The sequence below is a fragment of the Colias croceus genome, chromosome 19 (assembly GCF_905220415.1).
Source record: "Colias croceus chromosome 19, ilColCroc2.1".
Lineage (NCBI taxonomy): Eukaryota > Metazoa > Arthropoda > Insecta > Lepidoptera > Pieridae > Colias > Colias croceus.
Genome location: NC_059555.1, coordinates 7437572 through 7711076, shown reverse-complemented (window position 1 = coordinate 7711076; position 273505 = coordinate 7437572). Strand labels below are relative to the sequence as shown.

Here is a 273505-nt window from a genome sequence, read left to right as displayed (position 1 = left end):
AGCTAAATGAAAAGATATGATTGGATTATTTACAAACACATTCCTCGCTGCACATCCTCGTAAATGATTGGTGGAAAAACACCATAACACTGGATACATTAGCCCATATCGATTAAACTGTGCAGGCTTGGTGCAGAGCCATTAGACATGTCTTTTGTTCAACAAGCATGCTTGCACGGTTCGCTAGCTTTTAGCAAGTATTGGTTGAGTCCAAATAGCTTCAAGGGTGAAAGGCATTGTTTTATGAAACCGCAGATATGCGCTTTTATAGAGCGATGTTAATGGTTGTTTATTGTGTCTAAATTGTTTCTTATTATTACTGACTATTCTTTCAGATAGTATTCTCAAATCTCAGCGAATTCAACAGGAAAAGCTCAATAAATCTCGCAAAAGAACGTACTAAGCTCATGGTGATGTGTTTACAAAATATAAATCGAGGTAACTGTGGTTGCTGCGGTTTAACTTTAAACGGCTCTAACAATTTTGACAGAATTCGTGACAACTGATGTTATAGATAGGTAGTAACTTAAGCTTATTTAACTACAGAAAAATTCCTTCGCTTTTTGATCTCTACTCTATTGAGTGTAATAACAATCTAACAAATTCCTCTTAAAACTTGTGTATGATACCTACCGATATCGATATCGAGATCCTATACGATAACCTCTCGATATCCAAACCGTCCAACATTCACCAAATAAATAATTATATCCATCCAATTAAACAAACAAATTATTTGTACACGAACAAAAACTAAACATTCCAATTAAACGAAGAATATTAAGAAGCCATTGGCTTAAATAAATGAAGTAACAATTTGGGAATATTGCTGACATCAGGATCAAATATCCTGGCAATAAATTACTTAAAACATTAAAGGTTTCATAGGATTACTTGAACAAGGGTTGCCCGTAATAATTGTTTATTTTATAGCCCATTCCGAGGGACTTTATGTTCTAGATAATTAGAAAGATTTGTTGATTCCAGGACAGTTTTTGTTCTAACCAAGGTAAACACGCGCGCTAAATTGTCAAGAGATCTAAATACAGATAACATTCAATAATTTAATTTGTGACAGCTAAGATGATTTATTGATAGCTTGCTCTAGCCTCTACCAATTTGAGAAGATTGATATTACTGTTTTTCTTTTTTGAGAACACATATTCACGAGACGTGGGTAGAAAAATTAGACTATAAGGCGTATGTATATTATATTAAAATAACATTTTCATTTAATTGTGCTGACCCATCACAGATTCGATCTTTTGTTACATAATAACATATTTCTAAATCCAACAGTTTTGACACACATTAATGTAGTACAAATTATGTAGTAGTATTAAGTATTTTGTCATCAACAAATATATACGGAATGTAATATAATTATCTCCTCTATTACTGTTCATATATTTATTTAATATATTATAATGCTGGAGATACGTTTAATACCGAAGCTTTTCGAGAAGAATTATCATAGCAGGTCGTTAATACTAATATGTATGACAGGCTAGGATTCAAATAGCTTAAGATATTGTGATAAATTATAGCAACTAACGCCTGTAAGAGGTAACCAACCTTTGGAAACCTCTACATAAAACAAAATATAATGTGCAAATAAAATTTAAAACTTGAAAGGAAATCTCTCTTTGACACTATTGATTATTTTTGTTTCTATGATAAATATTAATCTTTATCTTTTGTTTCGTTCGATTATTAATAAAGCATCTCATTTATTTGGCCAATAGAGCTTTTCAAATATGCTGCGATTCAATTTACGAACTGACGTAGACCGACTATTGTGCTTTTAAAATTTACGTGATATAGTCTAGGAATTAATTGTAAAAAATATAAGAAAAAGGTTTCCAACACTTGCTATACCTATAATATATTACTGTATTTATATAGAGCTGCTAACACCATGTCATAAACTGAAACTGAAAACTCGCTGGAGAAAAAGTGTAATAAGTTTTAAGTACATAGAGTCCTTTTTTAATTACCAAGAAACAAGTACTGACTTCAAACTTTTAATTAGAAGCCTAAGGAATACTAGCGGCTGTATGCTATTTTGTCTGTGTTTTAATGGTTTAAATCTTATAGAACTTAAAAAAATGTCTGAAGTTTCACATTACATTATAATATAAATTATAGGAAGGATAATTAAATAAATTAACAATATTTAGGAGTTAAATGATAAATGAAATAACTTTAGGAATGCTAATACACTTTTGCTATTAATATGCTTTTGCAAAAGTGTCGTGAGGATTTTTCGTATTATATTAATTACTAGCTGCTCCGCGCGGTTTCACCCCCGTGGCTCCACTCCTGTTGGTCGTAGCGTGTATATTAGGCGTTATATAGCCTATAACCTTCCTCGATAAATGGGCTATCAAACACCGAAAGAATTTTTCAGATCGGACCAGTAGTTCCCGAGATTAGCGCGTTCAAACAAACAAACAAACTCTTCAGCTTTATAATATTAGTATAGATAAATTGTGATTGTTTTTAAAAGTCATTAAACTAATAATAATAATAAATACAGGGTTTAAGAATATTATATCATGATATTATACCTTAAGCCTTTGCTCATAAAAAAGTGAAGCATAGTTTGTTCATAATTCATTGTGAAATGTTGCAACTGCTGTATTATAAACAATCACTTTCAAACACTTTTGTAACTCTAATTATTACACAAACGATAAAGTATAATTAAATCGCATCATCAAAACCGCACGTAACATTGTAACACAAATAAAAACCATTTAGCGTTCGTTATAATATCACACAAAACCAACAGTGGGTTCCGTAAGCGATTTAAAACAATAAATTCCAAGTTGCCGAGGGACCAAAACTATTAACATTTCACCCTTTGCAATAATAATTAAAACTTTGCCCGCTATCATGAGGTAAAAATTTCTAGTGGAATAACCTTTTAAAGGGTTTGAATCTGTGCAATTAACGTTTACATGAATATAAACAGTGCCTTTTTAAGTGCGTTTTTTCAGCGTAGTATATCGTAGCGAGCGTAGCGTAACTTAATGTAGAGTCATTATTATATTACTAGATTTCCGCCCGCGGCTTCACCCGCTTTGTCTAAAACCTAATAAATTATATCCTTCCTCTTAAATCACTCTATCTATTAAAAAAACCGCATCAAAATCCGTTGCGTAGTTTTAAAGATTTAAGCATACAAAGGGACATAGGAACTTTCTTTTATACTATGTAGTGATTACCTATATTAGCAATAAGTATTTTACATTTAACTAGCTTTCCGCCCGCAGCTTCGCCCACCTTTTCAAAGAAAAACCCGTTAAGTTCCCGTTCCAGTGGGATTTCTGGGATAAAACCTATCCTATGTGTTAATCCAAGTTACCTTCTATAATATGTGTGCTAAATTTAATTGTAATCAGTTCAGTAGTATTTGCGTTAAAGAGAACGTACATACATACATACACATACATCCATCCTCACAAACTTTCGCATTTATAATATTAATTAGTTTAGTAGGATAGGATTTTTTAGTAAATACAATTTTTTTATATACATATTTCTGTCTATGTCTCTGTGTGATTTCCAATAAAGATAAATAAAAATGAAGACTGATGTTTTATTAGTAGGTACTGTAACTTTTTTACCTCTTTAGTAATATTGTTTCAAGCATTCTGTTGGTTGCCTGGAAGAGATTACTTGAAAGTAATAAGGTCGCCTTCTGTTGGTTGCCTGGAAGAGATTACTTGAAAGTAATAAGGTCGCCTTCTGTGTAAGTATGTTTTGGTCAAGTTTTGGTATTAGTTTGTTATGTTGGCAGCACCATAAAGTGTTAAAAAATAATAGTACGGGAGCTAGCAACGTTTAAAAAAAAGTCATTTTAGTATAGTTGGGTTTTTGATATACTGTTTCTCTTGCTATTTCGGTTACAGTCCGGGCTGTCTGGCTGGCCGCAGTGGTTGCGTTTATTAGTGCGCATCTTATCTGCACAGGAAAATATCCCTAATTTAAAGTCATTTTTTAACGCGTAATTTTTAATCTTTTGCCTTTAGATAGATCCATCAGACATAATTTTTTTATTGCAAGACGTTTTTTTCGTTGTAAAATAGGTGCCATACGCAATTTTTATTTCAAAATAACTAAAATGTCATCGAAATAAGTGAAATTACATCAACATGAGTCCGCTTAAAAGGTAAGTAATAACTTTATTATTTATATTATATTATCCTTTTTTAATACTTATATTGAATAATTAGTAAACTAATATTTTTAATAGATGGTTTCATATTTATTACACTTTTGGGTATAAATATGAATTTGATGATATTTGTATTTTCTAGTGTTTGATTTTACGCGAGTATTATACATTTTGAAATTAAAGACTTGGGAAAATAATACAATGAATAAATCGCGTTTAAAATCCGTTAAAAAGTCTTTAATTTCTTGATGATATTTGGTTTTTATCAAGTTTACATTAACGTCCTATTTGAGGTTCGTTGGGAAAAAGGAGGCGATATGGTAGATTGTTGCAAAAAAACTGTAAATAGTAAAATGAATATTATATATAGTATAAGTAACACAGTGATTACTTATCCTTCACTGGGACTCATGTTGATGGAATTTCACTTATTTCGATGATATTTTAATTATTTTGAAATAAAAATTGCGTCTGGCACCTATTTAACAACGAAAAACACGTCTTGCAATAAAAAAATTATGTCTAATGGATCTATCTAAAGGCAAACGATTAAAAATTACGCGTTAAAAAATGACTTTAAATTAAGGATATTTTCCTGTGCAGATAAGATGCGCACTATTAAACGCAACCACTGCGGCCAGCCAGACAGCCCGGACTGTAACCGAAATAGCAAGAGGAACAGCATATCAAAGAACCAACTATACTAAAATGCTCACTTGTCAACGTTGCTACCTCCTAGAATATAAATAATATACTGTCAATTGAGCTTTTATTTATGTATTCACCATTGTAATGTAGCTTGTGAACGTAGCGGTTTACGATGTAACGAGTAACAAACAGACAAATAGACGTATTCAAAGTTTGACATCCGTGATGTTATTACGGGTATAGAACATAGATATATATCTTACTCACTTCCAAGCTTCAAATGAGAGCCAATATACATGCAAATTTGACAATACGTAAACAAATATAAAGTTCGTATGATATCTATCCAAACCAATATTATATATGACTAAGTAAATCTTTGTTTTCCTTCATAAAAGTACATTTTAATTACGAAAAATTATGGTTAAGTATATTTATATTTAAAAAAGTTCATAGAATTAAATGTGACGTTGTTCCCTTGTTGTTTTTAAATATATGAAGTCAAGCGTAGAAACACAGTTGTAGAAACCTAAAAGTTTGCACCTAAAAGTTCGTCCGCTACAAAAGATGTCGAAAAGGCTTGAGGCAAAGTCCAGCTACTGTAGATACTATGTGAAAATAATAGGTACCTAACTAGGTATATCTTATCTATACTAATATTATAAAGAGGAAAGGTTTGTATGTATGTATGTATGGTTTTCATGCATAAACTACTGAACCGATTATAATGAAATTTGGCACACATATAGAGGGTAACTTGGATTAACACATAGAATCGGTTTTATCCTGGAAATCCCACGGGAACGGGAACTATGCGGGTTTTCCTTTGAAAACGCGGGCGAAGACGCGGGCGAAAAGCTAGTACTTGTATATATGTAGAAAGGTTACAATTCTTTCATATCGTGATATTTTTATTCTATAGAATATAAACGAGGCTTATTATACTCAGAATAAATCGATCATACTATTATGAAGCGCCGTGGAAGATGTTAGTATGGAAAAACACGAAGGTTTCTGTTTATTTTGTTAAATAATAAACATCTTAAGTAAATTTAAAACAACAATACTTATTATAGCCCACGTTTCAAGCATGTTACTTTAACAACAATCCTTATTGAATGAGCTCATATTTTATCACTTTTTCTTTTGAACTATTTATCATCCATCACGGTAGTTCTTCGTAATTTTCCATTAGAAAATGTAAGAATGTCTTTACATCTGTAAAAGACGATAGTTAAGAAATAAAAAATAAACGTATTCCCTTTAAAATTCCTCTCTCAGTTTCAATTCAAGTGCTAGTAGCATCATTCGAAGTCACTTAGAAAAAGCTGTGACTGAAATTGTTGAAAAACAAGCGCCCTGAACACTCCTGAATACATTTACTTCGAATCGTCGCCTTGAGTCTTTCAGAAAAATTGTATTAAATGAATATTCATATTTTCTTGCAACGTCTTAGCTAAGTGCAAGAAAAGTTCGTCTTATTATCCTAATTCTTTAAATGGTGACAACTGAAATGTCTTTGAGGCGGATTGTTTTTTGTGGTTTATCATTTACTGCTTTCTTAATATTATAATTAAGTAGTACCTGTGCGTTTGTGATCCATTTAGGGATAAACTTGTCTTATTCTGGTTTAAGAAAAAAACAACAAATATTTGCAGGTTAAAGAGTAGGTATTTATTGTCTCATTTAATATCAGAACATATTTGGTTCCAGTTTTCTTCCCTTATAGAAAACTTGGAGGGTCGGAAATTTTTGGCACCAATCAGCAACCATATGTGCTGGGCCCTCTTCATAATTGTGATTATAGTATTTAATTTGAAAAATAAAGAGATGTGTTTTAATTACTCTATCGTATCCTTTTAAATGGGATATTGTAGTTTCAAAAAATACTCTCCCTATTTCTCTCTCTCACAAACTATATTGAGCATATAATTCTAACTAGAATGCGTTACAACTACAGTCTACAATAGTATAAGATAGCAACATATACACTGCGTCTTCAACTGAGCGAGAAGCAATTAATCTATGTACCAGCTGTCGCTCTGACAAACTGCTTTGTCGAATTGCTACATACCAACTGGTTACTGTGAAATATAAGGAACTCCCTTGACTTTAAAATGTATAAAGCAAGTTACGAAGGAAATACCTACCTAGAAATAAAGAAAATTGACGTGTTCATTTTGTGTTATTATGAACTAAACTATTTTTTTTTATTGATACGTTTTACTTTTCCCATTTAGTAGGTACCCTCATCGACGTCTCGCACTCTTTTAAAAATATTATGGTTAAGTGTCACTATTTGCAAACCTGTTAATTATTTTTATTATTAATTATTGTCATATTTTTTTTTTCTTGCTTTTTTTTACTGTTTATTTTCATGTGTTTTTTTTCCCTTTTGGTTTATCTCTCTTGTTTTTTAGAATTTTTTTAGTCATAATTTTGTTGTTGTCTTTTATTTTATTGTGTGATGTCCTTTTTTTTATTTCTATTGTGTACATAATCTACCTTAATTTTCTTTTTTTTTTCCAAAACATTGTTTGCTCGGGTTGCTTGGAAGAAATTGCTTGAAGCAATAAAGCCGCCCTTTGCATCAAATGTCCTGTCTGTGTGTGTGAAATTTGTATTTGTTTTGTATGCAATAAAGATTATAAATAAATAAATACTTATTTTATATATTTTATATTATTGTTAATAATAACCATTTTTAGAAACTTTCCTGGTTCACTGTTTATGACATGTTTAGGTGCTTCTTCACTTCTGTATCGGCACACAAATTTTCATAAGAATCGGTACAGCCTTTTCGGAGGAGTATGGTAACAGTGGTAGTGTAGCTCTATATATTACAATAAAGGGATGAGATGAGATATATTTAAGTAATTAATAATTTAATGTTGTACCTTCCTATTGAAATTTTAAAATTAATTTACTGTACGAATGATATTTGTTTCAAATATTAAGCATCAATTTCATAGAATAAGATTTTAATGTATTCTGTTTTAGCACTATTTGTGACAAAATTCGCACGTCAAGTAGCCATAATTTTAATCACGCAACAAACAAATTTTCTACCAAATACGTACGTCAGTATATAATTAGGAATTGTGTAGAAATAAAACCACTAGGTATTTAATTTGCATAATTATTTATTAGCTAAAGTAATTTATTCCTAAGAACTATAATTATTTACATGGGTTTCATTAGATATGTATTCACAATCTATTATTTCTATAGACGTAATGTGACGTTATACATATATGTATGTTTAAGTAAAATATTATTTTATAATTAAACCGTATTTAACATTAAATACAAAAGATTACGTTTAAAAGTGCCTTCAGATGCAAGTTAATAAAAAGAACAAAGTAATTTTCTACATCAACGAATACGCTTGAATTCATTGCCATAAAATATCAATAAACATAATAATATTATGTACTAATCTTTAAATTTAAAAATGAGAGTCACCCTATATTTCAAAATAGAGTTAAGCGGTATCCATACTGTATGATAAAATGAGACATTTTTTACAAATAAAATTAACTTTCATTCAGTCAAAAACTATAACTACCTATTGCGAGTATTCCTTATAAACTAAGATAATGTAAATCTTTATATTTTAAAACTAAAATACACTGACCGATAAAGTTTTATAATAAACTAATACATCCATATTATGGCACTGAGAAATGTCTCTAATTTCCTCACCAAATATTTGTTTAAAATATTGATTGATTTGAAGTGAAACCAAAATTATTTTAATCAGCAAAACAACCATATACAATATACTATACAATTCATATCATACAGTAATTAATTTCGCAATGAATATTAGATAACAGATAGCAATATACTAACGTATCAAGATATGATTTATTAAGATCACATAATAATTAATCTGTCTGTTAAATGCATAGTATGTTGAATCTATTGTATATATATATAACCACTTAAAATAACCTATATGTTGGTGATTATGGTGATTGAGTATGATAAAATGTTTTAAAGTAATTGAAAAAGGTAAATCAACAAAACTATATGGTTTGATATGTATAATGCAAAGTATTGGGGGTAGATTGTGTTTACTATGATCAATGTAACATATAGTTTTTCAGACATTGATTACGTAAAAATACTTGTGACATTAACAATTTTATTTGCACTTTATGTAAACACCCTAAAGTGGGACGCACGAAACAAAGAATTTACGCACAGTTTAAGAAAAAAACAAATAATTATTTTTATGTATTGTTTTATGTATTTTTACGTAATTAGTGTCTGGAACACTATAATTTCCGTTGATTAAACTACACATAATGGGAAACTCCCTGTATAATAATACAAAAAAAAGCAACTGAAAATGCAGATAAAAAGAGTCACTACTTGAAGAAAACCTGCATTATATAAAATATTTGCATCTGCGTGTAGACATCTCTACATCTTTAACGTTCCGATCAAATAAAACACAGTCACATCAAACATTTTATTACAACCAAATATTACATAACAAGTACGGTACAATGTGCTCTATTTACATAAAGACAAAGTCGAGATTTGAGCACCGCTCCGCATAACACTGAGAGTATCGTATAACACGCTTTATTGAAATGAAAATAAAGTTGAAATTCGAGCAGCCACGGCTCTTAACGCTGATGCTATTGTAAAACGCATTTTATTTTCATGAAAATAAAGTTGAGATTTGAGCAGCCGCTGCACTTGTTACCGACAGTATCGCGAACAAACGCGACAATACGTGTCCTATTTCCATGAAAATAAAGTCGAAATTCGTGCACTTCTCAAGTGTATTGTAAAACGCCTCTTATCTCTATGAAAATAAACTCGGGATTTGCGCAGAAGCCGCTCAACTTTTCAATAGTATCAGAATATTATAAAACGCGCTCTATCTGCATAAAGATAAAGTCGGAATTGCACAGCAACCGCTCCTACCGAGAGCGTAATACAAGTCCTAATTCCACGAGTTATTCTCATGGAAGTCGGATATCCAGCAGTATTGTAACCCCTTCCCTTCTTCAGTATTGTAAATTAGACTATATCTACACGAAGATAAAGTCGGGATTCGCGCAACAATCGCTCCGCTTGTCAAGCGTCTGCGCTCGTGCCCATTTCCCATGACAGTGTGGGGCCACGAGCGCATAGAAGCGAGTTGCGTGGCCCGACACACCGTGCCCGCTGCAGCGCCACTTGAGATCGCGCTTGAGAGCTGCCGCTTCGCACATTACGCAGATTGTGTTACCTGGACATAATTTAGAATCTAGAGAGATCTGAAAATATTATGCAAAGAACAGAATCGAAGAGAAACATGCAGAATGGAATTGGTCTAATGTAAAGATCTCAGCGTGAAGATGTTGCAAGTGAGCGGGGTGAAATGTAATCCTATGCTCTTGGACAGAATGGACAAGGTCTGGTCAAAATATCATTAATAGTAAATGAGCAAGAAATATCAACGTCAACATCAGGATTCCAAGTAAGTACAATTTATCATTTTTTTTACACCGTCTAATATTACCATGAAAACAGTTTGTGACCACAACCATTTTCTATAAAAAGCCATAATTTATTTTAAAGTATCTGTTATCACATCTAATCTTGAATCCAATATTACGAACCTTCTCTTAAAGCTTTATAGTCGGAGTCAGTGTGACACGCCTTTGAGACCTTCACCACCTCAAATTGCACACAGTACCTGAAATAATCTTAGATTAATATTGAACGTTGATTAAATTTGTGGCTACTAAAAGGGTCAAAATTGAATTTCGAGGAACTGTCTTGGTTGCCTATTTTGGGATTATGGTTTACCTGATTTATACAATGATTAGGTTATTATATATTCAGATGTGGTTTCATAGACTGCTACATATCAAGTTGCTACTAATTATCATATAGATCACGTCCCAGTAGGTCATCATCATCATCATCAGCCCATATACGTTCCCACTGCTGGGACACGGGCCTCCTATGAGGGTACAGGCCATAATCCACCACGCTGGCCAAGTGCGGGTTGGCGGATGACACATGTCGTCGAACTTTTTAATTCTTCGACATGTCGGTTTCCTCACGATGTTTTCCTTCACCGTTCGAGCAGTCGTGATGTTACAACATGCGCAGATAAATTGAAAAATCAATTTATTTCCTGCGCGCTCGCCTGGTCTCGAACCACGGACTTATCGATTCGAAGTCCGAGGTCTCACCACTGAGCCACCACTGCTCTATAGTGCCCAGTAGGTATTTTAATTGAAATCTAAACTTTATTACAAAAATAGTAACATAACCTAAACCTTTAAATACTAAATAAATCGTTTACTTATATATTTGATAAGCCTGAAGGAACATGGCAATTTTAAGATACTCAAACAATAAAATACCTTCTAAACCCTTATTTTAAAGGACACAATACTCCTATAACTTAACTAAAAGGAATCCTTTTCATAGCCGGATAAATGTCACTTACTCTCTATGTGCGTTCGATTCAGGATCATCTGGATTCCTTAGCCGTAAGTTCTTCCTGATATCCACAGTGTCGTTGGAATGACGACTGAGGGATAAAACTCCTGGTAGGATCATTGCTGTCTCCTCTGAAACAAATAATATAGCCTATGTAAAGTAACCTTCTAATGGTAAAGGAATTTTCGCTCCGCGGTTTCACCCCCGTGGCTCCGCTTGTGTTGATCTTAGCGTGATGATATATATCCTATAGCCTTCCTCGATGAATGGGCTATCTAACACCGAAAGAATTTTTCAAATCGGACCTGTAGTTCCTGAGATTAGCGCGATCAAACAAACAAACAAAATCTTCAGCTTTTTAATATTAGTATAGATATAATAAATTTTTCTATTTATAATATCAGTATAGATGCATAATGTAATACCTAAGTGAAATGATATATTATCCTTGTGGAAAATGGGAACATGTGACAACTGACAGGTGCACTGTTCTCGCTAGTAAAGAATGAACTTTCAGCATACTTTCAGTGTCAGTTTGAGACGTTTTTCCAGTAGTTTCCACCTGATCCTAACCTTACATCTCAGCCTTTATTTTCATAACATCCAGGTTAAAATAATAAGAGATCAAAGGAATTATATTGTGTTTGTCGGTAATATTATTTTAGGTCGTAAAAACGTTATTTTAATAATATACTGAATTATTTTATCAGCAATAATTTTCAGTGAAATATTTTTTTAACTGTACAACCATCCTACCTCTACCTACTCCTTACATGCTCACAGCAGCACCAGTGACGGGCAGTGTCTCCCGTCGCGCGCCGCTGCCTTCAGAACTGTTCTGCTGGGGACCATGCTATCAGACCCACAGGAGCTGTCAGATATTTTACTCACCTCGTAAAGGCACATCGCTATCAGCGGTACAGCCATGGTGTGCTTGGCACGCTCGCCGCTGCACCAGCGATGGGCAGTGTCTCCCACCGTGCGCGGCTGCCTGCAGAACTGTTCTGCTGCGGACCATGCTGCCAGACCCGCAAGATGTGTCGCATTCTGACCACTCGCCCCAGCTGGATACCACGCAATCGAGAACTGTAAAGAAGATGATTAGATTAGTATTTTGATTTCTAATCCTGTAATAAACGTACATGTTTTATATGCAAACTAAGTACTATGAGCAAATAACAAAAACCCGGTCTGCTTTATTGTACATACAAGATGGAACATCTTGTATGTACAATAAAGTCTCATAAATAAATAAATAAATAATTGATACCCTTACGAAGTTTTATTGTCCGAGAGGCAAGAAAGGCAAATTTCTATAAAAGTGGATAATTATTATCATATACGTGAAGCATGGCATGCTTTTCAATTTCGTTTTACTGATCGATTTGTCTTTAAAGGTAAGTAGGTGATCAGTCTACTGCGCCCTGGAATACTAAGGCTGCAGGACGACGCGCGCGGTGGCTGTTCAGTTATAGCAAATTTATGTTTTATTAACTAGGGCGTAAAGTTGAAATTAATTTTGAGTAACTAACTGCGCGGTGGCCGCGCGGCGGCCACGCAGTTAGTTAAGTACCTACTCAAATTAATTTCAACTTTACGTTCAACTGGAAATGGTCCGGGTTCGCAGTGGCGTGGCTGACCGCGCAGCCGCCGCGCGGCCGACACACTGTAACATTCCGTGTCATATAAACGCACCCTAAGGCAATCATTTTTTTTATTAATCTACCGAGAATCGCAACTAACAACTTCGCGCTACTTATACGCTTAAAAGCAAAAAGCTTAAGCTATTTTTTAGCTTTCTTGCTTAAGATTTTAACGTTGTACCTACCAAAGAAGCGTTCAGTTATCTAATGGAACTAAATGTTATTATTGTTATACTTTTTATTATAGATACATGGAGCTAATGGCATTTCATTGATTGACCTACCAAAACAACACCTATTATAATCTCGTCTACACTACAGAATATGTACAATATAAAGTTTCATGTAAATCGTTAAAGCCGTTTCCTAGAAGTATGGCAACTTACACTGTGTCACGAGATATTTATAAGTAAGTATAAGTGTTATCTATCTAAGCATAAAACCATGTAAAACTCGTTTTTACGTTAACGTTTCACCAAAAGCTTGTAAAAGCTGTCTCTTATACGCAATTTTTAGCTTTAAAATACGTTTTAAAATTTGCCAACAAAGATTTATCCATTGACCTACGAATCTAATGTAATAGTGATCGTATTTAATATCTATTATATCGCTAAATGAGCTAGCTAATGGCCCATAAAGCCAGATAACCGGCCATTTCTCAAACTCGACACGGATAGCGTTCATTTATTGCATTCGTGCAGGTATGAAGTGAACATCATTCCAATAGATGGTCTACAAGTAACACGCAAATTGTGTAAAACACTAATATTAGAAAGCTGAAGAGTTTGTTTGTTTGAACGCGCTAATCTTAGAAACCACGGGTCCAATTTGAAAAAATATTCCACTGTTAGATAGTCCATTTATCTAGGAAGGCTGTAGGCTATGTATCAGCACCCTAAGTCCAATAAAAACGGGGCCATGCGGGTAAAACCGCGGGGCACAGCTAGTACAGAGTATTTCCACATTGTCTAATCCACGGCAATTAGCGACGTGGTTACGTCCTTTTATTTTGGATTAAAGGTTTGTGTTTGTCTTTTAAAGTGTGTGGTTCTTAGTTCATCTATTGTCTCTCGTTCGATTTGTCTAACGTTGTTAAGCGTGTTAAATGCTCAATTTATTTCACTGGGATAAAACAGCTAAGCTCTTATAAAAGCCGTTAGATTTATCGAAACACAGATAAAATTACACTAAATGGCTATAGATAAGAGTTATTGCGCTTCATGTATATGAAAAACATTTCAATGTATATTTGTGTTATGTTTAATTTTAAATTTTTGATGATTTATTTGTTAGAAGTTTGTTTTAAGAACGTCGTGCGATAAGGTACGTTCACACGGAACCGCGGGTCGATAGCTAGTAAATAATAATTAAAACTATTTCCACAAGTTCTTATTTATAGCCTTGCCAGCTTGTAGTAAATAAATATCTGTTCAACCGCTTTCCTGAATAAATAAATGCTACTTTGTCGGAAGTTCCATGCTGTGTGTTTAGGTTTCACTCGGTGTGTCTGGGAAAATAAAGTCTCTGTATCTGGATACACTTCATATCTGGGAAAATATTAGGCCTCTAGATAAAGCCGCGGAAGAATTGCAACCAATACCCGCGGCCCCATCATTAAAGCGCCTCGACGGAACACAGTGGGGTTTTAGTCGTAGACGGTAAGAATCCGACATAACCCACGGCTCCTTCAGTCCTTCCCCGGGGGCCGTGGGTATCTTAGGAAGGTTTACCAACTTACAAAAAAAGGCCTCTAGATACTAATGTGCCAAATGGCAAGAGAAGTAGAGGACGACAACATATGCGCTGGGAAAATGAGCCGCGGGACCCAAATGGAGAAGAGTCACCGTGTGCAGTCGCCAATGACCGGAATATTACTATCTATATATATACCTTGCAACTATTCAATAATGAATCATTAAAAATTATAACTTATTCATAAATACAAAATATTATTAAAAATAAATACAATTATAAATGAATACAAAATATTACTTTTAAAACCCAAATATATATGTACAATATTTTACGGCCATTGATCAAAAACACACATTCAAGGAAATTGCTACATTGCGATTTTCTCTATGTAGCCTTTTTGCTATTCCCAGAACCGTTTGATTACGAATTTCTCGATATGGATGTTTTACAGTAATTGCGTTCATGCTATAAGAAATATTTACGTTGAATTTTACATATTACATTTACTCAAAATATAATTAACTAGATTTCCGCCCGCGGCTTCGCCCGCTTTGTCTAAAACTTAATAAATTACAAGTATATTAAAACCTTCCTCTTGAATCACTCTATCCATTAAAAAAAAACCGGATCAAAATCCGTTGCGTAGTTTTAAAGATTTAAGCATACAAAGGGACATAGGGACAGAGAAAGCGACTTTGTTTTATACTATGTAGTGATACATTGCCACGAGATGAAAAACCCTTTCCTAAACCTAGGTACTTGCTTTCTTATTTACATCATAATTTTTCAAACTACTAAATAAATCCCTTCATCCACGAAATTATTTAATACGCTTATCTATAAAATGTTGTAAGTTGTAGCTAGTGTTAGGGATAATAGTCACTAACATACAAACTAAAATATTGTTAGCGGTCCGCCCCGGCTTCGCCCGTGGTACATATTTACGTTTTCTCTACATAAGAACCATCCTCGTACTTCAATGAATATAATAAAAAAATAATTTTCGAAATAGGTCCACCCGTTCACACGTGATGCCGTGACAACGCGAAATGGGTTTCATTTTTATTTAAATACTAGCGGTCCGCCCCGGCTTCGCCCGTGGTACATATTAACGTTTTCTCTACATAAGAACCATCCTCGTACTTCAAGGAATATAATAAAAAAAGAATTATCGAAATCGGTTCAGCCGTTCTCGAGTTATGGAATTACAACGAAAAGTGGCATTGATTTTTATATATTAGAATACCTAGATGTGTTTAAAAATTACGGGGACAATTTCGAAATAGTTGTATTTGTGTTCTGTTTAACCAACCACACTAAATACAACATTTATGAATATTTAATATTTGGATAAACATAAAATTCCAAATAATCGAAACAATGATATGAGATCTTTAACGACGTGAAAAATTCAAACATAACAATCATATTTTTGCAGCAACGTTACAAAATAAGCGCTGAACACGTAAGTATAGAGATATTTATATAATCTACTTTAGTTCTTTTTTCATTCGAGTAAAACGCGCCTTTCCAGTTCAGTGGCTGAACAGAAAATAGCAGTCACTCGGCACTAATACTTCAGCATAAAATGCAATTATTAATACATATTTTATAAGCGATATATTTACCAACATATTACAAACATTACAAGCCGTAACCCTCTCTGAATTATGTTTTTCGACGACGAAAGATATTTTCGTTATCATTTTAAATGTGCCTTGCCGATATTGAAGCTCTTTAAATTTTATAATGTCAAGAAGGAAAAATAGCAATTTTAACGGTACTACTGGTATTTTTGAATGTTAATATTTTTATCACTAAAATATATTTTTAGTTATAAAATACCAAATAATACAATTACGTAGCTGAAGTCATATAAATAATATGTGATATAAATTAATCTTCCTGAAATAAAAGAAAGAATAAGTATGTGTTTTAAATTACTATAATCATTGGATACAATATGGGTTTGCTAGCTCATATTATGAGAAGAGAAGAAGAAAATCTTTTCCTCTATCATCACCAATATCAATTCCATTGACTTGACTTGTTCAAAGACCAAACGCTTAGATCGCTTGTTCAGCAATCGATCAGCACATTACAAAGTTACGGAAGCCAATAACCATTAATGTAATGAGTCCTAAAATATACTTTTAAAAATTCTTAAGCCGTCCTTTTTATCTAATGACAGCACTTTATTTAATGGACGCTTATTTATACCGGTCTGTGTTTTTTAATAGCATTTACTGACATTCTGAAAAGGGCCTTTTGTTCGCGATTTCTGGGACACGAAGAAATGTTTATAAAGCTCTTTTAATTTGGTTCACAGCTATGTTTTATGGCTAAACAATGCTGGGAGATTAAAGATTGTTTCATGATTGTGTCACATTATATTATAAAGTTCTTTGTGTATAAACACAATAGTGTTTAGGGATATAGGGATATGTTACAATACATTTGTCATTTTTCTTCCTTACACAACGCCCCTGAAGTGATATAGAGCACGTACTTCATAGGCAACGACTTTATTTTTTAGGCAAAAGGATAGTGCAAAAAAATAGATCAAAACATTGAAGCTGTAAACGATGTGGGTTATATAACAATTATTTCAAGAGAGACGTTGTTGTTAATGTATGGGTAAGGAAATTCATAGAGCAGGCTCCAAGGAGATGTTCGTTTGCAAAAATAGCGGACCTAAATCTGACTTCTGATATATATTGTATAGATCCCAGACATCCTATAGACAGATGTTGCCAACCAGTTTTGTGGTCCCACTGCCCGCACCCCGGTAATTAAATATGGCATACAAAGAAAAAAATAAAAATTTCCAAAACATGCCGTGTGGGGTATCAAATAAAAGAGCTTATTGAGTAGATCACTTATATATAGCATACTATATACATTTCTTACACTTTCTCTAAGATTTTTTAGAAAATTTACGAAAATGGTCCATTTTTGAGTTAACTTTAAACCACTATAGATTGAAAACTCATGAATATATTTTTTAAATTATTATTTTAAATAATTAACAATAGTCCATTGTTTACGATTCAATAGTTCGTACAGTGAAATAGTTGCATGGGGGAGTGGGGGAAGCATTCTAAGATGGCGAGTTTCGATATTTGGATCACAAAACTGGTTGGCAACATCTGTTTATAGGATGTCTGGGATCTATATAATATAATATATCAGAAGTCAGATTGAGGTCCGCAATTTTTGCAAACGAAACTCCACTGAGAGTCCGGTCTATCACTGTAAATGTATTCTCTATTAGAATATATTATTGAGACATTTTATATATTAGAATATGTGGCCTATACTTCATACAAAGCAAGATACCATAGACACAATCACAATTTAATATTCAGTAGTGTGATAGTTTACCATATTGCGAGATATACGTCATCGGTCTTAGACTAATAAATGTATATCTCAATATTATATAATATGTATGTTATTACAATACTATAATTAAACGTTGATAATTACATATACGCTGCTCTCTGGGGTGTAAGTAATGTACCTACATGCTTGAAGAGATTCCTATTATCACATGAAATATTAAAAAAAGCAACATTACACTGACTGGTCCTGGATAATTGGGTATATTTTCAGTTAACGTGACTATTATGATAGAAATTATAAATAATAATTAGCAATGAAATAATCACAAATAAAGAATTACCTACATCATTGGATAAAATCATACTAAACAAATTTTTTAATTAATTCCGTCGGTTTAAATAGAGTTAAAATCGAGTCAAAAGGAGTCAGTTACCAAACATACAAGTGACAGGTGGAGCTAATAAATGCGTGTTAAAAACAACATTTAAAGTATATTTTTATTTGAATTATGTAGAAAATACTTGATAAGTTTTTCAAGGACAGCCAATTGAAAATGACGTAGATTGTTACGTTTAATTAAAATAAACACTTTGGCGAATAGGTGAAATAGATTATGTTAATGTAGTTAAATTTAATTGTGTGTATGCTATTAAAAATTACCTATTTAAATAAAAAAAAGGTTTACGATAATGTGCATTATTCCTATAATATGGAACCAGTGACCGAAATAAATAATTTTAATTTAAAAAAGATGATAGCAATTCATTGCGTCTATTCATTGTAATTATATTTCTTTTTTTATTGTGTTCATGGTGTACAATAGAATGTTTTCCATTTATTAATTTCCTTATGTTTAAAAAAAGTTGCTAAAAATGCTATAACACATAGACATTGCAATCTAGTCTATTATTTTTTAATCTTGTCCTATTTATAAAAAGTTAACTATTTCATTACATCTGCAATAATACTGCTGCTATGCAAGTCTTTGTAAGCTGACTTAAAGCAATTGGAAGCAAGGGAGTGGAATGATTAACTAAAAGAAGTATCGCAAAATATTATGGAGTTTATAGTAAGTAGGTTAATACTTCAAATGTATGCAAAAGTGTTTAAATACTATCTGTAAAGCGACATCGTTTGTATGGATGTTCGATATGTATAGTACTCGATAGTCGTGGCTTTTCGCGCTTCAGTGTCAATCCCGTGGGAAATTCGCGATAAAAAAGAGATTAGAACGGACAAACAGAAAGACAGACGAACACTTTTTTTTATTTTTTAATATTGTATTAAATTTACTCCTGTATATGTAATAATACATTAAAAAAATACATTGACTCTAATTCTTTAGTAAAAAGAATTATCAATGCATGTTTTGAAATATTTGCCATCATTTTCACTCATTTATCTAAACTTTATTTTCCTGTATTTTTCTTTAAAAGCACCTGCCTTGGACTAAAAATAAAATAAGCTAGATTACTTCAACGCAAGGCCGCTTTCAAGCTCCACATAAATATTTAATTACATAGTTAAGGGGTAGTATTTCTGCACAAGGCACTGCAACCTGAGTCCGCAATTTGGGCAAATCAACCGGTTGTTTCCACGGAGCAATATTACTCACAGGACTCAGAAGAGCACTTGGAAAGGTCCGGATTTCGCCAACAAAAGTTCAATTAACATGATTAATTACGAACCACTCAGAGGCGATGATTAAAACCCGATTACATTCACGCACGAGATTCTGAACAATGGATACAAACACATCGCTTTTGTTATGATTTAGTTAGTGTCTACGCTGCGTAAGGTTTGTTGATTAATTTCATTTAAAAGTATTTGTACAATTATTATGGCTCAGAAACAAATAATAGGAAAAAAATGCTGAAATAAATAAACATTCCCTTCAATTATGATTGTATTAAAACTTAGCATTAAAGTATTCAAAATCATAAACAACATTATTCAAAATCCTATTAACGAGATTTTTTCGCTGTTCGAAAGAAGAGAGTGTATTATAAACCATTGCCCCTTTGCCAGCTTACATATTTGATATACTATCACCATTTCTTGTTAATACGACCACTGGGGCTTCTCAAATCGAATAATTAAAAAGCAAGCAACCCTATATGATTCACGAAGCGGATTATACTTTTCAGCATTTTAAAGAACTATCACATTGTGATTTTCACACGGTAGCTTAGGCGGAATATCTTTAGTTTTATAATTCCAATAAGAACCAACACTACGCTATAAAATTTCCACTTCCATAATAGCATAGCGGTTCGCGACTCCACATTAAAATAAATGAGAGCCATTGAACATTTCACGAGGGTTGAAAGTATAAAGTAGTGGGTTTACTCCTACCCCACTTATTTTTAAGGCTCAGCGCTGCTGGAAACGATGTTTGTTGTTTTGCTTCGAGTGTTCCTTTGAACTTTTATGAGGGAAATGCGAATTCTTTCATGGGTAAAATATGTTAGTGTAACTTTGTATGTGTGCACGGTGCAATGTAGCGGGTTAAGTATGGAGAAGGGTTTTGGAAATAAGAAGTAAAAAATATTGCAACAGAACTATGCTTCCTTTATTTTAAATACCTACTGATACGACTGATAACTGGTATGAAATACATAGTCTTCTAGTAAGATGAGTTCATAGTTAAAATATTAAAAAGTGTTTTTAATTTAAAATCTCAGTTCGTATTATAAGGTTTATTTTATAATTTATTATTTGTATGAATTTTTTATAGTTATGAATTTTTTATTTCATTGACAATCATTCCATCGAGATAATCCATACTAATATTATAAACTAGCTTCCGCCCGCGACTCCGTCCGCGCGGATGTCGGTCTTCGCGTGGATGGTTATTTCTCCATTTTGAGTACCTCTGTCAATAACATCTTATAAATATCTATTGGACCCAATTCCCAAATACGGCTAGGCCTATAATAATACGCAACGTGTGTTCGCGGTTCTACGAAACAACGTCTATGGATAAAACTGAAAAATTAAGATTAATTTTTTTCTACGTATTTTTCCAGGATAAAAAGTATCCTATTTTACGCCCAGGATAATAAGGTATAATTATACCAAGTTTCATCGAAATCGAACCGCTAGTTTTCACGTGATGCCTTCACATACAGACAGACTGACAGACAGACAGACAGACAGACAGACAATTTTTTTTAAATCACATATTTGGGTTTGGTATCGATCCAGTAACACCCCCTGCTATTTATTTTTTCAATATTTTCAATGTACAGAATTGACCCTTCTACAGATTTATTATATGTATAGATACGAAAGTAACTCTGTCTGTCTGTCTGTTACTCAATCACGCCTAAACTACTGAACCAATTTTCATGAAATTCCGAGAAAGGACATAGGCTACTGTTTATCCCGGGAAAATGACGCAATCCCGGAAATCCCACGGGAACGGGAACTATGCGGGTTTTTCTTTCACTGCGCGGGCGAAGCCGCGGGCGGAAACCTAGTTAGTAGATATACCTAAAATTGTCTCTTCTCTGTAGAAACTGCTTTCCGAATTGAGAAACCGAATACATTTTAGTAAAAGTTTCTAAAAGAAGTCTAGTTGAATAAATAAATATTTGAGTTCATATTCTTTTCTTACACTGGAAAGGATAAAAGCTATTCTCTATGCTAATTTAATATCAAATAGCAGATTTATTTTGAAAACATTTTTATCCTATCCGTGGACCGTCATTATTTAAATAGGGGAGAAGTGAAAACTATCTCTGAAGATTATTTTATCAACCTTTGATAATAAAAATTGTACGTGTGACTATCGAGGTTTATTCGATGTTTTTTGGTGTCTAAAAAGAGAAAGTAGCAAAAAGTGTCTAAAGGAAACTATTTTTTTCGTTTATTGTATTCGTTTAATTTAATAAGATTCATCAACACAACTGTAGTAAACCTATTGCGCCATAGTATAAAAACGTCTTTACGGTACCTTCACTTAGTAATATTAACTATATTGAACCATCAATATTTAAGTAGCATATATCTGGGTATGAAGCTAATTAAACACTCATGAAATAAATTATGTCCAAAGGCATCAAAATATTGGAAATAAAAAATTATGTAGACTATTCTTGTATGTACTATCGTAGCACTGTAGCACTAGTGGTAGAGTGCTACGCCAGCAAGTAGGTATAGAGGTACGTCATGGTTAACGTAAGTTACTAGTTATTCTGTGACATGGTTTATAATTTACATGAGCTATAATCACAGTATTACAATATTATTACTATTATTATAGGTGTAACCAAAATGTATATGTTACAGGAAATGTATGTAATCCGTCATTGTATACAATTCCTAGGAAATGTATACAATTCCTAAAATCGTACGGAAATGTGTGAAATAAATTATTTTATACACATTTCCTAGGAAATCTATACATTTCCTAAATAGCTATCGGAAATGTAAAACATTTAAGATATTGATATGTCGCAGGCTATTGTTGGACTAAAGCAAAGGGGGCGCAGGACTTAAAAATTTTTTGATGGAGTTGGTGTCATTATAACACCTATTTATTATTGTTTTATCGTAAAGATTACGCTTATATAAGCATGTTTTATAGGAACAACTTTTCTCTAAAATCAAAAATAGCCGAGATATTCGCCCTCAAAGTTAAGTTAGGTTTAGGTTAGGTTAGCCGTTAGGTTAGGTTAGGTTTGTTAAAAAAAAACTACACAGAAATAGGAGCCCCGCGAAGCGGGGCTCCGTCGACGAAGATCGAACGATCGAAGATAATAATATGATAGTTCAGGATACATCGCCCATTTTTGCAAGTGACTACTATCAAGCTGATTTTCCGTTTGTAGCTTTATTTTGATGAGACACCGAATAATTTCGTGTACGAAACTCTCGATTGTGGTAGCTAACAGAGATAACAAGAATAAAATTTTTTGATTTGATGGTTCTCAAATATTTATTACGCAATTTGTAGGACAATATGTCTGTTGAATTATATAAACATTAAGTAAGTGAAAACAAAAAAATCAGCTTGTTATTAATAATTTATGATGACCTCGTTATCGATACACTTTGGAAAGGGGGACTCTTTGAACAAACCATAGATTTTGAAGGACAAATATTTTTTCGAATAATTTAGGTAATTATCTTGAGATTGAACAAAAAAAAATTCATTCAGTTAGTAATAAATATTTGAGAACCATCAAATCAAAATTTTTTATCCTTGTTATCTCTGTTAGCTACCACAATCGAGACTTTCGTACACGAAATTATTGGGCGTCTCATCAAAATAAAGCTACAAACGGAAAATTAGCTTGATAGTAGTCACTTGCCAAAATGGGCGATGTATCCTGAACTATGAACATAATATTATTACAATTTTACGGTATGACTGTTACCCGATTGTATCAATAAGAGCTATAATAAAAAAAATAACAACGTGTTTTATTACAGAAAGCATTTACTTTACACGTTTCCTAATACGATATAGGAATTGTATACAATTCCTAGGAAGATTATACATTTCCTAGGATATGCATGCATTAAATAGTTTTTTAAACAATATTTTATACATTTCCTAAATGGTATCGGAATTGTACACATTTCCTAGGAATTGTATACAATTCCTTGATTTCATACATTTCCGGTAACATATATATAAATAAAATTAGTTAAACTGAACATTTATTTAAAAAAAATCAATCTGCGACAAATGTTGTTCATTGTTTTATTGTTATTGTGTTAATTTCAAAAGTATGCACAACTCAACGCTGTCTGTAGACGAAAGATGGCATTATATTTCACTATTTCAGACGAATATCACACTTTTCATATCATCAACTTATCCATCATAGGAGCCGATTTTTCAATCCTTTGTTAAAATTTATCCGTCCAATAAAGTATTACACGAAAATTTTAAAATGTCACCTGTAAACTGTCAACGGACAATTAGAATACATTTTTGAAATGGTAGTTTAATACGTTATTCGATGAATAAGTTTTAACCAAGGATTGAAAAATCAGCCCTAAAACGAATAAATTGTATGTATATTGTCAGCAATTCACTTATACAGAACCTGATTTCCTCATTGCTTACGAATAGTCGAGAAGAAATTTAATAAATCACCATTAAGGACTGGCAGCTGTAATTTAACTCACAGTTACTTGCAAACTAGCGCTCCAAATTGACGCTTTTGCTTGTGAATTTGAAAAAGTTGAAGATAACTAATTTCTCTCTATATTTTTGCTCTATTCATAGCTTCGTGAAAGAGATACGTTGGACTTTTCATTCATGGGATTATTTTGTTTTGATATTTCTTCTTCTTTGATAGGTATATTTTTGGGTGAATATGTAAATGCATATTAATATTATACTAAAGATAGAAACTAACGTTTCAAAAGGGACTTTTGTAGGGATAGCACGATTTACTACTACAGAAAAGAGCCATACGCTCTATATATAATTTGCGAGCTCGAGACTTACTAAGAGATCTCTTTAAGAATACTGGTATCCTTACTGTACCGTCGCAGTATATATTTAATAATATTTTATATGTACACAATAACGCTTATTTACACACAAAAGTAGGAGATAGACATTGTTATGACACAAGAAACAGAAATAAAATAGAAATTCCATTTTTCCGGCTAGCTAAAGTTAAAAATTCATTTATGGGTCAAGGTGTGCTTTTACAACAGAATTCCTCATAATGTTAAAGAGTTTAGTAGTTCTCAATTTAAAACTAATATAAAAAATGTACTAATTCAGAGAGCCTATTACAGTATTAAGGAATATATGTACGATAAAAACCCATGGAGGGTAGTCGCGTAAAAACCACAGGACAGTTCTTTGGCATATTATGATTATAATGTACATATTATGTATTTTGTAAAATTAAATTGTAAAACTGACATGATTAAAAAGAGCAACTATGGAGTTTCTTGCCTATTCTTCTCCGTAGATACTGCTTTCCGAATCGGTGGTAAATGTTAAAATATGTAATGACGTTTCAAAAGTGCTTGTAAAAGAAGTCTAATTGAATAAATAAATGTTTGAGTTTGAGTTTAACATCACCCAAAGAGCACTGGTGTTTTTTTTTTTCTTAATTGGTAAATTAATGGAAATAAAATGACTTCCTTCAACTGAGATGAAAAACATTTCATATTTACGAAACTAATTTCACAATACAAAGACTACTTTTAAGTTAAATAATGTATACAGAATATAGATTATTAAAATATACAAAGTTATCCAATCTGAAATACTATTCTCAAATCGTTCGATATCATAAAACTTAAGGATTAGACATTCGAATTTGATACGGGCGACAACTTTCGTATTCGAGAAGTTCAATCGCTTTTTCAAATTCACAACTTTTGAGGGGCTATCTCGGTAACATTCCAGGTTGTTACAGAATTCTCTTTTGTTAATTAAATATCTCATTTGGGATAAAATGAGGAGGCTGTAACGTTACCACAAAATGTTTAAAAATTAAGGACGTGGTTGTGGGTAATGGAATATTTTTGCACAGTTTTCACTAAGGTTTCGAAAACGTAGATTAGGTACATTTTTGTGGCATGGCACTGTGTTTATCTATCCATAGATGACAAATGCAATAACTTCTAGTATATATGATTATATTACTATTACAAAATATACATAATATAGTATCTACCTACAAGCATAATATGTTTTACCAAATATATTTTGTGTCCTATTACATGTTAATATAATCACAATCACAAATAACAATGTTTAACCAATATCGTACGCTTTAAAAATAAGTGCCCAACATACAAATGCAATATTGAGCAATTACTTAACTGAGACTTATTCCTACCTATCGGAATTTCTGGAACAATTTAATTTGCCTCCATCTTTAACTACGCTTTTAGTTTTCAACGGATTTACGTAACCTTTGATGTTATGTTAACTTGCTTAGTTATGTCTTGATACACGTGTATTTGGAATTAAATACTTTATAGAGATTAACTGTCTGTTTCCATGCTGTAAAGGTATACAGGGTGACTTGTAACAAGTATAATAGTTTTAAAGGGTTGAAAGTACAGCTGAAAATATCAAATATTTCTGAAAGAAATAAGTTTCGGTTAGGCAAATGAGCTATACTTTCACCCCTTTAAAACTATTACATCTATATTAAGTCACCCTGTAAATATACTAAATAATTTGTATTGGCTTGATCCCTATTTGAGTAAAGGAATACCTAATATTATTAGATTTACTTTAGATTAGAATTCCTATCCATCGGCCTCTACCCTTTTGTTACCTGTGCTTACAATTTATTTAAGTCATCTACACATTAAAACCTATTTCCCACATTTCAAATTCCATATTGTGTTGAGTATAAACATATAATTTTATATTCTTACTTATGAAAGTCATTATCACATAAAAATTTACGCAGGTATGACTAAAAACGCTTTTAGACAATCCGCCCAAGCCATAACGTCTTAAAACATCGTTTAAAAAGCATTACACAACGTTTAAAATCCATTGCATTCGAATAATGGCAGTACCGACGTAATACATAAATAAATGCAGCAAAATTGAACTCCGGGCCCAGTAAATCTCATCTTTCTTACTAAAAGCAACAGAATAAGCGATGTGGAAAGCCTTTGTGGCGGTTTTGTAAAGTTCAAGGCATTCTTTCAGTTTATTATTAATTTATGGCCATTACAATGGATCAAAGCTGAAATGCCTTTATGTTCCTTGAGGAGTTTTTGTTGTTCCACAATTTTCTTGAAAAATTTGCTTCACCAATTTGATATTTAGTTAAACAATAGTACTTTAATTAACGCTTTTTAAAACTGAAAGGGCTTCTCGTATATTATTTTGATTATGTATCTTATTATAATGTTAGCCTAATATCTATAGCTTGTTGTCATGTTAGTAGGCTTTTCATGCGTATTATGATGGTATAATGGTAAACTTATTAATGTTCAGAACGCGTCATGGCTTTTTTCATGGCCATAATGCGACATGATCGAATAGCATTACGGCCACGACACGAATTTCACAAAGCGGTTTGTTTATGATAATAATTATAACGCATTTTAATTAGAGTCGTTACACAAATTTTGAATCGTGCATATTTCACTGTAAAGCTACGACACGTTGCACGTTGTGAAGTAATACGGTCTATTTCGCTCCAAGAGTTAATACATAATACATAAATATTGTCAAAGAACCTTCAAGATACTCTTAATCCAATACCCACTATTTATTGTTAATACACCTCTTTATATATTTCCAAGTCGATACTTGACGTCACATCAAAAGGGACGCTCAGCGGAGTACACTAATCCATTTATGATAAAAAGAGTATTTCCTCTAGATGCTCATTACTGCGTAAGAATTGACCCTATACTTATTGGATGGGAAACGAATTATAGCACGAAGTAACCCTTGTGCGTATCGTATATTTATTGAGAATAAATAATATAATACAGGAAGATATGATGTAGTACAAATTATATTCACACTAGCTTTCCGCTGCTTCGCCAGCTATGTTTAAAATCTAATAAATTATATAATAAATAACCTTCCTCTTGAATTAGGTACTCTATCTATAAAAAAAAAACGCATCGAAATCCGTTGCGTAGTTTTAAAGATTTAAGCGTACATAGGGACAGAGAAAGCACTACGTAGTTTAAAACTTTGTTTTATACTGTGTATTTATGTATAGATTTTCTATATTTTTCTTGGCTATATAACATTTTTATTCAGGTACTCAATATGGAGGGGAAAAAATGATAAGGGCTATTTTGTACGAGTGAGATATGAATGAGTGAAACCACGGTTAAAAGCTAGTTATTAATAATGCAACTTAATTACTTACGGCTGCCGTTGCACGTTGTATTCACAAATGTGTTGTATTACTGTTCCATAAATATTAATATGTTATACAATAACAAAAAGGAAAACTGTAGTAGGTACGCTAAATTTCAAATTTATTTTATTGATAACATTATTTTCATTCAAACTCAAACATTTATTTATTCAATTAGACTACTTCTGGTAGAACTTTCAAATCGTCATAATATAAATATTTTTAACAGTTACCTAAACTTTTACCTAACATTGAAACACTTAACACAGATAAGCATAAAATCCTACTAATATTATAAATGCGAAAGTTTGTGAGGAAGGATGTATGGATGTTTGTTACTCTTTCACGCAAACACTACTGAACCGATTACAATGAAATTTTTTATGCATGTAGCTGAAGACCCATAAAGACAAAGGCTTTTTATCCCGGAAATCCTACAGGCACGGAAACTACCCGGGTTTTTCTTTGAAAACGTGGGTGAAGCCGCGGGCGGAAATCAAGTAACAACAAAATGAGACCACTTACTTTTATTAACCACAAAGAATAGACTCAAAAATAGCTAAGTAATTCAATACTTAACTCAGTTACCGATGTTCGTAAATTGGATAGGTACTTGAAAGTCAAATTTCGTCAAAGGCAAGTCCGGTGATGCGATCTAATCCCCTCACGGTAAGGATTGAGAGTAACGGAACGATATTGGCTCGGACTTTTGATAAATAGTTTAATCTAGTTTGAATTTAATTGGAGTCGTTTATTTTATTAGAAAAGTCTTGAACAATGATCTGTGATTGGAGCACGCCGTACTTAAGTTTCTTTTAACCCATTGACTACCGAGCGGCCCAATGAGACCGCGACACAATAGATTTTCTATTGTCTGTGATTACGGGGGCTGATGAGTGATGGGCTAAGTTACGTTAATGACAATATGACTTCTATATTCGTCGAAACTTTGATTGTAAGGGCGTATTCAGAAAGAAAGCTTGAAACTTATAAGCGCTTATAAGCGCTTATCGGCGCTTGTCAGTGCTGGTAACCCGCGCAGGAAAATATATGAACATGACAAGCGCCGACAAGCGCTTATAAGTTTCAAGCTTTCTTTCTGAATACGCCCTATGGCTACCTATTTAATGACATGCAGTTTTTGTTTCTATTAAACTTATTTTTATTTAAATAAGAATTTATTTAAATTCATAACAATGCAATTATTTTGATTGTTTTTATTTTCAATACCTTGATGACCTACCTGGTAAGTATGTTTTGATTTAATATAGGTACTGTGGAATTTATAATAAATAAATAAATTTAATTTAAAAGACCATAGAGTCAAATTGGCTTTAGAATCAATTTTTACATAAAATCTTCTCATCAAGCAAAAGCGTAAATTCCTCCCAAAACAGTTCCAAATAATTGAAGATTGAGTCAAGCTCGTTTGCACAAGCCAGCTTCGTACAGCTAACACTGGCCCGTCTTCTGTTTACTCTCTAACTAGATAACGTCTAACAAAGTCAAAGTTGAAGCCGGATATCTATTCTAATATTATAAAAAGGTTTCGCTGTTTGTGTATGTTTGTAATAAATTAAGCTACTTGTTCTTGATTGTATTCTAGTTTTTTTTTATCACAAAACCCAAGAAAAACAGAAGCGCGAACTACCTACATATTATTTTAAACCTATACCATTAATAATCTGTACAATTTACTTTGTTTACGAGTAATCTTGTCAAAATAAAATGCTTGTTAAATATAGACAAGAAGTCTATCTTAGCTTATATTATTTCACTTCATTTACATTGTTAAAATGTTTCTACCAACACAATAGAAAATAGGTTTATAAATAAACGTGAAAACTATAATTATAAGTGACTATAATAAGCGTTAGCTACTATTAAGTATTCTCTGTTATAATTTAATCGAAACGAATTCAAAGGTGAAGCGAAAAACTAATTTAAAATGATAAAATATGTTCGAAAGAATTTTCTCACAACCATCTCTCGTGTGAAATGAATATACTTAATTGAGTCTCAAAATCGCAACGAGGTTTCAGTGCAAAATGTCACCGGTGTTTTATTGCACTGTCCTTAATTATAAAACTCTAATGACCGTATGTGTGTGTATGCTAGTGTGTGTGTGCGTGGGTGAATGATTAGTGTGGGTATACGTGTATGTGTATGTGTCGTGGCCATATCGTAGATTTGCCCATTTCATGAAATGGCCAACATAGTTTAATCACGTTTCACGATTTGGTCATCGACACTTGGCCAGATCGTATAAAATATAGGTAAGGTTAGGTTAGACTTTAATAAACAACGCACGAGCCGAGCGAGCAGAGCGAGCGTGCCGCGGCAGCGGCCGGCGAGTGCCAGCAGCGAATCGCTTTTTGAAAAAGAAACAAAATTTGTTGTTAAGTAATGTTCCTAAGTATAAAATATTTACACCATACAGTATACTTTAAAATTAAATAATATTCAACTGAATATTATATTTACGTATCCTCTAGTTTTAAATAGAACCAGATATCCTGCTATTTTATATCTCTATTTGCGTGATTTATTAAAAGGAAACTGTCTGCAGTAATTTTGATATAACAGACTGACACACGACAACGTTTCTTATATTAAATCTTTACCGGCGAAGACAAGTAAGCCTTGCTATCCATTACTAGCTAGGCTATACTTGAAAAGATTTTCTTCATAGCGCCAAACGTTTGATGTGCATTTTATTTATTTGTTAACGTAGAAAATTATACGAACATATTTGATATTATTATCGAAACTAATTTCATATAATCATTCAAGTGTAATGTGTAATTATTTACTTCGTTTTATGAGCAATCTATTTAGTACCTGCGGTATTATTACTATTGGGGTCTAAAGACAATGTCAAATGTGATAAGGTGAGTATTTCAATGCAATCACAAACAAGCTATAATCAATAGAACATTTTTTATCTGTTTCCAATGATTCTTATTTCGAAGTATTTGCTTTAAATAAATTTATTCGCTTATAGTATGCACAAGTCTTACGCCTTTCCATTTCCACAGTTATTATACAACACAATAAAAATATTGAAACTCGATGTTATATTAAAAATATGATTAAATCTCAGCCGGTGCACGCGATGGCTTCAGAAAACGTTTATTTGATACTAATTGTATAGTCATTTTCTTTTTAATGAGGAAATGTGCTTTAGACTGAGCTTTTATGAACTTAATTCAGTATGATCTATTTTAAGAACAATAAGGTGCTAAACTGGATATAGTTGGTAATAATCAGTAGCTATAATATGTATTTGAGTGTGCAAACAAGAAAGCAATTATTACTTACCATTCTTAATTACACAAATTACTTCAATTGTTTATCTAAAATAAAGGTTTTATCCAACATGAACATAAATTTTTAATCTTACCTCCACACGTTTCCCGGAAATCTGGACAGCAGTCGCCTAATTTCAAGCAGGCGTGATCGCAATAACACGGTTTGTCAGTCAGGTCCTCAATTATTGCATTTTGATGTGCTTTCTGTACGACACACGAGCTATCCCGGCCCGGGCAACACAGATTCGCGTCTCTGCAGTAATTCGCGCCACACCGACTTGTCAAAATTACCGCGCAAACGAACCACAGATAATGACGGATCATTTTTTTTTCTAATGTCAAACTCGTTGCGTGCAAACTTTTGGTTATTTCAACAATTTTATTGAGCTAATTTATTTTATTTTATAAGAGTTTGTGTGTGGAATCTGAAACAAAAAAAAAATAAAGTTATTCAAATGTCTTTTACAATACAGGATATGTGACTAAAAATAAGTAGCGTTATGCTAAACTCTTGTTATTCGTTAGCACAGTTGAAAAAAATATTTTCTGCCTCCTGTGAGGTTTGAACTCACGACCCCTGGTTTACGAGACCAGTGCTCTACCACTGAGCTAAAGAGGCTACATTGGCTCGCTTCAAATTACGCAACAGAACCTTTAGAAATTTAATATGTTATTTAAAAAAAATAACGGTAACACACATTCAAACTTACAATAAACGTTATTAATTGGACCATAGTATGTATACTATGGTTAGACTCTAACATGTTCTATTTGACTGTTCATTTTAAAACCTTTGCCTCTCGGCTAAAAAAAACTATTGTTTTTTTCATATAAAGGAGTATAATCAACGTGTAAGCCGAGCCTGACAGTGGGCACTGGTCGGGACAGCAAACATGGGTGTATTTGTTAGTCAAATAAAGACATAATATTGTGTATAATCCGGATTTGAATAACGATGCCCCTGTTTTTGGGATCACGGGAATTTTTACCCTTCAATAACATGGACTATTTAAATATGTATGAAGTGAAATCTTTTCTGATAAAGATTATTTTACTTATGCTGTTTAAGATGGAGAATTTTACGCTATTTTTTATTGTAGACGTTTTAGGAACATTGTAGTTTTATCATAGTTTTATATTTCCTACCTAAGATAAACCTTTCTAGTTTTATAACATATACGAATGCTTTGTCAAGCTAGCTTACCTTATAAAATAAAGGGCCGATTTTTCAATCCTTGGTTAAAATTTATGCGTCCAATAAAGTATTACAAGAACATATTAAAATGTCACCTGTAAACTGTCAAATACGGACAATTATGATACATTTTTGAAATGGTAGTTTAATACGTTATTCGATGAATAAGTTTTAACCAAGGATTGAAAAATCAGCCCAAAGTCAAATATTTTAAATAGGTTTATATTACTTATGGGAGAGGGATCACATAATAAATATCTACTGTTCTTTTATATCAATTAATCTGTAAAAGAGGGAAGGAGTGTAAAAAATCGACTCGATTTAACGAAGCCAGCCATAATCGTATAAAATAAATTTTGTTACATAAATTACAATGGTTCATTAAAAAATAATTGTTTGAGACGGAACGGAAATGCGTGTTTCGGAATTGCTTTTTATTTTTGTTTATTTAATTTGCTTCGTTATTTTTTTACAAGCCATAACCCGGTAACATAATTAACATAATAATAAGATTTTTTATGTGAAATTAACCAAGTCGGTAACTAACGACCGCGACCGCATTAGCATAGATAATATTATAATACTATAGGCATTACGTCTAATTTATGCTATCTCTATTGAATTTTTCACCGAAATAAGTGTAGTCATTTCGTCTGTTATCAGGAACGAATGAACAAATACAATTAAATATTATTAAACTAGCTTCCGCCCGCGACTCCGTCCGCGCGGAAAAATTAAGAAAAATTAAGATTTTTTTTTCTACGTATTTTTCCGGGATAAAAAGTATCCTATTTTATGCCCAGGATAATAAGGTACCTATAATTATTAATTATACCAAGTTTCATCGAAATCGAACCGTTCGTTTTCACGTGATGCCTTCACATACAGACAGACAGACAGACAGACAGACAAAAAATTTTTTCATCACATATTTGGGTTTGGTATTGATCCAGTAACATTTAATTAACAGCTATTTATTTTTTCAATATTTTCAATGTACAGAATTGACCCTTCTACAGATTTATTATATGAAGGTATAGAATAGATGATACGAATTCATTATTTATTTAGTCAATAGCTTTCAATTGTTCCCACAAACACTCCATTCAATTTGTGTACATGTAGACGAAAAAGAATATAATCTTATTACAACGAAGTCCAGATAGCAACTTTTGTATTATATTAACAAAAGCGCTTATTTCTCTCCAACTGTTCTGAGACGGTTCTTAGATTGTACTTACATTAACAGAAATAAGTCGGATTATTAATTGTATAAAATAGATGTATTTATTCCATTTAACCTTACTTTATAGATATTTTTTTTGGTTTTGAGGTTAAGAGAGAGGATAAGAGAGTCAAGAAAAATACACGACATTGCCTAGAAAGAACTTTGGAAACGCTCAAAGCCAGGTAATTTTTTTTCCTGTAAAAATGGCTATAGTAATATATTCCTTGTTTTCTTTAAACCAGTAAATATGTCGTTTGTAAAAGTCACGCATAGTTTAACCAAAATAATATTCGCCAACTTTAATATCATTACGACGAATCTAACAAGACATCCAACATCCACAATCCACATCCAAAAAAGTCGGATGATTGACACTTATTTGTGTGGATTATTCTAGAAATGAAGTTAAGTCGCACGCATCGCACGTCTATATTTTTCCTGACGAAAATCCGCCACCTTGTACTACGTGTTTGACATCCACGTGACAATTCCAAACATACAAGCATACAAGCATACAAGACTACATAATTATAGCTACACGTTCTTACTTCTAAAATTGGATAGTCTTACTAAAAAAAGTGATACAATTATAAAAAAAAATGTTGTGTAGTTTTATGAAACCACGGTAAACGTGAAACTTTTTTTCACACTATAGACATTTAACTAAAAATTATCGTATTTGTACGATAATTATCGTACGTATCGTGCGTCACGCGACATGCGCTACACAGACCAAAAAGTTTGAGACGATGTAATAAAAGTTTCACTTTAAAATATTATAAAATCTAATTAATACATATTATGATAGTTTCTCTCAGCTTGATTTAACTTTAGCGGCATTAATTAATCTGGCCACTTGTAATTCTGTTCCAAGAGCTTTTACTATGAAGACGTGCAAAAAAATGTCACAACCTTTCAATATAATAAGCGACTTAATAGAATATTATTTAATCCAACTTTTGAAACTTGGAGCTAACTTGATTACGAGAAGCCTTGTTTTCCCTTGACGTAAATTGAATGGTAATTATAAATATTTCGAAATATATTAATTTACACATAATACACGTTTATGAATTAGCGTGTTCTAAACTTTTCACCACATGCGATTTACATATTAATGGATGTGGCTTTACTCCTGCTTTGAAATTACAAGCACAAACTTAGAAGAAACTTCGTTAAGTTGGGATTAAGTTAATTTTCAAGGCATTATTAATTTTAGGCTTCGTATGGTTTTGTAAAAGTTCCGATACATGTTTTTGGAAAAGGGTGCAACTTTGACAGCAGCGATATTCTTTAATTTAATTTAAATTTAGAATAAACACGAACTAGAGAAATCGTTAAAATTTCGTCTCTTTAATATGACTCTTTAAATTAAGTGATATATATATGCCCTCATATAAGCATATATAGAAATGTTTTTCTAACAAAGTCTACACCACCCAAGATAATATTCACTATTCATACCTGTACCTTATAAGGATAAAGTGTATAATAATATTTGGCCAAAAAATTGTGCGAACAATATAAGATTGGGTCAAAATTGGCGTATTAATCAAAAGCCTGTTGCTTTGGGATAATAGTTTGACCGCAATAACACTCGAGTCTATATGTAAGTACCTTCGTAGCTACATGTATTACTAGTATAATATTATATTATCTGTGGCACTGCGATGAAATAGTAGGCAATGAAATTAATCACCAGGAGAAGGAAAAACATTATGACTTCATATTTGAACATTAATTGTGTATGTCACATTTCAACAGTGTAAGTAGGAAATTAAAATTATATTGTTATACACAATTCGCCCGATTAATGATAAATTAAGTATCTATTATTTAAATATGTATTTATTTTCTTAATTCAATTGGTTGTATTTTAGATTTATTGGAGGAAATAATATATTTCGAAAATATATTTTACCCAAACGAAAAAGACATATTTATAAACCCTTTCATTTCATTACAGGCAATTACGTGATTACAAGTATTGACTACTGCCGTCCGTTTCAACATAGAACATAATACAAAACTATTACATTTTGATTTGTACGTGTACACTATTTGTGTAATATGAAAAATGAATCATCATTGCGTAAATTATTGTTATTTCTTCTTCCAAATTTAAATAATGCAGAGTAGGTATTCCCATAATATTATTTCTTTAGCATATATTTTCAGAAGTAAATCTTTATTTCGTATCTCTCCAACATAATAATCATAGTCTTCTCAAATTGTAGAATCTAGTGACTTCCAGTTATGTTCACGCATAACCATAATAGTCAAGAAAAAAGCTATCAACCCGTTATCACAACCTTAAACCTTTATGTACGCCTTTGAATACATAAAAGGAGGCAGTACTTATATAGCATATTGGCGATACTTATACCACAGATAATAAATACAATACTATATCTACTAGTAGGTAGATACTTTATATACTCTCACTGTGATATCCACACTAATATGGCAAAGCTGACAGGAACTACGGGTCCGATTTGAAAAATTCTTTTAGTATTAGATAGTCTATTTATCGATGAAGCTGTAGGGTCTGTGGGTCTATATCACCACGCTTAGTCCTATAGGAGCAGAGCAATGCGGGTAAAACCACGGCACACAGGCCACAGCTAATTGGCATTTATATGTATGCCCATTTATCACGCTTAGTCCAATAGGAGAGGAACAATACGGGTAAAACCGTGGAGCATAGCTAGTTGGCATATATGCCGTTTGTTGAAGCGGCAGTGATTCAAAATGAGTCATTAACCCACTATCATATGTTAAAGGTTGAACATTGACACAATCATTCTTGTACTCATCTGGTTTCATTTATTATCTATTAATAGGAACGGCATGATTGCAAACTATTATTGTAACGTAAATAAATAAAACAAGCTATGTGTTTAAAAATAACAGTCAGTAGCACTAGATGATATATTAAGTGATTTTAAATCTACTGGTTTACAAGTGATAACTGCGTTAAAAACAACCGACTTCAAACTTTCACTTGCAACATTTACAAATACAGACAAAAATGCTCATAAAATAAAAACTACTGGGCCTATCCAAATAAAATTTTTATGGGACCAATTCGACACCATTCCGCATTGAACAAAAAAAAATCACGTAAATCGGTTCAGAAACCTCGGAGTAATCGGTGTACATACATAAAAAAAACATACCGGCCGAATTGATAACCTCCTCTTTTTTTTGAAGTCGGTTAAAAATATAAATATGTTTTTAATTTGGTCTGATTTATGACAATCACTCACGTTATAGAGCCTGTTCTAATAATACCAAAACTAAAATAAATCAAAAGCTTCACTTAATTGTATTTTCAGAGTGGGTACCTAGTTTGACAACATCAGTAGATTATTTATTACGACCACTGAATAATATTTATCGTATTTTCCTTTAAATTCACACCCTCTATGTATACACACAGGATCACAAACCACAACGCTCGAGCTCTAAGATTAGCTTCTAGCTCTCAACTTAACCTAATACTGCAATACATAACCTAACTTTGGTTTCAATAGTTCTGTGGTTTCAGCTCCCTCAGGCCAAATACAGAAACGTGGTATATCACTTGAAGATAGCCAAAGCAAGTTTAATGAACCGACATAGTTTATCTTTGAGAAATTATCAATATAATATAGTAAACTAGGTTTCCGCCCGCGGCTTCGCCCGCGCTGTAAAGAAAAACCCGCATAGTTCCCGTTCCCGTGGGATTTCCGGGATTGCGTCATTTTCCCTTGATAAAAAGTAGCCTATGTCCTTTCTCGGGTATCAAAATATCTCCGTACCAAATTTCATGAAAATTGGTTCAGTAGTTTAGGCGTGCTTGAGTAACAGACAGACAGACAGAGTTACTTTCGCATTAATAATATTAGTATGGATGTATACACATTGTGAACTATTTTCTAACCGACTGCGAAAGGGAGGTTATCGTTTCGATCCGTTCCAAGAATTTATTAAAAAGCTGTTGTGTTTATTAAAAAATATATTTTGTATGTAAAAAGCTGTTGTGTTTATTAAAAAATATTCTGTTTTAAAACAAAGGAAGTTAACTTTTATATGAGTGGAAGGATTTACAATATTATCATGGAAACAAGAATTATAGGGACATAAGCAAAAATGGTTTGCAGGTGAAATAAATATTTTCATGTTGTTTTTGGTATTGTTTTATATTGATTACTGCAACCTCGAATCCCAGTTATGGCTATAAATACTACAATTTATATTGACAACTAGCTTTCTACCCGCGGCCGCGGCATCGCCCGCGCGGTCAAAGAAAAACCCACACAGTTCCCGTTCCCGTGGGATTTCCGGGATAAAAACTATCCTATGTCCTTTCTCGGGTATCAAAATATCTCTATACCAAATTTCATGCAAATTGGTTCAGTAGTTAAGGCGTGATTGAGTAACAGACAGACAGACAGAGTTACTTTCGCATTTATAATATTAGTATGGATGCCTATTGCCTATGCAGGATTTTTTTTAATTTTTTATAGATTAACAGTTAACACAAACGAAAGCTTAGTATGGGATCAGATGGTGCCGTGTGTGAAAATTGTCCTGAAATATTTATACTTAATTTATTTATTTATTTTATACTGAAATATAGTTTAATTCAATTTCTATATAACTAAGTTTTCTCTGTCCAAAAAGATGTAATATTTTCGACACAAATTCAATTTTTATTGAAGCGTACTTGACTCCAAATCATTTCGAACGCATGAAGCAAGCCAACGGAACCTCTAACTTTAAATTGCATTTTCAGCCAATTTACTTTAGAGTCCCTTGACCCTATATGGGGTATGGTTCAAATTTAAAATCTGATACATTAATCTATTTTCTATACGGAAAAGTAGGTTAAGGTAAAATTGAAATAAAATTAAACGAATAATTTATCCACAAATATTTTTTTGTTAGTGCAAATATATTTATATTTGGTAATGCCATGAATTTATTTAGGCAACAAAACATAAATCATTACAATAATCTCATTGTGAAAATTACTGACTCGCACTTGGCCATTCTTCATGCTACACGCTACAGATAGCTAAGAAACACAATTTTTATTTTAAACCGACTATCTCAGAGGAAGTGTTGTTATCAAGTTACACGACGGAACAAAATAATATTAATCATTCTGATAAGAAGTTGATTGACTTATAAAGATTGAAAAAGAGAGAATTTTTTTATACATTTTTAAAGACTTCGTTTCTAGTTTCGACTAGGTATAAATATAAGGGTTTTAAATTAAATCTTACTATTAAAAGAATATAATACTTATTATGTTTGGCTGTAGCTTAATTTAAAACACCTTCGTTGGAAATTCTCTAAAAAATAAATTGTTCATTGACATTCTGAGAAATAATGATGTTGTTATCTGAGGATGTTGTATTCTTTTGTTTTCAATGTTAATTTGAAATGAGCCGGCTCCATTCCACAACTATGCCTTCCAAGAATTTATTAGCTTTTTATTCGATTTTATTAAATTCGAGATTAGTTTCACTATTAATCTATTCTTTTTTCCTATATACTATTAAGAGACTGAGAAGCTTAAAAAAAGCTTTATTAAATACATTTGAATTTCCCACGGGAAGAAAGAATCTACTAGGCTAAAAGAAAAAAGCTCTTAGTTTAAGAACTTTTAAAGGCACTATTGTTACAGTGCCATTAATTTAACGACAAATTCATTCATTTAGAGGGATGAAAGGTAATTTTGTCCGATTATCAGACCCGATATGCACATAAAATTTCATGAATATTGGTCCAGCCGTTTCGGAGGAGTATGGTAACTAACATTGTGACACGATAATTTAATATAAATAGAGATTTAGGTACCAAAATCTTCGTCAAAATTAATTTATAAGCTTATAAGCGATCAGCCCCGGCTTCGCCCGTGGTACATGTTTACGTTTTCTCTACATAAGATCCATCCTCGTACTTCAAGAAATATAATAAAAAAAGAATTATCGAAATCGGTTCAGCCGTTCTCGAGTTATGCGCTTACCAAAACATTTTGCGATTCATTTTTATATATAAGCTCTTACGCCAAAACAAATCGTGATTCTATCCCAATACCCATCTAAGACAGTAGCTAATCAGTATGGCGGGCCTTATAAATAAAACCGAATCACAAATCAGGGTAGAGTAATATTTATTTATACAGTGTCTCATACATTTTATGTGCTACGTGTCTTTGAGATGAAATTAATTCATGGAATTCATCACACCTTCATTTCTGTGACGTCTGTTTCTTAAATTATCGGTATAAGTACATCTTTACTAATATTATAAAGCTGAAGAGTTTGTTTGATTGTTTGTTTGTTTGAACGCGCTAATCTCGCGAACTACTGTTCCGATTTGAAAAATTCTTTCGGTGTTGGATAGCCCATTTATCGAGCGACCTAAAAAGCGTCTCATTAGATTATATTGAAGGTATTTGCTACAAATGTCAATTCACCCATTCTTTAGGTTAAATTCATAATTTACGTCTTTTCAGAGCTACATACATAGTACATGATAACCTGTTTCATGTGAAAAACAAATTTTTGATCACTGAAAATTGCAACGGAGTAATTAGCAAATGAAGTTACCTGTGATGTGAAATTCAAAATTCAAACGTGTTTTAAAAATTCAGATCTCAGTTTTTTCGTGTTCCCAAAAACTACAGGGGTTCTAAAATTCATAGCGTATATGCTTATATCTACTTATTTAGTCAGAACAATAAAAAAAAAATTTGAGCCTATTTTTGTTTAATTGTTTTCTTGTGCCGCGAAAAATTATCAGACACTTCTAGGGAGAATAAGCTAGTTAAGTACAGAATACAAGCAACATTCAACAATGTCGCATGATGTGGAAGTTTATTTTGATAAATAAGTATGCGTTGAAAAAATATATTAGAGATTATTTATTGTTATTTCAATATAAACACATAATATACGTATAAAACGAGAATTACTGTTTAATTATTAACTTAATACATCTACCTAAAAAGCGAATTATTCACCCATACCTACAGTTCGTTCTAATGTTCCCAAACCTCGATCTTTCGGATCAAAGGGAGTGAAATCCGGTTTGGAGTTCCTTGAATACCAATATATCGTGTGTTTACAGCTTTGTCAAGACATCGGCGGATATTGCGACTCTGGTCAACAAAGGTTCTGTTGCTTCAATATTATTAAACTGGGAATTCAACCCTGTGGATTGGAATTATTGAGTTCATGTATTGTGTTGGGGTTACCATGATGAATAAGCAATAGCAGTATTATTATTTATTATATACGTATATATTTCCAGTATGGAAAAATTACAGCGATAGGTCATCCTACTAATATTATAAATGCGAAAGTTTGTGAGAATGTGTGTGTGTTTGTTACTATTTCACGCAAATACTACTGAACCGATTATAATGAAATTTAGCACACATAGGGTAACTTGTTAATCCAAGTACATAGGATAGGTTTTATCCCGGAAACCCCACGGGAACGGGAAGTATGCGGGTTTTCCTTTGAAAACGCGGGCGAAGCCGCGGGCGGAAATCTAGTGTAATATAATAAACATATCTAATTTATTAAACTATACATAATATAATATCATGGTGTTAAAGAGCTATGTTTATATTTTAAGTTTCATTAAAATCGATCAGACAAACAGGAATTCAGGATAGATGATCTTCACAAACATTCTTGTCTGAATTTGAAGATCGATGACTTTCATGATAAAAGTAAGAATAAATTTGGCTAGAAATACCTATATGTTAATGTACATAAGACATTAACCTGAAAAATTCAAAGGTAAGTCAAACAAAAGCCAACGCTTACTAGATTCTATTTCACTGCATAAAGCTATTTATTTTAATTTATTTATTTACACTTTATTATGCTGGCATAGGTACAAATAATAGGTAACTAGTCCAGCACAGAAGGCGGCCTTATCACTTTAGAGTGATCACTTCCAGGCAACCTACTGTGTGGAGTAGGTATCTAATATTATGAAAAAGGAAGTAGCTATACTTTTTATTAGAAAAAATATTAGGTAAGTATCTATTAAAATTTTAATTTCCTCTGATATTTTTGATCTATTGTCTTTGGGTAATAATTATTCAAAATAAATACCCGTAAAGGTAATTTATAGCAGGTATCATTAGGTCCAAAAAATCGACAGCGAAGTCAGATATTCGATAGTTATTGCACACGTTTTCCCCTTACCCTAAATCTATTTTTACTAAACTATATTGCAAATATAAACTCAACTCCATTATACCTGTGCTTCCATTGTAACATTTGACCTTTAAAATAATTTTGTGGCACTCATCTCTGATAGCAAGGATAATATTTGCGAATGGAAATGTCGAAGTAATAGGCTTGTACAAATATTATGGTTTTTTATGAATTATAATGAAATGGCATTGTGTTATTATAGCTTGAAGCTGAAATTATAGCCTGTATATTGTGGAGAAGGTTCTGAATTTGGATCCTAGTTGGAAAATAAGAGAAAATAATATCAGTCTATGCTGTATATATCGATTACACAATTGTTAAAGTCATAAAAATAAAATTGATAATAAGGCTTTGTGAACTACAATCTACAATACAATGTGAATTAAAAACTGTTTTTTTTTTAATTAATTTGACTTCATTTAAGTACGGTCTACGTATTACGCGCTGTATGACTTCCAATAATTTCATTCATCATTGTCTATAACATTCGACATTCATTTTATTATTATTATTTAAATAATGTATTACCTACTTACCTAAATAAAACACTTTTACGTTATTTGCAATATCCTTACATACCTTCCTAATTGGGTTTCATTTGATTAATATTCTAGCAAACAAATGATTACTTGTATTAACATTGCTTGTCTCAAACGGCTCAAACCATATTATTTTATTATAATACGACTACTACACAATTTCGAACATAAAGCAGCTTTATGCAAATGTCTTTCACGACATGAACCCCTCTCAGGTAGGTACTTAGTAATAATTCATAGAGTACCATTGTCGTCCTAAAAACACTCACAATAGCGTACCAAAGACAAATAAGGATCTTCACTGTAAAAACAAGCCACTACAATACTAAAGAGAAAAAAAAAGAAATTCTTTGTTTGCCTCTTGTGCCTACACCGTTGCTTATTAAAAGGGATTTTACTGCTTTTACCGTAATGTCTTGACACTCACAAGTCAGACCTGCCTTGTTAGTTGTTACAAAGGTAGTAACAATTTTGCCGCGTATTTCTTTTTTTTTTTAATTTGAAGTGAGCACGGTGTTCTCGTTAACAGCCAGTATAATAAGTTTACACCGCGGCACCGTTATAAACTCCTTGCTGCATTTTACATGTTAAATTATTTGCTTACAGTCGCTTTTTTATTTAATCTCGTAAGCTAACAGTGACGATGTTATCGAAAACAGTCTTTACAATTTTCGAGACAACGTTGCCGGGCTACGGGATTTCGGATTGAAAATAGAAAGCGGGCTTTGATTTATTCTCATTGTCATTTTGGAAATTTAATCAAAAACAGTGGTTTAATATTTCCCCTTTGTCACAGCTGTTTGTTCCGTCATTTAATCGAACATTCATTAATTGTAAACTTTTGCGTAATTAATAAACTTCGGAGCTAACTCATAACGTTCTATTTAAGTTGCATGCCTATTATTACTGTAATAAATGAGATCCCATAATTTATGAACATTAATTTGGAAATTTTTAATTACTTTTAAATATGGAACGATCAGAAATTTCTTTTCAACGTAGAAAAATAAGAAATACCTAATGCCATTTTTTATGCTATTATAAAAAAATGAAAATAGCTTATGTTCTGGGATTTGTTTTTAATAAATCAATATCAATCAATATCTATTTATAAAATCATAAAAAATGGAACAATTACCAAAAAGATTACACTAAATAAACTGCCTCATTGTTACATTAAAATCCGCCAATTCGAGCTTCGGGAAAATTAAACTTAAATGAAAATGCATAACTTTGAAAGCGTTGGCTTGAAAACTTATACGTGTGAAGCCGCGACATTTATATCGATGATAATAGTCAAACTATTATAATATATCAAAGCTATAATATTAGAATAGGTGGTTAAGTCCTGTGTTATCTAGTAAGGTTTGACGAACCGTTTTATTTCTGTTTAGTTAAAATGGGTCGTATTATTCTTAGAAGACCTTTCAGTCATTGTCCTGTTGGAATAAGGGTTAATTTTGGATCGGGACAGTGAAAAATATTATGTATAATAATATAGTTAAATGATTTAGCTTCATTTTGGCACACAAATTTGTTTTTAATTAACATTACTTTTAATGTATTTTCACATTATATTGAATATCTACACAGTCCCCAAATTCCGGATTATATAAAAAAAAATATTAACCACATTCAAATAATTAATAAACGAATATTCTAATGTTTAAAAACAATAAATTAAAAAACTTACATATCAATTTTTGCACAAGTCACAGTCACTTAACGAAAATGAACTTTTTCCGAAACGCCCGGAGTGAGCAGTGAACACGTGCGTCCTGCGCGACGCACGGCGAAGCTCTGCCTACACTTCACTTGTAGCTTTTCAATATGGTAATGTAAGTTAAGGCTGCTGTACCTAATCGTAATTTTAGATGATTTTTTTTTAATTGAGTGTAGATGGCCTGTCAATCAAATGTGTAATGATTAATGAATCGAATGCACCGATTGAAGTATTTCGTGTAGTTTTTACAACCCTTATGGGTTTGTCTACGTATCATAGGCTTAATAGTAGAAAATTGCCCCATCATTATCTTAATAAGTTTTCTTCATAAATTATGCTTAAAATTATATGGATGTAACGATGTGAATAAATACAAAGGTTTTCTTGCTTTTGGACATTTTATCGTTGCTCTTTATTCAAAGAAGAAATAAAACATTTATTCGTTTCCTAGACTATTTTGTCGAATTACTTTTAGCACAGAATAAATACTACGCTTTCGTCTTTTACTTTGAAATAGGCGCTAAAAGGAGAGGTTTGTAAAGTGAAAAGTAATAGAATAAAGGTGAAATATGCGCAATGGTATTTTTTTCTCAGCATTTCTTTCTTCAAAATTAAATTATTTTTATATTACAAAAAGCTGAAGTGTTAATTGTATATTTATGTTCTTTAGTTTATTTATTGTTGAAATAATAAAAGGAGTCTGTAGCACAGCTTCAAATTTAAAAGCTTTTTAACTCCTGGCATAGCTTTATTGCCCATTATAAGGTATAAACTACAAGGGAAGCTGAAGTAAAAAGTATTTAGCGGATTTAGCTGGAAGTAAAAAGTATTATGTTAATCAATTTCCTTGTTAGCTATGTCACGTTATCTCGGGACACAAAAAACGGGAAGGCATTCACCTCGCGCTGGTGCGACAGATTACATTCGAGTCGAATGAACCAGTTTGAATTGATGTAATGTAGGGCTAGATGAATGACCGTTTAAAGAAATTAACTACGCCCGTGACTGATTAAATTCCGTATAAAGCTGATAAGTTAGTACGTTTTTAAAGGACGTTTGTTGGTGGCAATTTATTTTACTGAATAATAATGTGAGTTTACGATTGCAAGACATTCACACATTATTAAAAGAAATTAAAGTATGTCATTATGATTAACACATTACTAACTATACGAAATAATAATCCAAAATTTTTAAATTTATAGTGCTGTATATTTAGAAGCAAAAAAAAATTGTTTATTACTTTACTAGTTTATTAACTTTTCTAGTTGCTGTGTTCCAGATCTATCGACCGACATCATATTATTTTATTTGCTATTAACAACAATATTCCAAACAAAATATGCATTATATATTAAAGACCTTTACGCGAAATACACGGGTAGGTACTTGACCCAATAATTGAAGTATAATGAGCTGATCAGCAGTGTATCTGACTAATTAATGCGATGTAGCTTCATAATTATAAATCTGTTCATATATACACGAATCTGTTCAAAATTAAACCCTGCTTTAATAACCAATATACATAAATATTGTTGACCTATTTGTCTATCAATCAGAACTAAACCTTATCAATATTGCCCCGGCTTCGCCCGTGGTTCATGTTAACGTTTTCTCTCCATACGTATACCATCCTCGTACTTCAAGAAATATTATAAAATAAAAATAAACGAAATTGTTTTAGCCGTTCTCGAGTTTTGCGCTTAGCAATACATTTGGCGAATCATTTTTATTTTAAAAGATAATATGACATCCATAGACACGAATACAAAAACTACAAGACTTAAAAAGTGCATATATTTAATTTAAAATACATGAATCACATTAAAACATTTACGACATGCATCCCTCTTATCTCCGGAGATTAATCGCATGCGGTACGAACTGCCACTGCAGTCTAACTTAACTGCATTTAACACTACACATAATTATATTTGCCTTTTAAGCGAACACTGCATCGCACGCTCTCAGATTTTTGGAATTGGATCTCAATCCTTTGTAGTTTTAATTGGAACTAATTGAAAATTTACGTCGAGTAGCATAGAGTTACTATGCTTTTAAATATATATATATATATATATATATTAATACTTCGTCCGCGTCTTTTATCGCATTCATTTCACGCTGTTAATGCGAACTTCTTATTCAATAGGTACAAACTTTCCACCCCTATTTCACTCCTTGATTATTGTGAAAAGAAACAAAAAAGATTTACTTCAAGTCTTGAACTACGTGTTTACTATATCAAAACCAATAGATGTTTAGCTATAAAAAATAGCACAGGCAGAAAATACTCATATGGATAAATGCTTAGGTAGTAGACCGGCATTGTATTATCAAATTTAATTATCATCAACTTACATTGGCTCCATAAGAAGCTTACTCATGCACTGATCCGGAAATTGCTATTATGCAAACTATCATCCATTATATTTGATGAAAACGGAATTAGTGGTTAGATATTACTGAAGGTTTATTACTAACTATATTATTGAAACATGGCTGATTCTCGCAATATGCTCTAAATTTACTGACAAATTTCCAATTTCAGAATGTAAATTTATCAAAATGTTGAGTGCAAAACAGGTTGAATGAATGAATTAATAAATTGAAATAGTTTATCATAATTTTAAACTTTATTATTTTTATTTTGACCTTTAGGTCCAATAAAAATAATAAAGTATTATGTTTATTGGATTTTTATAGTATATTTTTAATCTACATACTTAATCATTAAAGCTTAAAAAACCTGAGAGTCATTATAATGATAATACTAATGATAATTACAATTTACAACTATGGCATTATTACGTTTTACTATACGATCCGTCCTACAAAAACATAATTTATCTTGTTTCATGTAAAAAACTAGACATTTATTAAAAAGTCGATTTACACAATTGCCCGTTACATAAAAAAGGAAAACCAACTAAGTTACATCGTAACACGTGCACAGCTTATACTCGAAAGAGTATTTTTGTTTTACAACACCATAAAATACGCCACGTGTGAAAATCCCCCACTGAGACCGTTTTGGTCACATTTCATTTTTTATGATAAAATTTTGTACTGAATTTCGTGCTGGCAACACCAATTTTTAAATGGTTTGTATCAAGTTTGTATATTATGTACATACTAAAATTGGATACGTGACTACAATTCCATTTTCTAAATAATTTATGCAATTTTTTTTAATAAAGTAATTATTAGATTACAAAATTATTTAGATTTATCTATTTTATGAATTTAAGATTGATATATATAGATTATAAAATACACTTAGATGAGATATTTTAAGTTTTAAAAATACATACATATATATATTATTATTATTTATAAACTTACCAACAAATCTGTTCTGTTTCAAAACGATTTTTGTATTTATTCTATATTAGAAAAGATTCCAATTTCAAACGGTCTTCTCATATTCCTCGACACATTCCTCGACTAACGCCACAACGCGCGGGAAACTCGATTCTCAAGAACTGTCATATTGAAAAATATTGTAGGTGAATAAAAAACAAGAACTGTATTGACTTAATTTAAAATGTTTTTTGACAAAGAGTGGGTTGGTGATAATTCTTTGAAAAAAGCCTGGCTGGCTAGTCATGGACACTATAATACAGAAGACGGAGAAAATGTTGACTATGGAAACTTAACGTAAGTTATATATTGCATTATCATTGATACTAATATAAACGCAAAAGTTTATAACAATGGATGGATGTTTGTTAATCTTTAATGTACCTAGTAAGTACTGGACGGATTTGGATGAAACTTAATAGAATATAATATGTATATCAGAATAAGACATGAGAGCTATGGAAATTTTGCACGTGGGTTAGTCCGCGAGTGAAATCGCGCGGCACAGCTAGTATTTAAACTTAAATAATGAAATAATATTGAAGTGAGGATCCCAGTCCCCAATGTTATAGTTTAGTTGTTTTACGTTAGAACAGAAAACAGATTCAATTTTATCTTTACCTACTACTTCGTCCAATGTTCCTATTAATTAGTTCAGATGCGAGTAAAACCGCGTGTCGTAATAATAAATCTCCTTAACAATATTATATTTGATATTATATTTGTATGTATGTATAAATAGGTAGGTAATCTACGGAAATCTGGAAGTGAATTTTGAAATATTCAACCGATTTTGCTAAAATTTTGAAGCATACCTACGTTTAGTTTGGATGACAATGCATTGAAAGCTATGTGACGTCACTCAAAATCCAATATGGTGGAACGCACAAAATAGCAGAGTGCACTATACTTTTTAAATGCACCTGTACCTACTACCTATAATATTATGTGTATCAAATGAAAAGACTTGCTGGATATCTCTGGATGTCTCTTTAAATCTAACTTCATACTTATTTGATGTTAGTTTTTTACTTTTTTACGATTATTATGTAGGTATTTGGTGAAAAATGTTGCACTTGTATTTATTCAGTTTGTTAATCAATATTCAATAACAATAGTTTGAACTTTTAATTTATGTTAAACCTACAAGTTTTTAATCAAATAATTTCACCACAATCAACAACTTTCCTTAAATCAACGTTTACGTTATTTTAAACCAAATTTTCAGGTCAAAAATTCTAGAGAAGGTCAACGAATCAAAGTCCAGGAGACAGGCACGACTATCGCTACGGACCTCCTCCGCTCTTGTGAATGGTGTAGCAAGACTGTACATGGCAGACACTGAAAAACTGTTACATGGTAAGTTCTGAATTTCGGTTCGAAACCATTTAGGTGGTAAATGTTAAAAATCACTACATAGTATAAAACAAAGTCGCTTGTTCTGTCCCTATATCCCTTTGTATGTAAATCTTTAAAACTACGCAACGGATTTTGATGCGATGATTTTTAATAGATAGAATGATTCAAGAGGAAGGTTTTAGCACAGACTAATAATAATATACTAGGTTTTAGTATATCATTTATTAGGTTTTAGACAAAGCGAGCGAAGCCGCGGGCGGCAAGCTAGTATGTAAGCGAGCGAAGCCGCAGGCGGCAAGCTAGTATATTATGACGATTCAAAGTGCTTTTATAAGAAGTCTAATTAATTGAATAAATAAATGTTTGAGTTCAGTCTTAATCAATTATTTTGTAGTTAAGACTGCCCATTGAAATTGGCAGTCTAAACAAATAAAAGAAAAAATCACTAGCTTTCAAATAAATAAGGAACATCGAAATCGGTTCACCCAGTCGATAGTTCTGAAGTAACAAACACAAGAAATACAGTCTAATTGAGAATTCCTTTTTTTGAAGTGGCTTATTAAAAAGGGGAGAACGAGACAAATAATGAACATGAAAAATTAGATTTTTAACCTTAATGTTCAGACTCAAACAGTTACACACGTCGTCGTCATGTTTCATTCGCCAAACTGCATGCTGCAAGCATATAGAAGCAGAAAAAATACAATCTTAAAAAACGCAACTGCTATTACAATTATTGTAGTAGTAAGTAAGTATTTGTGTGAAAGAGTAACAAACATACATTACATACAAATACACACACATCCATCCTCACAATCTTTCGCATTTATTATTAGGAAATGAGATAGGATAGGATATTATCTATGCTTCTATACGAAGCTTAACTATAATTATAAAGAGGATTATAAAGGATTATAAAGCGGTTTGTAATTATGTATGTATGTATGTAGGTTTTCACGCATAAACTACTGGACCGATTTCAAAAATTCTTTCACCATTAGAAATCTGCATCTTCACTGAGCAACATAGGCTAGGTTTTATCCCGGAAATCCCGGCATAATATAAATAATAAAGTTATTACTTACATTTTAAGCGTACTCATGTTGATGTAATTTCACTTATTTCGATGACATTTTAGTTATTTTGAAATAAAAATTGCGTATGGTACCTATTTTACAACGAAAAAAACGTCTTGCAATAAAAAAATTATGTCTGATGGATCTATCTAAAGGCAATAGATTAAAAATTACGCGTTAAAAAATGACTTTAAATTAGGGATATTTTCCTGTGCAGATAAGATGCGCACTAATAAACGCAACCACTGCGGCCAGCCAGACAGCCCGGACTCTAACCGAAATAGCAAGAGAAACAGTATATCAAAAACCCAACTATACTAAAATAACTTTTTTTTAAACGTTGCTAGCTCCCGTACTATAGGTACATAATCATTACTTGCACATGAAATGGAATACAAACAATCGCTTGACTTCAAGCTATTAGCTGTAATAACATTCTGAATGAACGTAATAATTATACGCAAATATATTCAGCACTATTTCACGCCTGTGACTTTGTCTTTGTTATGTATAGGAGATAGAAAACTGAAATAACACGATTACAATATTTAAATGTTTTTACTGAAATTCCGTACTTATTCGTATGTCTGTCTGGTTATTTTACAGCAGGGTTTTGATTTATCTATGTTGAAATTTCATCAATTCTGATTTAGCTGGTTTAATTTTAAAATAGATCATACTAACTAACATAATATTAATTTTCTTATAGATTGCGCGTCATTAGACGAGGCATTGAAAAACAGAAATCGCAAACCATCCAGTTCAGAGATAGGAAATAATACATCCATGGAAGATGATTCATGTAAGTCTATTTTTCATTCATTAGAAATTATCTATATATATTTTAACCGACTTCAAAAAAAGGAGGAGGTTATCAATTCGGTTGGTTGGTATATTTTTTTCTATGTATGTACATCGATTATGCCAAGGTTTCTGAACCGATTTACGTGATTTTTTTGGAACGTAGTTCCTTTTCGCGCGTTGTGAAAGGGGTGGGGGGGAGGGGGCTAGACGGAAAAAATTCTTACGAAAAGTTGTCACGACACTTTTTCTAACATTTACGTCCGTTAAGAAAGTTCAATAGTAACACAATACGTGTACCATTTTAGAAACATGATTCCATGATATTTTCTCGATAGAAAAAAAAATACAAAGTTTTCATTGTTATTTTTTTAAATCTAATAACAAACGTAAAGTTACGACTTTTTCGATATCCATACTATTTATTTATTTATTAAAAAGGTTCATCACCAGTTGTTACATATGTATCATTCTCGTTAAATAGTAACAATAGGATTTACACATTATTATGCACAACTATTACAGATGAACACTACATTCACCAAAATTAATAATAAATTAGGCGATATCTACATACAATACAAATTAAACAAAAATGAAATGTGTGTGCTCTTAACATTAAAGAATTCTGATTAACTACGGCAGGCAATATTAAAAAAAAGTTATTACATTTAACCTATAAATTACGGACGTACTGACAATAATTATAATATGTGAATTTGAAAAAGAATTAAGTCATAATGTTAAGCATTGCTTTCCGAAACTTATAGAGGGAGTCTGAGAAAATATCCACTGAGTTGCTATATTTATTGTGTAAGGTGCATAGTCTAGGAATGGGGGAGTTGCGACCCAGAACAGTTCTGTTTTGACGTGCAAATAGCAAGTTCGTAATTTGTTTCCTTGGATAATGCTTAGGGATATTGAATTTAAATTGATTAAGTAGCTTCTCACAGTCAATAGCATTTTGAAAGACTTTTTACAGGAAAACCATATCCAACAGATCTCTGCGTTGTTCCAACGATATCATATTAAACTTTTTCAGTCGGCTTTCATACGATTTCAGCTTTTTTGATTCACCTGCGCAGAACACTAAATGGTTTGTAAACCTGCGTTGAATACGCTCTAATCTGAGGATATGTGTTGCGTAGTGTGGGCGCCAGACAACAGAACCGTATTCTACTATACTTCTTACTATAGAGTTGTATAAGATAATTTTTGTTTGGGTATTTTTAAACATTTTTGTATTACGAGTAACAAAGCCTAAAATTTTTGAAGCTCTTTTTACTACGTCATCTATCTGTGGTAAAAAAGTTAACTTTTTGTCCACCAATATACCCAAATCTCTAATAGTGTCGACTTCATTAATAGCGGTGTTGTTAATAACATAATCGTGCGAGATAAGACCACTGACCCTACGACAAAAATTCATATGAAAACATTTTTTAGTGTTCAGTATCATGTTGTGACTTTTGCACCAGGTCACGATTCTATCCACGTCGTTTTGTAGGGTAACACAATCTGATGGTGATTCAATGACCTTCAGTAACTTCAGATCATCTGCATACATGAAGGGGGTCGAGCTATATATGCATTGGGTAATATCGTTAACAAATATGTTAAAGAGTATAGGGCCTAAATTTGAACCTTGGGGAACTCCAGAGGTAATAGTATATTTCATTGATTCAAATCCATTAAGAACTACGCAGAATGATCTTCCCTGTATGTATGATTTGAGCCATTGCAAAAGTGAACCTGCTAAACCATATTCCTCACATTTTGAAGCAAGTACGTGATGCGGTACCTTGTCAAAGGCTTTGCTAAGGTCTGTGTAAATAACATGTACTTGTTTTCCCATATCTAATGCCTGTGCAATGCTATCAAGATAGGTGACAAGATTTGTAGTGGTTGATCTCATTTTAATGAATCCGTGCTGGTGGCTGGAGATATAGGGTTTAAAATAATCCTGTAATTTACGACTAACGAATGATTCTAGTATTTTACCAAATGCACAAAGTACCGAAATAGGCCTGTAATTTTCTATATTGGAGTTATCGTCACTTTTATAAATAGGCACAACCTTAGCCACTTTTCAAGTCGCAGGGAATGTGCCTGTGCTCAATGAACGGTTATAGATGGTAAGTAAGGGCTCAACTAATGTCTTTGCACATTTCCTGATGAAAATATTCGGTACGCCATCGTAGCCAGATCCCTTGTCAATCCGTAGGTTAATTAGGTCGTGGAGTAATTCTTTCCGCGATATTTTAATACATGCAAATGAGTCAGATGTGCGAGTAAGATTTTTGGTGGATGAGGTACTTGGGTTTGTCGTTACACTACTATGAACAGATGAGAAATATGCCCCAAACATGTTACAAATTCTTATACCGTTACTGGAACTCTCATTATTGTAGGTCATCGATGATGGAAAGTTCTGGTTATTGTTTTTGCGTGAGTGAATGTAAGCCCAAAAGTATACTATAGTATTATAAATGCGAAAGGAACTCTGTCTGTCTGTCTGTTACTCAATCACGCCTAAACTACTGAACCAATTTGCATGAAATTTGGTATGGAGATATTTTGATACCCGAGAAAGGACATAGGCTAACTTTTATTGCGAAATATGTACCACGGGCGAAGCCGGGGCGGACCTCTAGTTAACTATAAAATAATAATATACAACCTATACATGTACTGAGTTAGAATTTTGAAATATGCGATGGTTTTGAAATAAACAAGAAATACTTGAAATTAGCGCGCGACCAGCCAATCTAGCGTGAGCCGTCTGTACGTTCCTATCCCGACCGTTGCACGAGCCAGTCCCGCTTCAATATACAGGGTGTAATCGTTAAGTGTGCACAGGCGATAATTCCGTAACTAATGTAGATGTCAAAAACACTTTAAACTGATATAGAAAGCCCTTTACCTAATGAGTAAAATGACAATTATAGCTTTTTAAAAATAAAACGGGAAATACATAAAGACATTTGTTGTACCAGTGTTGTTTGACAGTTATAGTACCCACCTCAACGCTTAGCTTATGAGGCGTGCAATATCCAAAAAATTTACATCAAACACTCCCATAAATTTAGTATGAGATATGACAATCCCTACCAGATAATATGAAAAATGTTGGTTCTTTTTTTTGTTTTGTCCCTCAATTACTTCGCAAATTTTAATGAAAATTCATTTAAAAACTGTAAATAGAGCTCGATCTGGAATACAATGGTATTATTCCAAAATGAGGACGTCATTTCGAACTTATTGCTTTGAACACAAAATGTAGGTATGGGAAATTGAATGTATGAGAGTGTTTAATATAACGTTTTTGGATAATTCCCGTTTTATACCAAAAAACTTTAAACTGATATAGAAAGCCCTTTACCTAATGAGTAAAATGACAATAATAACATTTTAAAAATAAAACGGACAACAATAGTAAAGGAATAATCACCTGTGCACACTTAATGATTACACCCCGTATATAAAAAAATATTATTAAAACTTAAAAAAAAATAAAATTTTACTAATTAATCGAAAGGAACTTCGTTCCATCCGGGTGTCCCTTGACACCTCTCAAATGTATATTTAACACTACCTAGTTGACGCCTGTGACTTTGTCTTTGATGTTATATTAGGAGATAGAAATAACATGATTACAATATTTAAATGTTTTTTACTGATATTCCGTACTTACTCGTATGTCTGTTCGGTTATTTCGCAACCAAACAACAGGCTTTTGATTTATCTATGTTAAAATTTCATCAATTCTGATTTAGCTGGTTTAATTTTAAAATAGATCATACTAAAATTTTCTTATAGATTGCGCGTCATTAGAAGAGGCATTGAAAAACAGAAATTGCAAACCATCCAGTTCAAACATGGGAAATAAAGAAGATTCATGTAAGTTTATTTTTCGTTCATTATAAATTATCTATATGTATATGTATATTTTAACCGACTTCAAAAAAAGGAGGAGGTTATCAATTCGGTCGGTATATACAGGGTTACTTGTAAAACACCAGCAACCTCGCAGGACAAGATAGCTAACATCATAAATAACAACATTTGTTCTACGACTTATGATAATTTGTTAGATTTTATTTTCATACAAAAATAAATATTCATTTAATTTTCCGTGTGAATATTATAAACTCTACGCGCATTCCGAAACTTACGTAAACAAGAAGCGAACGGGAGGGGAAAGGGGGCGTCGGGTCGTCCATCCGATAATGAATAGAACATAGACTTACAAATGTTAGGAGAGTACAATAAAAGCTTAAAAAATCATTTAAAAATAATTTATTGCGTTATGCCAAAAGTCGTAGATCAAATGTTGTTACTTATGATGTTAGCTATCTTGTCCAGCGAGGTTGCCGGTGTTTTACAAATAACCCTGTATATGTATAAATATATATACTTTTTATGTGTACACTGATTACGCCGAGATTTTTGTACCGATTTATGTGATTCTCGTTTTATTTTTACAAATTTATTACGGCCATTTTACTCATTAAAGTTTTTTGATATTTACAATAGTCACGGAATAATCGCTTGTGCACACTTAAGAGGAGGCTCCCTTTCTCATTTCTGGCACTGAGAGACCGGTTACGGTACTAGACGCTAATATACAGCCGTAATAAAGTTGAATATATTGATCTAGAGAAAAAATATCTTGGGATTCGATAGTAAACTCTATTTTCTTACTGAAAATATTTATTTTAGACATAAACTCCAAGAAAATCTTTAAAAAAATGTAATAATCCTTAAAAAAGGCATAATTATTGAATAAAAAAATGTATCGAGCGAAAATGTTACAATTACGTAACTGTCTTGTACATCGAAAGAAAAAGACCCAATAAATCATATAGTAAAGTTTCATTTTGATTGTATGTGTGCCTGTTTCAGAGTATTAATGCAAATTCACATAAAATTTAGGGAGCTTCCCCTTAACGATTACACCCTGTATACCTATGTATTATGTAAGTATTTCTTCTTATAGGTAACACAAACTCATCAAATTCCACAAAGGAAGCTTCATCGAGCGTTCCTAATACAAGTAATGTAAGTTAGTTAGAATACGTTTATTTTCTAATAGGAATTTGTAATAACTAGATAATATTATAAAACACTAGCTGTGGCTCGCGGTTTTACCCGCAGTGCTCTGCTCCTGCCTATAGCCTTCCTCGATACATGGGCTATCTAACACCGAAAGAATTTTTGAAATCGGACCAGTAGTTCCTGAGGTTAGCGTCCCAGCAGTGGGAAAGTATATGGGCTGATGATGATCCAACTCAATATGCTATTCTACATTTTTTCAGGTTGCAACGAGAGAAGTAGCGGTACAAACAGACAGATCGTACTTATCCAAAATGGCTGGACTAAATTCGATGTGTTACATTCAAGTTCATGACTCTAATGGACTGTTAAAACGCATCATTTGCTGCCCAGCTAATTCCCATGTTTTGGATACACATGTTAATAATTAAAATTCACAATTATTATAAGACTATAATAATATGTTTATTTGGAAATAGTTAAGTAAGTAGTTTCTGTTGTTTTTCTTTTTCGGGAAGTTTAAATTTAATTTGACTATTTGTTTTTTTGTATTTGTATGTCTCATCTAAAATTAAATATATAAAAATATTTTCTATTTTTAATTACTGAGCCCCACGGTTTCACCCACGCGCGAATGAGTTTTAATCCTATGTTCTTGTGGGAATATCGGTATAAAAATAGTCTAAGTTATTCCTTATAATAACCATATCTATTATCTATCTGTCAGTGAAATTCGCGTCAAAATCGGTCCAGCCGTTTCTGAGATTAGCCGTATAAACAGATAGACAGACAAACAAAAATTGTTAAAATTACTGTTATGGTATATGTACATTGTACAGAGTATACATCCATATGCATTTAGTAAAAATCAGTTATTTCAATATTAAAAACAGACATTCCCATTTTATTAATTACTAGCTTTCCGCCTGCGGCTTCGCCAGCGTTATCAAAGAAAAACCCGCATAGTTCCCGTTCCCGATCCATTGTTCCCGATCCATTTCCGGGATAAAACCTAGCCTATGTTACTCGTGGATAATGTAGCTTTCGAATGGTGAAAGAATTTTTAAAATCGGCCCAGTAGTTTATGAGCCTATTCATTACAATCAAACAAACAAAGTTTTCCTCTTTATAATATTAGTGTAGATAAATTAGATTCACATACATACTAAAAATATCCAAATTTTCCCGTAAAAGAAACCCATCAAAATCCGTTGTGTATTTTTAAAGTTCTAAACATACATAGGGACGGACAGATAAAACAAATGTACAGAACATAGACACTCAATATACCATAGGTATACGCTTCAATAGTCCTTACTTGCGCGACAAGGAAAAATGTCCCCGGTACATGCATAATATTTTTATTGTAGGGTAGCTTGGCTTGCTATTACACCGAAGTGAACATTTTTCCTTTAAAACCACTTTAAAATGTATGTTTTTAAAAGTAGTAGTTCGGTAAGTATATCACATGCCTAATACTTTTCTATATACTATTGTGTTTTCGTATGTTATAAAAAATTGTTATTAATAGTAATATATATTATTATGTTATTAAAAATAACGTGATACGCGAAAATAGCAAAGAAATTTGAGATATTATTACTTTTCAACACACAAAGTGAAAATTCAATTTCAACACTTAAATATGATTAAGTATACGTTTTCGAACTCGAAATTACAATTTCTAGTTAGGTAGCTTCCATTTTAAAAAGCGATTGGATATTTGATATGGGGGTAGTTATCTTGCAACAATCTACCGTGCACATGAACACACCCGTATGAGAAAACTAATTTGAATTACGTTTGGGGTTTCTTTGACTTTATCAAGAATCAAAGTAGGTAAGTACCTTTTATTAGTTTTAAATATCCAGAAAACTTTAAAAATGATCTATGTTTATTGTGATGATTCGTATTTAAATGTTGTCTAGTAATTAACTATCATTTTAAGTTAGGACCTGCTTTTAAAAGGATGGCTTGATGATGATTTTATGAATGATTACAATGATGTATTAACAATGTTGGCATATTTTATACTTCCCGTTATTAAAAAAGGGCATTTGTGCCTAGCATATGTGTCAGAAATGAAACTTCTATAGGCGCTTTGAGAGTAAAATTTTAAAGTCACGTCATGGCAATACCGTCACGTCATGGAGTAGTAATTGAATCTTACCTTATGACACGTGTGCACAGCACACACTCTCTTTTTTAAATAATGGAATACATAAAATATGTCAACATTTTACACAGCATTCGCGTCGGTGTAAAAGCAACACTAAGAAAAGTATATTCGTCTGACGATGCATTGTTGTAAAGAAATATTGTCAGTATCCATCACATTGTTAGAGAAGGTCCTAGCATTTACTTGTACAAATTGTGTGTTATGTTGAAAATGTGTGGAGAATGGTATATTGTAAAAGGTAAAGAAATAAATAGCTTTTCATTCATATAAAAATTTGCCTTTGGTTCAACTTTGGTTTTGCAATTTAATATGGATTTAAATTTATTATTAGAAAATTTTATTGAAGATTAGTTTTTAGGTTTTACCCGCAGCACTCCGCTCTTGTGGGTCTAAAGGCTGGTTCACACTTTGATTAGTGCGAGTGCAGGTGATTAGTGCAGGTGTTTAGTAACTACGTGTGGACAGCGACTGTTTAGTGCAAGTGTTTAGTAGGCTGTGTAGTAAAGTGAATAGAAGCGTGTTCTATTTTTTTGCGAGTGGACTGCGAGTAGCCACGTCCCGCGCGCCCTCCCTTCCCCCTCACTCGCAGTGTGCCTGCCTAAACACGTCTGGACACGAGTGTTTAGTGTTTAGTGTTTAGCGTAGTGTGTAGCGTCGCGAATTGCACCATTGACCTGCACTCCCACTAATCACCTGCACTCGCAGTTGAATTGGACACTACTCGCACTACACACCTGAACTCGCACTAATCACCTGCACTCACACTAATCAAAGTGTGAACCAGCCATTAGCGTGACTTAGCGTGATGATATATATAGCCTTCCTCGATAAATGGGCTATATAACACCGAAATAATTTTTCAAATCGGACTACCTAGTAGTTCCCGAGTTTAGCGCGTTCAAACAAACAAACTAACAATCAAACAAACTCTTCAGCTTTATAATATTAGTACAGATTACAACAAGAGTATTTCTTTATTTTAAAGAATACTTTATACGTAGAGAACACTTCTACTTGTAATATTATTATTTTTCTACAGAACTTATTCTTATTTACATAAATTTTTGTCAGTAGCTAAGTCATTTGACTTTTTTAATGCTCATTTCAATACTTTAATTAGTATGTCATAATATTTACCACCTGTTCTTATATTTTAAAGGTACACTCAGCTTTCTATGTCTAATTACTTACACAGACCATCAGACACTTCAACAAAGTTTTCGTAGGTCAAGATGAACGAGATATCTTCAATATCTTCACTGCTTCCAGGTAAATCTTTTTATACAAACTTGCGAGATCCTATCAAGTTGGTACATTATTGGAAAAGTGTCCAACCAAATAGAAGACATGGATCTATAAAGAGGTATGAAATGTTAAGGTATTTTCAGACGTGCAATTTTAAAACGCTCGAATTCTATTTGATTATGCTATTTTTTGAGCTTTTTGACCGCCTTTTAGCAGAGAGGTGAGTTTTAGTTTTGACTTCGATTGCAGATGAAATGAGGTATGAAATGTTAAGGTATTTTCAGACGTGTAATTTTAAAACGCTCGAATTCTATTTGGTTATGCTTTTTTATAGCTTTTAGGCCGCCATTTTGCGTAGAGGCACGTAGAGGTGAGTTTTAGTTTTGACTTATATTGCAGATGTATTGACGTTTCAAAAGTGCTTCTCGAAGAAGTCTAATTGAATAAATAAATGTTTGAGTTTGAGTTTGAGTTTGATGTAACAACACTATCTATGTCACTGTAATACCACCATCTATCTAGTAATAAACCAATGTTACTTTCTTATTATTTAAAATGTTTCATTAGTTCATGACTAGACGATGACACCTATTTTTAGTAAGCAAACGGATTTAAATATTATTTTTATTCAGATAAAGACTGTACTGTATACAATAAAATACGTGATTCAAAAGCCTTTCTATGTAACTGTAATAGCTAACACCACAAACACCATAATAATAAGCATACATACACATTGTATATTATTATTTTACGTACAAAATAAAACGGTACCCAGTATGAAAAGCTTTTACAAGAAGTTTGATGTTAACCCTTCGCGTCTAGGACGTCTCAGAGATGTAAGATAATCTCCCGCATCAATCATCATTTCTACTTTCATCCGGACTATGATATTTTTGACCCTCCATTAGATCCTTCTTTAAATAGATGACGTCACCAGTGTTGCAGACAGCTGGTCCTAACGATTTAATTTATTGCCTACATCAGTTGTAACGATAGGTAAATAAATACCTTAATCAAAACCAAATCAGAAGCATATACCACCATATACGTATAAACTTATATACCTACTTATCTTCAATTTTGACCAATAAACGGTAGGTAACGTCTACGGTAGGTAGGTAATGTCAGAATCATTTATAATTCTAATGAATCGAAAATCGCGACAATTACAGCAATAGAAAGAAATAGAACGATTGTAAAATATAATGTATGGTATATGTTGCAATACGTATTTTAATAAATAATAGAAAAGTAAACTTCCACAACGCTTTAAGTAAAATGCATTCGTTCACAAACAAAACACAAAAGTACCCGAAAAAATAGGTTGAAAAAGAGCCCTCATCTGTCCTAGGTACCTCTTTTTTCTTTTTCAGGACAAAGCTCCGTTAAAACAAGCACAAATATCCTAAAAACATGGCCGACGAATCTCCCTTTATTCTCTTGTAGTTGTAGCCCTCGGCTTTGCGTAGTAACTGGGTAAAAATAAACATAATATGTGATAGTCAAGACCAACAAAAGAATCAATCGTTATTTTTACAGTAAATATCTATTCAACGATTTATTATCACACACTGTTATAACATTAGTTTGATAAGATAAAAGTGTTAATAATCCTTGTGTTGCTAAAAGGTAACTAAATTCCAGAACCTCAATTCTAGAGTTATTCCAAATTTCCAATAATATAAAGAACACAATATAAAAAGGAACATAATGAATATCCAGTCAGAAAGCCACCTCAACGAACATTCTATAACTTATACAAGACCATTATTCGTAAATTATCACAAGCCAGCAATATTCGACCACGTCAATTAATAAATTCCTTAATTTATTCCCATAAACAAACGTATTACCAGCTCATTCGTTCAATTTTCTCTGCCATCGGCCACTCTGCACTCACCATTCATTCCATCTACATAATCATTCGGTCTATTTGCTTTATGCGAACAAATTTGCCAATTTTCCACCACAAGGAACGAAATGAAAAAGTAGGTCCTCTAGATTTCGTGGAATTGAAATCCGCAGATGCTTTAAGGTTATTTTACGGTGATAATAGTTCAGATTGTGTCAAATGTAGCAAGATATTTCGGGATTGAGTATTGTGTGTTCAAATGTTATACTAAGTAGGTAATTACACTTGTATTCAAGTCAAAGAAAAAAAAATATCACAAGTAAACATTAATGATAGTTCTAGTTGTTAGTAAATAAAATTCACTTGTTATAGAATATGGGAAATTTCTTTACATATAGGTAAACATCTGTCTCTTATCTGTATAAAACTACACATTATAATTATTATAGTAAAACAATAGACAATATACATATAATAATCTATATATATAAAACTCAAAGGTGACTGATATAGTGATCTATCAACGCACAGCCCAAACCACTGGACGTATCGGGTTGAAATTTGGCATGCAGGTAGATTTCATAACGTAGGCGTCCCCTAAGAAAGGATTTCCCGAAATTCTTGCGGGGACGGGGAAAAACGGGGATGCACGTACAAAGTCGTGGGTGGAAGCTAGTATTACATACTTTCATAGGTTTATATCAAGGTTATATCCTTGTTATATCCATCATAATACTACCAAGCGAGTAATAAGAGACAATTGAACTATTTCACACCTACAACTCCAATAGTTTACCCCTTTTACATTCAACGGTATCCCATATTGATATTATTGACTATTGCACCAGTAACAAAATATCAGATGTCTGTTGCAAATGACTGGTGCATTCCACCCCGATGCACGGCCGCCATTTTATTCGCCGGCCTGAAAACTGCATTACCCACAATATCGGATTTCAGTATTGACGTGACGTTACATGACGTTGAATTTAAACACTGTTTATACGGAATACTTCACTATACAGTATGTACATCTAGTACTGTCCATGATGACCTAAAAGTCAACAAGGATTTTCGTGGGAAGGAAAGTGCTTTGTGTCTTTGTAACAATTTATTAATACTTTAATCGAGATGAAATACAAAAAATTAACTGTAAATTGTATGTTAAAAATATGCTTAAAGTAGCTGTGCTCCGCGATTTTACCCGCAGTGTTCTGCTCCTGTTGGTCTCAGCGAGATGTTATAATATAGCCTTCCTCGATAAATGGGCTATCTAACACCGAAAGAATTTTTCAAATCGGACCAGTAGTTCCCGAGATTAGCGTGTTCAAACAAACAAACTTTTCAGCTTTATAATATTTGTATATATTGGTGCAGACATTGAAAATCCCGACAAAATCCGTAATCCGTAATAATAATTCATGAAAATACATGAAAGAAAACTCAAAATTCCCTAATAATCGAATGTAATAAATAAGCTCTAACATACATATTGTAATGAAGTTATTTCTAAAGAAGTATTGCAAAATAAATCCTGCCTTAAAATAACTTACCTCTTGGAAATAAATATCCTCAAAAGTGCTTTGCATTATAAAACACATAATTAAATCAACGTTAAACCAAAATGACTTTACATTCCGAATGCCGGCTTATATTCGTATTTCATATTTTAACACGCGATAGAAATAAGTACTACTGTTTTTCGTTAGGGCTGGTAAAAAAATAGAAAAATTACAATATTTAAAATGATTCGTTGTTCACTACATCCAATCTATTTTCTAGGCTAGTTGGTGAAAGATGTAACAAATATACTAAGACTCACTGCACACATAATACATAATAATATTATTACTTATATAACATAACATAACATAAATATAATAATAATAATAATAAAGGCGTAGGGATGTAAAGGCGTAGGGATGTGACGACCCCATCGCCCCCGGTTGGCATATCTACAATAGATATCCCAACCGTGCAGTCAGTCACCCCGCAGGGCACCTTGTGGCGAGGTGTTGGGGAGTAGCGACCCCGCGGGAACCGAGCGCTCCCGGGGGAGGTCCCTGTCCTCACCTCTGGGCTGTCCCGGTGGCAGTTCGGAGTGAACAATGACGAGGTTCAGGATCCCCCACCTCTGGCTTGCCTTTGTTGGCCGTCCAGAGTGGAGCCGCTAGAGCTATATGCTCGGGGGTGGAAGTGTCTAATGGCGTAATAGCGGGGAAACCCGCTCCGGGCCCGCGGGCTCGCGATGGTGAAACCGGTGCCGCACCTCTCTACACCCCCAGCCGTTCAGCTGATGTTGCCCCCTTGTTGCCATTATCGGTAACCTTTTTGGGAGCCCATCGACCGAACTGGCGAGTCACCGTCTGCCATAATTTTCAATTTTTAATATTGAAAAGGCAGACGTCCATAGCCCCCATAGACCCAATATACCAGTCCATCTAACACCCCCTTCCATAACCCAGTTTTATTCATTTCCATTTTTCTGCAATAGTCCTACATTGGCCGCGGACTGCCCAGGGCTGTATCTCTATAGTGCAGCCATGGGCAGGCTGCGGCTGGTGTCCCACAACACATTAAATTCTCTAAAGGGCCTCTGCGTGTTGGACCTGTGTCCCCACGTAAGCCTTCCAAAGGACCGGGTATCATCCTTACGGCGATACCCGTGTATTATGGAGAGAGACATAATAATAACCCCCCGTCGTATCCCTACGTTGTCGTCGTGGTGGGGCTTGCGCGCTTCAATGAACGCTAGAGCTAAGCCGGTAGAGTTACTCATGCCGGACAGGTTTAGGGTGAGAGGCCAGACTAAGAAGGATACAACAAATGCTCCTGGTCCAGTCACAGGCCAAGAACATTTTTCTTTCATAATATCTTCCTTTTCTTCCCCAGTATAGCTCAATATTTTAAACTGCTTAAATATTATAATATTATGTCGTTCACTAGCCTATCTTAATATATATAATCTTATATCGCATATATTTATTATCATTCTTTTTTCATCATTATTCTTAATCATTATTCTAAAAAAAAAAAAAAGGTATGTGTAATATGCGATGCGCCTAAGAAGTAGAATATTACCCCAGGCGGGTACCAAAGTTAAAAACGATGGAGAATCCCGCCCCGGGCCTACGAGCCCGGGCTGCCCCTCGTACTCTGGGGGGGGCAACGTATCGCTAATTGCCCAGTCTCATACTGTTGCAACACAGTCAATACATGATGAATCATCATCATGTTATTCACCACCGTCATCAGTGATATCATCTGTCAACTCATCACCACAATCCATTTCATCAACCCAACAATTTAGATCACCCCATTCATCATCTACGTCATCATCACAATCCATCGGGGATGTTGCGCAGGAGGCTATTTCAGCTAAAGTTACTGCGCCCGCCCCAGATGGACGGCGCACACGTAAAACGTGGTCTAGAGAAATGAATATTTTCATCATGCGCCATTATTTCATCCTCACAGACCTTGAAATAAACACAAAATCATACCTCACACAATTACATGCACGTTTTATATTAGAATTTCCTGACATGGCTGAGGTAGGAAAACAAAGAATAGGGGACCAACGCCGTGCCATTGTCCAGCGTGGTTTCCTTACAAACCAAGAAATCCATAATATTAAAGAGGAAGTTAGAGGTTTATTGCAAAATACAACAGCACCAGAACAAAATAATATTACAGACTACACCCAATCACGTAGAATCAGATGGACGGATAAACTAAATGAAGAAATTATGAGAAGTTATTACCGTTTAACAAAACTTGAAACCGATCTAACTACATATAGGCCACTACTGCATCAAGATGTAATCTCTAAGTGCCCTTCAATCGCACACCTTTCAGTGCAAAGAATAGCAGACCAACGCAGATCCATCGTCCATAACAAGCTTTTATCTACTGATAAATTAAACACAATAAGAGAAGAAATCAAAAATGAGCTGAGCACTACGATATTACAACTTTCAGACGAAAATACTACAATCGATGCAACGCAAGCAAGTTATAACTATCAGACCTCTCAAGTGACACAAACATTCACTAGTGAACAAATCCCTGCTACTACACAAATTACCCAAGATTCACTAAAGCTTCCTTCAGAATTAACTAAACAATTAGAAGAACTATTTACAGACATTTATACTAGATTTAAAGACTCAAATCCTACAAAGCGGCCCTATATTCCTAAACTAAAACCTTCAAAAAAATTATCTTCTACTGTAAACTACATCAACAATGAAATACTTCCAAAACTACTGAAATCTGACTTAGACTTTAACACAATACAGACATTAATATACAGTGCTGCCTTCACCTCCGCTAAGTTTATTGGTGCTAGAATTATAGAAGATAAAGTAACATGTAGTAAACAACAGAGAATCCCATGGTGGCAAAGAAGACTAGAAGGCAGAATTAAAGATCTGAGAGCAAACATAGGTAGACTTAACGAATATGTTAAAGGCGTTCGGTCTCCAAACTTAGACAAACATATAACTAGGATTAAACAAACATACAAAATACATTCCCAACATGAATCCGAAAACACCGATATTACACACTTTCTAGACACCCTGAAACAAAAACTTATTACCCTAGCAAATCGATTAAGAAGATATAAGGAGACAACAATTAGAAAAACTCAAAATAAACAGTTCTGTAATAATGAAAAACTATTTTATAGAAAACTTTCACAACCCAATAATTCCCACGACAATAACTGTATTCCGCCAGCATCTGAATCACTACAAACATATTGGTCAAATATCTGGTCTCAACCTATTGAACACCGACATAACCAGTGGATTGACGAAGATAAAGAAATATTGAACCATGTCCCAGATATGGAATTTGAACAAATTCAGATAGATCTTTTAAAAAGTGTCATAGAGCGATCCCACAATTGGAAAGCCACAGGTACAGATAATATACACAATTTCTGGTACAAAAAACTCACGTGTACGCATGAACTGTTACTTAAACATATCAACACATTCATTCAATCACCCGATTTACTGCCATATTACATCACACAAGGTCTAACATATATGCTACCAAAAGATCTATCAGATTCTGAAAACCCCTCCAAATATCGCCCCATCACTTGCTTACAGAATATATATAAAATAATTACTGCATGCTTAAGTGAGTCTATCTATAAACACATACATGAGCACAACATTATGGCAGAAGAACAGAAAGGATGTCGCAAAAACAGCCAGGGCTGTAAAGAGCAATTAACCATCGATTCAGTAGCATCAATACAAGCACTCAGACAAAAACGTAGCATCTATACCATGTACATCGACTATAAAAAAGCTTTCGATTCCGTACCACACTCATGGCTGATATACATTTTAAAACATTACAAAATCAATCACACAATTATTCACTTTTTAGAAAATATTATGCGTAATTGGAACACTAAACTAAAAATACACAATTCTCAAAAAACTACCGAAACTGATGTCATCTCAATTAAAAGAGGTATTTTCCAGGGAGACTCATTGAGTCCCTTATGGTTCTGCCTAGCACTTAACCCACTCTCACATATGCTAAATAGACAATGTATAGGATTCGAAATTAAACACAACACCCAACATACAACTCTTTCTCACCTCATGTATATGGATGATATAAAACTCTTTGCAGGCACATCAGATGATATCCATACACTTGCCACCATCACACAGAACTTCTCAAATGATATTTGCATGGAATTTGGTATAAACAAATGCAAAATTCAATCTATCAACAAAGGTGTCGTAGAACAGGCTCCATATGAACTACCAAGTCACGAAATAATAGATACAGTAGACCCTGTGGAAGGATATAAATATTTAGGTTATACTCAGTCACAAGAAATCCACCATAAAGAAATCAAAAAGTTACTTCAACAAAGTTTTAAGAGCAGACTTCATAAGATACTTCATACCCAACTCAACGCAAGGAATACTATTAAGGCTATTAACACGTTTGCCATACCCATATTAACGTACTCTTTTGGAATCATTCGATGGAACCAAACCGAACTCGCAACACTTCAAAGAATTATCAACACCACAATGACTAAGCACAGGAAGCACCACCCTAGATCATGTATACAAAGATTAACCTTACCTAAATGTGAAGGAGGAAGAGGTCTCATCGACATCAAGAATCTTCATAATAAACAGCTCATACTACTCCGAACTTTCTTTCACAAGCGCTCTAATCAATCACCTTTACACAACGCCATTTGCCAAGCCGACTCATTCACACCACTCACACTTGCAGACCATACTAAACGAATTAATATAACCTCCAAACAACAGAAAATAGACGTTTGGAGGACAAAATCCCTTCACGGCCGGCATCGTCTTGATCTAACCAACCCCGTCGTTGATAAAATTGCATCAAACGCATGGTTGAAACGAGGTGAACTGTTTCCCGAAACAGAAGGATTTATGCTGGCTATCCAAGACCAGGTAATCGACACAAAAAATTATAGAAAATACATCATACGTGATAGTACTAGTAGCGATCACTGCCGACACTGTCATAAACAACCTGAAACAATCCAGCACATAACAGGCGCATGCTCATCCATCACACAAACTGACTATAAACACAGACACGACCAGGTAGCAGCTATAGTACACCAGACACTTGCATATAAACACAAACTCATTACAGAAAAAGCACCATACTATAAATACACCCCACAAATCATTTTAGACTCACCGGACTTCAAGATGTATTGGGACAGAACAATACTGACCGATAAAACTGTACACCATAATCGACCAGACATAACACTTCACGATAAGAAAAATAAAACTATATATTTAATAGACATAGCAATCCCGAACACACATAATCTTAGTTCCACCCACACAAATAAACTATCAAAATATACAGATTTATCAATAGAACTCAAAACCCAGTGGCAGGTACACACCGTTAAAACTATCCCTATTATTATTTCTAGTACAGGCGTCATTCCCAAAACTCTACACACCAGTCTGAAAACTCTTAACTTACACCCTCTCACATACGCTCTGCTACAGAAAGCAGTCATTCTAAATACCTGCAGGATTGTAAGGAAATTCCTATCTATAGACTGAATATACAATATATATACGTATGTACTTTTATATACCCCCCTAAAGTTGCTTTGGCCAAAAGCCCGCTACTTTAGCGTATTTCCCCAGAAATGGGCGAGGTTTTTACCACCAAAAATAAATAATAATAATAATAATTCATTTATTCACTGTAACATCAATGGTCCACTAACCATATAACCATATAACCACTCAAAATAATGTTACACTTACTACTAATACTACAAAGAAGGAAGGAAGAATTTGCAATTATTAATAATAATTAAACCCTCGTCTGTCGGAACACAGATCTGTGCCAAAAATTTTGTACCCGTAGTCTGTCGGGGCACAGATCTGTGCCAAATCACCGCCGGTTGGAAATTGGCTCATTGTAACGCAAATATAGTTCAAATCTGCATAAACGACTATTTAGTTGATAGCTTATGAATTACTGAATATTTAAAGTCCATCCAATAATAATTTGACCGATAAATATTCGAAATATAACAGTAATTAAGTCATACTTTAGTCGAGTAACTTTTAACTTTTAAAGTTTTACAAAATGTAAAATTTTGCGGAAAGTTGAAAAACAGTAATTATTTATTGGTCTTTTTATTATTATTGACTATATAACCTAATGTTTATGTGCCGAAATAATGAAAATTACCAACAATTATACCATAAATAATGGTTTCAAATATGTATCTATCACTTAAGGACGCGTTTACGAATCTGACAAAAATAAGCAGTTTTTCGGTACATTTTGCGACATAATAATACAAAACCAAATTTAACTAATAATTACTATAGATAGATTAATCCTTAATCTTTAAATGGTAGCAATTTTTTAGTCGAAAATTTTGGTTTATAATATTATAAAAAATATTTTCCGTTGCCCTTTCACACAAAATTGACAATATCGTGCTGAATACAGAAACATTTTTCTTGTATTTAATAAAATAAATTTATTGATTTAAAAATATTTTAAGTAAGCAGACATGTCCAACTCAAAAAGGTAGCAAAGAAAACTATCAAAATGTTACAAATAGGCTGAGAAAAAAAAAAATCAAATCTTATTTTTTCACATATTTAACTGTAACGCGTGATACTTATTGCATGGAAATAAGGGTTATTTTATTTGACACTATTTTGATTTATTGTACAAAAATTTGTAATGAAATATTTTAGTAATTTAGTCGGCGCTCGGACGCCTTTGTGAGTAGACGCTGTGACGCTTGTAGGCAGCTCCTCGTTTACGAAAAGATCGCTGTACGTATACAAAATATTTGACCTAATAAACTTGATCATTGACGCATTCTGCACCGACAACCAAGGCACACCAGGGAAAGATTTTATTTATAGTTTTTCATACATAAGGGATTATAAATTTCATATTTAGTTTCTGACTTGATGGAATGACCTGCAGGTGTACTTCGAAGACTGCTACTGGAACTAATAGACGAGTAGAGCTAGGTGTGCCGAGTTTGGGCTCGTTTTGTTAGTTATGTTGAGACCTTACCTCCGGACTTGATGGAGTGACCTGCAGGTGTACTTCGAAGACTGCTACTGGAACTAAAAGACGAGTAGAGCTAGGTGTGCCGAGTTTGGGCTCGTTTTATTAGTTATGTTGAGACCTTACCTCCGGACTTGATGGAATGACCTGCAGGTGTACTTCGAAGACTGCTACTGGAACTAAAAGATGGTTAGAGCTAGGTGTGCCGAGTTTGGGCTCATTTTGTTAGTTATGTTGAGACCTTACCTCCGGACTTGATGGAGTGACCTGCAGGTGCATTTACAAAATATGTTTTATTAATTAATGTAATAATATAGTGTCGACTTATAAAAATACTACAGGTTTGCCGGCAGCTTCGCCTGCATCATTTTTAAATTTAACCCAAATTCGGCGCCATTTTGAAATTTTCTGTTATTGTACCGATTTCGTTCAAAATCGATATCTGAGGCTCCCTGGGATCGCAAAACAGGAAACTGGTACCAAAATTTTAAAAAGTCAGCGCCATTTTGAAATTCTTTGTTATTGTACCGATTTCGTTCAAAATCGATATCTGAGGCTCCCTGGGATCGCAAAACAGGAAACTGGTACCAAAATTTTAAAAAGTCAGCGCCATTTTGAAATTCTTTGTTATTGTACCGATTTCGTTCAAAATCGATATCTGAGGCTCCCTGGGATCGCAAAACAGGAAACTGGTACCAAAACTTTTAAAAGTCAGCGCCATTTTGAAATTCTTTGTTATTGTACCGGTTTCGTTCAAAATCGATATCTGAGGCTCCCTGGGATCGCAAAACAGGAAACTGGTACCAAAATTTTAAAAAGTCAGCGCCATTTTGAAATTCTTTGTTATTGTACCGATTTCGTTCAAAATCGATATCTGAGGATCCTTAGGATCACAAAACAGGAAACTGTTACCAAAATTGAAAAAAAGTCAACGCCATTTTGAAATTTTCTGTTATTGTACCGATTTCGTTCAAAATCGATATCTGAGGCTCCCTGGGATCGCAAAACAGGAAACTGGTACCAAAATTTTTAAAAGTCAGCGCCATTTTGAAATTCTTTGTTATTGTACCGATTTCGTTCAAAATCAATATCTAAGGATCCCTAGGATCGCAAAACAGGTAACTGGTACCAATATTTAAAAAGCCAGCGCCATTTTGAAATTCGTTGTTATTGTACCGATTTCGCTCAAAATCGATATCTGAGACTCCCTGGGATCGCAAAACAGGAAACTGGTACCAAAATTTTAAAAAGTCAGCGCCATTTTGAATTTTTTTGTTATTGTAGAGATTTCGTTCCAAATCGATATCTGAGGATCCTTAGGATCACAAAACAGGAAACTGTTACCAAAATTGAAAAAAAGTCAACGCCATTTTGAAATTTTCTGTTATTGTACCGAGTTCGTTCAAAATCGATATCTGAGGCTCCCTGGGATCACAAAACAGGAAAATGGTACCGAAATTTAAAAAAGTCAACGCCATTTTGATTTTTTTGTTATTGTACTGATTTCGTTCAAAATCGATATCTAAAGATCTCTAGGATCACAAAACCGGAAACTGGTACCAAAATTTTAAAAAATCAGCGCCATTTTGAAATTCTTTGTTGTACCGATTTCCTTCAAAATCGATATCTGAGGATCTACGATCGCAAAATAGGAAACTGGTACCAAAATTTAATAAATTCAGCTGGTAAAGAAGCAAAATATACAATTCTTGCAGTTTCTATGTCAGTTAACTGTCGAATCTTTCTGCCAGCGTAACCAGCAGAGCTGAGTTTGATCCTAAGGATCCTCAGGTATCGATTTTGAACGAAATATGTCAATTAACAAAGAATTTCAAAATGGCGCCGAATTTTTTAAATTTCGGTACCATTTTCCTATTTTGTGATCCCAGGGAGTCTCAGATATCGATTTTGAACGAAATCGGTACAATAACAGAAAATTTCAAAATGACGTTGTCTTTTTTTCAATTTTGGTAACAGTTTCCTGTTTTGTGATCCTAAGGATCTTCAGATATCGATTTTGAACGAAATCGGTACAATAACAAAAAAATTCAAAATGGCGCTGACTTTTTAAAATTTTGGTACCAGTTTCCTGTTTTGCGATCCCAGGGAGCCTCAGATATCGATTTTGAACGAAATCGGTACAATAACAAAGAATTTCAAAATGGCGCTGACTTTTCAAAATTTTGGTACCAGTTTCCTGTTTTGCGATCCCAGGGAGCCTCAGATATCGATTTTGAACGAAATCGGTACAATAACAAAGAATTTCAAAATGGCGCTGACTTTTTAAAATTTTGGTACCAGTTTCCTGTTTTGCGATCCCAGGGAGCCTCAGATATCGATTTTGAACGAAATCGGTACAATAACAGAAAATTTCAAAATGGCGTTGACTTTTTTTCAATTTTGGTAACAGTTTCCTGTTTTGTGATCCTAAGGATCCTCAGATATCGATTTAGAACGAAATCGCTACAATAACAAAAAAATTCAAAATGGCGCTGACTTTTTAAAATTTTGGTACCAGTTTCCTGTTTTGCGATCCCAGGGAGCCTCAGATATCGATTTGGAACGAAATCGCTACAATAACAAAAAAATTCAAAATGGCGCTGACTTTTTAAAATTTTGGTACCAGTTTCCTGTTTTGCGATCCCAGGGAGCCTCAGATATCGATTTTGAACGAAATCGGTACAATAACAAAGAATTTCAAAATGGCGCTGACTTTTAAAAATTTTGGTACCAGTTTCCTGTTTTGCGATCCCAGGGAGCCTCAGATATCGATTTTGAACGAAATCGGTACAATAACAAAGAATTTCAAAATGGCGCTGACTTTTTAAAAAAGCAAGGAACCTAACTGGTATACCTAAAGTTGGAAATTTTGAAAAAACTTCATTTTGGCGGCAAGAGATGAAACATGTGCCAATCGATAGTACATCAAAATACAAATAGGAAATACTCTTTGGTAAAATGTCGTAATTGATACGGTTTCGGAATAAATAAGGGTTAAAAAAAATTTTTTTTTTCAGTTTTTTGAATTATTTGTTACTTCTTACACTTAAAGGTTAAGTAAAAAAAAAACTTATTTACTCCAATACCCAATACTCAATAATTTATTTGCATCCGAAACTGAAACTAAACTGATCTTCATCGTAACTAACCATATCGATAACGGTTGTCGATAAGTGACGCACCGCACGTGCGTATCCCTAGCCCAAAGTTGGTTTATTACTTTCGTTTTGATAGTAATACAACATTTTGAAACCCTTTTATTACAAATTAGAAGTTTTATATGCTTTGTCTTATCGTTTAAGTGTAAGAAGTAACAAATAATTCAAAAAACTAAAAAAAAAAATTTTTTTTTAAACTCTTATTTATTCCGAAACCGTATCAATTACGACATTTTACCAAAGAGTATTTCCTATTTGTATTTTGATGTACTATCGATTGGCACATGTTTCATCTCTTGCCGCCAAAATGACTTTTTTTTTTATCGCAAATTGGTAGGTATACCAGGCTTCATACTAAAATGTCCCATGCTCTTTTGGTACCAGTTTCCTGTTTTGCGATCCCAGGGAGCCTCAGATATCGATTTTGAACGAAATCGGTACAATAACAGAAAATTTCAAAATGGCGTTGACTTTTTTTTCAATTTCGGTAACAGTTTCCTGTTTTGTGATCCTAAGGATCCTCAGATATCGATTTTGAACGAAATCGGTACAATAACAAAGAATTTCAAAATGGCGCTGACTTTTTAAAATTTTGGTACCAGTTTCCTGTTTTGCGATCCCAGGGAGCCTCAGATATCGATTTTGAACGAAATCGGTACAATAACAGAAAATTTCAAAATGGCGTTGACTTTTTCAAATTTTTGTAACAGTTTCCTGTTTTGTGATCCTAAGGATCCTCAGATATCGATTTTGAACGAAATCGGTTAACAAAGAATTTCAAAATGGCGCCGAATTTGGGTTAAATTTAAAAATGATGCAGGCGAAGCTGCCGGCAAACCTGTAGTATTTTTATAAGTCGACACCAGTCGACACTATATTATTACATTAATTAATAAAACATATTTTGTAAATGCACCTGCAGGTCACTCCATCAAGTCCGGAGGTAAGGTCTCAACATAACTAACAAAATGAGCCCAAACTCGGCACACCTAGCTCTAACCATCTTTTAGTTCCAGTAGCAGTCTTCGAAGTACACCTGCAGGTCATTCCATCAAGTCCGGAGGTAAGGTCTCAACATAACTAATAAAACGAGCCCAAACTCGGCACACCTAGCTCTACTCGTCTTTTAGTTCCAGTAGCAGTCTTCGAAGTACACCTGCAGGTCACTCCATCAAGTCCGGAGGTAAGGTCTCAACATAACTAACAAAACGAGCCCAAACTCGGCACACCTAGCTCTACTCGTCTATTAGTTCCAGTAGCAGTCTTCGAAGTACACCTGCAGGTCATTCCATCAAGTCCGGAGGTAAGGTCTCAACATTACTAACAAAACGAGCCCAAACTCGGCACACCTAGCTCCACTCGTCTATGAGTTCCAGTACCAGTCTTCGAAGTACACTTCGGCAAGTACTTGTTTACCAAACAATCACTGTCCAATGAAATTAGATAAATGGTATCTACTTTTGTGACCATTCAACGTTACAAACTTTACAAATCAAAGTAAAGTTAAAAAAAACATAGCAATAAAAATAAGCTCAATTATCAAGTCGTGTCAGTTTACTCATAATTTCGCCGCTTCGCGCATTTCGATGTGTGTGTGAGCCGTGCACGTGTAGTAGTAAGACTCAATACCTAAAATTGATGCGCGTCAATTTGTAAATACGTCCTTAACTGTACGTTGCTTAGTTTTTGACCCCTGTTAAATCATATTTTTTTTACATATTGTATTTGTTCTTTACATCATTTTACGAGAAATTTTATGAAGATTTTAATGATATAATTCAAAATTTGATACTGTGTTCCATTTTAGAGATATTTCGTTTTCAAATCAAAACCGACAATAATTTCCCCGTAAAATCCGCATACAGGATGTTCACAAATTCAACGTCACTATTTTTTAAATTTCGTCTTCAATTAAAATTTTCATTAGGTTTGGTTTTTAAGGGTCCAGAACCCTAATAAGATTACGTCTGTCCATCCCATCTGCCCATCTGTCTGTCTGTCTGTCAAGAACCATTTTATAAGGAGCGCGTAATGTGACATTTAACTGAAATTTATATTGATTACTTGAGTCGATTGAAGCTGCGAAAAAATCAAACTTATAAACCAACGCAATCAAAAGATACAGCCGTTTATGCTGCAAATTTTCGCAAATTTCGACATTAGCAAGGGAATCGACACCTACAGGGTACTTCCCGTGTACGTAGAGTTTTGAAATTGGGGTAAAATAAGCTCTTATAGCGCAGGTTGAGGAATAATTTCGAAAATCATAAAATTTTAGAGTTACAACATAATAAAAAATTGGTTTGTTCGGAGCCCTCGGTGTGCGAGTTTTTTATTCTTATGTACTATATGTAGTACATTCGTAGGCAGAACGTTATAGATGTAGATCGCTGTCTGAAGACGATTATTTTTTTGCATTCATGACTTTAAATAGCCTTGGAACATTACAGATTTAATAAAACGAATTAAATGCATCATTTGCAGTACGCCTGAAAATATAAATCTATCCTCTCATTTTGTAAATGACTAGCGATAACAATTATTGTATTTTTGGTGTCAAAACTGCTTCTATTACCCAGAAGAAGAAAGCAATTTTTTTATTTGAAGATATCACATTGCTGTCTAAAACTACATAATCAATAATTACTTATTTGTTAGGTAACCCTAAATAAACTTCCACCTTGATATTTTAATTTTCATTTGAAGATAAAAATATCTAAGTAACTATTTGATAGGATTACCTTTTTCCGATTCGTAAGCATTTGAGTATCAATAAAAGAGAATTCAAATGGAACAACGATCCATGTGGCAATGGAAGACAAGACACTCCAAGGCTTACTTTAACAATAGGACGTAACAGTATTTGAAATCAAGAAAATATAACTCTGTATACTTTGTCAAATGAACAGATAATAATACTTACACGATCAGTGTCTGGGAATTTACAGCTTTTAATTCCTGATACCAGGATTCTTCATGAAATTCTACACATTACGTTTTATTTTATTCCAATCAAAATATTTTTAAGTTCCATGCCGTTTGTGTACTACGGACTTAGTAGTTAGGACTAAACTACTGAACCGATTTTAATACAATTTTACCGATTAGTTTATATCTTAATTACAATATGCTTGGAAATACTGCATGTATTGAAGTAAAATAAAAACTAGATTGGATAGCTTTCATCACTTTCCTGATCAAATTCAAGTGGAACCTCGTGGTAATAAATCGTCGTCTCAAGGCGGTCGTTGTGTTCGATATATTACAAGAAATAATGAACAGAAGTTCGTTCTGTTCGACGTTATTTGTGCTAAGTTGCAAATATTCCTATCAATTGGCCAATGTTGGCGTCAACATCACACATTACAACCACATGAGTATATAAATAGTACAGACACAAAGCTTCATAACAATTTTTTATAGTGCTATCAGTTAAATAAAATTTATTTAAGTACTTACCTATTATTTCAATCCGTTAGATGATTGATATTTTTTTAAGAATCTCTGTACTATTTATTTACTCATAAGCTAATTTAGCCCACGAACAAAATTATTTGAGTAACGCGTGGCTAAGTTATATGCATAAATAGGATTGGGAGCGTTAATTTTATTAAGGCATAACGTTCATTTTTTTAATAAAACAATAATATGATACGATTCTTTCTTCTATACAACTAGGGACATAATATAATGATTTTCATTTAGTATGTTTTCTGATTCCTATTATTTGTTGATTTTTAGAATGACAAGTACCTATAACATTTAGATGTATAATACCATTTATACGTAATTGTTTATTTATTCTGAATCTTTAAGTTTATTGATTTTTATCCTTTACATAAGCTGTATTTTATAAAAAATGTTTCAAACTCAAATTTCCGTAAATTTTTGATTTATAAATTAAATGTAACGGTTTATAATTAAGTTATGGTATAATTAAATGTAGATTTCACATTTGTACAGCTTAGACATTTTTCTGAATGGATACAGTGCCTTTCGATTTGTAGTTGGACAACATTTCATATTATACGATTACTAGCTTCCGCCCGCGACTCCGTCCGCACGGAAAAAATTAAGATTTTTTTCTACGTATTTTTCCGGGATAAAAAGTATCCTATTTTACGCCCAGGATAATAAGGTATAATTATACCAAGTTTCATCGAAACCGAAACCTTAGTTTTCACGTGATGCCTTCACATACAGACAGACAGACAGACAATAATTTTTTTAATCACATATTTGGGCTTGGTATCGATCCAGTAACACCCCCTGCTATTTATATTTTCAATATTTTCAATGTACAGAATTGACCCTTCTACAGATTTATTATATGTATAGATAATAATTAAGAGCATGAAAGAAAAAAAAAGCATTTCTTCATAATGCTATTGTTACCACAAAAATATTTTCTTAAATGCAAATTTTAAGAGAAAATAAATTAGACATGTGGAGACGTTATACATACAGACGTTAGAACAAAGCCCACTATAAGAATAACGTCATTTAGGAATAAGACGATTTTTAAACATTAATAAAAACCTAAATATTTCCAAAAAGTAAAAATTACTGTTAGTTTTTATCTAGTTTTGATTAAAATAAAAATAAAAACAAGTAGCAAAAAATTTTGAAATGTTGTCATTTTGGAGCACCCTGTAAAGTCTGTATTTGTATGAACATGATTGGAGATCGCGCCCGCTTATGCTCATGCGTAAACGATGATATTCATAATCAACTTTCTCGAATTTTTATTAAATAAACCTATGTTTTTGTTGTATTCACTCAAAAGATTGTCTATTCTAGTATGAAAATACAAAAATAAAAATCTAAAATACCTTGATATTATTTTTTTATGAGTATTTTTCTTTACAATGTAACATTTATTCAAAATGTGTGGGAAAAAATGCTTCTAATAAGTAAAATAAGCATGCCAGGGAGTAAGTAAGGTAACTAATATAAAGTTTGGTTATCTAGTTAGCATCAAAATTTACAAGAGTCTCACAGGTTAAAGTTTATATCACCAATTTTAATATCAAAAAAAATCGGCAAAACAGCGCCGAAAGCTCGAATTTGCCCGACAGACAGCACCTTTTTGAGGCGGCGCGCCGCGACAGCTGAGGGGTTAAAGTTTAATATTTTATTTATTTAAATATAAATATCCTACATACCAGCCCTAATCTCTTAGCTGGCAACTTTTTGAAATAAAAAAATAAACTTTTCGCTTCTATTTCAGCTACAGGATTCGTTGTGAAATTTTCTATATCATGTGCCTCAAAAAGTTATTCGAAGTTACGGATACGCCTGCAGGTTTGAAATTTTTAAAATTCAATTCCCTTTTTTGTTAGAGTTATCGCGTCAACTTCTGCAAGTTATGAGGTATGGGGAAGTTTATCGACGATTTCAATCAATACGTTTTTAGTTCTGTTTGTTTGGAATCGGTAGCAATGAGATATGAAATATCTTTAGCATGTGACTTTACTCGCAGGAATACAAATAGGTACATTTATGTTTTACATCTTTTATCCCTACAGCCACAGCATTGTTTTGCGTTTATACACATAGTTTTTTAATTATGCCAGATTAAAGTTAGGCTTCTTCTTGAAGAACTCAATAACTCTGCTGGTTCTAATGTTCTATGTATGACTAGCTGACGTAGAATCTACAACCGTAAAAGCATCTGACTTGAAGAAATTTGTCACGAAATTCTCTGACCAATTTAGTTAGGTTAGGTTATACCAATTTAGTACCTACCAACTTATGAGACAATTATTTTTTTGTGAGAAATACTTCAAATTTAATTACGTTTAAAAATAAAGTAGGAAAGATTTACAACGTATGGAGACAATACAAGATTTATGATGATTAAAAATAATTCAATCAAAATTAACATCGTTGATAACATTATCAGAAAGTGCAGGTGTCTGCTAAGTGTCTGTTATCTATAAAAAGTGAAAATATCGCACAACATTATATCTGTTGTTGAGGGTCTTACAATTATAACTAGGTGTACACGCGGTTTTACTTGCGTTAAATTTTTTATATTAAATTTTGAAAAGAAATGTTGATACATCGACAACACAACGTGTGGTCGATGTGTTGATAAAATGTAAATAGATGGAAGAGCCTACTTGGTCATTTATGATGACTTCTAGAATTCAATATTTCAATATGGATTGATAAGTTGGTGTATGGATTCATGATTTTTGCTCTTATTTAAGTAATTAAAGTCTAGAATCTAGATTTAAAAATTATATTTATTTTTTCGATATATTCGGATTTATCATAGATGAAATTTCATTTTATGTTTAGATGAATATTTTGTCACGCCTGTAGCGTAAACGGTTGGATTAATTTTAGTATGTCTTTAGATTTCTCTCTAAAGCTTTTAGCCAGGTAAGACTGCAGTTTTGAAAAATAAGAGTAAAAATAATGTTTATTTTTAAATAATTACCTACTTAATAGACGTACAATTTATTTAATTTATCTATCGATTTGAGTTATACTTTGAAAAAAAAATCAAATTTCTTAATCTTTCAAAATTGCACCTGTTGATAAGAATTACATATATAAAAGGCTAATAAATTCGGTGAACTATTATGATACGAGGAAGGTTCTCCAAAATGTTCAAGTACATCGCTCTCTTCGTCTTCGTGGCTGTGGCCCAGGCTTCCACCAATGTGCAGACATGTAAGTATATTATATTTTTATTCAAAATTCAAATATAACATTTAACACATATTTAATAACAACTTAAAAATTAAATACTACTTAGAAAAAAAAATAAAAAGTAACTAACTAGTATTCTGGATTTGGTTTATAAAAAAATGTGTTTTGAATTTAGATATCAACGAAATTTTTTCCGAGGATAGGTATAATTTTGACATATTTTGTCAGATGTAAGTAATATTTTTCTTTAAAGAGAGTGAAAAATTAAATTAATTGCAAATTTATTTATGAAAAATACAAAAAATGAATGTTTTCAAAATTAAAGTCAGTAAAAAAGAAATATAAATCTTCCGTTCCTACCTATATACCTACAATTTAGATATCATAATTTATTTCATTTGATCATTTCTTTGACAAATTAAACATTCTCTTAGAATTTGATGAATTGACTAGAATTAAGATTATAAAACGCGTAAAGTGAAATCGACAAAATATAATATCTATAAAGATTAAGCACAAAATATATAGCATCTCAGTTCTTGTTTCTACGAATTCTGTTTAAAAGCTTGAATATTATAATAATTAGAACGTAATTTTGTTAAAGTATATTGATACCAGATTTTGATTAAATAATTATTCTGACTTAACCTTAAATAATTAATTTATCTATATAGGTACACATACAAATATTTATGTTTATAATCGGTATAATGCTTATATAAAAAGATAAGTATTAGGTAATGAATATGTTTTGATAATAGCGTGATTATAAATTTATAAAGAATAGAAAAAATTCGACCACTAGGCGGGATTCGAACCCAAATCCTATTATCCGGGGCGGATGCCTGACGAATTCGGCTTGGGAATATGGGCAAACAGGCAAACTGGGATCACGGGTGGCCGAGTTGGAAACGATGCCTACACAGATATATCAGATATATCTTTTAATTATCTAACATACTATTAAACCATATATTAAATCTTCATTAGGTACTTGTATAAGATAAAGTTCGATAATAATTTATCTTAACATATTAATTAGTATCATATCATTCATACTTTTTCCAGGCCGAGTGTTCACGGGCGCGCTCCCGTCGGCCACCACTATCGAGGGGTGCCGCAACCCCCCGTGTAACCTACCTCAAGGAAGAAATGCTGTCATCCACATGTCATTCAATGCACGTATGTATACTTTGTGTGTTTTTACTGGCCTGAAAGTTCTCATAATCCTGTCTGAGTAAAGCGAAAGGGATGATAGATGCCAAAGGTACTGAACGTAGATTATACATGTCATGTATTTTGATAATTAAATTTTAAATTACGTAAACTATTATCCAACTCAGAGCTTTTCATGAATTCCTCATGTATTTGATGTTCTTTGCTATTAGTTTGTGAGTGTAATAGCTGTGATAGTTGTATATTCCAAATACATATATATAGTAGGAAACCTCATTATGTTTTTATCAGTTTATAAGTCTAGAACTTTTGTATATTTTAATATCGTTTGCAGCCCGCAACATAAACTCGATGCGCACGCTGGCCACGGCGTTCCTAGGCAACGTGGGTGTACCGTACTCGCTCGGTAACAACGAGGTGACTTGCAACTTCATCACCAACACGCGCTGCCCCCTCAGAGGCGGCCAGCAGGTGCACTACACGCTGCGCATGTTCATCGAGAGGAGCTTCCCCGTGGTGAGAATAACACACATTTATTTATTCAATTAACTTAAAAGCACCTTTAAGTCAATTGACAAAAGCATACAATAATCTTTAACATCAGTTTGGAAAACAGTTTCTACAGAAAAGAGAGCAAAAAGCTCTGTAGTTGGTCTTTTAAAATTGTCACAATTATTCAAAAATCTTATATTTCAAAATATGAAGAATGATGAGAACTGCCATATTATACTCACCTTTATTGAAAGAATAAAACTGTAGATGCATTGAACACAGCCGAATGTAAGTATAGCGTTGGCTATAAAAAGTAATTTAACGAAACAAATATGACTGACAATTAATAATCAAATATATTGTGTTCATTTCTTTCGCAAATATATTTAAATGCTTTCGTATTTCCAGGGCACATCAACAACAGTAGAATTCCGCATTGTGGACCAACAAAACCAGCCGGTAGTGTGTGTGCGTGTGCCCATCAGGATCACAGCGTCCCGCGAACTCGACTATGTGCCACAGATTGACGAGAATGTACAGATTGAAGAGACCAAGTAAAAAGGATTGTCTATAGGATTGTGTTTGTTGTGTTGAATAAATGTTTTGTGAAATAATTTTATCGTTTTCTTTGATTTTCCGTTCTCCTTACTAATGTAACAATGTATAAACAGGTTCAGAATGAGAAACTAATTTCTTTTATAACATAACATGTTTTTTAATAATTTATTAAATTAAAATTCGCACTATGATTTGAGAGCCTTTCTTAGTAATCTGAAAAGGATTAAGTTAATAGCACATAAAGGACATCTTGGTTTTGGTTCTCTTTTATATTATAGGTATTTATTAGAGAATTCTAATAAATACTTCTAATTCTAATTAATTATTAGAGAATTCTAATAAATACCTATAATTTATTTATTAGAGAATTCTAATAAATATCTATAATATAAAAGTCGAGTGAATACTCGATTTCTTATTAGAATATTTCGAACATGAACAACACTATGTATTTTATGTAAAAGTTTAAAGTTATATAGACTAAATTCAATAAAAATCATGTAAGACAAGTCTCGAATTCAAACCTGGTGAATTCATAAAATAAAAATCTAAATAACACGGGTAGTTATTATGTTTGACTTGATAGAAATCAATTGAAACTAGTAATTTATAAATAATGTTAAAAATAAAAATTAAATAAAGGTTTTTATTAACTACCTTCTTATTTGATTTTTTCACAGCTTCAAGGGATCGTAGACTTAAGTGACTAATATAAATTTCAAAGCGGTCTTGACCGACAGATTAACAGACAGACAGGCAGGCAGACGTACAACAAAGTGATCGTATGAAGGTTAAATTTTTTTCCTTTTGAGGTTCGAAACCTTAAAAATGTATTTATTTAGTAAGAGTGAAATAAATAAATAAATTTACGAATATGCAAGCAACCTACTTTTGCTATAATAATTAATTGATTACATACTAAAGAAGTAATAAATGTCGTCCACAAAGTACAAAATTTTGTACACAAAGGTAACGTCTCGAGAGGTCTCGGGAGGAAAGCTATATGTAATTATATTCATTTCAGATTATTATATAAACGATTATTCTTATTTCTACAAACAGTGATATTTTCTTCAAATAACAAATTCCATTAATTCCATTTAAAAAGACTTAACAAACGATACCCATTTTGCTGAAAACATAAATGCACATGTAGGTATATTTTGTCCTAAGAGTTCATTACATTTGTCCCGTCAAATTTCGAGTTTTCAACCCTATATTCTCAAAACGCAAGTCATAGGTTAAAATTCTATCTATCTAAATTTCATGAATTGTGATGATGAAATCATCATCATCTTCATTTTATCAAATACTAGCTTAATACCACCCGCGGCTTCGCCCGCTTTGTCTAAAACCTTCCTCTGGAATCACTCTATCTATATAAAAAAACCACATCAAAATCCGTTGCGTAGTTTGAAAGATTTAAGCATACAAAGGGACATAGGGACAGAGAAAGCGACTTTGTTGTATACTATGTAGTGAATTTCATCGAATTATTCACATTTCTAAATAATTTTCGTCCCCTCTTGACCATAATATATCTACACCCACATTGAATTAAATTAATTTTTTTAAAGTACGTTAGATCCATATTAATTGAAATGTTATTGTGAGAAATAATATTATACTTAAAACTGTTTAATAAAATAAGGATATTAAAAGGACAATAAAATTATTTCATAAAAATATTTATTCAACGCCAAAGACAAACACAATCCTATTTAATTGCTCTCTTCAATCTGTACATTCTCGTCAATCTGTGGCACATAGTCGAGCTCGCGGGACGCTGTGATCCTGATGGGCACACGCACACACACCACAGGTTGGTTCTGTTGGTCCACAATGCGGAATTCTACTGTTGTTGATGTGCCCTGGAAATACGAAAGCATTTAAATATATTTGCGAAAGAAATTAACATTCGGCTGTGTTCAATGCATCTGCAGTTTTATTCTTTCAATAAACAGGTGAGTATAATATGGCAGTAATCATTATTCATATTTTGAAATTAAGATTTTTGAATAATTGTGACAATTTTAAAAAAACCAACTACAGAGCTTTTTGCTCTATTTTCTGTAGAAACTGTTTTACAAACTGATGTAAAAGATTATTGTATGCTTTTGTCAATTGACTTAAAAAGTGCTTTTAAGTAAATTGAATAAATAAATGTTGTTAATTCTCACCACGGGGAAGCTCCTCTCGATGAACATGCGCAGCGTGTAGTGCACCTGCTGGCCGCCTCTGAGGGGGCAGCGCGTGTTGGTGATGAAGTTGCAAGTCACCTCGTTGTTACCGAGCGGGTACGGCACACCCACATTGCCGAGGAACGCCGTGGCCAGCGTGCGCATCGAGTTTATGTTGCGGGCTGCAAATATTACAATAGGTATAAAATGTACATCGCCCAAGAGAAGAACACTCACAAAATGTAGAAAATATATTTAGGTTTCCCAGTTCCCACTAATTATTATTTTGTATCATGAGATCTAGACCAGTATTAATTAAAATACTGAGTTGGAGAAATAAGTTTATCTGATTAAAATACGCTTAACATTTTAGAAATTATAATTATTTTACAAAACGTTACAGTAGAAAGAATTAATTTTCGTACAAAAATGAGTAGGTATCTACGAATTTAACTTACAATCTACAATCTACGTTCAGAGAGCAAATATAAGATAATTATACAACCCCGGCTGGATTAGAGTACCTGAGGTCCCTCAGCCTAACCTTAGCCATAGGTTTAAAAAAACACCAAAAATATACATACGTGCATTGAAAGACATGTGGATGACAGCATTTCTTCCTTGAGGCAGGTCACACGGTGGGTTGCGGCACCCCTCGATAGTGGTGGCTGACGGGAGCGCGCCCGTAAACACTCGGCCTGGAACACATATTTATGATTAATATGATAATAAATATGATGATTATAAAACGTTATCTTGTAATACAAGTAGATAATTAAGATAGTAATACGTTCTATTTTTAGATTAAATTACCTAATTATGATGAAGTACCTACTTCATCGTCATCATCATCATTCTTCAGCCCATTTTGTGGATTAGAAAACACGCCCTTTTTATATACATATAAGATTTTTCTATTTTCTACTGCAATATTCCAAAAAGAAGGTTATAAATTTTATACTTAGAACATTTTCGACACAAAAACTATAATTTTTATACCTACTTAGATAGATTAAAATTATGAGATTTTAACGTAGATTAATCTTTCTGAGAATTAAACCTTATTTTGTTTCATCGTTTAGCTTCAATATTTTCTAATTTTAGTCTATTAAACAAAGGAAATATTAACCCATTGACCACCGAGCGGCCCAATGGGTTACGACTTACGACACAATAGATTTTCTATTGTGTCCGTGATTCCGGGGGCTGAGGGATTAAAGATGTTGAAGAGAAAAATAATGATCTTTTAAATGAACAAAAATATTTTCATTGACATATTTTGTAACTAGTAAATTTAAAGTATTCTATTACGGAGAAATATCTATCACTAGTTAATTTAACATTATTGCATTTACCATCCACCATCATTCATAATTACCCTAATGCACCTTATAAAGTACCTACTTACATGTGTGCACATTGGTGGAAGCCTGGGCCACAGCCACGAAGGCGAAGAGAGCGATGTACTTGAACATTTTGGAGAATACCTATTATTTTCTCGTATCATAGTTCTACGAATTTATTAGCCTTTTATATATGTAATTCTTATCAACAGGTGCAATTTTGAAAGATTAAGATATATGATTTTTTAAGAATTAAATCAAATCGATCTAGATAAAATAATTACATTGTAGCGCCTATAAATTAATTCAGTTGATAAATTAATTATATGGAAAAAAGCCTATATTATAGCCTTTAAAAAGCAAAGGTTAAACTAACCTAAACTTTGACTTTTTTTACAATGCTATGGCACCACTCATCACTACATAGTATAAAACAAAGTCGCTTTCTCTGCCCCTATGTCCCTTTGTATGCTTAAATCTTTAAAACTACGCAACGGATTTTGATGCGATTTTTTAATAGATAGAGTGATTCAAGAAAAAGGTTTTAGTATATAATTTATTAGGTTTTAGACAAAGCGGGCGAAGCCGCGGGCGGTAAGCTAGTTCTAAAATAAAAGCTGATGAAATTTAGAAAAAAGCTAACGCTAGTTACCTACCATGGTCCTTGCTTGCCATAATGTAGGTACAATATTCAAACCGTGATGTTACAGTAAATACCTTCACCGTAACTATCACTAAGTATTATTGAAAACAGAATTAAAATACGTGTGTAATGTGTATTTGTTTGAGGCAGGAAGACTGATGCGTTGGAGGAGGAGTACTTCCATCACAGAACCTCTTTATATTTTCTGTGACTTCCATATTATACTACTGGCTTGATGCCCGAAGCTTCGCACGCTTTGTCTAAAACCTAATAAATGGTATAAAAACTTCCCCAAAAATAATTCCATCTATTAAAAAACCGCATCATAATCCGTTGTTAGTTTTGATGACCTAAGCATACAAACATACAGACAAGCTGTTTCCACGGACGGTTTGAGATACCTACAAATTACAAATTATCTTTTGATACCCACTTTTATATAAAAATCTCATGTCACAATGTTATTTACTCCTCCGCCATATTCCTCTGAAACGGCTGGACTGATTCTCATGAAATTGTTGTCTGCATATTGTGTAAGTCGAACAACCAACATCTATTTTTCGTAGAGGTCCTAAGCTATATTATAATTAAGCTAGATAATTAGATATAATATAGACGATTTTTTTAATGTCTGTTTTATTTATTAATATACCTCAGCTATTCATAAAAAATAACCGGGTAAAACCATTGGCATAACTAGTTTAATTTAAACACCCCTAACAACATAATTATTATTCTTTGTCATATTTGCACAAGTAACTGATAACAGAAACTTGGCAGACACCTGCACTTTTTGATAATCGTTATCAAGTATTGCTAATTGGGCTGAATTGTTTTTAATTATTACTTAATCAATTGCCAATCTTGAAAAGCCAAATCTTGTTTTTATTGTTATCCTCTTATGTTGTAAATCTTTCGTTAATATTATTTTCAATGAACGCCTGGAGTTATTCACAGATCTAGGTATAATGCAATATTGCCTCATTATAAAATCATCGTATTACCACAGTAATATCTATTGTAATACTGTGGTATTACTTAATAGGTTAATTCATACTAGACTAGACTATTATAAAATATAGGATTTTATTTGCCTTTACATCGCATTCTATGTTATAAAGTAGGTATTTTTTCGCATAAAGATAATTACCAAAAAATACATAACAAGAAAATGTTCAAAATAAGACGCACCCAGTCCGTTTTGTTTTTTCTTTCTTTCATTAAATTATTTATTTATTATTAAATATCAATTTTACTCATAATATTATGTTAGAATATAGTAGGTACACATACAGCATGAAGACTTTGTTAATCATAATGTTAAAGTACCTATACATGATGAAGACTTAATTTTCCAAAAATAAGGTTGTAGATGTACATACGGCAGAACCACAGAACAGTAAAAACTAATAGAAGTGCTATAATGTCATAATTAGTATGAAAACCAGTGTCGCCAAACCCACACATTTAAATCGATAGTTATACAGTACACTACAAGTAAACTATGCCTTTGATTGGACAGCTTAATTTGAGTAAAAACTGACTTAGGTTATAAATTCAGCATTTCATTATGTACCCTAACGCACCCTGTTACGGTTTATTTTAATATAACATCTCTAGGCATATTAGCTGTTTTGTTTCTCTTTGCTCAGAAATTCCAAATTCGAAAACATTCAGCTACTCCACAACAGAGGGCGTTAGTTTTCGATACATATAACTTTGAACCTCAACACATAAAGATAAGGTTGAAATTTGTATCACTCTACATTAATGACATTAACTTGATGCTATGCTCTAAGGGATGTCAGCCTTGTTATCGATAATTCACAAATAAATATTTTTTTGTGCATTTTTTTGCTTTCTATTATATGAGTATAGTATAATGTGTCACATTTTGGAGTATGTTTATTACTACTAAGTACGTCTTTTCATATTATTATATTTTAATAAAAAACGGAATAGAATAGTATAAATCTATATTTACAAAATACAAACAGGAATTATGCATTATTTTAAATCTTGGAACTGCCGTAGGTTTGATGTATCGGTGGCCTTTGTTAGACTGCTTAGTGCTGTACGGCATCCAGTTAACTCGTCACGTTGCATTTATCCATTTCTCTTTTAAATTAGCCTCTTTGGAAAATCTATAAATAAATAGGACTAATGAAAGCTAAGGAAAAATAAAATAAAATTTAATATTCTATAGTGATTGTCTTTTCTAAAGTATCGATAGTGTCGATATGCGCCACATGTATCACTTATCGGACATTCGTGGGCAGAACGCTTATGTAAACATTTCATCGTAAAACAACAACGCTTTGAACATAACATGAATTGATCATAGAATATAATTCCTGGATACCGCAATATATTCTTGTTGTTTAGAAATTATCGTTTATTTCTTCTGATCTAGGGTTGTTAACCACTGAAAAACGTCACCATCCTATTCATGAGTGTGATTGATAGCTTGTATTTTAAAATAGCAGGAAATACCTACCTATGCAGCTACATATTGAAGCCTGAATAAATAGCCTGTGGGATTTTAGCCTATTATGAATAATGCATACTAATATTTTAAATGCGAAAGTAACTCTGTCTGTCTGTCTGTTACCTACTTAATCACGCCTAAACTAGGTACTGAACCAATTTTCATGAAATTTGGTATGGGAGATATTTTAATACCCGAGAAAGGACATAGGCTAGGTACTTTTTATCTCGGGAAAATGACGCAATCTCGGAAATACCACGGGGACGGGAAATATGCAGATTTTCTTTGACTGCGCGGGCGAAGCCGCGGGCGAAAACCTAGTATTTTATATACCTCTTGCTTTAGCTTTACTGTCTAGAATGAGGGTTATCCAGACATTATAAATCATTGAAATAAAGTAAATATGAGATGGTATCAGAAACGAATTTCTTTGTCTACACACTTCTGTCAGGTAGGTAGGTATTTGCTGAAGCTTCCACGCGCACGAATTAAATCATTCGATAATATTATTATAATAAACACTAAACCTACTGGCTGTACTTAATATAATAAATTAATTAATTATTAATAATGAGTATATTAATGTATGTATTAGAATTTAGAACCTATTATACCTTTTTCAAGGAAAGCATTTTACGTCATTATTAGGGTGTAGTTAACTTGGTCAAAAACGTGTAAAAACTAAAAACAAAACTTCTGATTATAAACTTTTCATATTATCCATACTAATATTATAAATGCGAAAGTAACTCTGTCTGTCTGTCTGTCTGTTACTCAATCAGGCCTAAACTACTGAACCAATTTGCATGAAATTTGGTATGGAGATATTTTGATACCCGAGAAAGGACATAGGCTACCTTTTATTGCGAAATATGTACCACGGGCGAAGCCGGGGCGGACCACTAGTATTATATAAATGTAATGTCATGTGAAATACAGTATGCAGGTTTTTAGGGGCATACATTCGTCTAGCATTAAAAAAATTCAGGTCAATCTGGTATATGTAGGTATGTGTGATCAAATCTTGTTCAAATTTATTCGGTTAATTTAAAGCATGACTTATAAATTGCAGCGCCATCTATACGAAGGCATGATTATTGATGTAATGATTTTCTTACTTTTACAGCGCCATCTATCTTTTAGAAGCGTGACTTCTATATGAGATTATCAGTTGTACTTTACAAAAAACAACGACATCTATGTTAAATATGATTTTGTAGCACCACCTATACTTTATCTCGAAAACTATCTAAAAACTGAAGTCTGAATAAGCAGTGAATCAAGAGATGAATTATTATTTCCCATCATTGTTTCCCATACGTTTTTCAATGAATACCTAGATTGATTAAATATGTAATGTTGTACGCAGTACGGTCAGTAAGTAATCTGCGTGATATCTGCGAGTTCTCATTTTTCTTCTTCTCATTTTTTACTTTTTAAAAATGAAGTATCTAATAATAATCAATGAGCACACCATTTTATTTTATACGCCTAAAAAATAATGTAAGCAAACACCAATAATCTTCATTTTCTCTCCATGGTCCATGCTATCTTCAATTTGTGTATTCGAAACATTGCATTAACGAAGAAATTAGTAATTTGTGCACGAATCAAAATGGGACTAATAATATATTTCTGCATTATTTTCATGAATGGAACATTTTCTTATATAGGTACTTTTAACAAACGGTACGTTTTTTTTCTGCATGTGTAAGTAAGTATACTGCATTCTAATTAGGTATACCTACATCGTATTGAACTGCTGAAGTGCTGACATTTCAATTTGCTATTTCATCAATATTTAATACACACACACCAAGAAAGTAACTTGTACAGTATGTTTCCTATTCAAGAAAGGATTTTTAAACCAAAATAAAACACCGATATAATCAAAAAGTTCTGTTTTATTCAGTACAAAAAATTAAACTTGACAAAATCAACTGTTTCGGCACAATCTTAGGAAGAAAAACATAATGGTTATTTTAACCAATATACATACAATCTGTTACATATATGTATACATGATATTGTTTATATCAACACAACTCACTGAATACCTAACTAGTAATCAAATTGGTACAATCTGAATACAGTACGCTGACAAATTAACAAACAAAATTAAATCTGACTTAAGAATCTATCACTAAATCAGTCGAAAAATCAATAAATTCTAGAAAATCTTAAACATAACTAATGAGTTAAGGTATTTATAAACTAAATTAAGAATGCTTGAATCACAGATATTAGACTCACCATAAGGTAGACAATTAGGAATTGTTCATAATAATAAATCTATATACAATCACTTTTCCTCGATAAGTCTAATTTTTCCACTAACACTTGAGGAGTAATGTTAAGAACTTCTTTCAACTTTTTATAGGTAAATGGCATAAGCGTATTATAAAACGGCATTAAAGTTGTTATGTTTTCAAGATCATCGGTCGATGGTTTGGTGCCATAATATGAGTACTCTTCTTCTTCACGTGGTGCAGAAAAAGGTAGTTTTGTTGTTGACTTCTTAGCCACAGCCCTTATATTTGGCAACTTTGCCGTAGATTTTCTTGCAACTTTTCTGCTGGGTGGTTGCACTTTTTCAGCCGTTGATTCGTCATCTTCATCATCTAATAAAATCACATCACTTTGATCAGAGAAACTCGGAAGAGAATCAAACGTTTGTTTACTTACTTCGCCTACGTGCGAACACTCGATATGTGCTTTTAAATCTTTCTTCAGACTAAATTTCTGCGGGCAATAAGAGCAACTGAACTGCGGCAGTTTATTTTGAGCGAGTTTATAAAACACATAGTTATTATTGTCCGGATGTTGAGACTTACTATGAATAGAAAATTTATTAATGTCCTTATATAACGTGGAGCAAGTCGTGCATTTTACAACAACTTCTCCGAATTTACTAAATTCTGGTTCGGAATCATCGTGCACGTGCGATTGGGCATTCGTCTCCATTAAAGGTGACTGGCATCGCAAACAAATAACAACGTTGTATGCACTACGGTTTTTTAGGTCGTTTATCCAAGTGTGCGGATCGGTGGTGGGAAGCTCTGTGGGTAATATGTTAGGCGGCTGATTGGAATGATAAATCTTTTGATGTTTCAACAGCGTTTTTGCTGATCCGGTTAATTTACAGTAGAAGCAGGTCGACGGTTGCAGGCCATAATGACGTAATTTGTGATCTTTCAAGAATTTGATGCTCGTGGTCGAGTAGGTGCAATAATCGCAAACGAGAGGAGCTTTCCTCTTTCTATTCTTGAGCGGTTCGTCAATGATAAGTTTCTCGTCTTCGCTGGTTGTTCTGTTCATCGCCTCTACTTCTGGAGTCGGTACCCTTTCTTCGTATCTGACTACGAGCAAGGAGTTGTCTGGTTCTGGCGAGTGGGGTTGGCCGATGGGCTGGGTCCCTGCACTATCGGGTGCTGGATCGCGTTTCATTAAGTTCTTCTGCGTATCCAAGACAGCATTCACCCACGAAGCTCTGAGCCCCGTGTCTCTGGGCGCTTCGAGTGGGCGCGACGACATGCCCGTGTGCGTCTTGCAGTGGAACTGAGCTTGATGGTAAGACTGGAATGTCAACGGACACGCGCTACAACACCACCTGTAAATGTTTGTCATTTATTTATTTACACCGATATATTTATAATCGATCAGAAATAAAAAGATAACAAAAAATAAAATTCATAACTTACCTTATCTTGTTTAATTCAGTTTCCAAGTGATCGCGCATAAAGCTTTCTTCCTGAATAACATCGTTGCACTTTGGACAACAGAAGGACGAGTTCACGGGAGCACCAAAGGGACCAAATTTCTTTTCTAATTCTTCCAAGCTTGTGTTCTCTGTAGTAGGAGTGGAAGGTTTCGGTGTCGGAACGGTGTTGGACTGGGAAGACAGTAATAGTGACGGCCCAGGCGGTTGTTTGAGGATTTCTGCCTTCTGTTGCGCCAATTTCTCTTTATTCTTCTCAATTATTGATTCTTGGTATTCCAATAGTTTAGTAACCCACTTCTCTATCCTCATGTCTACTTGTAACTCTATTGGATCTCGATTCTGGCGATGTTCAGACTGCATATGTTCACTTAAGCCGCGTTTGTGAAAAGCTTTGTACAAGCATATACTACAGCCCCATCTGAAATGTGGAAAGTTTATCATTTTACTACACATATAATTACTGCAGTACATATAAAAATATATTTCTTATGCGAACAGGCACCACGATGATAATGTAGCTGACGTGATATCCATGGATCGTTTAAACATATCGAAATATAGATAAATTTTATTTTTTTACGAAATATAATATTTGATTTTACTTACTTCCTGTATTTTAATTCTTCATATAAATGTGATTGCATCGCCTCCTTCGTATCTTCTATGACGTTCTTGCATAACGAACATTTATATTTCAGCCCGTTCGGTTCGCAAAATTGTCCGAAAAGTTTACAAATGTCTTCAATGGTTTCATCTTGAGCCTCTATGACTTCTTTTTTTACTATATTCAAATCAACCGAAGGAGCAGGTGGATTTTGAGGTACACTAGGCGAAGCTACAGTTTCAGAAACTTCCACTTTCACACGCGTTTCAGGAATGTTATACTTCTTTTTTTGCATTTGCCAATATGGAACCCCATCGGAATTTGGCAGAGAGCCCTCTCTGTAGTAATAGAAAAATGTTTCCTCGGGTTTCCCTTGATGAGACAATGATTGATGTTTTGTTATATTTTCCATATTTGAAGTTCTAAATGCACAATAAGCACATTTAAATTGCATCTTAGATTGGTGGTTCTTTGCACAATGCTCGATCACATCGGGTCGTAATAAACTCTTAAATTCACACAGACCGCACTGCCACGGTTTCAAATCCATCGTAGGCGCTGCGATCGGTGGCGCGACCGGTGGTGCAGTATTTAGTGGAGGAGGACTAATTTCTTCTCTAACAATCATAACTTTACCTGTTTTATGAATCTCCTTGATATGTTTTTCTAATACTAGACGTTTATAATGATAATAAGGACATATCGAACACGCATATAGTCGAACGTCATGCATTTTTAGATGAGTTATAATGCGTGACGCTGTAAGAGGTAACGTGGTGTCTAAAGCTTGGTTAGGTGGACAATGAACGCAATGAAAACTATTGCTTCCAGAATGCAGCGCCTCCCAATGGTATTTTAACATGTTTTCATCAACGGATATGTACGCACAACCTTTAGCACCGCAGGTGTTGCGTTGTCTCTCGGGAACATATTTAGGATAGCGCGCTGCATCTTCAGCTGGAATGAGAACGCTGACCATAGAACTTTCGTTTTTGTTAGTTTTCTCCGTTGTACGGATAGTTAAAGAACTCGACGCCAAGTTCACCATTTTATCGAAATGCTTTTCATTTGTTTCAAGATGAGGAACTGGGTTCACCGGCGCAGTTTGCGGGACCGGCTGCTGATTTGCATGGAGTTGTAAATGACGAACCATATTTAAACGAACTTTTGTACTAAATTCACAGAGAGCGCAACAAACTGAATAATCCAAGATAGGATTTATAGGCAACTGATGGACATCTTCTGGACCAAATTTTTTCATTTTAGCAGGTGGTTCATCAACTTTATCACCGCTACCCAAAGATCGTTTGCGTCTAACGAGAGTCTTCTTTACATTCTCACCCACGACGCATTGTAGCTGTCCATTCAGATATTTCGAAAATACATTATAATTTGTTACGTTGTGAAGCGACTTAAGATGGTCTTTCGCTTGCATCAACGAAGTGAAAACATCTGGACACTTGAAGCAATAAAATAGATTAACATTCCCCGCTTTTAACAGATGAGTTTGAGTATAATGTTTCACTAATCGTAATCTTGTGCTTTTAAATGAGCAGTATGCGCACGGCACTTCTATAATATGAGGATGGAAGCACGATTGAATATGGTTTTTAAATATTTTCGAATTTTTCGATATAAGCTTACATTTTGAACACAAATATAAAAGTTGCATGGGTAACTTTGTCTCCGTTTCAACTGATGCTTTGGGAAAAGAACTCTCGCTAACAATATTATTCGAAGTATTCGAGTTGTCCTCATCATCACTATCTAAGCACACAATTTCATCTGATGTGTTCAGCGAAGATTTTACTGGTGATGTTTTTGGTTCCTCTGCCTTAATATTAAGAGCTGGTGTATGAGCCTCTGAAACAAAAGCGGGAGGTGTGACTGGGCCAGATTCCAAACTTGTTGATGGATGTAATAGAAAACTATTATCTGTGTCTTCATTTTTGTTATTAGATCCTAATCCAACAACTGCGGATGCTGTGGTAGCCATAGATTCTATAAAATGTGTCGTATGACCAATGAGTTTTTCCAAGTCTACAGATCTTTCGGCTTCTTTTACTGGATTTTCTTTTACACCAGCAGGTGTTATATCTAATGTTGGGATTTTAGATTTGTTAAGATGCGCTAGAGGTAATACTCTATATTCCGTGGTGCCCTCCTGTAAATGAAATAATAATTAAATATAACTGCAATATTCTTAATTTTTCTCATAATGAAATCAACATTAGAAATATTTTGCGTTTTACCTTGTTGGTAATAACTCTCAAATATGCTTGAGGCTGTAATGTGGGATGTTTGATTGAAGCATGGGCTAATAGGTCATTTTCATTATCAGCGCCAAAGACACACCAAACGCATTGATATAGTCTCAGACCATGTGTTTTCAAATGTTGTATTAATTCTGCCACTGATGTTGAAGATGAATTACATTCCTGAAAAAAGAATTGTGCTCAAAACATTTTCCACTAATTAACCACTCAATTCAAGCCAAGAGCCATAATATAAGACATAATACTTACGAAACATTTATACACAGTTGTATTTTTATGCTTAAGTGTTATATGTTCACAAAACTTTCCTGGGGTGTAAGTTTTAAATTTGCATACGGTATTTTCTTCTCCTTCTGTAATCAAGATTAAATTCTTTGAAAAATAAAGCAATTTTTTTTAAGAAGAGAAAATAATTCACTCTCGCTTGTTATAAATCTAAAGAAATAAATTACACTAAACTTACCGATACTACATGTGTAGAATGGAACGGCATCTGTTCTCGTTAAAGGTGTCGTCTCATTACTGGCTTCAGTTGCAAAGGAAGTTTTCAAAACCGTTTTAACTTGTGCTTCTCCATGCAACCGGCATATATGCGCGTTGACTAATTGGCTCGCAGCCGCTCGGTAAAAACAAAAGCCACATACGTATTGGCAGTATCCGTGTGTTTTAAACACATGTGTTATCAAATCGATGGCATTGTCTGAAGTATCGTAATCACAATAAGCACATTTCAATGCATTGTCTCCCCCTACTCTCGTGTGTGTGCTCGCATGGAGAAGAGCGTCTTCTGCGCTGTCAGTTGTAAAGGAACAAAACCTTCCCGCACATTTGAATACGTGGACCAATTTTTCATGAGTCAGCATAGCATCCAATACTATTCTATTTTTCTTCAACATAATTTCGACTTGGGCTTCTTCGTATAAGTAATTTTTAGGTTCAGCTTGTGGAACTTCTGTTCGGGGATACATAAATGCACTATTATTGGATTCCACTGCCGTTCCTAGACTTACCACACTTTCAATTTTGGGTAAACTCTCAGTATTTGTGGGATATTCAATTTCAGTATTCTTAGAAATAAGTTCTGATAAAGGTCGCACAGATAAAAATGGTTTAGGAGAACTCGTGGCCTCAGTATTTTTCGTTTCTATACTAGATTGTTCAGTACTTTCTGTTACGACTTTCTCCAAGACAGGAATATTATCAAAATGATTATCAAGAAAATGATTTAGGCAATTATAAAAATTATGAACTCCTAGAGGGGTTACTATGGCTTTGCAAATGCAGCAATAACCATCCCATTTCTCAGAATGTTTCATCTGTACATGTCTTTTTAAGGATATTAATAAAGTCGATTTATAGTGCTGTTTGTTATTAATACAACAAATATATTCCTTAGATCCTGATTCAGAATAGCTTATCTTAAAATGAGGTAATTGGAATATATCACTGCTTGGTACATCTTTCTCACTTTCTTTAGGAGTATCTTCCTCATCATTTGGTAATGGTGTAGCACTCATTTCCGATACTTCTTCAAATTCTGTTGGATTATCCAAAGTTTCCGGCTCCAATTTAACGCTATTTAAATCTGGTTGACTTGACATTTTATCAGTATCACTATCATTTTCGAATGTTATTTTAGATTTAATACTAAAAATGTTATCGTTTGGTGTTTTATTTTTTTCTTGTAAAGAACTGGATGTTGATGAATTGTCACAAGTATCGCTGTCATCAGAATCACTCTTTTCGTCGACATTAACGTCAGCATTGACATTGGTTCTAGTGCTTCTAAGAGTACGCTGTTCCTCAGTTCCTTTTGTATTGCTTAAGGTTTGCATTCGTTTTAGTAGAGTATTCATTGTTTTTGTTGACATATGAGACATGTTAATAGTAAATACTTCAGTTTGTTTATCATTATGTCTCTTTATGACATGGTTTTTCAAATTTTCTAGTGATACTTGCGTGTAATTACATATTCCACAAATATATCCGATTAATTGGCCTTTTTGGGCTACAGGAGGAGGCGGGATATCTAAATCCGATGGACATTGAGCGTCGTTATCACAAACGGAACGACTTTCTTTATACTCTCCAGTATGTACGCTTACAATATGCCAAAAGAAATTTTCCAAAAGGTTTTTATGATTATAAAATTCTTTAAAGCAAAATCTACATACATAACGGTTACTAGGTAACTTACTTATAGACTGCAGATTCACTTTTTCACATTGCTTTATAGCTTCCATGGCTATATCAGCACTCATACGAGATAGTGGTATTTCAATGTCAGGGTGTTGTTTCTTGTAATGATTAACTATGTGTATGCCTTCATATTCGCATAAACGACATGAATAGGTTGAAACATTTCTAATAAAGCAGTAATTCTTGTCTGTAAAACAATAAGGATCAGGAATCTTAGCTTTGTTCTCAAGTATCAACGAATTTTCGGCAGACTCATTTGCCGGTTTCGTTTGTGGAGGAGCTGGATTTTTCTTTTTCTTGTTTTTGGGTACAATGACTCCCGCTTGCCAAGCACGTCGCCTACGTTTTGGTTTCTTCTTCACTTCTACTGTTCGTTCCGTATTCTCACTTTTAGATGAATCTGCTGAATCACTATCACAATCAGACAAACTATCATCCTCCTTTTCATTTGTACAGGATTCACTGAAAGAATCAGTTTCAAAAACATATGGATCACTTTCGGTACTCGGCTTAGCTTTTGAAGACTTAGTTTTTATATTCTTTTTCTTTGAGGGTTTTTCAGTGGAGTCATTTGAGTCATAGCTATTAATATTTTTAAATTTTTCTATTCGTACAATTGGTTCAAATTCAGACTTTGAAACTTCATCTTTTGGGCTTTGAGATTTTTCATCTACTAATTTCGCTAAACGGCACATTCTTATACCTGTTGTCCCTCCCAAAATATCATCTTTTATGAACATTTCTCTGATGTCCGCTTGAAGATTTAAAAGCTCTCTCGAAGGCTTTTTTCCTTTAGGTTTAGTTATTGCTCCGGATCTTGTTAGACGATTTGTGTTATTTGATTGTCCTTTATTTAATCCACGTTTTTTACCCTTTCGGTTACCTTTTAACATTTTCTTTCCTGAAATTGTATTAGCCTCTGGTTTTTCGACATCTGCACTATTGTCTCTAATGTCTAATTCTTTCTCTTTTGAATCATCAATATCGTGCTTTTCAGTAGGGCTTGCTACATTTAGGTTATTTTCCTCATCGCCAGCTTTATCTGCAGTATTTTTATTTGAATCGTTATCGGTATTAGTATTTTGATCGATTACTTCGTTAATGTTCTCATTTGCAGACTCTTCAATAGATGGCTTTGGCTTTGATTTTAATTCACTTCCATCGGGAATTTCTGTATCATTCTTTATTTCAGTGGCTTCACAGGATTCCAAAGATTTTTTAACTTCAGGTTCTCCCAACTCATTTTTCGTAACTGAACTGTTACTACCATTGTCATCTTCATCATTTAATACAATTTCTCTGAGTTTCTCTAACTTTTTCTTAATTTTTTCGTTATCTGATGACTTTTCACTAAGAAACGATAAAACTTCATTAATTCTACTGCTATCTTGCAAAATTGACAAGAATTTTCCGATAGTATCCCCTTGATCCATACTTTGAGATGAATGGACAATTGATGAATCTTTACTCTGAACATCCGAAGTTGTATTTATTGATATTATATCATTACTTGATTCATTTGTACTGTCAGGGACTTCTCTGGCAATGACTTCACTAGCATTATTTAAAGTTATCGTGCTATCTGGTGCTGTTATTACATCATAACGAACTTTTGTATTTGTTTTTTCATTTTTATCCTGAATATCATCTTTTGTAGTAGATACCACAGCTTCATTCTTATCTTCATCTGAATGTTCGGTATTTCCATGAGAATCCATGTTCTCATTTTCTTTATGATCTTCTTTATTTGTGCCAGTATTATTATTATTCTCAGTATTTTCTCGTTCATCAATTAACTTTTCAAAAACACTCGTGCTATTTTCTAATTCTGCACTTTTTTGTTTCTGCTCTTCAGCTTCTACTCTTATTTCAACTTGATTGTATGTTATTTCTTTCTCCATTTCCTGAGCGACGCTAAATACTTCACTAGAATTTTCAGTTTCCATATTATCTGACGATGTTATATTCTCTAACATATTTTCTAGCGATATTTCTTGTGTAAATTGGTTTTGCAAGTCCAAGGTCTTAGATGTATCCAAGTCTTGATCTAAATCAGCTATTAAAGCATTAATATTATCTAAAACTGGATCCGAGGCAATATTATCAGAAAATATATCGCTGAAACTAGAATTTAAGTCGTCATTACATTTTTTATCTGCCTTATCAGTCGCAATTTTTTGCTGGGATGGCGAAGTATTATTTTGTAAATTAATTTCCATTGTTGGTTTCTTAATATTATCATTTTGATTGTTTTTAATCTCATCTTTTAAACTATTTTGTTCGGTATCAGATTCGGAATCATAAATGACAGGCTTCTTACTTTTTCTTGTTCGTTTAACAGGTGAATCTACTAATGATTCTACATTAGAGCTCAACTTATGAGATCTTGTTATTCGTCTATTGATATTTTCATGCACACTTTCAGTTTCATTACTCTTTATTTCATCACCAACTTTCTTTACAGAATCTGATACTGTTTCACTACTTATAGCTTTAAGATCTTTGTCGTTCTTGTTTGAAAGCGGCGGTGTAACATTGCCTTTGTTAGTTGATACTTCCATATTTTTTAATTCATTGCAGTCTTTAGTGGTTTTATTTCCTTTTTTATTAGGATGTTCCAACTCACTCGTCGCTTCTGAGGTTTCATTTTGTTTGATTTCTTTTAAACTTTCGTTAACGACACTTTTCTCTGGAGATCGCTTTATTTTAGGGATTCTGTAATTTTTAACAGAACAACCAGGACCAAGTATTGTACCTTTAGATATATTATCGTCTGAATATACTATTCCATAACCTCTAGAATCACGATTGTGTTGACTTTTATTATCACTTTTGTCGAATTCTTGTTCGCGTCGAATTCTAGGATCTCTATAATTCTTTCTGGGCGAGTATTTTTCATTTGAATTATTTTTTTGATCTTTATGGCTGTCTTTATTTGGAAAGCATCTGTTAGATTTTTCATTATCATGTTTTTTCTTCAGTTTAATATCATAACTCAATTTAAAAGTTCTTAAATCAGCCTTAATATCATTAAGATTATCACAGCGTTGAACAGAAACATCTCTCCCAACACTGCGTGCGCGACTAAAACTTCTGCTCTTTTCTGTATGCTTAGATTTTGTTCTACGTGAATCATGTATTTGCTTAGTATGTCGGTCGCCATTCTCCCGAACAAATGAACGTCCAACACTTGCGGCTCGTTGTCTTCGAACATTAAAATTATCTGATTGCCGGTTATCCAAGCCCTGAAAAGTTCTTTTCACACTAGTGTCAATAGTAAACGAGCGACCAGCAGAATTTTGTATAGATAATTTATTTTCGTTTTGAGAAGAACGACTGACGCTAGAAGATCTATTAAATGAATTTGGTAAGTTTCTTTCTATTGATTTACCTCGAGAAACACTTTTATCGCGTTGATTATATTGATTCCTCGAATCGGAGAATTTAAAGTTATCCGACTTTCTACCACCTCTACGATTGTCTTTAGACTGATGCCGATTATTTTCACTATCACGGCTCTGTGATCTTCCTCTCCTATAATCACGATCACCAGAATACTCTCTATAATATCTATCGTGTTTGTTATCACGAGACTTATTTATTTCGTTATTAGATACGTTGGGTTCATATCTTCTGTACGATTCAGAAGAAGAGTAAAATGATCTTTGCTCAGATTTAAAGCCAGAGTTGAACTGAAAATCTCTATAACTTTTTTCTGTATCGTCTTCCCACCTAGACTTTCGATTACGCCTTTGGTCAGATTTTCTACCATAATTTTGATTGGGAATATTGAAATTTTGTCCGTAGTCATTTCTGCCAAACGGATGAACTGGTGTAAGTGAGCCATCTGAACGTCCAAACGGATGCACTGGTGTAAGTGAGCCATCTGAACGTCCAAACGGATGAACTGGTGTTATTGGGCCATCTGAGCGACTAAAAGGATGCACTGGTGTTACTGAGCCATCTGAACGACCAAACGGATGAACTGGTGTTATTGGGCCATCTGAGCGACCAAAAGGATGCACTGGTGTTACAGAGCCATCTGAGCGACCGAATGGATGAACTGGTGTCATTGGGCCATCTGTGCGACCAAATAGATGCACCGGTGTTACAGAGCCATCTAAGCGACCGAACGGATGCACTGGAGTCATTGGCATTTCTGGCCTGCCAAAAGATGGTACAGGAGTGCCTGGGCAATCAAGTCTTCCAAAAGAGGGCAGTGGTGTTGAAGGGCAATCAAGTCTTCCAAATGACGGTAAAGGTGTTGATGGATCAATACTCATTAAAGGAGGTATAGATGATGAAGGCCCTTCAAATGTACCAAACGGTCGATTAGGAGGATAATCCATTCTATTGTAGGAATCCCTTGGATCAGCATTTAAATTTTCTTGCCTGATTTCATTCTGAAAGCCATCACGATTAAACATTCTATAATCTACATCTCTTTGTGTCCGAGGATTATTTTGGTGTTCTTCCCATTGACGATTCTTGTTTTCAAATTGTTTAAATTCTAGTGGAGTTTCTTTTGATTCAAATTGATTTAAAGGAGGAAACAATGGTGCGTAAACATGTTTACCATCAGGATAATCTTCACTGTCGCATGGATTACGAGATGGCGTCATTTCAAATGATCGAGAATTCGGTGTCATCATAACAGGAGTCATATTAGGTGCTATTAAAGGAGTCATATTTGGTCCCGATGGCATATTTGGCGTTGAAGGAAGTGGATTTCGCATAATATTTTGATTATTTGAATTAAGATTATCTTCCAGAGGGTTATAAGGTGGACATATATCATCTCTGTTGGTGGAATCTATTTTACTTTTTCGAGGATCTACTAATTGTAATTTCTTTTTTTCAAAATTTATGTTTTCTTCTACTTCACTTTTGTTTTCAATATTATTTGTATCATAGGACGTTTTTAAATTAAGTAAACTACTGATTGTGTTATTTAAAGGTTTTCTCATATCAACATCTGTAAATGAAGAAACTACTTCTGAGGTTTTAATGGGATCACTAGGTATTATGACTGGTGGCTTAATACCTGCATCTGCAAAATCATCATGGTCAGGTGATTTTGGGGCTAAATTACGGTATATATCGTCTACCGAAAAGCTTGAGTCATTTATTTCATCCTCAGAACTTTCATCTAATGGCAATTTAATTGGAAAATTAAATCGGCTACATTCCTTTTCTGTTAATTTTAAACTCTGTTTCTTATTTCGATCTTCTTTGGATGATTTAATGCTCACATCTTTAAAGGTCTTGGGTGAGGAATTTGATTTCTGTTTGTATTTTTCAATCGATATTCTATTTTTAACTATTTCTTGAGCACTCGCTACTTTAGTAATTTTCGGTTGATGTAATGGTGGTGTCACTATGTCATTATCCAATGCAAAAGTTGATTCACCTAAAATTTCTTTCTTCAATGCTTGCAAAATATCTATTTCAGATACAACTTCTTGTTTTGCAGTTTCTGCCAAATTTATAAAAGGTATTTCGATATCCGATGAAATAGCACCGGTTTTATCAACGTTATTCGACTCTTCGTTAATTTTTTTTTGCGACTGATCACTTAGCGTCGAGCTTTTATGTACTTCATTGTAACAAGATACATTCGATGAAATATTAGAAACATCAACGCTTGGATCTATATTAGTACTTTTTGTCTCTGATGAATATTTCGTGTCATCCACTTTAACACAATCTTTTTTAACATCCGAAGCAGATTGATTGGCTTTGGTTGATATATTTTGACTTTCTGAAGGAATTGCGCTACAGTCCTTGACATCTTCAGTGGTGGATTTAGGAAAATTTAGATTATTAGTTTTATTGCTATCATTTGCATCAAGGTCATCAATATTCTTTTTAGCTTGTAGATTATCAGCCTCAATTTCATTATTTCTATTCTCATTACTATCATCATTACTTTTTTCATTTGTATTTCCACTGTCCTCCGTTATTTTTTCATTTTCAGACGCTGAAGAATTTTGAGGTGAAATTTTATCAGTGTCACGTTTCTTTTCAATAGCGAATGACTCAAAATCAGAGATATCGACATTTGTATTTGTATTTGGTATTTTGTCTCCTGAATTCTTCACCACAGATCCTTTATCCGAATTAATTACAAGGCAAATTTGAATTTTACGTGATTGATCACTACCTAATGAAGTTTTAATGGTACTAGAAGATTTGCCTTTGTCCATTATTATTAAACTGCCATATATGCTTTCTATAGCTTCGCTTTCACTATCAGACAACTCTCCTTCTTCTATTTCATCTTTTTTCTTACTTTCTTTATTCTTAGCTTGTTTATTACAAGATTTCAGCAGTAAATCCGATATATCTTCTTTAACGCCGGTTTGTTTCAGTTCTCCTAAAATTTGAGAGCGCAATTCACGTAATGTAGCAATATCAACATCACTATCACTGCAATTAATTATTCTAGACAAAATATCATCCGTGCTTAGGGAACTTAGTTTTTCTTCTGGTACATTTAGGGTAATGTTTAAATCCTTTGATTGGCCCTGTTTTGTCTTTTTTCCTTTTTTTCTTTCTTTTTTATGATATGTCGGTGAAACTGCACGTGGCATTCTGCGTGGGGATCGCCTGCTGAATAGTGGTTTGTCAGCTTTACAATCCTCACTTTCAGACCATCTTTTTGAACTCCGATCTGGAGATACAAGCACGCGGGTATAGCTTTTTTTAGATGATTGTGGGGATACATCTTCAGAATTATTCAAGGGTTTTATAGGTGAAATGGATTTTCGGTTTGGTCTCCTTTGAAATAAAGCGGGTTCCTTACTACCAGGAACCATCACTTCTTCAGTTTCATTCGCTCTGGCGATTTCTGGTAATGTTTCTTGATTTAACTTAGATACAACTGATTTTAATTTATTCCTAACCTGATTCAGGTTTGAACTCTTAGCTGACACATTGCTGTCACTCTTAATTTCTTGTATTGTTTCCCGCTAAAATCATATAAACGTTAAAGTTATTTTTTACAAAAAAATAAAAAATAAAAAACACTTAAATAAAGTAAGTAATAAAAATATAGTCTTACCTGTTCCACTTTTTTATACAAATTGATCAAGACTTGTTCGCATTTTAATAGATTCTCCATTTTCATTCTGGAACAAAATATATATTTTATTATAGTGGCTGGAGCAGTCGTCTTAACTCAAACTTGAATTGTTACTATATAAATTGCCTGAAGTAAATAAATAAACAACAATTAGGTAGGTATTAAAAGTTTCAATAAACATCACATAAGTAACCTTTTTTTCTTGTCTTGTAGTAAATCTCTGAGAGATCTTATTTTAATGAGCTGAGCCTGACGAGGATTTGACGGCACACTGCTGCTCTCCAGTCTTTTGATCATACTGTCCAAAAATGGAATGTATTTTTTCATTTCTTCGAATTTTCGGTCGTATTCCGAATCCATGGTTGCGGCTGCAAACAATGATATAAATAAAGCTTCCATATTATGCACATAGATAATATTATTTTTTGCGTTTATTCATAGAAATCACCTGCACTCGAAATATTGCTTTAGTACGCTTACGTATTCGTTATATCTGGCTAGAGCTTTTTATCATTGAAATAATAATCAAGATATTTTAAAAACGCGTATAAAGTACGAAATTTTTACAAGCCATTTATTACTTCGAAATTAGATAATCTCAAAATTCAAACAGAAATTTTCCATAGTTTACTGCGTTACTAATTAATCCCTACTAATACTTTTGTCATTGAAAAAAACAAATTATTTGTTTGTTCTATCTTTCACGTCGCATCGCAGCAATTTTATATGATTTTCGTGTCCGAAAATAATTAGCACAGCTCAGAAAAAAAAAATTATTCCCATATAGAAGATCCAAAATATTGAGAGAAAACATGGAGCGAGATAAAATGGGAAGCTCACGAGAGAAGCAGCTGGTGGAGCACTGTAGATTCCGTCTGCTCTCTTTAGGTTACTTATGAACTAAGGCCGAGATTCATAGATCGCACTTTAACTTTACTTTGATGGAAAGATCTACTTTCACCCAAAAATATATTTCTTAGTCGTGTCAAGCTCATCTTTACTTTCCAGAAACTATACTTTACTTAGTAAAGGCTAAGGAGCCGATAATCATGACTTTGGTCTCAAAGTAAACTTTACATGACTATGCGTATAAATCATGTAGGCCTTCATTTTAAACCATTTTCCTAGAACAGAAACACATTTTGTTATGGTTGGGTTATAGATCGAAACGTCATATCGATTTGAGTGACATTTTTTTTTGTTGATGTGTTGATCGTTGCATCGTTTCGTTTGTCTTATAACATTATTAAATTTTTCTGACGAATTTTGATATTTCTACTATAATCTTCCTACATAATGGTCTTTTTTTTCAAACATTTAATTTTTAAAATAATAATGTTATTATTATATTATATCTTTTTTATGGAAATATAACTTAATTTAATAATATTATGTTCTCAAAAACATAAATTATGCGTATAACGTAACAGTTACACGTCTTACCCTGTACTTTACTTTGGGGCCGTACTTTTTTAAGGAAAGTCAAGCAATTGTTTCTGAAATTAAATATGTTGAAAGTAAACTTCGGTCATACCTACAAAGTTTACTTTGCGAAGACTCTTTTGCTCTAAAGTAAAGTCACGATTGTGAATCTGGGCCTAAGTCACAATAGGAATGGCTATTTTAAATAACATTGAAAAATATAAAGGAATACTGGATATGACCGCGAATAAAGGGCATCAGAGCGCTAACCTGACGACGCCTCAACAGATCACAGAAGATTACAACTCCCCAAGCATCCCGTACGGAGACGGCAAGAAAAATTGCTTAACTTACAAAAAGTACATAGGTAGCCAATTCGCGTCATTCCTATTCATTATATTATGTATTTCATTTTCGAATGTTATTACAACAAAGTTATTTTAACTGAATGAAGAAGAGAAACATTTGTTTTTATATGTATCTTTGTAATGTTTTTAGATAAAACCTACTGGACCGATTTTAAAAATTCTTACTAAGTAAGTAACATTTTTTCAGAAAATAATTTAAAAAATACGGGTGCTGACGTTCGGAAATTCAATATCAGGGCATTTGTGGTATGTGTGTTTCATTTCGTAGTACTCCTACTTCCTACTACATGTAATTCCATAAATCCGATAGTTCGGAAAAATGTATAAATGTATGTTTGTTACTCTTTCAAGCAAAAACAGCTGATGAGATCTGTATGAAAATTGAAACACATATCCTACTAATATTATAAATGCGAAAGTTTGTATGGATGTATGGATGTTTGTTACTCTTTCACGTAAAAACTACTGAACCGATTACAATGAAATTTAGCACACATATAGAGGGTAACTTGGATTAACACATAGGATAGTTTTTATCCCGGAAATCCCACGGGATCGGAAACTATGCGGGTTTTCCTTTGCAAACGCGGGCGAAGCCGGGGGCGGAAATCTAGTAGATTATATTCTACTTGCATGTAGCCTTTTTATCCTGGTCACACTGCGGGATCAAGTTAAGTTTTTAATAAAAACAACACGGAAAAAGAAGTAGAATTTAAAATCGCTACATAAGACTATGTTTCAATAATAATTTGAGTTTGAGTTTGTAAATACCGTAAAAACATAACGTTAGGTCTATGATAAACGCAGGAGCAACCTGTTCGTAAAACAAAAAGCCAAATCTTCGAAAAAAAACAACAAAGAGCGAAACTTTTGAAGACAATACCTACCTGTAATCTAAAAATGTTGGATACCGAGACTAAGAAATATCAACAACTCCTCTCAAGCTAAAGATTGATGAAGCCTACAGAGAGTGCCAAGGACTCTGGAGAGGATTCTGGAGAGGCCATAACCTTCGCACTTGAAAAAGATAAAACACCTGGTCAAATTGGGCTAAAATGTATGTACCCATTATATATCCTACACACGTTGTAAACGATATAGTTAAAAAAAATACAAAAGATGGTAAAATTAAGTACTTTTATAATTGAAATTACTTAATGAACGCAATCTTGAATACCTACATTTGGGCGTGTGCTTGAATCGCATAGACATAATAACATAGCGAATCTCAGGAATCCATACTAATATTATAAATGCGAAAGTAACTCTGTCTGTCTGTCTGTTACTCAATCACGCTTAAGCTACTGAACCAATTTTCATGAAATTTGGTATGAAGATATTTTGATACCCGAGAAAGGACATAGGCTACTTTTTATCCTGGGGAAATGACGCAATCCCGGAAATCCCACGGGAACGGGAACTACTTGGGTTTTTCTTTGACTGCGCGGGCGAAGCCGCGGGTGGAAACCTAGTAATACATAAATTTGTCGAGTAACTTGAGGGTAGAGAACTTCAGTGGAATGGCAAAGTTAGAAGTTTATCTCCAGTAAGTTAATATCAACGAATTTCGGAAACTAATTCATTAGGTGCAATGCTTTAAAAAATACATAGGTAGGTATATACGTTTTATGCTACTAGGTAGTTACTGCCATAAAATAATATTGCCTACAATTTGACATTTACTATTATTAAAAATTTGTTAATAATCTATCCACCGTTAATAATCTACCTAAACTAATATTGCATAAAAAAACACATACCTACCTACTAATATACAATAAATACGTAAACTCCAAATATCTCCATAAATCCCGAAGATTTTAATTAGTTACCTTATTATGTAATAAATAATGAGAATAAAAAAAATAAGACTCTTGTAAAAAATATAAAAGAAGATATAGTTCAGGATACATCGCCCATTTTTGCAAGTGACTACTATCAAGCTGATTTTCCGTTTGTAGCTTTATTTTGATGAGACACCGAATAATTTCGTGTACGAAACTCTCGATTGTGGTAGCTAACAGAGATAACAAGGAGAAATTTTTTTGATTTGATGGTTCTCAAATATTTAAATTGGCGTCTCATCAAAATAAAGCTACAAACGGAAAATTAGCTTGATAGTAGTTACTTGCAAAAATGGGCGATGTATCCTGAACTAATAGCTCGAATCTTTACATAAAATCTTTGAATTTTATAAATACCATAATCGAAATAATTTAATGTATTCCTCCTAATTCATAATATTAAATTAATTTATTATCATGTCTGTACCACTTTATAAATAATTTTTGGCTACCTACAAACTACAAAGTACAAACGGAACGCAACCAATGTTAGGCGTTAGCTCGTTCGCAGATCGAGTCTCGAGAATCTTCGGTTACTTTCGGCAATGATTTATAAGCTTAGATATTTTCGTTATACGATGCAAATAAATATTCATTGCAATTAATTTCTAGATTTAACAAGCTAATATTGGACAAAGCAATCGGTGCCATTAGAAAGTAATTTTTATTTCAGTACCTACCTCCTACGTGGAATAGTTTCGTATAGGTTGGTAAAAAATGGATAAAGAACGAAATTTAGATCATTTAAAACTTACACAATCACGACAGAATTATTCGTTTATAAAGTTATAATAACATGAAATCATCATGAAGAATAAGGTTTTTATGTAGGTAACAATAAAATTATCACGCATTATATTTTTTCAGTCTCACACGCGAAAAGTCTTAAATTAAACAAAATATGCGTAAGTACCTTATAATAACACAATATATTTAAATGCAGATCAAGGTTTCACAAAATCTAGGTTCACTTTTACAAAATATACACATAACAAAAAGCGGCCGCGCTAGCGCCGTGACTCTCGTCTCCTTCGCGCCGCAGCGCCGAGTGAAGTGAACAAAATGGCGGCCATCGTCTCGACTCTCGGCTTCGATCGGTAGTCGGATGTCACGTGGTACATTGCTCCCTAGCGGGCCCCTGCGACGCATCCAAGACCGAATAAACTTCAATGTTTATTTTTTATGCACATCGCACTTACATTAGGATTTTATAACGAGTGTTAACTATATCGTACCAATGAAATACTTTTGTTTTTACCACTACCTTTCACATTATAACTTTGTGATTGTGTTGTCTTCGTTGACTAGATGCCTACTTATAAATAATTCTCAAAATGGAATTTGATCATGTTTAATAATAAGTTACATGTAGGTCCATCAATAAGGTATAAAATTGTATGTTCCACAAAATAGTAGGTACCTAACAATTTTAAAAAATACTAAAGATTTGTCTAGTGCCTAGTTACCTACCTAGTTGTTACATAACAACGTTTTGATAAATACCTAGTTAAAGATTGTAAATTATCACGACATGAAAGGAGGATTGCAAAATTGACTTTCGTAATGGGCAAGAAATAAGAATACTAATTTTACAAAAATACTTCTACGTTTTATAAAGATATGGGGTATCATTCACGTACCTTTTGTCCCAAACCATTTTATCAACTAAACGATTAACTGCAGATCCACATGAACAGCTATCAAACGGAAAGAACTATCATTTATTAAATGTATAAAGAATACCAAATCAACAAACGATTCGGAAAGTACATTTCAAGAATCTCAGGAAATTTAGGGTTTCACAGTTTTAGCTTCGCCAGTATTTTTCAGTGATTTTCACCTTGACAGTTCTTTATTTCACATTATTGTTCTCAACGCAGCAGATTAAAACGGGTGTAGCACGACGCCATTACAAGAGCTTGATTTATCGGGATTCTATGAAACCTTGGGAGTCATGATTTGTAATTAAATTGGCACTAACCTGTTTAAACTAAATAAACCAAGAGATAAAAAGAGTCAAAAGCAATATTTATAATCACGATGAACGAACACTAAGTATATCTATAATATTATTATACATTTTGCTTCAGTATGTATAAACGTGATCGTCCCTTGGCGCTCCTTTGTTCGCGTCTCGAGCTTCGACGACACTGCTCAATTCTCAAATTGCACAGCAATGAGGAATGCAAGCGACGCGCGGCGAAACACCGCGCCCCACTGCGCCATCCAGCGTCAGCCGTCAGTTCGGAAATCATTCCACATTCGACGCGCGAGCTCGCGACCTGTTACAAGTGTCTGCTGTGTATTTGAATATTTATACAAATAAATCGTGCTGCCTAAAGTATAGGTACTTATTCAGTATCGTAAAGGTCTCTAGGAAATTTATGAAAATAAAATATCAGAATTTGTGCCCATTTACTAATCAAAATGTCAAATATCACTGAACGTTCGCAAGATTAGTTTCTAGTTGTGAAATGTGAATATTATTTATTTTTCGAGTTTCATATCAACCATTTTTCAATTGAAAATCGTGGTTGCCAAGTTGTGTTTTCGTGTTCATTAATTTATACAGTGTTTAAAATTTAAATGATTCTTTACAAGGATGTTTATTTTAATGTGACGTCACTTCTATATTTATTATATACATTTCAGTAGGTGCTATATTATGTGGGTCATTGTGTGAAGGTATATAATAGATATACCTAACTAGTAGTAGTAAATGAACTATTAGCTAGATTTTAATTAATGTGCCTACACAACCCATTTTAAAATTATACTAAAATATTGTTCGTACCTGGTACCTACCTAGGTTTCTAATTTGACACAATAGGTATATGTATGTACACATATTAATAATATGACAGGCTAAGTTTCTGAAAAATATTTTAAACATACCTAGTTACTTAGTTAATTAAAGGTTAATTATTTATAATTAAACATTAATTAAATGATTTTATTTACTAAATACCATTTTATTTCAAATAATTTAGTATTTTATATGCTACTTTAAATATAATTTTCAGTTGGTAAGTGGTAAGTAGGTATACTTACCAAAGCTTTTTGATTGTATTGGTATCAGTTCAGAGTATTCCTGTTGATCTGCTATGAAACTTAACTACCTACCTCATTATATTCAATTGCTGTTGTTTTAATAGAAACATGTATCCACAAAAGTGAATAATTTTCATACTTTTCTCACATAATATAAAAATATATATCTACATTATCTTCCAATTTCTGGATAGAATTGCTCTTTTAAATTTTGTATGGAATAAGTATAAACATTTGGACATAATTATTTTTTTAAATACTTAGGTATATACCTAGGTACTTTACCTAAGTAGGTATATGTAAAATCTAAATCCCACCTACTTACTGGAATAAAATAGGTTTTTCTGTCATTCATAATTCATGAACCACCAAGATTTTATTAGGTACTTGCATTACATATTAACTCAATGGGAACTTCAGATATTTTTTTCATTTTGATGTAACTAGGTACCCAGTATCACTCACGAGTCACGACTAACGGTGCAAGGTGCATTTAGATCAAACGAACATACCTAGAGCTAGAGCAAGAACATCCTTTCGTGATTATGTACTTAGTGTATACGAAAAGTCATATTCAGTGTTGTTTAGTACCTAGTACCTACCTATTACAATATTGCATAGAATCTTTTCGAACGCACTTAGAACGAAATAATGCTCTGTTCACTAAATAAGACATAGTGGGGTAAGAAGTTAGAATGAGCATTCGCTCGTTTGATCTAAATCACATCTAAATGCACCGTAAGACGTATCTATTGATACAACACGCAGAAATAAGACAGGCTATAGAATCCTATACTTAGACTATACTGTGTACTAATTTGTGAGGATGGATGGATGTTTGTTACTCTTTCACGCAAATATTACTGAACCGATTACAATGAAATTTGGTATGTAGGTAGCTAAAGACCCAAAATAAGACAAGCTACTTTTTATCCCGGAAATCCCACAGGAACGGGAACTAGGTATGCGCTTAAAACACGGGCTGAAATCTAATACATTCATAGTTAGGTACTTACAAGCATACACTCGAAAAACATAACTCTCCTGTTGCACCATGCTCGTACCCGCGGGATTCTAAGTCGTTCAAACTGAAATCTTAATGATAGTAGGTACCTATTATAATTTTTTTATGTTTATTTGCCTTCATAAAGTGTAGTTAGTAGGTACTCTATAATCTCCAGGACTCATCAATCAGTTCTTATACACAAATAAAAAAAAATCCTTTGACAATAAATTTTTATCTTTTTTTTTGTAACTACCAAGATACCATTTATCAGTTGATTTCCTAAACGATTATCGGTTCATATATTTCTCCTATGTATATCTCTTTATATAAATAATAATATATAAAAATGAAACCCTATTTCCCAGTTCCCTTGGTCACGGCATCACACGTGAACGACTGGACCGATTTCGATAATTTTTATTTTGATGTGTTCGTTATATTTATAGTATTGTCTGGAGAAGGATCTTATGAAAGAAAATCTCACGAAATTTTCGCGTAAATATTAAGAAAATGCGAAAACTTAACGGCTATTTGAACTTCAAGGCTAGGACAGTTCGCGCGAAGACGTTCGTTGGTTCAGCTAGTTCAGAGTTCATACAAAATAAATATCTTTTCTTCGGGCATTGGACAAAACTCGAAAATATTTTTTACAAACTCATTAGAATAGGTCGATTAAGTTAATATTTTAGCAGTAATAATATTACACTGCACATACCACTACGTTATAGTTTACGACCTTGCCAGTGAGTTTCAACGATAACAATTATAGTATGAGATAACAAAGCCAATTCGAAGAATCAGCTTCACCACTATACCTATAATATGTAGGTACCTACCTACACTTTAACTTATTGTTAAAGCTAAAACTTATGGGTTTATAACAAAGCTTCTTCATGTACATACGGAGACAGTTTTCTAAGAAAATGAAAATAAAACCAACGAATTGTTATGGACGAAAAAGTCAAATAAATATTGTTCGGTTCCAAAGTATCTTCCCAACGATGTATTCCATTCAATAATTAATTTATAATTTCCATCCATATTTAATACCTACTTATTGAAAGTTATCATGTATTTTTTACTAAGTTGTTTGTGTACACAAAATATAATAATCAGAAATGATACGTGTTCATCGGTCGAAGGCAGCAGGCGAATGATTCTCATTTCTGTGTCGAGCTGTGGAGTGCTTCATAGCGCGCTACTGCTATAAAAAAATATTGATTATAACTGCGCATGCGTATAACGTAACTGAACTACACGTTCTAGATTGCGTTTCGCTCGCTCGCCACATCACCTATTTACACTAACGTAAAAAATATTCCACGTACACCCACGCGCATTCGATACTGCTTCAAGTAGTTATCTACTTCTAGTGGTTATTGTATCAAATGCGAGTGAACAGGAAATGTCACAGTGACCTTGTTGTTGGAAATGAAGCATGAATTGTATATTTTGCATTTTATTAAAGATTATAAAACGTTTAGTAAACTAAAACTGCTAAACAACAGTTTTAGTTAACTAGTAAACTAAACTAAACTGTTAAACAACAGTTTTATTTAACTCTTGTTAAAAAAATATACCTTTAGCCTACTCTTTTGTGTATGAAATGTGAAAGTTGTAGGTACCTCCGCTCAAAATTGAATTTCTATTTTATTAAGTATCTACGAGTATTTGAACAATAAGTAGGTATTATTATTCTGTTAATATGAAACACTTGATACATAAATAAGGGCGCTAACGATTTTAATTTCTTTGATTGTTAAAAAAATTAAAACCTTTACCATACACATTTACACTGCTCAACAGTGTATTGCGGATTCATGCAGTTAATTTGAAAGTAAAACTCTTAGCTTCACTATAGTACATTATATTATGTAGGTATGTATCTTGGATTACACGAAGCATAATATTGAAACATGTAACGCCATCTATGTCGTCTGGAGTGAAACTTCACAACAGAGTAAGGTCACAGCTCAAGCCACACGTGATAATGCGAATTGGGTCCATGTGCGAATCTAAAAATAGGTACTTATTAAAGAAAAAAACATTGGATATAGCAACGATAAAAATGGTATGGCTTTTTAACAGTATGTGTATTATTTAAAAGACAGTGAATGGTTTTTCATAAGTATGTACCTAATCTTATTTAAAAGGCAAAGTTTTAATAAGTTTATGTTTTAAGGGAACTGATACAAAGAACAAACGGTAAAATATAGATAATACATCTTTTTTTTGGCGATATAGAGGTTTAACCGAGTTTGAGTTTGAATAACAACAGTTTTTAAAACATAGCAACGAAGTTAATGCTTTAAAATAAAAAAAAAGTTGAAATAATGAAGCTATTCCATTCTTGTATTCAATATAAATTAAATTGAGCATTTTACATGTTTGTTTCCTTATTTTATCAAAGTACTTTGAATTAAAATGCGTAACATTTTTATACAGTTCTAGAAATTAACGTGATGGTGAGTGTACAATTGAATATTTTCTATGGTTGAAAGTTTCATTCTCAACTAAAAAGAGCGTGTGTGCAGTGCGTGTGTTTGTGTTGTGTCAGAATTGAAACTTCCTTGGCAAGATTCATCATTAAAATCATAACTTAATAATAGTCTAAAATAAAAAATAAAACAGCACAAAACTTTCAAATTTTCTTTTATTAATAATTTAAAGCTTACTGGAGACATTTTCTTGTTGGTATCGCAAGCGCCTGGCCGCGGTGTGCGCGACTAACGGAACGTTCAATTGGTTTCAACTTCAACAAAACTATTTAACCGATACGGTTCCCGGTATCAGCCCTTACAAGGGTCGAAACTGGTGCCTTGATTTCTTTCATTAAATGACACTTCCAACACCAGCTTCACCTTAAGAACCGTCTTGCTGTTAAATAGCAATACAATCGTTTTGCGCACATCCTATCCACAATCCACATTCATTCCATTTATTACAAAGACCAACTCGCAAATTTCGCATCGTCCAACCCGGAGCCTCGTGTAATAAATGATGATCCAATAAAAAATAGTATCAAACCACACATGATTGCCGATGGGCTTACGGCGTACACCGCAACTGTTCGAAACCTGCGCTCATAGATCATACGTGGACGAACCGTAATATCCTTTTGTACACCATTTGGCTGCACTTTTAACTTTAAAACCTCATTCCTCGTACTTTATATTTCATATTTAAGACTAGAATTAGCAAACAGTAGGGAGTCTTGTGTGGTTATGTATGTTTTTATCGTCCACGTACAATCACCTATTTATCTTAAGTTCGAAGGTAGGCGTAAGGGGCGTATATTGCTTTAACTTGAGCCGAAACGTATGGACGGCAGATCCTACAATGCGTAATTGACGACAGCCCAGGTCTCGAGTCGTAATATCGTTCATTAAAAACTATAGAAAAACATTTGGATGTTCGCCACAAACGGTCGCACTTGTGCGCATCCAAAATCGGGTTAAAACGAATCGAAATAAAAACGCGCCCGCAAGTGAGCGCGTGGGGACGTGAAAAAAAAAAGCTTAATTCATCAACATAAATCCTCATCCTCGGGAAAAAATATATATAGTAACAAAAAGAAAAACGCTAACATACACAACACAACCGTAGGCGTTCACACACACCATACCTGAGTCACCCTTTCCCTTACAGTGTCGGACGTCAAAAGATCGGAGGAGCTTACGTGAACCAAACTATACGTACGCTAATCTAGAGCTCTCAAACCGAATGCAAAACGCGAAAGCTTCGACCGCACCTTGTGACGTCATTTGCCATATCAATAGAACATAGCAAAAAAATACCGTTCGTCCCTTTCGCACGAGCGCGGCGACGGCTAGAGGAGAGCGAGACAGAAATTGGACCCCCTGCGTAGATCATTTGCTTGTATAAATAGATTTGTGTATAATATATAGTATATATATGTAGGTGCCGTCGCCGGAGCCCGTCACATTCAATACAACCGTTCGACGTCGCCTCAATCTGTGATGCAATACTACACATTCATTTGGATGATTTCATACTTTATGGCTCACAAATTCATTTTATTTAATTTTTATCAAAGTTAGAATTGATTAATAATACGAAAAATATAGGATTCGAGGACAATCTCATGTTTTGGCGTATTACATCAAACCAGATCAGAGCGTCGCAATATAAATATATAATTTTTCGAATAAATCTGTAATATGCAAAATCAAACCGTTAATTTCATCTTTATTACAAGTATATAAGACACAATTTATTGCTGTTCTGTTAATTCCATATGTTTTAGCAGGTACATATGTCAACGACCAAATCTTTGAAACTAGCGATAAAATATAGTTGTGGGAGTCAAATCCATTTAACGAATACGAAGATTTAATATAATTCAAGAAAAAAAAAACACATTTTCCATGAATTTTCGATCTAGACTCGATGGCTATTGGGAAATTGAAGAAAACAATACTACTGGAAAATATCGCTTCAGACTCGACAGTCGTCTACGAAATATTTTATTTTCTTTATAACTGCTTCGCTAATATTTCATAAATTTTCACTTCAACAAGTCAAAACTTTATAATCTTCAAAAATGTTGCAATCAATATTCAATCCGAGGACGTTAATAATTATGACGTCATATTATGCCGTTAATTTCATCCCTTGCAAACGCTTCGAATTTACCTTCAATATAATAAATAAACAATTTCCAGTCTGTACAAACGCAATATCTAAGTCCATGGGTACTTCAAACTTTTCTTTACCATAAATGCCTAAATGTCTCAAAGAAATCGAAAGTATTTTTTTACATAAAACTGGCAACTATTAACAGTTCATTGCCGAAGGAGTCTTAATAACAATTCCAAATCCAAACCCAATCGCGAGTTTCTTTTGGACTATGGACATCCCGCCAATTTATTGGCGTATTCGAAATTGGAACATGAAAACGCAAACGTATCATAGTCCAAAGGAAGCTTTGAGGGGGCGAACAAATTTTGAAATTGGAACGTGGAACTTTGAAATGTCACTGGCGATGGGTATATAAACGTCGATCCAGGCGCGCGCGGCTCAGTTGCGCACGGGCGGCGCCGGCGAGTGGTGATGCCGCTCGAGGTCCTCTAGAGAGAGCGCGTTCGGAACATGCACTGAAGGTAACTTGCCCTCGGACGCACGAGCCAGCAGTTCTGGCGAGAACCATTTCGCTAGTTGGTTGTCGCCGCCGCCGCTGTTTACATCTGCAATGATATTTTATTACATGAAAACTAAACTATAGATATAACAATAAACTAAATCATAACACTCCATCAACAAAATTAAGCATTTCACATTTATACAACAAGATACATTTATAAGTGTTACCGTCTGCTTCGAAATGAATAACACTCAAAATTCGTTTACAACTTCTCCACCCAACTACCTTCAAACAAATAGGATCTCATAATAAAAAACCATACAAGAACTCACCATTAAGCGACCTCTGATGGGACTGCACGAGCAACTGGTGCAATGTGGTGCCACCGGAGAGGCCTCGGCTCAGGCTGTTCATGTTGAACTGAAATAAACATTTTCATTTTATACACAAATAAATAACATTATTGATTGATTTGAGGCTGAAGATAGATGTTATAGCATTATCCTCATATCAAACTATTAACGTTAGCAATTAATGAAACATATTTTAAACGGCTAGCTATCTAGAAATGGAAACATTATCTATTACTGTATATCCATTTAACATATACAATGAAACTTACTGAGTTATTAACAGGTTGTCTAGTTTGCTGGTGGGGGAACGGACGGCCACCAGGCATTGGCTGCAAAATATGAATAATGTCATCTATTTTTCATATTTTATTATTTAAAGAGTTCATCTACGGATACAAATTTGTAGCAAAAAGAAACCTAAGTTCTAAACTACCAATTAAACACACTATCATGAAAATACGAGCTTCATTTCGTATTTATTTATTTATTTAGGAACTAACAAAACAGACACCATTACCAGATTACATATACAGGGTGTCCCACTATTGGTATACTAAGCGCCAAGGGACTTGTAGTTTTGCAGACACTGATCACGTAAAAAATAATTAAAGAACAAAATTACATCAAAAAAATTTTGCTAAATTTTTTCTGAAAATCCATGTTTTCTTCTCTAGCTTCGCGCAGCCGGCATATACCGCTAATGTGAGCATTTTGTCTATGAAAACAATCTTAAACGATAGCTCACGTGCTACCAAGCAAAGCTTGGGTCGTTTGTTATGGTTGTACACAGAGTTTTATGAATTCATGTATTTGAAAAAAAAAAAAACTGCGCCTGGAACTTTATAAGTATGTATTTAGCGTATTCAAAACTATAACCTCCTTTGAGCTTAGTATGCCAACAGTGGGACATCCTGTATAAAATATAAAAATAGATAGCCGAGTGTTGTTTTAATCACAACTTACCACGGCTTGTAAACGGACTATAAAAATAGACGTTTTATTACATAAAACTACTATTTCGATTAACAAAATGTTATGTTATGAATTACAGTATATATTCACCTGTTGATTCATATAATGCTGTTGGTATTCAGTGGGCGATGGTGCATATCCCATGGGCGCACTCCCACTTTGATTTCCCTGCAAATAATGGAATTATCATCATTCATTCATCATTTATTTGTTCAAAATGTCACAATAAATGTATCACATATTATAGTTATCACATTATGTAACTTGTTTGTTGTGTTGAAACCATGTTTGATTGCAAATAAATGATTTGATTTTTATTTGATTTGATCGTTTATATTAAACTACCTTTCCACGCGCATCGCCCGCGCAGTCAAAGAAAAACCCGCATAGTTCCAGTTCCCGTGGGATTTCTGTAATAAAACCTATCCTATGTCCCGAAGTAAAAAGTAGCCTATGTCCTTTCTCGGGTATCAAAATATCTCCATACCAAATTTCATGAAATTGGTTCAGTAGTTTAGGCGTGATTGAGTAACAGACAGACAGACAGACAGAGTTACTTTCGCATTTATAATATTAGTATGGATAGTACGAGCATCGTGATAACGAATACAAACAGATATAATTATTTTGAAAGAGAATAATATTAATTAACCTACGAATCTTTAATAATATCCATAACCTTATAAATAGGAAATTAGTTTTTTTTTTCTGTCATTTGCAATTTTCGAAGCGATTTTATTGTCCGATTTTCGTCTCTGTAAAGCCTCATACATAAAAATACGTACATAAAAATATCTAAAAACGATGATCTTATCGTAATACACACGATAGATAAAACTGCGCAAACTGGTCTGCACAGATTTATCGCTACGATAAATCGTTACGTAGGCTTTACTTTCTCGCGTAAAGACTACTGGACGACAAAAACTTGATTTCAGATCATACACATTATAATTATGATAATAAATCTAATATATATATAAATCTCGTGTCACAATGTTTGTCCTCAATGGACTCCTAAACCACTCAACCGATTATAATAAAATTCGCACACCATGTGCAGTTCGATCCAACTTGAGAGATAGGATAGTTTAAACATGTAGGTATCACGGGCGAAGCCGGGGCGGACCACTATACCCGGCGCGGCCTAAGATGATCCCTATGACAGTTCGTCTTAGTGATTGCTCGTATGATGGATCGTGTCGATACTTTACTATTTTATAGGCAAAGGCGTGGTTTGCATTCAGCCACGTCGGTAAACATGTTTTTACAAATATTATAAAATGAATTTTTAACGTCTATTATGTAAACGAAACGGTAAGTAAAACGAAAGTTTTCCAAAACATAAAAATGCACCTTATCATTTTCTCGTAATTTTTAACCCGTTTAACACAGTGTATATTATTTTATCATGAAAATGGAATCCCCCATTTAATTTTTCTAAAACTTATATTATCATAGGTAAGTAAATTAACGCGAACGGAAATTAATTAATTAATTATGCTGCGATCTTCTGTTCCATTCAATAGTGAATGAACTACAGCTTAAGCATGGAAAAAATGTGAACTCGTTTCCATTATCGAAATTTGTTTATCGATACTTTCCGCACTAGTCGATAAATGCCAACGATGTAAGTTTTGAAGGACGTAAACGTAAAGTCAGATTGATATAATTTCTCGTAAATGTTAAGAATTGTTATAATGCCAACGGAATATCATTGTAATGGCATAAAGCTACGTAAAAATTAATAAATGCCATTTTTAGAAGCCTCCAATACGTTTCCAATTTAATGGTGACGCCATTACAAGTTTGTCTCTTGAGAATAACTGTCAGTGTCATAGGGATCATCTTAGGCCGCGCCGGGTATAGTACATATATATATCAATATACCTTGACAATGGGCCGTCCCTGCGGCAGCTTGTGCGGTTGCGTCCACTGCTGCTTCGGGCTCGGCGCGTCGGATTCCTTCTCCGCGGTCATTTTGCGTAATACCTGCAAAATTATAAAGCATAGGGTATGAATAATTACATTTTTAACCGACTTCAAAAAAAAGGAGGAGGTTATCAATTCGGCCGGTATATTTTTTTTTTATTTTTTTTATGTATGTACACCGATTACTCCGAGGTTTCTGAACCGATTTACGTGATTCTTTTTTTGTTCGATGCGGGATGGTGTCGAATTGGTCCCATAAAAATTTTATTCGGATAGGCCCAGTAGTTTTTATTTTATGAGCATTTTTGTCTGTAGGTATTTGTAAATTTTGCAAGTGCAAGTTTGAAGTCGGTTGTTTTTAACGCAGTTATCACTTGTTATGTTTACATGTAAACTTTCGACAACAATTCAAATTGACTTTGACATAACTAAAGAAAAGTGAAATTGAATTTTTACGTTTACCTTTTTCGTGTTTGTGTTTCAAGTGTGGTTCATCGTTTTGTTTAAAATTACCATAAATTTATTTATTTCTAATTGACATACTTCATTTTACACGGTGGCGAAAAAAAATACTATTTTTGCGTTCTTTTGATCATTTTCAGCATAAATATTGATCATAATAGTTTGAGGTTGAATTTCAAAAGAAATGTTATCACAGAATTCTCCTGAAACATCGTTTTTTTTCAGCTAATTTAGCTATCATTTGTACATAATAAACTATTTTCTGCAGCTCAGAAAATATATTAGTGTTTTTCCTATGGGCCATAGTTTTAAGTTATTTTAAGATCTTAAAACTGCAACTACATAATCCCTGAAATAAATGAAAATATTTTTTAAATTTTATTTATAATTTATCACTAACCGAGGTGGGTGTAAACGAGATCGGCGTGGGGTGTTTGATCTGCTGATGCTGCATCTCCTGTCTGCGGCGCTCCTCCATCTTCTTCTTGAGCAGCGCGCCCTGCATCAGCGCCTGCGGGTGGCCGAGCTCGCGGGGCGACGGGATGCGGCCGGATGCTGGATAATATACACACAAATTATTATAATTTTACACTAGCTTCCCTACAGAACCTTCAAGAACCACTATCTATAAAAAAAATTGGTTGTCGGTAAAGTCAGTTTACTGACGATAGTTGAACGTGACAACGTCTTAAGGCCGATTGTGCTTCTTTGTCGCTCGTACCGCGCTCTCTCTTGCACTTCAAGCCTACACGGAACGCCTCAGAGCGAGGTAACGCCGCATGAGTCATATTTTTTCGGGTGTGCAGCCAGATCTATCGAATTATAAGACGTTGTCGCGTCAAAAACTCAAATCATGATGTAAAAAAGATTCGGTTGATTTTAAAAGATTTAAACATACATAGGAATATCGGGACAGAGAAAGCGACTTTGTTTTATACTATGTAGTGATAGTGATTAAAGAGTATCAAGATTTTTATATCAAAAATGTCAATTACATATTTGTGATACCTCTTTTTGGGAATTTCTTACGCAAAACAATAATCATAATCAGCGTCGAATTCTAAACATAATAATGTTTGACTATCTTATAAAAAAATGATGCAGTCAAAGATAAATTTAAAAAAAAAACAAATTGCAGACTTATGGTGGCAGGGGTTGTTTTTATAAATTCATAACATTGAAATAAGCCTATAAAAAATTGTTTCATCTAATAAACAGATGAGAGTATATTTTTCTAATCCTGGATCATAGATCAAAAGTAAAATTACAAACAAAACACGACCAAGCTTCTACAAATAAAAACTACATAATAATATATATTTAGTGTCGATTTTTCAATCCTTGGTTAAAATTTATTCGTCCAATAAAGTATTACACGAACATTTTAAAATGTCACCTGTAAACTGTCATATACGGACAATTAGAATACATAATATTTGAAATGATAGTTTAATACATTATTCGATGAATAAGTTTTAACCAAAGATTGAAAAATCAGCCCTTAATCATATAATAACATATAATAATCCAGTTATTCTATCTCATAACACTACCTTGCTGGTGCATTCCTAGCGAGTTGGGGCTGCCCATCATCGGGGACATACAGAATGCTGCGTCCGTGAAGAGAAATAGCTTATTACTAGCCACTAGCTTTACTTGGCATTACTTATTTTATATATTTACATTATTTCTATATAACTTATATATAACAATCATGTATAATGAAAGACTACTATGAAAATTTTCTAAAATAACTTCAATATTCGATTCATATAAAGACAGATTTTTATAATTTTGTTTTAATTTTAATTCGCTGTAAGTGCGTCTTACAGTAAATTCAGTGATATTACAGTTTGCTGTCTTATTGTTTTTAGGGCCGATTTTTCAATTCTTGGATAAAACTTATTCGGCCAATAAGGTACTACACGATAATATTAAAATGACACGTAAACTGTCAAATACGGGCAATTAGAATACGTTTTTAAAATGGTGGTTTTATACAATATTATTCGACGAATAAGTTTTATCCAAGCATTGAAAAATCGGCCCTTATAAAATCATATCGACGAATAGCAGACACTATTTCTTCACGCAAAATAGGCACTTGTTGTCGATTTGCGATTACATACTCAATTATTATTATTTTACAGTCACTATGCGAGTCATAATATTAATCTCGCAACCTGTTCAAAATCGTTCGGACGATTTACAAAACTAATAATAACACTCTTTGGAAGTTTCCCTACAGTACAAATGAATATTTTGTAAAATAATAAAATAAAATAATAAAATATTTTGTAAATATAAAAAATTATATTGGCTATAAAAAAATCTTAATTTTCTTAAAAAACTGTAGCATGCCAATAAATTGGTAGAGTGTCAATAATTGGGTGGTTTACCCCTATATACTCATTACACATCCATCTTTTTATTGGATATATCTATAGTTTTTTTTTTTTTACATTATTACTATTTTACTTAATCAACATTTTCATAATGTTATTAGATATTTGTTTTTAACTCACGGGGTTGTGGTATCGGCGACAGCCTGAGCTGCTGGTGATGTGGTACTCCCAAGTGCGGGTTGACGCCGGGCAGCGGCGATCCGACCATTTGCTGTAATTGTGAATAAAGTTCATTTATTTGCGTTTAGATTATGTGAAATGGGTTTTTTAATTTTTCATTACTTTTGTTGATTATTTTTTGTTGTGCTGTATTGGCAGGAGGATCTTATGAAAGGTAAACTTGAGAAATTTACGAAAAAATATGATACAATTGAGAAAATTGAACGGCCATTTAAACTTCACACGTTTGACAAATCGTGCGTCTGTCGGGTTAGCTAGCAAATAAGTAAATGAGTTGAAAGATATTTAAGTTTCAGTTAAACACCAGTACTTATCATTACTGCTAGTGGTGTAGGCGCACGAATTAATTAAATAAATGTCTCAGAGCTTAACCAGCATCAATCTCTATTAATGGCAAAAGCGCAGAAAGTAATCAAATAAACGTTGGTTCTTAAGTTTGAACGTGATTTTAACTTTAAGTGTGAACTTGAGTTTGATCGCAACACCTGTCTCTACAGCCCCCCTAGCCAAGTGGCTTTCTGTTAGCGTAGCGTTCAATAGAATAGACTACGAATGTATGAGATTGACGTAAGCTGTAGATAAACCGTTTATCTAAGCTGTAGATAAACCGTTTATCTAAGCTGTAGATAAACCGTTTATCTACAGCTAACGTCAATCTCATACATTCGTAGTCTATTCTATTGAACGCTACGCTAACGGAAAGCCACTTGGCTAGGGGGGCTGGTGGCGCAGGCGTACAAACCAATTACGTTAATACATGTTCAAGATTTGAGTTACACTATAAGTTTGAGTGTACCTGTCTCTGCTGATGATGCAGCCGCAGTATGGTGAGCAGCACCTCCCGATGTCTGCTCTGCAGCCCCGGGTTGCCGAGCTGCTGCATCAGGTGCTGCACCGTTATCTCGCCCGCCTTCAGACCTGAGTAATTATTGGTCAATTATGTAAAAAAATTCAAAAATGTAATGAAAACTTATACTTAGGCATTTTTATAAACTATTAGCTTACCGCCCGCGGCTTCGCCTGCTTTGTCTAAAACCTAATAAATTATATACTAAAACCTTCCTCTTGAATCACTATCTATAAAAAAACCGCATCAAAATCCGTTGCGTAGTTTTATAGATTTAAGCATACAAAGGGACATAGGGACAGAGAAAGTGACTTCGTTTTATACTATGTAGTGATACTCATCACAAAATAAAAAGCCCGTTTAGACATAATATATTCTGGCGACATAACTAGTGATACATATTATACGACTCGGAACTTGATATTCACGATAAATCGATTCAAGTTTGCACGAGTATTTGATCGTCTGATTTGAAATTGTAAAGTGCATTGAATTAACGTTCTGATAAGATATATAATTTTGACATTGTGTGATTTATTTCTTTCCCTAACCAATTAATTTAGAAGTTTTCACAGATTATTTGACAATTTTTCCACAAAGGTATGGAAATCTAATCTATACATACATAATATAATAAATCTGAGAAGGGTCAATTCGGTACATTGAAAATATTGCAAAAATAAATAGTTGGGGGTGTTACTTGGATCGATACCAAACCCAAATGTGATTAAAAAAAATTTTGTCTGTCTGTCTGTCTGTATGTGAAGGCATCACGTGAAAACTAACGGTTCGATTTCGATGAAACTTGGTATAATTATACCTTATCATCCTGGGCATAAAATAGGATACTTTTTATCTCGGAAAAATACGTAGAAAAAAATTAACCTTAATTTTTCCGCGCGGACGGAGTCGCGGGCGTAAGCTAGTTCAAAATAATACATTAAACACATACCGTGTATAATGGCCTGCGCTTCAGGGCGCTGCAACAGATCGCGATCAGCTGCCGACAACGCGCCGCCTTCCGAATGCGATGGCGGTTGTTGCTGCCGCTGCAAATGTACATTGTTTTAGAATTATTATAAGCTTAAAGATTTTATGAGAAATAAGTTATGCTAATTGATTTATTTATGCTAAGTGTACTAGTTCAGAGAGCCTATTACAGTATTAAGGAATATATGGACGATAAAAACCCATGGAGGGTTGTCGCGTAAAAACTACAGGACAGTTTGGCATATCATGATAATATATGATATTACATATGTATTTTGTTAAATTAAATTGTAAAACTGACATGATTAAAAAGAGCAACTATGGAGTTTCTTGCCGGTTCTTCTCCGTAGATACTGCTTTCCGAATCGGTGGTAAATTTTAAAAATATGTAATTACATTTCAAAAGTGCTTCTAGAAGTAGTCTAATTGAAATTTTAATAAATAAATGTTTGAGTTTCATACTTGTAATGAGTGATTTTTGAAGAAAAATATCACATATAGGCTATTGCTTATACTGCAAGATAAATAAAAGCTTGTGAAAATTAAAAATAACACCCCGCATTTTACGAGCTAGCTGATTATGAGTTAAAAACTATATTTGACCCTGAATTTTCAGTTACATATTATTTTCATGCATGTCAGTACTGTATTGTAACAAAAGTAAAACCGTATCAATAAGACAATCATTTTCGAAAAAGCTAGGATATAATACTATGAAAAACCATTTAAATTTGAAGCAATGAGAATGCAAAAAGCATTGTATGAAAATCAAATGCATAGATGCACAAATTGCATTGTTACCTGTTGAACCTGTAGGAGCTTGTATAGGAGCTCCTGTGGGATGTGCGGCTGTTGCTGGTGCTGCTGCTGTTGTTGCTGCACCTTCTGTTGTTGCTGCTGCTCCATGCTCTTGTTCAACATCTGTGAAATGTTAATGTAATAAAGTAACGTTTTTTTTTGTGCAATTCGTAACAATCTGCAATTTTATAGGAATAAAATTAAGTAGGCATGTATTTCATAAATCAATGGTATGGTAATCCCGGCGATTATATCTATACTAATATTACAAAGCTGAAGAGTTTGTTTGTTGTTGTTGTAGTTGTTGTTTGATTGTTTGCTTGTTTGTTTGAACGCGCTAATCTCGAGAACTACTGGCCCGATTTGAAAAATTCTTTCGGTGTTAGATAGCCCATTTATCGAGGAAGGCTATAGGCTATATTATATCATCACTCTAAGACCAACAGGAGCGAATCAATGCGGGTGAAACCGCGGGGAACAGCTAGTAAAGGGATAAAATTACAATTTATTTGTTAGTGGCTTAGTTTATTACACTTGCATTATAGTGCAATTTTTGTTGAATAAATATTTCTAATAACGATGTTTTAATTTTTTGTTAGGCTTTTCTAAATTGCTGCTACTTGTGGTGGTGCTTTTCATGTTGATTATGTTAGTGTGAGTGATGTTAATGGAAGTGTTGTTAACACTCTTGTTGGTGTCGTTGACGTTTATGTTGGTGACAATGTTGTTGCTGTCATCGACGTTTATATGTCGTTGTTGTTATGTGTTGGTGTTGGTATGCTGCTGTTGCGGCGCCTGCTGATGTTGGTTGTCGGAGAATGTGTTGTTGGTGATGTTTTTATTTTAATTTCAATTCAGCTTATATCGAGTTATTAACATTAATACCTATTATATAATATATTAATTCACAATACAAGTTATTGATTACTTTTATATATCACTAGCGGTCCGCTCCGGCTTCGCAATAAAAGGTAGCCTATGTTCTTTCTCAGGATCTAAAGATTGTCTGTGCCAAATTTCATCAAAATCGGTCCAGTAGTTAATGCGTGAAAACCATACATACAAACAAAACTTTCCTCTTTATAATATTATTAGAATAGAAGTATAGATTTACATGTCTTAAACTAATTTGTGATTGGAACACTCCTAGTAAGCAAATAAAATGCTTAAAGGAGTGATAGTAAGTGTTGTTAGTGACGGTGTTGTTTTTGTTATGTGTTGGTATGCTGCTGTTGCGGCGCCTGCTGCTCATGTTGGCTGTTGGAAATAGTGTTGTTTGCGTCGATGTTATTGGTTACGATGTTGTTGGTATTGTTGTTGCTGATGTTGGTGCTGCTGCTGTTGCTGGTTGTGTTGTACCTGCAGCAAGCTCATCGGCGGCTGCGCGGGCTGCGGCAGCGGGTTGTGCTGCGGGTGCGGGGTCTGCTGGTGTTGCTGGTGTTGCTGCTGGTGTTGGTGTTGCTGGTGTTGGTGTTGCTGGTGGTGTTGTACCTGCAGCAAGCTCATCGGCGGCTGCGCGGGCTGCGGCAGCGGGTTGTGCTGCGGGTGCGGGGTCTGCTGGTGTTGCTGGTGTTGCTGCTGGTGTTGGTGTTGCTGGTGTTGGTGTTGCTGGTGGTGTTGTACCTGCAGCAAGCTCATCGGCGGCTGCGCGGGCTGCGGCAGCGGGTTGTGCTGCGGGTGCGGGGTCTGCTGGTGTTGCTGGTGTTGCTGCTGGTGTTGGTGTTGCTGGTGTTGGTGTTGCTGGTGGTGTTGTACCTGCAGCAAGCTCATCGGCGGCTGCGCGGGCTGCGGCCGCGGGTTGTGCTGCGGGTGCGGGGTCTGCTGGTGTTGCTGGTGTTGCTGCTGGTGTTGGTGTTGCTGGTGTTGGTGTTGCTGGTGGTGTTGTACCTGCAGCAAGCTCATCGGCGGCTGCGCGGGCTGCGGCAGCGGGTTGTGCTGCGGGTGCGGGGTCTGCTGGTGTTGCTGGTGTTGCTGCTGGTGTTGGTGTTGCTGGTGTTGGTGTTGCTGGTGGTGTTGTACCTGCAGCAAGCTCATCGGCGGCTGCGCGGGCTGCGGCAGCGGGTTGTGCTGCGGGTGCGGGGTCTGCTGGTGTTGCTGGTGTTGCTGCTGGTGTTGGTGTTGCTGGTGTTGGTGTTGCTGGTGGTGTTGTACCTGCAGCAAGCTCATCGGCGGCTGCGCGGGCTGCGGCAGCGGGTTGTGCTGCGGGTGCGGGGTCTGCTGGTGTTGCTGGTGTTGCTGCTGGTGTTGGTGTTGCTGGTGTTGGTGTTGCTGGTGGTGTTGTACCTGCAGCAAGCTCATCGGCGGCTGCGCGGGCTGCGGCAGCGGGTTGTGCTGCGGGTGCGGGGTCTGCTGGTGATGCTGGTGTTGCTGCTGGTGTTGGTGTTGCTGGTGTTGGTGTTGCTGGTGGTGTTGTACCTGCAGCAAGCTCATCGGCGGCTGCGCGGGCTGCGGCAGCGGGTTGTGCTGCGGGTGCGGGGTCTGCTGGTGTTGCTGGTGTTGCTGCTGGTGTTGGTGTTGCTGGTGTTGGTGTTGCTGGTGGTGTTGTACCTGCAGCAAGCTCATCGGCGGCTGCGCGGGCTGCGGCAGCGGGTTGTGCTGCGGGTGCGGGGTCTGCTGGTGTTGCTGGTGTTGCTGCTGGTGTTGGTGTTGCTGGTGTTGGTGTTGCTGGTGGTGTTGTACCTGCAGCAAGCTCATCGGCGGCTGCGCGGGCTGCGGCAGCGGGTTGTGCTGCGGGTGCGGGGTCTGCTGCTGATGGTGCTGTTGCTGTTGCTGCTGGTGTTGCTGGCGGGCGTTCTCCGCTGGTACTGCATGCCCGCCTGACACTTGAGCAAGCTGTAAGGAACATTTTGTCAGTTGACAGTGGTTGATTCATAATAATGAACATACAATTTTGATCTTCAAATTCAAATTATTTATTGTGATTCACATGTTATAAGGGTTATTAGATACATTTCTAGAAATAATTTATAGTAGCTCTTTAAAATGCGTTTCCGCGCTGTCTCTCTCTTCTACTTAACTGCGAAGCATACTGTCGTTTATCACTTTTAATCTTTTCGCAAAAGGCGTATAAAAATATTCGGTATATGCTTTCGTTCTCGTAACAAAATATTGTCCTCTATAATAATTTTGCTAAGTATATACTCACGAGTCGTTTAAACGCCGACAAATCGGATCTGTCCGCGGCGGGCGGCGGTCGAAGTCTCGCCTCCAACTCCTCCAGGCTGTGGATCTTGCCCACGCTAGGATTCACCTCTGAAATCACAATAAAATATAAATTAAAATAGTTTAAAGATAGGTTTAGTTGTAGGTGATATAGGATCTGATTTTCGTGTACTTGATATATCATCATGGAAATTAAATGTGTATGAATATGAATAATATTATAAAGCAGAAGAGTTTGTATAAATTAATTTGAATTTTAATCATCACGGTTAGATCAACAGGAGAGGAGCAATGCGGGTATAACCATGGTGCACAGCTAGTCAAACATATGACTTGAAGGTTCTGCATCGATTTTGCTAAATTTTTGACATGATACACTACCTGCTCATATTATAATCGTAATATAAATAAATATGTAACTATGTAGTACAGTAACTAACCAGGTCTATTGTCCGGGTGTGCGTTGGCCCTCCGCAGCAGGTCCAATAGTGATGGTGGGGCCTGTTGGAACTGCTCCCCGAAGCCCATGGGTGCACTGAGCCCGTTGCCCCCCATGCCCATCCCCATCGGCATACTTGGTGGGGGCTCTAGCTGCGTGGAGTTGTCCAAGTCTGTGGGTAAATACATTTTTAAAACTATTGAGAATGTATTTCATGATATCTTGAAGGAACTAAGAGCTAAATACTAAGTTATGATGAATGAATTCGAGTTGGATATTTCGAAATTGACAACAGATTAAATTTGCATACGTATTATACGAATTGTTTTAGGCCAATAACATTTTATATTATCTCTGTTTCATCTTAATTATTTGTAAATTTAATATAATTAAAAAAAAATCTGAGAAATGTGTAACAGTTTTCTGTCACAGAACCATTCGACAATTCCACAACAATATAATTTTATAAAGAACTGGCGGTCCGCCCCGGCTTCGCCCGTGGTACATAATTTACATTTTCCCTACATAAGAACCATCCTCGTACTTCAAGGAATATAATAAAAAAAGAATTGTCGAAATCGGTTCAGCCGTTCTCAAGTTACCAACACATTACCAACACATTTTGCGATTCATTTTTATATATAAGATAGAAAAAATTCGAGGCGAGATTTGAACCCGCGTCCTTCACGCCAATCCGGTACGGACACCTAGTGATCGAATTTTTTATATTATTGATTAATTTATATTTTATATTTAAAAAGTAGTTGAATGCCATAAAACCAAAAATATCAAATTCAAAAAATCCACACCAACTTTATCTAATTATATCTTCTATAAAATTGAATCAAAATAATAACAAACCACATACCATCAACCATGTTGTGCATGAGCCGTTCATAATGCTTGGCATCACCGGTGGGACTGTCTCTGCGGAACCAGCGGCTGAAGCGACTCTCCTCCGTCTCACTACTACCGTTCTGTTAATAAAAAAATTCATAATTATTACAGGATTATTATATTATGCCAGAGCCTCATGTCCAAAATTGTACAACAAAACGTCAAAAGAAGATTTATTTTATTTTTATTGTAGACTAGCGGTCCGCCCCGGCTTCGCCCGTGGTACATATATCGCAATAAAAGGAAGCCTATGTTCTTTCTCAGGGTCTAAAGATTGTCTGTGCCAAATTTCATCAAAATCGGTCCAGTACTTTATGCGTGAAAACCATACATATATAATTACAAACCTTTCCTTTTTATAATAGTATTACATTATATAGTATAGATAATAGATATAGATAGAAATCAATTTCAAACAATGCAAAGTTGCATCGAAACTACGCGAGAAATGTATATATTAATTTTGCCATGACTTCTATATCAAAAAATAAGGATAACATGTCATAGCAATAAAACATTAATGTTCATTTGAAAGGGAACAAAAGAAATCGACTTTCCTATGGGCTTTGTATGTATGTTAATTTCCTTTTTATCAAAAACTAGGTTTCCGCACGCGGCTTCGCCCGCGCAGTCAAAGCAAAACCCGCATAGTTCCCGTTCCCGTGGGATGTCCTTTCTCGGGTATCAAAATATCTCCATACCAAATTTCATGAAAATTGGTTCAGTAGTTTAGGCGTGATTAAGTAACAGACAGACAGACAGAGTTACTTTCGCATTTATAATATTAGTATGGATTACAAATTTAGCTGTTTGCCCCGATGTCACCCAAGTTTACCCGTGATAAAAAAATGCCTATATCACTAGGTAAAGATTTCAAGCTTTGTAACAGTAGATAATTATCAAAATCGATAAAGGGGTTTGAAACTTTTTGTATGGACGCTGGCATATCGACCCGCCGCCATTTTGATTTTTTTTGAAAATCGCGGCGCACGATTAAAGTGGTATGTATGGATAGAGGACACATAGACGAACAAAAAATGTCCCAAAACATAGTACCCTAAAGGGTCACATTACCGAGATATTTGGAGGTAAATATTCACTTATGAGTACGACAAACACTAAAAATAGACTTATTATGTGTCTATATGCATAATATTATCTCCAACTAATCACTCCCAGGTAGATTATTATTATTACAGGAAGAAAGTAGGTATTCATTACATTACTTACATTTTTATGTAATGTATGTATGTTTTTATGTAATGAATCTACCTACTTTCTTCCAATAAACTGTTATTTACCTCCAAATATCTCGGTAATGTGACGCTTTAGGGTACTATGTGATGGGACATTTTTTGTTCGTCTATGTGTCCTCTATCCATACATACCACTTTAATCGTGCGCCGCGATTTTGAAAAAAAAAAAAATGGCGGCGGTTTTGATATGCCAGAAAGTTTCAATGCCCTTTTATAGTTAATTTATTATCAACGAATGTTTATTTTCTATATAATATCAGTGTACAAGCAGATAACTCACAGTGAGCACGTCAGGTATGGAGTCAAACTTGAGAAACTCATCGAGGTTGAACTCCGGCTGCTCGTTGTTGGACACCGGCTCTTCCGGCTTCGACTCCACGCCGGAGTCCTTGTCCTGTAGGTAACATTTTATTTTATGTACCATTCTAAGGTTTCTGATCATTATGTAAAGTTACTGATGTTTTTATTTTTTTTTGACGAAATTATTATGTCAATTTTGCTTATTTTACTGTTTAAAATTATATTTATTTAAAATTTTAATCCCTCTAAACACTATTTGTGTAAACTTCAACACATAAAAGTGACTTATCCACACATAAATAGCAATTTATGTTGAACTAGCTGTTCCCCGCGATTTCACCCGCATTGCTCCGCTCCTGTTGGTCTTAGCGTGATGATACATAGCCTATAACCTTCCTCGATAAATGGGCTATCTAACACCGAAATAATTTTTCAAATCGGACCAGTAGTTTCTGAGATTAGCGCGTTCAAACAAACAAACAAACAAACATACAAACAAACTCTTCAGCTTTATAATATTAGTATAGATTATTTGTCAAACGAATTCGATCCTACATTTTAGTGTTATAGTTGATCTAAATAACATGTTGTAGTATACAAAACGACGTGTGTCACTCGGGGACTGGGGCGGTTGCGCTATTGCATGCTATGCCTTCAAGCCACACCTCCGCCCGTCGGAGTGGGGAGCGTGAGGTTTTTTCGTTACGGAATTTCTCGATTCGGTCCCCGCGCTCAAGGCCCGCGATAGAAGCTATGCAATAGCTTAAAAATGAATAAATCTAGTAAATAAACATGTATACTAACACTGGTAGTGTTGGCGGTGTCGTTCTGTATCGGCGACGACGAGTCCTTGCGCCACTTGTCCACGGGCGAGTGAGAGCCGTTGTTGTTGTTCCATTTCTATACGTATATAAAACAATATAATAATTATTTGGCTAAGATATTCTACGTGTATAAGACAATATACATAAATACTTAATTATTTATAAGATACCAGCTTACCGCCCGCGGCTTCGCCCGCTTTGTCTAAAACCTAATAAATTATATACTAAAACCTTCCTCTTGAATCACTATCTATTAAAAAAAACTGCATCAAAATCCGTTGCGTAGTTTTAAAGATTTAAGCATACAAAGGGACATAGGGACAGAGAAAGCGACTTTGTTTTATACTATGTAGTGATAATGTGTAAAAAAGGGAAATAAGTCCAGAATTCAGACATTTATAAAATGAATATACTGCGACGCGAAAGTGATACAAACAAGCACGCTTTCGCATTTGTTACATTTCTATGAATATAAAAAATGATTCAGAATATGCATTTACAATTTACGGACTAAACTGATACTAAATTCGCAGAAAAATAAATAATACTGGAAGCAAAGACATTAATAATTCTCAAAATCGGTTACCAAATGATTAAATTTATCAAACAAAAATGTAAATAATTTAAAAATATCATCTCAATCACCTGCAAAAACAGTAATAATTCTCAAAATCGGTTACCAAATGATTAAATTTATCAAACAAACAAGCAAAACTGTAAATAATCTAAAAATATCTTCTGACTTACCTCGCTATCCTTATTACTACCACTGCTGCTCTTGCTCTTGATGGGTTCGTCGAATCCGCGCAACTCTATCGTCTCCAATTGAGATGTCGGCCCTCCGCTAAACCTGTACATTTTAAATAAGTATAAGCATAGTTAGAATATTATAAATACATCTATAATATAAAAATGAATCCCAAAATGTGTTGGTAAGCGCATAACTTTAGAACGGCTGAACCGATTTCTTTCTTTTTTTATTATATTCCTTGAAGTACGAGGATGGTTCTTATGTAGAGAACGTAAATATGTACCACCGGCGAAGCCGGGGCGGACCGCTAGTAAATCCATACTAATATTATAAATGCGAAAGTAACTCTGTCTGTCTGTCTGTCTGTTACTCAATCACGCCTAAACTACTGAACCAATTTGCATGAAATTTGGTATGGAGATATTTTGATACCCGAGAAAGGACATAGGCTACCTTTTATTGCGAAACATGTATCACGGGCGAAGCCGGGGCGGACCACTAGTACTATATAATTATGTATATAATGGTTATAAATCTACCTTAAAAAGCGGAATTGCCATAGTTTATTATTTGCCTACAAGGCTGATCGTTTTGTTTCAAAGTAAGAATAATTCTTTTGAATGAATCCACATCTCATCTTGAATTAGGTCCAGAAAAATTAAATCAATTTTTTTAATGATTTAAAAATTATATTCTATGAAAATTTAACTTCAAATAATAAATTAAAAAAATATAAAATACAAATGAGACACTTTTATCTATCAAAATAGTAAAATCTCACCATTCTGGTTCATCTTCCTTCTCAAAGCGTCGTTGAGAATAGCGACCACCTGACCTGCGGTTGTCCTGTCTGTGAAACAGAATTTTACATATTAATTTGCAGCATTGCATCAAAAATAGCTTACGGCTTGTGGTTTAGATAAATATATTTATTAACTAGCTGGATATCACTCACACTGAGGCAAAATGGGTAAGTCATCCAGTATTTTATTAAAATCCATTTATGTACCTAATATACCGGGATATGATCAGATGTTATTGAGTGAAAGACTAACTAAAAACCAACATATAAAATTGCTATTACTGTTTTACTCTATTTAATACATAACAAGAAAATTGTCATTTATCTAAAAAGAAGAAACGTCATACAAACTTACCGGTCCCTATGTTTCTCGTTGTTGAATCGATCGTCCCTCTCCCTCTTGATGTCAGAGGTGTAGGAGTCTCTGGTAAACGAACGTCGCTCGAACCTGACGAATAAATAATCAAATTCAATATTACTAGAATAAAAAAATCCAGTTGATCTTTTTTATATAGAAAAAAAAAAACATTCTGTAGTAATGTCTAGTGTTAAATATGCATTGACACTTCTTTGACAATTTGTCTTTTGTGATTTAATCTGTTTACAAAAAGCTCGTTTTTTATATAAATAGTCTTTTCATGAATAGAACAAACTTTGTGGTCTTTCTATATTACATTCTTCTATATTTATAAACAAAACCTATTTTGTGGTCTTGGTGCATAATAATATTATTCTATACTAGCATTCCACCCACGGCTTCACCCGCGCAGTAAAAGAAAAACCCGCATAGTTCTCGTTACCGGGGGATTTTCGGGATAAAACCTATCCTATGTCCCGGAGTAAAAAGTAGCCTATGTCCTATCTCGGCTATCAAAATATCTCTATATCAAATTTCATGCAAATTGATTCAGTAGTTAAGGCGTGATTGAGTAACAGACAGACAGACAGAGTTACTTTCGCATTTATAATATTAGTATAGATTTACGGTATGCATGACTTATGTTCATGCAACAAATAAATAAATACACCACCCACCTATTATCCCCATTAGGCCGCCGCTCATCCCGCTCCCGCTCTCTCTCCCTCTCCCTCTCCCGCTCTCTCTCCCTCTCCCGCTCCCTCTCTCTCTCCCGCTCACGGTCGCGGTCACGGTCACGGTCACGTTCGCGGTCACGCAGAGCGCCCGGCGGTCGGTAGATCTCCGTCGGACGGTATTCCGGCTCCTCCCACCCGGCAGCTGGTACGTCACGGACCATGATGCGGCCGGAGCCGATTCGGCGGCCGGCTAGAATTAAAAATAATGTGTCAAAAATATGAACAATAACTTTGATAAAAATTAAGGTGTCAAAAATATGAACAATAACTTTGATAAAAATTAATGTGTCAAAATATGAACAATAACTTTGATAAAAATTAATGTGTCAAAATATGAACAATAACTTTGATAAAAATGAATTAATGTGTCAATTATATGAACAATAATTTTGATAAAAATTAAATTAATTTGTCAAAATATGAACAATAACTTGGATAAAAATAAATTAATGTGTCAAAAATATGAACAATAACTTTGATAAAAATTAATGTGTCAAAATATGAACAATAACTTTGATAAAAATGAATTAATGTGTCAATTATATGAATAAACATTGATAAAAATGAATTAATGTGTCAATTATATGAACAACAACTTTTTAAACCAAATTCAAACATAGACAAAAAAACAATCAGAAAGTAAAGTGTGTATTTAGAGTCATAAATAGTGGTTGCTACCAATTTTTATGAAGATTGAAAAGCAAGCAAGTGATGGTGTTATTTTTTTAAAGTTATATAATTGTAAAAAAACTCAACTGTATTTAAATTATAACGCAACTCTGAATTGTGGTAAAATTTAAATTTTATTAAATAAAAACAATGAAATATTATGACTTTTTAGTAAAATGTAGGCAATAGCATACAACGTCGTATCAATGTCTTGAGATACGCGTCACCTGTTACTGCCGTTATTATAGGCCTCTTATTATATTTTGTATTTACAGACAAACAATGGTTTTTATTGAAAGAAAAACCATATTTCAAAGGCCGTGAGACAGTACATTGTACATACAAAGATAATTGTTTCGCTCCCTACTTTTACCTGGTTCATTTTTCTGAAACTGCGTAGGCGCAAGGCGCGTAGACGGGACATGGTTTGTTTGGCTCTATGCTCCAGCGCTTTACATTTTCTAAATTCGCTTTACTCTCACCCTGCTTAGTCTTTTCTCTGTCAGCATGTTACAATAATAGTGTGTTTTATGAACTCTAAACTCACCATACTCAATTTTATCTATTTGCTGCGCGGGCAGGCAGCTGGAGGGAAGAAGAGTAGTTGTTTGTTGCCCAAACTTTGCTCTCCACTCACCCTGCCTGCTCAACACTCTCCACTCACCCTGCCTGCTCTACACTCTACACTCATCCTGCTCCATCTTATCTATCTGCTGCGCGGGCACGCAGCTGGAAGGAAGAAGAGTTGTTGCTTGCTGCCCAAACTTTGCTCTCAGCTCACCCTGCCTGCTCTATACTCTCCACTCACCCTGCCTGCCCTACACTCTACACTTACCCTGTTCAATCTTCTCTATCTGCTGCGCGGGCACGCAGCTGGAGAAAAGAAGAGTTGTTGCTCGCTGCCCTAACTTTGCTCTCCACTCACCCTACCTGCTCTACACTCTCCACTCACCTTGCCTGCTCTACACTCTCCAGTCACCCTGCCTGCTCTACACTCCCCCTGCCTGCTCCACACTCACCCTGCCTGCTCTACTCTCCCCCCCACTCACCCTGCTCAGTCTTCTGCGCGGGCTGCGCGGCGGCGGCGGAGAGCGGCGAGTCGGGGCGGGTGCGCGCGAGCTGCGGCGGCGGCTGCGCGAGCGGGGCGGCCGGCGCGCCGCAGCCGCTGACGAACGAGCGGCGCTGCGGGGACAGCACGATGCCGCCGCCGCTCGTCTCGCTCTCCTTGCGCACGCGCTCGCGCGGGTCGGCCGAGCGCCGCTCGCGGTCACGCTCGCGGCCGTATATGCCCTGCGGCACAAACACAAAGATAAATAACTCAGCCCCCGGAATCACAGACACAATCGAAAATCTATCGTGTCGTGGTCAGATCGGGCCGCTCGGGGCTCAATGGGTTAAGCGATTGTAATTTGTACTTGTAGTCTAATAATAATAATCAACCTTTTTTAATTTTTGATGCTGCACAGACCCTATGTGTTAATGTTGAAATCAGTATTGAATATAATTTTCTGTGTTCTTTGCACTCCAAGCCCATTCTGTTTTTCAAGTGTGGCAAGACATTGAAATAAATGTATTTTCTTTCTTTATTTCAACACATGTTGCAATGAAAATTAGTCATTAAGGTTTTAAGTTAATTATGCATTGTACCCATATTATTGTTACATTTGTCTGTGTTGCAAATTAAATAATATTAGAAAATAGTCTTAACGAAAATTAACTTATCCATATAATTGGGTGAAATGCTGTAAATTGAAATGTGCGTAACAAATTACAATAAAAATATTTGTTTTTAGTATAAAATCCTTAATATAAAATAATTGAATAGAGCACTACCTCTCTGAGGTGAGCAATAGTAATAGTCACAAAATATACAAGAATAATTCGTAAGAATTTGTACTAGGTTATTGAAACATACAGTTGCACATTACCTTATGATTCTCATTGGGAGCATCGCCCTTTGCTCCCTTGTCTTCTTCATGCGGCGAATCAGATCGTTTTTTCAGTACTCTGCAAACAAATTAGTCATATTTTTAAAAAAGCTCAATAAAAGAACACGTTATAGATAACTTAACACAAATAGTATACTCACAGCGCGATAACATCGTTGCCGGCGAACGCGTTCTCGAGCCCCTGCTTGACGAGCGGCGAGTTGCGCAGGCGCATCAGCTCATCGCGCGTGTACGTCAGCGGACGGCGCGCCGGGCCCACCGCCAGCACGGCCGGGTCGCCGCCGCCACCCGACGTGCCGCTCTCATCGTGATCTGCAAGACACGCTGGTATAACGTACACAGTACAAAGACATTTGTGGTGGAAATTTCAGGACAGCATACACGATACTGGTATATGGATATGGTACACGGTACTGATAGAAAGATGTGGCAGACGTTACAGCGTATCGTACACGGTACAGACACTTCTTATGTTGTTCACATTAGATAGATAGATATGGTGGACGTTCCAGGGTAACGTACACGACATTATACACTATGTTGTGGACATAACAGCGTAATGTATACGGTATTGTTAGATGGATGGATGTTTATTGTCCTGTTTCTATAGTTTTTATAATCCTCGAGTTTCACGAGAAAGAAGGCTGGATAATGTTTAACATTTAATATTGTACAGTTGAGTAATTTGCAATTCTATCGAAAAATTGAACATTAGCAAATCACATAAAGAATGATAAGTATTGTAATCACACAGGAAATATAATTATCCAACGGTATTTATAATTTTGGGGCTACGTACATACGTGTCATGTATTGTGTATAGTACTTTTATACGTCACCCTAAATTATAATACACTCGACAGTATAATGTTCAGTGCCATACCGAAAGTTAGTAATTATTTTGCTTCGGTTTCAAAGCTAATGAGCTAACCAACTGTGCCAAAAAGGACAAAAAATGGCTTCCCATATAAAAGGAAAGTACCTAGTTAATTCATTATAACTAATCTACGTTATATAACTCAGGCCCCGGAACCACAGACACAATAGAAAATCTAGTGTCTTGGACCGATCGGGCCGCTTGGGGCTCAATGGGTTTTGATTGGTCAAGGGGGGACGCCCTTGCACATGTCGCTACCAGGGTGAACCTTCAGTTCACCCCCGCGTCCGCGTTAAAATGTAGAAGCCCTTTTGGCTAACATTGAGAGACACGGAGACACCACAAAAAAAAAATCAATGGGTTAAAAAGTACCTAAATGTTGTAAAAAATGTTAAAATTTATTCAAATTTAAGCTTCGTGGAGGTCGGCATGTGCGATAGATTCTTATAACTTAATTTAAACTTATTACGTTAAGTATGTACACGACGGTAGCTATTAATAGACTTCTAATAGTTACTATAAACGTTAAGGAGAAACTTTTGTTCAACATTTTTAAACATAAAATGCAGTAAAACAAACCTCGTTTACAAGATATTGCTGATGCCATTTGGCAATAGCAATAAATAAATCACAGACTAAACATTAAATATGTTATTCTGAATTCTTTACAACATCGAAGTTGTAAGTCATCCATTGCAAATTTATGCGCAATCATTGGCGAAAGTATGCTAATTTCAACAATATATCACTGAAAAATGTACACAAGATACCGTGCCAATTATTTCAGATCCAAAACATTGTAAAATTCAAGAATAGTTATAGCTTTCTAATTTCAAGGTCAACCGGTAAATCTCGAAAAACCGTTAGGAAACTGTTAACTTACTCCACGACACACGTTTAACCCTCTTGGTGGGCGGCCCGGCGTGGATCCTCGGAGGCAGTTGCGTAGGGACTTTTCTCAGCGCGCTTTGGTAACGAAGGAGAAACGAATGCACGGCGCATTTCATGGGCGGCATATCTTCATCGATCCTAATCGTACCGGACATATTTGCCATCTTTTTTGCCCGTCGCCGAGCAGACCTACCAGCCCTACGGCGTCTCCTCCTCCCCGTTTTCACCACATCGACTACCACCTCCTTGCTAACCATTACGAAAACGCAGCAAAAACGGTGACGCGGCCTAACAAAATGGCGACTCGAAAAAACTTAAAACTAACACGAACCTAATCTAGTTAAATAAAATTAAAAACCGATATAAATACAATTTAAATTTAAAAAATAAAATAAAATATAATAATAAATAATATAAAAAAATTAAATCTAGGACTAAACTAAAAAGTCTTAGAGACACAGCGACGCGCGGTTTTCTACGAGAGGCTTAAAGATTCCTAAGCTACGTATTGTCGTAAAAATCGCGTTAAGATGTTAAAAGATTTAAGAGAAGCACGGAGGAAAACTAGGGTATCCCGCCAGGATAATCGAGAACACGCGCTGCCAACGAATATGTCTCAAAGACTGTTCATGAATTCTGATCATGGCTACCAGTTCGAAGTTTTAGACCTACCCTCGCGATTTTTAATAATTTTTCTCGCATCTGTAGCATTTTTTATGAACTACCTGATTAAATTTTATTAAAATACGTTTATAACTAGCTACTTTGAATTGACAACTGTAATTATGATACAATTACGTTAGTAATAATGGTTGAAATAAATTCATAAATTTTATATTATTTTGGACAATTAACACAAAATTTCGTTTAATAAAGTTTGCATAATTCTATAGACTGAATATTCAAGTTCATAGACTATTTTTAAATATTTCCCTTTAAACATATAGTTTTAAAACAATTAACACTCATTTTTCTTATCAGTCCATCATAATACCTTCAGATTTTCTAGACATGCTTATAAACAAATTATTTGCCCTTTTCTTTACTTCTTAATAGTACATTCACTATTCAGCCCTTGCTGCTAGAACAATAATTATTGTAATCCATAATAATTAAAATGAATTTAAAAAGTTAAAAATAACAAAGCAATTTGCTTGAATCATCAAGCAGAGCTAAGCATTTTCGACCACATTATATATTGTGATGACACACCAATACAATTAAGGTTAAATAAAATGCAATTTACAATTTACAATTACAAATCTGTTATCAATAAAAAAACAAATCTAGACTGCTGTGCAAGTATTTATCATGCACAATTGTGACACATTTCACGAGGGGAGATTACCCTTGACCTTCAGAGCCCTACTGCACCCTTCAATCATAGCGAGGGGATAAAACCCTCACCTTTACTTTTGATTCTATTATATAGAACTTGTATGTATGGATCTAGGTTCATGCATTATTTATCTTCCTTTGAACTACTGCCTGTTTATTCTATGTATGTATTATTAAAATGCTGTTTCACCTTGCGTTTCGTATATAAGTAAAAATGTTTTTATGAAAAACACTAAAATTTTATGAACATACAAAAAAATCATAATATGAACTTTAAAATTGCAGTTGTTTATTAATTATTTATACATTCAGATCAATATTTTATATACCTATAGACATGGTTGCAAAAAAAAAGTATGAAAAATTAAAGTTTGTTGCATTTCTAGCAATACGTAAATATATTCTAATTTTATTTCTATTATGTAAAAATACAGTAATAAATCCTATCTCAGTACCTGATAAAACTATGTTATCTTGATAAAACTGCATGTAAAATATAAAATTTAGAATAGCAATACTGTGCTTCATTGTGTTACGTATACAGTTTACTATGAGAATTATCTTTATATCTCGATTCTGCTTTTCACTTGAATTATTTACCTTTGATATAGGAATTCAGTTCACCTTCTCGTAAATAATGATTCAATAGATTTTTATCCTGTGAAAGTAACTCAGAAAACCATATTAATAAAAAGGTTAAATATGTTACCATACATATATTTCTTGGCATTTTTTAAATATATTGTTGTATGTTTTAAAAATGCCAAGAAATATATATGAAAAAATATGTTTTAGGTAATCAGAAGCCTTTTATTATTTACTAGCTGCTCCGCGCGGTTTTACCCCCGTGGCCCCACTCCTGTTGGTCGTAGCGTGATGATATATAGCCTATAACCTTCCTCCATAAATGGGCTATCTAACACTGAAAGAATTTTTCAAATCGGACCAGTAGTTCCCGATATTAGCGTGTTCAAACAAACAAACAAACTCTTCAAGTTTATAATAATATAGATAAACACTCCTATTTTACCTAATATATTTAAGTATTGAATACACCTAAATTATATCAAAGTATTAAACAACACATCACCAAGAATTTACTGACCATAGTTTTCAAATGTTTTCCACCAAATTTTACATAGTACTTGCTCGCTCCGCAATACTGATCAACAAAAACTAATTTGTCTGCGGATAAAACCTTCTGGCATAGCAAATTTATAAATATTTCTCCTGAACTTTATTACAACTTGAAAATAATTATAATAGACCAAACATATTTAAATGTTATTTACAATTCCCATTCCCAAAACACATTGTATTAAACTTTTTTTATAATACAGGGTGGCCCGTTTTCAGTGGTCCAAAAATTTTTTTCAGCTTGAGAGCATCATGAGTAATCATTTAAAACAAACTTTAGTTAAGCGAAAACTTATGGTTTAGAAATTATGATTTTTTTTTAAATAATCCAAAGTTTCAATGTTTTTGACACAAAACTACTCTGTTATGAAAACTACTGGACCGAATTGAATGAAATTTGGTATAGGTATAGCGCAATAACCTACCTATCGCGCTATAGGCTCATCTTGTGTAAATAATACACTGCATTTTTTTATTTTAACTTTTTCTGTAGTTTTTTGAATTTCTCGGCAAAATGTCGATTTTTCGAAAAAATCCTGTGAAAAAAAAATGTACCACCAAGGTTTTGCTGGTACTGCTAAAAACTTCCTTAACATAAGGTTATTCTTTACACAAAAAATCATAGTTGTCCTTCGATTGTAACATCTTCAAAAACAATATCATGTGCATTAACACATGAAAATCGAAAAATTACGAAATTTACCATAATTCAATTTTAATCATTTTGGAACGGCCAATTTTTGGTTAAGGAACCATTTATTGCCATAAAAGTCGTTACAAATCAGTATTCACATGGCTTTATAAGTTAAAATGAATGAAATAAAATTTTAACCTGCTAGCCAAGATAACTTTATTTTATTCTAATGTCAATTTATAGTGGTTTTTTTTTGTTATTTAGTTTTTAGGTCTAAATCTTAATAAAAGGTTTGGAGAATCAATAAAACAACATAAATATTAATTAACATATTGTTTTTTTTTTACAAAAGGTTTTCGAAATGCCGTCCGCCTTTCGCTAAACATAATCTGCATCTGCGTAAGAAATTTCTTCGCAGCTTATTAAATGGCTGCCGGCTTTTTTTAATGGCTGTTATAGCCATTCGAATTTATGCCTATAAATAACCATAAATTCATTATACATACCTAGGTACATTTGTATACCAGTTTATAGTATTATACCATTTAATACCATAGGTTCATACCTATCCGGAGAGGAGGATCGGTCGCGGTGGCACCATCCACTGGCCAGCCTGTTCACCCTTAGATCATTACTTAATGATCTAAGTGTTCACCCGACTTGAACCCCGTTGATTTTTTCATTTGGGGATACATTAAGGAGATTGTGTACGCACGGGAGAGCACATCGGAGCAAGAATTGGAGGAAAATTCAAGTGGCTATAACAGCCATTGAAGAAAGCCGGCAGCCATTTAATAGGCTGCGAATAAATTTTCTTACGCAGATGCAGATTATGTTTAGCGAAAGGCGGACGGCATTTCGAAAACCTTTTGTTAAAAATAAACAATATGTTAATTAATATTTATGTTGTTTTATTGATTCTCCAAACCTTTTATTAAGATTTAAACCTAAAAACTAAATAACAAAAAAAAAACTCTATAAATTGACATTAGAATAAAGTAATCTTGGCTAGCAGGTTAAAATTTTATTTCATTCATTTTAACTTTTATAGCCATGTGAATACTGATTTGTAACGACTTTTATGGCAATAAATGGTTCTTTAACCAAAAATTGGCCGTTCCAAATGATTAAAATTGAATTATGGTAAATTTCGTAATTTTTCGATTTTCATGTGTTGAATGCACATGATATTGTTTTTGAAGATGTTACAATCGAAGGACAACTATGATTTTTTGTGTAAAGAATAACCTTATGTTAAGGAAGTTTTTAGCAGTACCAGCAAAACCTTGGTAGTACATTTTTTTTTCACAGGATTTTTTCGAAAAATCGACATTTTGCCGAGAAATTCAAAAAACTACAGAAAAAGTTAAAATAAAAAAATGCAGTGTAATTATTTACACAAGATGAGCCTATAGCGCGATAGGTAGGTTATTGCGCTATACCTATACCAAATTTCATTCAATTTGGTCCAGTAGTTTTCATAACAGAGTAGTTTTGTGTCAAAAACATTGAAACTTCGGATTATTTAAAAAAAAATCATAATTTCTAAACCATAAGTTTTCGCTTAACTAAAGTTTGTTTTAAATGATTACTCATGATGCTCTCAAGCTGAAAAAAATTTTTGGACCACTGTAAACGGGCCACCCTGTATGTTTATAAACAATAAAGTACAAAACAAATAAGTAGCAAATACTCTTTACTTTTAATATGGACAGTGAACTACATACTTCATGTCTCTTTGATTGTACCTTTATGATTGTATCTTTCTATCGAAACATTGTTGATATTGATGATCTAAAGTATGATTAATTGATGTGTTATATTCATAAAAGTTTCTCCTCATCGCGTACATAACAAATCAAAACATTTAGAATTCCTCAACACAGTATAATAGAAAATCCTATAAAGACAGATGGGTAACATTTTAAAAATGCTGCAGTATGCAGATATCAAGCTTGTAAAGTGTAAACATTTCCCAAAAATTTGGTAATAGAGTAAGAATGACTAGTATGATGTCCTTATTTTAAAAAAATAATATCAAGGTGCTGATTGGAACCAGACACCTATTCTTTCTGCTTAGACAATATTTTGATTGATTAAATCTGGAAAAATCCAAACTGTCATTGAAAAAATAAATTAAACAAGGTTATGTGACCTGGATATCAGCAAAAGGTAACTGCAGTGGTTAGAAACTTATTGGAATCTATAGGAATCTTCTAGGGCATCTAAATTTGAAAGTTGGTATGCATCATTAGTAGGTCATTTAATATTTTTATCCATAATATGAAGGTAGGTGATAAAACTGCAAGGAATATGAAATAGTGATGGATTTACCTGATTGGTTAACTTCATCTATTTGGCTTTCGTCCGTTGGTTTCTCCTTCAATGTAGACAATAGACTCACAGCTGACATAGCTTGCAAACTCGCACTAAATACCTCAGTCTTCGCTCAATATATTAACTCTACTAAAATTCTAAAATATTTATACAATATTTACAAAAGTGTACAGCAAATTATTCTATCACCTATGTATTGTTTATATCACAGACTTTTCGTTTTTCACTATACAATACGGATAAAACGTCCACGAACGAAAATACTATGTACAGAACTTTAAGTATAATAAACTTATTTACACATTTAAAACTAACGATTATCATCTAAATATAACAAATACGCTCTAGCGGTCACAAGATATTCATAACTAAAAGAATTTATCAGTTTTCAATGCAAAAATATATAAAACGTCCGCCATATGCCTTTTGAGACCTGTATTACCTGACCAAATTATATAAATATTGAATGTAAATATTTCGGTCGAATTAAATAACCACCTTAATTTGTTTGCATTATATCCAGTTGCCACTGTTTATTTTTTTGTACACATTAACGGTGTTCTTTGTGGCATGCTTGCTATTTTTGTGTACAGTTTAATTTATTATTTTTATTATTGGTACAAATTATTAAAATGGTTTTAATTTTTATTAGTGCTCCTAAATAAAATGCTGGTCAATTTTATAATCAGCAGCCTATAATATATGTTTTATCAAAATTTCCACCATTCGAAAGCTACATTATCCACGACTAACATAGGCTAGGTTTTATCCCGGAAATCCCACGGGAAAGGGAACTATGCGGGTTTTTATTTGAAAACGCGGGCGAAGCCGCAGGCGGAAAGCTAGTATAATATATAATAATTGAAATGGACATAATATGGCAATTAGAATTTCTAATAAATGCCTTATTAATTACGTAGTATTCTACTTACTCTGTGTTTATCACATACTATATTACTTGCTCTGTGGTGGTTATCAGCCATTGACAGCAGCCATTTCTAATTTCTATTTTCTATGTCAAATTTAGGGATGTGACCTCGATTCAGAAAAATCGATTAATCAATAATCGATTTTTTTTGTTTAGAAATAAATCGATTTGTGAAAAATCGATTTTTGAAAAAAAAATAATCGATTTTTGTTTTCACCTCGACTTTTTATGTGAAAAAACCTATTCGATGTAAGGTAAAAGCCCCAATACCGGACCATGTACCGGACATGACCAGAACACTCCATGCATTTATATATATACCTATATATTTGTGAATATAGATATACAAATACATGGAGTACAGATGGCGCTGATTTTTTTATACCTTACCTTACCAATTATTTCATAATACTGAAGTTAGCTGTCAGGTGTAAATTTTAAAATTTATCACAAATTAATTACAGTAAAAAAATGCTTCTAAAAATTTTCATTTGTAATTTTTATTAATTTTCACATGTGAAATTTTTGAATTAATTTTTTGAAGTGAAACTTCTTTATCGGGGTTGGAAAAAAATGTAGTGTAACATTTTTTCGTTACGCATGACATTTTTTCCGTTACGCGCGATCTTTTTCTTATCCCTACCACGCGTGATTCGATGTATTTCTGTAAAGTTGCATATAGTAAATTATTTTTTGAAAAATAAGGTCATAAAGAAGTTTCACTTCTTACGTGTGTACACTAGTTCACGCACACATTTTTTTTATAATAATTTAATTGCCATCAAATATCATGAATATTTTTAGTCTGTCAACTTTAGTCTCATAATTTGTCATCCATCGCACAGATAGCACTATTTACAAAAATCGATTTAAATTGTGTAATTCTTATAATCGATTTATTAAAAATCGATTTTTACCATTAATAAAATCGATTATAAAAAATCGAAAATGGAAAAAAAATAATCGATTAAAGTAATAATCGATTATTTATTCACTTCCCTAGTCAAATTTATACGCCAAACAGCGAATCGTGAATGTGAAGTGTCATTTTGTTTGTGAAATGTGTAGTTAAAAAAGTTTTGTAAAATGTCTTTAAAATGGACTGGAAGTGAAACTGGTATTCTTCGGAAAAGTGAATTCAAAGAGAAGAAAGAAGAATTATTCGTGTTTGGCTACTCGTGCAAATTGTTCAGGGACGATGAGAAAGCCCTGCACATTGATCAAGGAAAACACCTCATACCATGGATGGGGGATGAAACTTTGAAAATCGACAGGTTCGATACGTTTTTTTCTATAAGACTGCTAATTGTGCGCTAAAAAGTTATAAACTGTTATTACTTATCAGAAAATTAAATTTTTGGAAGTTCCTAAGTATTTCGCAGAAAAGATTTAAAGTGGCAGCGTCTTGAAGATGAGGGTAGCTGTCTTCGTCGCTGGCATCGCATTAGTAATGGTGACCTCCCTTTGTGGTATGTATAACCTGCGTGGGTTGATTGCGTATGTATTCTACACAAAGTTACAAATAAGTGGTGTGTAATAACTATGTTAGAATTATAAATTATCTTTAAATGGATTTAAAACATTTGAATTTTGTGGTTTGTTGATCACTCAAGAATACCATGCGCTATAAAATAAATGTTGAACAAAATATGCCCTTGATGTGTATAAAAACTTGTTTCTTATAAATTAAACATGAATCTATAAGACCTTAAATAATGTATGTTGATGTTAAAATATCAATTGTATTTCTCATACACAACGCTTATGCTTAAAAGTTAAAAAAGCAGTCCAGGGTTTTAATATGTTATGTATAACAACTTTTGATAAAGGTGTGTTCGGCAACAATTAGATATCCATGGTATTAAAACAAGTTATATTAACAGGTATGACGCAAGAGGAGCCCTACATGACCTTACGCCCCTGGAGGCCCCTCCGGGGGGCTTTGACTGGCGTGTGGAACTCACCAAGGCAGAAAGGGATGTGGAACAGCTGTGTGACAATGAGCGATACCGTGCGCTGCATACTAATGAAGATGAAGAGGAGATGTACAAGGGTAATATTTGTATTCTTCATTATATTTTACATATAACGAAAATCTAGCTTTCATGGAGTTCTCTTTTGTTATCACGAGATTCAGGTGAAATATACACTTTTATTAAATAATATTATTCCTGTTTAGTTCTGATGCAATACAATATGTTCAGAATTAGTCATCAATATTTTATGTTATATTTTCATCCCAAGTTAATTCATAATAAATATTCACTTTATTCCCTCAGCCCCCGGAATCACAGACACTCACATTAACACAGACACACAGAAAATCTATTGTGTCGCGGTCTCATTTGGCCTCTCGGTGGTCAATGGGTTATTAGAGAAAATATACATTATTTCAAGTGAAACTTGCTTTGGGATATTTAAACCATTTATTTTTCAGTTAATGTTTCATGTCTGGTTTATTTATTTAAAAAAATAACATTATTTCTATTTTCAGAGGAGGAGTTGAAACGTCTCCACGCAGCTGGCTACGGCCAGGTTGGTTTCAACTACGACACACAGCAAGAAACACCCAAAGAGACGCCTGTCGTTGAAGTTGAGGAGCCCTTCGTACCATCGGAAGGATTGAAAGCTCTGTTGCCTGTTGATATAGTTTTTGTGAGTAAATAAGTGTTAACTTTGAAAATTTTATTCATATAATTTTAATATAATAAGTCCTCTTTGCAAGAGAGATTTTTTACAAGGTAAATGAGCTATAAGTAACACTATATTCGATTTTTAGATATAAACTATAATCTATCTGTATAACAATTTTTTAATGTGATTGGAAGATTGAGAGAGGTTTATGTCATATTATTAAATACATCAGAATATTAATCACTAGCTGTGGTCCGCGGTTTACTTGCTACTGTTGGTCTTATCGAGATGAATGGGCTATCTAACACCGAAATATTTTTTAAAATCGGACCAGTAGTTCCCGAGATTGGCATGTTCAAACAAACAAACAAACTCTTCAGCTTTATAATATTAGTATAGATTTAAACATTACTGTTATTAGATTAATGCTCATATTATCAAGGATTAATATAAATTTTTATTTCTAGCCTGAAACAGAAAAGCAAAATGCCATAATTGAGAAAACAGCAAACTTTATAGCATCACAAGGAGTTCAAATGGAGATTCTGATCAAAGCGAAGCAGGGTGACAACCCTCAGTTCAAGTTTCTCAACAAAGATTCCACATTAAATACATACTATACAGCTCTGATAGGGCTGGTAAAGGCAGGAAAATGGCCGGAGAAAAAACAGGAGGTTGTAGAAGGTAAAAAATATGTTTTTTAGTACTTTTCTTTATTATGTTCAATGCTGTTTTTTAATTTTAAAAATGAATTGCCAAATGTGTTGCTAACCGTTCCTACAAACTAAAAAAAATAGAACGAAAAATAGAAATTAAACATTTTAATTGTGAATGTTGAGAACATTTAGTTATTTTTTTTTTATAATATTCCTCGAAATACAAGGATGTTTCTTATTGAGTGAGAACATAAACATGTACCACGAGGGAAGCCCAAGGATAGAAAAATTATATTTAAAGTTTTAAAAAACATCCATAATTCATATACTTCTAAAAATACTTATAATTTACATTGCCATTTAGGTCAAAATTAATGTTATACAATATTCTACTTCATTTTCATTCATCATAATTAAATTTGCATACTTATAATGAATAATTGTTTTCTTTTACAGAGAAACCTGTGGAAAATACTGATGAATACCTACATCCAAGTCTAGCATCAACTATTATTGAATCTGTAAGTAATTAGTATATAAATTTAGTTATGGCTTTCCATTTGCATCCTATACACAATTTATAAAGGATTTATTTATCAATTTTTATATCACAAATTCAAATAATGTACAAAAAAAAAAATAAGCTATTCAGAATATAATGTATACTTTGTATTGTTACTTATTGATGAAACTGCATTTTATAGTTAAGACTAGCTTCCGCCCGCGACTCCGTCCGCGCGGAAATATTAAGATTTATTTTTTTCTACGTATTTTTCCGGGATAAAAAGTATCCTATTTTATGCCCAGGATAATAAGGTATAATTATACCAAGTTTCATCGAAATCGAACCGTTAGTTTTCACGTGATGCCTGAACATACAGACAGACAGACAGACAGACAGACAGACAAAAATTTTTTTAATCACATATTTGGGTTTGGTATCGATCCAGTAACACCCCCTGCTATTTATTTTTTCAATATTTTAAATGTACAGAATTGACCCTTCTACAGATTTATTATATGTATAGATTTTGAAATGAAGCATAGAATTCAATTCACTAGATGAACTTTTACTTATTTTTAAATTAAATTGTATTATAAAAACTGCATAGTTAGTTTTGTAATATCTAAAATTTACATGTAAAATTATTTTAAGTAAATAGAAGTAGAAGTAGTGAATTGTATTGCATGCTTTATTTTTAAATGGAAAAAATAGAAATTCAGAAGTTTATATCATATTATGATAACTATAAAGTTAAAAAAAGTTTAGATTTCGTAATTATTACACAACATTAAATAATTACAAATTGTTGCAGGCGCCCTCCATACCCAGTATACACTACAAGCCCTCAGCCGACTGCGATTACACAATGCTAATATCCAAGATGCGGGGCGAAGCGACAATAGACGAGACATACGCGCCCGAACTAGCGCCCGGGGAAGTGGCCCCGCCGGGCACGGAGCCTTTGCCCCCACGGAGCAATGCGGAGATCAGTAGGGCTCCGGTTATGTACAATCAGACGGATAAAGGTGAGTTTGATTATTTTATGTGCTAACTAGCTGTGCCGCGCGGTTTCACCCGCGTGGCTCCGCTCCTGTTGGTCTTAGCGTGATATTATATAGCCTATATTACTCGTGAATAATGTAGCTTTCGAATGGTGAAAGAATTTTTAAAATCGGTCCAGTAGTATATGAGCATATATCATTACAAACAAGCAAAGTTTTCCTCTTTATAATATTAGTGTTGATGTGTTTGGTACAAGTTTAAACTTAAAGCTTTTAATTATCTTGAGATTTAAAATTTAATATGTAATAATGTTAGTGATATAGTTAGGATTAGTTTTATACAGATTCAAATATTTAACTGAAATGTGTATTAATAAATGAAATGTTCTAATTTCTTTAAACAATATAATTCATGATTTATACACATAATAATTCTGCAAAATAATTTTAAGGAACTAACTAAATATCACAATGCTACTTTCAACTCTTTGTTTAATAATGTATTTTAAACAAACTGTGCTTTCGTCTACTTTCATCTACTCTTCGTTACTTGCAAATACATATATATACAAAAACATAATTCTTTCTTCTCTCTTTGCACACCAAAACCAACCATAAAGCGCAATACATAAAAACTAATTTCCCATACAACATTACAGCAGTGACACAAGCGTACCAGCAATATGCGGCATACTACCAACAGTACTTGGCACAAACACAGGTGCAAGCACCAGTAGTGCCTGTAGTACAGCCAACAATACCTCCGACTAAATCCACAGGCCTTAGTCTGATGAAGAACTATAATTCGGATAGTGATAGTGAAGAATCAGGTACTTATCTGGTATTTTTTTTTGTTGTGTGCAAATATGGTCTAAAATCAAAGTTTTTGAGTTGAATCATAATGTTAAAGATAATTTTTTGACAATTTTTGATGAAAATTTTCATACCTTATTAATTGGCAACATTCGAAAGAATGTACATCTTAATTCATTCATTTATATAGTGTAATGTTGCCTTTAAAAATCGCCTCTATGTGATAATGTTGCCAATTTCTACAATTCCACTGTTTGGGGATTGTTAATTATTTATATTGACTGTTATTGCATCTAAAATAATTTCTGAATCCGAAATTAAATTTATTCCCAGATTACGAAGACAGCTCATCATCAGACGGCAAAGACAAGCCAATCATAATAACTCCGCCGGAAGACGTCAAAGTCGTGATCGACAAGATGGCGGCATATGTAGCACGGAATGGCGACGAGTTCGCTGAAATTGTGCGCGCCAAAAACGATCCGCGATTCACTTTTTTGGATCCAGATAATATATACCATCCGTTTTATAAGAAGCTAATGCAAGAAAAGAGGGGTGTAAACGTTAATGGGAAGGAGAAAGTGAAGAAGAAAAAAGGTTGGTTGTTGATCTTTTCTTTGTTAAATATTTTATTTATTACACTTAATAAATTTTAAAATTCTATATATAATTTTTAGACCAGATGCAGATGATGTATTTATTTGATTTAATAACAACAGTGTCTTTTTTATTATTACTCAACTAGTCTACACTTCTACACTAATATTATAAAGAGGAAAACTTTTTTTGTTTGATTGTAATGAATAGGGCTCATAAACTACTCGACCGCTTTTAAAAATTCTTTCACCATTCGAAAGCTACGTTATCCACGAGTAATATAGGCTATACATATATTATCACGCTAAGACCAACAGGAGCGCAGCCACGCGGGTGAAACCGCGCGGCACAACTAGTACTAGATAAATTTATTAGTTATATAGAACATGGATTAGAAAGGAGTTAATTACTCGATTGCACATTTTAATTTTAATCACTTTTCAATAACTTTTGCGTTTTGATGTATTATTAACAAATAATTATTTCTTCATCAGCGCCAGTATCATTTTCAATAAAGAAACATAAAGAACCAGATCCAATACTTCCCAAACCGGCTCTACCTTACGAATCGAGTTCCGAAGATGACGACAAAAAAGACGCCCAAAACCAAAACGATACAGAAACAAAAGAATCCAATACACCACCTACAAATATACCCCCAGTTACTTTAATGAATAATATTGCTCCGGTTATATACAAAATAGAGAGTTCTCAAAATAACTTGCCCCAAGTTAAAGTGATTGAACAAAATGTGGTGAAAGTAGCGGAACCTATAATATACAAGCCTCAACCTCTACCACTGCCAGTGAAAGAAGTCCCCAAAATTGATGTTATACCAGAAGCACCAACACCACCTATAATAACACCAAAAGAACAGCAAGAAACCAAAGAGAAAACCCCGGAACCGGAATTGAACCAAAAAGAAATAAAACTAGATGAAGAATATCGAGAGAAACGGCGGGAAAAGAAAAAGCACAGGTCGAAATCGGAAAGCAGAGAGTCTAGGAAAACAGAAGAACGGATAAAGAAAAAAGATAGAGATAGAAATTTGGAAAGAGAAGCAAGACGTGATTATGAAAGGGAGCGTCGGGAGAAATATGAGTCGAAGAGAGAAAGGGATAGAGATATAGATGTGGAAGCTAAGAGGGAAAGAGATGGTGACAGAGATTGGCAAATGAGAGACAAAGATAGCGAAAAGCACAAGCGAGACAGGGATGGTGAAAAGGAGTGTAAAAGGGATAGTGAAAGACATAGGAAGAGAAGGAAAAAGAGTAAAGAGAAGATTGAAGATGAGATCATTAATTTAGAAGATAACTCGGATGAAATGATCGATTTGACGGGAGATCAATCCGATAGTAAAGGTGAGTCACATTGTATTTTATTAGATGCATAGTAATTTGTATGAATTAATTTTGTTTATTTTTTATCATAGATATTTAAAAAAAAATTCTTGTGGAAGGATTTATTCCATAAGAAAATAACAAAACACAAGTACTTTTCTCTGTTTAAGAGCTCATGTTAACTCGTACCATAGTTATATTATTATGTTGACAAAATAATTGAAAACTAATATTACGTATTTTGGATACAGGATGTTGAATATTATATAATCGATTTGCATGAGAATATCACTACATAGTATAAAACATAGTCGCTTTCTCTGTCCCTATGTCCCTTTGTATGCTTAAATCTTTAAAACTACGCAACGGATTTTGATGCGGTTTTTTTAATAAATAGAGTGATTCAAGAGGAAGGTTTTAGTATATACATTATTTATTATATTTTAGACAAAGCGGGCGAAGCCGCGGGTGGTAAGCTAGTTATATTATAAATGCGAAAGTTTGTGAAGACGGATGTCTATGTACTATGTATGTTTCTCTTTCACTGATCCGGAACTGGAACTATGCGGGTTTTTGAAGTTATACTTCTTTTGGCGCGATGGAGAAAAATGATGAGAGTGAATTTTTACGATGCGCGCGCACACCGACACATAAATTTAACAGCATGAAGTTAGTTCTAGGTTGTATGAAAATTGATAACTATGTTCAAGTTATGTATTCTAGTATTTTTTTCCATACGCCAAAGAAGTATAACTTCTAAAGCGTGTACATAAGTACACACACTCTTTTTTTTTTCTTTAATAATGCGGCGAAGCCGCGGGCGGAAAGCTAGTTTATAATATTTTGCGTTTATAACAATGTTTCCCAGGAGATGCGGACTCGGAAACGGACCGAAGCAAGCAACAAGAGAGACGGAGACGAGCGGCCGAGTTCCTCAAGAAGGTTGGAGTGGATCCCGCAGCTGCAGCACTGCCGCATACTTCGCTGGCTAGTGCTATGGTATGCCGTTTTAGTTTTATTTATTAACCGACTTCAAAAAAGGAGGAGGTTATCAATTCGGCTGGTATGATTTTTTTATTTTTTATTGTATGTACACCGATTACTCCGAGGTTTCTGAACCGATTTACGTGATTCTTTTTTTGTTCGATGCGGGATGGTGTCGAATTGGTCCCATAAAAATTTTATTCGGATAGTAAAATTAAGATTGTGGTCTGAAAATAAATCTCAAGAAGTTCAAAGTGTTTTTCATTTGGCCCCGATCCTACATATACATATATGCTCTGTAGCGAAAATATTTCGCTAGCGCGATTCAGTCTCTACATTTATCAATAGTATGTAATGTTTTGGTTTTAGGTTGATACGTTAGAGTCACTTAGAAAGAAAAAAGCAGACGAAGAAGAGAAAAGACGCAGACGAGAAAAGCGAAGGAGACGGGACAGATATGGTGAGAATTGTCAATACTACCTTATTTATGTCTACACTAATATTATAAAGAGGAAAACTTTGTTTGTTTGATTGTAATGAATAGGCTCATAAACTACTGGACCGATTTTAAAAATTCTTTCACCATTCGAAAGCTACATTATCCACGAGTAATATAGGATATATTTTATCCCGGAAATTCCACGGAAACGGGAACTATGCGAGTTTTTCTTTGAAACCGCGGGCGGAGCCGCTGGCGGAAAGAGATTCCTGTGTCAAACATCCACATAATTACGATCAGCTGTAATAAACTTAAATTATTTTTTTAAATTAACATTAAACATGAAACTATAGATCATACATGTGAGGAATAGCTGATATAGTAACAATACGTGGTTATAGGTAAAGTACATCCTACTAATATTATAAATGTGAAAGTTTGTGAGGATGTGTGTGTGTGTGTGTTTGTTACTCTTTCACGCAAATACTACTGGACCGATTACAATCAAATTTAGCACACATATAGAGGGTACACATGGATTACAACATAGGATAGGTTTTATCCCGGAAATCCCACGGGAACGGGAACTATGCGGGTTTTTCTTTGAAAACGCGGGCGAAGCCGCGGGCGGTAAGCTAGTATTGTCTTTGCTATTATTTAACACATTACATTTATTATTGTTCACATTATTTTTGTTTTGTTTATTCTGTAGATTGACATTTATAGCTTCAATAAAGATTGTATTATCTCACAGATTACGACGATGATACGGACCGACATAGGAGGCGAAGGAAAAGGAACAAGTGAGTAAACCATACATAATATGTATGTTTTGTTCTAGGCATTATTATTAGAATATAAACATATACACACAGTACACTTATTACAGAGTTAGAGTAGGGTATTGTAAGTTATGTTTATAATTTCATTAAATCATACACATTATCAAAAAAGGCTTAAATGAAAGCCTCTGCTCCAAGTGACATTATTATTCTTTACTAGCTGTGCCTCGCGGTTTTACCAATGGTCTTAGCGTGATGATACATGTATAGCCTACCTCGATAAATGGACTATCCAACAGTTAAAAGTAATTTTTTCAAATCGGACCCGGTTCCTGAGATTAGCGCATTCAAGCAAACATACAGACACTTTTATTAGATGTTCATTTATTTACTGGAAGTGCTCGCGAATTCTTTTGCGTGGTTGACGATAAATCCCGTATTCGGTATGAATCAGATTTATTCAGAGTCATTTAAATCACTTCCACATCCAATCTAGAGATTAAGCAGGACAAACAGACAATTAAAATTGTGTTTTCTGATGTGAAAATAACTTAATAAAACACAATCATTTTGAAATCGCATGGATACTTTTTGTATAGTAATAGGTACTTACTTACATAATATAATATATTGTTTTAATAAACTCGTTTATTTGCAGATCATCGGATGACGAAGAATCGGATTATGATGGGTATGTGTATATCTTCTTAATATATATAAATCTCGTGTCACAATGTTTGTCCTCAATGGACTCCTAAACCACTTAACCGATTATAATAAAATTCGCACACCATGTGCAGTTTGATCCAACTTGAGAGATAGGATAGTTTAAATCTCAAATCGTTTTAGAGAAAGCGGGCGAAGCCGCGGGCGGTAAGCTAGTAAATATTTATATTGAAGCTTATCTTACTCTTGCTTATCATTGCATGTAATTCAAAATATTATGAAATACATATTTTAAAATTCTACACAGTCTGTTTATGTATATTATAGGCATGTTTTTTTTATTATTAAAAAAGTTTGCGATGTATTTTAAGCACTCTGAAGGCTCAAAATCAACTCCATAATTGTATACCAAAATATGTAGCAACTAGATTTACAAAGTATATCGCGTTCGTTTATTTAAAATCTTATAATTTTTTGTATAGCAAAAAATTTACTTATAAACAGAAATTACGTTGTCATAAAATAACCAATTTAACTTCCAGAACAAAGAAAAGGCGGCGCAAGAAAGAAAAGAAACACGCAAAGAGCAAGAAAAAGCGAAGGCACGAAACAGAGTCAGAGGAAGATCAACCGTTACCGATTAATATTGATCTCACAAACACATTAAAAGAGTTGAGAAACGCATCACCCACAAAAGAATTGCTCATCGAGAAAGTGAGTCCAATAAGAGAAGTGAGAGAAGAAGAAAGAGATGGGAGAAAAGAGAAGAAGAGAGAGTACAGTGAGGGGGAGTGGTCTAGCGACAGTGAGGAGGATTCCGTGACGTCACTTAGTCAATAATTATATATGGCGCTTTTGTATAATTTTAATGTTTTATTTGTGTATAAACTTGGTTTTTGGTTGTTTTTTACTTTCATAAATGTTTTTAAAAAACTTTTCGGTTATATTTTATATGCAAAATAATCGTTTTATGATCTGTAAGGGTTTTTAGTAAATAAAACCAGCATTTCGAAATAAACCATGGATTTATTAAGATCACTTATTCACATTATTTAGACACTCTAGCGCAACTTGATTGTTAACAAGCCGGTCAGCTAAGGAAGTATAACAAAAATAATAGCAATCTATATAATATGGACCATAGTGCCTAGATTATAACAAAAATTTACCATAAACTGTTTGGTTTATTCACAGACTATATAATTTGTTCTATTGTATAGTCTGTGAATATAAATTGTGATCATTCTGTTTGTTACAAAAACAAATAAATGGACAATAATTATTGAACTATAACTTCATGGATATAAACACTTCATGCATTCGAATTTTATCACTCTTCAAGTAATAAAATATAACAGAACAACGAAATAATTAAAAACTAGATAGCTAGGTTATTCCTAGGTTATTCCACACTAACAACAGATATAAGTCGAAAGGAGATTTTCGATGTGCAATTTTTAGTTTTTCCTTGTTCCAATATATATATTTATAATTATAAAATAAACATACGTACATGACAACGTTTAAAAGTAATATTTAGTATACCTGAATGGATTTTACAATAATTTTGTTATGATTCATTGGTAAAACACCATATTACATCAATAAAACACATACCTATTTGCTCCAATGTTTTGTACTTTTGATAACAATTAAAGTCATGGCTTATTTTTTAAACGTTAAATAGTATGTTTCTTTAATCTATCTGTAACAGCATAAATAAGTTCTTATGAATAATAGTAATAAAAAATTATCTCAAATTACGTGTTAAAGTAAATACTATAAATTTTGTTATAAATTTATAAGAGTTTTCAATATATTGTACTTTACATAAACTTTCACCACTAAAGTTAATAATGAACTATGGAAAGAATGTAATGAATAACTATGGAATAAACACAAAAAATAGAAATTAAGAATTACAGATAGGTAACAAATGTTATATTAGTTTCGACCAAGAAATATGTATGTATTTGTAGTAGATTGTATGAAGCGCCTTAATCATGTTTCGTAATATAGATAGTAATAAAGATTATTTTAATTTATTGTTTGTTGTTTTATTTAAACACTAGCTGTTCCCCGCTGTTTCACCTGCATTGCTCCGCTCTTGTTGGTCTTAGCGCGAACACTGATCATATATAGCCTTCCTCGATAAATGGGCTATCTAACACCGAAATAATTTTTCAAATCGGACCAGTAGTTCCCGAGATTAGCGCGTTCAAACAAACAACCAAACAAACAAATAAACTCTTCAGCTATATTATACCTATTAGTAAATAGATGTTAAAATGTCGAAAAGGTTAAATTTAATTAATGAAAGTGTAAGTATTCTAAAATGAGATCAAAAGTAAATTTGTATCAGCAGAGAGTATACTTATACAATTTGACTTTAAATAAAAAACATAGAGACAAAAATTCACATACATGTATGAAATACACAAAACAATAAATATACACTTCTGTTTGTATTTTTAATTCCACAGATTGGTAAATAGTTACTACTAGATAGTAGAAGAAGAAGTTAGTAGAAGCATGGACCCAATATACTCTAGAGTATATTGGGTCCATGGTAGAAGAGAGTATTGAATATTATAAGAAAAATCGAAGTAGGTATATAGGGTGTAATCGTTAAGTGTGCACAAGCGATTATTCCGTAACTATTGCAGATATCAAAAAACTTTAAACTGAAATCGAAAGTAACTACTTAACCTACTGAGTAAAATGACCATAATAAATTTTTAAAAATAAAACGATAAATATCCAAAAAATACTAATATTATAAATGCGAAAGTAACTCTGTCTGTCTGTTACTCAATCACGCCTTAACTACTGAACCAATTTGCATGAAATTTGGTATAGAGATATTTTGATACCCGAGAAAGGACATAGGATAGGTTTTATCCCGGAAATCCCACGGGAACGGGAACTATGCAGGTTTTTCTTTGACTGCGCGGGCGATGCCGCGGGTGGAAAGCTAGTTTTTAAAAATAAAACGATAAATATCCAAAAATGTTACATTAAACGCTCCCATACATTTGATTTCCCATACATTTTGTATTCATAGCAGATTTTAGATTTTCGAAATGACGTTCTCATTGTGCAATACAATGACTAATGAGGAGATCTATTTAAAGTTTCATAATGAACTTCCCTTCAAATTTGCGAAGTTATTAAAGCAGAAAACCAAAAAAAGAAAAAGAAAGCTAAAATCTTTCACATTAAAAATGTATATGGGATATTCATATTTCATATATCTACTGAATGTATGGGAGGGTTTAAAGATAATTTTTTTGACATCTATGTGGAAATAAATTAAAATCTAAAATTATTTTCCTTCGTCACAGTCGAATAATCTCGAGGATTAGGATTTTTTTCAGCTGTCGTATGATAAAACGACACATAAAATCCATAAAATGCTTACGAATATCAGCGAACTCTTACAAAGTTCTAAACTTCGATCTTTCTTATAGATACCTACCATCGATAAAGCTCAAGTTTGTGAGATTTGTAGATACGATATTTCACAATACATTTACAACTGAATTGCTTCAATATTGGCATTATTCCTATTTCTTTTAAATTAAATACCAAATGTTTGATAATTTTTGCACACAAACCGCCAAAATTGTGTTTGCATCACATACCTAAATCGTCTTTTGATTCTGCTCCTCTTTTAAGACTTAAGACTTCCACACTCAGTTAAAGGCTATAATTTAGATATTATTATTATATTTTCAACGTATCCCTTAATATTTTCTATCAATCCGCGTTAAATAAAGCAAATGGCAAAGTCAAAAGTTTTCGAAAGTAACGGATTTTCATTGAAATAAGTGGTTACCTATCTACCAAATAAGTAACGTTCCGTAAGTACTGCAGGTAACTAGTTAGTTAGAACATAAGATATATGAATTTCAATTTCTCGGAAGATTATAGACACGCCCACTTTTGAAACACGAATGTTCTGTTTAGGCTCAGATAAAAAATTTCCGACTACAGATCTGATAATCAAATTATCGCTCATGGGTGGTGCCAAGCGCATGATTTTCCATCGATAGATCGTCTTATTATTTCGTAACGGGTAATCTTGATACAGTATATCAGACGTTAGAATGATCCGATACGTAAATCCAATAATCCGCAAATATTTGCGGTGTCTTTATACTTTATCCTCTAATATTCATTTATCTGTTGCGTTGTTTGTTGCAATTTATCCAACCTTTAACTTAGATAACTGGCAAAGAAATTATCTTGACACACGTTTAGATGATATACCTAGGTAGGTACCTGCTAACTAGCAATGGGATACGACTTTGTCCTTTCTTCAATTTCGATTTCCGAGAACATACATAGATAATTGGTATAGTTGGTTTTACATGTTAGTACTAATTTAAAATATGAATAAGTATTTCTCCATAGATTGAATCTACAATAGCTACTAACCTCATAAATAATTAGAAATAGTACCTACTACCTAGTTACCTACCTACTGCAGTTAGATAGGTTATTATGGTGGTTTATTTTTAATGTATGATGTTGGATAATTTATTTCTGTTATTTTCAAATCTACTTTACACATAAAATTACGAACATACAACGCGTTAAAGGCCGTAAAAAGTCTACTTAATTATTTTCAAACGATAACTGATTATATTGGAAACGTCTAGAAACATTAGATTGCAAGGGATTAGTATTTAAAGAATATAAACTATAAAGAAATGATAAACCATGTACCTATTACATACTATCTTTATTTTGCCATAAAACTAACTGCGTCAGAATGAAATTTCTCTTATCTCTCACGAGTTTCTAGGATTTTCCTGAAAGGTATAAGTATTAAAAGTACGAGTAGCGTTTTTTATTAACATATTTACCAACCTATTTTTAAATATTCTAAAATCCACGACACCGTTATCATAATGACACTTACAAACACTTCTGTAATAAAAAGGAGATTTCTAATAAAAATATTTACTACTAGCTTTCCGCCTGCGGCTTCGCCCGCGTTTTCAAAGGAAAACCCGCATAGTTCCCGTTCCCGTGGGATTTCCGGGATAAAACCTAGCCTATGTTACTCGTGGATAATTTAGCTTTCGAATGGTGAAAGAATTTTTAAAATCGGTCCAGTAGTTGTAGTTTATGAGCCTATTCGTTACAATCAAACAAACAAACAAAGTTTTCCTCTTTATAATGTTAGTGTAGATAAGCTTTCCGACCTCTCCATTGCTCGCTAAAAAATCATAGCTTAGGTACTCAAATCCATTTTAAAAATTTGAATATTCTATACGTAATATATGTATTATATCAACAGATATGGATAAAGCGATCGATCATCTAAAATAAATCGTCTCGAATGGATTTAAAACATTTTTGACAGAAGTTTAGAGAGGCGAGCTTAATATGTATGAGTCATTCGGCGCAGTGGTTAGTTGAAAAAAATTGCATTAGGGATATGAGTTTCATGATCAAAATATAATATTATGATGATTTTACCTACAGCGGGCGAGGTCGGGGAAGATAGCTAGTATCTAATTCAATAAGTCTATTCAAAATGAAACACAATAAAAAAGATTTCGATGTAAGTAATTGTAGAGTTCTATGTTATGGCATAAGTATATGGACAAACTGAAATATACGTAAGGTTGAAAAATTAAATAAAATTAACTAGTTTTAGTTTTGTTCTAGTTCAACCCATAATGTAGAATACAACTTCGATGTTTCTATTCTGTTTAGATTTGGGTGCTAGTGCGAACTAGCTGTACTAGCTATTAGGGACCTAATACCTATTATTCTTAATTAGTACTCTTTAAACTTCCCAACTCGATAGCTGAAAAAAACCTACGGTTGCAATAGGTACAAATAAAAAGTGATAAAGAAAAACCTACCGCTAAAGTAGTAGGTATAAGGTAGTACCTAATGAGTAAAAATTAGCATTTTTACACAAATTCTAATTTAGCAGCATTTCCTTATCCTTGAAAACAAATACGGTTAAGTAGGTACATACCTACACGTGTTCTTTCGGAAAGTGACTTGTTTTGTTTACCATCTAACCAGATTATAGTTTGACGGTTGGCGTCTTACACGGGGTATCACAACAAAGCCACACAAAGCGGTATTAAGATAATCTAACAAGTAAATTAATGTTTATCTATAGATATAGCCACTTGAAATTGTTCTGCACGTCTATATAAATGTAATGGGATGTCACCTTTCATTTATTGTGGCCGCTAAGTTCATTGAGATCCGTCGGGAATAACCAACTGTTGAGAATGACCGATGTGAGTCCATTTGTTTGCTGTTTTGCGATTGTCTCGTGGATTTTGTTTTAAGTGTCCTTTATTTAGTTTTAAAGCTTTCAAATGTTTTATTTATATTAATTATTTTAAATAATTGTCGATCAGGAGGCGGGATTCGAGCCCCACTCTTTCGCTCTGCCATTTCTTTTTCAAATTAAAAAATATACTTAGATATTTTTTAAAGCTTTATGGCTCTTAATCCTTCTGTCTTAAAAATAAATAACTAAAAGCAATATTAAAAAAGTATTTTTATTTATTTTAATCACAATTGAATTTTTATTTTAGAGCTAAAAAACTTATGTTTAATTGTAGTTTTACCTACTTCACTTGTTGGACATATTTTCTTATTTTCATTTGCCACATGAACAACACTTAGTAACAGGATATCTATTCTCATTTTTATTTTCATGAACATCACTTACTAAACCAACAACAGAAAGGGCCAGTAGCCATGATAGACCCCTCCCAGCTGCTCCGTCCGGAGCCAGTGTTCACGGACAAGCCGATCAACGCCTACCGGGACTACTCTATCGATGAGTCCGATCCGATAAAGGAACGTGTACGCAGGACATACTATGAAATGCACACTAAGATGACTGTGGATTTAGTGAAGGGTGAGTGATTTTGCTGTCTATAACTATGCACTGGGATAATACCACATTATACCGCAAGTCTTCAGTTATGCGGATAGAAAGTAAAAGAGCGGTGATGAACGCTAGACGTAAAGGGGTGCTTTAGTTCAACTCTAGTATGGATTTTTGGGATTTTTGACCATAATATTATCTATACTAATATTATAAAGCTGAAGAGTTCGTTTGTTTGTTTGAACGCGCTAATCTCGAGAACTACTAATCCGATTTGAAAAATTATTTCGGTGTTGGATAGCCCATTTATCGAGGAAGGCTATAGGCTACATATCATCACGCTAAGACCAACGCGGGTGAAACCGAAACCTGAAATTATATCGATAGGTACCTATTAGTTACTGCACTGTAATATAATCATTCGTATAACTAGTATATACCAAAAATGTATGTAGATACTTTGTAATTAAAAAATATATTGCCAAATGACGATACGAAAGTAATTTACTGCAATAATCGAATTCTAATAATACGAAGGTCGCGAACTAAATTTCGTAAATAATTAATTAGACAAAAGACATAAGTAGATCGTATCTAAAGTTTATTTCCTTTTGTTTTATGGTAAAAAATAGGTACATAATAGATTTATCATTGAAATATACAAGGTTAAAATGGTATTATGCGATCCGAGTACCATTCAAAATCGGAAGCCAATTAATAAAACATTAAGTAGTGCTTTTTTAATAAAGATTCGCATTTTGGTAATAGTTTAGTTTGAAAGGAATAGACACAAGAAATCAATTGATAATAGCAATAACAAGCACACAATCAAGTACATAATCAAAATATTAATGTAGGTACATAAATTCCATAAAAACTATATTTGTACCTATTTGCACTGAACCGACCAACAAGACAGACAAATAGCTATTTTAAGTTTTAACCTTACAGAGAAACGCGAAAAGTGGATGAAGTTCAACCACTTCAAGGCCACAGTCAAGGAGGCTCTCATCAGACTGAACGAGCTGGTCGACGAGTCGGACCCGGACCTGGACCTCCCCAACATCGTGCACGCGTTCCAGACCGCGGAGAGGATACGTGAGGACCATCCGGAGGAGGACTGGTTCCAACTCACTGGTCTTATTCATGACTTGGGCAAGGTACATTCAACCGTAAACTAAACCTTCAATTAAAAGACTAGAACTTCCTTATTAAATTTTTAGAAGTAGATGCACTTTTCCGTTTGCTAAAAATGTATTTAGGTACAACCTTCCTTTTGAATCTCTATCAATTAAAAGTCGCTAAAAATACTTTACGTAGGTAGAAAGTAGTTATAGAGACGGTGAAAATACTTTTGCAATTATTATCGAAATATTTTGAAGAAAATTAAACGTATCCGATGGTATCTCAAAGGAATTGAATTGAAGTTGATCTGAATAATCTTAGCGAAGTAAAAGAGGCTCAATCGATATTGTTACACCTTTCGTTAGACACCCAATAAAAAAAAAACTAAATTTGAAACACAAAACACTTTTTATATTGTTACTAAATGAAACAATCGGCCAACAAAATCACCTGATTAAAACGAAATTTAATTGATAAAAGTGCGAAAATGTTCCATATAAATATGGCGTAGTGGGATGTACCTACCTTATGGCCTTATGAAATTGCCATGTTTATAATAAAATTTATCACGTGGACAAAGGGTCAAGTTTAACACTTGTTTTTGCATGGCTTTTGTTGATTTTATGTCGTTTTTAGTACCCTTATTATCTATATCAACCTATAATTTCAATATTTTTATGACGAATAACAGCTTGTGACATGTGTTTGTTATTGTTATATTCGTTGGAATAAATTACTCTATTTAATTGATTAATTATTCATAATTTTTAAAGGATGCATCATGCATTATCATGTACCGAACGCAGCATGCAATGCAATTTAGTACTTAGTAGAACCCTGTAGTAGCAGAACCCTGTAAATACACCCTACTAGCTGTGTCGCGTAGTTTCACCCACGGATGAACCCGTATTATAGAAAAATGCAAATTTTTCTATACCTCATGTGTCAATATGCTATGTCTCTCAGTTTCATCAAAATCAGTCGTTTTCGTGAGAAATAGTAACAAAAATACATTCATACATCGATACTCACAAACTTTAGCATTTATAATTTGAGTAGGATATTCTCAAAGTAAACTCAAACATCCTATAGATTTTTCAGTAGGAATATAGATTCTACTCCACTTAACATGTAAACCTACCTACGTATATAATTTTGCACATAGATAATGGCATTGTACGGCGAGCCCCAATGGTGCGTGGTGGGAGACACCTTCGCCGTGGGCTGCAAATGGGCTGAGTCCATCGTGTACGGCCTGGACAGCTTCAAGGACAACCCTGATACTTACAATCCTAAGTACAAGTATGTACAAGAATTCAATGTTGATACGATAATTCAACATGCATATTAAACCTAAACCTTATGAAGTTAATATTGGATTCGTTCTGACTCAACGCAGATTTAACACAACCTATAGTTTTTTGTTTAACAATAATCAAACTTTTATATTTAAGTGGGGTGCCTTTGCATCGATGTTATAATGTTATACCGCAAAAACAAATTTTACTGAGTTTTATTTTATTTCGTTTTTGAGCTACCGCTCCGCTCCAATGCGATGCTCACATTCGTAAGATAGCATTTGTTTTGTACCTGCTTGCTTAATTGTCAACATAATAATGTACAAAATACTTATGCAGACTATTATACATTATTTACACTAATTTCTAATAACCTTATTCCAAGCTGAAAAAAGCTCTATTTAATGTTATATCTACAGCACCCTTTACGGCATGTACAAGCCGAACTGCGGTATCGACAACGTGCTGATCTCTTGGAGCCACGACGAATACCTCTACCAGTTCCTGAAGCATAACAAATCGACTCTGCCTGAAAAGGGTCTGCTTATGATCAGGTATGTCATGTGATACTCTTTGGAACATTTTTTTATATACTCTTAGGGAAAAGCTAAAACGAAGGCATAAATAAGGTACCTATGCCCGATTTCACCAATAACCCCTAAACAGTCTCCTAAGTAAGGGTTCCTTAGTTTAAGGGACCCTTCAAATTATTACCTAACCTAACGATTTAGGTGACACTTATCTGTCGGTGAAAGCAAATTTTACGTTAGGTATCCCCTAAATTGACTTAGGTGACACTTAAATTTTACGGGTTGTTGGTGAAATCGGGCACTATCCCTACTAATATTATAAATACGAAAGTAACTCTGTCTGTCTGTCTGTTACTCAATCACGCTTAAACTACTGAACCAATTTGCATGAAATTTGGTATGGAGATATTTTGACACCCGAGAAAGGACATAGGCTACCTTTTATTGCGAAGTATGTACCACGGGCGAAGCCGTGGCGGACCTCTAGTATAATATAAATGTCGCAATCAAATTGTATAATCTCGCCGTTTACAAAAGCTCGGTATTTTGTAATATGTCGAGAATTCGTAATCAGAATTTTTTCGTTTGGATAAGGGGGTGGGAAGAAATAGGAGCCCCGCGAAGTGGGGCTCCGTCTGGTCGCGACCGTCTCTTTGTAGAATTTTGTAAAAAGTAAATCCTCAGCATTTTACAAAATGCCGAGCATATTTTGTAAACGGCGAAATAATGCAATTTGCCAGCGACATGAACAATATAATAAAATTTGTACATTGCTAAATTGAATCCAAAGCTTTGTTAACGTACAACCATAATTTGAAACAGAATTTTGAAAACGTGTATTTTTGCAGTACCTACTGAAAGGTTCAAGCTTTAAGATCCCTTTTAATTGTTTTTACATTATGTATTTTACAGGTACCACTCCTTCTACCCGTGGCACAGTGGTGGTGAATACCAGCACCTCAACAGCGAAAAGGACAAGGAAACCATGAAATGGTGCAAGGAGTTCAAGTGAGTTTCAGTTCTTAATTAAAACAACTGAAAAATGCAGTTCGTATTAATTTGTTTAGTAGTTACGAACTTTCGATTTGGGTAAGTAATTATTTCTGGGGGAATTTAATAATGTTTCAAATTTAATAATTCTTGATTTTATAAATTATCTTTATATTTTGTCAGATGCGTATACTTGGTTTAATTGAGCAACAAACACGAGATACAAAGTTGCTTCCTATTTAATTTCTCATAAATCAGTTCCAATGATACCATCCAGTCTTCTGTCTATTTATAAGCCAAGTAATTGATGCTTATGTAAGGTTGGCGAACCAATAAATTATGATGTGCTTTTATTTGATAGTGAGGTCAAGTTTAAAAAATGATGCAATTTTACGAAAAAATTTTCAATTAGTAACTATCTAAAAGCTCAAAAGCTCGATCTTCAACTTTTTCATTCGACATTTACTAGGGGTTTATTTTTCAATCATTGGTATATAATAAATAATTAGCTGCTTATATTTTAACAGCTTATCATTAAAATTGGGGGGAAAATGAATGTTTGTAACCCTAGTACCAATTGAGAGGAACACGTGTGGCCCTGAAGTCAATTAACAATCAACATTTAACTCTAATGTATGTCACCTTTTTACATCGCGAGACCATATCACGTGATGCCAATTATTGAGACGAGACCTTATCATCGTAGATTTAAAACAATTTTTCAAATGATGTTTTTCATTAATTCTTCTTTATGCTTCTAGTGACTATAGTGCCTTAAATTATAAGCACTTTGTTTCCTCCATGCCACATACCCTTTTTATTTATTATTTTCAAGTCAACCTATCCGTTGCTATTTGAGCTTTTTCAAAAAGCTCTCGCGATCTTGTTCGTTTTAATAATCTATTCTTGATCATAATTATTGTATATACTTACTTAGTTTCTACAATTCTGTATTTAATAAACTTGACTCTCCTTATCCAGTCATTAACTTATTACGCGAAAAGACTCATTTTAAATTAAATCTAGCATTTTTAATCTAGCATTATAAGATAAGTTACTCTCTCTTATATTTTAACCTTTTTTATTTCAGCAAATACGATCTGTACACCAAGTGCGAGACGATTCCCGACATCGAAGCCCTCTGGCCCTACTATGAGAAGCTGATTGAAAAATACATTCCCGGAGTATGTGAATGGTGAAAACTTGGACAAATAAACAAACGCACATTTAGAAAATAAAAAAATGTATAAATATCGAATATAGCAATATCCTCTATTTATTTTTATATAATAAAACGTATGCATATTTATATCGATTTTAATCACTTGTTTATTCTGTAGTGATAGGTATGTTAATAATTAAATGAAATTGCAATTTACATACATAATATTATAAACTGTTTTTTGATTGCTCGACTTCACTGTCCACATGTTATAATATGGAGAAAGCCTACCTTAAAAAGTGCCTATACTTACGAAGTAACTATTCTCTAATCTGTGCCTATACTTTTAACACAACATAAAAGTGTTTGACACATAAATATAGACTTAGACTGATATTTTATGTAGATCACGGATTTGTAGATTTAATAAAATTATATGGACAATATTTTGTTTCATTTCATACTTTATAAGATGTCAATTTACCTAATTCAGAGGTTCCCAATCTTTTTCAGTTTGATGTTATAATTATTATTTAACATAAGTTTTATATTAATTGACAAAACGATTTGTAGTCTAATTTTAGTTTAGGTACCGTGGAATAAAGACTGAGTTATAGTAATGTCAGCACACATACTCATTTTATTGTTAAACAATATTATGTTATTGCTGTAATCTGTTATCTTAAATAATAAAATTAATATAAACAAAACTGTATCGAAAGGTTTTGCGTCTGTATAGTTTATCTAAATATTGGCAAAGACCTTGGACTCTATTTAATATGTTTATTATAGAATTGGAGAGTGTGGGTAATAGTGTAGATGCACGAAATGGTAACAAACTTACACGAACAACTTAGATCGTTGAAGTATGTAAGTATACAGTATAGTAAAACAAAATAACAATTAATCGTAGGTATTGAATAGTAGTCCCTATGTGTTTAAATTTTATACTCAAACGATGTACAATGTATAAACAGGCACAACTTGTCAGAAGTATGAGCAGATTATGAGAATAATTCTTGAAAAGAAACAGGTAATAATTGCTAATGAGATAAGCCTTTTCAATGTTCGTTCCAAGTAAATGCGTAATTGCATAGATCAATGCTCAACTTAAAACAATACGTTAGAAAAAAAACAATACATAGGTACCCCTAATTTTATCTCTAGCACTTAAGAATTTAGCCATCGATAAGGCTGACTTTGAAAAATTTGCCATAGCTCCTCTTCTCGGACAATGATAACATTAGAGCCTGACCCCTTTTGATAATAATTTTAACGGCTTATAAAACAAGATGCTCTGCGGAAAGGTTTCAGTCTTACTTTTCTCTCCAAGGGATAAAATTATCAATTATGAGGGATAGAACTAAAGTGAGTAAACTTAATTTTATAATATTGGTTTATTTCTGAAAACAATTGTGCAAAAGTGAATATTTTAATGACTTGATAGTACCTAATTGTGAGTGCCAAAATGGATCATCCAGCGTCTGATTTTTTTATGGATTTAGAAGTCGTCAAATTGCCGTATTATGTATGTAAAAATGGTGTTTTTTGTATTTTTTTAAATATCAGTTAAAATGTATGGTTTTATTGTGAATTTTTTATACCAGCAATGATAATAATTATCTTTATTAAAATGTTTAAATGTTTAAGTGATCTGTTGTGTCAAATAAATAATAATGTAGGTACATTGTACAGTTGGCTCTCGTTAATTACGAAACATAAGGGACTCCTTCAATATAAAATTATTGAGTGTTGATCATAAGCATGCATTGATTTAGTGCGAAATATTATTATATTTCAATCATAAAAACAATAGTTTTTATAAAAAAAATCGTAATAACTGAATAGTAGAAGGGTTTGAATCATTACAATTTCGAATTAAATTACTTAACGAGAGGCCACTGTTATATCAAAATCTATAGATAAGTCTATGTTATGAAATAGAGTACCTACCTAGGTATATTTTAGTGATAATTATATTTTATCTCTAACCCCAAGTATTCACCCGCGCACTTTAAACGTACAGAAACTTTCAACTCTAGGGATAATTTTTTTGCAAAAAAGTTTGACCCTGGTTCTGCACACATACAGACTTTCGCATTTATAATATTAGTATAGATACTCGCAACGCATTGCCGTCTTACTTGGCCATCTATCCTGCTAATCGACATATGAATATCATAAACGCGAAAGTTTGTAAGAACGTACTTATAGGTGTTTCTTTGGAAGTTATGAAGAAAGCTTTTATGTAAAAGCTTTATAAATACTTCGTTATTCCTTTGAGATAACCGCGGGTGAAACCTCGGATCACAACAACTTTCTAATAAAAAACGCATATTATAATACAACAGTTTTTTTTCCACACACTTAAAACACAGCTCAAACTCCACAGGAACCCGTCAGCATGGTGGACCCGTCGCTGCTCCTCCGCCCAGAGGCAGTGTACGAAGACAAACCGGTGACAGCCTTCCGCGACTACACTATAGATGACAAGGATCCCATCAGGGAGCGTGTGCGCAGGACGTATTACACCATGCACACTAATATGACGTATGAGTTTGTTCAATGTAAGTGTACACATGTGGTTTAACTGAGCATAGTTCGATATTATTTTTGGGCGTTTTCCTTGAGGTATTTAATAGACGAATCAAAATTGTCCACCAGCTAAAATGGCTAAATGGCTGAACTTCAACCACTTCAAAGCGACCATGAAGGAGGCGCTATACAAGATGAACGAGCTGGTCGACGAGTCGGACCCGGATCTGGACCTGCCCAACATCGTGCACGCGTTCCAGACCGCGGAGAGGATCCGACAGGACCATCCTGATGAGGACTGGTTCCATCTAATTGGACTTATACATGATGTTGGCAAGGTATGTTTCTTTTTTGGCGGCGTTCGTGTTGATTTTATTTTGTTGTAGTCTGTAGACTTGAAGATCTTGGAGTTAACTTTGATAAGTTGTCATTAGTAAAAGTGGCATTTTCCTCATTTTGTTAATTTAGAGAGCTTATAGTACCTATTAACTATTAGAACTTAAAACATACAACACATACTTTTACATCCCTGGCCAAAAATAATACCCAAACGAATACTTTATGAGCTTTTATAATTCAGGAAGGCTGAATATATACGTTCATCATTATAAAGAGAAAAATTCCGAAATAATGAGCTACAAATAATTATATAACATGTTTAATTGTTTAGGTGATGGCATTCTATGACGAGCCCCAATGGTGCGTGGTGGGAGACACGTTCCCTGTTGGTTGCAAGTGGGGCAAGCACATCGTGTACGGAGACGACAGCTTTAAGGGCAACCCAGATACCTACAACCCTAAATATAAGTAAGTACTCTCAATACCTACTCGCAAGTCTATGTAGGAAAGTTCTGAAAGGTTTTGATTCCTTTTGAACTACATAGGTAGTCAATTTTGGTGGGGAATGTTCTGTATGTTGGTATGTTTTTTATTAATTATCTTTAACCAATTGGTAAGTTATTGATGTTAATGTTTTAAATCAGATTGTATTTTCCACAAAGGTCAACAAAAACAAAGTGGGATCATTTTATATCATACGAGATGTACTTTTCTGGAAAAATACAAAACGGCTATGAATTATTGGTATATTAATATATTCAAGAATATTAACCGTAAATATTCCCTTTCAGTACGGAAAACGGTATCTACCAGCCAAAATGCGGAATCGAAAACCTCACAATGTCTTGGGGTCACGATGAGTATCTCTACCGGGTTTTGGTCCACAATAATTCCAAGTTTCCCAAAGAAGGTCTATGGATGATCAGGTACGAATAAAATTTTGTAATTATTTACCTACATAGATTTTAACGATATTTATGAACTGTTTTTCTTGATATCCCTATCGTTCTGTTACATCCAAAACGTTAAAAACCACGTAAATGTAAATTTTTTATTTGTAAAAATCAACTTTAGACTTTTAAATCAACGACGAGCAACGATCGCGATAATTTTGAAAATAAAAAAAACTCAGAAACCATATCGGCTGTAAAACATATTTATTTTATTACAGATATCACTCATTCTATCCTTGGCACGCTGGTGGTGACTACCAGCACCTCGCTAAAGAAGACGACGAAAAAATCAAGAAGGCTGTGACATTGTTCAAGTGAGTTTTTACTTGGTTTTTACCATTACTCTGAACTCCTATTTTCTATAGAAAATACGTTCAATTAGTTGTTAGTCATAATAATGCCACTAATCATCCTTAACTTAAGATGTCTTAGTCTTAAGAAAATTCTATGAGCTAAGAGCTAGCGCGTAAAATAATTGATGGGACTTGGGAGAGACAAAATAGTTGCGGAGACAAAAGTTGCTCTTGTGCCAAAATTACCTACCTTTAAGGTCAGCTTTTTTCTGCTAATTGCTAATTTCTAAAAAATTCTTTCTTTTTCAGTCAATACGACTTATACACAAAGTGCACTGTGGTTCCCGACATCGAAGCCCTGTGGCCCTACTATGAAGGTCTTATTGAAAAATATATTCCCAGTGTGCTCGAGTGGTGAATAAACATTAAAAGACAGAACGTGTAAAATGTAGTTTGTGCAATTTTTTGGTCAAGCTCGATGATCGTGTCGCCGCCTCTTAAGTCTATCTTAATATGGCAATTAATTAATTTGTATATAATTTGTTAATTTATAAGAATTCTTGGATATGACTTTGTAAATATTAATTTAGGCAAATAAATATTCATATTTTTTCATATTGTTTTGTTTTTTTCTGAGGAGCACCTTTTTGACCTACACTATCGATAATTGGATTGAACTTTTGCTTCAAATACATAATATACGATATTATGACCATATAAATACATATAATAATAAACAACTCATTATTACAAACAATTAATAACATCAGCTATGATTTGAATAAAGACGAGAATAAAATATTATATCTTTACCTAAAAATAATATAAACAGGAAATGATTGTAAATTTATAAAGAATAAGTAGAAAAAAATGCCATAAAACCAAAAAATATAAATTCAGGAAATGATTGATTTTTTTTTGTCTGGGTTTGTTTTTACGACTTATTTCATAATATACCAATGACCGAATTTAAGTTTTACATGCAATTTATATACATACAGGCTAAGCATACAGGCTTTAGCAATATATTAATAGGCATAGACAATATTTTTTTCTATCCTGGGTCAACTCGAGCAAAACCGGGTCAAGCAGCTAGTTTTAATATTAATGTAACATCAAATAAAATTGAGTATAGTGGTGATAACCTTAGCCTTATCATGTTCTGACATAATTGCTTTAATTATTTTATTGCAAAATGATTTGCTGATTCTAACCCTCAATACACACGTCATTAACTTGTTGATAGCAGAGGTCTGCGGTCAATGCCATAATAGTTTAGGAAAAATTAAAAAAAATTATAATATGACTTTTCATAATAATTTGTTGATTACCTAACACTTGCCTAACACAATAGACACTTGGATTTTTCCATGACTAGTTATTTTTTTCTCTAAAATTACATTTGGATTAAACCCGGCACAAATTTTGTCAATAATTTCGTCCGTACTTTAAAAGGTCACTCTAGGATGTTTTTTGTTGCTGACTACATACACAATGTAATTATTATTATTTATTTATTTATTCAATTTAATACACACAACAGGCCACGATCTTGCCGGGTCCATAGGCGCCACATCAATTTTACGAGCAGATCGCAGCCCAACAAAATGTGTACAATTACAATACTAAAATGGGATACATATTAATGAATAATGTAAGTATAGTGTGTAAGTGTAAACAGTAGAGCATTGAGAAAGGCACTTAATATATTGATTGAAGTTCGACATTACTATAGTGGTCGACGCAAACGGGCCACCGGTCACAGCCACTGGTGGCCAGCGACAGCAACTTAATGTAACACATTTAAAAAAAAGTGGCTATGGTCAGTGGCTCGTTTTGCGCCGACTCTTAAACTCAGGTTTGATCTTTTGAGGAATGGCATATCAATAAAACAACCAAATTCGATAAATCAGGAACTTTATTTAAGCTATATTTACAGAAATATAATTATCAGAAAATATATACTCTATAGCTTCAACAACCAGATACAATGCAAAATAATTATAATCGTTTTTATAACAATGGTGTCGCAATTGTGTCCATAGAATACAAGACTAGAATGTTCTAGATACATATTGACATTCCAAATTCAATTATTTTTTTTTATCTATGGTCACAAAATTGTTTACCACAGTACATAAAATTCGCAAATCACTAATTCCATACGAAGGCTTTTTTATTCTCTATTTTAAAACGCGTACAGCTGGTGCTATGCGTCTCTAACACTCGCGAAGGCCAGAATTTATTTAGATATATAATATAACTATAAAAAACTGACTGGTTCTTGGAGCATATCAGTTCAAATAGGGGGCTATTTGATGTATTTTTTTTTTATATTTTAAATCATTGGTTTGTATCATAGTTCATAATATACAAGGAAGACAAACGTCTACATGATTGGAGGTGATAATTCATATTATGTGTGCTTTTAGGGTATTTTACAGTGGCGATATTTATCGTTGACATGAAAATAGGGAGTATAGAAAAACAACTGTTTAACTTTTTTTGTTCTACCCTCATATTTATGAAATATCATAAGATATTTGAATTATGTTTTAGAATAAGATTGTTATATCATCGAATAGAAACTGTTAGTGCCATTACTTATCGACTTTAAATAGAAATAACACATGTGAGATTCATGCCACTACGAAGTTGTGGATTCTGAACCGTATTACATTACGCTAAGGTTCATTTTACTTCAAAAATCTTGGTACGTGAATATTTATTTAATATATAAATTTGTATACATACGAATTACCAATACTCTCACATAAATAGACACCGAAGTACATCATTCAAGAATATATTTATATACGTTACACGTCTCACTTATGACGTCATCAAAATGGCGGACGATCAGTTATATTTTAAATACAATTGTTTGAAAAGAAAAAGATGACAACCACTTTATTATTGTCAATAAAGTTATAATCTTTTTTGTACAATTAAAAAATTATCATTTTTCATTTGTGATTCTCTGAATAAGGATTATTTATCAAGTCCGCCATTTTGGAATAACATCATCTAGAAGCACTTAATGCAAAAACTATTAGACCATAAACATATTTAGTCTATATCGACATCACAATGATATCTGAGGCTGTCAACATTTTTCACCAAACATCCAATTTTTAATTTCCTCATTTTCTTCTCCAAGAAAATGGAAGAAAATGTAGAAAAATAATCTTAAGTTTTGTTAGTTACCTATAGACTAAATTAATAAATTTATAGAATTCCATTCTTAAAATGGGCAACAAGTTATGTTTTCAATACTTCTCCATCGTTAAAAAATTTATGTAAAATATTGTCAAAAAGGTTGGCAACCCCAGAATCTCTCAACCCTACGATGTTAGTAAACCTATCAATCAGTCTTTATCACGGAAAGACGGGATTCAATTCCTTAACACGTACACAACACCAAAAGGCCAGTCAAAGGCATACAATTTTACTTTTTAACCCTATTGAATAAATATGCAAACTACCCTCATTTATTAGGGATTAACATATTTATGTTTTTCGCAGATTAGATATCAATTTTATATAGTCTGCCTCAATGCATATTTTCATTGGCGAAAAAAGCCTATTTTAAATTTAAACGGCTTAAATATTGTAGCACCGAATATGTTCAGGAAAAAATCTATAGATCGATTAACTAAAGCGATATATTTCTTCAAACTTCATAAATGCACTAAATGGAATGTTAAATACCACATCTTTTAGAATTTTCTTAATAATGTCAGTTGTATTATTTCTGTCTCTGTCACGCCCATAAACATACATATTCGTGTTGAAGCGAGATAGTAATACTTAGCTTCGTTTACATATACACTAATTCATATTGTCGCGTTTAATATCAATATTAAAGCGTTAGTTAATCATTCTATAGTACAAAAAAAAGATACTTATTTCCATTAGAATATCACTGTCAATTCCTTTTCACAGACAAATTAAGAACAACCTAAATAATAATTGACGGCAGTAAAGCCATTAGTGATATTAAAACAGTACTTCAATATTCTGGAAGAAAAACTAGCATCATCTACCATACAACTGCACATACATACATTTCGAGACGTACAAACACAAAAACACACATATTTTAACATAACCTACAAATCTGGTCCGCTTAAACATATTTTGGACCTTGGAAATGCATAGAGAAGCTAATAAATAACAACCAAATAATAATAAGTAAATAGGTGTAGATAGGTTGCCAACACAACATTGGATCTTCAAAAACGATTAGACGTCAAAAAGAGATGGCATGATTCAACTATCTTGAGCGAAAAAGAGACAACTGTCAATCTGGCTAATTAGCCACATTTCTATCTACACCTTTTTACTTATTATTGGTTTAATTAAGACTGTTAAGTCTCGAAGTGCTTGTATATGCTGGTGACGTAGGCCATCACTTGCTGCCAGTCTGGGCGCTCTTGTTGAATCATGTCTTGAATGTTCTAGAACAAATAAAAATTTGTTACAACGCCATCTAGTTACGGGTCAAGCAAACTTAATGTTGTTTGTATGAAATTATTGTTTATGGTATTTCTGATGTAAATGAATGTAACAATATTTAACACTTCATTCGTTTCAAAATGAGTATTGGCGTAGAATGTGAAACATGCCAGTTATTTATGGGACCACCATACAAAATATATGTATTTATTACAAAATTTTCGAAAAAAAAAACAATAATCTAAATCTAAAAAGCTATAAAAAATTGTACCAGGATAACATAGATAGTCAATTCATAGGTATAAAAAAGTAGTGTCAAAAATTACTAGGCTACCATAAACAGTAAAGAGACTTACCAGCGTAGTGGGTATCCCAACTGACTCAGCGGCTGCGAAAGCCACCGAGAAGTTTGTCCGCTTGTCGTTTGGCGTTAATGACGGGTACGGGATTCGAGTCTCGCCGAGGTACGAGTGTAGTAACGCGCATAGTGCTAGGCCATCGTTCCAGGACGAACTGGGAGAAAAAATAGGTCAAATGCTTTAAATGTTTCAATAAGTACATTGATAAACGTCGGAATTTAAATCGAAATTTGGTTATTCATATTCAATAGTTATTAGTTTAGTCTGTCTTGTGTGACTTATCTAGACACGCGGCAGCGTGTCAAGCCGAGTTCAAGCGAAGAGAACTGGCGAGCAGCAGCCGTGTGTATATTTACACGAACCATTTCGAGCCACTTTTCACCCCCTTATAACTCGAAAACTATTTAAGTTAAATAAACCAAATTTGGTACATATCAAGAGGACCTCAAGATAAACAAGAACCTTAAATTTCATAAATACAGATTAAACAGTTGCGTAGATATTAATATCCAAAAATCGCAATTTTTAAGACTGACTGACTTATAGACATATACAAAACCTAACCCACTTCCAGATGACCTAGAAAGTTCAAATTTTGTAATCAACTAGGTAATAGTGAGTGTACAAAGGAAAAAATCAGAAAATACTGAATTTCTTTGTATTTAATTTTTTTTTCAATGACATAAATTTTGTTTGTATGGAAAAATGGAAAAGTTTAAAAAAAAGAAAATAGTATATTCACCTTACTAGTCTTAAAAAATAGATCAAAACTAATCAGTGGCCGAAAAAAATTTTGAAATCCATCAATAAATGACTGAGATATAGATTATTGAAGTTTACATATTTTAGGACGAAACATCTGTAGATTCGAAGCGCCTCTGACATCACACTCACTCGCGCTAGTATCGCTAGGGCGGATTACTTCGATTGCATGATTTCTTTATTCAAAACTGTTATTAAACGTAAAATAAAAGAAAATTGTAATAAAAATATTGCCTTTATTGCTCATACAGTTAAAAATAATATATTATAATTTTACATATTCACATTTATTTATTCTTTATTTATGAGTGTTTAGTTTAGTTTTAATTTCAGTGTAAATAAATAAATAAATAAATAAAATCTTTATTTTGCTTTAAACATGGTATTCAATGGTGATACAATTATATTAATAAAGCACAAACATGTTTAGCCAATACAAGCATGCAAAAATAATTACCATAAATGGTGTAATGGAAGAAGGCTTCGTCGAAGGTCGAAATGATTTAATTTGCGTAATATTAATATGAGTGAAACATCTTTAGGCGCGTTTAGAGTAAAATTTCAAGATCGCGTCATGGCAATACCGTAACGTCATGGAGTAAGGCGACGATTCTTCTACAACGATCTTTGCATCTTGGTAATAGTGTGTGTACAAATTCACGCTGGATGTTTGAAAATCATGTAATCTTTTAAACAGAAAACGAGTTTAAAAAATTGCAGATAATGACGGGGCAATGTGCGCTGACATTCATAACATATAAGAAAATATAGAAAATAATACTAAATAAACTATACAGAGAAACCGCAAGAAAAAATAAAAAAAATCGTATATAAAAAGTATTATATTCATAAAGTAAATCAAATTTGCAGAGTAATTTTCTGTACAAAAAGTAATGATATCCCACCAAAAACATAAATGTAAAATTTGGAGCCGAGTTCAATCGTTGACTTAATTTGCCAAAAAAAGAAATGAGATCTAAATGTGTGCCAAGTTCTGCAGACAGTCCAGAAATTTATTTACAAAGATGTATTAAGTTCTTAGGTTGACTGAAAACTCAATGGTTTTATTTTCCCTTAGAGAACAATGTTTATTCCAAAATATAACTTTTTTAATTTGAAAAATATAATTATTTTCACAAAGCAAACAACTAATGACCTATTGAACCCCATAATTTGATGAGGCTAGTTTTACATACTGTTTATATTTTGTGAGGTTCTAAAAACTAGCCTCATCAAATTATGGGGTTCAATAGGTCATTAGTTGTTTGCTTTGTGAAAATAATTATATTATTCAAATTAAAAAAGTTATATTTTGGAATAAACATTGTTCTCTAAGGGAAAATAAAACAATTGAGTTTTCAGTCAACCTAAGAACTTAATACATCTTTGTAAATAAATTTCTGGACTGTCTGCAGAACTTGGCACACATTTAGATCTCATTTCTTTTTTTGGCAAATTAAGTCAACGATTGAACTCGGCTCCAAATTTTACATTTATGTTTTTGGTGGGATAATTACTACAAATACTTGCAAAATTATTTCTCTGATCTGTAAGGGATTCTTTAATCAGGTCAATCAGGATATATACTATAATATGTTTTACAAAGTATTCGATATGATATTTTAATACATACTATGACATAAATTTTAGTTTTGATAAAAAAATCTACTTGGAATGCGTAGTTTTTACCTGAAGTTGGTGATATCAATGTTGTTGTAGCCCATCGTCTTCTGTTGACACCATTTGAGCAGCGCATTGCGTTTCGACCCGCCGTTTTTAATTTGTAGCGCGTTGAGAGGATCTTTCCTTTCACCTGATACGTTATTTGATAAAATTATAATTTTGGTTATGTCCTCGTGCATAAAAGTATAGTCTACTTTTTCGAAATCAAAAATGTCAGAAATCAAGTATATTATTTGTTAAACAAACGCTTGTTTTTTAAAGTGAAACTTCTTAAAGCGCAGTGAGTGTAAAAGTTTAAGGTCGCGGTCGCGGTCATGGCGATACCGTCACGTCACAGAATAATGCGACGATTTTGGTATCTTTGAGTCTTTCCAAAGAAGTTTCACTTCTGACCGTGTACTCGGCATACACGTACTTTTTTCAATTACTAAATTCTAGAGATAAAATCGCTTCCGTACCGTTCATGTTTACTAAATTAATTTCTCGTTTTGTGTTACACAATAAATTTAAAGTAAAGAAAACAAGCCTGATTATTCTAGTAGCAATTTCAACATTGATCACACAAACTCCCAAATCTCTCAATAAAACCATTTCACCAAAAAAATACTCACAAATATCGCCATAGCTGTTCCGCCGCACAAACGACTCGATCGCCTTCTGCTGCAGCGACGCAAGCGCGCGCTGCTCGTCCGGCATGTTCGCGATGCTCATCCCGCCGCCCGACTCTGCCCCCGTTAGACACGTCAGCAAGCGAACCGAGCGTGTGACAGTTCTTTTTTTTGGTTTAATAAGGAGCGAGAACGTGTGCACGCAGCTTTATGTGAATTTGACAGCGACACGATCGTGTGGGTGCCGCTTTATACAGTTGACAGTGACAGTGAAGTTTGTTTTTTTTTTTTGTGAAGTGTCAATGAGTTTGTAATAAGAATGGAATGTGAGTTCTCGTCCTATTGAATAACGAGCAAAGATTGTGTGTTTGCAGCTTTATTCAGAACAAATATTTTATTATTGCTATGCTAATGAGTTTAAAATAAGAATAGATTGTGAGTATTTGTTTAATATTAATAAAAACACGATCGTGTGGCTGCAGCTTTATCCATGGACAAGACATTATTAAAAAAAAATACTTAATAAAAATTTGAAAAAAACTGTCACATTTCGGTTACGGAAATACAAGAATGAATTGAACTAGTTAAAATGAAGACAACTGTGATTATTTTTATTCCAACACCAATTTATTAACATTATATATTTTTAAACTCATGCACATAGTTAATAGCTGACAGAGATAGTTAGATACAATGAGAGAAGAGGTGAAAATATATAGCAATGTTAGTGAAGATATTTTTAATGTACAACCCAATTTTAAATTAATTATTTTCTAATCAACAAAAAATGAACCAAATACACAAAAACAAACATATGATTTAATAAAAACTCAAATTTATTTATTTATTTTTATTTCAGGAAAATATATTGTAACGATTTTAAATATCAATATATTATCGCGACTTACAACTGCATTTCGAATATTATTAACAAAAATTCAAACAGAGCCAAACCAAAAGTAGATAGTACGTATTTAGGAAGTATAAGGCCTTTGTTATGAAAAAAATATACGTTATAAATATAAAATGCAGGTATATATAGGCACAGACAATACATAAGTTAGGATAGTTAATAGTTAAGACGCAGTCTAAGAGCCGTGGTCATGCCGGCATGCTGTAAAAGAAAATATAAAGCAAATACTTTCATGCGGTCAATTGTATTGAAAATTAGTTTACAATAGATTTCCTTTTGGTAGTGTAAGTAGTTTTGTTAGTTGTATATTCAAGATAATAAATAGTATCACAGCTCTATACAGGTGCCAGAATCGTATTTTAAATATTTGACATTATATTCTATAGGACTGGCTTTTTGAATGATTTTTTTTATAAATTTTTTATTACGGATATATAACACTTTTTTTGACATAGACAATAGAGGATAGACCGAATGCTTTTTTTTAACAAGGCACCAAAACGTATAGGTATAAATTATAAAAGTTGGGGGTTAATATTTAAAGTATCTCACACCGACTTTTGACATATTTATAGAATTTCGAACTAATTAGGAAGATAAATAAATAAATAAATAATTTATTTCACTTAAAACATTTTACAAATTGAGCGACCCAGGCTCCTAAGATAGTAAGAACTGTTTTTCAGGAGCCTGTGTCTTCCATTTACAGTTACACGACACGAAAAAAATCAGAGACAAATTAAATAAAATCAAAAATAAAGATGCTTTTAAATTGTTGTTAATATTTTTTTCCGAGGAGTTGTTATTATATTATTATGATATTTAGCTAATAAACTATTATTCAATTTTAATTATTCCCCCTCATCCTCCTTTAAACATTAAAACATAATAATAGGCTACATATGACGAAAAATTATAAAAAAAATGTCAAAAAATCAGTTAAATAAATTGGAAATTTCCTTTTAAACAGAATCTCAACCCCATTTTAAACTTAAGTGGAGAAACCTTTACCCGTACTTGGCTCGGTTGTAACATTCTTCATTGTGGTTGTTGTTTGTACCTGGTATCTTCTAACTCAAATTCAACCCCAACTCAAACTCACCCGCATTAATACCGTTATCCTTACTTGGCTCGGTTGTACCGTTCTTCATTGTGGTGGTTGTTGTTTTTACCTAGTGTCTAACTCAAACTCAAGTTCCAACTCAAACTCACCCGCATTACTACCGTTACCAGTAGTGGGTTCGGTTGTACCGTTCTTTATTGTGTTTGTTTGGTGTCTAACTCAAACTCAACCCCAACTCAAACTCAACCCCAACTCAAACTCACCCGCACTACTAGGCGATGTGCGTGCTCTGGCGGCGGGCGGCTTGTTGAAGGCGGGCGCTGTGAGACCGTTACCCGTACTGGGTTCGGTTGTACCGTTCTTCATTGTGGATGTGGTTGTTGTTTGGTTTTGGACCTGGAATTATAAATAATATAATTTAAATGCAAAAATATTTTTTTTTATAATTTTGCTATACCGTGACTATCGCAACACAACAAGCCCTTCGTACACAAAGTCGTATCGAACCACATAATCCAACTTTTTTTAAAATATTTCTTTAAAAATAACTCTCCATATATTATACGCATATCTTATTACATACTAGCTGCGCTCCGCGGTTTCACCCGAGTGGCTCCGCTCCTGTTGGTCTTAGCGTAAATATAATCATCATTTTTTTTTATATATAGAATATAGCCTACCTCGATAAATGGGCTATCTAACACCGAAATCATTTTTCAAATCGTCCAGTAGTTCCTGAGATTAGCGCGTTCAAACAAACAAACTCTTCAGCTTTATAATATATGTATAGATTACTAATTATATTAAATAAACTAAATATACTTTACCTGCGGCCACTCAGTAACAGGCGTGGTAGCGGGCGACTGCTTGGCCGCCTTCGCCGCGTTCTCAATACTCTCTATGAGAGATTTCACGGATAGACGGGAGTCTTGCCGACTTACGCCTGGAAAATGGTAAAATTTGTAAGGAAATCATAATAAAACTGTTATGTTATTACTGTTTAACACGGAAAAAAATGCATCTTGTGACAAATGGCACTGAAGGTAAGGGAATGGTATGAAATATTGAGGAATGTATGTATGGTAAGATATTAAAAAGGGCATAGACAATAATTGACGCCTACAATTGAATTCTAACGACGTAAGAATTATAAGTAAGCAAGTAATATTTTTTAATTTCATTTATTTCATTTCATTTCAATAAACTGTTTTGATTTCCGTTACCAAATTATCGTAAAAAATACATTTGCAGATCTAACCTTTAGTTCGACGATGCGACGCCGCTGTCGCCATAATGTCTTGTAAAGACGCGCTAGATAATAACGGTGGGGGTGTTGGCGTTTCTTCCGCACGAGGGGGTAAAGCTGAAAATATTAAATTTAATATTAAGATAATATACCATTTATTCTGCTATTTATTTTTTAAGAATTTTGGAAGAATTATATGTCTATTGTAAGGTACTGTCAAACCTTCGACTCATGAATTTTAGAATTAGGTAACAAATGGATAAAATATAGGTATTATGAATGTAATTTATTTTTTCAAAAAAAGTTCGACTTGATCTTTAATTTTTTTTAGATATACATATTTACGTGATATTTACTATTTAGGCCTCTTAATCATTTTTATGTGAGTAACTTATCAAATAGGCCTTAAATTATTAACAAGAACTATTAACCTTTTCCTTCTTATATCATTTCAAACAGCATAAGCAGTGCGCTGTTACATTGTGGTGTGTGTCTCAAAGCCTATGAGACAAAAAGCTCTGGTATTCAGTTTTAACACAAAAAACAACACGTCAAACAAATGAGGGCGTTTCACAACTACACAAACTCCACCGAACCATCACCAATATTTCCACCACCAAAACTAAATCACAAAAACATTTTAGACCAATAAGCTGCAAAATTGACGACAAAATATAACCAAGATAGTTTAATCTTCAGTTTAAAGTCCTTTAAACGTATATTTTAATGGTTTGTTATTTTTTGGCGTCAAAATCGCAGAATTCTCGGTCATTTAGTTATTCACTTCGACAGATATCACACGGGACGTTCCAGCGCACATAAGCCTAACTTACGTAGGGGTATCGATGTGTCATTTAGTGAGCGTATGGGATGCGATAGTCTTTTGTGTTCCAGAGTCGTCCAATGATACGTTTTTCTGTCGCGAGGTAGAGATCCTGTATTTGTATCCACACTTGGCGCTTTCTGTCCTTGGAGCGAAAACTTCCTTAGAGGTACTTCAATAGGTTTTCGAAGCTCTGGCTGAGGTGGTTTCTTATCCAAATTTTTATTGACGCTCCCGAATTCTGGTCGTTTTGTCAAACTGCTAGCACTGGGTGATCGAGATAGTGATATCACTGATTTCGTTACTTTAGACATTTCTTTTACTATTTCAGGTGCATCTTGAGCTTGGCTAAACGGCCTCGTTGGATGTGTTTTAGGTTTTTTGGGTTTGCGTGGCACTTTCAATATGGCTTCTCGCTTGACATCCTCAAAATCATTATTAGCAATTTTATTTGTTAGTTTGTCATCATCGGCTACGTTTTTGCTAACAGGTAAAGGTATAGGTTCCCCAATTTCTTCGTAATAATTTTCTGATTCTTCTTTCTTATGAACCTGCGGAGGGGGCTTTCCACTAAACCGAATCTCATTTGTCTTAGGTAGATTCATTGGTGAACTAGGTTTCACAAAAGTCTGTACTGTATTAATTACAAAGGGCACATTTTCCATCGGTTGATAGTATTGATTGTCGATAAGCCATTGAGGCGACCTTGATAATTTAGCTACTGAATTATTGGACTCTTCCTTTACAGATCTATCTAAGTTTTCATTCGATGGTGACTTTTTGGACACAAAAGGAAGCAGTTTAGGTTTGGTATTCTTGTGATATAATCCAGTCTTCTTATTTTCTACATCCGATTTTGAGGTCTCAAAATTACTGTTAATGCTTTCGATATTCGTTTTAATTTCTTCAATTGATGCTTTGTTTTTATTATCTTTACTAATCACTTTATCTGTATCGTCATAATATATTGTAGTCTTTACGCTTTCTTGTTTTTGCTCATTTCCATTCGTTGATTTATTTGACTTGAAAAATACCGGTTGTATTAAAACAGGACTCAATATTATAGGAGACGTTTGGCCAATATTAGTGTTTACTATATTCAATGGCGCTAAATACGTGTTAAATCTGGTTGCACTTTTGTTTTCTGTATTTATCCTACTTACCTGTGAAGTAGGTGTATCAGATATATCCGGCGCTGTAAAATCACTGATAGTATTTATTTTCAAGTGATAACTCACGTTATCGTCGATATGCGGTTCAGGTAATGAATTAATATCTTTTGATACGCTGTGTTCGATAATAGGTTCTTTAAAGGGATCACTTTGCTTATCTGCATTATTTAATTCTTTTGATGGAGATAATAATGTATCGTTATTTAATTTTTCTGAAATGGAATTAGAAATGTTATCGTTTAACTTTTTAGCTATATGTTTGCGTCGCTCTGGTTTAAGAGGACCAACGGCACTTGGGTCTACTATAATTTCCTTTTTTTCTTCTATCTTTGGTGGATCAGAACTAGTAAATACATTATTATTTTTATCATTTTCATCATTTACAGTACTCATTCTGTCAAGAGCTGCTTTAAAAGTAACTTCCAGTTGCCTATTAACGTTTTTTATATCACTATCAGCCGTCTTATCAGTTGCAATGACCGGTTTCAAGTTCAAAGGTTGAATCGGAAGGTCTTCCTTATGTAAATCAGTTGGATATGGAGATGGTAAAATTGATTCTGCTTTTATTACAGGAACTTCTTCTCTTTCTTCTTCTTTATCAATATTTATAACCGGTACTTTTATCTTTTCATTCGGTTTAAATGTTTCCAAGGTAAGCGGTGGACTTTCGATTTTCTGTATTTCGTGATCATCGTTGTTTCTTACAATTGGGAATAAAAATATGCTATCAGAGCCTTCTGAATATAAAGAAATTTCACTGGAATTTGTGTGTTGACTAAATAAATCAATACTAGTTGATTCATTTAGAGCATTTTTGTATTCCTCACTTGAACATAGATTATCAAGACTGAACGATTTTGGTTTACCATTAAATAAATTCGAAAGCTGTTTTTTACTGTAACCTGTTTTACTCCGATGTGTATTTTTAACAAATTCTCTTTCTAATACGCCGCTGTTGTCTATAGCACCTTGCCTAATAAGTTTTGCACTGGGTGGTAAATCAACAGCATTTTGTCGTTTAATATCTTTATTAACTAAAGAAGAACCGATCTTATCAAATGATATACTTGGCAATGCATTATCTATTTCATCATCATTAGTCTCATCTAATGTTACATTTTCTATAGACAGTTTGTAATTTTCAATCGTTGATTTATCATCATCTTTTCTATTACTTGGTGCATTATGTTTGAAGAATGCTTGGTCTACGATACTATCTTTGGAAACATCGGTCACACTGTGCACACGGGATAAATATCGAGTTCTTATATTCTGAAAAATATCTTTCGGTGAATTGGTTGGAGTATCTACGCCATCAGAATCACTATAATACACTTCATCGTCCGAATTCCTTACGATTTCTCCATTCCCTGACCTGTTTAAACCTGTTTCGGTACATGAAAGTTGAATTAGACAAATTGTATTAACATATATACACATTATTGGAGATGATATATTCACTGTTAGTTCTATGATTGCGACTACTTGAAAGCCTTACATAAATAATTAGTGCATGACTATGCCAGTTAAATCTATGTATGTCTAACTATTTACTACTAAACATGCAATCTTAATACTTCAAACGAAATATTTCAAGCACCTTCTAATCTACTTACTACTGGTATAAACAGAATAAACTAAAACTGTCAAACTATAAGAAAAATCACGCACTACTTGCCAAAGACCTCAACTTGAATAATAACTTTTTTTATTACAATCTAGTCCAAATCTAAATGTTCTATTTACATGCAACATTACATACACGACTTACCTTTAAGCGAATGCATCTGATCCTCCAAGAGTCGTATACGGTCTCTCGCCATCTTGTTTTCAGAGACGAGTCTTTCGAGCTCTCTTTGGGCTTCCGTTTTGAAGTCGTTCGCAACTCGGACCGTCATGAGGAGATCACTTTGGAATTGTTTCCATTCCGCTTCCTGGTTAATTTTAAATAAATTGATGATGTTCTATCTATTTTTTTAACCAGATTTTTGAAGTTATACTTCTTTTGGCGCGATGGAGAAAAATGATGAGAGTAATATTATTACTATGCGCGCGCACACCGACACCTAAATTTAACAGCATGAAGTTAGTTCTAGGTGGTATGAAAATTGATAACTACGTTCAAGTTGTATATTCTAGTATTTTCCATACGCCAAAGAAGTATAACTTCTAACGCGCGTACATAAGTACACACACTCATTTTATTTTTTAAGGTGTTATCAAATTCGGGGACATTATTTCCAGTCGTAACATTACAGCTATAATTTTGAAGAGCGTTCGTACGTAGAAGTATAATGTATACAGTACTCCAAGAGTAATAATGCGCAAAGAAATCTTCGTCACTGTTCGGCAACTGTCATATTCTCGGAGCGTCCGAAGATGATATCTATTTATAGCAGTTAAATGCATTTTCTTCGTGCATAATTTAGTCAAATTATATGTTTTGTGCTAAAAGAGATTAATATGTATTTGTAGGTAAGTAACGATTTTATTTCGATAATTCCTTGTAAGTAAATAGCGAGTATAACCCCACGATTGCGAATATATTATCTTTGTTGGATTGATTTACTTGGAAAATTTTATAGTACTTTTAAAGTGTCTTACTGAAGCTGGTGTAATGATGGAAGTAAAGAAGGTTAAAACAACACAAAATTTATATTGTATAAAGTATGGTTTTCAAACACAGGTTTATATTTAAAACATATATGTAAATCTTATCATTAAAATCTCAGTTCAAAAGTATTTACAATACTGATCATTCTTCAATATTATGACAATTACAAAAAAAATAAAAACAATCAAAATCAGGGATTATCTTTATTTCTGACATTTTAGATACATCGGAACTCTTCTTCATTTTCACTTTCCCTACTAGTCCATTGAAATGTTACATTTTTTTGGCCTAACCTTGCATTTTTTAGAGGACGCAATTTTATTTTTTGGATGTGTAGGGGGGTTCAATGTGAAGCTAAAACCAAGTTTGTGGGGTCGCCACCCTTGTCCCACGGCCGCCATCTTGAAAATAGTGGTTGAAATGGTTTTTACGATATATCTCATAAACTATCTGATAAAAAAATTTGTTAACATTATTTGTTGCAAATTAAATTCTCTACAACTTTGGTCCAGTAACTTTTTGTCGTAGTTTGATAAAAAAAAGTTTTATTTAAAAATATAAATATCTCTATTATCTGAACATTTTCGCTTATAACTTTTTTATTTATAGTTCTACGACAAAAAGTTACTGGACCAAAATTGTAGAGAATTTAATTTGCAACAAATAATGTTAACAAATTTTTTTTATCAGATAAACAGTTTAAGAGATATATCGTATAAACCATATGTTCCGCTATTTTCAAGATGGCGGCCGTGGGACAAGGGTGGCGACCCCACAAACTTGGTGATAGCTTCACACTAACCCCCTCTACACATCAAAAAAATAAAATTGCGTCCTCTAAGAAATGCAACCCCAAATGTAACTTTTCAATGGAATATACTGCCATCACCTGTGTAAATCATTTCATCGATGAATTCAATTCACCTTTAAAAACAAAACCAAGAAGGGTACGTAATAGCTGCTCTATATTATTCCACACAGAGATAACACGTGCAGTCACCACCAATATTTAAAGACAACTGACGGATTGTGGAGTTTTTTGACTGACAGGCTACCGTCACCTACCGCCCGATTTGTTTTTGATTGTGTATGACCGTGAATTGACTTCTATTTCTTTTGAACAAGGTGTAAAATGCAAGTTCGTTGTTTAGGGCTCTTACGATTCAATGATTCGAGTGTCTTCGGAAATACGACAATCAGCGAAGATTTGCATGCGCATTATTAATTTTGGATTACTGTACGTGATTTAATTTACGTACGTTACGTAAAGTTATACTTCGCCCGTTTTCGCCTATTATCACTACATAGTATAAAACAAAGTCGCTTTCTCTGTCCCTATGTCCCTTTGTATGCTTAAATCTTTAAAACTACGCAACGGATTTTGATGCGGTTTTTTTTTTAATCGATAGAGCGATTCAAGAGTAAAGTTTTAGTATATTATTTTTTAAGCTATAGGCAAAGCGGGCGAAGTCGCGGGCGGAAAGCTAGTTTTACAAATATAAAAAAAAAATTAGATGCTTTGCAGGTACGAAAAAATACACGTGATATACCTTATCTATTCATATATCATCTAGGGGTAGTTAAAAAATGCCAAAACAACATCACGTGATTAATGGACGGCCCCATACTCACATCTCTCTCCCGGTCCCGCGCCAACTGCGCGTACTTCGCCCTCGCGTCCTGCAGCTGCCGCTCGAGGTCCGCAGCGCGCGCTAGGGCTTCGCCCGCTCGGCTCATCAGCGCTAGCTTCTCGTCGGTTGCTACTTGCACCTGAATAAAACATTTTCAATTATTCGTCGAACTATAAAATCTGTTATTAAAGCGAGAACTTAAAATTAAAATGGTGAAAAAACAAAGACAATACAATTTCAAATGTATTAAGTATAGTAATTTGTGAAAAAACGCGCGGCTTCGCCCGCGTTGACTTAAACCTAATAAATTATATACTCAAATCTTCCTCTTGAATCACTCTATCTATTAAAAAAAACCGCATCAAAATTCGTTGCTTAGTTTTAAAAATTTAAGTACACATAAGGACATAATATAGGGACAAAGACAGCGACTTTGTTTTATACTATGCAGTCAAGAGGCAATACACAAAATACGGTCTTGTTAAAACTATAGCAAAAAGTTACTTAACCTCCAACATAAAAAAACTGAAACATATTTCAAACAGTTTTTGAAGTACTAAAAAAAACACATACCTGTATTTGCAACTCAGCTGTGCTGTCCTGCAAAGTTTGCAGTTCTCCTTGTAAAGCGGCCTTCTCTTGTCGAAGTTGTTCCAACTGGAACTCCAGTTCGGATATTGTTGATTTTGCGTTGTTGCGTGACACCTGTAGGTATAAAAAAAAATAAAAAACTGCGTTAAAAACAACCTACTTCAAACTTGCACTTGCAACATTTACAAATACAGACAAAAATGCTCATAAAATAAAAACCACTGGGCCTATACGAATAAAAATTTTATGGGACCAATTCGACACCATCCCGATTCCCGCATCGAACAAAAAGAATCACGTAAATCGGTTCAGAAACCTCGGAGTAATCGGTGTACATACATAAAAAAAACATACCGGCCGAATAGATAACCTCCTTTTTTTGAAGTCGGTTTAAAAATTATAATTGGTAAATTATTGTTGGTGTGAATTTTTTTATTTCATGTACATATTCTTCTTTACATTTTCATATTTATACACCAGTGATACCAGTGATGCAAAGTTATTTTTATTTTAAACTTCTTTTGTGAATAATAACTTGTATATCATTAATTTACAATCACCTAGCATATACAGAGAAGTTACATACACAATGTAAAATGTGTATGTGAATGTCTTTAAAATTATCACACCAACCAATTATTTTAATTAAAAAAAAAATTATCAGTAAAACTTATGTTGAACTAGCCCACGGCCTTAAACTGAATTGTTAAGGAAAATTCAGTTTACAATAAAAGTCTTTCAAGCCGGTAAGAAATAGCCTATGTCAATCTCTAGCTTCCCAACCATCTCCAGACTCGAATATACCATAAAATTGATCTGTTGCGACGTGATAGAAAAACAAAGAATCACACTTTCACACAGGCGCGGTTCCAGGGGGGTGGTCACGGGGGACATGACCCCCCCCCCCCCTAATCGTACTCGATAAAAAATTTACTGTACAATATATAAAAAAAACTGGCTAAGTGCGAATCCGAGTCGCTCGTACATATAAAGTTCCGTTTAAACCTGTTTTTTAATCCCTTGCAAATGTCGAAATTTGCGAAAATTTGCAGCTAACAGCTTCCGCACTTGGCCGGTTTTTCTTTGTAAAATTTAAAAATAAGTAAAAAAAATATATATATAAAATTTCTCAAGTTTTTGCTTAATACTTCTATTGAATTCGATATTTGGCGAGTACGATTGGGGGGGAGGTTGCCTTTCCAGCCGCGTGACCCCCCCTCAAAATGTCAGGCTGGGACCGCACCTGCTTTCGCATTTAAATAAGCAGTACTACCACTGACCAGTGCATCATCATGCAGCTTCCTCGCGTCCGAGTGCGCTCTATCGAGCTGCCGCTGCGCGTGCGCGAGCCGCTCGGCCAGCGCGTGTGCGCGCGCAGACGCGGCCTCTGCTTCGCGCCGCGCTGCTGCTGTGGCGGCTGCTTCGGCGGCTGCTGCGCCTTCCGCTGCTCCCGCCAACTGCGGAGCGATTAGTAGTAGATTGAGTGTAGTGTAGGGAATGATGGGTTGTAATGGATGGAATGAAGAAGTATGTTTTCTTATAATGAGAAGAATGTGTGGTGTAAATTTTTTTGAAGTATAAGGGGTATTTTTTCCATTTTTTGACGTGACAACGTCTTATAATTCGATAGAGCCGGCTGCACGCACGAAAAAACATGACTCATGCGGCGTTACCTCGCTTTGAGGCGTTCCGTGTAGGCTTGAAGTGCAAGCGAGAGCGGGGAACGAGCGACAAAGAAGCGACGTTGTCACGTTCATCTATCGTCAGTAAACCGACTTTACAGACAACCATTTTTTCTTTTGGTTTATCGCTCGGCCACCTCGCGCAGTGTGCTAGTGGAGCAGGTTGGGGCAGTCACCTTGGCCTTGGCGGCGTCCAGCAGGTCGGAGAGCGTGGCGACCTGGTGCTGGCGCGCGGCGGCCACCTCGCGCAGTGTGCTAGTGGAGCAGGTTGGGGCAGTCACCTTGGCCTTGGCGGCGTCCAGCAGGTCGGAGAGCGTGGCGACCTGGTGCTGGCGCGCGGCGGCCACCTCGCGCAGTGTGCTAGTGGAGCAGGTTGGGGCAGTCACCTTGGCCTTGGCGGCGTCCAGCAGGTCGGAGAGCGTGGCGACCTGGTGCTGGCGCGCGGCGGCCACCTCGCGCAGTGTGCTAGTGGAGCAGGTTGGGGCAGTCACCTTGGCCTTGGCGGCGTCCAGCAGGTCGGAGAGCGTGGCGACCTGGTGCTGGCGCGCGGCGGCCACCTCGCGCAGTGTGCTAGTGGAGCAGGTTGGGGCAGTCACCTTGGCCTTGGCGGCGTCCAGCAGGTCGGAGAGCGTGGCGACCTGGTGCTGGCGCGCGGCGGCCACCTCGCGCAGTGTGCTAGTGGAGCAGGTTGGGGCAGTCACCTTGGCCTTGGCGGCGTCCAGCAGGTCGGAGAGCGTGGCGACCTGGTGCTGGCGCGCGGCGGCCACCTCGCGCAGTGTGCTAGTGGAGCAGGTTGGGGCAGTCACCTTGGCCTTGGCGGCGTCCAGCAGGTCGGAGAGCGTGGCGACCTGGTGCTGGCGCGCGGCGGCCACCTCGCGCAGTGTGCTAGTGGAGCAGGTTGGGGCAGTCACCTTGGCCTTGGCGGCGTCCAGCAGGTCGGAGAGCGTGGCGACCTGGTGCTGGCGCGCGGCGGCCACCTCGCGCAGTGTGCTAGTGGAGCAGGTTGGGGCAGTCACCTTGGCCTTGGCGGCGTCCAGCAGGTCGGAGAGCGTGGCGACCTGGTGCTGGCGCGCGGCGGCCACCTCGCGCGCGGCGCCCGCCTCGTGCTCCCACTGCGCGCGCTCCGCCTCCGCGCGCTCCAGCGTGCCCTCCAGCGCCCTGCGCAACGTGACACAAATCTTATGGTGACTGACAGACAGACCAATCAACGATTTGTCTTTTCAAACTTATTTGTCCATAAAAGGCCGGCAAAGCCCTAGGCTGTAACACTCCTTGTGTTACAAGTGTTTATGGGCGGTGGTGACCACTTAACATCAGGTGGCCCACCTGCTCTTTTGCTTGCTCTGACATAAAAAAAAAAAATCAACGAACTGACTGAATGCCAGAGAATGCCCCGTGTTAATCAACCAGATCGCGCGGTCAACTATTTCCTTCACGAGATACGCAAATGCACGCACTGGCCGACCAGCAACCAGCTACCGCGTATAGGCATGGCCAATATTTCCAGACTTGCAGTCATTGAAAATTAACCTTTCAACACTTTGTACAGTAGAGAAGGTTGATTATGCGCTCAGAAACAAACCCCAATGATTCTTAAAGGTACATGATACATTTACATCTTACAAGTATTTCAACATATTTGAACAATCAAGAAAAAGTTTTTCTACAGTTAAAACTATTTTTTCTGAAGTAAAAAACGTTTCTTACCGTATCCTCTCATTGAGTGTTTCTATTTCTTTGGTCTTTTCTTTTAGCGCTGTACTCGCTTCTCCTAGCTCTGCTTCCAGCTGCTCTTGCTTGCTTAGCAGAAGCCGCCGTTCTTCTTGTGATACCTGATGATTGGAATAAAAAAAATGTTTTTTTGTGATTTTTTTTTTAATAAAAAAAGAATATAATATTTTTTTTAATAAAAAAAATAGAAAGACATTGTTATATCTTTGCAAAGCTATTTCAATGTTTGCTTAATTTTCCATGTTAAAAAAAATAGACCTAAATTCAAACTCAAACATTTATTTATTCAAAGACTTCTTTTAGAAGCACTTTCAAATCTTCATTACATATTTTTAATAATAACCTAGTTTTATAAAAATTGTATACCTTAAGGACAGCGAACAACTGTTGATCGGTGTCGATGGGTCCTAGAGTTTCGGGTTCGATGCCTTCTCTCAGTAACAGTTCCTGGAGTGTATCGACCTGAAAAAATATAAAGTTTAAATTTGAATAAATACAGGTATAAGCAATTATATAAAAAAAAATAATATGTACCTATAATTTTTTTTTCAAAATAATTAATTATTGTTTCTAATTTTTTTTTTTGTATTTTTTATACGTTTTTTTTCTATATTTTTACAACAGCCTTGTTCAATAAAAAACCCATATTAACCTTGGTCCGACTATCTTCCAATTTCTCGGTTTGTCGGCAAAGCGACTCCAAGAGCACTTGTTTCTCGTCGGCCAACCGCTCGTTGTCGGCGTGCGCGTCGGCCAGTTGAGATTGGAGGTCGGCCAGTTCGGCCAGTGTGGCTTGCAGTTCTTCACTTGTGCTGTGGATTTGAATTAATTATAAGTTTGATATGATTTGTTACCTATATTATATTTTGCGTGAAAAGGTTATATTCGATTTCTATGATAATATTATAATATGATGTGAATAAAAAAAAATGCCTGCTTTTAATTGAGACAACATATTGATTTGATTTTTTCTACAACTCTACTATGTTTATATGAAAAAAATGAACTTTTTGAATAACATGTTCATGAGTACTTAAGAAACATAAACAATAGGATTTTGGCATTGCTACTATGATGTGAGAGGTTCTGACGTCACAACACACCCTGTATATACTTTATAGGGAACGTTATACGACTCACCACAATTCAATATTGTCCAAAAGACTAAAAATAATAAAAACAAATTTTAAAATTCGTACTCGTATATTGATGAGAAATCATAATATTTCATGTTGATTCCTACACGGTGATAATATAAATACAGACAATACAGTTGTAAGTATGTAGTATCCAATTTTTCCTCAACCATAGAGAGGGTACTTAATAGATTTTCATCAATTACATACATATAAAAGCACAAAGACTGTCAAGAAAGTATTATTAATTAGAAACAGAAGCTAACACATATTCAATATTCCAAAAACATACCTATAGTGATGTTCCTCCATCTGCAAGATCCTATCCTGTAGGCAGGCGACGGACACTTCACTTAACGAAGACGACGAATGCTTGTCCCATTCTGGCGTACTGGCTTCTCCGTTCTCTCCCTCGCCCTGGAAAATATTAATAGAAAATACTCAAAAACTTAAATAACTGATACTTTTCACACGAGCCTGTCAATGCTAGAGCATAAGGTATATGGGAATCCTACTCCCCATATTCTTTTTTTCCTTTCATCACCCACTATCTCAAAATACTCACATTAGCCAAAGCAATCGATGCCGGTGCAGACGAGTGCATCCTCCTCGGCGCTGGCGCGAGCAGCAGCTGGCGCTTCTCACTGTCCGATAGTGGGGAGTGCGCGACCCCCCGCAACCTTGCTCGTAGCGCTCCGTTCTCATCTGCTAGCCGTTCTAGTGCTGCTTCGCGATCTGCTTCGTGGCTCTGGAAGGTATATAAAAATTTGGTTTTCATTTTTCGTTATAGTAGGGGAAGAATCTGCAATATTTAGTAATAGTTGCTTAACCCAATAAATGTAGTTGTTGTGTAGAAGTAGGATAGGAGAATTTGCCTATATTACAATCCACACTATTAACCCATTGAGCCCCCAGCGGCCCGATCGGTCCACGACACAATAGATTTTCTATTGTGTCTGTGATTCCGGGGGCTGAGTTATAATATTTGAAGAAGTCTTTCAAAGTAGGTATGCACATCACTGAATATACCCTAATTTTGTAGCAGACAAAAATAAATTATGTTTTTATAATGACGTAACTAAAACAACGCGAAACAAATTAAACCAACAATAATCAATCAAACGGCAGCGTAACCAACTCATCCAAAAACCTTGTTACAAATCACACTTACCTAACCAATCAGTTATCCGATTCGTCGCGTATCCATAGCTCATTGCTCATTACCTTCAGTCTGTCGAGTTCCGCCCTCAGCCGGTCCGCTTCGCTTGCCTTCTCCAGCAGCTCGTCGACGCGCGACTGAAGTGCAGCTCGCTCCATCGTGCTCTCTTCCAGTTCCCGCCGCAGGGTTTCGATCTCACGCACCCCGGATGTGAGAGAAGCCTGGATATTGGAGGCAGATTAAATTTAGTTGCAGTGGATACGATTTGTTTGAAAGGTTTAGATGAAGTGTGCAGTTAACGACCAAGAATACATAATGAATAAATGTAATAGGATTATTAAATTTTGAATAGAATCAATGAACTTAAAGCTACGCATAAGCATTCCATTATAAGTTTATTGTTATTTGCTAATTATCTACAGATTTTAAACAAATGGGCTGTATTTTCGTCGACTTAAATTTTTTTATTATCCAGAGACTACCAACATTGATAAAACAAACAAAACTGCCATTAAGATAAGTTTGAAACAGTGATATTATTTTATCAGTTGAGACGTCTACATTAGTTGATCTCGGAGGGGCAATAAAATTTTATTCCTCTTTTATTGCTAAGGTAAAAGCGCTCTAATGTCTTAATACATTTTATTGTCAGGTAAGGAAATAAGGGCAGTCTTACCTCAGAAGCAACTCTAGGCCTCAGCTCGACGTCCTGAAACCCAGGCATGTGTTCTGCATTCAAGTTGACCGGCAAACTGATGCACTCCTGCGATCCCCTCTCGTCTACCGACCCAGAGCCCAGCTCTTCCGCGCTCCCATAGTCATGGGGCCGGACCTGCGCATCATCATATTCGAAACCCTCTCTCAATTCAGGGTCTTCGAGCACGGCATTATTGTTGCCCAAATCTTTCTTCTTGTGCGCTTTATTCAACTTCTCCTTGGAGCCGAATATTTTAAGCGCCTTGTCTCTCGCTGGCGCGACTTTGTGGTGCTTCGAGTCGAGACTGGACACGGAAGGAGCGCCCTTGAGGGTCGACTCCTGTTTCCCCTGGCTGGGTCCTCTACGGAACAATGATTTGAACTTCATCATCTTGGACGTCTAGTTCATCGTTTTCGTATTACTGTTCGATTGTATTTGCATATCGTAACGGTCACTGTGTTCGATGCGTGATCGGAATTGTTAGGTGTTTGTATTGTTTGATGTTCACTGTTTATAGAATTGAAATGATTTATGTCGCGATCGACTTAGTCATTTGGGCCAATGACGTTCGAAATAACAATAGTGTGGTTACATTTATTTAAGACGTATAAATATAGAAGAATCTAACCTACATTTAATTATTTTTTTTTACTTGTATTCGCAATTAACGCGTTGAAAAATTGCCTAATTAATAAAAAAAATCAAAGGAACGTAGCAAAACTAATATACGCTATTATGTAGCGATAGTTGCTTAATATTTTCTACAAGGAAGTAATCAATCAAACATCATGCAATGTCGCTGCAAAATGGAAAATATGCATTTGTAGATAGTGAAAAGACGTACATATATCGTTACATGCAATGCTATGTTTTAGTTGTTACTTGTTAAGGACGCTGTCACAAATCTGCGTTACTCAAATTTAGGTATCTAACGTCGCCACGTGGTTCGCGGGAACATCACGCTCACGTAAAAGACGTAAACATAGCGCATTCCATTTTATAGACCATCTTCATACTTGATATTATTATTTTTTTTTATATTTTTATTGAAATTGATTCCAGAAGATTACTGGGAACTTTAAAAATTCATTTTGTTACTATTATTAGTAGGTACGATCCTTATAAGTATTTTAGTGTATTCAACCAACTTAAAAAAGTGTGACTATTTTACAACAATTTGAATATGAATTGTATTATTGTACTAGCTGTGCCCGCGACTTCGTCCGCGTGGAATAGCGACTGCATAGTAGTTACTACTTTACATACAATTATTTAGTAAACACGTAATTTGATCTCTATAATATAAATTTATATAAACACGTACTACCATAAACAATTCATAGAATTGTTATAGAATTTATTACTAATCTAAACTAAAAAACTTACGTACTTACTTTCCGGAAATCCGGGGCATTTTCCGGGGATATCCGGAAAATGCCTGTAAAATATCTGGGAAATCCCCCGGAAAATGTCTGAAAATGTCCGGGAAATACCCGGAAAATATCCGGAAAATGCGTGAAAATGTTCGGGAAAAGCGTGGAAAATGCCTGGAAATCCCCGGAAAATGCCTGAGATGGCCAGAAAATGCCCGGAAAATATTCAAAAAATGCGTGAAAATGTCCGGAAAAGGCGTGGAAAATGCCTGGAAAATTCCCGGAAAATGTCAGGGAAATGTCTGGAAAATGACTGGGAAATGCCTGAGAAATATATGGAAAATATCCGGAAAATGCATGAAAATGTCCGGAAAATGCGTAAAAATCTCCGGGAAAAGCGTGGAAAGTGCCTGGAAAATCTTCGGAAAATGTCTGGAAAATATCCGGGAAAAGCGTGGAAAATGCCTGGAAAATGCCTGGAAAATGTCCGGAAAATGTCGGGAAAATATCCGGAAAATGCGTGAAATGGTCCGGAAAATGCGTGGAAAATGCCTGGAAAATCCCCGGAAAATGCGTGAGGAATTGCCCGGAAAATGCCAGGAAAAAGCGTGGAAAATGCCACTTCAAATTTGCGAAGTAATTAAAGCAGACAACCAAAAAAAGAAAAAGAAAGCTAAAATCTTTCATATTAAATGTATATGGGATATTCATATTTCATATGTACTTAATGTAAGGGTTTAAAGATATTTTTTTTTATATTTCTCGATTTATTTAAAAAAAAAATGTTTACGGCCATTATTAGGTTAAGTACTTTCGATATCAGTTTAAAGTTTTTTGTTATCTGTAATACTTACAAAAAAAAATTCGCCTGTGCACACTGAACGATTACACCTTGTACATGAATGCCTTAGCAAATGTTCGCCGTGATTATTTAAATGATCATATTTTTTTTATTAATGAACCAATTGACATGAATTAAACACTAAATGACAAAAAAAATTAACTACAGTTTTGGGTTCGGGATCAATTTAATAATTACACCTGCTAATATTTTTTTACATATTTTCATTGTATAAAATCGTAACATAACTTCCATTATGTATTGTTCTATTAACACATAGATAATATCTTCCCAAGGTACTAAATTTTAATAAAAAAGTTGTTTTTGTTATTTATATCTAAAAAAGAGTAGTTTATAAAGACAGAAATAAACATAAAATTTTTATAAGTTTTATGGAAGCTGAATGTAATGCAAATGGGCAAATATAATAGTAAAATTAGGTATTTAAAATAAATAAATGGAACAACTACCAATTACAGAAAAACTTCTTTTTCGGTTGAAAATTGCTGGATCATGAGTATAATTCTTTATCTCTTACCTTGGGCAGTCTGGAAGAGATCGCTAGTAAGCGATAAGACCGCCTTATGTACATACCGTGTTAATCCATTTGGGATGATTGTAAATATTTTACTTGGTGTGGTACGTATATTAAATTGATAAATAATATGTACTCTGATCCCAGTACTATCTGTACCGCGAAAGCCATAACGATAATAAAACAATCAGATAACAGTAAAGCACGAATAAAAATCATACTTGTACAGTAGTTGTGAGTGCAACATTTACGTTTCAAAATAACATTTTTTTGGTACTAAAACGTAGGTAGATTCTCACGCACGCACGCTGATACGTGGTTGGCTGCCCCTTTTCTCATTCCCGAAAAATATCCTCTAAAATTACCCAAGATTCTTCCAATGATTGTACCATACGTTGGAAATTAACTTTAGTCAACAATTGACCACGCGCCAGGATACTAATTATTTCTACTACATCCTCACGCAAATCGTTAATTTTTTATGAACATTGAATCTGTAAATAAAAAAATGAAAAGATTACTTTACCTTATTTTATTAAAAAGCTACTAACAAATAAAATCATTCTATCAAGAACTTAAGTGACCTTCTTTGTGCGTATAATATAGTCTTGTAAAAGTTATACATAAAAATAAAATTTTATCATTTTCTTATTTTGTCGTAACTTCAATTCTAATTTAAAAACATTAGTCTAACTATATAATTAATTCATCATCATCATCATCATCATCATCAGCCCATATACGTTCCCACTGCTGGGACACGGGCCTCCTATGAGGGTACAGGCCATAATCCACCGCGCTGGCCAAGTGCGTGTTGGCGGATGACACATGTCGTCGAACTTTTTAATTCTTCGACATGTCGGTTTCCTCACGATGTTTTCCTTCACCGTTCGAGCAGTGGTGATGTTACAACATGCGCAGATAAATTGAAAAATCAATTTATTTCCTACGCGCTCGCCTGGTCTCGAACCACGGACTTATCGATTCGAAGTCTAAGGTCTCACCACTGAGCCACCACTGCTGCACTATAATTAATTATGTATAAAGAATAAATATAAAAGCTACAACTTACCTTTTGTGGGAACGCAAGAAGGATTTTTTAAAATGTCACAATTAACTGTTAATGGTGTCTTGTTTGACATCAAATAATTACCCTCACTTTTAAAATTTTATTTAGTATATTCACATAAAATATAAGCACCTGAAGTGGACTCTGGGAAGACATGGGTTAAAAAGTTAAATAAATAAGTACAATTAAAAACCCCACCAACATCATATTATTTAATTTTTAATTATAAATTTGCAAGAAGCGTTAAATATGTAAATTGATTTGATTTTAATGAAGTCTCATAGATGGCGCTGTTTCAAATTTGTCTTTATGCTACTAAGATTCATTAAACTGTTTCTCTGCCAAAATTACGTAAATGACGTAATTTTTATAGTGTAAAGCTAGATAATAGCGTGGCTTACCCAAAAACAACATTTAAACATGAGTCTTTAGATTGTACGCTGTGTAATACACGGAATACGTTAGAAAAATAAAGGTTCACAGCTCCTTCCCCGGAGGTGATAGCATGATAATGTGTATATAAAAGCCTCACCCGACCTGTTAGTAATATTCATGCAAAATTTGAAGTCAATCTATGCGGTACTTTTCGAGATTAGCTCGGACAAATATACAGACAAACAGACAAACAGACAAACAGACAAACCGACAAACAGACAAACCGACAAACAGACAAAAATTCTAAAAACTAAGTTTTTGGCTTCTATATCGATTATAGATCATGGATTATGTATTCTTTTAAAAAAATATTCAGTGTACAGTTTTGACTTTCCTACGATTTTATTATATGTATAGATACAATATCGAAGCTTTTTAAGAAATGTATAAAATACTTTTTTAAGAAAACATAATATTATGTTACCGCCAATATATTAAACCCGGCATTGTATGCAATTCTTAGTAAATGTATGTTATTTCGAGAAACAGTCGGAATGAAATAAATTAAATTCGTTACCACACATTCACATTACCTATATCTTTAAATCTGAACTTTTCCTAAGTAGCAAACACATTTGCAAATGTGGGTGGTTTTTGGGGTAGCTATTAACCAATATGAGGTCAAAACTAAAATCCAAGATGGCGCCGACGAAAATTTGAAATCTTTTCGTCATGGGTGTCATTTTCAAGGAGTTGGAGTCGCTATTAATCAATATGAGGTCAAATCTAAAATCCAAAATGGCGCCGACGACAATTTGACATCATTTCGTCACGGGTGTCATTTTCATGGTTTTTGGGGTAGCTATTAACCAATATGAGGTCAAAACTAAAATCCAAGATGGCGCCGACAAAAATTTTATATATTTTCTTCATGGGTGTCATTTTCATGGTTATTGGGGTAACTATTAACGAATATGAGGTCAAAACTAAAATCCAAGATGGCGCCGACAAAAATTTTATATATTTTCTTCATGGATGTCATTTTCATGGTTATTGGGGTAGCTATTAACCAATATGAGGTCAAAACTAAAATCCAAGATGGCGCCGACGAAAATTTTACATATTTTCGTCATGGGTGTCATTTTCATGGTTATTGGGGTATCTATTAACCAATATGAGGTCAAAACTAAAATCCAAGATGGCGCCGACGAAAATTTTACATCTTTTCGACACTGGTGTCATTTTCATGGTTTTTGGGGTAGCTATTAACCAACATGAGGTCAAAACTAAAATCGAAGATGGTGTCGACGAAACTTTACATCTTTTCGGCATGGGTGTCATTTTCAAAGTTTTTGAGACAGCTATTACCAAATCCCCAATGTAACCGTCGATAATTAGGTATATTTTTCTTACTCCTTTAAAGTAAACTTAAATAAAATAACAAAAACGTTAACAACCACAGTTTTGTAGAAAGTCTTAAAAAAAAACAATTTTAAAGAACATTGAAATGCATATTTAGAAATTTAATATAAAACGCAACTCTGTGGCAATAATGTTAATATTCTGACAGATATTATTAACTTTAAATATATTCTTTAAATATATTCGCTAAACTTTATTTAAAAAAAAGTTTATCTAAAACATTTAAACAAAGAGAATAAAATAAAAAAGAACGTGTGTGCCGAGAAAACGTGTCAGGAGTGAAACTTCTTGGGCGAGATTCATAGATACCAAAATCGCCGCCTTGCTCCATAACGCGACAGTATTACCATGACGCCATCTTGAAATTCGACGACCATCTTGGATTTTAGTTTTGACCTCATATTCGTTAATAGCTACCCCAAAAACCATGAAAATGACACCCATCACGAAAAATGTCAAATTTTCGTCAGCGCCATCTTGGATTATAGTTTTGACCTCATATTCGTTAATAGCTATCCCAAAAACCATGAAAATGACACCCATGATGAAAAGATGTCAAATTTTTCGTCGGCGCCATCTTGGATTTTTGTTTTGACTTCAAATTGGTTAATAGCTACCCCAAAAACCATGACAATGACACCCATGACGAAAAGATGTAAAATTTTTGTCGGCGCCATCTTGGATTATAGTTTTGACCTCATATTCGTTAATAGCTACCCCAAAAACCATGAAAATGACACCCATGACAAAAAAAGATGTAAAATTTTCGTCGGCGCCATCTTGGATTTCAGTTTTGACCTCATATTGGTTAATAGCTACCCCAAAAACCATGAAAATGACACCCATGACGAAAAGATGTAAAATTTTTGTCGGCGCCATCTTGGATTATAGTTTTGACCTCATATTCGTTAATAGCTACCCCAAAAACCATGAAAATGACACCTATGACGAAAAGATGTAAAATTTTCGTCGGCGCCATCTTGGATTATAGTTTTGACCTCATATTCGTTAATAGCTACCCCAAAAACCATGAAAATGACACCCATGACGAAAAGATGTAAAATTTTCGTCGGCACCATCTTGGATTTCAGTTTTGACCTCATATTGGTTAATAGCTACCCCAAAAACCATGAAAATGACACCCATGACGAAAAGATGTAAATTTTTTGTCGGCGCCATCTTGGATTATAGTTTTGACCTCATATTCGTTAATAGCTACCCCAAAAACCATGAAAATGATACCTATGACGAAAAGATGTAAAATTTTCGTCGGCGCCATCTTGGATTTCAGTTTTGACCTCATATTCGGTAATAGCTACCCCAAAAACTATGAAAATGACACCCATCACGAAAAAAAGCCAAATTTTCGTCGACGCCATCTTGAATTGTTTTACCCCACCAATCTATTCAACAACCCATAAAAAAGAGGATCTCAGGCAAGGTAATTTTAAAAACATAATTTTAAATTACAAATAATTGGAATATGAAACTTAAACAGAACTTTATTCATATAAAGTATCAAATATTTCAAATCACGAAAAAGACAGTGCACGCACAATAATCTTTTTTATTTCGTTTTTATTTTTGGCACGAGGAGCGATACACCCGTCCTTCCAAGAGCGCTTCTGAGCGCGGTCCTTTGGCGCGGTCTGACGAACCGCGAGAACAAAATGTATGAAGAAATCGACAAGTATTTTTAATTTAGCTCATTATTGAAATAAAATTTTGATTTAGATTCATAAAAATTACACCATATATAAAGGACTATATATCCCTCAATAAGATATAGTTAAGAAGATAGATTAGGCTCTTAATTTTCCTAAAATGGTACCGGTTTAGACCCCATTTTTTTGCATTTTATGCGTTTATTGTGATGGAAAAAACGTATTTCAGCGACAATTTTGTATGACGTCGTACAATTTTTATAAGATGAACGTAGAGCTGAATATATTATCTTTAAATTAAGATATTACTATGTTCTCACGTGTAAATGCTTTAAGTTAAAATGGTACCGAAAAACAGCGTGTTTTTGTAAAAATACGTTATAGCGTCCTTAAATAACACATTTGCGTCATTAATAGTTAATACATACATACATACGTTCCTATTTGTTGTACTGTGTACATCATTTGATTGATTGTTGTTTTCCTTGTACACCTACTTAGTCATGTTCAAAACTAATTTTGTACGGAGACTCTACTGGACAAATTGTATAAATTAATTCTCAAATATAAAACGAATTATTTCTAGGTAACGTAGGGAAAGGGTAAAGAAAAGGTTATTTTCTTCATATCTAGATTAAAGAAAGAACCTCAATTTAATGACGTGAAAAATTTGCTTAAACCTTTATTGCTAAAATGGATTAAAACTTTAAAATATATCAATAAAAATTAACAATCAGCGATGTGTTAGTACATAGAAGCAGAACAAACGAGTCCAATCTTAATTATCAGATAAATGTAATATCACATAACTACATATTATTATGTTTGAGACACGTGTGGTACGCTTGTCATAATAATTTATACCTATACCGCTTAGTGTTGTAAATCTATATGTACTTTATGTTCGCATGTAATTAGAATTTAATTGTATGTGTTATTATGCAGGAGTTATTAAAAAGTAACAGCAGTGGAAACATCGTCCTTAATAGAGACATGATAGAGTAAAAATTTTTTGGATTATTTTTTTTAATTTCGCTGCAATCGGGCAATATGTACAATATCTTGTTTTTTTTTTATTGTAGACAGGGAAGCGCATACCACAGTCTCGCCTGATGGAAAGCTGATGTGGCCTCAGATGTTACGCGCTCGGCGCTTCCCTAGCAGGTAGGTAACGGTTCACTCTACGCTAGAAGATTCATCTTGAAATTTCACAGATATTTCAAACAAAAAATAAATCAATCATTTTTTTAGCATAGGTATAAAAACATTACACAACAAACATTTCAAATTATTGAACCCTCGTTTGCTATCAAAATACAATCACAGTTTAATTTCCTTTGCCCCCGCTGTTTGACAGTTAAAAAAAAAACAAAACCCGCCAATCAAAATTCCAAATTTGAACGAGACAGCGGACGTCAAACGTCATTTTAGCCACAATCCGGTTTATTGCTCTTAGCACAATCCCCTATTCAATTGCTCACACAGTAACATAGTCCCCTCCCCCGCACGCAAATAACGGCGCCTATTACCGCACCCCGGTGTATTTAAGCGATAGATTGCCATGCATCCGATTCTGAGAATAAATTCCCCTTGCACGGTGAATCCCATTATTGTTATTTATCTGCATGCTACCATTAGCATCGAAATAGAGGAGAATATTTACTCTGAGCCATTGGAATTTTTTGCAAAAAATAAAAGATACATCTATATCTGAACTGAATGCAAACAAGAGATTGATTCAATAAAAATATTGCAAATAAAAATTCTAACTGCGAGATTCTCAAAAGAGAATCTCGCAGTTAGAATTTGTATTTAGGCACCATAATATTTGATGGTGTTCATATACACATCTGTCAGTAAATTCTGTGACCACGTTTCTATACCGGCAATCAAAAGTAATAAAAAGGATTGCACTTAAACTTTGATGTCTGATATACGTAATAAAAATATCATAATATACAAATTACCACCAAGGGGAAACTAAGATTTGAGGTTCTATGGGCTGTAGGGTCGCCATAATTATATGCATATTGCGGACATAATTTTATGGCATGTTTCTATATATGGTAGAAACATTTTGATATCTATAGGCGTATCAAGGTTATTCAGCCCAAGTTGAAAGTAAACCCGTCTAAAAAAAACAATGAAACAACAGTTAACCGTCTGTCTATGTGTTTATTTTTAGGCTCACTTGCGTCGCATTGCAAATTATAAACACACTTGTGTATTGAGGCTTGTTTTCTTGTGTTTTGTTTTTACTGGCTACCCATCTGGACTGGAGATGTTTACAAAGAGGCCAAATTTATAACATTGGAATATTTATGAATTAAGAATACAAACTTATTTAAAATTCTAACTAAGCAATAAATCTAAATAAAGAAAATTGTGCACTTGCTATGAAGGTGGAAATTTTTATCAAATACCCTCTTTCGAGCTTCGGCCGTATTTAAATATTTTAGTAGGGATTTATAGTATTATTTATATTGGATTAAGTGTAATAATTATACTTCCATCGAGATAATAACAATTCGCAGAAACGAAATCATCATTATCTTCCTTATAACGTTGAAGATACGGCACAGGTGTCATTAATAAACATGCTATTTTGCTCAAATAAAATTTGCACATTCCATTTATACAATGTTTACGAGTAAATAAATGGGTTGGTATTTTATTTCGTTCTAATACAGTTATAATACGGACACAAATTGTGTACAATGAGTTATCATAATTCATATACAATATTGCATTGATCTATTTCATCTCTTTGAACGACAATTCACAATGCTCTTATAGGTATGCATTATTATAAAGTCATTAGGATATTCTGTCCTATTCATTCATTCATTTCAATTGTAATTCATAAACGGAGCTTTACTTGTTGTGTCGCTATAAGTACTTGTTGCGTCCTCATGTCTAAAGATAGATAGAACCATCGAGCAAAATAAGATAATGTACATTGGTCCGTGGTCGTAGCGTGATGGTCTATAGCCTATAGCCTTCGTCGATAAATGAGCTATCTAACACCGAAAGAATTTTTCAAATCGGACCAGAAGTTCCCGAGATTAGCGCGTTCAAACAAACAAACAAACTCTTCAGCTGTATAATATTAGTATAGATTTACATCCGCCTATTTAAGATAAAATTATATCTTTACACTTTTTGAATTGGTTCCCAAATAAAGACCCATAGGCTACAACAGATAAAATATCGGCATCAATTTAATTACGCTAAACGCTTGTAATGTAATTTTCTTCAACTCGATTGGCACATAGCAAGTAGGTACCTAAGCATCTATTTTATTAGTTTTTTTGTTGCATAAAGTTGGTAAGATTTCTCGGAAAGTCGAGAATCGTGAGTCGTTCAACGATAGCTGATACTTTTCGTAGTGATTTGTTATAATCGTGATTTTGGTATCTTAAAGTAGTTTAGTACAAGAGTACAGGTCATCAATAAAACCGTTTATACAGTTATTATTCTATCCTCTTGTTTCTATATATAATATCATTGTTCTATGCTATTGATATTAAAGAACATGTATCTGCAAGATTAAATCACACCTCCTATTGCAATTGTTTTTTGCATGATTTAGGTACCTACGTTGAATATGCTTAAGATCAACAGAAAGTACACACAGACCAATCAGAATTTAATTAAACGCCTTTATAGACTTGAATAAATACCGACGCCTAGGTACTTAATGAGTAATTATGCAAGGCTAATCTTATAAAACAAATTAATAGAATGTGGCCCTCAATCTATAATCTAATTTTAGCTCAGTTAAATATAGATTAATTTCAATAAATCTAATTACACTTAGAGGACCATAACGGTTGAACAAATAAGTATAAAAGGTCAGAACAAGTGTTCTCAAGAGCTTATATTGACATTGATTGGGTCTTTAACAACTTATGGGTAACTACCATCCACCTACGACATATATTTTTATAGTACTATTCAGTATCAAGTTCAATTATGGATTTACAACTAGCCTTGATGAGAGCCAAAATAATACGAATACCATATTATAATATCAAATAATTTTAATTGAAATTGAATACTTTTATTAACATAACAACTCTTAAATCAGTAATCTACATAATGATATACATGGCTAATCTGCAGCCTGTAACCGTTTACAATGTACTAAAACACAATTGGAAATACACAATTTTAATCCAATAAAAGGCATTTCCAAAACAAATAAATCAATCGTCATTGAACGATGGTAACCCTAGGATTGCATGGGTGAATGACCAGTCATGGCCGCGGTGAGCTAGCTACAGCCCTATGTGGCTTACATTACATTTTTTAGTACATTCGAATCTTTAGTTCAGTAGGCCAGTTACTTTTATGTCATGCGGATTATAATTCCGTTATGATTTATCGGCGTACTTTATAAAAGATCGATTCAATCGAGCATAACAATGTTTATAAAATTGGTCTAAGATTTGTGTGCGAAAAAAAGTATGTAACCTGCTGTGGAATAATAATATTAAATAGACAATAATATATTACTTAGGATATTTGAAATATTTAACTAGTTATATTATCATTTGATTACTTAGAAGAAATTACATTTCTTAAAGAGGTTAGGTACTTGCTAAACGCAAAAGTTTCTCAGATTAGATGATCGAAGATCGGATCTAAATGAGACTACGTTTTTATCGCTTTTCCCCAGTGAAGAATGCGGGTAGAAGCTGAAATGTTAGGTATTGGATTGCTTGCTTACACAGAATTCCCAACCTACATGCAAACCAGATTTTTGGTATTTCCACGCATTCCGCAATTAACCTAACGTATCTGAAATATATACATAAACTGTTTATGTGCATTTAAACCATACTAAACATTTGAAACATGTTGGATTTCAAGTGAAACAATAACTACTCGTGCCAAGCTATCTACATATCTGTATTAAATTAGCACAGGACCCAATCCATAAAATCAACTTCTACTTTTAAGTGACTTTTTCATACATTGGAAGAATACCTAGAACGTATCGACGATACTTCACAGCTCAGATAAAGATAAGAGAGTCATCAATGGTTTGAAAAAACTTTATTACTAAGAATGTAGTAAGTACTAAGTATGTTTGCCTTTCAAAATATATCTTAGTAATACTACCAAATGGCTGAGCACTGTAGTAGAGAGTCACTAAGGATTTAAACGTAGCTTTATTAAATTATTAACGTATATTAAATATAGCAGGTATGTAATGGCGTTCAAATGTCTAAGTTATTTTACCAAAACACTGGGCGCCCTCTTTGTAGTGACACCCAAGCCTTAACCAATTAAGAGCCTTAATCAAAATAATTAATATAATGTTAAAAGCGTTTGATTGAAGCAACATTCCTGCGGTAAGGTCTATAACACATAACACGCGATATTGATTTTGACACCGATAAATACCTGTTCGTTGGCTTTTAACCTTCATACGGTGATTTGAAAAATCTTTGCATGAACGTCCAACTTTCTTTCTTAGTAGTTAACAAGCTTACACGTCTATCTAGGAAAGAGAGATAAGTAAACAATATAAATGTTTAGGATATTGATATCAAATTTCTTTATTGAATCTGAATGAAAACTACCTCAGTGCCTCTTAGTGAGATTATCATAAGTTAAAGAGAATGTATTTATAACTATCAGGTTGTGGCATTTAAGATACGAATTATACGTCCGTGCAATATATTTTTATTAACAACAACCAAAACAGAATTAATATCTAGTAAAAGTCCACTAAAAAGACTCATCAAGAAAGCCATCTTGAAGAAAGTCAAGCGAAACGTTGTAAAAAATGGCAAAATATTACACAAAATTATATTTAACTTAGGTAATATCACGTATTTTCGCACGACAATCATCGCAAACAATGGAAGGAAACTGCAACTTGTTTTCACAGTGACGCAAGAATATGTTATTGTTTTAATGTTCTGTGAAATTTTTAAAAATTAATTAATAACAATTATAAAGAATCACATTTTTCATTAAAAGTGTAGACGTTGTACTCCTGGGACAGTAAGATTCGTGGAAATTTTATTCGGAAGTTTTGCTGGTGAACGTTCAATATCGTTGATTTATTTGTATGTTCCATGTTAATTTAGGAATACGAGATTTTGGCCACGAGCAAAAATTTTAACAAAATATGCATAATTTGAATGCGACTACTTTTTGACATTTTTATCAGAACAATCTATCATGTGATCTACAACACTTTTGAGGAATAATACAAAATGCCAAATCAGATTTCTATACAGTTATAGATACCGAAACCTAAATCAGATACCAAAGGATGATCAAACCGTTGCTTAAAAACTCATTACTAAGCGAATACCCGTATTATTAACTATGTACCTAATCACATTCTGCAACAAAATAGTTTTATCCAATTTACGAATCTCTGTAAAAATAACTACATTGTAATAAATATCCATACGTGATATATAAAGCCGATTAAGGAAGGATCATCTTCGGATCAGTAACGGATTATCTGAAGCATTCCACTCGATGATATTATCATTGAAAGAGTTGTGTTAGAAATTGATTATTTTGCAACATGAGGTAATAATAATGCTACATTCTAACTACATATATGTTTATGTAGTGCTGTATATCATTTATTCATTATACAATTTTTGAGGGCTTAGGAAATTAGGAAGTCCATCTCTTGAACTAATGTAAACTGTATCTCAGAAGATGCGACCAACCGATATTTTATGCAGAATACAAACTACTTGATAATTAATGCAAACGACAAATGTTTTCTTTAGATTTCTAAAAGATATTGTAAACAGAGGGAATTCATTTACCAATATTTCTATATCCATGTTTTACTGGCGCATTTCAATTTTCAAGAAGCACATTTACATTATTCAATTGATCGTCAAGGTCGCCTTGCCATACTTTTGATGATCTCTTTTGAATTAATTGATAATTTTGCTTTTATCACCTTTTATGTTCACAATTTTGATTTCGATGCCGAGCAAAGACTAGCAATTGAGGTGTTTTTGGAACAATTGCAATCTTTTCAATTTAGGATTCATATTTTGTGCAGCTTCCATCTTGTAAGTAAATAATACGATTACATCTGTTTCAGATGATTTAAGTCAGTGATGTAGTTTAACATAAATTTTCTAACATAAGTTATGACTTTACATACCTATCCTTAAACAATAGTTTAAGGATAGGTGCCATTGGAGGAAATCAATCAATCATCTAATGACTCAGGATTATAGTATCCTCAAAGAAAAGAAAAACTAAACTGTTTTCAAATTTCCATTCCCAATTAGCTATTAAATAAGTATTAAAAGTACATTAAGGTTGCGCCGAATTGTAAGTAATAATAACGTGCGTCACAAATAGGGTGTATCGATAACACATTGTATTTGCACAAATGTGAGCCAAGGATCAGTCGTATTGTCAGTAGAAGGTTATACGACCATGTGTAAAAGTCATTAGTTATTATAATAAGTTGTTGAGCGATGATATGATTTGAAAGGACAGCGTAGCGCGTCTTAGTCACTGTCTGTAGTTAATGTTGAATTTATGACACTTTATTTATTGAGTAATGAAAACGAGTTCAAGTTTTATCAGAGAGCAATATTTATTTATAGTATTATTTAGGTTTATGTACATCAAGGAAGATATGTTTGGTAAATACTGTTATACAGTCTGATACGATAATGCTAAGGAACTTCTATTTATTTTATAATGCAAGAAACCTTAATAAAATGCTAAACTATATCTCAGACAACTGTAACATTGGACTGTCCTTCTTTTACGCTAAATCTGAGAAACGAATCGACCTAATTTTTTGCACAAGCATACAGTTCCGTGGACATCCGTCCGTGTACGCAGTAAAACGTGCCAGTAGGTACGCAACAAGCTCACAGCTTTAAATCTTCTCACCTAAAATTTTTAATCAACGTCTAAGCCACCATTATGTTTTATCTTTGATCAAATTAATTTACCTGCAGATTTTTTCCTGAATGCGTGAGAGAATCCAATACTTGGAAAACGAGTACGGAAAGGCATTTGAAGCTCTAAGCATACAAATGAAGATGTAACAAACCCAACTTTATATTCACAGTCCGCTGTCAAGATAGCTAATTATCACGTCCTTTCCGGTATTAAAATCAAAGAATGTAACGTTAGAGATATAAACGATAGCTCATAGATAAAAAGTTGTATTGATAAGTGTCGTTTTTCCAAAACATATTTCGTAACCAGAAAGGGTACATGTACAAACTGTACAACTTTTGATAACGAAAAAAGTCTACCAATACTAGCTGATACCTTTTCTGCTTAAATATCGTTTTCTCTTTTAACTTTGCCTTCACGACTAAAATACTTGTTGATTCAATGTTTTCCATTCAATTTACATTTAACATATTTACAAGAATGTTTGTTTATATATTGGAACCGTTTAGGAATACATTTGAGTCATTTAATAAGATAACTGTTTAAGTTACAAATTACTCATCAAGTAAAGTGCATCTAAGAGTACTCCTCGTTTAGGGACACTTGCGCGTGGAAAATACACAGAATGCAATGGTGTATTTAAATATTTATCCAACTACGTCTGAGTAAAGATACAAGTCAATATTTAAATGACCCATAGATATTTTTAACTCAGGCCAAGCTAGAGAGTAACGAGAAAAGTTTAAACTTCGCGAATCAAATTGCATAATGGATTTCTATCGTGAATAACTCGAAGAGCTTAAAACTATAATCGTTCTTGTTAGAGACCTGTTTCACAATACTGTCTGGAGTTTTAACTAGTTCCCAACGCGGTATTGCTTCATAATCCAGCTTAATCCAATTAAAACTCCTGCCTAAGTAGATTTTCAATTGTTTCTACATCACCATTGATTGCCAGACCGAAAGGACCAATTTGATAACGAGTGTTATTTCAAAACATGAATGTGATTATAAATGATTGGTGTCATGGGAGACAATTTAAATTGTCGAGGGAACGGCTGAAACTAAACACTTAATTGAGACATAGGATAGGAGTAGTAATACAAAGCGCACGAAAATGTTAGTAAGGTTAAATGGAAATTTATAAATATTAAACTAACTCATGATAACCTAGAGATTAAGTTTAATAGTTAAGTCTCATTTGATATCTTTTTAGAGACGAAATTCTTCATAGATTGGTTTCGATTGTTATAAATAATTAAATCAATAAAGTTATCAGTCTGTAGTCTGTTTATAGCTCTATTCGATTTACAACACAAGATATCAACTTCGAATAAATCAGCAGAACTTGTCGATTTCACAACTACCAAGGAATGAGTTACCACAAAATATATTTTGAGACATTTGCCACAATCCGCTTGAAGGAATTACCACAACCGCATATTCAGGATAATGTATTCATCAGTCAGCATTCGTTTCAACATCAAAACTGATAAATTAACTTTAATGTTTTCAAAACTCTATAGTTTTGAAAACAGATGATGATGTTCAACCTTTAAAAAATGCCAGTAATTACTATGCAACTCTGAATATTATTACCGACAGTTCCTAGTGTTTTTTCCAAGTCGAACGTCCAGTCGTTGCCGAGATTAGAGCGGTCAAACAAACAAACTCGCTAGATACAAGCTTTGCTTCCACAAATTCATATTCAAAACAGAGTCAAGCGAAATGACAATTCTAAATTGTTGGTTACGGTCGTTTCGAACACACTGGGGAGCGGTTTTTTGTGATGACCTCTTTTGAGCTCACAGATGATTTTATTATGATACGAATGTGTCAGAAAAACACATCTGATAATATCCCCCACGTAAACCATGCATAGAAAACATTGCTTACTGGGAATTTTAACGACCGAAGTTGTTTAATTTGTAGGTATTGTAACTTATAAGGAAAATGTATGGGATTTTTATCGGAGGAATAAATCGTATTTAGTATTTACTAGGTATAGGAAATTTAAGACTGTAGAACATTGGGAGTCCCAATTTGGTACGTTCATTTAACTATAATGTAAATATAGATAGAGAATTGTGCAAACTCATTATATTAGCAAATTGACAATTGTACAGAAATCCACATAATGCTAGAATTACACAGCGAATATGAATAGCGCCATATTAAATTATCTGTGGTAATTTAAGCTCTCGTAATAGTCGACCAGCGTCCATTAATCTATGTCAAGACACAAGGATGGGTCGCCATATTTTAGCTTTTTATTTAATCTCCATCATTAATACTGTTTGTATTGAATGTAATATCAATAATCTTGACCATTACTTTTTTAATTTTTCTGACGACATCACATCGAATAGGTCCTACAACTTAGGTAAGTAGGGTAATTGCGCTGGTTTGCCGTCCAGCTTCTGTTTTCGTCCATTTGACTGACCTGCTACAATCACGTGCGTAAAACTTGAATACAAACCTACCTTCCCGCGCAAGTTTGCACTTTTTACGGTCCATAATGTTTATGCAACAGTACTATCAACATTAAAATTTGATTTGACAAGAAGAGAGTTCAAAAAATTAACGTAAAAGTGGCCGCTTCGCATACGTGCCTTGCAGATGTCATCGCGCGAGAGAAAAATTTGCCGGCGAGAAAAGTTCATGGTAAGGTAAATCACTGTTTTAGCTAGTTTACGTAATGTTTTTGGTACGTATGTTTATTTATAAGCATAATAAACGCAATTATAAGTGTTTATCATACATTTTTATAATACTCTTCGAAATATTAAGTGGACGGATACTAGGTTACCAAATTCTCAAAATATTTGGTTTTCGTCCAAGTGGACGGAAACTCAAACAGCTACGTGAATATTTGTTAGGGTCATTTTACTTTATCGGACCTTTAAAATACTGAATAGTTTCTCCCGAAGTGATCTTTATTGCTATTAGTTTAGATTTTTTGGTTTCCGTCCACTGCTTTGTCAGTGCTGCCAAGATAAAAAAATATTTAAAGAAGTGGACGAAAACTAAATTTAGCTTTAAATGTTTTAGTTTTCGTCCATGAATGAGTATTGGAGTATCCAAAAATTAAATATAGCCATTCTTTTGCATTACTTTTCGTCTATTTTTACGTATTGAAAAGTTTTCTATTCAGTATCTTCCTTATAAATAATTGGTGAGGGCCAGAGTGTTGTAGGTACCTAATATTGTCATTCATTCAGTCATGTATCATTCTCCTTATGTGAAGTAGAGTCAATTATTCGTAGTATAAATGGGGGTAGGTCAGACATACGAGGGCGATTCAATAAATACTTAGCCTAGAAAAAGTATACGAAAATTTTGGAAAAGTAGCAATTTATTTTTCAACATAGTCTCCTTTTAGTTCGATATACTTAGTCCAGCGATGCTCCAACTTTTTTAACCCGTCCGAAAAATATGTTTTCACAAACTCTGTAAAATAGGCCTCCGTGGCAGCTATAACCTCCTCATTTGATCCATATCTATTCCCGGCGAGGGATTTTTTCAGATTAGGAAACAGAAAGAAGTCACCAGGGGCTAAATCTGGAGAATACGGTGGATAAAGCAGCAATTCGTAGCATAATTCGACCAATTTGGCCATGGCAACGGCAGACGTGTAAACCAGTGCGTTGTCGTGGTGTAACAGCATCTCTTTCTTAGCCAGATGGGGTCGTTTTTTCTTTAATTCGGCGTCGAATCGGTCCAATAAATTGGCATAGTAAAGCCCTGTAATTGGTTTACCCTTCTCGAGGTAATCGATGTAGACGGCCGATTTTACAGTTTTCGCCTTCTTTGGAGTACGTTCCCCGGTCTGGATCCATTGTTTTGATTGCTTCTTGGTCTCTGGTGTGTACCAGTGAATCCAGGTTTCATCGACTGTCACAAAACGACGCAAAAACTCCCCTGGATTCCGCTTAAACAACGCCAAACACGTCTCCGACGTGGGCTCACTGTTGCGCTTGTTTTCCGGTGTGAGTAAATGCGGCACCCATCGCGCCGACAGCTTTTTCATGCCGAGTTCCTCGTGAAGAATATGATTGACTGTTCCTTCTGAAATGCCTACAGTCTTAGCTAGCTCCCGAACCTTCAATCGGCGATTTGTCAATACGAGATCATGGATTTTTTTAATGTTTTCCTCCGTAGCAGCTGTTTTTGGTGCACCTGGACGTGGTTCATCAAAAACCGACGTACGGCCACGTGCAAACTCGTTGAACCAATTCTTGAGGGTGGCTATCGATGGAGAAGAGTCACCGTACACAGCATCCAAGCGGCCTTTGATTTCGATACGCTCTTTCCCGTCCAAAAATAGGAATCAAATCACCGAACGATATTGCTCTTTTTCCATTTTTGTAAAACCGATCGATACGTTCGCTTCCATAGGTTGTCAAATTAAAACAAATGAAGGGATTGGAATGAAAATTAAAAAAAATACTTAAAAAAGAATCAGCTACATTTTGGTAAACCTATTTTGAAACAATAGCGTCCCCTGGTGATGAGGCTAGGTACTTATTGAATGCACCAGGTAATACACTGTATTTTTTTTGATTATCATTCACTTGAGTATCATCTTTTATTCTAGGTCTGTTTTGCCAATGCAGTATTTTTTTATTATACTTACTCAACGTATCCTCAGAAAGATCTTATTGTTTTTAGATGGCCTCGAAGGAGTCTAAGAAATCTAGAAAAAAAAGACGCTGCGTACACTGAAGATTCTGTAGCTAAAACTTATTATTATGGCTGTGTGTTTATAGTACGTTTCATTTGATAAACAAAGTATTAGAATGAAAATTTTTGTTGTTAGAATGAATATTTCTGTTTTTTGATGTTATTTCTTAGTCCTGTAATTATTACTTGTTTCATTTACATTGTAAGGAACGCATTCCTTTCTTTATTACGAATGATTATACAGTCATCACTAACGCCTATAAGGACTGCCAAGTGCTACATAGATCTCAGTGTTGACTAGTTATATTGATTATTATTAGTAAAACCACAAGTAAAACTAAACCTGGGTAGTGAGAAATTGTAATGTTAATTAAATAAACGTATATATTTACCTGTAATTGATTTTAAACTTAATAGTTGACCTACCCTCCTTTTTCTACACGGTGGTCGAAAACTAGCTTACACTAGGACGAAAACCAGTTTTTTTGGACGAAAACTAGCATTTACCCTACTTTTGCAGAAAATAATTTAAATAAAAAGATACATCAAAATGATTTATTTTCCCTTAATATTATCTTAAAGAAGACTATATAAGGACTTAAAAAAAAAATTATATGTTTAAGGAAGGGTGCTCCAAAATATTTATTTCGTATCACAAAGTTGGCAACTCCTATAATTGGACGAAAACCAGCGCAATGACCCTACCTATATTTTTTCAATAATAATTATCTGGGCACTTTTGAAATACCAGGTAGGAACAAGTCCGTTGATTTTGTCGTGTACTAGATGTTATTTATTCAATTAACAATATCTTCTGAATTGCTAGCATTATTCACTGATTTGATCTGTGTTATAGAAAATCTTGATTTAGGCATGTTACAAGTTCCAATATAAATGTAAGAAATTGTGCCAAAAGTCCACATCAGACGATAGAAGATACCAATCGTGTGTAGTTCCCAGTGCCAACATTGAATTGGGACATTGTTTATTGAACTCAATTTGAGCTTATACTAACTATCTAGGTAACCTCAAATTGTGGCATAGTCAGAATACCTAAATGGAGTCTTTTTTTACGGCGGTGCTTTTAAAAATAAAATCCATTCGGATGTCAACTTTTTAGTACCTAAGTACCTAATTCATAATTTTACATGTCGAGTCAGGAATGGCTATAGAAGCGCTATTTAGTTTTTTGTAAGTGTATTTTTTAGCTTACTAATACAAACTTAAGTAGGATAAAGGGCAAAGAAAGGTTACGAGGGGACGATAACAAAGGAGTTTACGAGATTAGACACGTTTTAAAACTTTATATTTTAAATAAAAATTATCGGAAGATCGTGTTCTGGAATAATCTGCTGATCTGCATAGATTAGTCAGGTTTTAAAGGGGATTCGTTTGTCATATTTAATCCTAATGAGAGGAAACATAATTAAAATTCTTATTGAATATACCTCCCTAGTATACTTATACATTCTTATAATTGTTTAAAAAGGGCTCTTGAAGCTAAATTTTAAAATAGCCAAAGCCACAAAGACGGATGTAGGGATCAAATAAATATTCCTTGCGTTTCATTGATAGGTTGATATTCAGAGAACTGATTAATATCACATTGATATAATCTTGCCCACCCCTACATGCATTTAAAATGAAAACATGCAATTGCACAGCCCTATCGACAATAATAGTGCAATGAACCTAAAGAAATCGTTATAGGTACGTTCTACAACCAATACAACACTATAGATCTAGTAAGTACAGATATTGCGATGAATTAGATTTTTTAAGTAATGTTAGACCTAGGATGTCAGCTATATGACCTTGAAAAGCCACAATAAATCAACTGGAGTTTATCTTACAACTGATAAATATCAGCAAGAAACGTTATCTTCAGATATCCCTTTTATGTAGCGTAAATAGGTATGAAATTTGATTTGATAAAACAGATTTTACTAAATATAGGTACCTAAGTAGTTTAAAACAATTTTTTATAAATATTTAACGATCATTATCCCTTATCTCCCAAATGAATAAGTAACGATTTAGAATCACTTTCTCGTCAACACATAGGTAATCTACTTCGAAATAAAACGCTTACTCGAGAAAGCGAGTAACAAGAAACTAAGTTTAATTTTTGTTACACTACACATCTGGAGAACGAATAACATTAGCAATCCGACATGTATATAAAACACTTCTAACAATTATTCCGATCACAATTTACACAATCACAAGCAAAACACGCACCATATTATTTCAAAAAAAGTTCGTTTCGTTTTTAAAAACTATAAAGTTCGAATTATAATAACACCGGGCCGACCGGACACGTCCGCGGCCTACCGAAGTGAACAAACTTGATAGTTGCTCCGTGCTCGCTTGATTCTCGTCTTCGGCTGCATTTCTTTATAATCCAACCGATTTTAAAATCCTCAGATAGGTTTGATAGTTCTCACAACAGCGTACCGATTCATCGTAACTGTTTTAAATCTATTACGGACACATGCCGTGTGCGGGAAAGAGATAACAATATTGATGTTTGTCCTGCAATACTATGCGTAAAAGAGACGTAAGATCAGTGGTAGGGATTTGTAAAAAACACTCCGTCACGTGTGTGAATCAAGTTAGGCTAAGCGCGCACCACGACTTTATGCAGCGTGATTATTTTATCGCAGAAATACAACGTATGAGTTACTATGACAATGCGCGCACATGCGATTAAATAATCGCAGCGATTTTAAAATTGTGATTTGTCACATTTTGCTGCGACTGCTCGCGACGCGATTGTCGCGAAAATGAAATGCAGAATATGAAATTGTATGGTACCGCGCGCACTGCGATAATAAAATCGCACACTCGGGCCCGGCCGGCACTTCACTTGTGTTTCGTCTGTCCAACAGTAAACATCGTAGTGGTATAGGTAGGTACTGTTTGGTAAACATAAATTCAGTAATCTGTCAAAGGTTTGAATTTATTTATTTATTTAACACTTTATTGTACAAGAAACAAAATATACATAAAGGTTACAATAATAAAAAAAATAAAAAAGCACAAAGGGCGGCCTTTTGGCGGAATTTTCATTGTATAATAGCTCTATCTGCTAAACAATTCTATCTGCTGTAAAAGAATTAGTCCAATATAGACGAATTTTCTTTTTTTTTCTTCTTATCCTCCGAAGTAGTAAATAAAAACAAGCAACTTGTACGAAATCCATGATGAAAATGAGTAAGGATCACTATTAAATTATCGCTGTGCGCGCACCGTACTCTCTGCGATTTTCTACAGCGCGATTTTGAAATCGTGTCGCAAAAATTAAAATCGTGGTGCGCGCTTAGCCTTAGTGTTAAGTGACATTAATCCATTCTTGCTAAACAAAATTGAACTCTATAACAAGCTAGTATCTTTGAAATTAGTAAATCATCTACAATATGATGATGAGTAGCGCGGAAAATACAAAAACATGATATCAGGCGCGTATTTTTAATTGTTATTTTTTACACCTTATCATTATCATGCACTGAAAATCAAGATCAAGGTACGAATACAATATAAATAGTTTATGTTAAATAAAATCGAACAGTAATACGTGGCGACGCGATGAAATTTTAAATATTCACTGTACACTTTAACATTTAAAACAACAACAAAAGAAAGGTCATCGTTTGATTGATGTACAATACAACAATAATTCTACTATTCATCAAATTTTTAAGGCACATACCTGAGGGATAAAAGCGGTCCTCTCTTCTCCTTTGTTACATTAGCATTCGTCCAAACAGTGTTATTGTTTACGTATTTCGAACGCGTCAATTTATTTTTTTCAGCAACCGACGCTTTCAAAGATGGCGGGAGGAGACTGTCAGTTTTGGATTCCACTGGTTTTGACGGCGCCGGTGTTTTTTTAATAATTTTTAAAACGACGTTCTTAGTTTTCAGGTCATTTTTGTGTGGTGTTTTGGGCCCGGGGTCCGGGGTGTTTGGCTTGCTCCGTAGCGGTCTAGCTGGCTCTAAGGAGGTTTCACGATTTAGTACAAGCTTTGGCCGCTCGACACTTTTTCTCTTGACTTGTGTATCTGCTGGCGCTAAAATTTTATAGACAAAATGTATAAATAGGTAGGTATATAAAACTACAAACTGAAAATTAAAAGTCTAGTTAAAAAGTTTTGATTTAAGTAGGTTTAAATGATTAAAATTAACCCCAACTGATTAGGTAATGAATCACAAACATTCAATAATACTTTACAATCGAGACTTTAATCTACTTAATAATACTTAATTGTTAGAAAAAAATAATAGGTAATACCTTAACAATAATATAAAACTTGACCCATTATTATTTCCAAATCAAAAGTACCTTTTAATTTCCTATAACATTGATCAGACCTATTAAATAAAACATATTATACATGAAGATTTTTATTTCCGTAACATTAATTAGCAATAATAATAATTAATTACGCTAGAAATAAACAATATTCACCTGTCCTAGGTCGATTTCTAGTAACAGGTTTTGTCTCCGCGCTGCCTATTTTGCTAGTTTCTTCAACCGAATAGGAAGACGCAGCAGGCACTGCCTTGCTGCGTGAACTAAATGTTGCTTTGAAGAAATTCGCAGCCAAACCCCTGCGGGTCGCTTGCGGAATGTGCGGTTGCCTAGAAAAAAAAATTCGATTAAAAAGAAAAAGTAAAAAGGTTTAATCAGGGGACACCCGGGTTTGAACCGGGGACCTCTCGATCTGCAGTCGAATGCTCTACCACTGAGCTATATCCCCGCTGATAAAAGTGGTGAAATATACGTTTAGTTCCTACGTAAAGTGCCCTCTATAATGTTTTTTACAAAGCTATACTAGTTCGAGTACAATGTAATAGATGGCGTTACTAATCTTGTTTACAAAATTTTGTGATTTCACTGTTTGTAATTTTAAATTTGCATATTTGTGTGTGATTTTTACAATTATTATTATAAAATAAATACTTACTGAAACTTGATATTATTAGGCACCAGTGGCGCCTTCTGCTGCATAACCTCTTCTATCTGAAATTAAGAAAAACACATTATTGTCTTCAATTACTTACCAAAATGCTTACAGTAACTAAGTAATATATTTTTCATTCCAATTAAATTGATACGCACGATTTTGTTCATAACAAAATACGAATTATCTAAAGCCCATTTAACACTGCACTGTCTAAAATTGCAATCCCCGCTATTTTCGTTATCTTATCTTATAATATTGATCGTCTATAATTACCACGACAAACTTGTACTCCCGGGTTCGTCTCACGCCTGACCACATTTTTACCTAAGATTTTTACCTATTAACAAACTCCTGCAATACTATTTTATCAAGATATTATTTTCTTATGTCACATGAGGTTTTGCGTCATGTCATTTAATCTGTTAATCATAGCTTTTTTACCTGTGTTTTTTACAGTTATCCGGAATGTAAAGGTCAAAAATGTGGTCAAAAAGTTTATTCAAATAAAGTTACCTAACTATAAAATTAACGAACATAATTTAAAAAAAGCCTAACATACCTATGAAAATGATGGATATAACTAGGTACTTTTTCTTGTGTCTATTTACATAGTTAGGTATTTAATAATTATGTAATAAGCTATAAAATATTAAGGTGATAACGGATAACGAATATATAAAACAAAAACAAGAAAGACCGATCGAAATAGGTACATAAAGCATAATCTGAAGTTTTATGCTGGACTAGGCGGATATAAAAATTTCAATATCAGCTATTTTTTTTAAAAATTTATATTTTTATCTATAATTTTAACGCGCCAAATTTGTGACAACCTTTATGGAAATTTTACAATTAATATTGCTTTTTACGACGGCTGAATTCCATATTTCCATAGCAGGAAGGTATCATGGAATCGATTGAATAATAATAATTAATAACTAGACAATAATATTAGGTTATGTTAAAAAATATACAACACATTACACAATAGTCTTAATTTGGAAAACAATTAATTGATTCATTAATGATTAAGTAATTACTGCATTAGATCAAAGATCTTTTTGGTATCTCAGTAGAGATAAGACGATCACGCCCACGCCTTTGGATTCAAAAACTATTCAATCGATTTGCAACTCGTTTTATTATATACTTAAGTAGTTAAATGTTGAGTTCTAAATAAAAGTAGCTTAAGGCGCTTTTAAATCGTTTTCTCTCAGCTTGCAAAAGTATCGCTTTCAGTCCAGCCGTTTCGATTTAAAATTGGAAAACACAGACAAACAACTATCATAGGCAGATTATAGATGATGATTATCTTTTCATATAAGTAAGTAAGTAGGTACATTATTTTAATAACAATGAAAATACTTGAGTTTTATATAATACTAGCTTACCGCCCGCGGCTTCGCCAGCTTTCTCTAAAACGATTAGAGATTAAAATATCCTATCTCTCCTAAGTTGGATCAAACTGCACATGGTGTGCGAATTTTATTATAATTGGTTAAGTGGTTTAGGAGTCCATTGAGGACAAACATTGTGGCACAAGATTTATATATATTAAGATTAGTGAAGATGTCAAAACTTTATACTTGCTTTAGGTATAAAATATTCCAAAATATTATTTAAACATTCTTATATTAAAAATATAAACCAAATAGTTATAAACTAAAACATCTTTAGAGCATATCAACGGAAATATAACGCACCTCGCAAGGTCGTGATAAGAAATGAGGAAAGCCGTGAAATTCACTTTTTAATCTATCCTTTCACCAACTTACAAGTTTATCAACTTTATTTTAACCATAAATGGATAAGATCGATAATATTCATTTCGTATTTTGTTGATAGATCTTTGCATAATAAATAATAATCGTAGGTAGTTCATTAACTTTGCGTACCCCTTCTAGACGCTTCCTAACTAATTCTGTACCGATCTTGAAGAAACATAATTTCGTCAGACTGCAGTTATTTTTATTGAAAAATAATTAAAATTAGAGAATATTTAATATAGTAGGTATTACTATATATTATTTTTAAATTACCAAGTGAACAGCTTTCCTATCTCGTCTTCTATTTTCCATATACATCCTGCATCCATATCTGATATCCATGATAGAAATAGCAATAGTTCAATAACCTCCATACTCATAGACACAGTTCTCATGCGATTCATCATTTTAGAGCTACAACGATTCAAATGGACAAACGCAATAAATGTTTTATGGCTAATAAAATATTATAAAAACACAAGAAATCGCTACGTTACTCGCCAGAGCCACCCACTCGCCCCCTCTATTAGAGCGGTTTCAGACTGGCGTTTTATACGCGCGTATGAGCTTGTTTTGGGCAGCGCATGTAGGCGCACCTTTTGTTACACACGTACGAGCGAACATTGAAGCACTTTTAAGCTCGTATACAACTACAGATCATATAATACGTGATAATACTTCACTAGATACAACGTATCTTATAAGTACATATCGACACCACGCACCGAAATATGCCCGTTTACGCTAGTCTGCTTTTTTGAAGAGCGTAATGTAGCGTGCGTGTATATGCGCGTATACGCGCAGAAAAATACGCTAGTCTAAAATGGCTCTTACTATGGAACCTTCATGACATCATACTATTTCCATATTTCATGTACTGGATGTCTGAGCCCTATTCGTAGCCTCGTAGGGTACAGTTTTACAACTTATATGTTGGCTAAGGTCCAAAGTTTGAGGGGGTTTTGTAAATGACTTCAAGAAAGAGGAGGTTATTGGTCAAGCGTCATCATTTCAAACGAAAGTTGCCTGCACAAGAACAACCAAGAAAATCGATCAGTGAAACAGATAAACAAGGCATCTACCACATAACCCACTAGAGGACATGGACTTTTTATAGACTAAGGTTTTGTATATTGACTAACTTTTAACCAAATAATAAAAGGTCTGAACGGAGTCTGCTGAAGTATGTAGGTTAAAATATAAATAAAAGGTTTATAATGACTAATGCTAGATATATTGAGCTATATTAAAAAAAATTTGCGCAGTTAAATCAATCCCATAGAGCTTATATAGGTATCTATACTTAATATTATAAAGCTGAAGAGTTTGTTTGTTTGTTTGTTTGAACGCACCAATCTCGGGAACTACTGGTCCGATTTGAAAAATTCTTTCGTTGTTAGATAGCCCATTTATCAAGGAAGGTTATAGTCTATATTTCATCACGCTACGGGCAACAGGAGTGGAGCCACGTAAAACCGCACGGAGCAGCTAGTACTACGTCATATAAATTGTACTGGAATGTTAGCCGTAATTAATGACACAATTAAAACATTCTATGTGATACAGCATTGAGTATGACGCATTGCGTAATTAGCTTAGGTAGCAAAAGTGACCTTGAACTATTTTATCTTATCTATAGAGATAAGAGGTACTTACGTATTTAATCATACGAAATTAGCGTTTAGCTAAAAGTTGATAGGTACTAAAAAAATTGAGATCAGCTAGAAAAGAAGATGCATTTTAGTCGTTTTCTTAAAACGAAAGTGCATACAAAATTACAAATTACAAATATTATAGATATTAGATAGTTAAGCTATATTTATAATATCTTAAACTTACGACGAATGGATTAGTTGATGTACAATGAACAGATGAATGGAAAAACGTAATAAATTTATACGAAAGGAAATGTCTTGTTTATGAATGAAGTCGGTATCTAAACTGCTTTCGCCATCCGCTGTTGATAGTACGCTGTGTATAATTCAATTATACTGGCCCTGTTTTAAAACATATTTATGGATAAGAGCCGGATCCTTGTGTAATTAATTACCTATCTTCTAGTTGGCTCACGCATCTTCGTCTGCTCTTAAAACCTATTTTTTTAAGCTTAAGCTTTACAGAATATTGAATAATCTTAGCATTTAAACTTCTCAGCATTAATTGTTGTTTAAATAATGTCTTCTTTAGTTACCTAGGTACTGAGTAACGCCCTCAATCAATCAACCAAATCATATAATTATAAATTATTACGAAAGTTTTTAATTAGTCAGGAAGCAAAACAAAGAATACCACCGCAATTATATTTTATACTCGATATTCTTCCGATGTTGGATAATTTTTTAATGATTTGACGCGTACCTTATACCTACCTAGGAGTAAGTAGAAAAAATATATTTGAATACTACAAGCCTCATAATATTTAGATAGTTACCGGCAATCGCCTAGTTTAATTTTTTGTAAAATTTGTTCACCATAAGACTTTATGTTGCCACTTTTTGAGAAGTATAAGTAAATAATAAGGGGGATACGGCATTCTAACCTTTGATATTGACTTGTCCTCCTAAACTAAGATCTCTGTATTCTGCAGTCTACCTCAATTCTCTAAAAACGTATTTTCCACATGAATAACCTAGATTTATTTAACATGTTTGATATAGGAAGGACATTAACATGCAGCCCAGGTACGCAATGCATAATATTAGATCATAAATATGTATATTTGTGTATGACAAGATGACAAGGGTATCGACTGCAATCTCACAGCCTACGCAAACTTGTTTATTACCATTAATTCTGTGGCGATGATTTTTATATTTTACGACCTGTTTACTAATTATAATTTTTATTTATGAATTAATGAAAGACATGAGATTAGTTTGATGATAGTAATGAGGCGAATACTAAAGGTAGGTCTAAATAAAATGCTATAGTTACTGATGATTAAAAATAAATCGGTAAGGGAAACCGCGTGTACAGCTAGTCTTTTACAAAAATAATACGTTTAAGGTTTCAACATCACACGAATGCACAATAGTACCTAAATAAATGAAATTTATAACTCTGTCGCTTTCCTGTTATATATTTTTAAGTGTTCAATTTCGGATATCCTGCCTTGGAGTTATCGATTTATTTCCGACATATTGTTTTTAATATTATTGTATAGTGCAATAAGTTTGGTTGTTGATAAAGTGATTGTTATTATCATTTTATGGTTACATTTTATGTAGGTAATGGATGTTATTTTCAATGAATAATCCATACTAATATTATAAATGCGAAAGTTACTCTGTCTGTCTGTCTGTCTGTTACTCAATCACGTCTAAACTACTGAACCAATTTGCATGAAATTTGGTATGGAGATATTTTGATACCCGAGAAAGGACATAGGCTACCTTTTATTGCGAAATATGTACCACGGGCGAAGCCGGGGCGGACCACTAGTTTTCAATAAAATATATTGTGGAAAATGTAAAATTAAAGTAAATTTTTAACAACTACGTTAATAAAATAAATTATACCTACCTAGGTAATTGTTAATTTCGTCTTGTTGATGACATGCTAAAAATGGAATAGCTACGAAATTTATAAATTTGAAAAAGTCGCTAGGTATGTAGACCGGACTCTCAGTGGAGTTTCGTTTGCAAAAATAGCGGACCTAAATCTGACTTCTGATATACAGGGTGTAATCGTTAAGTGTGCACAGGCGATTATTCCGTAACTAACTACACTCACCGGCACGGAATCTTGGCCACTTGCAAATTTGCCGATAAAAAAAGTTTGAAGTGTTTTTCACGATTTTTTTGTATGCAGATATGTTAACATATTATTTGTTTAATTTTATGGTAAGAAATCATTAAGTTTGAGAATAATCTTTTACCACTTTTTAAGAGTTACTCGAAATTTGTGATTTGTGCGGTTAAGCCGAAGTTACGAATTGTTCGTTTTAAACTTTTTTCGATATCGTTTATGCCGTTTTAAGATATTGTTATTGTTGTACTGTAGTCAATGATCATAACAAACAATAAAAAATGCCGTTAACATCTGAACAACCTGCTCAGGCCATCACAATGTTAGACCAATGACTGCCGCAACATAAAGTACCTAATGTACAGTACGTACCACGTTCGGCGATGCACTATGCATAGAGAAGATACCAGGAGACTGGCAGCTACACGTGCAGACCAGGAAATGAAGGCGTGAGGTGCACATCAGCTTTAGAAGACCCGTTTATTGTTCAAGAGATACTCAGAAATGGCTTTCTGACAGTTTTTGAGATACGCCACCGACTCTAAAACACCAGGATAATAAATGTGAGTGAGCAATCGGTGAGAAGACTAATGAAGGAAGTTAATTTGAAGGTTTGCAGACCAGCACGCCGTCCAGAACTCCTCAGACATCACAGAGAAGCACGTCTTCGTTTTGCACGAGAACATGAAAACTGGACCCACAGCCAGTGCGCTCGTGAGGTGTTCACAGATGACTGCTAAGGCACTTTACGAGCTTCTGATAGCCAAGAGTCATTATAGAGGAGACGAGAAGAGAGGTTTTCACCCATCACCACACTCAAACTGCGATTTTTCATGGAGGGTCAATAATGGTATGGGGAGGTATAAGTTTCGATGCTCGCACGGAGTTAGTTATCGTAGATAATGGCTTAAATTTGATCAGGTACATCGAAGAAATTCTCCAGAAACATGTTCAGCCCTATTACAGGTTTATCAGAGAATAAAATTTGATACTAATACACTATAACGCACGTCCGCGTGTCGTACGATGCGTATAAGAGTACCTTCAATAGGTTATTATTGAAAAATTGGAGTGGCCAGCTCGTAGCCCGGATCTTAATCCAATAGAACACATCTGAGACATGCTAAAAAGAAACATAAAGTTCGATTCCAACCCAGCACCAATGTTAGATGAGCTTAGAAGTACAGCTGGGGCCGTTTGGTACACTATAGCTCAAGTGGACATCAAAAATGTCTTCTAGAGTATGCCAGACTGGATGCAAACAGTGTTTAAGGCAAGAGAAGGAAACACCCTATATTAAAAGATTCAATTTTTTTTTATGGAAACGTTCTTTCTAATTTTTGTGCATTTTTTAAGAAATCATTTAAATTTCACAGGAAAAGCGTATATTCTTGTTTAATTCATATCTACGCGATAGTACTTCTTATAAACTTCCAATTATTACTAAAAGTTAGTTAAAACATTAAAGTAACTAGTTTTGATTAAATTTTTATTGATTTTTGTAGTAGAAAAGAAATAGTGTTATTTTACGCAAAATTTTGCAGTGGCCAAGATTCCGTGCCGGTGAGTGTATTACAGATATCAAAAAACTTTAAACTGATATCGAAAGTATTTAACCTAATGAGTAAAATGGCCATAATAATTTTTTAAAAATAAAACGAGAAAATATATCTAAAAGATTAACTTGAAACCCTCCCATACATTTAGTATGAAATACGAATATCCCATGTACATGTGATCCAAAAGTAATGATAATCAACATTAAACAAGGTCATTACAGTTATAATAATTATGTATTCTCTAGATAGTCTTCTAACTAGAAAATATACTTCAATATTTTTTTTCCTAAACTTAAAAAAAAAACTTTGACTTCATCCACAAAAACCCCTCCACGCGGCCATCACTTCGCTGTCGTCTTAAAATAATTTATTGCTAAGAAAGTGTTTCTTGTGCCGAGGAAAGAGATAAAAGTAAATAGGAGCTAGATCTAAAAAATAGGGTAGGTGTTTAAGCCGTTTGGAATGCCGATTTTTGAATGGCAGCCATCACAACTAACGCTTTGTGATGTGCGTTGTCTTGGTGAAACAGCGTTCAGGTCCCCAGTTTGCCATGTCTCTTTTCCTTACTAACCTACCGCAATCTTTTAATTTGGTCTGTTTAGTAAGAGCCCAATAAAGTGGCTACCTTTTTAAAATATTCCACCATAATTATTCATATACACCATAATCTAACCTACTGATTTTCACTTTGAATTTATTCATCGTCACTTTGGAAGCTCGCATCCAGGACATGGATTGTTTTTTGGTTTCAGCATAAACATGGTGAGCTCGGGTAACGTCCATGATCACAAAACGTGACAAAAAATTATCCTGATTTCATTAAAAATTTAGAAATTTACCCTCTACATGTCCAATCGTTGTTTCTTCTTTTCGTCGGGAAACATTCTGACACGCACGGTTCACATTCAAATTAATGTAAATAATTGGAAACGTGGCCTGTTGATATGATTTTTTTGTGATTACTTAGTGAATACATGAGCAAGCAAAAAAAAAATATTTTATATTTTTATGTGCACAGGAAATACCCAATTATCATTACTTTTGGATCAACCTAGTACATTTAATATGAAAGATTTTATCTTTTTCTTTCTTTTTTTTGGTTTTCTGCTTTAATTACTTCGCAAATTTGAAGGGAAGTTCATTTAGAAACTGTAAATAGAGCTCCTCATTGTATTGCACAATGAAGACATCACTTCGAAAATCTGCTATGAATACAAAATGTATGGGAAATAAAATGTATGGGAGCGTTTAATGTAACATTATTGGATATTTCTCGTTTTATTTTTAAAAATTTATTATGGCCATTTTACTCATTAGGTTAAGTACTTTCGATATCAGTTTAAAGTTTTTTGGTATCTGCAATAGTTACGGAATAATCGCTTGTGCACACTTAACGATTACACCCTGTATATTGTATAGATCCCAGACATCCTATAGACAGATGTTGCCAACCAGTTTTGTGGTCCCCCTCCCCCCACCCCGGTAATTAAATATGGCATACAAAGAAAAAAATTAAAATTTCCAAAACATGCGGTGTGGGGTATCAAATGAAAGAGCTTATTGAATAGATCACGAATATATAGCATACATAACATTTCTTACACTTTCTCTAAGATTTTTTAGAAAATTTACGAAAATGCTCCATTTTTGAGTTAACTTTAAACCACTATAGATTGATTGAAAAATAAATAGGCACATCTGCCCAGTGAAAAAGAGTGATCAAATAGCAGCAATAATATGATTTAAAATGATTAAATATTTCTAGTACATAATATATTAATTGATTAAAACTTAAAAAATCAGAAAAAACTGTCAACTTGACAACCTTAGCGTTAGGTATAAACCCGTTTGTACACAGGTGTTGTATTACATCTAGTCATAATTTGATCACACAATATCATATGTAATTCCGGTTCTAAGAAACACATTGTTGTTTTAGTATTAAAACGAAATATTTACCCTTTTATATTCTTTTATTATCTTATTACCTTTTATTATCTCTATGGGAAAATTTTAGCTCAATGGGCTGCCATCAAAAGTTAATAGCCCTTTTTTCAAAGAAAAATTATGGTACTATGAGCCTATATAAACTATTTATAAATTTCTTATATTAGGAAATATTGTGTAGGTTGTAGGTACCGGGAACAAAGTCGGTTATGAAGTCGGTTAAAAAGAATTAAGTACTAACCAATTACTAAATAATTCGCGTTTAAATTCAACGTTTTGAAATTCCTCAAATGTTTATAATTATCTTTTAAACCCAAACAGAATCTTGAGGACATTAGTTATCTTGGAATGTAATTGTTATATCATAATTTTAACATGTACGTATCGCATTACCTTCATTGACCTCATCATAGCATCAAAAAATTAAATTATTGTAAAATAAATAGATAGCTTTAGAAACAAAAAGTATTTACCAACTTATTACGACGCCAAAAACAAATTTTCTGTAAGGAACTTTTCTTAAAACACTCTTTTGATTAACAATTCACGTAAAACACACAATATACTTCAGAGACACTTAGTTACTATCACAAAACGAAGTGCAAACTAAATTCTACACACGCCTCTCTTATCAACTTACAAGATTTGATAAAGATAAGTTTTACAAAAAAACTATGGTTTCTTTAATCGCACTACACTTTTTTATCACGTGAAATTTTTAATCTGTCGTGTTGCTTTTCGCGCGCTTCTCCTGTCACTGTACACTTTTGCGCGGGAATCGAGACGTTGCGTCAACACATCAACATTCACAAAGTGGGTGTGATAAGGTTTTAAATTCGCAAATAAAATTAATTGGATAAATATGTGTTAAATAGTAATGAAATTCGTTATCTGTAAACTATTCATTCGAAATTGTGAACCTTGAAAATTTAAAATATTTTCTATCGCTGTGTTTTATTTTTTTTATTGTACTGTGCAATGAATATAGTTTTTCTTACCTATATTACATTTTTAGACACAGATCTAGTTTTTAGATTTAGAATCGAGAGGTTTTAAGGGGTGTGTATGAGGGGGAGGGTATGAATCATGATGAATAAATCGGTCGTCATTTCTATTCCCGTATAGATCTTAGACCTACCTATGATCAATTTCTTTGTCGAATGTCGATATCAATATACCTACATATTATGATGGCTATTAACACGAGTCTCACAAAATCTATCTCTGTATACCTAGTAATTATTACAACTCTAATTAAATATCTATTGAGCCGTATCTAAGATGATACTTAAAATAATAATATGTGCCTTCATGCAAAGCTATCAAAGCCAGAATCAAAAAGAGATTGTCATATTGCAGAACTGCAGCATTTAAACCGCTCAGTTAAATTGACAGGGCACAGAGCAAAGCTGGTATTATGCAACAAATCCGAAAACGTCGGGATAACAATGCGTTTTCGTAAACACCCACCGCCCACAGACGCCTTGGCACCTCAGATCCATTCATTACGAGCCAACTGTAACTTGCAGTGGCCTTGTAGGTACTCCGATACTTCGATACATCCTGTGATATTTACCTGCTATTTATGAAATGCCATGTTTTCCGTTTTATAAGTGACACCGAAGGCGATGATTAATATTTCGTTTGCGACAGTTCGACTCAAATGTTCTGCCATTTCATGTTGCAACATTGAGTTTACGCAGTAAAATTTAAGGACGAGTTCAATTAAATTAAAAATCTAATATTTAAATTTTAAAGTGTATTTTGTAAATTAAAATTGTGTTTATACAGGAGAAAAACCAGTTTATTTTTTATTATACTGTTCTCTACGTGTAAATACGTATTTTAAATTTGATGATTTGTTACCTACTCTCTAGTTTGCTGTTTGTCTAATGTAGGTAGGTACAATAATTTGTGAAAGAAATACATACAAGTACTGTATTACCAGCTAAGGAGGTACTATGACTAATAGGTATTATAATTTATACGCAAAGCTCTATAAATCTAAAGCTATATATGAATTGGCTAATAAATGCTTTACTTCTGGAAACTCTAAATATATACGAGACGGTGAGGCGAGCGCCGAGCGGATATGAATATTGCACAAACTGTTATTATGTCTGTCTTGTTTTATGCAATTTACTAGATTGTACAACTGCTTTGGAGTAGTATATTTATGGATACGAAACCTTACATTACTGTATTTATAAGCCAGCTTTGTTTTAATTTTATTACGATGCAAGATGTCAATTATTTATGTAGGTATTCTTGGAAACTATAGTGGGGCTCGTCTAATTATTTCTTTTTACGGAGGCAAACTAGCGGATCATCTATTCATTATTGCACTAGTTATTGCAGAACCATCAATAGGCATTGGAATATAAAGGAGATAATTAATAAGATTAGTGAAGTTATTACATAAGCGATTTTTTCTTTCTAGAAAAAAAATTACTAAAATCACACATAATCATACATAATTTACACCATAGTGCTATTTAAACCAATTCAATTTTTCTTGCGAGGTCGCTGTAGTTATGTACAAGGGTGTATTGTTTGTTTGTTTACAACTTCACATTGTGTCACAGTCACATTGTTTTTTGTGACCTATTTTTTTATAATGTTATCCATCAATTACGACTAATGTATGATAATTTATTGTACCAATATCCCGCGTAGGAGGGTATTATCTATTGATGTATTAGAGCGATATAAAGAAGCTCATTGTAATAAAATACGGTATTTGAAATACAAATGAATTACTTCATCATATGGTGTACAATGTGTTAATATAAAAAAATTAATGTAAATATAAATATAGCTGAGTAGGTAGGTAGGCTGATCTTAGACAAACTATTATGTCCTCTGTGAGGGCGACTATAGAATATCTAAGTTGTGGGCAAAATGCTGAAGAAAAGCAATAAATATTTGCATAGCATACTTATCACACTACTACATAGCATATATACATGCATATTATGTTTTAAGCATTTCCTACATCATTTGGAAACTTTTAATTTATATATTGAAAAATTTTTTGCGAGCAAAGTTTGCGCAGGACAGCTAGATTAATTCATATCATATTTATACCCATACGAATCAACCTTCCTACGTGATATATGTATATGGATATGTGTTGAGAGTTAATAGTTAATCAGAGAAAAGTAAAAGCTCAAATTACCTACATGTGAACCACGTAACTATAATTAATACAGTATAAAATCAAACTAATGATATACAGTACGTGGGAAGATATCAAATGGTGGAGACAGGTTCGATTTAGAAATAGACTCAAGGAGGACCTCTTGTGTGCAATGTTGCGAATATTTGCTGTACTGTTTTATGATTATTCTGTGTACAGATCTATACTAATATCTAGATTAATGTTTGTTTGTTTGAACGCCCTAATTTCAGGAACTACTGGTCCGATTTGAAAAATTCTTACGGTGTTAGATAGCCCTTTTATCGAGGAAGGCAGAATTATAATATCATCACGCTAAGATCAACTGGAGCGGAGCAATGCGGTTGAAACCGCCGGGCGCCATGGGCTCAAGGTGGGGCAACAATAAAAAATAATATATAACTAGCAACTGTATGTACCAAGTATGTACCCAAAGTTATATCCAGGTCTTCAAATGCCGGCGACCGTACCGCCGGCATTTGCGAAGGCATTTGCGAAGGCATTTGTGATGGCATTAGCGATGGCATTCGCGAAGGCATTTGCGAAGGCATTTGCGAAGGCATTCGCGAAGGCATTGGCGAAGGCATTCGCGAAGGCATTTGCGAAGGCATTCGCGAAGGCATTTGCGATGGCATTAACGAAGGCATTCACGAATGCATTTTTTCTAGTGTAGGCACTAGAAAAAAAAAGTGTAAAGTAAAAACTATCAGTGAGTTGTAGAACGTGTAACACAACAAAAGTGAAATTGGATAAGTTAGTGGGGTAACTATAATTGGGCTACTATACTCCTTTTTCTTACAGTTCATGTTCATGTAGCCTCAGCTATTTTCTTTTTTCGTGTGTAATTCGTTGTTCGAATTATTCTTATTCAAAACACCTTATTGTTCACCTACCACACCACGAAATAGATCCAAAAATCTTCAGCCGTTTGGTCGCTGGGCGTATGACACTTGTTAGTTGTTAGTCAGTCAATTTAGAGGTAAATAATACTAATAAAATTATAAAGGTCGCATTTTCTGTGTCGCCTGTAGACTTTCGAGAATCGAGTGTGAATTTTCTTACGGATATTAAGCTTAGTAGTTAGAAGGTACTTCAATTTTTAGATTTGGTTAGGTATCTAGACCTTCCAGGTCAAAGCTAGAGTGGGGCAAGCGCCCCACCCTGCCCTACCGTGGCTACGCCCATGCCGGGCGCAGATTGTAAATTACACATAATAATAAACAATATTCTTGTCTTTAAACTGATGTTTCTAATAAAGGCTCTGAAATCTCGATTCGTAACGTGTTTTTATTATTTTATTTATTCATAAGTACTTACAAAAACAAGTTTTTGGTATTTTTATGTATCTATAGAACATTTTTAATATTTCATATAGAATTAATTATTAAGCAATCTGTTCTAATAAATGAAGTCTAGAATTACGCAAAACTGCAAAGAATTGCAATGTGGCGTTTCTCTTTGCAGTTTGCATACATCCCCTTTTCACGCATCAATACCTTAGTCGGTAAGTCCAGGTACCTATTAAGGTTAATAACAAACAGAAAGCTATGCAATTAATACAAATGTATGGAAAGGCTACGCGTCGGCGTACTGGTATAATTTAGGGTCACGAGTCTATTGCGATCCTGCTTAGATTAATTCAATATTCGCTGCACTACCTACATGTTTGCATATAGACTAAACTATAGGTTGTTTATGGTACTGAGATGAAAATGAATATTTGCAACCTACGTAGTACGTAGTTACTTTAATGAACAAGTTTACAAAATGAATTGGTTCAATTTTTTATCAACGCTTAAGAATTCTAATTTTGAAATGACGTTCCCAATGTTGCCTTATACCTACTGGGTAAAGTTAGGGTCGATTTAATATTTTCTTATTAAAAGTCGATCAATAAACGCTTCAGATAATTCAGTTTATGTGACTAAGTACATGCATTTTGTAAAATTAAAAATATTACTTTAACCTAATAGCAGATTTTCAATAAAAACAATGGAAGGTTTGATAAAGTGAAAGTAAAATTACCTATTACTGTAACGTAACCATTTACACGTTTTTATCCATTTTTTGTCTCGTAGATATTAAAAAATATACTTTAGAAACAATCCGAAAGTCTGCGAATGTTTCAGTGGAAATATTTGACTTTTCTTATCATGCAAAAAGTAAAAAAAAACTTTTGGTCGAAATATTGTACGCATAAATTATTATGTATGTGAGTAGGTACCAATATGTATAGATGATATACTTAGAGTATGTATAATACATATACTCTAAGGTGATATATCTATCTATTATTGGGTCCTATAATCTATACTCTATTGAGTCTATACGGTCTACATTAAGCAATACGACGGGCAGCTAAAACCTAGACCCTAGAATCTAGACAGACGTTTGTAAATAATAAACATTATTATATCGATCCAGCAAGCAACATAATCGTCATGCACAAACGTTATGTAAGTAATTGATTTCATATTTATTTTACATAACCATGTAACTACCTACATAACTAATTGTATATAAATAAAATTTTAAAACTTACCCATTTTATATCCAATGATCGACATCCAATAATTAATAATCAAAACCACGACACTACACACAATTAATATATCACAGCTTCAGTTCAATTCTTTGGAAAAATCACATAAATACAATGTACCTATCTTATTTTACTAATTTAGAAGTGGTTCGAATGGTTCATTCTGCAAACATTAAAAATACATAACGAATTGTTTAAATTAAGATTATTTTTCTAGTCGCCTTCTACCTAATTTTGAAAGTTTGATTTGAAATTCGAAATTTAAATTTTTATGGGCTCATCAAATCGATCTATTGTTTATTACGTGATGAGAACTAGGTATAGGTAAACCAGAATCTGATGGCAATTAGGGAAATCAAAATTTTGAGTGTGCAACCCTAGGGAAAATGGACTGAACGATCTTGATACTGCTTATTTTTTATTTTGTCCTCAATATCATTAGTCACATTACTTAAGTGGACAATACTGTACTTAATAATGAGATATCCACTTAATATTATGTAGGTAGGTACATGTATAATATAGGTACAATTATACATATTACTTTTATACAGTATACAGGTAATACATATTATTATTTACACATACCTATATTTGTATATTTATTACCAGTATGCCATGTGAAAATATCGATATAATGATAATGTAGATCAAAACTGCTTATATTTTTTTATTAAATAAAATAAAAATAAAATAAAACTATGTTTATTTTCGTAAGTATTAACAGATACACATTATAAAATTGACTTGGACAGCTTTGACTTGAAGAATAGCCGTATTGGAAACTCCTGTAATAAGTTTTCATAAAATTATATTCTAATCAACAAACAATATTATAGTTACCTACATATAATATTTTTTTAATTTAAAGTATCAAAACGGGTAAATCCAATTTACCAATAAAATCTTCAAAATTGAAAATTGTGATGTGTTGGACCCTTCTTCATCGAATGTTTTCTTATCAACAATATAAACAACACATCTCGCTTGTGATCGCAGCGGCATTTTCGACATTTTCGAAGATTTTTTAGACAAAATCCTAAAAATTATTCATCAACTGCAAAAAAGACAACTAATTTGACAACCAATTTGATAGTTGTCAAATAAGTTGCCACATGAAAATCTTTTATTTGTTAAATAAAAATATGCCATCAGATTCTGGTAGACCTATATCTATAGTAGAGCCATTTTAATAGGCAACATTTGACAGTTCAACAAAATTCAACAACGTAACCTAGTAACGACGACATAGAATAACATGATATTTCGTTTTGTTAGAACTGCACATTTGCTTAACTTTTTTCAATTATGATTACATATTTATAATAATAATGACCGATACAAGTTATTTTAAGATTTCATTTTACTGACAAACCATCCTAAACATAATAAACAATTTCTGAATTGAAGAACTGACGTCGCTACAATTTTGTGTCAATAAACCTTTTTTCTTTTTAAATACTAGAGACGTTACTCTAAAAATCGAAATCTGACATCTAGAATCGAATGCATTGATTACTTGTGAATAAAAATCATCATAAATTAATAAATTCGATTGACAAATGTTTCAAATCCGTATCGATTAATACACTTTAATCACAACTTTAATCGATGTTTTTAAGCAGGTTACCTCTCTTCGAAGATAAAATTGATAGACGTCAAATGTTGCCTATTAAATTGGCTCGACTATAAGGTACCTATGCCTAATGACCAGAGTATAAAATAGGAAATAGTGCAACACACTGCTGTGTATCGTAAAATCGCAGTTACTTAACTAAAGGCCAATGAAACCAGCCGCACTACTAAGTTTTCTATGTATAGGGCGACCACATCTTCAAGAAGTCTTAATTTACAATAAATCTCATTATAAACGCATGTTGTTTTAATTAGATTATATGCCTTATTCTACACGCTTTCTCGATTATGAATAAATTTAGCTGCGTTTATGTTTAAAGTGTTTGTTTACATACATAATTAACACTCTATAGAAATGTTAATAATTTTGTATCATGGATTATGTACGAATGACAAATCTTAATAGCTGATGAAGTGATGTGTTATCACGTTATCATGAGATTGTGTTGTGTGAAAGTAATTACTGGATACTGAAGTTATATAAATATGTGCCTACTATAATATTATACTTAAATATATAGATAACTTAACTAAATAATAAACTAGCAACATTGAAATAATATTTAACCATAAACACACAAACCCACTTATTTACGTTCTACCTAACGGGATCATAGCGAAAATCCCTTTTTAGGGTTCCGTAGCCAAAATGGCAAAAACGGAACCCTTATAGTTTCGTCATGTCCGTCTGTCCGTCTGTCCGTCTGTCCGTCTGTCACAGCCGATTTACTCGGAAACTATAAGTACTACAGTGATGAAATTTGATGGGAATATGTGTTGTATGAACCGCTACAAAAATATGACACTAAATAGTAAAAAAAAGAATTGGGGGTGGGGCCCCCCATACATGTAACTGAGGGATGAAATTTTTTTTTTCGATGTACATACCCGTGTGGGGTATCAATGGAAAGGTCTTTTAAAATGATATAAAGTTTTCTAAAAAACATTTTTCTTAAAGTGAACGGTTTTTGAGATATCAGCTCTCAAAGTCGTAAAAAGTATGTCCCCCCCCCCTCTATTTTTATAACTACGGGGTATAAAATTCTAAAAAAAATAGAGGTGATGCATGCTAATTAACTCTTTCAACGATTTTTGGTTTGATCAAAGTATCTCTTATAGTTTTTGAGATAGGTTGATTTAATCCATTGAGCCCCGAGCGGCCCGATCGGGCCACGACACAATAGATTTTCTATTGTGTCTGTGATTCCGGGGGCTGAGTTATCTGTAATTTTGGTTAAGTTATTGTGCTTACACTGAAAACGTCACGCCACATAATAAGTTTATTATATTTGCTGCTACGGAACCCTTTGTGCGCGAGCCCGACTCGCACTTGGCCGGTTTTTTGTCCAAAATTTCAGGTAGCTATGACGTTATCCATAATAATCATAAATCATGTCCACTGTCCTCAGTAATAAGCGTCAACAATGGAAATCGAGCGCTTAGGCGAAAAACAACAACATCGCGAAACTTTCACGAGATCGCTTACCGTGGAGCAAAATAAATTACCGTTGCAAGCCCAAATCACTTGTTTTTATTATAATTTCTATCAACGTATTTTGTGTTAAATGTTATCTATGAATCTCTAATCTATTGTTTTATCTAAGTATATCAATTTTCATGCTGTGAAGCGAAGATGTGTTATTTTACGAAATTGTACACATGTAACTACGTGTTTTAGAGACAATATTAGAAATACTTAGTTACATATTTATAACTAATTTATAAAAAAACAAGCATTGTACGCTAATCCTTAGGTAAGCACTTTATGTAACACAATGGACAAAAAATTAACTCGTCCTTTTGTTAATTGTTATGCGATTCAATTCCATTCTATTATATATATATTTATCTTTGTCTAGCCTTGTATAGGGTTTCTTTACGTCACGCTCATGAAATCTGGTAAGATTCTAGACAATCTTGGAAACCTGAATATTTGAATAACAAACCTACGTTAACCATTTGAAACTACGGCAATAAGTTATAGAGGTTTTTTACCATGAATTGATAGAATATGTAAATTTATGGAATATTTTAATATTTAATTTTTAATTAAACGATATATAGTCAAAATTATAACTAAATTGCTTAACAACCTTATACCTATCCATTATAATTTATCAAAATACATCGCGATTATATGCTCAAAACGGTAGAATGTAGATGATCAACAAATTGTTGGATATACGTTACAATGGTAAATAAAAAACTGGTAGAGCCAGTTCGATAATATGGGGAATGTATTATCGTCATCGTGTTTAATAATAAAATAGGCTGTGTCCGTTTGCTAGATGATATGATAAAAATATACGAAACAAAATGCTACGCAATTGTAGTTAAAGTATTATAGAACTATATTTTTACTATCATACAAAAAGCGATACGAGTTTAGATACTTATTGTATGAACATATTCGTTTATTTTTAGAATATGGAACATCACGATGTAAACAAAACCGTACAATCTTATAACGTCCTGCACCGTTGCAATGCAGTAGAGCAGTCCCGATCGATAACTAAACGCACGCACTAAAAAAATCCTGTTTCCCGCGTTTTTTCACGTCAAAAGCGGCTTTATACTGAATTCAAACAAACGGATCTAGATGAACCACCGAAACCACCTCGTTCTTAAAATATATTTTGTTCACTTTTTTGCATAAATACATATTGAAATACACTAAATAATGTAAACTAGACGCGGCACATACTACGATCGTGGCGTAACTGACGACCGGCCGGGTAGAAACGACAGGACACAGAGCGACGAGCGTGCGTCCAACGTATAACCTAGCGAGTTGGTATAGGAGGGTGGCCGGGTGGCAATTGTTCGAGACAGATGCGAGTGAAATAGGGACGGGTTGGCGCCCATTCATGCCTAGTGCAAGGGATCGCACCGTAACAGCTTCCGCATTCATCTGCCGTGGCCGAGCGTAAATAAAACAGAGTTCGTCTTTCATACAAACTTTATTTAAATCAAAAAATAAAGTCTACAATAATCCTTTACTTTAATAGGTATTAATATTATGTATAGTTATAAATTTGTTTCAGCTTCACCCACTAACGTTAGCGGTACACGCTATATCTGTCGTGGTCATATCGTAGATTTGATCATTTCATGATATGAGTGGCCATTTCACGAAATGGTCGCATATCGTGAAATGGCCAACATAGTTTGATCAGATCGTTAAATCGTCAACGTTTCACGATTTAGTCATCCACATTTGACCAGATCGTATAAAATATAAAGAGTCCATATAATATTAAAAAATTTCAGAATAACTATATTCTAAAAACTTGTTTAATGTCATTTAAGTTAGTGCCGAAGCAGCGGCCGGCGAATGCCAGAATTGAATCGTTTTTGCAATAGAAAACAATTAGGTTAGGTTAGGTTACACTTTGATAAACAACGCACGAGCCGAGCGAGCAAAGCGAGCGTGCCGCGGCAGCGGCCGGCGAGTGCCAGAAGCGGATCGCTTTTTAAAAAACAAACAATTATAATAATATAGTAGTAGTTTCTTAAATTATTTTATTTAAGTCGCATTTTTTCTAAAATACACATAAGATATCCACATTTTCCATAGTACTCGTACCTCTTCGTCGTAAATTCTTTGCTATGACTTTCTTCATAATATTGTTATTAAACGAATTATGAAGTTTTTAACTGCGAATAATTTAATTTTCGCCAGCGGCCGCCATCTTATCACATAAACACAGAGCTTGCAGCGCCTCTACCAACGATTAATGTAACTATTTTACGATATGATCAAATAATTTTGGTCATTTCATGAAAAAACCGTGCGTTAATTGGCCATATCGTGAAACGATTTCTTATCATTGATCTGCCCAAACCACATCATGATGTGGCCAAACTAAATTGGCCATTTCACGATATGCGACCATTTCGTGAAATGGCCACTCATATCATGAAATGATCAAATCTACGATATGACCACGACATATCCACCAAATGTATTACGATCAAGGCCATATACAACTCACCCTCAAACAATGTAGTCAAATACTCTGAAACTTAACATTCTATATCCTTGCACATGTTATGCTGAAAAAACTGCGTCTTTCGAGCTTAGTATGCAAATCCCATTTATTATAAACAACAAAAAGCACAGTACAGTTGATATGTTAACATTTGCACCTGCCATTCTTAACAAATAAAAAGCTTTTAGTTTTTAACACTAAACATCGTTCAAAAAGTTAATTCAATTAGTATCCTAATAATAATTTATAAAATTTAGATTATTACTAATAAATAGATTTGTAAACAATGGGATTTCCATACTTTACAAACCAAATTGCACTTCAGTGCTTTGTAAATTCACTAAGACCTTTACACAATTATCTTAACAAATTATATTATATTCTCTTTTACAGCTAATTACACTGCATAAAATTTTATTTTTTAATAAAAAATACATAATATCTCATTTTATCAAAGAACACTTTTACCTATTTTCTTCATTAAGTCGGTAACAAATGAGGCACAATATTTATTTTATGTCTATAATATGATGACAACATACGATGCAATTATGTACAATTATTGTACACTGACTTTAAACATTAAAAAACCAACGTACATAGTCAAATCATTAAAACATTTCCTCATTTCTTTATATAATTCTTTTTATTTAAAATGTAATTTACAGAGTCAACAAAATCGTAAACACAAATGGTTTTTTGGTCTTTAAATATAAATCAATGGTTTATAATCACAATGCATTATTATTAATGTGGAGATTAAAATATAGTGGAAATCGAGATTTAAAGGAATTTAGAAGTAATATTCAAGCACCAAGAGTTAAATGGTAAATCTTTGTATATTTTTATATGTAGGCATAACGATACATTATATGACAAAATGTAAATATACAATGCGGTTACTTATGTAACAATAATGTTAATTATGTAAAAATAATGTTAATGGTAAACAGAATATATAAGAATGGTATTCTTAAATCGTTCAAGACAAAAATTATTTACAAAACATGCATGTGAAAAAAAAGTAATTTATAGACACGTCATTAAAAGATTTTTTATCATATTTATATCTATATAAATCAAGTTTGAATAACTGAGTACACAAAATATATTTCTTTTTCCAAAAGAATAACTTCTGACATTTATTAGTCACACTTTGCAAAGAAAAACGTTTTCGTACAGTGTACTATATAAATTTACCAGCGATTTGTATAAAAATATTATCATCCGTAATACAAAATACTTGTATATATTTAATCTATTGAAAAAGCACTCTTGGTACAATATCTAATTCACATCGCATTCTCTAGCTACAAAACGAAAACTCCTGTAAAAGTACATAAGGTTGTGAAAAATCGCAAACCGTTCAATGTCAGTCACATGTAGCCTCTGACTTCACATGATTCCTATGAAAATCAAATTTTCACATTTCGCCTAAAGTTAAATGCAACACGATAGGTGCTATAAATATAGATAAATAAATATGTATTCATTTGGGCTAACATTATCCGCCTGGTCCACGCTTTCGTCTTACGAGTTAACTATGCAATACGCTTTTGTACTATTGTTCACGTCGACCATGACCGTGGGTATAATTCATAATCAGGAACGAAGCGAACGGAAAACTAACAGTCGAGAACTAAAATAGGGTGCCGCGGGCGGCGGGCGCTAAACAACTAAGGATTCGATCGCAACACTATCGGCAACGATTCGAGCTCGAACTAGCCATAAAATAAAATAAAAAAAAAAAACAACAGAAATCTAACCGTATACGACGCAGTCATCTTTGGATCTCTCGCGAGCCACGCGCGACATAACAGTCAAAAGAGTACTTCGGCAGTACTTCGAAGGCACCGTTGCAACACCACACTCCCGGACGCGCCCTAGCGCTACTTGACGAGTCGCCGGCGCAGGCGGTTGCGCAGCGCCAGCGCGGGCGCCCACGGGCCCGACGCGCGCTTGCCCAGCGCGCGCGCGCACTTGGGCTTGCCGTCGTCGAGCCGCGGCCGCTTGGCGCCGCCCGCCTCGCCCGCCGCGTCGTTGCGCGAGCGCAGCGCGCGCGCCTCGCGGTCCGCCGTCGTCGAGTGCACCTCCGCCTCGTCATCCGCGCGGCGCGTGCGCGGCGGGCGCGAGGGCGGCGAGGGCGAGGCGCGCGCGGCGCGGGCGCGGGCGCGGCCCCTCGCGGCGCCGCGGTTCTCCTTCGAGCGGGCGGGCGCCGCCGGGGCCCGCCGCGCCGGCCCCGGGGCGCGCGGCGAGTTTCCCGCCGGCCCGCCGCCGCTGCGCGCCGCCAGCTGCGAGCGCGTGCGCCGCGCCGCCTCGTCGGGGTCGGGCGCGGCCGCGCGGCGCGGCGGCGGCCGCAGCTCGCGCCGCGTGAGGATCACCACGCGCTCGGCGGCGGGCGCGGGCACAGGGGTAGCGGGCACTGCCGGAACGGGCGCGGGGGCGGCGGGCTCGCGCAAGCGCGTGGAGGCCTGGCGCGTCTGCGGGCGCTGCGGCTCGGGCTCGTGGTGCGAGCGCAGTACGCGGTCATTGGGCGCGGCGGGCTCCCGGCGCGACTCCCGGAAGCGCCGGCCGCGAGGTCGTGCGGGCGCCTCTGTGGGCGAGCTCGACGAAACCTCGTTTATCTGTATGCTGATGTCATCCGACTCCGATGCGGGAACTTCAGTGTTGGTTGTTTCCTCCGGCGGTAGAGACTGACGAGGGCCGGCGGGCGGCCGGCTCTCCTCGCTCTTCTCCTCGGGCAGAGCGGTCGTAGGAGCGGGGGACGGCTCACTAGGCTCGGCGGAATCTTTTGGACGGCCACTGACTATTTCGTCGTAGACTTCGGACAGCGTATTCACGACGCGACTTCTGTTCAGTAAGCGCGCCATAAAGTAGGACTCGGCAGGGTTGCCGTAGTTTAAAATGGTGTCACTGTCTTCTTTATTTTCGTTGCTGGTTTCCTCTCGAGCTCCAACCGAGAAACGTCCGTCTATTGAGGCGCAGGGAGGGAGAGGGGTTCGCTCGGATTCATCGGCGGAGGGTGCAGGTTTATCGACGTCGGAGTAACGCGTCATGATAGTGAGGCCGTTCTGTGGGACCTGCCGATTTTCACCTTCCGTGTTGGGATCGGGTTTAGCCTCATCCACTTTTGAAGCGGTTCCTACGGGTTGTGAAGGTGCTGCGGGTGACACTAAGGTCTGAGGTTTTTGTGGCGTTCTGGATCTAAGGACGGTGGCTCTAGGCGGTCCCGGTGGGTCTAACATTAAGGTAACTACTGATGTGTTATCTGCTCTCATTCTAGTGTTGGACCATCTGAAAAACATAGAAAATGGTTAACTAAGGTTATAAAAATATTATTTACACAAATAATTTATAAGTATGTATAACCAATGTTTTTATTAAGATAAGATAGATAAGTATATTTTGTAATAATTTTTCTTTGTTCATGTAAAATGTTGATACATTATTTCATCAATATTATTACAAAACTTGATCAGTAAGCACTTCAAAAACATAATGTAACATTGATTAGTTGAGCAATAAGAAAGTGATAGTCACTGAAAATCTCTTTGATAATTACACATTAAAATTTACAATTTAAACTTTCATTTCAACCATACTGTGCTATTATTAATATTAAAGTACTAGCTTACCGCCCGCGGCTTCGCCCGCTTTGTCTTAAACCTAATAAATTATATACTTAAACCTTCCTCTTGAATCACTCTATCTATTAAAAAAACCGCATCAAAATCTGTTGCGTAGTTTTAAAGATTTAAGCATACAAAGGGACATAGGGAAATAGGGACAGAGTAAGCGACTTTGTTTTATACTATGTAGTGATTATAATTATTTACCTCTCCAGAGCATGATCAACGAGACTCTTTGAGGGGTTTAACCAATCCCTTGGTTGACTCCCTCCACCAACTAACGCTGCCTCATTGTGTTTCTCCGTAGCTTGCACTAAGGTCACTGCTCCTTCAGGTGATATCATGTTCCATAAACCATCAGTACCAAAGATTAGACAACTGAAATAAATTTAAATATATTATTAATTATTTTATTTAAATAATATGTTTATTGATAATGTAATTAGTTTTGATTTATAAAATGGCCATACAAAAAACTTCTCATTAAAGATCTTAATTTTCAAAAGTTAAAGTACCTCACCAGACCTGTTTAGAATGGCAAGAATTATATTATGAATTCTAGATGAAACCAACAAATTGCTATTGTATTTCTAAGTAATAAACTAATTCTATTATTTATTTTTAAACTGCTATCAGTGGCTATACTATAAGTGGATAAGTTATAGCCCTTATGCAGATATACTCTAACTTTTGTTGTTCATAACATTGTTGCTAGGCATGTTTAACTTTAGTTCAAAATAAAATTTTACAACATTTCTAAGAAATATGTAATACAAATTATTTACCGGAACTTAGAGGGGTCAATGGTCAACACTCCAACATCAGGATCAGGGCTGACAATAAATTCGTCATTTTGAGGATTGTAACTCCATAGATCACCCAAAGATCGTGCCACAGCCAGAAATGGTATTTCATCCATAGGTGTATTTTTCTTTATGGGCCCCTTGTGCCCTGGACGAGGTCTGTTCCATACCACTCTAGGCACTCCTGCTTTTGACACAACTTTGCCTCCACAACGCTGTATTCTCTCTATCTCTGTACTGCATTCTGGCTTGTGATCTAATGTTAGAGGTTTGGCAGCCCATTCTTCACAACCTATTGATGAGAACATAACATATTATGTTACTTTGTTCAGATATACACACAAAAATATGACCTGAGGCAGTGGGCAATGGTTATTATTTTCTTAAAATAATAAAACTTCTATAGAAATAATAATAACTAGTGCACAAGTTTCTAATCAAATAGAATTTATGACTATGTTCATTGGAAAGAACAAAGATTGTTATCGAAAATAAAATGTTAAGCATTTCCGAAAATACAAACACAATATGTTAAAGTACAACATAATTATATGGATTCTGGTTAATTGTTGATTTGACTCATCTATTCACTACCTTCTCTTTACATACATGTTCTGGCATGTCTAGTACTATTCCTATATTTATTTAAAATCTTTCCAAATCTTTTAATATCAATATTCTAGTTGTATTGTAAAGTTTATTATTATATACAAACCATCTTTTTGGTAACCGAGTACAATAGCAGAATCACCAACATGGCCAATGTAAATTTTGCCACGTCTTATGAACGCTATACTTGCTGTAGTACCGGCAGTGCTTGGCAACCCTGTTACTGTTTTTGGCCATTTTTCTGAAAGACAAATACACTTGTGTGAGAAAAACGACCACAACTAGCTGAAAACATAAAATATAAACATTACACATGAGAGCCAAAAATGATTTTTATACAATTTCAGAAAACTGAATTTTTCTTCACCTCATCTGAAAACAAAAATTTGGCAATGCTTGACCTCTTGTTATTACATAGATTTTGGTAAAAGGGAACTTGAAAGAACATAAAAACCGAAACTGGTAATACAGCTTTCACTTTGGCCAAATGTGTGGGATTTCCGAAACTTTGCAACATCACATTGTAGAAACTATTCGACGGAATACGATATTATCTAACCTATCAAATAAAAAACAAACTTCATGAGACATTTGAAATTCTTTTGTTGACTCAATGTCAAAGTACTCTAAAAAAATAATGAGTAGATACAACAAGGTCAAGCAAAACGATTCGTAGGTACATTAGTCTCTCCTTGAAATGGCTCGAGGCATCGTCCTAATACAATGATGGATATCTCATATTGTTGTGACAATCTGGATTCGACATTTACCTACTTCTTTCCACATATTCAAGTGGGTCAACATGTAACCATTGCGAATAGCTTTCAGAACGTCCTCGTCATTATCGGACCAAAACTGTCGCTGCTTTACTATTGAGTCCATTAAATGTTCCTTAGCAAAGGCGGCAGCTTCGCCTCCACCATGACCATCGTATATTCCGAAAAAAGCGTATTCTAAATCTCTCTCATCCTCAGTTTGTTGATACGCAACAGAAAACAAATCTTCCATATACTTTCTCCCGCCTTGGCTACAATGGCCAGTTACACGTAAATTAACACCAATTGATGCAGGCATTTTGATAACATAACACAAAAACTCAACCACAATATGATAATATTTTATAGAAATTTAAACGTTTCCACATTTTGCATTTGCAATTACGCGAGCTGCGAATGAAGCGAGACTGACGATAGGTCACGTGGACATATTGATTACTCCGCGTGCCTGCCGCCTAAACGTAGTTTTGTATGTGATAAAAAGAGACAACTATATTATTAACAGTCTGTCCTCAATTGAAAAAAAAACAGACGCCATCATGTTTTCCGCCATTTTTAATGTCGCTCAACAAAATGAATTAAAAATTATTATATGGTTACTAAGTTTTTCTTAGAATTTTTTTTTATATAACTGTTATAAATTGAATTTAAAATTATGTGTTATATTTCATATAGAAACTTATTAATGCATAAAATGATACTACTCAAATATAAAACATTCGAAATTGAAAGTTGCCAGTTTATTATTATTATTAATTAAAATATGAAACTGCACAATAAAATACAATTTTATTTTCTTTATCTAAATGATTCAATGCATTATTTAAACTATATCATAAATCATGTGATATTAAAGACTAGCTATGCCCCGCGATTTTACTCGCATTGATCCTCTCCTGTTGGTCTTAGCCTGATGATATAATTATATCCTATAGCCTTCCTCAACAAATGGGCTAGCTAATACCGAAAGAATTTTTCAAATCAGACCATTAATCCCTGAGATTAGCGCATTCAAATAAACAAACAAACTCTTCAGCTTTATAATACATATTAAATATTAATAGATGAGCTGTTTATTCCTGGATACAATAATAAAATGATCTAGGAAACTATCCACAAGATATTCTATTTTTCTATGGTTCTCTTTTTATCAATTTATGAAATAAGTAGTGTTTCTTTAATAATATTATAACCAACAATAAAAAAGATAAAATATTACCTATATAATATTATCTTGTGATAAAGAAATGGTAGAGAAAATTATTTTATGTGGGTACATAACCCACATATTAATGAGCACTTACAATAATATACTTAGGTATTTTAAAGTGAAGTAGGTAAATAAATATTATTTCTTCTATTATTTATTTTAATATCTACAATAACAATAATCATTCTTAAGAAATATTAGTTAAAATTATTCTTCTGTAACTTCCCATGGCTTTTCTGGTCTAAACTGATCCCATGGATTTGGTTTTTTATAGACATCCAATTCTTGCAATTTAATACCTCCGTTTTCTACTTCTTTAAGAAATTTCTCGATTTTACTTCCTTCTAAGGGTTTCAAATCACAATACACTTCAGATATTCCAAATTCTAGGCATCTTTGGGCCAGAACTCTACCTAAATTAATGTAAGCACAGGTATCAACAACACTATACAGTTGTTTTTTTAAAGCCCATTCCGATGTTTTAGCTTCTACCACAGGTCCATTCATGTAATGTACTACTTGCGCAGTAATTGTTCTAGTGCTTGGAGTAATGACAAGTCTGAAAAATAGTTGTTTTAGTTGAGTGATTAGGTTGCATAGATATTATAACTAAATATTGCATTTATTTAATGTATAGGTTAAATACAGACTTATGCCAAAATTTTCGTCCAGGTTTATCTAAGTGATATCCATCAGGTTTTCTTCCAATGCGCATTCGCTCTAAGTTTCTAGGGTTTCTATTAACAAACTCTGTTGGTGCAGTTGAGTTAAGTCTTACTAATTGTTTAGCCACACGAACATCTTTGATTGTAAACATTTTGATGAACAAATTTGCAAATGTTATCTCCCTATTGCTGAATGTAACTCACATAGACAAATTACAATATTTCGGTATTCTTCTATATTTTTAGATCATATTTACATTTAACCTCAAAATTAAAGTGTCAACCCCTCATAAATCAAAATAAATGTCATTTGTCAGATAACATTAAGGACCACATGGACAGATTATCAAAACGTAGAAAGCAAAAATATAGATTAAACATATTTATTGGGTCCATGATTAAACGAATCAGTTACTTTCGATACCTACGCACAACACGTGGAATGGAAAAATGGAATGGAATCAGTTTTGTCAAATGGCAATTGGCAATTTACATTTTTGTATTATCTGTGGCTGGTGCCGTCACCTACGAATTGTTAAAAAATTTGCTATGAAAGTTATGAAATGTTTTTATTTTGAGCACGTTCTTTTACCATATTTGTCACCTCCATCTGCGAAATGAAGTGTTTCCGCGATATTGAATGTTGAGTGCATACCGTGGACTGCCCGAATCTATGTGAATATCTACAGTGCAAATACTATTGGAACACTTGTATGTTTTGTAATTAAATTGCACGCCCACATCTTAAGTTTTGGGTGGTGCTGTAGTGATGATAGAGTTACTAAGTTCTTGATTGCTAGATTAGTGCAGTAAAATGTCTCTTCAAAAAAGTGTAAAGAGTGTTGGTGGAGATCAGGACACTACATCAATATGTTCTTCCGTCACCACGCAGCCAGATAGACACGGTTTCTTTGGAGGAGCTCAATATAGTCCAGAACCGTAAGTCTCATTGCGCTTAGCCACATACATTTCATTGCAGTGTATGATTTGTATTTGTACAGTACAACTAGAAATTAAGACAAGTGTATATCTCCTATGAGTTCAGTGGAATGAGGTGAAAATTTATAAACTTGTTCAAATACATCTTTCATATTTAACAATGTAACATATATCTGTATAGCTAAAAACATAGCAAATAAATTCATTTTAGAGGCAACATTATGCTTATTTGAGAATAATGATTTAGGAAGAGCCCTTCCATTTTCAATACTCTTACCTAGACCTCAATTAATGATTTTGGCAATAACCAATATATGTAATTGCAAAATTTAAATTGTATTCATTATGATAATAATATTAATGTTGATTGCGTGATGTTCATATCATTTACTTTGATAAAACAGAAGTGATGATTATCAAAATGAATATATTGCATTTAAAAATGTTGTTGTGTGTTCTACGTCTAAAAAAATCTAGTTTGTGTTACTGGAAAGCTTTAAAGTTTTGTAAAAACTTAATAATAGTATAAAGCTATCAAGGAAGCAGACAGTTTGCAGCAGTGGTTTACGTACCAGCAGTCAAGCCGACTCGCTATACAGCGCATGATTACATTGAAAAAAAGAAGAAAAAATGAAGAAAATTCTAAAGAATACTAAATTTGTTTCAGATATTATTCCGTTGCAACAAACAAATTTAAGTTTTTTTGAATGTAGCAGTGTATTAATAATAATATAGATCAGATAATATGAATAACAGTATAAATAATTGCAGCTTACTTAATTAGAGCCGTAATTAAGAATTTTACCATCAATGATTAGGTAGTGTGTGTAAAATCTTCATTTTTATATAACAATAGTGAGAAGACATGGTCTCACACAATTAGAATGCATACTTTGAGTAATTAACATATTCTCCAATGTTCTAAGCAAGTCACTTGCTTGTATCTGATAACAGCATTTTGAATCTTAAATTATTAAAAGGTCTAATTTTCTTTGAATATAATATATAGAATCTAAAAACTTGATGAATCTTAAAAATCTAAATATTTTAATTTTTTATATCAAAGTTTTTATTGCAAAACGCTATTTAGTATTTACTCATTATCAACCTAATTGCATCAATGCTATGTTGTTAAATAATTATTAGAACTTAATCTAATGAAGTCAATATTTCAATTTTTTTAATGAAAGTTATTAACTAATTGAAACATACAAATTACAGTTGATTGCATAAATTTCCTAGAGTTATATTAATATCCTATTAACTAGTACAAATTTCAGTGTTTCAATGATAGATTAAATAAATGAATCATTTATTTTCGCAAATAATTTTACAAATTAAAGTGACCCTAGGCTCCTAAGTTCTTTGACCGCCTCCTTGGTACAGTGGTTGTCGCGTGAGCGTAGAACCGAGGGAGGGGTCCGGGTGGAGACGAAGAAAAAAAATGTCTCGGTCTGGTAGGACACAGAAGGCTGATCACCTACTTGTCCCTAAATAAAATTGATCAGTGAAACAGATGTATGCATAATGCATCTGCCTCTTACCCCACTAGGGGACATGGGACTTTACTTAGGCTCCTAAGACAATAAAAACTGGATTTTTGGATTTTTTATTTTAGGAGCATTTCTTCAATTTACAATCGAACGGATTATGAGTCATTTTATGACTGTTGTGTCGCACTTTATGTATTTAATATTTTGCACAAAATTATATGTAAAATGAATATTTACTTACACATTAAATTGAATTGAGAGAATTGTTATGTAAGTATTGTTAATTTCAAGTATGTAATTCACACATGAAATTACACTAAATTAGCACTCTTTCACATGTTAAAGCTGCATTATATAATTTTCTATTTTATTATAAAATCCTCCATGTTTATTCTGCTTTATTCAACATTTATTCTTTAAAATAGTTTTTACTTATTATCCTATGTTATTTCTGCATTATTGTCCTATGGGTTGGTGCTTTGATACAAAATAAAAATAAGAGAGTTGTGAGTTAATAAAAAACTTATAAGTGGCTGTAGGAAATTTAATTTTGAATATGAAATCTAGTTTTCTTGTACATGTAGCGTTATCATTTATGATATCATGCCAACATCAATCTAGATGTCTTACAATCTGAAATGAATACATTTAATGTTCATTGTAGGTCAGCCTTGCTCTGTTAAATTCACATTTTTTTAGGTCGGTGTAATCCCTTGTTATAATTCTTAATTAATATTTCTGATGGGAATATTGTGCTAAACATAGGATAAAAACAAAGAAAAAATATTAGTCTATTAATTTGTAAATGACTAAAGGAAACTAAATAAAAACAGTAACGCCACGTGTTTCTCGCCAATTTCATGTTTACAGTCATAAATGGTAATAAGGACATATTTCTAATCTATACATACATATAATAAATCTGTAGAAGGGTCAATTCTGTACATTGAAAATATTGAAAAAATAAATACCAGGGGGTGTTACTGGATCGATACCAAACCCAAATATGTGATTAAAAATTTTTTTGTCTGTCTGTCTGTCTGTCTGTCTGTATGTGAAGACATCACGTGAAAACTACCGGTTCGATTTCGATGAAACTTGGTATAATTATACCTTATTATCCTGGGCGTAAAATAGGATACTTTTTATCCTGGAAAAATACGTAGAAAAAAAATTAATCTCAATTTTTCAGTTATCCATAGACGTTGTTCTGTAGTATGTACCGCGAACACACGTTGCGTATTATTATAGACCTAGCCGTATTTGGGTCCAATAGATATTTATAAAATGTCATTGTCCGAGTTACTCAAAATGGAGAAATAAACCATCCACGCAAAGACCGACATCCGCGCGGACGGAGTCGCGGGCGGAAGCTAGTGTTCAATAAATTAGTAACTAATCTTTTGTTATTATAGATGAAATTTGACACGCCTGTATAAATACGAGATGTTGGCGCTAATATGTTGACAACACAAACCAAGGTTACGACTTACGAACCAAATTCAAGTTTCAAAGTACCTACACTAAACTACGTCCGTTGCGTACCGAATTTCGCACTTAAAATCCGGCAATTACTTGCGAAATGTAATCGTGGCTTAGAGAACATCACGGTGGACGCAGGACGGGTACAATGAACTGTTGAGAGGATAATCCCTTAAGTCGACGGTTAAGAATTGTATAGAGGACGTGTCAACTTTTACTCCATTGTTTTCTTGTCATTGAAGAGAGATTTAGTAAATGCATGAGTTTATTTCACACTCGAGACGCAATAATCTATGTCTCTAAATTGCAGATGTAGTAAATATTGTAAAAATAAGATTTGCAAAGTAAAATAGAATTTAAATGATATATGGTCATAGAAGTTCTATGATATTACCCTTTATCTAAAATTCATAGACACACCATTCGTAGTTTCATTCAGTAGAAAATCGACTGCTACTTCCTAGTTCCTTTTAAACTACTTGCTGTTGCTTTCCAATTATCACACGGCTTTCAAAGTCGGTTGCAAGGTTTTTGTGGCATTGAATAACAAATAGCTATTACAAACACACACCCTTACAACTTTTTACATTTATATCTTTGGAAGGATATTACAACTACACTCCGCAGTCTCGAAAAAAGGCGCCGTTACTTGCAAAGGAAGATCCTTCATTGGGATGGAGTACTCACCCAGTTTTTCTTCTTCTTACCTAGATTTAAAATTATCCAAACATATGGCTTAGGCAATAAATAATATGATGAGTAATCATAACTAGATGTACTGGGGGATACGGATAAAGCAAATCAACGTTCATCAGGTGACCTGACTGACCAATAAAAGGCGCCGCAATTTTCATTTATGTCCATAGCAGGAGGCACCTTGTAATTTATTGAGTTATTGTGTTACAATAGTCATTTAGACTAGTTTTAGATTTTTCTTTTGTCTCGTGTATGTATGATTAGATTCCGTTGTAGTTATCTAATCAATATCACAATTGATTAGAAGGTTCTGTGGGAATGCGGGTAGTAGCAAAATTTTAACAACTCCAGGATTGATAGTCAACCAGATTGATAGAGAGAGATAATAATTATTGTTCTCGCATTTGCCTTCACTAGTGAAGAAGCGGCTTTTTATGACCGATTATATTTAAGCAATTTGTTAACGTCACGTTTGATTAATCGTACTACGAGAAATAACTAACAAGTAATTTGTAGAGAATTAAATAAAAAATACGATAAGAATCGGTCCTCAAAATTCTCGAAACAAACAAGGGCCGTATAAGAGCTACATAGCGTCCATAGCGATATACAATTGTTCTCATACACACTGTATAGGGTGTAGGGTGTAGACTAGAATAGGTACTAAAGATTGGCCTGAAACAAAGCCTTGCGTTACAACTTGAGCACGTCGTTGTTGAACGCCCAATAGGACTTGTGTCACCCTTATCTTTTATTCCTTTAAAACTGTAGATGTAAAGACAGTGGAAATTTGCTTGTTAGCGATAATGAGGCGTACAATGGAGATAATGAGATTTTATTTTTTAAGTTCTTTCAGAAACATGTATGATGACTACGAAAATATCTTAGAATATAATTTTTTTCGACGATGCAGTTGATGGATACCATAACTTTCAATATTTTATACAGAATTTTTATGTAGTTCGTCTTTTTTAAATAATTGCTAAAGGCTCGTAGGAGTAAGTAAAAATAAATTTGACCCCAAAAAAACAACGAAGGTTTAAAAATACGACGGATTTATATTTTTTACCACTTCGAGTTGCCAGCGCTCTTCATTAAAAATATCTGGCACAATTACAAGGACACTTTAATTTCTGAACGCAATCTCGGGCTGTTGCAGGCTTATAGTAAATTAATAGGAACTATGTACTTTAATTTTTAATTTACTTGTATTAATTTTCAAAACTAGGTCACTGTTGCCATGTATCGAATAAATGTATTATCACGAATAAGCAAGAAGTCTACTTTTTCTGGGATGTATGGCCAACTTCGCAGTTCTATAGTTGTTGGCGAATGTAATCTTATCATATGCCAAATAAAAACATAAACAATCCTACAAATATTCTATAACAATAAATAATTCGTAGTTGATTGGAGTTCGAAAATGTTAATTAGACAGCTCGGAATTAGACATGAAAATATTACTGAAAGGTAGTCAACAACATCCCAAATTTATGCTTGCAATAAACACAAAGCATTGCATTCGATTGTGATAATTAAACTCTCATAATATGTAAATTGAATAGCTCTTATTGCCTCGCAATAAGATTCAGTCCGTAAGGAAATTATTTTACCCACGTACACTCGACGTGTGAGTTTTTATGTGATAACGAAACTTGGAAATTGAACGTCTGAATATTTGCCGAAGAAGAAACTTATTTGTTAGAAAGTTGGTTGCACCAATAGCATATAGTTACATACTTACTCATTTTTATTACGTTTGCTGAGAATGTTGAAATAAGTGCACACATTAATTTTTAAATTGCACTGTCGGCCTTCGTGTTTGATGTTTAGGCGTTGCAATGCCATTTAATACGTTTTATCTGACAAATAATTGAATAAGAGGAACTTGTAATTTAGATAAAAATATACATTTATATGTATGAACTTGACGTAGAAATGGATTGGCAACTTTTGGTAGTAGAGAGAAATCTGCAATAGACTGAAGTTGAAAATACAGAGAATATTGAAATGAAATAAAAAAATACTTATTTTGAGCATGTTCCCTATTTAATTAGTGTTTCCTTGTTAGTTACCTACATTCTACCTATAATAATAATATGTTAATACAAATATAAACATACGAATATATGCGGAAATAGGAGGGCCTTAAAAGGCGCCGGTAATTAAAAATAATGTGTCAAATAATTGTGGTTGTTAATGTTAATTGTTATGGAGGTTTATGGCTGGCGTGTCGCTTATCATCCCACTTTCTATTTCCCCCCTGTAAAACCATGAATAAGTAAAACAAAGATTCTACAGTAACAAGAACCGACCCATTAATACTAACTAGTCTGAATGCGCTGTACACTTTCTAGTGTCGTATAAAAAGGTTTTCCCATATGATTCAATGGCCCATAATAACGTCGTGGCGTAACTGGCGAATGAGGAATTTCTCATAAAAGTAATTAAAGCAACGAATGCAGCCGCTCTGGCGCCGACGGCAATTAGAACTTTTATTGCTTACGTGCTCGAAAAATCCATATGCATGAAAGGAATTTTTTCATAAATCATTATCAAACGCGTACGTAGGTGGGTAGGTAGGTATATAATCGCCAATAGTGCAGGTTTTATGATGGTTGTTTGGCCAAAATTGTTGATAATAAATGTTAAATAGATTGGAATGTATTTGTAAGTGGTCCTTTTTTATTAGGAAAGGAACTCTCGATGATCATTCCCCTCATGAGTACGTTATTAGTATATTTTTTTTAAATGTATTACGCCTCAGGAATTCAGGATGAATTACCTGACCGTGAAGGGGTCTTCAATGTTCACCTTCTGACCTTGTATCTGAATTGGCTACTATCTCAAGGTTATTCGTTTGTGCTTTACTAGAAGCTTTTATAGACAAACCCAAAGAGCTAAATTTCTATGTAAACGTTACAAATCTTTTGAAACCAATTATTTGTAACGGGGAACGGGGTGTGTCCCTTGTCATAAATGTGTGCTTTTCCTATGGTATACTAATGGCATAGAACACGACCGTTCACAAAATATAAGAGAATGTACATATGAAGAGTTGCAATTTCTCCATAAATTGATAAGGCTGACCTTAATACGAAGTGTGTTCAGCTATTTGATGTGTTATACGCGTGAAGGTGAATGCGTCATTTCGTTAAGATAAAGGTAACTATATATCAGTCACTGTAAATATGACTCTTGTCTTCTCCACCGTTATGGATATTTAGTTGGGTGTATAAATAAATTGCAGGTGAAGTTAGATCGTAGAATCTCGATCGAAGGTTTATATTATATTAAGTGTTCAATGGGTGGTTCTTGCAAAAGTTGGACTGTCTTTTAGAATGAATCACGGTGGAATTTAATGAATGAATCATGACAGGATTAGTTAATAACTCGAAGAAATCTGTACCTTGATACATTATGCTGGAAAATTAGTATGTGTAAAACATTTTACTACCATAATAATCACTGAAAATGTGTGTAATTGAAATCGCATTATCGTATATTCACTGGAAGTATGAATGACCTATATTATTATCTTCCCACGCAGATATCTATCGACCCATTGATAAGTCACTATGACGATAATAGTTTGTTGATTTCATCGTGTTTACACCTCGTCTGAGATTGTTTGGCAAACATACAGTGACGTCAGATATAATTTTATATTGGAGACAATAAATAGGTCCTCATTTTATTATATTGACGAATTTATAATGAACTAATACTAGTTTTTTAAGTAATTATGCTAATTTATGTTAATCATTTCATTGGAAGAATATTTTGGCAAATACCAGAATTGTTTTTGAATAATAACTATTTGAGTGGAATTGAATAATATGCCTAGGCCGTTAATAATGCGTGCCTGCGTGTGATAATCTTAAGCCTGATTCCCACGACATGTTTGCTTCACAAACCCGACCGCGCCACACCATACCACATGCCATGGGAATCGGCGCTCGTGGTTGTTTGCCGATGTTTGCCGACGCATGTGCTATATCCATCGGAAGTCGGTAAGATCAAAGGTGCGCGCTTGGCGCGGTGCGACGGCGTTGGTCGACGTCCGTCGGGGCTTGCCGTCTGTAGCGCGTCATTGTTCGGAACCGTACGATAATTATTATTATCGTACAAATACGTCATCTCTTCAACGAGCTGTAATATTTTTATTTATACATAGTTATGTATTATGTATGATATGTATGTATGTAAGTATATATGTATGTATGTGTATTTATAGCATGTATTTATAGTATTGATATCAATATTTATATTGTTTTTACTTATTTATTTATTATTAGGTATCTATTTTTATATATATACGTATATATGTATATGTACATATTTTTATTTTTATTTTTTTCTCCTTTTAAATCAAACACCACCCATCTAATTTTAATTAACTTAACGTATCTATCACTTAACATCTTGTAATGACCCACAGATTAGGTATTAGTAGGAATGACCGTCCACCGTGCTCGCCAGTGCTTGCCATACGCAGACATGCCGTGGGAACGCTCAGTTCAAATCGCGACGGACGGCGACATGCGCTTGTCGTCTGCCGATGCTTGTGAAGCAGACATGCCGTGGGAACCCACCTTTATGATGCTCTTGCAAGGTCACAAGTGCGATCTAATTGCACAGTATTATATTTTTTTAATGTTCCTTGTGGACATATTTATTTGTTACACTTTGGTAGACTATCACAGATATGTAGGATTTTTTTTTTCGTGTGTCAAAAAAAGTCGTCGTTGAAGCAGTGGTGGCTCAGTGGTGAGACCTCGGACTTCGAATCGATAAGTCCGGGGTTCGAGACCAGGCGAGCGCGCTGGAAATAAATTGATTTTTCAATTTATCTGCGCATGTTGTAACATCACCACTGCTCGAACGGTGAAGGAAAACATCGTGAGGAAACCGACATGTCGAAGAATTAAAAAAGTTCGACGACATGTTTCATCCGCCAACACGCACTTGGCCAGCGCGGTGGATTATGGCCTGTACCCTCATAGGAGGCCCGTGTCCCAGCAGTGGGAACGTATATGGGCTGATGATGATGATGATGATGATGTGTCAAAAAATATGATGGAATTTTTCAGAACGTTGGAATTTTTGGCTTCGCCAAAGTCAAGATACCTACTTGGAAGTTTTTGTTTTTATTCACACAAAAACGACGAGGCAGTAAATTCATTATTGCTGTATGAATTATACCTACGATCGTAAATTCAGCGAATATTTTTCGCACTAGCTGCAAGAGGTTTTTTATTCAAATGAACTTGTTTATTGCAATATGATTTACATGACGACTTCACAACTGACTGACTGGAATAAGTGGCGTGTTACATACACAATGTACCACTTGTAAACAAGACACTGATAAAATAGTTGTACAGTCTGTAGTCATACGCTCTTGCTTTGCTTTAATTATTATAAAAAAAGTTAATGAATTAGGATTTAGGGCACAAAAGTTCGATGAACTAGTCATTTTTTGTGTGATTCAATACAAAGAAACAATAGTAAATCAAAATATAATTAACGCAGTTTCAACGGTTAAAATATCATTATTTCTGAAAAAATTGTTTCCAACAATTTCTTGAATTTTACACAACCTAAACGCTGCGCACAGCATAGTTTTGTTAATGTTCAGAATTTTGCAGCTATAAATGCGAAAGATATTTTGATAACCGAGAAAGGACATAGGCTACTTTTTACCCCGGGACATAGGATAGGTTTTATCCCGGAAATCCCACGGGAACGGGAACTATTCGGGTTTTTCTTTGACTGCGCGGGCGAAGCCGCGGGTGGAAAGCTAGTATGATATAACATCAAAGCATAGTGTTCGTCCCTCAAGATTTATCATCTTCACCTATATTCAACCATAGAATTACCTACTTATTCGCAAATGTACTCCAAGAGGAATCTGCTTGAAATGGAATGAATTAAGGGGACCCTCGACGCGTTTCCGCGTACAAATTGGCTCTTTATTTCTCTGAGGTTATTGAAGCCGTTTCATTGTTTACCATTGTTAATGCGAATAAAGTATTATGTATGTGTGGTACTTTTACAATCATGTATTCAGAGCTATCATTATCTTTTCCAACAAGCTTTAACATAATAAGGTTGTACATAATCAGGGGCCGTATTAACCTCTGATTCCTAGTCAGTTTACGCCTTGAATTGAACTGACTGGCAAATTCATATAATACCATAATTAACCACGGCTGGTTATTGCGATCTTAAGATCATAATATGAACATGACCTAGATATTATTATAATATGCTGAGTTTTGACCTGACTCCGCACTCTTGGGAAATGCGGCAGGCAATATATTTGCTCATTTTCTTTTGCAAACAAAATGTATTATTTCCCTTAGGCTTGAATCGAACTAGAAGCTGTGATCGATGTTATCAAATTAAATATTCTACGATAATAATATGTTTAAAAACGCATCATTAGGAGATCTTCAATTAAATATCAATTTCATACACATCTAGATGACCTGATTACATTTAATGATGGTTTTAATTAAGTACTTTTTTTATTCATTATTGTTGCAGAAAAAGGACTGTATCGCCAAGTACAATACTGAAGCGGGAACAAAAGTGGCTCCGAATGCTGAACAACTGGGAGGCGTTCATGAGCAGGAATTATAAGAAGGTTCGAGAGAGGTGTCGGAAAGGTGAGCAGATGTATTATGTTGTTAGTCATTGTTAAAAGTTATTGTGTTGTTGATACAAGTGTTGATCAGGAAGTCTGTGAATTGCGATGGTTCGAAGAATACCAGATAGTCTTAAATATTAATTTTGCCCATTTGTGGCCTATTTCAACAGAGGCAAAGTATATATACCTTTAGTATTTCTGCAGTTTCTGGAAGATTTTTTAATGTACGTTATATGTTATGTACTTACTAATTGCAATACATAACTATTTATGATATATGAGAGATATTATAATATAGTTACGACACTATAATACATTACAAAAATATCACTTTTACTTGAAAGTAGAGAGAGTGTATGAATTTGTAATCTGGCATATTTTAAGCAAAATGTAAAATTGAATTTGTACGCCAAGTCTGTATAAAGCGTATGGAGTTGAAATTTTCGGCTAATTATCACGCTCTGGTTAATGAAACTAATGAGTGTTTAGTCAGACGACTGCGGAATCAAGTGCAAATGTTAATTGTTGCTATTTTGTCGACAGAAACGTAAGCAATATTGAGTGTCTTCTTGAATTTTGGCTAAGAATAACTTCTAGAAACCTGGAAGTTTAATATCTCCTATTTTTTGTGAAGTTCCCTAAATATTCATATTGGATAGTTGTTGTTTCATTATTGCCATTAATTAAGTGAGCAGATGGGTGTGGTGTCATCATGATCTGGTAAAGAGACCAATAACGATTTCACCGTTTACATTCAATCTGTTCAAGTTTAGGATAACTGCTAACAAGACTATTGAATCTTTTAATCAGTTTATATCCACATAATACCTATAAAATAATCGAATCAATCCAATCAGTTGCTATCAAAACTCGAAAACATTCCAGGCATACCAGCGTCAGTGCGACCAAAAGCGTGGCTGTATCTATGCGGTGGCCAATTGCTGTTGGAGAAACATCCGAACGAGTACGAGGAGCTGCTGCAAGCGCCCGGCGATCCGAAGTGCATGGAGGACATCAGGAAGGACCTGCACAGGCAGTTCCCATACCACGAGATGTTTATACGCGAGGAGGGGCTCGGGTGAGTGGTTAAGTTACATTTAAATATAGAGGAGGGTATAAGTAATATGATAATCTTATGATTCCTGAAATAGTAGATTTATATTGATTTTACCTACAATTGAATAGTAGGATCATGAGGATTGAGGGTAACTAAAATTATAACCCAATTATTTATGAAATAGTATATTATTTTGGTTAAGTAATTCTTGTAGTGTGGGGTGTGTGGTGTGTGTCACAAGGGACACGAATGATCTAGATTCTAGGTTTTTTTATTTATTTTGTGTTCAAAATTTATTCTTGTAGAAACTTGATATGCCAATATGCCATATAATGCCTAACATACCAATGGTTTCTAGATTTTTAGGTCAATAGAGTTTATGTCAAACAATAAGAAATTTCTTTGTGGATTACCAGTGTAATCCCATTATTAAACATATTTATTAGTGAGAGACATAGAGACAAAATTGCGGTTTAAAGCTAATTATATTAATCCTATAATCAAGTAATCTAAACGAATTATTGCGTGTAATTGATCGAATATTTTCATGGCTACACATTGCATGCAAACTAGGTATGCCGTCTATGTTTAAGACATTTCCTTGAAATAGGACGCTGCCAATATTTCTTTATTTCTTTACTATATTGTAGCACGCGATTGGCGACTTGTTTATTCGGCTATTGGATATTTTTAACGCTTACTTATTCGATAAATAAAATTCTTACTGACTCACTTTGCGTTAGTTTCCGGAATTCCGCAAATGAGAAATGTTTTGGAATAGTCACAGCAGTAGTCGTTAAGTGTGATAACTGATTTGTAATATACTTAATGGATTTAAGATGCGATCATTAAATTAAAGGGGAAAATGTTTTTGATAGTGCTCTGAAAATAGAAGTCATTATAGCTAATAAATACAATGTAGTGGAACGTTGCCTTGCTAGATGATTTAAATTATTGATCATTGACCTAAATTATTATCAATTATTGACCTAAAAATCTATTCCCTGTTTATAGCTACAGACATTACACAAATAACAGGTTCTAAAAAACACTTAATTACAGCAGTTTTTCCACACATTACCTTTTCCGAACTTACAAGTTTCGTCATCATAATAATGGTGAACAAATAATCGACAAAAACAATGACACATTAAACAATACTCGGTTAATTATACCTGGACATGCAAATGTAAAACAAACGTGATGGTTATAAACAAATCACGCTCTCGACAAATCTATAAATATGGTGCGCTATTTCCTGACCAAAGGAAGGTGCGTTCACAGTAGTCTGCGCCAAATATAGGCACGGGGGGTTTTGTTTATCGCAAGGGGACAGGATATAGGGGATTACCTCAGGTGATGTCACCCATTCGACCAACTGTTTAAGGGCCCTTAGTAGGTGAACACGGAAAAATGGACTGTTTTCTATGTGCTATAATTGAAAATATTGAGGTTTTTTCGCACTGAAATTTCTAATATGTATTACAGAACGTATGTGTGATGGGATGACTGTTTCCAAAACACGATTGGAAAAATTTTGCTCGATAAAAAAAAATCCTGAAGTTACCTCTAAAATATCATATAAATGCTCATTACAACCGTATTTTACGATAATAATTCGTATAAAATCACAAGTACATAGGCATTTACCTTCTCGATTTCGTGACTGTTTTAGATTTAGAAAATACTAAATATTTTCATTCACTTTTTGATAAAAATGTGAATGGCGCTTACGATTTTTAGTTTTGAGCACGTTGATTCCATACTAAACGCGGACCCCCTCACCGCTTACCTCAGGCCCGAATAGCTGAATTTTCGCTGACCGCCTAACCCCCCTTAATGACGTCGGTGCTCGATATATTTCATACATTGATGATTGCATACTTGAATTTCGTAATGTATGAGGGATTTATTATATTGGTTAGCTCGGTTGATAGGGATTATTTGATGACTAATGAATACTTGTGATAACAATTCAATTCTAAATAATGAGTCAATATAATAGTATAGGATATCTATACAATGCTAACCAGATGAACAACTAAGGCATAGTGTCAAGAATCCAAGTTATGATCTAGAAATAGTTTGGTTAAGCTACTAGATCGAAATAGATGCACGATTCTTGGAGCTTGCACGTTTCTATACTTTATCCTACTATCCTATCCTACTTCCTACGAATATTATAAATGCAAAGGTTTGTGAGGATGGATATGTATGTGTGTGTTTATTAATCCTTTACGCAAATACTACTGAACCTATTACAATGAAATTAAGCACACATATAGAGGGTAACTTGAATTAACACATAGGATAGGTTTTATCTCGGAAATCCCACGTGAACGGGAACTATGCGGGTTTTTCTTTGAAAACGCGGGCGAAGCCGCGGGCGGAAAGCTAGTCACCAATATATGAATTTCTTCCTCTAGGCAACAAGAGCTGTTCTCAGTGCTGAAAGCGTATTCAGTGCTGAATCCGAAGGTGGGCTACTTCCAAGCGCAGGCGCCGGTGGCCGCGTTCCTGTTGATGCACATGCCGTCCGTGCAGGCTTTCTGGTGTCTGGTCAGCATCAGCGATAAGTACCTTAGCGGGTACTACAATCCTGGCTTAGAGGTAAGATATTTTTATAAGTAACTAGCGAACCGGGCGAACTCCGTTTTGCCACCAGAGACACCTATTCTTTGCTATAAACCTCACGGAGCCCGAGACCTTTCCAACGAATATAAAACCGTGGAAATCGGTTCGTGCATTCTGGAGTTATAGCGTCAGGAAGGAAAACCCGACTTATTTTTATATAGTAGATGATTTGTTATGTATTTTGGGTTTTAAATTTGATTGTATAGTTAGATTGGATCAAGACACATTTTATAAACATATTGATTTTATTAAAAAAGGTTAACATTGATAATTTCTATCAAATATTGTCATATTTATGTTTTTAGTAATAATATTCTGAACACTATCCACTTTTCATGATGATTTTCGAAGTATAGTTCCTATATCTGGTCGATTCGTTACTTGTCTATCTGCTACATCACTTTTTTACACACATAAGTGTTCCCCTTACATTCCAAACACAAAACATTTCTCTGGCATGATTATTATTTTAAAATATGTAAAATGTTACATTTTTAATGATCAGTTATGATTTTAAAAGAGCAACTATTGAGTTTCTTGCCCTTTCATCTCTGTATAAACTGCTATCCGAACTATTTTTTCTGTATTCTGACGACTCAAGAGCTCTTCTCAACAATGTTTTGTTAAATAAATGAGTTGAATTTGAGTTTAATTGTTTCGCATTGGTACATAAGGTGTTACAACGCGACGGTGACATCCTACACGCGTTATTACGTCGCACGGCACCGGCAGTGCACCGGCACTTGGCGAAGCACCGCGTGGAGCCCGTGCTGTACGCGACCGAGTGGTTCCTGTGTGCACTCACTCGGACTCTGCCGTGGGACAGCTTGTTGCGAGTGTGGGACTGCTTCCTGTGTGAGGGGGTCAAGGTGAGCTATAGAAGCTAATCCTAATAGGTCCGCTGTGGTCACTCAGCCAGCCAGCCAGTCGATCCAGCCAAATTATTCAAACAAGGTAGAAGCCGCCTGCTACGCGTTTTTCCTGTTCTAGGAGGTCAAGGTTAGTAGTACGAGGAATCGAGACAAACTAACCAATCAATCGAAACAACCGGATGAAACAGCCTGGCTAAAGTGGTGGTCAACTAGTCAACCTTATTATCGGCACTTAAAGCACGTAGGTTGCCGAGGTTCTGCTCGAGAATTTTAAAGCCGCGCTGATCACTGCATAGTAGATGTGACATAATTACACGCTGCCGGCGTCTGCTTGGCAATCACTAGAACGATGCCTGAAGGAAGAAGCAGCGATTCGCATCTTTTGGTACTCCATTTCTACTGTATGCTTTTTTTGGTCAGTCCAGGTAAGTAACATAGATAACATTTCTCTGCAGAAAAATTTTTTCGTCACTGAAAGAACTACTGTACAATGTACTTGTATTGCACATATAGATAATGTGCGTGATAACATAATCTGTGTTGTTTATGTTTTTTACTTTTTTTTTTAATTTTAATTATTATTCCTCCACAGGTTCTATTCAAAGCGGCGCTAGTGATCCTAGCGGGAGCCCTAGGTCCTGCGAAAGTCCGTAAACGAGCGAACGGCCTCTGCGAAACACTAGAAGTACTCAGACACCCTCCAGAGAGTGTACTTGGAGAAGAGTACCTGATGTATCACATGCAGAGGCTCAACTTAACTGAAGAGGACTTCGAGTTCGAGCACCAGCGGCAGACCGCCAGGAGGAGGGCCCTGGCTAATAGAAGGTTGGTTGGTTCGATGGGGAATATGCCCTAAATAACCAGTTTTTCTGGGTTGCCAATAAATAGCATAGCGATTGTATCATCTAATATTTACTTTCTACAGGCTAATTGTGTTCCAAAACTGTATACTTAATCAAAAATGAATTAATAATATAATATGCCTTGAGAGAAATTGTGATAGAGAAGCATTATAGAAGTAAAATTGTTGATTTTATGATCATCTTTAAATTTGTATGAAACTACCCTCTCTTTGCAAAGAAAATTATGTTCTGTTTTTAGAATTGTGTCATATTGATCATAGAACCATAGTGACTCGGGATGTATATTACATCAACCTCTAATCATTATTAAATCGTAACCAAGAAATTCTTAATATGTGATTCAAACATTAACATTTATCCGTTTACGCGCTTTTGAATAGATTAATTAAAATTTTATTAAATTTAATTGATTTTTTTGACTTTACAGCGGCAGCTGATTCAGCGAGTGTTCCTACAAGCGTTATTCCAAGAATAACGCTAGGGACATATTCCACACTCTGTGAGCGAACGCCACAATGGACCTTATGTACTGTTTATTAAGTGCGGTTATAGCCTGCTGACCAAACGAATTGACTTGAAATGTGTATATACTAGTGTATGTGCGTCACTTTATTCAGTATAAGAAACATATTAATAAAGATGTATTTTTTATGGTAATTGAATGTGTTTTGTCTCTTTTGCTCTCGAGTCGTGTGGTGTGTGGAAAGAGACAAAACATTTTGAAGGTTCAATCAATGTTTTGTTTCTTTTACTCTCGAGTTATAGACTATATGAAGGAAAGAGAAAACAATGTGTAAGATATTAAACCAAGCTGTAATAGTATGATTTCTATTGTATTTAATTGCAATGTTTAATTAGAAATCGGAATTTATTCGAATTCTGCAGTTTATATTGGTGATTTTAATAATAATAAAGTGGTAATATCAATTATTATTATTAATATTTAAACCAATGCGTGTACAAATTTAATTAATCAGTAATCATTGTAAAAATTCCATTTCCTTTTTATATATTAATATTGTATGGGATTCGGGATGGGATTGGGAGAATCGAGTCATTTCGTTATTTACCCAAAACTTTATAGTTCTTTATTATTCTATTCTAGAAACTTTTTTACGAATAAACTTTTTTTATACATATATAAAGTGGATTATTTTTATTAAATAGTCGAAGTTTTGTATTATTAAGCACGGTATGCCTCATGCAAAAGTATTATTGTTAATTTTAAATATGCCTCTAGTTGACAAATTTCTTCTTAAATACCGATGTTTGCGTGTATTTAAACTTTTTTTTAAGGAAATTAAAAAGAAAGCGAATAAATTACCACACAAAATAGAACAATTTTGATACTACTCATGTTGGTAAGTAGCCGGATAGTTGACACCTCTTTTTTTGTTTTTAAAAATGTTTGAAATGTAATGATATCGGTTTTTTATGAAGTACTTTGGTAAATGCGAGGCACAACACTAAAATATATGGCACATTCAAATTGCTTAAACACTGCCTTATATAAATACATTCCTGTTTTCAACCGCTTTTTCATCACGTTTTTGTAATTATATTTTTGAATGTGCTATTATTTTTAGTGTAATCTTATAAAATATTAATTATTCAGTTTAGATTGTATATTAAGGACTGATTTTTCAATCCTTGGTTAAAATTTATCCGTCCAATAAAGTATTACACGAACATATTAAAATGTCACCTGTAAACTGTCATATACAGACAATTACAATACATTTTTGAAATGGTAGCTTAGTACGTTATTCGATGAATAAGTTTTATTCAAGGAATGAAAAATCGGCCCTTAGAGATTTGTAAAATTACATAGATATGTAAAAATGTAAAATATTTTTAATACAATGTGATAAGATGTTATTTGATTGCATATCTGATGTATATAATATTATTTTGTCAACTAATATTAAGTGTTGGTATCAATAAAAATTAAAAAAAAAAATATAGTTATACGAGAGTACAAGTAGATTTAACTTTTATGTTAATGTGTGAAGTTGATATGTCGAAATAACAAGGGCTATTTTTAAATTTGCCGTTTTTTTTAAGTGAAACTTCCTTAGGCGCGTTGAGAGTAAAATTTCAAGGTCGCGTCATGGCAATACCGTCACGTCATGGTAAGACAACCGACGATCTTGGTATCTTTGAAGAATTTTCACTCATTTGACATTGGCAGAATCCGTCCTCACTGGGATCGGGAGTTGCCACTTGTAAATAGAAGAAGAAGAAGAAAGAAGTTTCACTTTTGTCCCGTGTGCTAGGGAAGTTTCACTTCTGACACGTGTGCTAGGTACACAGTACACACGCTCTTTTTTCTTTAAAAAATTTGTTTAAATTGACATTTTGGGTTTATAAGGGGTTAATTTTTGTGTATGTATGTACGTATGCAAGAAGACTTAAAAAAATTGTAACTTCACATATTATCACCCTCACGTATTCATAAATATAATTTAAATATTTTTATTTATTCCTTATAACATTACTCTTGTCGCACTGTCGTTTTTCTTTTTGTTTCATATAAAAGTTTATTATTATAATGATTTAAATTTAGCTATTTGTATATTTTAGGGAGAAATAACGCGCAATAATTATATTATTACTTAGCGGGTGTATCTTGTATAGTTGGAGTAAATTTAAATTTAAAATAAAAAATGGTTATCGGCACAAATTATTGCCTTTTTTCATACTTTATGCTTATATGAAGTATTTCTAGTTATATTATTTAAGATATAATGAAAAACGCAACGCACATGGAAACTTTTTGTCTGTAAAAATTGACTATTTTGAGGGATTGATTTGTTTGGAAAATTGGCGGAATTTATTTTTATTAGCTAACTTTGCTCTTTATTTGACGAAGAAAGGAATTATTATTTGCCTCTCATGAGAGTATCTTTATACTTAAGTTTTTTACAGTGCGAGTAAAGTTAGGGAGCATAACTAGTTTAGTTATTGTATTCGGAGTATACTACAAAATATGATTTTTCATTAAAATACGCGATTTCATAATAAGTATTAATTAATAACTGGTCAAATTATTTTAGTGTCTGCACAGTTATCGAATTTAGGCTATGATTTAGTTAGGTCCTTATTGGTGCATAATGTTTTTTTTTCTTTATATTTTTCTTTATATTTTATTCGCTAGCGTTTGGAACTGCTGTTTTCTTTTTGCAAATTGTTTAGTTGCTACTTAATTTATAATGTATTTATTTGATATATTGTGTAGATTCCTTTTTATGTATATTTATTTAATTTTATGGACAGAGTTTTTGGCGACAAAATTTCGCTTAAAGATTAAATATTAGTCGAGAGGTTATGCTTGTAAGAGCGGTCACCCATCACTTGATTTGCCGTAGCTAAGGTTGCTTAACCTTTTCTTGACTGGTATTTTTACGTCAAATATATCTCGAATAATTTAATTGGACAGTCAGCATAATATTATAGTATAAAAAATACATTTTTATAATAATAAAGAAAACAAAGTTCCATACAATATTATCATAGATATTTTATTGTTTTGAGTGTTGTGCGTTTGTTTTTTCGTAGAAATGAATTTTTATTTACTGTTTCCTTACGTGTGATAGTTGTCAATGGCGTCTCAGAGCTAGCGCGCAAGAGCAACTTTTGTCTCCGCAACTATTTTGTCTCTCCCATCAACTCTATGGGCTAGTATGAAAGTGCGTGCACGTAGCGAGGCAACTCCCCATACAGTTGATGGGAGAGACTAAATAGTTGCGGAGACAAAAGTTGCTCTTGCGCGCTAGCTCTCATTGTTTTTGAAATTGTTTTTATTATTACATGTATCTTGACGTATTTTCAACAAAAATTATCTATCGTTTTAAGCGAATAATAGTCATATTATGTACAGTACGTTTCAAACATAATGGCGGCTCGGAAGTTAAGGTGCAGGTGTGAGTGCGGGTGCGCACAGCTCCATTATCGTCCCGCTAATATCCAAAATTGTTTTCTGCACATCGGACGATGTTCAGTGTTGCCATTAATTATTAATCGTACTATAGAAAAACATCGATCATATTTTGATAAGAATGTTTTAAAGATCAAACAAGTTATTTTCCAGCCCTATTCCATAATAAAAGGCATTCCGCGTTTCAGACTGGTTTACGCTAAGTTACGACGACTGATCATTGAGTATTTTTGTACTGTGACTGAAACTCCATGTTTGCAAGTGTTGTAAATAAATATTGTCAGAAAATATGTTTTTTATTTATTTTTCCTTGCGTAATTTGCGTAAAAATAAATTAATCATCAGAAAAATGTGGAACGTTTGATAATTTTTGATACAGTGCGTTGGGTGTTGATATACAATATTATAGGGTCAAATGGGTTAAGGTAGAAAATAAAAATGCATGTTGATGTTAGAAATCGGTTCATTTATTTATAAATATTACGATAATGTTTTTTCAATGAACGTAGAAAAATTTTAAATACTGTAAACTTGCTGTGTGTACTCGACTTAAAACAGGCAATGTTGCCAGCAACAATTGAGTATTTGAATAATTTTTTTTTTGTGCTAAATGGAAAGATTATGATATATTAGTTTTATAACATTCATTTTTTTAATTTTTTTTGCAATAAGTAATTCAAAAGTTATTTCAAAATAAAAATTAGTCTTTGAATCCAGTACCGAAAACACACCGACAACTCCCGAAGCGTCACCCGGACGCGTGTGACGTCAAAATGTTAGTTTTCACACATTGCAGTCGATAGAAAAACGTATACAACTAAAACATTTTGACGTCACATCTATGGTGACCAGTCATGGCGCGTTTATAGTCACGTGATTTTAATTTAAATTTCATCAATTTTTAATTGCTTATAATTAATTGAATAAAAATTTTTTTTGAAGTTTTTTGCATTAAGGTTTTAAAATACATAAAAAAATCAATAATTTTTTTTTTATTCAAATACTCAATTTTTGAAAAAAAATCTCCGATGTTCAAATTCTCATTCTTGAATTTACATAAAATACGCGAATTTTCATTTGGCTCGATTTTGAACCACTTTAAACAGATAGATTTAAGTCTACTTATTTATAACATTTTATTTTCACACAATGTTTATACGATATCTACAATGAAACGATCATCTTAAGAAGTATTACTTTACCGAAATTATCCCACATCCACAGAGCACGATGCATATTAAAACAAGTGCAGATATTGCTTCTCAAATATCCAACCAATCATCTCTTATAAATAAAATGCATCACTATTATATAAAAGAGAGGATCGACTGAACATCTTAGTGCACAGGAACTACCTAGATAAACGGAAAATAAAATAATAACAATATAATCAAAACATTTTAGTTAATCAAAGTATATCATATAACCATTATCATGGACCAAAATATTTTTTTAGTCCATGCCATTATTAGCCATTTTAATGTACCATTTTAATACAATAGGTAGGTACCTATACACATCTTCAGAAGCGCTATTATTGTTGCACAAATATCAAAATCATTATCTCCTGGAAACATTAATAATTTAATATGTTTAGAGAGAAATGACTTAATATTTGAGAACATACTTGAGTGTTGTAATGTTACTATAAGTAGGGTAACCACGGCTTTCGAGCATGTTGTTTCTTTGAATAAAAAAAAATATCTTGTAAACATTCACATAGAAGAAATGAGACACAAGTTTTAGATACTACATCCAAATTGAATTAATTTAAAATTAATTGAGTGTACACTGTACTATGTTACAAACCTCTAAAATATTTCTTAATTTTCAGTTTTCTTCATAATTTCTAGGCAGTAAGCAATTACGTTATTTCTTGTACTGAATGCTATTTCCTCGGACCTCTCCATCGGATCTAAAAACAAATAGTTTCTAAGTGAAAACAATTATTCGAGTCAAAAATATTTTACTGGACTTACCTTGATAATAAATGGGATACTTACCATCCGAATGAATCTTCTTTTTCTTGTTTTCATACCTATAGACCTTTGCACTTGAAATTTTAAATTTTTAAACCGGCTTATTGTTTTCCCATTTTAAACCATGAACCGTGAACGCATGAGTCACGAATTTGCTCCTCCAAAATGCGGCCAAATTTTGACTGGAAATCTACTTAGTCGATATAAATTCTCCTAATTATAAATAATACATAAAATTTTGGTTTCATCAAAAAACTATGAACGAAGTAATCCTGCATTGGGATCTTAGACTATAATTGGGCAGTTACGTGGACAGTGAACAAATCAGATTTACCTAGTTGATAGAAAGCTAATTCTAGGTCGTTCTATAAACCATTGTTTACAGAACCTCATCTGGTATAGTCCTCGTGAAAATCCTACGAATGTTTCCATAAATCAAATGATAATTCTAAAAAGACCCCAAGCTTCATAAAAAATGAGGAATCAATATGACAATATAACCACGATACAATCCTTACCTAACCCAAATTACATGTAGGTAATATGTATGTATTGGGGTGTGTTTGTTCGTTTGCTGCCATGTCGCAACGGAGCGACTCTTCGACATGATTTTGTGTCTGGTGATAGTTACGACTTACGAGGCTATATTGGTTACTTTTTACCGCGGTCATACTTTCATTCCTATTGCTATGAAAAATACTAGCTGCTTGCCCGAGGTCCCAGGAAGCCTTTTTGTTAGCTACCAGCCGATCCAAGCGGAGATGAATTTATTATTAGATAAAAATAAGTAGAGTAGGTATGTATAATTCTTGTCGAAAGGTTCGATTCTTCCGCTCCCTGTGAACTGATCAAATATCATCATTTTAACTTGTCATTAATTTATTAGACTGCTTTTTTAATACAGAAAATGTTCTAAAGAGCCAGCAAATTTTTTTAGCAGTTGTCCATGTTTATCGATTA

General features: G+C 33.9%; 13 protein-coding genes and 2 non-coding genes across 21 annotated transcripts; 6 read left to right on the top strand and 9 right to left on the bottom strand.

Moving 5' to 3' along the window:
* Positions 1–7956: 7956 nt before the first annotated feature.
* LOC123700588 (somatomedin-B and thrombospondin type-1 domain-containing protein-like) lies at positions 7957–44116 on the bottom strand. The gene is made up of 6 exons (XM_045647849.1): positions 44007–44116; positions 31213–31545; positions 12182–12376; positions 11298–11421; positions 10456–10532; positions 7957–10082 (listed from the first exon to the last, which is right to left on the bottom strand). The coding sequence occupies exons 2-6, from the start codon at positions 31442–31444 to the stop codon at positions 9883–9885; spliced, it is 828 nt and encodes a 275-aa protein (XP_045503805.1). The 5' UTR covers positions 31445–31545; positions 44007–44116; the 3' UTR covers positions 7957–9882.
* Positions 31668–31739, bottom strand: Trnat-cgu. Its single transcript has one exon. It is a non-coding gene; the product is annotated as a tRNA-Thr (tRNA).
* A 3310-nt stretch (positions 44117–47426) lies between the features above and the next one.
* LOC123700591 lies at positions 47427–56147 on the top strand. Its single transcript, XM_045647854.1, has 6 exons — positions 47427–47699; positions 48631–48761; positions 50547–50639; positions 54458–54538; positions 55638–55699; positions 55957–56147. The coding sequence occupies exons 1-6, from the start codon at positions 47587–47589 to the stop codon at positions 56122–56124; spliced, it is 648 nt and encodes a 215-aa protein (XP_045503810.1). The 5' UTR covers positions 47427–47586; the 3' UTR covers positions 56125–56147.
* A 22829-nt stretch (positions 56148–78976) lies between these two features.
* On the top strand, positions 78977–81679 carry LOC123700302. The gene is made up of 4 exons (XM_045647486.1): positions 78977–79418; positions 80466–80579; positions 80908–81089; positions 81474–81679. Exons 1-4 carry the CDS (start codon positions 79328–79330, stop codon positions 81621–81623), a joined length of 537 nt encoding a protein of 178 aa, XP_045503442.1. The 5' UTR covers positions 78977–79327; the 3' UTR covers positions 81624–81679.
* Positions 81680–83344: 1665 nt separating this feature from the next.
* On the bottom strand, positions 83345–85278 carry LOC123700434 (NPC intracellular cholesterol transporter 2-like). The gene is made up of 4 exons (XM_045647645.1): positions 85212–85278; positions 84388–84501; positions 83804–83985; positions 83345–83494 (listed from the first exon to the last, which is right to left on the bottom strand). The coding sequence occupies exons 1-4, from the start codon at positions 85276–85278 to the stop codon at positions 83345–83347; spliced, it is 513 nt and encodes a 170-aa protein (XP_045503601.1).
* Positions 85279–90163: 4885 nt separating this feature from the next.
* On the bottom strand, positions 90164–109976 carry LOC123700461. Of its 3 annotated transcripts, XM_045647674.1 has the most exons (11): positions 109777–109976; positions 109436–109492; positions 108709–108933; positions 104355–104529; positions 104141–104207; positions 95342–104048; positions 95128–95231; positions 94855–95040; positions 92605–94766; positions 91979–92416; positions 90164–91887 (listed from the first exon to the last, which is right to left on the bottom strand). In XM_045647674.1, exons 4-11 carry the CDS (start codon positions 104519–104521, stop codon positions 90570–90572), a joined length of 13149 nt encoding a protein of 4382 aa, XP_045503630.1. In that variant the 5' UTR covers positions 104522–104529; positions 108709–108933; positions 109436–109492; positions 109777–109976; the 3' UTR covers positions 90164–90569. The 3 variants fall into 3 exon arrangements, with proteins under 3 accessions (XP_045503630.1, XP_045503631.1, XP_045503629.1); XM_045647675.1 differs by lacking the exon at positions 108709–108933; XM_045647673.1 differs by lacking the exons at positions 108709–108933; positions 109436–109492.
* A 4511-nt stretch (positions 109977–114487) lies between these two features.
* Positions 114488–145683, bottom strand: LOC123700576 (eukaryotic translation initiation factor 4E transporter-like). Of its 2 annotated transcripts, none has more exons than XM_045647834.1 (24): positions 145251–145683; positions 138180–138351; positions 138019–138097; positions 137140–137380; positions 135362–135611; positions 134682–134774; positions 134306–134374; positions 133521–133623; positions 132754–132849; positions 131930–132043; positions 130365–130473; positions 129498–129668; positions 129041–129147; positions 128575–128727; positions 125899–126018; positions 125060–125156; positions 124057–124178; positions 123201–123291; positions 121076–121230; positions 120172–120273; positions 118372–118449; positions 117579–117638; positions 117289–117376; positions 114488–117059 (listed from the first exon to the last, which is right to left on the bottom strand). In XM_045647834.1, exons 1-24 carry the CDS (start codon positions 145327–145329, stop codon positions 116893–116895), a joined length of 2916 nt encoding a protein of 971 aa, XP_045503790.1. In that variant the 5' UTR covers positions 145330–145683; the 3' UTR covers positions 114488–116892. The 2 variants fall into 2 exon arrangements, with proteins under 2 accessions (XP_045503790.1, XP_045503789.1); XM_045647833.1 differs by lacking the exon at positions 145251–145683 and adding an exon at positions 139800–140442.
* A 1506-nt stretch (positions 145684–147189) lies between these two features.
* LOC123700575 (splicing factor, suppressor of white-apricot homolog) lies at positions 147190–157990 on the top strand. Of its 2 annotated transcripts, none has more exons than XM_045647831.1 (14): positions 147190–147455; positions 148065–148234; positions 148676–148836; positions 149283–149499; positions 149928–149992; positions 150788–151001; positions 151637–151807; positions 152124–152387; positions 152882–153748; positions 154596–154726; positions 155081–155171; positions 155905–155953; positions 156591–156623; positions 157141–157990. In XM_045647831.1, exons 1-14 carry the CDS (start codon positions 147268–147270, stop codon positions 157436–157438), a joined length of 2919 nt encoding a protein of 972 aa, XP_045503787.1. In that variant the 5' UTR covers positions 147190–147267; the 3' UTR covers positions 157439–157990. The 2 variants fall into 2 exon arrangements, with proteins under 2 accessions (XP_045503787.1, XP_045503788.1); XM_045647832.1 differs by having other exon boundaries at positions 147337–147650.
* Positions 157991–162798: 4808 nt separating this feature from the next.
* On the top strand, positions 162799–169024 carry LOC123700527 (inositol oxygenase-like). Its single transcript, XM_045647765.1, has 7 exons — positions 162799–162873; positions 163328–163505; positions 164427–164635; positions 165766–165902; positions 166318–166452; positions 167341–167436; positions 168509–169024. The coding sequence occupies exons 1-7, from the start codon at positions 162865–162867 to the stop codon at positions 168615–168617; spliced, it is 873 nt and encodes a 290-aa protein (XP_045503721.1). The 5' UTR covers positions 162799–162864; the 3' UTR covers positions 168618–169024.
* Positions 169025–169847: 823 nt separating this feature from the next.
* LOC123700459 (inositol oxygenase-like) lies at positions 169848–173315 on the top strand. 2 transcript variants are annotated; one of them, XM_045647671.1, is made up of 7 exons: positions 169848–169948; positions 170973–171147; positions 171245–171453; positions 171786–171922; positions 172246–172380; positions 172626–172721; positions 173010–173315. In XM_045647671.1, the coding sequence occupies exons 1-7, from the start codon at positions 169931–169933 to the stop codon at positions 173116–173118; spliced, it is 879 nt and encodes a 292-aa protein (XP_045503627.1). In that variant the 5' UTR covers positions 169848–169930; the 3' UTR covers positions 173119–173315. The 2 variants fall into 2 exon arrangements, with proteins under 2 accessions (XP_045503627.1, XP_045503626.1); XM_045647670.1 differs by having other exon boundaries at positions 169906–170108.
* Positions 173316–174600: 1285 nt separating this feature from the next.
* Positions 174601–236931, bottom strand: LOC123700570 (cytospin-A-like). Of its 2 annotated transcripts, XM_045647825.1 has the most exons (25): positions 236620–236931; positions 221881–221936; positions 221382–221554; positions 220623–220983; positions 197008–197389; positions 196397–196552; positions 195738–195920; positions 195465–195589; positions 195177–195200; positions 194689–194848; positions 194403–194498; positions 194013–194137; positions 193322–193463; positions 191904–192080; positions 190606–190737; positions 190034–190171; positions 187559–187721; positions 184626–187172; positions 183805–183909; positions 183374–183489; positions 182810–182942; positions 180574–180687; positions 179969–180092; positions 177515–177671; positions 174601–177160 (listed from the first exon to the last, which is right to left on the bottom strand). In XM_045647825.1, the coding sequence occupies exons 2-25, from the start codon at positions 221922–221924 to the stop codon at positions 177071–177073; spliced, it is 5967 nt and encodes a 1988-aa protein (XP_045503781.1). In that variant the 5' UTR covers positions 221925–221936; positions 236620–236931; the 3' UTR covers positions 174601–177070. The 2 variants fall into 2 exon arrangements, with proteins under 2 accessions (XP_045503781.1, XP_045503782.1); XM_045647826.1 differs by lacking the exon at positions 184626–187172 and having other exon boundaries at positions 236620–236925.
* Trnac-gca lies at positions 221602–221673 on the bottom strand. Its single transcript has one exon. It is a non-coding gene; the product is annotated as a tRNA-Cys (tRNA).
* Positions 236932–242891: 5960 nt separating the features above from the next.
* LOC123700433 (probable protein phosphatase 2C 71) lies at positions 242892–248480 on the bottom strand. The gene is made up of 5 exons (XM_045647644.1): positions 248058–248480; positions 247394–247528; positions 246661–246970; positions 246083–246253; positions 242892–245540 (listed from the first exon to the last, which is right to left on the bottom strand). The coding sequence occupies exons 1-5, from the start codon at positions 248359–248361 to the stop codon at positions 244136–244138; spliced, it is 2325 nt and encodes a 774-aa protein (XP_045503600.1). The 5' UTR covers positions 248362–248480; the 3' UTR covers positions 242892–244135.
* A 931-nt stretch (positions 248481–249411) lies between these two features.
* LOC123700294 (39S ribosomal protein L18, mitochondrial) lies at positions 249412–250248 on the bottom strand. Its single transcript, XM_045647472.1, has 2 exons — positions 249924–250248; positions 249412–249832 (listed from the first exon to the last, which is right to left on the bottom strand). The coding sequence occupies exons 1-2, from the start codon at positions 250088–250090 to the stop codon at positions 249481–249483; spliced, it is 519 nt and encodes a 172-aa protein (XP_045503428.1). The 5' UTR covers positions 250091–250248; the 3' UTR covers positions 249412–249480.
* A 190-nt stretch (positions 250249–250438) lies between these two features.
* LOC123700293 (TBC1 domain family member whacked) lies at positions 250439–268253 on the top strand. The gene is made up of 7 exons (XM_045647471.1): positions 250439–250877; positions 261101–261222; positions 262089–262281; positions 264687–264870; positions 265569–265763; positions 266359–266591; positions 267057–268253. Exons 1-7 carry the CDS (start codon positions 250753–250755, stop codon positions 267064–267066), a joined length of 1062 nt encoding a protein of 353 aa, XP_045503427.1. The 5' UTR covers positions 250439–250752; the 3' UTR covers positions 267067–268253.
* The last annotated feature ends 5252 nt before the right edge of the window (positions 268254–273505 follow it).

Excerpts from the sequence above, each read along its gene's own strand:
- LOC123700588 (XM_045647849.1), bottom strand. The coding sequence starts at position 31,444 with ATGATCCGTCATTATCTGTGGTTCGTTTGCGCGGTAATTTTGACAAGT. Across the intron at positions 12,377-31,212 it reads TTTCCGGGAAACGTGTGGAG|TTCTCGATTGCGTGGTATCC; the intron begins GTAAGATTAAAA and ends TCTTCTTTACAG. Across the intron at positions 10,533-11,297 it reads GAATCGAACGCACATAGAGA|GTACTGTGTGCAATTTGAGG; the intron begins GTAAGTGACATT and ends AGATTATTTCAG.
- LOC123700591 (XM_045647854.1), top strand. The coding sequence starts at position 47,587 with ATGTTTTTTGACAAAGAGTGGGTTGGTGATAATTCTTTGAAAAAAGCC. Across the intron at positions 50,640-54,457 it reads ATCCATGGAAGATGATTCAT|ATTGCGCGTCATTAGAAGAG; the intron begins GTAAGTCTATTT and ends ATTTTCTTATAG. Across the intron at positions 54,539-55,637 it reads GGGAAATAAAGAAGATTCAT|GTAACACAAACTCATCAAAT; the intron begins GTAAGTTTATTT and ends TTCTTCTTATAG.
- LOC123700302 (XM_045647486.1), top strand. The coding sequence starts at position 79,328 with ATGATACGAGGAAGGTTCTCCAAAATGTTCAAGTACATCGCTCTCTTC. Across the intron at positions 80,580-80,907 it reads CCACATGTCATTCAATGCAC|CCCGCAACATAAACTCGATG; the intron begins GTATGTATACTT and ends TATCGTTTGCAG. Across the intron at positions 81,090-81,473 it reads TCGAGAGGAGCTTCCCCGTG|GGCACATCAACAACAGTAGA; the intron begins GTGAGAATAACA and ends TCGTATTTCCAG.
- LOC123700434 (XM_045647645.1), bottom strand. The coding sequence starts at position 85,278 with ATGTTCAAGTACATCGCTCTCTTCGCCTTCGTGGCTGTGGCCCAGGCT. Across the intron at positions 83,986-84,387 it reads CCACATGTCTTTCAATGCAC|CCCGCAACATAAACTCGATG; the intron begins GTATGTATATTT and ends TAATATTTGCAG. Across the intron at positions 83,495-83,803 it reads TCGAGAGGAGCTTCCCCGTG|GGCACATCAACAACAGTAGA; the intron begins GTGAGAATTAAC and ends TCGTATTTCCAG.
- LOC123700461 (XM_045647674.1), bottom strand. The coding sequence starts at position 104,521 with ATGGATTCGGAATACGACCGAAAATTCGAAGAAATGAAAAAATACATT. Across the intron at positions 104,049-104,140 it reads TGTATAAAAAAGTGGAACAG|CGGGAAACAATACAAGAAAT; the intron begins GTAAGACTATAT and ends ATATGATTTTAG. Across the intron at positions 94,767-94,854 it reads TGAGAGTTATTACCAACAAG|GAGGGCACCACGGAATATAG; the intron begins GTAAAACGCAAA and ends TTTCATTTACAG.
- LOC123700576 (XM_045647833.1), bottom strand. The coding sequence starts at position 140,064 with ATGGTTAGCAAGGAGGTGGTAGTCGATGTGGTGAAAACGGGGAGGAGG. Across the intron at positions 124,179-125,059 it reads AGCGCAGGCCATTATACACG|GTCTGAAGGCGGGCGAGATA; the intron begins GTATGTGTTTAA and ends ATAATTACTCAG. Across the intron at positions 123,292-124,056 it reads TGCATCATCAGCAGAGACAG|CAAATGGTCGGATCGCCGCT; the intron begins GTACACTCAAAC and ends TCACAATTACAG.
- LOC123700575 (XM_045647831.1), top strand. The coding sequence starts at position 147,268 with ATGTCTTTAAAATGGACTGGAAGTGAAACTGGTATTCTTCGGAAAAGT. Across the intron at positions 148,235-148,675 it reads TGAAGAGGAGATGTACAAGG|AGGAGGAGTTGAAACGTCTC; the intron begins GTAATATTTGTA and ends TTCTATTTTCAG. Across the intron at positions 151,808-152,123 it reads TAGTGATAGTGAAGAATCAG|ATTACGAAGACAGCTCATCA; the intron begins GTACTTATCTGG and ends ATTTATTCCCAG.
- LOC123700527 (XM_045647765.1), top strand. Across the intron at positions 163,506-164,426 it reads GACTGTGGATTTAGTGAAGG|AGAAACGCGAAAAGTGGATG; the intron begins GTGAGTGATTTT and ends TTAACCTTACAG. Across the intron at positions 167,437-168,508 it reads AAATGGTGCAAGGAGTTCAA|CAAATACGATCTGTACACCA; the intron begins GTGAGTTTCAGT and ends TTTTTATTTCAG.
- LOC123700459 (XM_045647670.1), top strand. The coding sequence starts at position 170,049 with ATGGATCATCCAGCGTCTGATTTTTTTATGGATTTAGAAGTCGTCAAA. Across the intron at positions 171,454-171,785 it reads TTATACATGATGTTGGCAAG|GTGATGGCATTCTATGACGA; the intron begins GTATGTTTCTTT and ends TTAATTGTTTAG. Across the intron at positions 172,381-172,625 it reads GAAGGTCTATGGATGATCAG|ATATCACTCATTCTATCCTT; the intron begins GTACGAATAAAA and ends ATTTTATTACAG.
- LOC123700570 (XM_045647825.1), bottom strand. The coding sequence starts at position 221,924 with ATGCAGCAGAAGGCGCCACTGGTGCCTAATAATATCAAGTTTCA. Across the intron at positions 190,738-191,903 it reads AGCTGCATGATGATGCACTG|GTGTCACGCAACAACGCAAA; the intron begins GTCAGTGGTAGT and ends TTATACCTACAG. Across the intron at positions 183,490-183,804 it reads GTCGCATCGTCGAACTAAAG|GCGTAAGTCGGCAAGACTCC; the intron begins GTTAGATCTGCA and ends ACCATTTTCCAG.
- LOC123700433 (XM_045647644.1), bottom strand. The coding sequence starts at position 248,361 with ATGCCTGCATCAATTGGTGTTAATTTACGTGTAACTGGCCATTGTAGC. Across the intron at positions 246,971-247,393 it reads ACTCGGTTACCAAAAAGATG|GTTGTGAAGAATGGGCTGCC; the intron begins GTTTGTATATAA and ends TCTCATCAATAG. Across the intron at positions 246,254-246,660 it reads ATTGACCCCTCTAAGTTCCG|TTGTCTAATCTTTGGTACTG; the intron begins GTAAATAATTTG and ends AATTTATTTCAG.
- LOC123700294 (XM_045647472.1), bottom strand. The coding sequence starts at position 250,090 with ATGTTTACAATCAAAGATGTTCGTGTGGCTAAACAATTAGTAAGACTT. Across the intron at positions 249,833-249,923 it reads GGACGAAAATTTTGGCATAA|ACTTGTCATTACTCCAAGCA; the intron begins GTCTGTATTTAA and ends ACTATTTTTCAG.
- LOC123700293 (XM_045647471.1), top strand. The coding sequence starts at position 250,753 with ATGTCTCTTCAAAAAAGTGTAAAGAGTGTTGGTGGAGATCAGGACACT. Across the intron at positions 250,878-261,100 it reads GCTCAATATAGTCCAGAACC|AAAAAGGACTGTATCGCCAA; the intron begins GTAAGTCTCATT and ends TTATTGTTGCAG. Across the intron at positions 265,764-266,358 it reads TCCTGTGTGAGGGGGTCAAG|GTTCTATTCAAAGCGGCGCT; the intron begins GTGAGCTATAGA and ends ATTCCTCCACAG.